This window comes from Passer domesticus, chromosome 9 (genome assembly GCF_036417665.1).
Source record: "Passer domesticus isolate bPasDom1 chromosome 9, bPasDom1.hap1, whole genome shotgun sequence".
NCBI classification, from domain to species: Eukaryota; Metazoa; Chordata; class Aves; order Passeriformes; family Passeridae; genus Passer; species Passer domesticus.
In genome coordinates this window covers 44,991,580-45,263,073 of record NC_087482.1, presented here as the reverse complement: position 1 = coordinate 45,263,073, position 271,494 = coordinate 44,991,580, and the positions used below count along the sequence as shown (strand labels likewise).

General features: G+C 50.1%; 4 protein-coding genes and 2 long non-coding RNA genes across 6 annotated transcripts; 2 read left to right on the top strand and 4 right to left on the bottom strand.

The window, feature by feature from the left end:
• Positions 1 to 17,185: 17,185 nt before the first annotated feature.
• Positions 17,186 to 21,943, bottom strand: BHLHE40 (basic helix-loop-helix family member e40). Its single transcript, XM_064433144.1, has 5 exons — positions 21,666 to 21,943; positions 21,509 to 21,578; positions 21,216 to 21,323; positions 20,613 to 20,736; positions 17,186 to 19,626 (listed from the first exon to the last, which is right to left on the bottom strand). Exons 1-5 carry the CDS (start codon positions 21,743 to 21,745, stop codon positions 18,767 to 18,769), a joined length of 1,242 nt encoding a protein of 413 aa, XP_064289214.1. The 5' UTR covers positions 21,746 to 21,943; the 3' UTR covers positions 17,186 to 18,766.
• Positions 21,944 to 26,564: 4,621 nt separating this feature from the next.
• On the bottom strand, positions 26,565 to 34,857 carry LOC135308235 (uncharacterized). The gene is made up of 3 exons (XR_010368769.1): positions 34,330 to 34,857; positions 27,967 to 28,064; positions 26,565 to 26,782 (listed from the first exon to the last, which is right to left on the bottom strand). It is a non-coding gene; the product is annotated as an uncharacterized LOC135308235 (long non-coding RNA).
• A 33,354-nt stretch (positions 34,858 to 68,211) lies between these two features.
• On the bottom strand, positions 68,212 to 225,428 carry ITPR1 (inositol 1,4,5-trisphosphate receptor type 1). Its single transcript, XM_064433143.1, has 61 exons — positions 225,272 to 225,428; positions 211,118 to 211,225; positions 207,417 to 207,487; positions 180,001 to 180,116; positions 176,452 to 176,538; positions 175,577 to 175,735; positions 174,642 to 174,740; positions 174,040 to 174,123; positions 173,811 to 173,957; positions 172,502 to 172,597; positions 171,436 to 171,480; positions 168,481 to 168,632; positions 167,512 to 167,611; positions 166,913 to 167,073; positions 166,042 to 166,183; positions 165,413 to 165,571; positions 164,651 to 164,823; positions 164,281 to 164,400; positions 163,013 to 163,207; positions 161,085 to 161,336; positions 159,074 to 159,215; positions 157,993 to 158,146; positions 156,994 to 157,181; positions 155,362 to 155,500; positions 155,130 to 155,188; positions 154,598 to 154,759; positions 154,328 to 154,498; positions 153,346 to 153,411; positions 152,506 to 152,643; positions 150,886 to 151,011; positions 150,315 to 150,515; positions 148,475 to 148,726; positions 147,823 to 147,948; positions 147,021 to 147,149; positions 143,979 to 144,099; positions 142,778 to 142,962; positions 142,438 to 142,586; positions 141,509 to 141,620; positions 138,181 to 138,207; positions 128,780 to 128,815; positions 127,244 to 127,294; positions 123,833 to 123,965; positions 123,019 to 123,209; positions 109,085 to 109,265; positions 108,247 to 108,500; positions 104,313 to 104,513; positions 103,073 to 103,183; positions 101,715 to 101,810; positions 101,145 to 101,267; positions 100,066 to 100,170; positions 98,967 to 99,159; positions 96,309 to 96,431; positions 93,362 to 93,537; positions 92,541 to 92,705; positions 91,168 to 91,363; positions 90,558 to 90,659; positions 88,491 to 88,630; positions 86,445 to 86,610; positions 84,994 to 85,154; positions 73,539 to 73,700; positions 68,212 to 69,580 (listed from the first exon to the last, which is right to left on the bottom strand). The coding sequence occupies exons 2-61, from the start codon at positions 211,207 to 211,209 to the stop codon at positions 69,491 to 69,493; spliced, it is 8,253 nt and encodes a 2,750-aa protein (XP_064289213.1). The 5' UTR covers positions 211,210 to 211,225; positions 225,272 to 225,428; the 3' UTR covers positions 68,212 to 69,490.
• A 4,580-nt stretch (positions 225,429 to 230,008) lies between these two features.
• On the top strand, positions 230,009 to 251,566 carry SUMF1 (sulfatase modifying factor 1). Its single transcript, XM_064433141.1, has 9 exons — positions 230,009 to 230,236; positions 231,955 to 232,128; positions 233,720 to 233,794; positions 241,860 to 241,942; positions 243,839 to 243,961; positions 244,419 to 244,533; positions 245,367 to 245,480; positions 249,016 to 249,075; positions 250,444 to 251,566. The coding sequence occupies exons 1-9, from the start codon at positions 230,039 to 230,041 to the stop codon at positions 250,549 to 250,551; spliced, it is 1,050 nt and encodes a 349-aa protein (XP_064289211.1). The 5' UTR covers positions 230,009 to 230,038; the 3' UTR covers positions 250,552 to 251,566.
• Positions 251,567 to 254,339: 2,773 nt separating this feature from the next.
• Positions 254,340 to 257,095, bottom strand: LOC135308233 (histone-lysine N-methyltransferase SETMAR). Its single transcript, XM_064433142.1, has 2 exons — positions 256,976 to 257,095; positions 254,340 to 255,563 (listed from the first exon to the last, which is right to left on the bottom strand). Exons 1-2 carry the CDS (start codon positions 257,051 to 257,053, stop codon positions 254,775 to 254,777), a joined length of 867 nt encoding a protein of 288 aa, XP_064289212.1. The 5' UTR covers positions 257,054 to 257,095; the 3' UTR covers positions 254,340 to 254,774.
• Positions 257,096 to 258,814: 1,719 nt separating this feature from the next.
• On the top strand, positions 258,815 to 267,431 carry LOC135307405 (uncharacterized). Its single transcript, XR_010368125.1, has 3 exons — positions 258,815 to 258,983; positions 265,934 to 266,036; positions 266,717 to 267,431. It is a non-coding gene; the product is annotated as an uncharacterized LOC135307405 (long non-coding RNA).
• The last annotated feature ends 4,063 nt before the right edge of the window (positions 267,432 to 271,494 follow it).

Sequence of the window (271,494 nt, the reverse complement as noted above, 5' to 3'; positions counted from 1 at the left end):
TTGGGTGGTGAGGAGGGCTGTGTGTCCCCCTGAGCCACCATGGAGCGGGGCAGGCAGTGGTGAACACCCCTGATCCCACCATGGTGGGTGTGTGATGTGTGTCCCCCCTCATCCCGCCATGTTGGCTGTGGTGAGGAGAGGGGTGACACCTCTGAGCCGCCATGTTGGCTGTGGTGATGTCTGTCCCCCCTCATCCCGCCATGTTGGCTGTGGTGAGGAGGGCTGTGTCCCCCTGAGCCGCCATGGAGCGGGGCAGGCAGTGGTGACACCCCTGATCCCGCCATGGAGCAGGCTCTGCCCTGCCCTCTCCATCACAGGCTCCCTCCAGTTGGGGAAGACCCCCGAGGTCATGGAGTCCAGCACCACCCTGCAACCCAGACTATGTCACCATGGCCAGTCATTTCTTGGACACCTCCAGGGATGGGGACTCCTCCACCACCCTGGGCAGCCCCTCCAGCACCTGAGCACCTTTCCATGAAGAAATTCCCCTCAAACCTGAGCACAGATTCCATCGGTGTCCTCTCCTCCTTGCCCGCGGCGGTGGGATGGGTGAAGGGTGCCAGCCTCACCCCTCATGTGCCATCGCTGCCCTCAGGGCCACCCACAAATCCAGTCCCAGCTTGCAGAGGAATAAGGATTAAAGAACTTCAACTGCAACATTTCCAGTTAGCCCAAGTACGTGTTAAGCAAGTGAAATACAAAATCTTTTGTAAGCTCAAATAACTTCCAAAGGCAAAGGGACTGCCCACTTGACCTCGTTATTCCCAGTTACCCTCACACAACCAGATGCTCTCCAGAGGTTCCTGCCTTTTGCATGGACTTTGATAAACTGACTTTCTGCTTGAGCCCAATAAACTATGAGTAGATAAGCAGTATATAAGCAGATAACACTGACCAAACCACTCCATAGGTGCATGTATCACAATTTATTAAGGTCACTTTAGTTTCCAGCAGGAAGCACTTCCGAGTGGAGTTGAAGGAGTAGCATGCATTGCCTGGACTTTGGGGTGATTTACCAGGCTTCTTGTCACTGTAACTGGGGTTTTTTTCAATTCCCAGTCAAAGTAAGCCCGAATTCACAAATGTTGTGGCTCCAGCTCTCTGGGGAGTCACACAGTGGTTTGTGCACTGTGAGGCCAGGCAGGAACAAATGGAGATGTAGCAGAAAAAAAAAACAAAAACAAAAACAAAAAACACCAAAAAAAAAAAAACACCAACAAAAAAACCCCAAAAACACAAGGAACCTACAGGATGCTGGAGAAATATTTTCTGTTCCCCTGAAGCACAGTCTTTTTCCTCAGGATTTCTTATGATGTTGCAGTAAAACTTTCATGACTCAAATTAAGGGCAATTAATGGATATAAAGCAGGATTTGTTGGTTGCCAGCAGGTTGGAAAAGAGCTACTGTTGTGCACCTGGCTGCAGTGGCTCTCAAATTATGTTTCAAATATTAGAGAGCTAAGAAAACACGTGAAGAATGGATTGGGCTGCTGGATACGAACCACAGATTACATGCTGTGCCTGGGATTCCTGCAGAGGACTCTCCTTCACTGCTGGCAGAAGGAAAAGTTCTAAATCACACAGGAAAAAAAAGAAAAAAATGGGTGTCACAAGCCTACTCCTCAGAACAGTGTAAAACAGGCGTAAAACAACAATCAGAATGGGATGGTATAAAAACACCAAAGAGTGCACTGGGGCACGGGGTTTTGGGGATGTGGCCCTGATCAGGAGGATGCCCAGCCCAGCCCAGCTCCTGCCCCCAGGAGATCTGCACTAATTGGTCTCTGCCCCTGGGGCCTTGCCCAGGAGGAGCAATAAATAATAAATCCCATTTCCATCCCTTCTCGGGGCTGGGGAAGGCTCTGCCACACTGAAATTAGGAATTCCCAGCTCCCCAGAGGCAGGGAAGGCATTTGTGCATGTGCCTTTCCACCCCAAACACGGCTTTCCTTTGTACCCATAAAGAAAAGCCAACTAATATCCTGCTTCCAATTAAGCGGAGATATGAACTGCACTTTGAAAGTTCTTAATCCATTCTCTGGTTCATTAACTCAGAAAATTTCATCCCCATGGTTAGCCCTATCAGAGAGGATGGAATGCCTGGCACCAATTAGTTCTAATAACGAGCTAAGTTGTGCACAGATTTCGGAGCCCGTCGTTAGTATGAGAAAATAGGACAGCTCCTCTCAGAATAGGAAATCTTGCTGGACGTTCCTTTAATTTGTCTTTGGCTGACGACTCCTCCCGCAGACAAAGCAGCTAATTGATTTGATGAGTTACAGACGCCTGCTGTGTGGCACCTCCCCTGCTGCCGAGCAAGGAGCTGCAGCCAAAATAAAGCGACAATACTGCTCTGAGATTCTGCTCTCCTCCTTGTTCACAGTCCGTGCTCTGAGGAGGCAAACACACACGCCCTGTTAGTGCCCTCAGCTCCTTTGGATGCTGGTTTTCTCCCAGGGATTCAGCTGGGTTGTAAAATGTTATAATATAAAATTATGTAATTTTTAATTTTATAATGGGTATATTATATTTATATTGTATATATTTAATATAATATATATTTAATATAACATATATTTTTAATATAATATGTTTATATTGTATGTATTTAATATAATATATTTAATATAACATATATTTTAATATAATATATTTATATTGTATATATTTAATGTAATATATAATATAACCATTAATATAATGGTTATTATGTTATTTATAGATATAGAATATTTATACAATATATAATATTTTAATTTAATAATATAAATTATATAAAATGCAATAATATAAAATGTCTTAGAGACTGTGGGTGCCTCCCAGGTCAGGGAGGGAGGGAGGGAGAAGCTCTTGGATCTGGGCAATCTGAGGACAAACAGGAGCCTGGCTCTGCAGTGCCAGCAGGCAGCTGGGGGCTCTTTCCAGCTCTGCTCTTTCAAGGCCCACTGAAAATAATATCAAAAGAAACGGAGGCAGATGATAGCAGATACAAGATATGTGTCGTCTTATGTTACAGCCTCTTGAAGGAAAGGGCAAGATTAGTCTAAAGAGATGGACATTAAATAACTGGCTCCCAAACCTGCCACAGCCTGTAACTCCTGTCATTTTACACAGCATTTTTGGTACTGCCACAGCATAAACAGCCATTAAATAACCCGAGGAGGCAAAGGAAGGATTTCTCTGTGTCTTCCTTGCTCCTTTCCTGAAAAAATAAACGTGTCAGTTGTGCTGTTACTGCTTGAGCTAAACCAGAAGTATTCCTTTGCCACGAGGAGCGAGACACACCATGAAAATTAAACCGTAACTTATTTCCTCAGAGATGTTTGCACGCTGCCAGCACGGCACAAAATCCTGCCTCTTTCTGCAGCCCAGGAGAGCACCGAGACCTCTCCCCAGTGGGGAGGAAAGAGGGAGAAGGGAGGGAGGGAGGGAGGAGGGCAGCCCTGCTTCCCCAGGGGCAGGCAGCAGTGTGAGTCCTGCGTGAAAGCTGACGTGAGCAGCAGGATCCCATTTCCCAGAGTCACGGGATCCCAGCCCCGCAGAGCAGCCGGGGTGCAAGTCAGAGGGGAGCACGCTTGCACGCTGAGCTTTCTCCAGGAGGACTGCCCGCAGGTGAGCCCAGGTGAGAATCTGTCTCAAGGTGACCTGCTGTCAGGTTCACTGGGAGGCATCGCTTTTCACACACCTCCCTCACCTTGGAGGAGTCCCCAAGCCTGGAAACGTGGCAGCTTGGCGGCTGGCAAGCTGTGCAAGTGGCTGTCACTGCCAGGGAAAATATAAATGATGGCAGTCGCTTTAGCATTTCGATTTCGTAGGTGCTGGCAAACACTCCCCAGCATGAGCTGCTGCATGCAAGTGATGACCTTTAGGAATGCTGGCATCTCCCAGTGCTGAAGGAGCAGGAGCATGAATCAGCAGAAGGGAGCAGAGGGGAAAAAAAAAAGTGGTTAAAAAGGAGCCTGCTGTTAGCAGTAAGTTAAATAAAATTCTCCTGGTCCTGCAGTCAGATTTATTAGCAGTGACCTTGGCACTTGCAGAGCCCCCTGCACAAAAGCCAGGCCCACGCTTGCAGATTTAGTGCACAGTCAGGGCCTTGGCCAGCCCAGCCACCGCATTTCACCCTTTCTGTAATTTAGATTTTAAACCTACAAGGAAACAAGCCCATTCTTCCATCCTAAGCACAAACAGCCTCCGAGTGAGGCTCTGAAAGGCAGGCACAGAGCCCCGGGCTCCAGCTCTGCACAGACCCCTGCATGAGCAGGTTCAGCACCTCGGGAGGGCCACAGCAGGGACTCCTTGGTCAGTTCAGCACCTCGGGAGGGCCACAGCAGGGACTCCTTGGTCAGTTCAGCACCTCGGGAGGGCCACAGCAGGGACTCCTTGGTCAGTCTGAGCCCCGAGCTGCCCACCCAGCACCGTGCACATGGTGCCAGGCCAGGGGAGGCATTTCTGCAGCCTCTGCTCTGAGGCAGAGCTCCCTCCAGCTGCCAGGCACTATCCAAAGAGTGCTGCAGCCCCTCTCCCGACAAACCCCAGTGCCCACAGCCCGGGCTGCCCTGTGTGTTTCAGTCCCCCCAAGTGTTCTGCAGCTCGTGCCCATCAGCCACGGCCCCTGGCACACCCTGGGCATCACCTGGGCTGTGGAGCAGCTCTGAACCCAGCAGCACAGCCCTGAGCCTGTCTGTGCAATTCTGTTTGTTCCAGTCAGGAGTCTCTGCCTGCTGTGAGACGCTGCCACATCAGCAGCACCAGCCTGAGGCACAGCACCGGGTGCTGCCCCTGCCTCACTCATCCCTGCCCATCCCGGGAAGTGGGACTGTGCCTGGCACAAATGTGATGTGTCTCAGTTTCTGCAGAGGGTCTGGCTGTCCCCAGCAGGAGCTCTCTCATTATGACAGGCACGGGATGAACCCCAGCAGAGCCCAGACTGGATAATATTTACAAAATAGACAATATCTTCATTTAATAACATAACTTATGTAAAATGTAATAATATAAAAAGATTATAAAACGTCTTAGAGACTGTGGGTGCCTCCCAGGTCAGGATCCTCCCTTATGGAGGGAGGGAGAAGCTCTTGGATCTGGGGAATCTGAGGGCTCTGAGGACAAACAGGAGCCTCTCTCTGCAGTCCCAGGGATGTCCCAGGGAACGGGGGCCTCACTTGTGTACCTTGCACATTCATTTCCTTTTTCCCCCTCAAGTTTGCTCCTCGGCCAGCGGCTCTGCTGCCTTTGCTTGGATTTTCCAGCAGAGGGGGATGCAGCCTCACCAAAGCCGTCCTCCTTCCCTGACGCGTTTAGCTGTGTCCTCACCTTCATCCTCAGCCTCACCCTCCCCGGGCTGGGCTCCCCGCACAGCACAGCCCCTGGCCTGGCAGTGCCAGCACCACACCCAGCCTCTCCTGGCACACGGGCACCGCAGGGCCCAGCAAATCTTCCTCTCTATTTTTTTGGAAATATCCAAACTGAGGGATGTTATCAGCAGTGAGCTGTTCCCGAGGGATGGACAGCAGGAACAGCAGAGCCAATCCCGTGTGAGCCCCAGCCTGGCTGGCAGGAGCATCTCCGGGAGCTGTCCCCAGAGGTGTCCCAGCCTGGCTGGCAGGAGCATCTCCGGGAGCTGTCCCCAGAGGTGTCCCAGCCTGGCTGGCAGGAGCATCTCCGGGAGCTGTCCCCAGAGGTGTCCCAGCCTGGCTGGCAGGAGCATCTCCGGGAGCTGTCCCCAGAGGTGCCACAGGTGTCACCACACCCTCACCTCGCGCTGAAGGAGCACCCAGCCCGCTCCAGCTGGGAGGGGCAAACCCCAGCTGGTGCCTTTGCCTCTTTTGCCTCCTTTGGGGGAAGCAGCAGCACATCTGGGGGCACCAAGAGCCTCCCATGGCCCAGGCAGTTGCAGGACCTGCAGCCAAACACAGGACCTGCTGCCTCAGCACCTGCTGAGAGTCTGACCTGGGCAGGGAACCTTCCTGTATGCCATGCTGGAACCGGAGCAGAAGGGAGTGCCCAGCCCGCTCTGCAGCCTCCCTTGCACTGGATTTTGGGTGCTCTGCTTGTCTGCATTGTCCTCTGTCATCTCTGGAAGCCACGTTCCCTGCTGGCATTTCATGGAGTTGGGCACCTCATGCCACCATGTCAGAGCTGTGCTTCAAGGTTACTTCCATCAAATGCTCCTCTTCCAGCCATCCAGTTATTTTCTCCTTGGCTAAATCATCTGAAAATAGACTGCAGCCATCCTAGTTCCTCCTGCTTTGTATGCATGAACAGGAAGGGGAATTTAGGATTTTGCTGTAATGCCATACACAAAAGCCTGCTGGAGAGCATCACTTTGATTAGCTCTTATTGTACACCCAAGAAAACAGAAAAGAATAAGAATAAGGGAGAGCCCAGCATGTGGCTGCTCTGCCTTGCTGCTTCAAGGCTGCTCAGAAAATCTGCCTGGTTGCTCAGGGCCCTCATCAGGAGCATATTTGTGCATATCCCAAAGTCGGTTTGGATTTTATCCTCTCAATAATAAGGGAGAGAAGGCCAGGAGCACTGTAATGATTTGCTCCCTAGCACATCCCAAAACTTTGGCAATAAGGCAGCCTGACCCCAAGGCCTCCCCTTCCCTTGGTCACCTGCAGGCAGGTGAACCTTTGCAATCCCCCCCACACCACACAAAGCTTCCCAACTGCAAACAAGGCATCCCAGCTCCTGGAAGTCTGAGATGGAAAACTTGGTTTAGATCTGGGAATTAAATTAGCAAAAGGGATGAAAAAGAAGAAAAATATTTCACATCCAAGCACGCATCTTTGGCAGAATTTATGATTGGAAAAAAGTATTGGGATGCGAATTTTGCAGACAGCTCTGATGAGTGATGGAATGGACCAAAGTCCTCACTCTAAACTGCCTGAACTTTGAGGATTTGATGCAGATCCAGATCTAAAATTTCCATTGGGCCTTTCTCATTAAAACCAGAAGCAGAAGGCTCTCATTTGCTTACAGAGGCTGTACTAGATACTAACTTGCCCCTTCTCGCCCTGTGTCCTGGCCATCCCCTCTTCACCCCTTCTCAGTTTAGGTGAGTCTTTGTCACAAGGCTCTGACAAACCGAGCAGTCCTGGTTCTCCCAAGACACAGGGCACCACAGTTCTGGAAAACAGAATTTAGTGCAAGCATCTGCATATGGATTTTTTAAATAAGCCTCATCCCAAATAAAGCTCATCCGAAGCTGTGGGCACTCAAATCATGTTTAAAAACACGAGAACACAGGAGAGGCAGAATGCAACCAATGCTTCCCTGCTTCCCACCCAGCCAGGCGAGCACCAGTCATGAGACTCACACAGCTTAAATCCCACTGTTACGCGTTCCCAGCAGACAAATCCTGCTTTATTAAACCAAAGTGCAAGGGAATTAGCAAAACCGCCCCTTTCCTTCACACTATAGTGTATATATAAGCAACCTAATCCATACGCCAAAGCTCCCACCGCTCTCAGAACCTCTCAGCTGGGAATTCCCGTCAGCAGCCCGCAGACTCCCTCCTGTCAGCTCGGGATTACCTTTCCCTAACAGGGCACGGGAAGGAGAAAAACACACGGGCACCTGCCAAACTCATCCCTGCGGCTGCCCCCGCACGGTGACCCCGCCTGAAGGAGAGCTGCAGCCGCGGGCACGGGCAGGGGGCTGCACACCAGACTAATTAGTGCTCGGCTTTGCTCATTAAAGAGCCTCCTTTGGCTGACCTGACCGAATAGTTCCCATTGTTTCCCTCAATCCCGTGGCTGCTGGGGCTGCTCAGCGGCGCGGGGAGGGATGGATGAGCCAGGGAGGGATGCCCATGCCCATGCCCTGCCTGTCACCCCACCTGCCCAAAACTCCGCCGAGAGAAAAAGGAGGTGCGAGTCAGAGAGGCCTTCATGTCCATGAGATAAGGGCCTCCCAAACCAGGGGTAATCGACGGGGCTGGGAGGATGGAGCCTTTTGTTACACAAGGCTTAAAGGGCCTCTTCAGAAGGAGCAGGAACCAGCCAACATCACAGCCTGGAATAGCGATGTGCTACATCCCATTTCTCAGGAGGGAGGAAGGAAGGAAGGACACGTGAAAAGAAAATAGCAGTAAATGATCCCACTTCATAATTTTTCTTCCTGTAACCCTTCTGGCCTTACAAACAGGAACTTGGTTTTAAACTAAAAATAAAGCCTGGTGCCCGTGTCGCAGTCGCAGCTGGGCGTTTCCGAGCGCGCCGCTGGGCTCGGCCCTGTTCTATAAGCAGCCAGGGCTGGGCACCCTAGGAAAGTGCCTGGCTTTGCATTTGCTATATTTACATATCATCAGTTATCAGGAGAACAGGATGTCCCAGGGGATCTGAAATAGGATACAGCACGCTGCATCTCCTGGTCAGCCCAGCCACGGGCCAGGCCCGGAGGGCTGATCCGTCTGCCGCGGCTCCGGGGCTGCCCGGGGGGTGTCACCCCCCCCAGCCCAGCTGGCACGCAGGCCAGGCTGCTGTGGCATCCCCAGCCTCCCTCCAGACACGTGTGGCTGCAGCAGAGAAGAGCCGAGGGGTGGAAAGCTCCTATTTCTCTTTCTGCCACGCTATTTTTTATTGTGAAGGCAGAGGAGATTTATTGTGCCCTCTGAAAAATCAGGTCTGTATCCTGTTCCACACCTTGTTTCTGACACTAAAGCCCCAGCAGCCTTTCAGTGCAGGGTGATGGAGCGGGACAAGGCCTTTCCCAGGGGGAGCAGTGCCAGGGCAGAGCAGAACCCCTGGCACATGGGGCTCACCGGGGTGCAGAGCACAGAGCCAGAGGGGGCAGGTGGGCAGGCAGAGGGGTGGGCACAGCTCCCTGGCACTGCCCACCCTGCAAGGCACGGGCTGGCCCGCGGGGTGCCCTGCCTACCTCACCTCCTTGCATTTAAATGCCTTTCTCACACGCTGGGCGTAGCTGCCAAGTATTGTGCCTTCAGTACATCACTCCACCTTGATTTCAAACCACTTCAGCTTGCGTTTGGGAGTGGTTTCCAAGCATTCAGCTCACCCATATCTTATCCACACGGGTTTCCTTTATGAGCTGCACCCACTACAGGTCCAGAGCTTTAAATGCAAACCCAAACAAATATGTGGTAGCGCTTCCCATTCCCACTGGACTGGCCTGGAGTGGGAGTGGAATGAGTCAGGAGTACCATAAAGGAAAGTGAAATAGATCCACCCTGAGCAGATGATAGGATCAGGGCAGATTAGTAGCCTTGGATCAGATTCAAGGGTCAGCATAAATCTTTAATCTTTGCAAAGTCCTCGAGCCTCCCTCCCCTCGCTGTCTCACATGCACACACACCAGGCATGACTAAACAGCTCTCTGCGGGGATGGCAGACGCTTCAGAAACTCCCGGCTGGTTTTGGTTTGCAAAATACAACAATAAAGCTGCTCTCTGTTCTGTGAACGTGAGAACTTCCCTGCGCAGGCACCTCGCCCCTGGATGCTGTGGGATGCTGCCAGGGACGGTGTCACAGCACAGCCACTGCTCCCACCAGCACCAGGGCCCCCCTGCTTTGCTGTGACCCCAGAGTCAGGCTGCACCAGCCAAGTCAGAGCCAAGGACAGTCCCCACCTTGTGCCTTATTAGGTCCCAACGTGGTCTGCCAGCACGTCATTACTCATTATTCCTCTGTATTTGCTTCCCACTGCCGCTGTGCTCAGTGCACATAATCTGGATAGTTCCCAGGTTTCACGTGGAGCTGCAAGTGCCTGGCTCAGGGCGGGTGGAAATGCCAGGCTGCCCTGGGAAGGGGCTGTGTGGCAGCAGAGGGGCTGGAGGAGAGGTGTGTGCCAGCTTTGCACCCAACTGATGCACTAAAGGAAAAAAAAAAAAAAGAAAAAAAAAACACAGCAAAAAGCCCTGGCCTAGTTTTTGTTTCACTGTGCTGGGCTCAAGCTCGAAGGATGTGGTTTGGTGGTCAGCACATAAGGCAGCAAATGAAAAAGAAAAAATTCCTTTGATTAAATCCAGATCGGGTCTGTGCAAGCTCTTCCTGCGGCCATCGGGAAATCACAGGAGGGAAAACCCTGCCCACACTGCCTGTGCCTGGGCACCAGGGACGTGGCACAGCCCGTGGGGGCCCCGTCCTGCTCCGTGGGGCACTTTGTCCCTCGGAACGAGGTGTCCCACGCTGGCACCGGGAGGACTCAGTGCCCAGGGGCTCTGAGACACCCACCCCACCTCGCTGAAGGCTCCTCCTCAGGCTGTCTCGATGGATTGATAACAATTCAAGTCACTCCCTGCGCACCAAGGGCCAGGCAAGTTCTGTATAAGCGAATATTTATATATTCCCATAAACATTTTAAATGGGAAATTGCCTAATGTGCCTTATTAGAGGGAAAGCACGAGCAGCTGGCCGAGGGCGCCTGGCAGAGCTGCTGACGGTGGATGTGCTGTTGCTGCTGCACCTCGCAGCTCTAATTGCTTCAGGAATCCTTTGACTCATCTTCCGAGCGGCTCCAGCATCTGAGCACGGATCTCTGCCTTGCCGGTCTCCTTCAAAACACCTCTGCCTGGCTGCTGGGTTCAAACCCTGGCGCTGCAGCTGCCTCCTGACCCCGAGTGCCCAGGTGCCCGCCGGAGCCCGGAAAACCCCTCTGTGGTCGCTGGCCCGGCCGCAGCAGCAGCTCCTCACACGTGCGGCACATCCCGGCCGCTGCTGCCTCGCTGGGGACAGCGACTGCCCCCGAGCCAGCCCCCAGCCCAGCACGGCCCTTGCTGCCCCGACAGCCAGCACTTCTCGGCTTTCCCGGGGCTGCGGGACGCGGTGGGAGCCTGGCACCGCCAGCCGAGCTGTCCCCGGGCTGCTGCGCATGGAGCTGGGGACACGGGCACGCAGGGCCTCGGCTTCCCCTGGGGACAGGGATGTCGCCGAGCGCTGCAGCGCCAGCCTGCTCTGTTACTATGGGGACAGGCACCGCGGGGCCGGCAGGAATAAATGTATAAAAATCGCCGGCAGCTTGGCCCCGCTGTGCCAGCGGGGTGAGCGGGGTGCCCCAGCACCCCTCCCGGTGCTGCGTGGGCCGGCCCTGCCAGCTCAGGGCTGGCACACAGCTGTGGAGCATCCCTGCCTGGAGCATCCCTGCCTGGAGCATCCCTGGGCACGGCACGGGGGGCGGCCCACGGGCTCCGTGCCCCCGCAGCACCGGGCTGGCACAGGGTGCAAGGCAGCCTCGGGAGCCTCAGGCATCACCCACTCCTTATTCACCGTGCCCCGTGAGCTCCCCGTGACCTTTGGACGCTCGTTTCAGCCACGGAAAAGGTGACGGGCAGCCAGAGGGAAGGGAAAGAGGCAAACGGCCCCGCGGGATGGCAGAGGTGCCACCGCGGGCGGGTCCCCAGGCTGCGAGGTGCCACCACCGCAGAGCTCCTGGACACCGGGTGTGGTGGTGCCTGCTCCGCCTGGGGAAGGGCAGTGCTCCCATGGGAACGGGCCCGAGGAGGGTTCGTGCTGCCGGGAGGGAGCGCCAGGCACGGTGACAGCTCTCCCGAGGGCATCGCCTTCGAGAGCGGCCCTTGGGAGGCCCGGTGATTCAAGGGGAAAGCTCTGCAACACTCATTCTGGGAAGTTTCCATTTGAATTGCTGCAAAGAGCAGTTTTTCCATGATAAACAGATTGCTTCAGTTCCCCAGCAGCGCTGGGGGGGTCAGTGCCACCCCCTCCCTCCACGGGGCCCTGAGTCATCCTCCACGCCAAGGCTCAGCCAGGGGCTGGGGTGGCAGGGCTGGGATGGGATGGGCTGTCAGAGGTGCCCAGCAGCCTCCCATGCCACGGGGGAATCCAGCCCTGGGCAACTGGCACCTCCTTTGTCTGAAATCAAGCCCCTGAGAAAACCCTCCCCAGCCACGTCCTGAGCAGTGAGCAGAGCAGGGCCCCTCTGGGGACACTGGGCTTCTCATTCCTGAGCCAGGACTCCGGCCCTGGTGGGTCAAACCCTTGGTACGGGCAGTGCTGATGAGAGCCCTGTCTCCTGTGTGCCCACACCACCAGTTCTGGATCACAGGGGGCTGCCTGTCCCTCACGTTTCCAGAGCAGCACCCCAGATCTTTGACCTTTGGGAGCAAACACCACTGCTCTCCTCGGGCTGACACCAAAACCAGGCCCGGTGCTTCATGTCCCAGCCAGCTCCAAGGCAAACATCCAAGCACAGAGATCAGAGAGGGAGAGGAATCCCACTCCCTGCGCCTCTCTAATCCTGTGGAATAATGCATCCCATGAAGTGCAGCCTGGATCCAGTCCAGCACTCACGGAAGGCAGTGACAGACCTCCCACTGATCTCAATAGGAGCAGAGCGAGCTGGGCTTTAATCAGTGTGGCACCAGCAGCAATAGCTCGCCAGCCCCGGCATTTCTGAATACATTAGAACGTGTTGCCTATGCCCATAGGTCACATTTCATCTCTAATCACACCAGTTTCACAATATGTGCACTAATACCACGAGATAATCATCAGTGGCTGCTTCCATTTGGGCTGGAGCTTTATCCCGATCAATAGCTGCAGTCAAACCCCAGCAGCAGGTCCCCAGGCCCTGCCACACAGGAGAAGGGCACTGGGAAAGGGGAAAGGCCCCCAGCACGGCCACAACCTCACTAATGATTCGGTGTCGAGAATAGAAATAAGAGTTAAATCTTCCCTAAGCTGCTCAGCTGCACTCTGGTGGTGTCCACATCCTCAGGCAGCAGCACAAGCACGAGCTCCGTGCACACCCCGTGATGTGGATAAGCAATGTTTCAGCCCTGATAGTTTGCATATTCATCAGTGCTTTCACAGCAGGCTAGAGCTCGGCCTTTTCTCTCTCTGCCACGGCAAGGAGGCGACCGGAGAGCCACAGGAGGAGGGAGTGCTGCTGTGCTGAGGATAAAGCTGTGCCCCAGAGAGAAACTCATTATTCCTCTGGTGCGACAGCTCTGGCAGCCACAGAGCGTGGCCATCATCCTTGGGCTGAGAAAACAACAACGTGGGAGCCTCCTGGGGCTGGAATAAGGAGCAGAGGGCAGACAGGAGGTAAAGGGCAGCACTGGGGGCCAGTCCAGGGCTCTAATGGCAAGCCAGCCCCTTCCCACCAGCACTGCCACCCCACAGAGGGTCACCCATGGACAGGGCAGGGCTGAGCAGGGCCCATCCCACAGCAAACACCCACCTGCTTAGCCAGGCCTGCCTCTGTGGGGGTGCAGAGCTGGATGCCAGGAACAGGCAGCCCAGGACAGAGCCCAGCCAGCTCCCACCAGCCCAGGACAGCCACAAGCATAGGAGGAGCTGCCTTTTATTTCCAGGCATTCCTGATTCCATCAGCTGTGTGGTATCACCCAGCCTGCTCCGTTTGCAGTTTTAACACGGCACATGTGGTGAAAAACCCTTCCCATGCAGAGCTTTCCTGTCTGGCCATCCCCAAAGGTCCTGTGATGGCAATACTGCCTCCACAGGGTGATGTGCCTGGGGCAGGAACACATCTGCGAGAAAGAGACATGTCTACAAAATAAATCATTTCAAAATAGGTAGAAATGTTATCTTCAATTTCTTACACCCCAGGAGTGAGGGCACCAGGGTACAGGTGCCTTGCCCAGGGCCAGTAATTGCCCACTGCAATTAGCAGCTCTCCTGGCTGGGGAGGCACCGGGAGAGCTCCCAGTGCCGGCAGAAGGGCAGTGGGAAAGGTCTGGAACAGCAGGGAGCAGCCAGAGCCGCATCTCCCGGCCCCGGCAGCACGCCAGGGTTACAAAACACGGACAGCCCGTGTCACATAGCCAGGGTCAGTGTCACCAGCCCCGCGGGCTACGGTTACAGGGCTGAGCCCAGCAGAGTCATTGTGCCTGCAGCCCTGGCGAGCTCAGCCTGCCTCGGCCCCCGCTGCCCGGGCATTCCCAGCCCTCCTCCCACCCCGAGCATCACACGGAATGTCTAAGGGGGAAAAAAAGACTTGCTCAAGACCTGCTGCTTTTTCCACGCTGAAGCAGAAACAGCAATTATCTGGTTCAGTCTGGTGCTGCTGGCCTGGAACATGCCATGACAACGTGTTTCTCGTTTCAAAGCCTCTTTTGTACTAGGACACAGTTCAAGGGATCTTGCAATGCCTGCATTTGTAAACACGCCGCACTTGCAGCTACACGCTCTGCAGATGAAAGCCAAGGCGGAGCACAAGGAGCACAAGGGCACTTCTCCCTCCGTGTGTCACAGCTCCCCCGGCTGCTCCAGCAGTGCCCCGGGCTGGGTAGCCATGCGTGGTCCTCAAAAGTCACGGCACGTTCAGAAAAACGGAGTCCTGGAAAAGGGGGGGGGTGAAAATCACAAAATCACAGCAAAAAAAAATGTGCGTCACTGCAGATTATTTTAGGCCCTGGTCCATGCATAATGCAAATAAGCAGCTCCCGGGGTACATGCCTGTAAAAACCGTCCAGTCCCACAGCGCCCGGCTACGGGAGCTTTCCAAACAGGTGGTGAAAAGCTAAAATTATGTGTCTGTGTGTCCTCACCGGGGTTAGGAAAGGCCCTGGCTCTCAGGAAGGCTCTCCCTGTGCCTCCACGGGGCTGGTATGAAACAGGACCGAGACAGTAAAAAATTCAGGAGCATTTCTTTCCTTTTGAGGCAATCGTGCGCTCCCACTCAGCAAACCTCACTCAGCACCTCCACGGCACCCTTTGATGTGCCTGACCCCGCTGCCCCCTCCCACCCGCTCTCCACGCACACGAACTTCATTTATTTTTAATTTTTCGCCCAAAATCATTGTATCCTCCTTGTCTGACTTCAAGGAGTCGCTCGGGAAGCCCTATTTATGGGTTGAAATGCTGCTGAAAGAGTTATTGCTGTGTTATTCAGCTGTTGTGCCAAGCCTGCATGGGGATCGGGTTTCTGCTGAAAGGGTGCCAGGCACGTCTTTTTCCAGGAACCAGCAGCCGTATTTAGCCTCCGGCTGCACATGAAAGACTGCAGTCGGAAACGTGACATTGTGTCAACATTTGAGGCAGGTCAGAGCTGGGTGAGACCATGAAAACAAGCCCGGGAACTCAGCACACCCCGGCGGGCGGCGGCACGGGCTGTCCCGGGCTGGCACCGTGCCGGGGGTCGCCCCTCCATCATCCTCTATCTCCTTCCTTCCTTCCTTCCTTCCTTCCTTCCTTCCTTCCTTCCTTCCTTCCTTCCTTCCTTCCTTCCTTCCTTCCTTCCTTCCTTCCTTCCTTCCTTCCTTCCTTCCTTCCTTCCTTCCTTCCTTCCTTCCTTCCTTCCTTCCTTCCTTCCTTCCTTCCTTCCTTCCTTCCTTCCTTCCTTCCTTCCTTCCTTCCTTCCTTCCTTCCTTCCTTCCTTCCTTCCTTCCTTCCTTCCTTCCTTCCTTCCTTCCTTCCTTCCTTCCTTCCTTCCTTCCTTCCTTCCTTCCTTCCTTCCTTCCTTCCTTCCTTCCTTCCTTCCTTCCTTCCTTCCTTCCTTCCTTCCTTCCTTCCTTCCTTCCTTCCTTCCTTCCTTCCTTCCTTCCTTCCTTCCTTCCTTCCTTCCTTCCTTCCTTCCTTCCTTCCTTCCTTCCTTCCTTCCTTCCTTCCTTCCTTCCTTCCTTCCTTCCTTCCTTCCTTCCTTCCTTCCTTCCTTCCTTCCTTCCTTCCTTCCTTCCTTCCTTCCTTCCTTCCTTCCTTCCTTCCTTCCTTCCTTCCTTCCTTCCTTCCTTCCTTCCTTCCTTCCTTCCCCCACAGAGCTCACCAGTCCTGCTGGCACCAGGCCAGGGGGGCAGAGAGAATTCCCAGCCCATCACAATCTTTTGCTTCCTGAGTGAATGTTCTCTCTTCCGCTTTTTTTGCAATTTTTTCCCGCAAGACTGAGGATCTGGAAGTCCTGCAGCTCGTCAGAATATGGGACAAGGGAGTCAGAATATGAGGACCAAAGGGGAGCCATGGAAAGGATCAGAAATCCCAGGGGTCCCGAGGCTGGAGACCCCTCTGCACTGAGCACCAAATGCTGTCCCCAATGGGGTTGTTACACTCAGCTTCAGTAAATCAATATTTAGCCCTAATTAAAGCAAACATAACGTGAACACTGGGACATGTGTAGACCCCAAACACATTGCACCAAGCAGCATTTTTTTCCAGCATTACTGAAGCCAAGGTTTCTTTAGTTCTAACCACAGTCTAACAGGAGCATCAGCCTCTCCATGTGGGGTCCTGGAGATGCTCAGCCCAGGACTGAGCCGTGCTGGCCCAGCTGGACACTGAAACCTCTCCCCACGTTTTGTGATTCATCTGCACAGTGAAAATCCCAAATTCCCCTCAGAACTGCCCGTGCCCCATCCACACACAGGCAGCAGCACTGGGAAGCTGAGCCCTCCCAGCCATCCCTTTGCTTCACCCCTCTTTTCCCTCTGGGGAGGTTTGGGGCTGTTGTCATTTCAGCTGGAGACCAGGAGCCAGCCTTGCTGCTGGGAGGGAGCCGTGCTGGGGTGAGGACTTTACCTTCAGGCTCACTTTGCAGCACTGGGAGCAGGCTGCTCCACCACCCACAGTGCCAGCTGGAATTCCCAAATCGGGGACACCGGGACACGTGGGGGTGGAGGGATCACTCCAGCACAGGCAGGACCTGACCCTCGCACCCCTCAGCCCCAGGACCTGCTGGGCACACCCCTGGCAGTGCCCGGGCTGCTCACACACAGGCTGGAGGTGCTGAAGTGAAACCAGTTTGCAGCAAGCCCATTTTCCTCCAGGAACTGGGCAAAGCCTCTGGAGACACTGCATCCTCCAGGGTGGGGGGCTGCCCCCTCCCCACAGAGCTGGGGGCCCAGGAGCCAAATGCCAGACACAGGGAGCACAACGTGACATCAGGAGAGAGCAGGAAAGCCAGCCAGGCTCTCCTGGCACCTCCCTCGTGTCTGGAAGGAAAAAATCCCTGGAGGTGCCAAGGGAGTTCAAATAAATAAATATCCCTGGTGACATGGGTAATGGGACCCTGAGCTCCTTCAGGCACCGTCAGCAGAGGAGCTGTGGGGGGAGCAGGAGAGCCCTGCTCCACCCTGCACCCCAAAATCCTGCTCCACCCTGCACCGAGATCCCCATCCTCCCTGCACCCCAAAATCCCTCATCCCCCCCTGCATCCCAAATTCCTGCTCCCCCCTGTGCCATCCCCTGCCAGACCAGACCAGACCATGTGGAATGACCCTGCTCAAACATTTCAAAGCACAGGAGGCAAACCCTTATCTTCCACAGGAAAAGAATTATTTTATTAAGCATTTTTAAACAGCTACTTAACATTTACTCAAGATAAAAATATGTACAATATCCCACCTTGAAGGCGGCTCCAAAATATAAACACTGTACCTCTCCCGAGAGAAAAACGGAATATTCTTCTCTTCAAAAAAAAAGACAACCCAGAAACAAGAATACATTCATATTTCTCACTTCTTTATGCTCAAGTAGTTATACAAATAATAGACATCTGAAACATTTTAACTTTTAATATATTTATATAATATATATATATATTTATAACAGGATTTTACAAATAAAGGCAACAACTGTATACCAAAAAAACCCAAAAAACCAACAACAAAATAAACGTTAGAACACAATCTGCAATCAAGCATAGTGCATCTCAACAGCTGGTGCAATGGGAGGGCGACATGAGGATCCAGACAGGGATTCTGCTCACCAGGTCTCAAAACCAGTAAGAAAAAAAACCCACCAAAGAGCACTGCCTTTAGCAGTGAAGTTTGGGGTTTTTAATTAAAAAGAAGCTAAACTGGAGAGGATGTTCCTCGGTGGAGAAAGCCCCTTGCAGCTCACAGGAGCAGCGCCACCACCCGAGCCCTCTCTCCTTCACAGGGGACGCGAGCCAGGCGTGCCAGGAGGAATCCAGATGTTCAAACCCCGCCGGGCTCCGGCTCCTCGGAAAATCCCAGCCCTGCATCCTCCAAAGGCACCGACAGGGCAGGGATGGATGGCGCTGCCTGAGCCGGGGAAGCCGCGGTGATTCCCGAGGGAGCAGGGGCTGGAGCCGGGGCCAGCTCCTCCCGGCCCGGCCCAACGGAGCAGCTCGAGTTACAGGAAGGGCGCAGGTTAATTTCTTTATTAGATGTACGCCATGGAAAGCTCCAAGCAGCAGCTACCTTTTATTTCTTAAAAAAATATCTATGTATCAGCAAAGGTGTGGAGAGAAACCCGTCTCAGGTCTGCCTGACCTGTGTGGGACCAGGCAGTGACCGCTGGCCTGCTCCTCCTGTGCTCACGGTGGCATTGCCACCACTGCCACCACCTCACCGTGGCCACTGCCCTGCTCCTGCTGTGCTCACGGTGGCATTGCCACCACCCCCCACACTCGGGGACACTGGCACAGCAGCCCAGCTCAGGTGAGCCAGCGGGGCCGCTGCCTCCAGAGCAGCTCGGGGAAGTACCGTGCTTTATATTCGTGAATTTTGTATTTGCAGACCCTCAAGCCAGGCCTGCCCAATGGAATATTTCTTCACAGCTTTGCAACAGATTCGCAGCTGACCGAGTCAACTGTTGCTCTGTAGATGTGGAGAGGGAAGAAGGGAAGGGGCCAAGCACAAAATCCTTCTTTAATCTTTTGGAAGCAGTTGTCAATCGCTAACCTGGGCGCATCCTTCATCCTTCTCCAAGCTACCTGACGAGTCAGAGAAAAGGGGATTTAGCTTCCTACGCACAGTGAACCTCATCCCCACACCTCAGTCCAGCCAATATATAAAAGTGAAACAGTCTCTCAAACTAAAAAAAAAAAAACAAAAAAAGAAAAAAAAGAAAAACCAGTCACACTGCGCTCAGTCTTTGGTTTCCAAGTTCAAAGGAGGAATCTGCTTCAAAGCTTGAAGCAGAGCCGAGGAGTCGATGGGGGAATGGGCCGGTACAGGAGAAGGGAGTCTCTGGGGCATCAGCAGAGGGGGGGAGATTTTCTCGGGGTTCATGAAGCCCGTCAGTGCCGCGGCAGAGGCCGGCAGGCTGGGGTACAGCACGGGCACCGAGGCCGGGTACCAGCACTTCTCCAGCATGGGCAGGTAGGCGGTGGCGGATGGCGGGATCAGGTAGAAAGGCAGGCACAGGGGAGGCTGGTGAGCGTGGGGGCCCAGGAAGGCGCCGGCAGAGCCCATCATGTCACTGCCAAAAGGGCCCTCGTCCTGCGGCGACTCCAGCCTGCTCCTTTTGGCCGGCGGGTCCTCAGTCTCTTGCTTGATAGAGCTTATTCTCTCCTGGACAGCGTACTTGAGGTCGGTATCCTTTTTGAAATAGGGCTGCTCGGGTTTGGAGTCGCTTTTCTCCAGCTCTCCCCCGTAGCCGCTGTCCGTGTCCGTGTCGCTGCCGCTCTGCTCCCCGCTGGAGTGAGCGAATGTCCGCTGGATCACGGGCACGCAGTTCTTCCCGTGGCCCTCGCCCGCCGCGCCCAGGGGCGCCGGCTTCTCCTTCAAGTCCAGCATTTTGGGAGGGATGTCGGCGGGCTTGCGGGCGGCCCCGCCCTGCAGCACCTCGCTGGCCATGCGGTGCAGGTGGCTGACCAGCTGCGACGACTTCAGCTCCTTGCCGTTCTCGTGCTTTGCCAGGTATTGCAGCATTTCCTTGGCGCACATCTGGAAACCGGATCGAAACATTTCCTGGCTGGAATCGAGGTTTCTCGATGACAGGTCACCTAAGGAAACATTAACAGAAGGGAATTAAAAATTAACAACATGCTAAATAGTTCCATTTCCAGCTCCGAGGCGGACCGGAGGCGATGTTGGACTTGAGTTACAGCACAGCCAGAGGGGAATGCAGTGGCCAAGCTGGACTCTGTGAACAGAAATCCCCAGATTTCTCCAGAAATGGACAGTTCCATTGGAACATCCACCCATCCACTTTTACATAACAACTTTACATAAAGTGCTGCCTGCTCTTTTTTTTTTATTTACTCTAAAATCCACTTTCAACAGGTACTGGAGTGCAGAGAGGGGAGCAGGTTAAGCTGTGGCTTCTGCAGGAAACCCCCGGGGAAGGCAGGGTGCACCTCGCCCTGCTCCTCGGGGCAGGGAGCTCCGCCAGCCCCAGGGGACTCGGCTGCTCCGGCAGCTCCACTGCACTCCCTGTGGCTGCCGGGGCAGGGACAGGCGCCTCCGAAAAATTCGGGTTTACTGTATCCGATTCACGTGAGAGCCACATGTGAAAACAGCAGGAGGAAGTGCATCTGAGGCTGATAAGCTGAAGCACCGGGTCCCCTCTGCCTGCAGAGCACAGCCCTGCTCGGTTATAAAGAAACTTAAAAAGGTGGGTATAGCAAGCAGATTTATATCTATTTCCAGAGAAAAACAACCTAATAAACTAGACTGGGTTATCTAAAGCTCACAAACACAAATGGGGAGAATCGAATGGCTTTGGAGAGAACCTCACAGCAAACCTGGGCTGTAACTAAAACTGCTTAAACCCCAGTTTAATTTCAAACAACTCCCAGGGCACTCTGCACTGACTGTCTTGAGCAATGCATCTTTTTTTTTGTAAAAGCTCACAAGCAAAGCCAGCCAAAATGACAGCATGAAAGGCCAGAATTCCCGTCTCCTCCCTTCTCGGGAACAAGGTGTCACAAGCGCATTTCTCAGGCTCCCCAGGGAAAGCCCATCGCACACACTCGGGCTGAGCACTCACCCGCCTGCAAACCGCTCTGCAAAGCGATGATCTTCTGCTGCTGCTGCTCGATGAGATTGGTCAGCGCCTTCACGTGCTTCAAGGTGAGCTCCAGAACCACAGCCTTCTCCAGGTGACCTAGAGTCTGGGAGCACAGGGACAGGTTGGCACCCGCCGCCGGCTCGGCCACGCCGGCAGGAGCTGCCGGCGCCTTCCCGGGAGCCGTGGGCACGGGGAGAGCCCGAGCAGGCAGGACTGCCACCGGCAACATTCCAGGGAAACCCGCTCAAAAGCGGGCTACGGGAAAGGCTCTCGCGGAGCCCTGCGGGTACTTTCGGGCCAGCCCGGAAAGAAGCGTTTCATTTATCGCTCCTGCTGCCGCTGGCACGGTGAGCGGGCAGCCCGGCCGGGGACGGCTCCCGCCCGGCAGCGGTGCGGGGAGCAGATCCCGCAGGGATCCGCAGCTCCCGGGCAAGTTCGGGATGCGCTTACAGCCTGCCCCGGGCGTGCGGCACCGCGGGGAAAAAAAAATTAAAAATATAAAAAAAATTAAAAAAAAATACAAAGCCACCCGAAATCGGCGGCGAAGCGGCAGCAGAGCCCCGTCCCTCCGCTCGCACCTACCGTCAGCTTGAGGTGCTCGGGCAGCAGGTCCTTCAGCTGCGCGATGCACTCGTTGATCCTGTCGCGCCTCTTCTTCTCGATCAGCCGGTGCGGCAGCTTGTAGGTCTCCTGGGGGGCCGGGGCAGCGGTCAGCGGGGCACAGCGCAGCCCGGCCCCGCTCCGCCCGTCCCGAGCGCGCCGGCAGCGCCGAGCCCGGCCCCGGCAGCGCTGCCACCGCTCGCTTCACCCCGTTAACCCCCAATTTACCCCGTTACCCCCCATTTACCCCATCGCCCCCCGTGTCCCCCCTTTACCTTGTTGTCCTCGCTCCTCTTTAAGCCCCTCCGCGGCTTGTACACCTGGTACATGTGCGCGAAGTCCAGCCTGCACGGGCGAAAGGAGAGCAGCGCGTTACCCCCGTCCCGCTGCGCCGCCGCCCCGGAGCCCCCCGCGCCCCCCGGCCCCGCTTACCCCGGCAGGTCTCCGCCGTCCAGGGCGGGCAGCTTGCCCAGGCAGCCGGGCGGGGGCTGCGCGCTGGGGATGCGCTCCATGGCGGGGAGCGGGGGGCTCAGGGCGGGCAGGGGCTGCGGGCGCTGCCGGGGCCGGGGCCGCTGCTCATGCCGCGCCCGCGCCGCGCGGGCTGAGGAGCGGCGGGCGGCCGCGGGCCGGGTTAAATGCGGGCGAGTGGGTGGACGGGAGCGACGTGCGGAGCCCTGTGACCGCCGGCACGTCTGGCGGCCCCGCGCCCCCGCCCCGCCGTCACATGAGCCTCACGTGGCGGCGGCGCGGGGGGAGGCGGGGCCGGCGCGGCCCCCCCGCACGTGTGTCCCGGCGCGGGGGGCGGCTGGGGCCGGGCCGGGCCGTGCCATAGTGCCATACCGTGCCATACCGTGCCGTGCCGTGCTGTGCCGTGCCATAGTGTCATACCGTGCCGTGCTGTGCTGTGCCGTGCCATAGTGCCATACCGTGCCGTGCCGTGCCGTGCCGTGCCGTGCCGTGCCATAGTGTCATACCGTGCCGTGCCGTGCCGTGCCGTGCCATAATGTCATACCGTGCCGTGCCGTGCCGTGCCGTGCCATAGTGCCATAGTGCCATACCGTGCCGTGCCGTGCTGTGCCGTGCCATAATGCCATACCGTGCCGTGCCGAGCCGTGCCGTGCCGTGCCATGCCATAGTGTCATACCATGCCGTGCCATGCCGTGCCGTACCCTGCCACACAGTGTCATACCCTGCCGTGCCGTGCCGTGCTGTGCCATACCGTGCCATACCGTGCCGTACCGTGCCACAGTGTGCCATAGTGTCATACCGTGCTGTGCCATACAGTGTCATACCGTGCCATGCTGTGCCATACCATGTCACACAGTGCCATACCGTGCCATACTGTGTCATACAATGTCATACCATGCCGTGCCGTGCCGTGCCATGCCATACCACACTGTGTCATACAGTGTCATACTGGGCTGTGCCATACCATGCCATGCTGTGCCATACCATGTCATACAGTGTCATACCATGCTGTGCCATACAGTGTCATACCGTGCCATACCGTACCACACCGTGTCATACAGTGTCATACTGGGCTGTGCCATACCGTGCCATACCGTGACACACTATGCCCTGCTGTGCCCTGCTGTGCCATACCGTGCCCGACCATGTGGTACCGCTGCTGCGTCCCGAGATCGGGGAGGAAGAAAAAAAAAACCAACCAAAAAAATCACCCCCAAAGCGACACAGGCACACAACACGGACCCGGAGAAAGCTGCAGCCGCGGAAGTTTGGAAATGTGGGGGGGGGGGGAATAAAATAAGTGAGAGTTGCTAAAATGCGGCTCTGGGGAAATGGTGGTGCTGCAGTTATGGGGTGGTAGGACCCCATTCCTGGGGGTATCCGGGGCTTGCAGTCACTTTCTCCAGTGAAAGGTGTCCATCCCTGCCCCTGGCAGGGGCTGGAACGAGGTGGGCTTTAACCTCCAAGCCAAACCATTCTGTGATTCTATGATCGGCAGGAAATTCCCCCTGTGAGGGTGGGCAGGCCCTGGCACAGGCTCCCGGAGAAGATGTGGCTGCCCCTGGGTCCCTGGCAGTGCTGCATGGAACAACCTGGACTAGTGGAAGGTGTCCCTGAGCACGGCAGGGGTGGAGTGATGACAATTCCAGGTGCCCTCCAGCCCAGACCCTTCCATGCCATGCCCTGCCCGTGCCAGCGGTTGCACAACGCCCAGCAATGATAATGGCTGGTGTGTGCCTGCCAAGGCAGAGCTCTCCTGAAGGGCCGTGGTCACTTCCCTGCCGAGTGCTGAGCAAGTAGAGGCAGGCTCAGCTGATAAAAGGTGCATTTACCGAGATAAGGGAACAGCAGAGCTCCAGCACTGAGCTGCTGCTATTTCCTGCACCGTCCTGGCTGCTCCACCCCGGGAGGAATCCGAGGGCAGGAGTGCTCCATGAGAGCACAGAGAGGTTTGGATGGGTGATGGAGAGGGGCTCTTTAAGGCTTACCCCCATCCAAAGGTGTCTGCTGTTACCAGGAAGAATCCCAAGGGAAGCTGGAGCCTCAGAAAGATGCTAGGCATAAATGGAAGGTCTGTAAAAGCCCAAAATCTCCTCTAGAAGCTGCCAGCAGCACCTCCAGTGTGAACACAGCACTGCATCAGTGACACGGGGCTCCCACAAAGCAGATGCTTGGGTTGTCCCACTCAGCACAGTCCCCTCAGTGTCTGACACCCGAGCCTGCAAACCTGGTGGTTGTGGCCAGGATCCTGGAATCCCAGAATGGTTCGTGTTGGGAGGGACCTTAAAGACATCTCAATGCAGCCCCTGCCACGGGCAGGACCTTGAGGGTCTCTGTGGTGCCACAGCCCTGGTGCACCCTGGAGGAGAGGATTTGGGGCTGGGCACGGAGCTCTGAGCAGCTCAGAGCCCCCACAGCAGAGCTGCTCTCTCCTGCAGGCGCTGCACAAACTCGGCAATAACCATCAGGGACATGGGGGTGATGTGTTTGTCCCTGCTGCAGCTCAGGGAACCATAACCAGCCTCAGTAAGGAGCCCTGCAGCAGACGGTTCCTTCTCTCTGTGCCCCCAAGACCAAAGATGTTATTTTCCAAACAAAGGGTGAAAAAAAAAACACAGACAATTTTTCATCTGTCCCATCACTGACCCTTTGTCCAAGGCAACAGAAATAATTAGAGCTTGCTGCAGCCTTTTGCTAATGAAAAATGAGGTTTGGGGCCAACCTGCTCTGCATTTGAAGTTCAGGCTCCAGGAGTACGTGGACGGCTTCATGCCCGTGGATTGTCTGACTCCTGCATGCTCCTTCAGATATTTGGTACATTCCTGCAGTGGGTGGTGAGCCACAAATCAGGGTCAGAGGTAATCCCCAATTATTTAGCCCTTTTACTGTTCTCGTGCTTGCCAAACAATTCTCCGTATCAGGATTTGCTCATGACCTTAAGGGACGTTGCCAAGGATTTAGGAGTCCCCCTAAAAGGAGGATCCAGATGAAGTTATTGCATTCTTGGGCATCAAGTGAGATTGCTCGAGAGTTGAGTTACATTTTCCTGGGGATCAGTTTTCATGAGCAAGGACTGATGCAATCATCAATTCGCCTTCTCGCTTGTGTTTGCTGAATTATTTCTACATGGAGGGGTCCTTTACACCACACGATTCAGGCAGTTTAAAATGTTTAAACAGGCTGAATTCCCTCGAGCCATCCGTGGAGCAGCAGCTCTCCTCCAGCAGGGCTGGGAGTCACAGGACAGCTCGTGTCCAAGGGGATTTGCAGTTATTCACAGAGGCACGAGAAGGTGAGAGCTTGGGGGCTGGCTCGGGGGTGGGCTGGGAATCCGAGACTCAGGATCTGCCTTTTCCCCGGGGACTGTCCCCTTCCGACCGCGGGGATTTGGGGGAAAACGTTCCAAAACTCCCTGGCGCTGCTGTCTGATGGAAGCCTATGTGGGCAGCGCCGGGAGTTAACAGATGGGTTGTGGATTCGAGCTTACGATAAGGTTACTGAGGGTGGTTTTGTTTTAAAATGTCTCTTACTTAATATATCCATGAAGGCCAGGCATGTGCCTGTGGCCTGTAATCAAATCGCTGACTCTCCCTCTCTCCCATTTCCAGCAATCCCGGCTCGGGTTACTGGCACCGGAGGTGAGGGCTCAGCCCTGCCGAGGCTGGGCGGGCGGGATGCGCTCAGCCCTCGGCATCCCCGGCAGGAACAGCCCGTGCTTTCGCACCGGGGAGGGCTCCTGCGGGAGCCGGGCTGTCTCTGGCAGGGCTGCAGCGGGGCTCTCTCCTCTCCGGCAGCTGCTGCTCCATCCCCTGGGGCCTGTGGCCCTGCAGAGTGCGGTCAGCGTGGCATGCAGCCAGCCAGGTGCATTTATCGAGGTGAGGGAACGCACCTCTTTGAGCCAGGAGCTGCCGGGAGAGCTGCACATCTCCTTTCCCACCTGTCCGAGGCAGGGAGAGCTCACAGCGCTCAGGCGGTCCCGAGGGATGCCGTGGGAGCTCAGCGCAGGGTGTGAGGAGCAGTTTGACACCCACCAGCTCTGCCTCAGCCTTCTGGGAGCTGCAAGAGCCCGATCTGGTGTGAAGCCGGGCGGTTTCTGCTCGGTGTGACTCTCGATAGCACAGCTGGCCGCGCTCGCTGCCCTGGAACCGCCACGAGTCACACGTCGAGATTTCATACTGCAAATATGTGCATCCATCGCTGCTTCACTGCCCTGGCTCAGGCTGCCGTGGGCTCTGCCTGGGTAAGGCACTGGGAAAACACAGCAAGGGCTGTTGTCCCTGTGCCCTCCCTCCGGCACGACCCTGGAGCGCTGCCGGGCACGTGAGAGCCGCGGGAATGACGCTGGCATGGCTCAGCGAAACTCGCCCCAGGACTATTCAAATGAAAGCCATTCCCCTCTTTGAGCAGAGATGTTTGCCAGCACCCAGTGCAGCAGTGGGAGGAACACGTAGGTGGAAACTATTTGGAAGTGGCAAAATTTGTGGACATTAATAAGAGACTTGAGCCCACTTTGATAGCGTGTTTAATAAAACAGCGGCTTCCCGGTGACATGCTGCCCTGCCAAGCCCCGGCAGCTCACGCTGCTTAACCAGTTCCCCCCTGGCTCTTGCACCATCTCGTGAGAAAGAACCCCGGGCGTGCACAGCCGGCACTCCCCGGGGCTGCACAGGCCTCAGCTCTGCCTGCACACGGCCTCACCACGGAATCTGGGACTCATGGAATGGGCTGCCGTGGAAGGGACCTTAAAGTCATCCACTTCCACCCCTGGAAAGTTATCCAGCTCCACCTCCCAGCAGACCAGGCTGCTCCCATCCAGCCCGGCCTTGGACACTTCCAGGGATGGCAGTCCTCAACCCCAGAGCCATTTCAGAGGTGACATCCTGCAGGGGGGGCAGGGGACAGCCAGGGGTGACAGCAGGGTTTGGAGGGCAGGGAGGATGAGGAATCCCTCCTCCCGCTGCTGGCGTTGTCTGGTGGATGCTGTGCACAATGGGATCTGATCACATCCCTCCTCCTGCCTCACATCAAACAGTGAGTCAGTGCTGGAGCCCCATCAGATGTCTCTGCCTCGCCTTTCAGATCTGGGAAGCAGAGAGGATAGTGCTCTGTGAGTATGCAAAGCAAGGAAAGCAGGGTGCCTTCAGATCTGCCACTTGGAAAATACCACGTTATTTACTTTCCCCTGGCACCCACGCAGCCCAGCAGGAGTCAGCACCACCGAGGCTCCCGGGCTGGGGAGATGTTGTTCTGTCGGGGGATGCAGGTAACAACAGCTACGGGGCTGAACTGCATCATGTCTGAGTCAAATATTAACACAGAGAATCTTCTCAACTTGCTAATTGAGTCAAAAAAATTACACACCCACCCCTAAAAATAATAATAAAATGAAGCTGGGACAGGCAATGGCCAGGAGTGTGTTCCTCCTGCAGTTCATGTGAGGACATGAGTGAGTTAAGCCTTGACCCCTCAGCTCAAGGTTTTGGGACAGTGTCTGTGTGACCTCCCTGCCCACAGGGTGTGAGGCACTGAGGGCCAGGCTGGGGGGAGTTGGTTCAGGGTGCAAAAGCCATCAGCACGGCAGGGGCTGCTCACAGGGCACAGCTGAGAGTGGCAGGGCAGTGTGGGGAGCTGGGGGCTGCAGTGCTGCCTGGGAGGTGGTGGAGTCACCACCTCTGAAAACTCCAGAGCTGTCTGGATGGGGCACAAGGTTTAGGGGCGATGGTGGCACTGGATGATCTCAAAGATCTCTGCCAACCTTGCTGATTCTGTGATTCCACGTGGTTCTGGGAAGGGGCACACCAGGAACCCAGTGGGCTGTGCCAAGATGCCACCAGCTCCTGTGGCTGGAGCAAGGGACAGCAAGCCCAGGTGCTGCACGTGGCCTTCCTGAGCTCAGTCTGCTCTTTGTGGGATCCCATGGGACCTGCTTGGAGGGCTCGGGCTGTCCCCCAGCTGGCTGAGGGCTGCACTTGGCTGTATTGACTGGGGCTGTTAAGGTGGGTGGCTGGAGGAAAAGGGATTCCTGGCACTCCAACTCATCAGGACTTAATGAATATTTGGCCCCTTGGAATAAATGGGATGCAAAGAAAATGAAGGCAGAAGGGGAAGTGCAGGTGCACGAGGCCAGACAAGCCACACACATGACATTGTTTCCTCGTCAGGCAGACTGAAAAAACCCTTGGCCAGGAATATCCCAGAGCTCTGGGGCAGTCTGGAGCAGCCGTGGGAGAATGCAACCCGTCATTTTCTAAATAAGAAGCCAAACCTCTGAATCCAGATCCACCTCCTCCCAAACTCCCAGTCTGATCCCATGTGCATCACGAGCCAGATGTGGCTTGGGCATTTCTCCTGCTGCAAATTCAGCTGAAATAAGCACAAACAGGAATTAAATGGAATAGGAAATATCCATGGTGGATTTCTGCCTAATCAAGATCACACATAGTTCTGCTGGCTGTGTTCCTCCAGCATGGAGCTGGGACCCTCCTGCATCACTCCTGGACCCCTGTGCCAAACACAGCCCTGGTTCCAGCCCCCAAAACACCCCCTGGAGGGGAAGGTTTAGGTTTAGGTAAAACCCAGCCCACCAGGACAGAGAGGAAGGCAAAGGACACCCAAGGCATCCCCACAGGAGCAGTATTTGACAGGAATGTCTCTCATAGTGCCCTTCCCTCTGTATCAGCAGGGATCTGGCTGAGAAGTCCTGGAGCAAACCACAACTGAGGGTGTTGCTGTCTTCCCCAAATACTTTCTCTAATGAGGTTTTTAAATAGTTTTGCCCCGCCTACACTGGCAGCCAGAGCACTTTCATCTCCAGGTGAATGGGAACCGAGGTGGGACTCAGCTGTCTGCCGGGAGGATCATTTCCATACTGCAGCAGGCACAGCAGGGAAGAGCTCCAGCTCCTCGGAGCTGATCCCGGTGCAAACACCCACCTGGTGCATCAGTGCCTGGGATGCAGGGTGGGCTGGCAGCACGGGAGAGCCTTCGGGTTCCACCTGGGCCCCTGAGAGCAGCCCTGAGCACTCAGGTACCCGCTGGAAAACGAGGTTTGCCAGCAGCACTCAGTTTGTTACAACCTGCTCCGAGCAGCCGCACACTCTCGTTCTTAGGTGGCAAAGATCACGTCTGTCCCGGAGGCTCTGGGGGGGGTGTGGAAGCGCTTTCTCCACAGAAGCATCTCGCCCCCCTCTCCTCCCCTGCCGTGCCGGCGCTGACGTCGCCGGGGAGGCGAGAGCTCGCCCACCCGCACCCGCCGGGAGCAGCCCGGGCTCCCGGAACTCCAGAACCACCGGGGCTGGAAACGGCCTCGGGACCATCGAGCCCAAGCTGTGCCCGATCCCCACCCTGCCATCCTTGGATGGGCACTCCAGGGATGGGCACCTCCAGGGATGGGCATTCCAGACTCTGGGCACCTCCAGGGATGGGCACTCCAGACCCTGGGCACCTCCAGGGATGGGCACTCCAGGGATGGGCACCTCCAGGGATGGGCACCTCCAGGGATGGGCACTCCAGACCCTGGGCACCTCCAGGGATGGGCACCTCCAGGGATGGGCACCGCCAGACCCTGGGCACCTCCAGGGATGGGCACTCCAGACCCTGGGCACCTCCAGACCCTGGGCACCTCCAGGGATGGGCACTCCAGGGATAGGCACTCCAGGGATGGGCACCTCCAGGGATGGGCACTCCAGGGATGGGCACTCCAGACCCTGGGCACCTCCAGGGATGGGCACCTCCAGGGATGGGCACTCCAGACCCTGGGCACCTCCAGGGATGGGCACTCCACACCTCTCTGGGCAGCCCCTGCCAAGGCCTGATCACCTTTCCATGCAGCAATTCCTCCTGAATTGAGGCCATTCCCTCTCCTCCTGTCCCTGTTCCCTGGAGCAGAGCCCCCCTGGCTGTCCCCTCCTGCCAGGAGCTGTGCAGAGCCACAGGGTCCCCCCCGAGCTCCTTTTCTCCAGGCTGATCTCATTCCTCTGCAGGGGTGTCTCCCACAGAAAACTTTAGGATATCCCGAGCTGGGAGGGGCCGCAAGGACCATCGAGTCCAGCTGCACAGGACACCCCCAGCAGCACTGTGCTGGCCTCACACGCAGGGCTGCAGGGCTGGTGGGCTCTGAGAGGTCAGACAGGGCCCTGAGCTCTTCTTCCAAGGCAAAAGGAATCATTTCCTCCCCAAACATTCACTTGGGCTGCACTGCAGTAGTCTGGGGAAACAGGAATGGCCACACAAGTTTATTACAGCTGTCCCTTCTGATTTTATAAACTGCACGTCGCCGTGATGGAAACAAAGCCCAGCCCTGGAGAGCTGTGAACATCTGCAGCTGCTGCCCAGATGTGGTTGCCCGGAGCCTGAGCAGAGGTTTCAGGGGAAAACCCCCATCAGCCTCGCACCAAATGCCAAAACAGAGGACACAGGTTCTGCTTTGTAACCCTCGACCGAGGAGACACTAGGTGCCTTTGATCTCCAGATAGAAAAATGATCTTTTGATTTCAGATTATGAAAATGAGGAACCATCTGCTAAGAAACAGCTCCGGACCCACGTTTTATTGAGGCCAGATGGTGGCCAGGGTTCCTACGTATGAATTCAATTAGCTGCTTGTGTCTGCGTCAGTGAGTCTGGATCCACCCAGTCATGTTTTTGGAACAAATATTGTAATATTCCCATGGATCTTCCAGACAGTGGGAGGTGTTTCCTTCACTGTGAAGGTTTTGGGAAGTGGTGACTTTGTCTCATTTTCATCATTTTCATCCCTGCTCTGCATTTCTAGTGCCTTGGTTCTCAAGGCTCAGGGTTTTCCCTGGATCTCTGAGCCAGCTGTGCTGAGTGAAGACATCCCTGACTCCAGTTTGCCCATCAGGGCTGAGGTTTCAGCCCCTGGGAACCCCTCCCATCCACTTCTCCTGCACAGGGACTGAGTTTCAGCATTATTTGGAATATAACCCATCTCCAGCCTCAGCCAGACCTCCTCCAGCCTCCTTTCCACGGTGCTTACAGGGCTTTACTCAGGGTTTAGCCCTGCTGAGAGCAAGATCCCTGTTCCAGCACCCTGCAGCCTGGAAGGTGGCACAACAGGAGACCTTTCAGAGGATGCAGGATGTGGGAATGAGCAGTTCCCTGGGAGCCACCAGCCCCAGCACGGCTGGATTTCCTGCCTGGACAGCCAGGCTCTGCAGATCCCAATTAGCTGCCCTCACTTTTCCAGTCTAACAATCTGGAAGTCCCTGCTTGGTTTTTTATCCAGGTGTGGCACCACACGTTACCCTCAGCAAGCTGCACATTTGCAGCAATTTCCCTCACTGCAGGGTTGGAAGGGGGGAAATCCTGCAGTGGGAACGGGCTGGGCTGCAGCCTCAGGAGCAGCAGGCTGTGATTTGGGGATGGAAGGGCCTCACTCACATCTCTGACCTCGCCTTCCTCTGCACCCTGGGAACTCACCTGCCTTGGAAATGTTCCCGAGCAGGAAGTATCCCTGGCAAAGGGATGGCATTTGTTGTTTTCCCTTGACTTTGTTGTTTTCTCTTGACTTTTTGGGGAGGGATGTGGGTGCCAAGCTCAATTGCTGCTCACAGACACAGGCTCTGGGCACAGGGTCTGCCACTGCCCACGGTGACATCTCTTGTTTCAGGGTTCCTCACTGTTTGACTCTGGTTTTCCATCACTGGGAGAGCTGGGAGGTCCATCCTCTCTCTCTCCTGCCATGGGATCCTGCTCTGTCTGGGCACGCTGTGCCTGGGAATCCCCAGGGCACCTTTCCGGGCTGGCTCTGCTCCTCTCCCTGCACGGCTGTGATTACAGCCCCATTACCAAATTAGAGGATTATAAGCATAATAACGCACAGAGAAACTACTAATTTCCAATGATTTCTCCTTTTAAAAAGAAAATCCAAGCCCTTTAGCAGATGGGGTTTGCAAAGAGCTCTGAAGGAGCAGCCATGAGGGAAGAGCCACGGAGCAGAGGGATGAGAAAATGGAGCAGGCTCTCATTAAGGTGCAAGGTGTGTGAATAATTACTTGAGGAAGCAGAGGGAAGGCAGGGCTGGGTTCACCCTGGCTCCCACAGCCACTGCAGGCTCCTCATGTGCAGCTGCTGCAGGTCTGGAACATGATTTCACAGCCCTGCCCAACCCAAGCGTCCCTTCCTTCCCAGGAATTCCCAGGAATCCATACCTGATCCCACATGCCACTTGGGGTGTTCCCTCCTCTCGGTGATGAGCTGCTCAACAGAGCTGTTATTGCTGCAAACCCGGTTTTTAGGCAGCTGGTTCAAGTTGGACACCCCTCAACACGGATTAGTCAGCTTTACACCGTGCTCATCCTCTGCTCATTCAGCCTCCACTGACAATCACCCCCACCAGATGTCCTGGTTTTCCAGCCTCATGGTTTGTGTCATTCCCAGGACCCACCAAAGCTCCCTGATCCGCTGGCAGGTCCTTTGGGATTCCCTTGGAGCAGCAGGCAGCAGCTCTAGGGCTCCCAAACCTCGATGCAGAACCTTCCAGAAAGGCTGAACCCGCCCACCCGTCCCCATCTCCATCACACATTTCAACGTCACCCCTGCAAACCACTTTGAGGAAGGTTAAGAGTTGGCTGCTTGAAGCCAAAGTTGTGACTAATATTTTTTGGGGAAAGTACTTGATGTCAAAACAAGTGAGAAGTGAAGCAGAGACATGTGGTGGAGAGATGTGGGAAGGGATGGAGGGGCTTTTTGGTGCCAAATTTCCCTCTTCCCTGAAGGGAGAACCCAAGTTGCCTTATTTCTTAATGCAGAAAGAGACAGAGAAGGAAAACAGAGAAGGAAAACAGAGAAGGAAAACTTCCTTCTTTACTTCTTTTACATCCTTGCGTTTCTAGAAAGCTGCTGAATCACCCCTGTGATGCAGTGTCATGGAAAAGGGTCCCCTGGTCACGACAGTGCCACAGGCCAAGCCCCTGCTGGGTTCCAGAGCTGCTGGAGCCCCTCAGTGTCACCCCCAGCCCTGCCCAGCGTGGGCAGGAGCTGCCAGAGCCCCCAGCAGTCCCTTCTCCGCATGGCTCTTCCCACAGGCTGCAGGTCTCAGGTTTTCCAAGCCTTTTTCCAGCCAGAGCAAGGTGTGCAGGCACACAACCACCTGGGAAAACAGTGAGAGGGGTCCAGCCCCAGGGCCAGCCAACACATCCAGGTTCACTGCTCGGGAGCCAGCCGGGGTCAGGTGTGTGACACGGAAACTGTGGGTGCTGGGACTCGGCAAGAGAAATAAATCCAATTACTTCAGTCATTTAGAGCAGGCGAAGGACTCAGCCCTCAGAACTGCTTTGCTCCCAGGAGTTATTCAAACCCTGTGGAGCCACATATATTTGCTTATTAACGAGGTGCCTGCGCTGGCCGAGCCTCCTCCCTGCCGGCAGAGCCCTCCGCTGCCTGCCGAGCCTCAGCTGCACAGCTCATTTCCTATTTACATCCCAAAAAAGGCCAGTTCAGCCCCTGCAGCCAGCAAGGTGCGCTGTGCAGGTGTGGGAGGGTGATTCACCCTGCAGCAGCCACAGGTTATCTGCGTCCTCAGCTCCCGGTGCTTCCCCGGCGCAGGCAATTCCAAGCACACCCAAATAAAGTCCCAAATCAACCCTGTCTGGCCTCACCCTCTTTCTCAGCAGAGGGTTTGGACAGCTTCCATGGCTCTCTTTCTCTTCCTCCCAGAGGAAGTTGGCCTCACAAGCAACTCCCTGTGGAGGCTGAGCCAGAAGGTGGGAGCTGGCCTGCTGTCCCTCTCTCCTGATGGAATAACAACCTCCAGGTCTCTGCTACGCCCCAGACGGGCTTTCCTCTTCCCCACCCTCAGCAGCCCCTCCCCAGAGCAGCCCAAGTACCCTCATTTACCCCTGCTCTGCCCTGGCTGCACAGGTGAGCTGGGGGGATCAGTGATTCCTGACCCCACGGGTAACTAAAGGAGGCAGCCAGGCCTGAGGAGCTGCACATGGAAACAAAACATCCCACCACATTCTCCCTCCAGCTGGGCCTGTTGCAATAGCACAAGGGGGGATGGTTTTAAACTTAGAAAGGAGAGATTCAGATTGGGTATCAGGAAGAAATTCCTCCCTGTGAGGGAGGGGGGGCCCTGGCACAGGGTGCCCAGAGAAGCTGTGGCTGCCCCATCCCTGGAAGTGTCCAAGGGCAGCTTGGATGGGGCTTGGAGCAACCTGGGATAGTGGAAGGTGTCCCTGCCGTGGCAGGGAGTGGAACGGGATGGTTCTCAAGGTCCCTCCCAACCCAAACCACTCCATGACTCTATAAACAGCTGCCTGGAGCCTGTCAACTTTGGCTACTCTTTACAAACTCATCGGAAATACTAAAATACCCTGATTTTGGTTTGCCATCCCTTGGGAACAGTGGTATTGTTCCCAGCCAGCAGCCAGGAGCTGTCAGGATGCCCAGAGCATGACATGACTGGCTGAATGCCCCTGACAAGCCCAGCTTCACTGGAAATGACGGGGCTGGGCTGGACATCCGGGTGCTGTGGCTCTGCCAGGCTCCAGCCCTCTCGGAGCTAACGTGCACCAAGAGGCACTTCCTGGGAACAGACAGGATAAGAACTGAGCCCTCACTGCCAGCTCACCAGGAGCAGGACTCACAGGGACCTCAGGAACCCACCTGAGCAGAGGCTGCTCCATTAATCACTTTGGCTGCCCCCAAGCACAGCGAGGTTCGAGGCTCCCTCCTCCATCCGAGACGCCGTGTCACACTGTGACTGGATCCTGTGCTGAAATGCAGCTGCCGGAATTATGGAGGTGGAAGACCTTTATTTAGCCCAATCTTCCATCATGAAACCTCCTCCAGACTTCCAGCAACCCCCTCCCAGAGCACTGAGTAACAGGACCAGCGCAGCTGCCTGCCACGACCTCCCCCGAGCCGCCGAGCCTTGTGTATTTTGGATACCAAACTATTTCCATCAGAAAGAAACTTCCTCAAAAAGTTAGTGGGAGATCTTGGGGTTTATTTTCCTTATGGGACTTAAGAATACAGATAAATTCTATTTGTGTTTGCAAAGAAAACTCCAAAACCTCCTTTAGCCATAAAACAATTTGGGAGCCCGACCTGCCCTCGGGCTGTCGCCTCTCCCCAGCCATGGCTGTCGTTTGAGGCATCACTTAGCAACCCTTATGAGCAAGGCTTTGTGCCGTGCTGGGGTCACCACACCCACCACCACCTCACACATCCACACGGCCAACTTTCCAGAAAATCAAAATTAAAAAACCACCACCAACAACAAAAAAATCAACTCCTTTAGTGGCTTATTCCGACTACTCAAGCATTACTGATTTGGGGTGGAAATTCCCTGGCAGGAGCTCCTGTTTCTATTCTGTCTTGTTGGGAAACGTGGTGGGGAGGGTTTTGGGAGATGAGCTGGGGGTGCAGCCTCCCTCTGCCCCCTCAGACGTGGCCCCAGCAGGCTGGGCACTGCCAGGGACCGTGGGTGAGGTGCTGAGCTGCAGGACACGGCGCTCCCTGAGCTCCTGCACGGAGAGGAGAGCAAGGACACACATGGACCTGGCACTGCCACAGCAGGAATCTGCTCCAGCTGCCAGCCAAGGACAGGATGCAGTGGCCAAAGGAAGGCTGACGTCCATCACACCCTCCCAGGACAGCCAGCCATTTGGGGAACTTCTCCCAGCTGGCTCAGGGGCACCTTTAATGACACACAGCTTTCCCTGTGTGACACTGAGAGCTGCCATGGAGCCACGGTGATGCCACCAGCGCTGGCAGGAGGTGACAGACACCTCACTCCCCATGGGACACTGATGATCCACCACTGTTCTCTTGCTTCTTTCCAGTTGCAAGGCAGGAAAACCCCTGGACCCTGCCATGGCCATGCCCCGAGGGCAGCTGAGCAGGACAGGGGGCTCCAGGTCAGCCTGGTCACCCAGGGCAGGGGGCTCCAGGTCAGCCTGGTCACCAGGTCCCACCAGTCCCCCTGGCCCCAGGGAAGTGGGATGGGGAAGGCCCGGGGTCAGGTGGGCACAGGGCACTGCTGGGCCACCTTCCAGCTGGGGTTTGGGAAGCAGAGCTCGTTCTCGTGTCTCTCACGAGGGGTGGGGTGTGCCTGTACAGAAATCACACAGATCTGTCTGTCTGGATGCTCCCCTCCCTCAGCACCCAAAACAGAAGGTTGTTCTGTACTTTTCTTGCCAGGCACTATCAGTCCATTGCCATATTTTATCTCCATGCGGTTTCTCTGTGGAATTCTCTGCTCTGGGAATCTTTAGGATGAAAAGCCCTGTGGAAGTTTGAAATGATCTCTGAGTGCCATTGAAATTACCTGGAAATAATATAACCCCTTCAGTTCTGGAACCTCAGCACGAGGCAGGATTTCATCTTTACCTGTCCTTGGCCAGGCACAGTCCTGTGCTCACCCTGAAGTGACACCACACCAGGGTTCTGCTCTGGGGCTCACGGCTGATGGATTTTCACTGCTTGGGTAAAGCAAGGAAAGAAGTGGAGTACTGAAATGAATAGAAGTAAACCCCCAGCTGCATTAGAAGTGCATTACCCCCTTTCCATCAAAAATCTGATTTCTGCAGCCTGGCTGGCAATGCCTCATCACTTCAATGCCACTTTATGGCCCACGACATCCCGAAAATCACAGCAGTACAAATCTGTGCTGTTCCCTGCCTCCCTTCCCCAAGGCAGGGAATTAGGAATGGTGAAAACAAAATCATGGGACTGAAATAATAAAAATAATTTTAAAAAAAAGAAAGAAAAAAAAAAAGAAAAAAAAAAAAAGGAATCACAAGACCAGTGGCTGGGAGCCGGGTGGAGCAGGGAGGGAGCCCACAGCCAAGCAGGGACCTCTGCTCAGGCTCCCACCACCTGGACACACCACACAGAACCTTCTCAGCTGGGATTTCTCCCCCTTTCTGCCTCTTTCCAGATCCTCAAGTCTGTACCTGAAAGAAGGCCCATAGGAACCAAACAGATTTACTGAATTTTATCCTTTTTTTCCCTATAAGGAAGTGTTCTTTTTTTCCTCCATGAACATTTCAAACCTTGCACATTTTGGGGATGAAAGCTCCTCTGTGTGTCTACAGCTAAAGAGGGACTTTGACTTCCCAGCTGCCACTCTGGGGCTGATGCAAGCAGCAAGCTGACTCCCATTTCCCAGGAAACAGATCAGCCAGATTTAGGAAAAACTGAGCAGTCTCCTGTGCCAGGACCCATGGCAGATGCTGGGGGGACGGCAGGGATGGAGCTCAGAGGCTGTGCTCACTGCCAGGGATGCAGCACAGGCTGGGCTCAGCTCTCCTGGGAACCCTTCAAGCACCCACATACCTGAGCTGGGTCCCCTCACCTGGGCCCGCGTGGGGGACAGGTGATGGCCACACCTGGAAGCCCTGAAACTGCCCAGTGCCTGTGGAGGGACCCTGCAGGTGAGAGGAGCAGCTTGTTTGGGCTGGAGGTGTCACCCTGTCCCCTTCCCACCACGGCTGGGGTCAGGGAGAGGGACAGGGTGACACCTCCAGCCCAAACAGCCCTGGGCAGGAGGGGAGGCCACCCCGGTGCTCTCCATGTGTGCAGGACCCCAGCACTCACACACACTACACAGTGTGGGCATTCAGCATTCCTGCAAAGGAAAGGGGATTCTGGCACCTTCAGGAGAGAGAAGCCTTTCATGAGCTGGAGTGCAGGGTTTGGTGGTGAGATAAGCACCCTGCAAGTGCCCTCTCACTTGGGATGACTAATCACACCCCATCCACCTCCCTCCATTACCCCTTCCACCGTCCTAAGGGCCTTTTTCCCAAACTCCAGCCCAAGGCCACTGGGTGTTCTTTGGCTCCAGCACAGTACAGTTCATCACTAAATTACTCTGCTAAATCCCTTGAGCTGTTAGTCCCCAACAAGACCACCACGAAGAACCCCAAGTGGCAGAAGGCAGCCTGCAGGTTCCCAGAGTGCCTGTGCCTCGGGAGGTGTCAGGACTCCTCAGTCCTGTTGGCAAGCCCAGCTCTGCAGTGACCCACATCGCCTGACTGCCGGTCTTGTGCCCTGATCACAAGACGATCCTTCCCTCTGCAAGAGCACCGGGAGCGAGGGATGAAACATCCCTTGTGTTGCCCAACACCTCCCCCACGGTGGTGCTCCACTCAGGCCTTGGGACGTGGCCGGCAGCCAGGGCCCTGCACAGCAAGGACACAATTCCCAGCAGCTCCAGCCTCCAGGGGCTTCCACTCCCACCTTGGTAATCCCCGGGTTTTACAGCACGGATTTGGGACCGAGGTGAACCTCAGGCAGGCAAGTCTGCATCACGAGCAATATCAGCTTTGGCCGTGGGAATCTTGTTTTAGGGGAAAAAACTGAGATAGCATGCTGGAAATTAAACATAACTTTCTGTATTCCCTCTTTTTCTTCTCCTGAGGCCAGGCAGGCCCCGCTGCATTCTTGACAAATACAAATGCAATAAAGCAAACTCATTTATGTGAGCCTACAGTAAGGATTCAATATCAAGATAAATTTTACTCAGTGGAGCATCTTTATAAACTGAAATCCTGTGAATTCATCTTTTCAGGATATCCCCATTTCCCACCCTGCTCCAGAGCCCAATGGGAAATTTGGATCAGATCTGAGTGGGGACTCAAGCTGCAAACTGCTGCAGACCAGTCAGGTACCAGGGTACCGAGGCCAAACTGGGGCCAAACTGGTGAGAAGTGGGGAGCCCAGCCCCGCTGTCCCTCCCCTGAGGATGCCACTGCTGGCACTGCACAGCAGCACGAGCCCTGCCCTGCATGGACCAGAGATGCTCAGGGGTTTCAGGTGCCACAGACTGACCTGCTCCTGCTCTGGTTCTGATTCCTGTCTGAATCAAAGTTTTCAAACTGTCCCAAGATAAAATAACAAACTCTAGATGAAGCAATGATCTATAGAGCAGAAGCAAAGCCAAGGACTGTGCTGGTGCTGCTGATGCTCCGGGTCAGGTGTTTGCTGTGCCTGTGTTTGCACACTTTGAGGAGTCACTCCCTGTCTTGCAGAACTGCTTCCATGCAGTGGTAATATTTCTTGAGCATCCTGGAGCTTTACTTCACATTCTTTCTCATTCTTTCTGTGATTAACAATGGCTCTCTCCAGAAGCAGATAATTTGAAAATACAAATGTTTTATTGATCACATTTTTACTGATCCTAACTGGACTGTCTCCTGAGGAGACAGACACCATGGCTTTGCATTACCCTGCCTGACCCATTTTTCCCTCTCTTTCCAGCAGAATCAAATCCTGCAACTAACCTTTAAGGCTTCCTTCGGCTTTATTTTGTTCCTATTAACCTTCTGCTTCTCTGGATAATTCTGCAGCCAAGAGTAGGTGTGACTCCCACGGCACAAGTCTCGCTGTGCTGTTGACTCATGTGCTGTGCTCAGCCAGCTCCTGGGATGGGAGGCTTATGCAACGTAGCGAGGTCTCCCGGAGCATATGCTGCTCCTGGAGCTGTGAGATCCCGCCGTGCTCTCCTGCTGGATGTGCCCGTGGGACACACGGGCTGCCAAGCAGCCCTGGCTGTGCCCTGAGCACGCACGCAGGGCCCCTCTCCACGTTTGACAGGCTGCCCCCTCCTCCAGAGCTAAAAATCAAATATCTGTGCAGGGAGGCTGCTGGGCTCTGGGCAGGGGTGGCTGTGCAGCTGCTGCCCGCCCTGGGCTCCGGGAGCTCCCAGCAAGGAGCCCTCCCCGGGTTTTTAAAGGGCACTCAGTTCTAAACAGAGATTATATAAAGTGAACTTAACAGACGGTCAGATTTGGCCTGGCATGTTGGGAGGGTTCTCACACAGATCTTTTTTTTTAGGAGGGAAACTAGCAAGACATGTGGTGAAAAACACCCTATAGCTTGTAACTCCTGTCTCTGAGATCCAGCCATCTGTTCTCATGAACTTCAAGTGAGAAGCAGCCACCATTTTGAAGGCAGACACTTTAAAAAGTGAGAGGATCCAGCCCTCGATTCCTTGGGCAGCAAGCAGCTCCGGTGCCTGTCTGAAAGGGCAGTGCACAAACTGCAGATCTCTCTGGGCAAGATCATCCTCGCTGCACGGCTGAGCTCATGGCTATAAAATAACAGAATCACAGGACGCTTTGGGCTGGAAGGGACCTTAAAGCTCATTTCATTTTCCATCCCTGTGCCATGGGCAGGGACACTTTCCACTATCCCAGTCTGCTCCAAGCCTTGCCCAACCTGGCCTTGAACACTTCCAGGGATGAGGCAGCCACAGCTTCTCTGAGAAACCTGTGCCAGGGTCTCACCACCCTCACAAGAAAGAATTTCTTCCTAATACCCAATTTAATCTCCCCTGTTTTAGTTTAAAACCATTCCTTCTTGTCCTAGCACCACCTGTCTGTGTAAATTCCTGACTCTGGCCCCCATGCAGCAGGGAGTGAGCTGGGGCTGATGTGAGGAGCAGTGGGAAGCCAGGACGGGCACAGGCAGGGGACGCTGGCATCCCTGGCAGGCAGCTGGGGCTGGGCGAGCCAGAGCTGCCCAGGTGGGAGCAGCCCCTGCTTCCCCTGCGTGACTCGCTGCCACCCAGCCCATAAACTCACCAGATGCACAAACACAAAAACAAAACCTCCTCAAAAGCCCTGCTAGGGAAAGGACAAACCCATCTCCTGCTGTGCAGCCTGCTCGGCTCTGAAGCCAGGATTTCCCCGAGCGAGCTGAAAACCCCAGCTTTGGGGCCAGGTGTCACCACGTCACCTCAGCCTCTGCTGGAACTCCTGCTGGAAGGCGGCTGAAACATTAACCTGGGCTGGCCGTGGCACCTTTCCCAACAGGAGATGGAAGCCAGCAGCTGCTGATATGGAAAGCAACTGTTGGAGCTGCCGAGCACTGACACATGCGATCGCACGGAGCCACCGGCTCCTGCAAACGTGCTGCAGGAAATGACTAAACATTGAGTGCTTGTTATTGAGCAGGATTCCTGGAGACACGTAGGTGGTGTGGACAGCGTGGTATGTGCATTAAAGTGCAATTTAGGTCAATGATTCTTTGAAAGGACCATTCTCCCTTTTTTCTCCCCCCTTTCTCCCTTCAGGGACGTTTGCTATTCAAAGATTAACTTTGCCAGCTCTTTTTTTTTTTTTTCAAACAGTTCCCATCAGCTCTAAACCAAATTAAAAAGGGGGGAAAGACAGTAAAAATTGCCCTGGTTTAATATTGAAATCTCTCTGAAATTTTTTTCCTCATTTTAGCTGTTTTTAATGGTAAAACAGGGTTCCAAAGAAGCTTCAGAGGGAACAGTGCGTGTTCAGACAAAACCAATCCTATTTCACGAGGTGTCTGAGTCCCACTTTTTAACAGGTGAACCCAAAACGAGAGCCAGCGCTGGAGGGACTGGACAGATTGAGGCTGTGGGAAGTGTGAGCACAGCTGCAGCTCACGCTGGGGCGTGCCAGGGCTGTGATCCACCTTTTCCATGGACCCTGCGGTGCCCAGCGGCTCCTGAAGCATCTCCAAGAATGTGAGGCGGTGCCTCCAGCACTGCCCCGGCACCCAGAGACCTCATCAGGCAACACAGACCTTCTCCAAAAGCTGCTAAAAGCTGCACAATCCGTCCTTGTATCACTGATCACATCTGCGTTATTGCACAGAACACCAGAGAGCCAAAGGCTCCCTGCCCTCCTTGGAGCCACAGGACTGGGGGGATGAGGCTGCCATGGGAAGCACTGCAGGGTCCTCACCTGCACAGCCACGAGACCCACGGCATCCTCCCCACCACCCAGGGACTCTGACACTGTTTTCAGTGGGAATCTGAGAAACCCCAGCCTGGAATAGGTGGGTGTCTGCAGTGGGGCTGGGGAAGGGAGCTGGGTGTGCTGCAGGACAGGCCTCTAAGACAGGCATCACTATAGGAAAGGTCCCCTTGCTAAAGAGAAATAAATTATTGATGGCAATGCAATTTCCTGCAGTGAGAAACTCCAAAGACCCTTTCCAAACAGGAAAGAGACCTGGCAGAATACTGGTCTTCTCAGGCCACCTACTTTTTTTTTTTTTTCCCACCCAAGAACCAGCTAAGCAAAATCCCAAGAAAAGCTCATTTGTATCCATTTAATTATTTAATCAATAGCTCTGCTTTCAAAGCTCCTCCTCACCCTCACTCCAGCAAATCCTGGTGTCCCACAGATCCTTGTACATCCAGAGGATAGCAAAGAATTTTAATGGGTGACTGTTACAGGAGTTAAATAAAATTCAGTTTAAAAGGCATTAAAATAAAGAGAAGAAGCAAGAAGGAGCAAGAGCTGGAAGCATCACCAAGGCTGACCTGAGAGTCTGGGTACAAAAGGTGGCTTTGAGGAGCGCGAGCACACCTCAAAGGTTATCCCAGGTTATCCCAGTGTCCCTCCAAACGCCTCAAGGGCTGTGCAGCTCTGGACAGTGAGCAGGGCAGGCAGGAGGTGTTCAGGGATTGTCTCCTGGCCAGGACATCACCTCCAGCAGCCTCGTGCCCCAGGCGTGAACCCGTCCCCTCCTGACCCAGCAGATCCCAGCACCAGTTGAGTCAGCCAGACATTTAACGGCGCCACTGGCCGGCTGCTGCTGCTGCTGATCTTGAACCAGGACAGGGACCACAACAAACCAGAGGTCCAGATAATTTTTAAAAGCTTTTTTCTCGCTTTTTCCAATCTCTCCAAGTGTTTCCTGCACACATTCAGAGTGAGGGAATGGCTGTGGCTGGCTCCGAAGTGCTGCTAATGGTGGCCAGGCACTGCTTCTCTACCAGTGAACGTTTCCTGGGAAAAAAAATTCAAATCATTGGGAAACCCATGCTGAATTTGAGATGTGTCTCTGGAGGCTCCCACCAGCCTTGGTTAGAGGGCCTACAAGGGAGCTGGAGTGGGACTTTGGACAATGGCCTGGAGTGACAGGACAAGGGGAATGGAGTTAAAAGGACCAAGGGCAGGGTTTGATTGTATATAGGGAAAAATTCTTGGCTGTGAGGGTGGTGAGGTTGCCCAGAGAAGCTGTGGCTGCCCCATCCCAGGAAGTGTCCAAGGTCAGGGAGTGAGATAAGTTTTAAAATGAAACCATTCTATGACTCATTTCCAACCCAAACCATTCTATAACGTTTTGGTGTCGGGATGGGTCAGATCCATGGCAAAGGGATTGCACAAGCCACAGTTTCAGTGGAACTTCCTTGTGATGATGGGCTGCAGAAACACGTTGGGTGTGCATCTCACAGGAGAGTCGAGGGGCATAAAAACCCAAAGTAAAATGCAAAAGGGCTCAAAGTGACCCCTTTGATGACACAAAACACTGCACAGAACTGCCATTCGTTTTCTCACATTTCCTTCCCCACTTCTCCATTGCTCCCCAGTTTTGGTTTGCTCGTGATGTTGGGACCAGACAGTGGCAACACCAACCTCCCATCAGCAAGCTTTGCCTTGGCTGATTTTCCAGCATTAACTGCCTCCCAAGGCCATTTATTCTGAGGTATAAAGCCGTTTTTTTTCTCTGGGAATTGATCTGGCAGTGCTTTCGGGACTGCTGCCAGGGAAAGAGTGTCCCTATTGCTCCTTCATTACCATCACAGCTACCGGGACCTCTGCTGCCTGTCTCAGGATCTTGGCTGCAGTTCCTGAGCCTGAACAATCTTTCCAAATGCAGGGAATTCCCTTTGGAGAAAGGCACAGGGACCGTCACGGGAAAGCTTTGCCTGTCATTCCTCAGACATACTCCCTCATGTCCTTGCAGGGAGCTGCCAACACGGCTGGAGCCAGCCGGCACCTCGGGGCTGGCTCCATCAGGCTCCAACCCAGCCCAGGGTACAAACACCAATGAAACCCCCAGAGCAGGTGCAGAAATCACTGCAGCAAAATCAAAATATAGGAGATCGTCACTTTTTTTTTTCTCTTAACCCACTTAAAGGCCTTACACAGCAAAAAAAAAAAAAAAAGCATTACTGGAGAGAAAAAGGATGTGGAAGTACTGAGCATCATTAAAACAGGATCACCTCATACACATGTGGTAAGGAGGAGCTCCAATGTTCCTACTCCTCTTAGGGCAGGGAGAAGCTGTGGTGATCCTACAGAGTCCCTGCTCCTGGCAGCTCCTGTCCTGGTTTCTGGACCAGAGGAGCAGCATCCTTCTCTCATCTGCTCTGTCACCTCCCTGACCCTTTCCCAGTCCCCTCCCATATCTCATCTGTTACTGCCATATACTTTTCTCTCCAGACACTCTGGAGCAGTTATTACTCACAGATGTAATCGCTTTGTGCTCCCTCAAGTCACAAACGCAAGACATCACAAGACATCTAAGAACAGTTTCTCCAAGGCCCTGAAGTATGGAGACAAAGGATGCCTCTTCCCAGGAAAACTTAAGGCAAACCATAGCTATGATGTTTAAGCCATGAAGACGTTTCCATTCCTTATTTTAAACAGGGATGACTTTGCATTAACAACATCGCCCTTTTGCTAAAGACCTTGAGTTTGGGTTTCACAGAATCATTTAGGTTGGGAAAGACCTCCAAGATCCCCGAGCCCAACCTTTAACCCCTGGTTTGGGAGCGGGGACAGTGCAGTGAGGAGCTCACGTGCTTCCCGATAACCACGCTTGGCCACATGACCGAGCAGCACACATCCCACTCACAGCTCCTTGCCTCACTCACTGATCTCTGCTTTCATCTCCCAAACATAACATGGGTGGGATTTGTTTACACTGGGTGGAAGGACGAGCGAGAGCCAAGCCGGCGACCGCAAGCGTTAGAAACTGGCAGAAAGGGCAGCAGCTGTTATGATGCAAAAGTACATATTTGCCTGAAGACTCTGGCTAGGAAACCATCAGAGAAATCCAGACTGATTCATGCTCTGCACCCTCCCCCGATGACTTCCGAGAGTCACGCCAGCCCTGCTGCCACAGCTGGAGCCGTGGTGGCTGCCCCAGGCCAGCTGCTGCCACCTGAGACACCGGGCTGGGACCACCCAGCTGCCTCCTCTGCCAGCGCAACGCATCAGATAGATTTCTCTTTAATCAAAGTTCTGACAGAAGATATTAAATGCTGGTTTAACTACAGCATCAAGAGCTGAATCACAGTGGCTGAGCAAGCAAGCAGTGCCAGACAGTCCTGGTGCCTGGGGAGCGCCAGGGGAGCAGGTGAAACCAGGCAGGAATGCTCAAGGCTCCAGCACCTGCACTGCCAAATCCACCCAGCCACAGTCCCATGGCAGGGCCAGGAGAGAAATGCACAGGGACTCCCTATTTGCTACTGGGAGTAAAACACCCTGAGCCTCATCTGTGTGACTTGATGCAGAACAAATCTCCTCATTCAAGGGACAAAAGTCAGGCAAGTGGGAGAACAGGCTCTTCAAGACATGAAATCTTGGAAATGTGGACTGAAGTTTGAGCTTATCAGAAGACTGCATAAGTTAATTTACAATCTCTAAGCACTTCTTCAGCCAGAGCTTCCCATTCACCCTCTTGAGGATAAGACAGAGAAATACTTCTCTGGGGGTTTTCTGAGGTTCCAGTTCAGGTTTCTACATTTGCATGTGATATTAAATGAACAAAGTATGCTGTCTGAAGAAGCTTTCACCATCACATGTCCTGGTTTTGGCTGGGGTGGTGCTAACATTTTTTCCCAGCAGCTGATACAGAGCTGTGCTTTGGATTTAGGATAAGACTAATGCTGATAATGCTCTAATGGTTTAGTTGTTGCTGAGCAGCATTTACATTAAGTCAAACACTTTTTCAGCTTCTCACCCCAAAATAACTTCCCCTAAAATGTTCATAAATATGACAATTATCACAGATTGATGGGGTGGCTCAACTTTCCCAAGACTGGCAATTGTGGTTGCCACATCTCAGCTCTCAGTGGAAGAGTTTTCTCCCACTAGCCATATATCCCAGTAATCCATTGCTAGCAGCAACACTTTTGGGATCTTCTCCAAATTCTATCCAGAAATATTCTCAGACTAAGTGCCAGTCCCAGATAAATCAGTACCAATCAGCAGTACCTTCCTCCGCTTCCAAAAGGCTTGCCTTGTCCTCACAAGTCAGGACAGGAATCCTCTAGTAAAAGGGCAATCCATCAGGCTTTGGGATTTTGGGCAGCCCATCCTGGGATGGGACAGGCTTTTCCCTGCCAGGTGACACAGCTGCAGATCATGGCCAGCATGGTCAGACCTCAGCTCCTGGGAGGACGAGCACCTTCATGGGCTGAAAAGTGACTGGTTACTGCAAAAGGGGAAAAATGGGCAACTCTGCAGAGAAATAGCAGCAAACCCTCCCTGAATGTTCTTCTCAGAAATGAACTCCTTGGGAATAGGTGGTTTGAGTAAAACCTGCTCCAGGGTGAGTTGCTCTGTTCTGCTGGGTGGCAGAATGACCTGCAGAGCTCTGTGTGTGACAGCAGCAGGGTGAGCAACGCCACGCCGGAGCCAGAGGTGGATTTTTTGCCTATATGGTACTCCCAAGATATCCTCCTTCCCTTCAGGTCATGAACAGAGTTTAGCTGCTGTTCTTCTGGGGAGGTGCAGTCTGTTTTTCCCTCCCAGTGCTTATAACAAGACCTCTATTCACAGTAACACCACAAACTCCCTTAGCCAGCCCCGAGCGAACGGCTGAGCACGTTGCTCAACCAGACCACAGGCAAGAAAGCCATCAGCTGACAGTCCCAAACCCTCCAGCACAGCCCTTGGAGTGGGACAGGACAGGGCCAAACACCAGCCCGTGGGCACACAAAGGCCTTGGCAGCTGCCCTGCCCTCCCTGGTTTGCCCGTACAGCTGGCACAGCCAAGGGACCCTGTGCACGGGAATCACCCACGGGAGGGCTGCAGCACCAGCACTGGTGAGAGCCCAGAGGGGCTGCAAAGCTCTGGTTCTGTGCTTGGCTGTTTGAAGGGGTCCCTGGCACAGTGCCCTGCTGTCCTGCAGCCAGGGGAGCTCTGTGCCCCAGTGCTGCCCACACTCCCTGGCAGGAGGCTGCCCCACTGCAGAAAGCAGCTGCTGGGGATTCACACACTGAGGGTGCTGCGTGCTGTTCCACCCAACCACATCCCACTGGGTTACAGGTGAACTGCATTACAGAATCCAATGCATAATAAAGAAATGCAAGATATTTCCCTATTTTTGTTTCCCTCCTCCTTTCCAGCCTTGCATCAGCTTTTTCCTCCTCTCCTGCATTAACTTCAAGCTCCCTGCCTCGCCCTGAGAAGAACCCCGCAGCAATGCAATGTCTCTGGGCTCTCCAGCTTGAGGAATTTACTGCCCACACTGGATTTCTGCTGTGTTTGTTTATTTAATGGGCCAGTTAGGAAACTCAGAGTGGGATCTGTGCTTGGGATACGCATGGATCTCAGGAAGACCTGCCACCAGTGCCTGGGCAATCTCTGGCCTCCAAACCAGTGCAGCGTCAGGCCACTCTGCATTGACAAGGAAAACAGGAGCATATCACTGCCCTTCTCCGTGAGAGAAATCACCCATTTCAGCAGGGCTGTGCACAGTGCTGGGCAACCAGCACGTGGCCTCAGGCTGCTGGCAGCCAGGGGTTCCCAGCCCTGGTTCTCCATGGGCTGGCATGCCACGGGCCTCAGCCCACAGCAACAGGCTTTGCCTCCTCAATTCCTGCCTCACTGCTGTGAAAACTGTGCCACACAACTGTGGAATCACAGAAGAGTTTAGGCTGGAAGGGACCCTGCCATGGCAGGGACACCTTCCGTTATCCCAGGTTGCTCCAAGCTATCCAAGCTTCCCTTGGACACTTCCAGGGATGGGGCAGACACAGCTCCTCTGGGCAAGCTGTGCCAGGGCCTTACCAGTCTCTGAGTAAAGAATTTCTTCCTAACACCCACTCTAATCCTTCAAGGATGCTGGTCCCACATCTCCAGCTTTTGTAACCAGTCCATAATTTGTCACATCCAACTCGCAGGCTTTGCTAGCACTGACAGCCCTGCTCCTCCACTTTCCGTCCCTTATGTCACAACAAACTGTCTGGACACTGCAGGAAGCATTGAGGACACTCCTCTCAGTTTTATATAAACAGAAATTTCTGTTCTGAAACTCTGTCCAAGTTAGCTTTGCTTTACATGACACAGAGCAGCACATCCAACACAGAAAATGACAGAACCTGGCCCACAAGCATGAAAATTCAACATGAAACAAGGGCTCCATTTACCTTCCCTGCTCTGGATTCAGGTGGTGGCCAGGCAGGCACAAGAAGTTTCTCCTCTGGCCAGCAGCCAGCACTGAAGAAATGTCAAACCTGAGCACTTGGCTCCTGACACACTCTCACCACCTCTGCACCTCTGCTCCCACGTCCAAGGCCCACAACTTACTTTTTTGCTACTCCGAAATTTCCTTCTCCCAGCTCCAAACCAAGACTTGAAATTATTAGAGGGAGTAATGCCTCTCAGGGCAGAATGCAAATTTAAAACACTTGTCCCAAATAACAGGAGGTAGTAATTAGGCTCCAGCACTCCAAAGCAGCATCCCTCAGCTACACCCTTTCCTGACTGCTGCACTGATGTAGGACATGTGCCGTGTGATGCCGTGAAAACCCTTGTTGCACAAGGCTGTTTATCTGTATATAAATCAGCTCCCTGCTTTTAATTTTCCTCCCTCACTCTGTGCTCTGGTCCATGAGCTTTGCTCTCTGCTTGTTTAAACCCTTTGCTTCTTGTTGCTGTCCCTTACCCTGGTCCCACTGTTTTGTTGGGTTTTTTTTTGTTTTATCTTCTCAAGGTGTCTGTTTCCTTAAATAGTTCTCTCTCTGTGTCTGTCTTATTCCTTCCTCCCTTTCCTTATCATCTTTTCTTTCTCCCAGTTAACCAGAGCCTCCTTCCTCTTCCCCAGGTTTTCCTGTAAATCCATTTGCATTCTTTCTCAATCACATCAAACAGGAGATTTCAATTTAGCAGCAATCAGGGAAACACCTCAGACATCCACATGGCATCAGAGCGTCCTGCCACCTCCGTTCCCCATCCCCACTGAACTCTGGCTCCGTGAAGCAGGAGCTCAGCTTCACAGGGCACCGAGGTGACAGAGTGTGAGGCAGCGCTGCCACCGCTCTGCTCCGGGGACCGCTGACCAAACCACATCCTCCTGTGCATCTCTTCAGGGCAGCGAGGGCAGCTCTGCTGCTGCTGTGAGGCACAGAATGACGTGAATGATGCTGACTGCCACAGGGTGAGGGCTGAGCTTCGGGCTCAGAGGGATGGATGCCAGAGGCAAAATAACCGGGACGCAGCTACCTTGCCCCGCTACTGCCCATGCCCTCGGGGAGGAGCAGAAAGATGAAGACAAGTCTTTACGTGGCCTTTAGGAATTAGATATGTTTATTATAATCTGATTAAAATTCCTTACAAATACACTCTAAAGTTAGCTCCGGAATCAGAGAATGGTCGTGGATCTCCTCAAGCACAGGATTTGTGTTTAAGAAATTCTATTGTCATGGTGAATCTATGAAGAATGTGTCCAGTTGGGTTAGCACTGTCACAGGAGCCTCTGGTTCACTGCTCATCCCGACTGCCAGGTTAAAGAGGGGCTGAGACTGAAATTCCAGGGAAAATAAGGCAACCTAGAAACAGATGTTTTCAAAAAGACCAATGGAAGCAAAATGAGTACAGGGTTTTTTTCACTGTCAAATTGTTTAAGGTAGAATTTGTAGGGGAAAACATCATCAGCCCCTCTAAATGGCTCTCAGCCAAAGATTCATGTGATGAGAAAGCAGAGGGGAAGGGAAGCAGCCCGGTGCCAATTACACCAAGCCGAGGCTCCAGGACTTTTTCTTCAGGGCAGCCAGAAAATTCATTGGAGTGATGTACCAATTGCCAGAATATTTTTAAAGTTTTCTAATTCATCTGGAAGTTCACTAGCTCTGAGTATTGAGACACTCGTCTGCACTTTGGATCCTTCTGCAGCCACCAGGACAGCTCGAAAACTGCTTTGTTTTAAACTGGCAGTAGAGCTCTTGAGACATCCCCCACCGGGCGCGGGGGCTCTGGACATGCCGTGAGCCTCACAAAGCCGGGGCAGTGCTGCTGCAGCAAAGGTGGGAACATCCCTGTGCCGAGCAGGGGATGTTCTCGGATGTTCTCTTCTCCTGGGAGGGATGGGCTGTGTCAGCCCTGTCCTGGAGCATTCCCAAAAGGAGATGGGAGGGAGTTGGGGAGAGCGCGGGCTGCACCTCGGAGCGAGGGGGGGACACGGGGCAGCGCTCCGGTCTCAGCTGCAGCTGCAGAGAGAGTTCTGCGGGAGGCTTTTCCCACAGCCCCGGCGCATCCCGACTCCGGGAGCAGCAGCCTCCTCCCAGCCAGCCCAGGGCTGATTTCACATCCTCCAGCCCGGCGTCCCTTCCCCAAAGCTGGCACGCGGTTAGTGCAGCGCTGCTGGCCGAGGCCTGGCGCCCCGCTGCCCCGTCCCGGCCGGTGGCCGCTGCCCGGAGCAGCGCGGAAGCCCCGCGGCCGCGGAAGGCGTTTGCCCGCTCCCCGAGCGGGGGCGAGCCCGGCGCATCCCCGGCAGGAAACACTGCGCGCTCTATTTTAATCCCGTCAAGGGTCTTCTCGGGAGCGAGGCAGAGCCCGGCTGTGCAGAGTTAAGAATGAATCCCTATTTTTAGCCTGTCCTGGGTGAGGTAAGTGCGCGTGAGTCAGACGCCGGCGTGGGATGTTGCATAAGCCGGGCCTGCGCCGCAGCTCCCGGCGCACGGGGGTGAGAGGAGGAGGATGGAGGGAGCCTTCCCTCGCCGCTTCCTGGCATTGTCATTTCAAGACAGACCCTTCACGGTATTTAAATGCAGGGTTCTTTCTTCCCTCCCCACCCTCCCCGAAAAATTTAATTAGAAACAGCAGTAGGCTGGTTATGTAATGTGATTAATTGCAGCATTAGAGTGAGAAAATATAGGGCATACAGGTCTTAAAGATTCACATGCAAAGTCATGTGTGGGAGTGAGAGAGGCAAGGGTGAAACGCAAGACTTATCTGTTTGATTAGGTGCTTTGCACGGGGCAGTGATTTATCCCCTGAGTAATTTCATCGGAGGAATCTGTAGATAGCTAAAGCAAAAAAATTTCAAAAGGAGCAAATAAACATCCAGGAGACAACGAGGCAAAAGTGCTTTCACAGCACCTCTAAAGGTTAGTGCTGTACCTGGGAGCAGGACGTTCCCTCAGCTGCAGACCTGCCCCTTAAAGCACTCACTCACACCAATAAAAAGGAGGTTTTCCCCTGACTCATGGTGAAGGAGCTGCAGACACTGCAGCTAAACTTTCACTGGGCTGGAACGTTATTCCAGGGAACATGTGAAGCTTCAGATGAATTCTTTTCCCCCTGCCTTTTGTGAGCCTCTCGGCAGGGAAGCCCTGGATTCCAGGCTGGCATTCCCTCCCACCGGTGACCTGCAGGCACCCGGCGCTGAGGGCTGTTGATTAAATCCAGCCTAGTTCAATAACGCAAGAAGTCACCAGCGTGTTTAATTGCCCCAGAGTCCCACATGCCCATGGCTCCGCTGCAGAACAGCGGCTCTCGGGGTCTCAGCGAGCTCCTCCCCGCTAAGCTGAGCGCTGCCTCGGCTGAGGAGGCACCGCTGGCTGCATTTTAGCACTGCAGCTCTTCAGAGGGAAACAACTGCTGTTAATATTCATGCGAGGGGGGGAGATGAAAAGGCACCGAGGAAGGGAGCTCGTGGCAGGGTACCAAGGATGTCTCAGCAGGTTTTATCCTGTGCTCTTGCTGGGAAGAGGAGGGTTCACAGCCCGAGTGCAGCTGTTCTCACACCACAGATATTCTCCAGCATTGCCTTTATGCCAGCTACGCCTAAACTCAAGTCTGAGGCTCCACTGAATCAAGTATTAATTTGAGGCAGCCTGAGCTCCTTCTGAAGTGAAGGCTCTTCCCTCAGTGAGCTCAGTCTGGTTCTAGAAAGCTTAATTCCTGGCAGCCTTAGCTGTAAAGCCATGGCTGGAAATACAAAAACCTCCAGACTTGATCTCTCCTGAAGAAAAACTTCATTTGTTAGAGCTGTGCAATGATTTCAGAGGTTTCAGATTTGTCAAGCAGCTAAATGCCAAGATTAATTTAAAAACAGCTTTGCAATTACCTTGAGTTTGCATCTTTTTTCTTGCTTTACTAATAAGCAAAACACTAAATGATTCATATTAAAAAGAGATTTCAACAGTGTTCTCAGGGAGACCAGGAGCTCTCTCCAAGTGACAAATGCAGAAATTCCCTCCCACGGGGCTCCCAGTCCTAACTGGAGCCATAATGTGAGGGAGAGTGAATGGGCCAAGAAGTCCCAGGCCACGAGCTGGGTTTGTGCAGCTACACAGCCTTGCGATATTCCTCAGCTGCTTTCCTGCCTTTCTAAAGCTTTCCTCTCCCTGCACATGGTAGCCCAGCATGAAACACATCCCCAGAGTCAGCATTTGACTTCACCTGTCCCAGTGCAGGTGTTCCACATCACTTGAGCACACTTCCTTCTGCAGAACCTCTTTGGAGACAATTAGAGGGACAGGTCCTGAAGATGCTTCTTTCCCTGGTGAAACTTTCCTAGGAACCGTTTTCCAGAGGAAACTTTTTTCCTCTCTTAGAAACTGGACAAGGAAAATATGTTCAGGTTTCTCAGTGCTAACTAAGTGCACAGTAAAATATCTCTTGAAGAAATCAAGATCAAAGCTCGCACAATTAGAGACAAACCAAAATCAAGGGCACCTTTACTGAAGCTCATTAAAAATATCCTTTGTACTGCTCTCCTGTGTGGCACCCAAAGTCTCTTGAATACTGTGGTCTAATGAGAATGCAGTGAGGGTTTTTTTCCCTCCAGTATTTTTCTTTTCCATAGTTAGCAACTGTCATAGTTTAATTAAGGGATGTCACAGGCACGGAGCGCTGCCCCGAGATAATCAGACCCTGCTGGTAGATAACTGCTGAGGTGAAGACAAGCAGGAACAGCCACCGTGCAAGTGCCAAATCATCAAGGGAGGGCAAAGTTCAAAAATGGAACTGACAAGCCTTCATTTATAGAGGTGGGATATGTCTTTGCCAGCCTTTTCAATGGGCCCCTCCATCCAGACCTGCCTCACAACCCCTTCTGAGCTCCTGACTCTTCTCAGGCCTGTTTTTGCTCCCATGTTGTCCCTTGCAGGAAGGTTTCACTCCAAAGTTATCTCCTGGGTGTCTGCAGCAGCACTGACATGCTGCTGGCACAGCCCCTTCCTTGGAGCAGCCACTGACATGCCCTAAGGAAGGATCCCAGCTCCCACCTGGACACCCGTGAAACCTCACTAAGAACTGACCCCCAGCCATTCAAATCCCTACAAAGGCTCCCCCTGCCTTTAATTTAGTCTTTCAAAGCATGCACGTCTTTATTTGTTAATATTTACCAAAGCCCTTCCAGTCTTTGGCTCTTTGATTTTGCAACCTTTTATGATTCTCACTAGATGAAGTTTTCTTTTCCTGAAAAACAGCCCAGCCCCAGCCCAACCAGCTGTGTGCTCCTCTCTCCTGTTGTTTGTGCTTGCTTTCACGGGAAGGTTGCCTCCCTCTCCTTTCCCTTTTCCACCCCGGTCATTATTGATCTGATCATTCCAGCAGCAGTTCTGTGCTAACAGCTGTCTCTGTGCTGTGCCCTCCAATGAATCCATGACCTGCTAACCATCCTGATTTCTTCCTTGTTGCCCTTTGGTTAATTCAGAGATCACACAACAGTTTTTTAGAGGGGTGGTCTACACTTTATTTCACCAATTACTTCTATTTCTCAGCTTCTGTGGCACAACATTTTACAGGTTCCCCATCTCTTCAGAATTATATTCCAATTAATGTACAGGTACTGTATTTCTGGCAAATATTTCCTTTCAATAGAAAATGTGCCCTAAAAATGCTGGAGTCCCTGAATAAGTTCATCAACACAAAGTGCTCTGAAGATGGCTGGATGGGGCTCAGGTCCAGGCTCAATCCCTACTCCTGGTGAGGAGCCAACCAGCCACACAGAAATAAAAGAAAACACCTCTCTTTGGAATTATAGCACCTCATACAATTTTCCCATGGCACTGGGGACAATGCCAGCATGGGCTACAGTATTTTCAGACTCCACAGGTCAAGCAGGATGGATAATTTTTCTTGGGTCCTGGCTGATCCCTCACTGAATTATTAACAAACAGCTGTATTTTGACCGGCTTTGATGTAAACTTTATCTGACCCAATGGTGAGGTTCTTCATGTGAGACCACCCCACAAAGGTCCCTGGGTGAGGGGTTCAGAAAAGAATTGTGAGTAACAAAGAGGAGCCAAATTAATCCCTTCACTCTGAAAAATGGTGTGTGTCTTCTGAGCCAGGAAACAAAAGGATTTCCATGGCATTCCCGTACAAAAGTATTAATGATTTCACTTCCGTGAAACCAGCTGCATAAAAAATTCTGTGGCTTTCCCAATAAACTGTGATAAAACCAAGCCCCCATACTGCTTAATTGCACTTATTAGCAAGCCAATTGTCTGTCACATTTATTTTGTTATGCGGGCCGTGTTTGTCAGAAAGAGCACAAGATTTTTAATCAAACTTGTAATAATCACCACAAGACAGATTTTTGAAGGGCACAACTTCACCCAAACAAGCACATTTATCATTGCTGAGGACACAGAAGAGGTGGCTGTATCTTGGTCCATGAAAACAGCTGGTTGTATAAAGATTTATTTCCTCCATCCTACTCTGACTCTAATGCATTTGCAGCCCTGCTTGATGGACCTTGGGTGAGCCTGGGGCTCAGGTCCCTGCCCAGGTGAGGGGAGTCACAACGCACAGCACATAAATCATTGACAGACACACAGATTTACGTGCTCAAAGACTGCCACGTTGCTTCTTCTCCAGCTGGGACAGCTGCATCTCTCTCCACCTGTTGCACCAAACTCCAGCCCCTCAACCCCTCTCTGTCCTGAGAGGCTGGTCCAGCAGGGACGTGCTCGGTGAGCACACGGCCACGGGCAGAGGTCGTGGCAGTGCTGCCTCCCTGGCAGGCAGACGTGTTCCCAGTGGACTCTGGCCTCTCCTCACTGCCACACCACCCCTGTCATTGCCCACAAGGTGCCCGGCACGAACATTTCCTAGGCTGCAGAAAGCACTGTGATTGAACTTTCCTTCCAGACGTTTATCTTAATAACCCACACACATCCTTAGCGCGCCGCCCTGTTCTTGTTTGTTGCATGAATATTCCAGACTATCACAAAGGTTGTCCAACACTCTCCACCATAAATCCTCTGTCTCAAGTTGATTACAGCTTTGTAAAGGTTCACTGGCTCTCTCTGCCAAGGAAGCAAGGGGGCAGGGGTATTTTATCCATGCTAAAATAATTCTAAAATCGTTTTTTGTGGAAAGGTCTGATGCCAACATGCCAACAAAACCTGGCAGTGGAGAGAAGGGTTAGCTCTGCCATCTTAACAACGAGGCCGTTGACCTGATAAGCTAATAACTGATAAGCTTCTGAGAAGCTGCAGTTGTTGCATTTCTCAGCAGAGGTTTGACAGATGCTCCCAGCTGAATTCCCCGAGAATCTTATCGATTTGACGCCCAGAGAACTCTCCTCTGCAACTGCAGATGCTCTGGGCTCCGCCTGGGCACTTGGGCTGAAGGTGGGATATTTAACTTCCTTGTTTTCCTAGGAATGTTTGGGGATGGAAGCTGCCCCACTCAAGCACCAGGAGGGCAACACCGGCACTTGTGTACAAGAAACTTCCGTGTGTTTTAGCTCAAACTAATTTTTTTTTTTTTTTCAGAAACTGGTAGAGAGCAGCAGGGCTGGAAGGAAGACTGGGGGCCAGGCAAGGATGTAAGCACTGAGAGGGGAAGGCAGAGGAACAGGCTGAAGGAGAAAGTCCTGATGGGCTCAAGCCCGCTGTCTGGCAGTTCCCTTTTCACAGCTTCAACCAGATCCTAAACCTTCTAACTCCCACTGCACTTCCACCATCTGCAAGTGTCCATGAAACCTTCTGTCCCCGTGCAAAAAGCTGTGAGAGCATGGCTGACTGCCCCACAGCTGGCTTGGGGAATGTGGGTCTCTCCCAGCCACAGGCAGCACCCCGAGTTACAAAGGTAAAGCAGAACACCGAGTCCTTGCTCGTTAAGGAACACCCTCCACTCTGCTCACCGGCTAGACAGGGCTCCGTGCAAAAAGCAGGAGATGAATATCTAATAAGGCTTCTAATCCATGCCCAGAGATAAGCCAAATTAATTTTGCACAGGCATCTCTTTTCAGTCCCGGATTTGGCAGCCACAGAATTGGCCTTTGAGGAATGTTTCATGTCTGTGCTTTAATCATTTGGGACTTCACTGTGCCAGCTGTGGTACAAGTGGGGACAATAATGACGGAGGAGACATTTATGTGTGGCAAAATAGACCCAGCAGACACTTTTGTGTAGTAAAAAAAAGATCCAGGTGGGTACGAGTGGCAGGAGGACACTGAGGTACCACGGGTGGGTGAGGGATGGTCACTAATGACTCATGGTGCCAATTTAGAGACTGCAAGGAGACCCCAGAGCAACCTTCCAGTTCTGAACTGGGCTACAGAGAAGCTGGAGAGGGACCCCACCATGACCTGTAGTGTTGGATTAAGGAATAATGGGTACAAATCAAAAGAGGGAAACTTTAGTTTAGATATTACAAAGTACTTCTTCCCTGGGAGGGTGGGGAGCCCTGGCACAGGTTGCCCAGGGAAGCTGTGGCTGCCCCATCCCTGAAAGCACCCAAGGCCAGGTTGGATGGTGGAAGGTGTCCCTGCCATGGCAGGGGTGGGAATGGACAGGATTTAAGGTCCCTTCCAACCCCTTAACATTCCATGATTCCACGAATTTGGAAAGGACCGTGAGTGACCCTCGCGCACAGCACACACAGCGAGGCAGCGCAGAGCACGCTCACACACACACGCGTAGGTGCGAAGAAGGAAATGCCACATTCATTTTACACCGTTTCCCACGCTCTTCCATCAGCAGGATCGCTGCCCGGCCGGGATATTCACTGCGGCCCCGGGGAGCGGAATTCACACCATTTCTGAGGGGAGCTGAGCGGGGGTGAGGTGAGGGGTGAGCGGTGTGCGGCTGCCGGGGCCGGGCCGGCTGTGAGAGCGCGTTCCCCGCAGCACGGTCCGTGAGGAGCGGGCGCTGTGTGACTGCCCCGGGGCCAGGCCGGCTGCGGAGGCACGTTGGCCCCGGCGCGGTCCGTGAGGGGCGGACCGGGCCGGCTGTGAGGGCACGTTCCCCTCAGCACGGTCCGTGAGGGGCGGGCGCTGTGTGACTCCCCCGGCGCCGGGCTGGCTGTGAGGGCACGTTCCCTTCAGCAGGGTCCGTGAGGGGCGGACCGGGCCGGCTGTGAAGGCACATTGGCCCCGGCAAGGTCCGTGAGGGGCGGACCGGTCCGGCTGTGAGGGCACGTTCCCCGCAGCGCGGTCCGTGAGGGGCGGACCGGCCCGGCTGCGGAGGCACGTTGGCCCCGGCGCGGTCCGTGAGGGGCGGACCGGGCCGGCTGTGAGGGCACGTTCCCCGCAGCGCGGTCCGTGAGGGGCGGACCGGCCCGGCTGCGGAGGCACGTTGGCCCCGGCGCGGTCCGTGAGGGGCGGGCGCTGCGCGGCCCGAGCCGCCCCCGCGGCGGCCCCCGAGGGCGTGCCGGGCCATGCGGGGCGGGCTCGCCCGGGCCATGCGGAGCGGAACGTGACGGGGCCGCGCCGCCGGGGGAGCGGGGGAAGCGCCGCCTCCCGCCCGGCCCGGCCCGGCCAAGCCCCGGCTCCGCACGGGGACAGGCGGGCGGCCAAGGCGTGTCGCGGGCGTGCGGGCAGCCGGCTCCCGTCCTGTTCCCCTCCCTCCCTCCCGTCAGCCCGGCCCCCGCGGGCACGGCCCGTGTCCGCCCGCCTTCCTGCCGCCCCCGCCGCCGCCTGGCAGCCGCCCCGCGGGGCTTTCCAGCGCCACCGCCGCGCCCGGCACGGCGGGGCCAGAAGGCGAGAAAAGCCCCCAAAACCACGAGCTGCGCCAGCGGCGGGGCCAGGACCGCCCTCGGCCGAGCCCCGTTTGGGGCTGGGGTCGGACGGGTGCAGGAGCGGCTGCCGCGCATCACCGCCCGTCCGCTGAGCCCGCCGCCAGCCAGCCTCTTCTCAGCCATTCTAAGATAAAATAAAAACGCAGCACTGCTGGATTTTTATAAGCTAAAGCCCGGGGCTGCTTCATAGGCAGGAATGTCATCCGCAGCCCCGAGAGTGATCCCGGGCTCCGGTGTAGCCTTGGACGCGCCCCTGTGCCGATCCCGCGCAGCCCCAATGCCCGAATTCCCGAAATCCCGAATTCCCGGCCCAGCGGAGCAGCTCTGTGCCTTTGGAAATGTTGAGCTCACCTTTTGCTAAGCACATTCCCCGGGGATTTCGGGAGGTGCAGCACGCATTTAAAATAGAAGAACATGTGAGACCTTGTTCTTTCCAAAAGGCCTAAGCATGCACTTGCATAATATTCAAGTGTTATTTAATTACATTAGAGTTTGGTTTTCACAATATTAAAAAAAAAAAAAAAGTTCAATCATGACTTCACTTTGCCAAAACCAATATTTCTTCTTTTTAACATTTTATAGATAATATTTTACTTTAAAAATGAAAAACACTGTTTCTCAAGCTGTTACCTTGCAGTTTATTATTTGTCAGTGCAGAACTGCAGTTACTTGGGATCTGACTGATCCACTTGACTTGGATCTGCAAGGACAATGTGATTTTCCAGATTTTATTATGTTGGGACTTATATATCTGGAACCCAGTGGGCAATTTATGGCTGCAACGTCACGCCTGATGTGCCAGTGCCATTAGAGGCATTCTGGGCTGGTCTTAAATGCTTCGTCTGCCCCAGTCAATGCATTATGGTGGTTTAGCAGAAACTGGTAATTTAGCACAATCGATGTCTTGCTTCCTTAAAGAAAGAAACCTTTCAAAGTTTTTAATTCAATGTCTCCTAATGTGCTGGAGGTATTGTATTTCCCCAATATAATCCTGAAAAAAACCAGTTGTTCTTAAATAAAATATGCTTAATATATAAGTGATACCTTAAGTAAAAGTTGAGCCTTGATAGGGCACAGAGAGATGTGATCTCTGTTTAAAACAATAAAAAATGCCGTCCAAATGTGTTCGTGTTTGTTCCAGTAATGAGGGAAAGGTGGTGGTGGTTAACAAGAACCAAGAGAAAAACCCCCGGCACAGTCATTTTTAAAGTCAAACAGAGGTCGTGCCAAGGCAAGAGGGAAAATGCTTTCTGCTGTATTTTCACATGACATCGAGGGGGTTGGAGGAGCTGCTGATGCCTCCCCTGGCACCTGGAGCATCCGGGGGTTAAACCTGAGTGTTCCGGGGAAGAAAATTAAAAGAAAAATTTTAAGTGCATCAACAAATTGTTACTGCCAGTACCAGCGACTTTCCCGAGTACCAGTGACTTTCCCAAACACGTTTTTGTTTCATTGTACCAATTTTTCTACTCAGTGGCCACTTTTTATAGCACATGAATGAGCAGGAGGCTTTTTCCATAGTGCAAGATGGCAAATCCAAATCCCAGCGGGGCTGGTGCAGAGAGGTGATAGTAATGTGAAGAAACCTGGAACAATCTCTAACATCCCGTGCCAGGAATCACCCTTCCCGTCAAAACGTGTGGAAGAGAAATTGATAGTACAGGAACGGAGAAGGTCAAAGAAGGTCTATGAAATATTTGACCATTTTGTGTTTAAATCACTTCTCTATAGCTTGTATGCAAAGTGCCAGCCCAATGCAAATCAACAGTGCTGAGTCATGGCCAGAGCGGGGAAAAAAGGTAATTTAAAGTGTGACCCGAGAACATCGTGAGGGAAAGAAAAATCTTTTGAGTTTGGAATTTGAACCACTCCTTCATGACAGTCACAGCGTACAATTAGGGGCAGTATATCGAGATAAGAAATGCTTAGAACAACTCTAATCAAGCATTTATAAAGCCCAAATTATTGTAAATATCAGGTAAGGAACTGCAAAAATATTTTTCATCTCAGCATTTTTCAACAGCTTAGAAAAGCAGCCCTCAACTTCTTAAAGTCAAAAGTACAGCAGAGTAGATGGGTAAAATGCTGAATAGCAGCAAAACTGGCTATCAGCTCAGGGAGTATTTTATATAAAATAATAATGTATTAATGAAAAGGACATAATTTTTTTGGTGATTCTGGATTAATGTTTCTAAATATTTTGGGGTTCATTCTGCAGAGGTTCTGGTGGAGGGCTGCAGGGTTTGTCTCAACCCTGTATTTCCCAGTGCTGAGGATGCAGGGGGTGCAGGACGGAGTTTGTGGGAACACAGGGGAGAAAAGCTGCTTTGCTGCTCCAGCAAAACAGCTTCAGCATGCTGTGCCATTCCCCCTGCCCCTCGCTTTCTGAGGAGGGAGGCTGGGGCTGGCTGGGCACAGGGTTCAGGACAGGGATGGATGTGGAGTGAGGGTTATCGCTGTCCTGTGTCCCGCTGGTGCCCGCAGGAGGGGGGCAAAGTCCTCCTCGTCACTCTGGCGTCACTGGGGCATTTATCTCCAAAGGCCCCGTCGCTAGGGAGCTGTAACGGGGCACAGGGAGAGAGGTGGGAACGAGGACTTTGGGCTGGACCGTGGCTGCTCCGGCAGGACTGCAACCCGCAGTGTTGAACTTGGGGTGTTCAGGGGCTTTGCCAGTCCCTTGAGCTGGTGAGGGTGCTGGCAGTCCCCAGCACAGCTCTTCGCTTGAATTCCCATCACAGTTGTTCTGGTGGCTGAGGTTTAGAAATCTGTTAGAAGACAATTTTATCGCCGTTGTTTCCTACCAATCACGTCCTTCCACTCTGGCATTTTCCTACCTTTCCCTCTTAGTTTGGGTGAGGCCACCTGAGAAGATCCCCAGTTGGAGTTTGGGCAAGCGCTCTGCCTCTGAGTGGGTGTTACAAGAAAAACCCCTGAGCATTCAAATGAAGGACAAGAGCAACAGCTGTAGGAGAGTTTATATCCCAGTGATCATGGGACTTTGGGTCGTTTCCTATCTGTTTTTCAGTAACGTGTCTGGTGGTTATAAAATGAGCAGTATTTATCTGACCCGGGAGGCAGAGACATTACCTCATTGTCACGGGGTCAGTGGCAATTAGACTGCAAAGCCCAGCCAAGCAGTGCCGCTGGGTACAATAGTCTGTGGCAGCCTTAACCTTTACGGTCACCGCTGCTGCGGGGGACAGCGTCGGAATAGCCGGAGCAGAAATGCCCTTTCCTCCCCAAACCCCTCCCAGGCAGCTCACGCACACGCCTCCCTGTATATGTTAAAAAGACTGCAATATATTAATTTAGGCAGGATGGACGGCTTAATGATTTATATCAGTCTCGATTTGGAGTTAAAAATTAAGTTCGTCCCCAAAAAGGTGTAGTAAGGACTGAGTGTAACACAAGAGCTCGTGGTTACTGTAAACACGGTGTACAAAGGTGAGCAGCCAGGTCAGCAGCCGTGCCCGGCGTCACCAGCCCCATTTAACCTGCATCTGGAGATGATGACAGCGAAAGGCCCTACCCACTGCTGCCCACCAGCAGCTGAGCCTGTGCTCAAGGGCATACAGAACTGAAACCAGGTGCTTTTCCTCTCTGGAGGTGGCACCCTGATATTTCTGGTCTACTCACACGCAGTTGTACGTCACACACAGCTCCTGTCTGTGGGTGACAGGCTCGAATCACAAGCTAAACCCCAGCTGTGAATTTAAGGGCCATTCACTTTCAGAGAGCACCGTGCACAGTCACCCCAGCGGAGCCACTGACGGAGGGATGCTGGTCACAGCTCCCCGCTGTTACTCACTGGTGCCTGCAAGGATTTGTCAGGGGTGGGCAGGATGCTGCGGGAATGCGCCGCAGGAGCTGTGCCTCAGCCTGGCCGCCTGCCACCAGGGCTTTCCTGCTCCCTGGAGTCACCCGAGCCTCTGATTCACGCTGTCTGCCCGCCTGCTCCTGCACGAGTTCATGCACCACCTCTGGGCTTGTGGTTCAGGAAAACTGAATGTTCTCCCGATTCATTTTTTCACTGTATAAAACGTGGGGTTTGGCACAGGCTGAGGTAACCCTGGCCCCCCAGAGAGACAAGCTGGGACAGAGGGGAGGGGGCAGCCCTGTAGGTACTGTACAAGGTTGTAATCTTCCCTCTTACTTTACAAATCCAGTTACTCAGAATTAGGGTGAGGGTGTGGGTAAGGAGCAAGATTTGCTCCTATAGCCATGTCAGACTGAGTGCTAGACCCACAGAAAGACCAGGAACTAGGCTTAGAAAATATCCAAAAAGCAGAAATCGGAGGGTTTATGTTCTTACCTTGTAGGCACCAACTCAGGCCCTGAGTTTGGGGTCTCATTTCTTATGGCAATGGGGAGAGAAGGGTGGGGAGGCAGGAGAGCCTCTGGCACAGGGATGTGGCCTCTGGTCAGCACTGAACACACTGCCAGCTGCTTTTCTCCATGCTGGAATCACAGCTGGGAGCTCTGCCCAGGGCGAGGTGGGAAGCAAAGCAGCACTGGGCAGCAGCCTGGAAGAGCCAGGTAAAAGCTTTAACTAGCAAGATGTCCCTGAGATAGGAGCTGCTTCATTCCTCCTTGGATACCTATTCCTTCAAACCCCTCCCAGGTGAGGGGATCCTGCAGCCCACAGCCTTGCTATCCATGCCTGCTCCAGGCAAGAGCCAAGGATTTGTATTCACTCCACCCCTGCCCTGTGCTTCTGTGCCAACGTTGAGGTGTTGTTAGTAGAGCATTCCCTTAATAAATGGATGGCTCTGTTTGGGGTGGTACAAGGTGGCTCCTTCAGGGCCATCCATTCATCCCAGACATCCTTTGCACTGATGCCCTTGGCTCTGTGCAAGAAATTTTCACAGGGCCAGGAAGAAACTTAGGAGTGGCCGTGATGGCACTGACATCAAAGGGCTGCGAGGAACCTGCCTTTCCGTCTCTTCCCAACATTTACATTGAGCAGGTTTTGGAGGCCACCGTTTCCTTCTATTCCTCCCACTTCCTAATTTTAGGGAAAAAAGGGAATAAGCTCTGGTTGCCAACCGCAAGCACACACCTTTGGGAGAGAGGCTCCTGACGCAGCAGAGCAGGATGTCTGCGAGCACATTCAGGAGGAGCCCATCAGCAGCATTTCCCTGTGGCTGACTCATCCTGCCCGGCCAGCCCTGCCTGTTTGAGGTTTTCCATAGCCCTAGTCCTGGCTTCTTCCAGACTTGGAGCGGCTGTAGGTTTGGGGGTATCTCCAGGGTGAGTCTGCATTTCCATGCATTTTGGGTTTAAATAGCTTAATTCTCTCATCAGCTCTAGATCTAAGTGGACACAATCCAGGTTGCTCTCTGAAGAAGTCTGCTGGCTGTTGAGTGACCTTTCGTGCCAGAATGAGATTCACTAGCAGCAAAAATTCAAATTAAAGGCAATAAATGCATTTATCAGTAAAGGCAGTCAGTCACAGGGCCACATGCAAAGGTCAACACCAAATTTAGCATCACATGGAGATGTTCTTGAAGATGTGGGGCAGTTTTCCCACCACTTTGGGGTTGGACATGGGTCCTGCAGGTAGTTGTGCTACTGCACAACCACAAGTTGCACCAGGGAAGGCTTAGATTAGATGTTAGGGAAATTTTTTCACAGAAAGGACTGTAAAGCATTAGAACATGCTGCCCCGGGAAGCAGAGGAGTCACCATCCCTGCAAGTGTCCCAAAAAACCTGTGGAAGTGGCATTGAGGACATGGTTTAGTGGTGAACATGGTGGCAGGGCTGGGTTGACCAATGACTTGATGGTCTTAAAGGTCTTTTCCAACTTTAACAATTCTATAATTCCACTTGATTATAATGGTTCTTTGGTTTGTGAATAATGAATGATCCTGTGATTAAATTGATGTGAAAACTCCCGTGGTGTGTAAATAGAGGCAAGCTGCAGTTTTTATCTCCTTTTGGGGTTGCTAACATCGAGGGGATAGAATTTTCTTCTTGGAATGTGATTGTACATGATGTTTGCACCCATCATTCATAAGGAAAAGTTTCTTACAGACTTAACAGATTGTGTTTCCATCTCTGCTGCGTAAAAACAGTGTTATGGACACAAGCGAAATGGAAATCATAACACAGCATCTCCACTATTTTAAGAGTCATATTGGAACACATGGAACAGAGATGGAATTCCACTCTTCACTGCCTTCAGATTTGGTGTTCTGTGTATTTACTTAGCGCTAGAAAAGGAAAGTGAAAACAAACCCGTTGCCTCAATAAAGCCCAGGAACGGGCTTTGCTCCTGCCCATTCCCTTGGGACCAGGCACCATTTCCAGGCAGTGGAAGGCCTGTGGGCAAGCAGGAGTTGCAAAGTCATTCCTGAGATGAGACAAGAAAGGGGAAAAAAGGGCTGAGAGTCAGGGTGAGAAGAGCCAGCTGAGGAGCACTAATGGGTGAGAAAGCTGAGAGACAGGTCTGAGGGATGATAGTGCTTCTGGAGGGAAGGGCTGCCTGGAAATGGCTCTGGCTGTTCCTGCTCCGTGGGGCTCCTGGGGAAGCACCTGCCTCGAGGCAGTTTATTCAGCTGTCAGCATGTTCTCACACAGACTCTGGATGCATCCCAGCGCTGGGAGTTGGGCTGCGCACAGGGTGCTTTTCCCATCTCCTGGTTATTGTTGAATTTCAGGCTTTTTTCCTGTGTTGCACTGGCTCAAACTGCTCCTGTTTCTCCCATGGAGACCTGAAAACAGAGAGAAGATTGGGCACTTCCACGCCAGCAGTCAAGCTCTAAATCAATCAGATTTTCTAGGTTTTTTTTGTTGTTTTGCTTTTTTTTTTTTCCCCTGTGACCTTCTCCATGCAATTCCAGCTGCACCTCCTGAGTTACTCTGGTTCGGTCCAGAGTTATTCTTTTTTTTCCTTACCCAGTTTCAATTCCCAGTGTCCCCCTCACACACGTAACTGCAGCAGAGCAGGCAGGGTTGGGCAGGCTGCTCTGATCCGAGTGTCCGGCGTGGCACCTCCTGCCTGCACGTCACAATTTCGGGGTGACTAAGCACATTGGCAGTGGTGTTCAGTGGCATCTCTAGAGCACTGCTCTATATTTGTCTTTCCTTCCTCTGTTTGTGTCGGTTTAAAAGAAAAAAAGCGGGTCCAAGCTCTGTGCTGACAAGACTTGGCGATTCTGGATGGCAGGAGGGGTACGAGGCTCAGCGCAGCGAGTACTGGAAAGATATTTGTCACTGCAGATTCTGCTTGTCATATGCAGAGATGACATGCAGATCTCCCTCTGACAGATTGATAGTCATTCCGAGATGCATCCACCCACAAAAACCACAGACATGCTGCTTGACTCAAATCTTGACTTTAACCACAACTTTGTGATGCAAAACTGGTGGAGTTTTTGGTACTTTTTGTTAAAAATGAAATCTTTATAGGGGTTTTCCAGCATCCTTGCTAGTTACTAAAAACAAACCAACATCAGCCTACTGGATGGGACAGCTCAGTTTACTCGTGGGTGGTTTTGACATTCAGCTCATTAACATGTTTAGTCTGAAGGAATGTTGGAAAGGTAGTAAATAAAAAATTGGATGGAGAAATACAGCATCTCTCCAGAAGTTACTCCTTCTGTCGCAGTGACAATGCCAGTTTCACTTAGAAGGAGTATTTGTCCTGATTTTACTCCAAGTACCCACAGCCCGTCCTGAGCGAGCTCAAAGCCTGGGCAGTGTGTTTGTAGAAGTCAATGCACCGTGCTGAGTGTAAAGGTTACACTCTGTGCTGGCCGGGGCCAGGGAGTTCTCAGCCTGGCACGGAACTTCCAGCGCGGCGTGGGAGAACCTGGGCACGCTGGCCCACAGCCAGGGAGTCTCCCAGGGAACAGGGAGCCAGCCCAGTCCGTCAGCACGAGCTTTGTGTGCCCAGGTGGGAAGGCACTTGACGTGGAACTGGCTTTGGCTCTTCTGGCACGGGGTGGCTCCACAGGCATCCCCCGGGACCTCCTGTGCGCTCCTGCCACACGCTCAGGGATGGCCCCAAAGGAGCAGGGACGTTGGACCAGGTGATCCCTTCCCACCTGAGCCATTGTGGGATCGGATGAGTGCCTGGAATCGCAGCCAGAGGGTCTGCAGAGCACAGAGAACACACATGGCAGTGTCTTCAGCTGCTTACGCTGGAAACGGGAAAGGGAAAGTACTCCAAATAAGTTTCTCTTGTTCGGAAACACAATGGGCAATTTAAAACCCCTATTAGGCATGTGTGTAGGAGCATTTCCCATCCGGGGAGACCAGGGGGATTGCTATGGAGCTGTATTATGACTTGCCTGATATCAATCAAGCCCCCATTATGTAAGGAGGTCTCCATCACGCGCGCCCCAGCGCGAGGCCCCGCCGCGAGCACCGAGGCTGCAATCCCGGCTCCTTTGTCCTGCCCTCTGCCAATTTGCTGCAAAATTGAGGATGAGGCTTGAATTTGCCATTGTGGCGGTGCTGGGGCCGTGGCTGCGCTTTCAGAGCAGTTATTTGCATTGCCTTGATTAGCATGTCACCTGCTTCATTAGTGGAGAAAAGGCTCCTCCACACACTCAGCCAGTCATGCAAATTGAGGAATGCACGGAGATCCTTCCCCTCTAGGACTTTCCATTATTAGCAAAATTGGTAGATTCGGTTTGTTCCTTCCTCTTCAGAAGGTCACTTTTGATTTCCACCTCCAAATGGAAGTTCTTATTTAAGAGACAAAGTAATCATGTCCCAAACTTTTCACATCCAGCAGTCCTGCTTAATGAAACCTGATGCCAAAGGAAAACCCAGGTGTGTGCAGGGCAGGTGGAACCTCCCTGGTTTCAATCTAATCCTTAAACCAACAGCCATCTGTCTGTCACCCAATCATTAATTTTACTGGATGTCAGCGATGTGTTTTTAGAGCCAAAAAGCTCCCTCCTGTGCAGGACCTAAACTTACATTACAGATGCCTTTCTCATGTTTTGGAGGATTTTTTTTCACTTGAGAGTCCAATAATTGTGAATAAAGCTTTTTGTGATGTCAGAGATGCTCAGCTTTTGTGGAAAAGAGTACCCCAAATGGGGAAACTAAACAGATCCCTCACACAGCTTTTCTCTGAGATCAGGAAGTTGCCATGGGGCAGCAGATCTCAGTCCAGAATGGGAAAGTCCTAACACAGATTTGACCTCGGAAGCTGCAGGGACAGAACCACCGCCAGCCCCAGCAGGGTTTTCACCATTCCCTGTCTCTGCTGGCACAGCCATCATGGGCAGAGGAGCTCAGCCAGAAAGAAAAAATTTTAAAAGCTTAGAAAACCCAAGAGTGAAAGAAGAAAAAAGGAAAAATGTGATGGTCATGCATGAAATGTCACTGCAGAAATGAATCTGCAGACAGGAATGACCTGTTCGTGGGCTGAGGGGAGGAACACAGTCACTTTCCTCTGCTGCCCAGCTGACGCAGCCTCTGCTCAGGCTGGGCACACAGTGTGACCTCCTGAGCCATCTGTGCCACCCCTGGAACCACCCACCTGCCCCGCATCCCCCCGGCCGGGGTGCTGGCTGTGCTCTGCCTCTCCTGCTGCAGCTGCAGCCCAGGGAGAGGGAGAAGCTCCCTTTTTGCATCTCCCCGCGGCTCCTGGGAAGGCAGAGCCGCGGTGAGAGGCCGGGTTCCACCCCGCTGCTCTCGCACGGATCACCGAGCAGAGCAGGGCTGTGCCCGTGCGAGGCGCTCGGCGCTTCTGCCTTTTTAAGGTAAAGATGAAGCAAGAGCGCACATCCTCAGGGTGCCCTCCCGGCTGTGCTCAGCCGCCTCCCTCTCACCTGACTGGCAGAGGCTCCGGGAAGCCTGACAAATTTGTGTGTCTGCTTATCCCTGGATGGCAGGAGGGGAAGGAGTGAGTCAGGTACGTGTCTCTGCTGCTCAGGGAAAACGAAATCCTGCTCCTCCGCCGCGCCGGCGGCAGCGCAGCGCCGCGCTCCCTCTGCACACACCTTGCTGCAGAGGGGAAGACAGATTTGCCAGGAGATACAGATGGAAATACATGTGATTAAGGAGTCACAATCTCACGGATAAATCTGGCTGGGAGACTGCTGGTCAGGCTGCCCTCCTTCCTCCCTCCCTCCCGCTGAGCTCTGCAGATGACCTGAGCTGGGGGCACGCACCCACCTCAGACAGTTGTGTGCACTTACCAGATTAAAGATGATTAATTGTACCAGGTAGTTCCTGCTGCATCTTAATCAAATACACATAATCAGCAACGCTCCTGTGCACACGATACTTGGAGCTGGAGGGGTTTTTAACTCTCACATGCTCCAATGACAGCCACAAACCCAAACTATCAGTGGGGAGAGTGTGAAGTATCCCAGAGTGACCGCAGGTGAAGTTCCCTGGCTGCCAGTGCCTCTCACTGCTAGAGGAGGGACATGCTCTGGTTTTAAAAAAATCAACCTCTGCTCCTCTGGGCACTGGGAAAAGCCCCGTCCTTACCTGCCAGGCCCCTGTGACGCCACATCCCAGGACACACCTGTGTGACAGAACTGCCAGACACCACCGTGGAGGGGACACAAACCACCAGCAGCCTCTGACCATAGAGTATTTTGCATCATTTATTTAAATACCTATATTTATGCATTTACAAATTTTCATAGCTCTTTCTGTAGCTTTTTTTTTCTTTTTTTTTTTCTTTTGTAGACAGTATTGCAGAGAAGTCAGCTTCTGTAAAATGAGGTCCATGTATAAAACTATGCAGCAGATTGGAGGAAAAAAACCAACCAAACACCAACCTGTCAAGTTTCCTTTCACACTCTGGAGAATCAGAAACCAAAGAAAGTGACCAAATGAAAGGGGGCAGGGAGAGGAAGGGGTGGGACAGAGCAGCCTCAAACCAGTGGCTCTCACACAAGCATTACACACATCAGTGCTCAGCTACAGGACACGTTTCAGTCGGTGCAGTGCCTGTTTGCTAAAGCTTTAGCAGGCACGTAGGTCTCTAATGAAAAAATAGAAGGAGAGGATCCTACACATTGAGAATGCAAAGCCTGGACAGCCTCGGCTCGGTCCTGGGAGACTGCACCGACTCGCCAGCAGGGCATCCTCATTCCAAACTTCATTTTGCATAAAAAGTTCCCTTTAAGAAATCTTAGCATTTAAAAAACCCGGTGTCTGAGCTCTTCTAGCCTCAGTACTCTAAAGAAATCTCTTGAAAAATACCTCCTGCTTTCCTCACTTGGAAGCTTCAAAATAATGTTCTGCTTTAATTGATACCAATTGAACAGCTCACGGAGTCCCAGCATCATCCCTGGGAGGAAGAGGCAACAAATATGGCATTGCAAGATATTTACACACATGGTACAAAAATGTCCAAGGGTATGAAAAAGTCACCAGTTACACAATTTTGCAGCAGCCTCATTTACACCTGTAATTTTATACCATTTATTACATTGTACTAACACACCAGATCCAAAGATGTGCACTCCCTTAGGACATTCAGGAGTTCCAAATATATTGTGATTGCATAATTCATATTGCACAATTGTATAAAAACATAAATACTAGCTATTCTATTCTTTTTTTTTTTAAATACAAAATACATGTCACATAGTCAAATAATCTTTTCAAGTGCAATTCAGGTGCTCTCTTAAGTCCTTCCAAGGAAAAGGCAATTTTGATAGTTTTGGCACAAAGTTTAACCTCTGTCCCGTGCCAACAGTTCTAATCACAATCCACGCGCCCCCAGCTCGGTAAGAGTAGCAGTCATATACATCTAAGTATAAAACCAGGGTATTTACAGGATGCACAGAAGGTGCAGGGGGCAGCCTGGGGCTGGGGGTGTCCGGGCTGTCCCGGAGGGGCCGTGACCCTCCCAGCTCAGGCCGGCGGCTGCTGCAGGTTCACATTCATGGGCGGGGGGTGTCCAAGGAGACCGATGCGCTGCTTCTGCTTCCTCTGCTCTGTCATCTGGAAAATTAACAAGTTTGCTCATTAGGCCTCGGTGCTTCCTGTGCGTCAGCTCGCCCAAGGGCCTGCTGTGCCTGGCGCTTGCTGCGGAGCCCTGGCTGCAGCCAGCGCCTGCCTCCAGCCCCAGCACGGCCACGAGCCCATCTGTGTGCCCGCACACTGCCGTGCCAGGGACAGCTCGGCAGAGCCGGGCAGACAGCGGGAATGGAGCGGGGAGCAGCCTGCAGAAACCTCCCCTGTCAGGAATTCTCTGTAACCCGTCCAGCAGAGGGGGCGGAAAAAGGGGCGAGCCCTGCAGTCAGGCTGGGAATACCCTTGCCTTTGCTGGAAAACACTGAGCACTCCCCGCTCCTGGTGAGCCAACAGCCCTCCCCATCTGCCAAGGCAGGACTTAACCACCTCACTGCCACACGCCCCAAACTTCGGCATTCCCCATCTGCTTCCCACCCCTTAAACAACGTTCTCTCATCGGTGAACCGTGAAATGGATCAGTGGTGTTACTGATACTGAGAAATGGCCACAATCCAACGGCTCCACTCTGCTTTTTTAAAACTTTGGGAGGTTTCTGACAAGTTACATAAGCCACGTAAGGGATGGCTCTGGCTGGGCAGGGTGTCAGGAGCGAACAGCTGGATCCCACAGCTGGATCCCACAACGCGGGATGGCTCACAGGGAATGCCAGGACAGCCTCACGCCTGCCCCACCGAGGGCACCCCCACACCCTCAGGGTCAGCACACCACGGCACACAATCCACACTCCCATCCTGCTCTTCCAGCTACAGCCACCATTTAACTTCTCCAGTTTTTGCTGTTTAATGCCAGCCAGTGTCACTGCTTGTGGCATGTGCATGTTTGGTTCATTTGTAACACACTCGGGATCATGGAATTGGTAAAGTTGGAAGAGACCTCCAAGATCAAATGCAGCAGTCAACCCAGCCCCACCACCACGGTCACCAGCAGCCCACCTGAGTGCATCTGTTTAAAACCCCAGTTTCAGTGCTGATGGTTTCCCAGCTGGGGCAGGGGGTCCTGGTGGCCAGCAGTGCCTGCCCTGGAGTGATCTGTGGGGAAGGGGATTGCTCCAGAGGGGCAGTGCTGGACAGCCTTCCTCTGCTGCACACCCCACACCTCACCGTGTGCCAGTGGCACTCCTTAAACCACCAGGCAAAGGGCTGAAACACCGTCACTCTTCCTGAAACCATAATAGCCTTGACCTCAGCCCAGCACCTTGCTCCCTGCCCGGCCCAAGGGGAGGCAGAGCTGCTGTTTTCCCTTTCCCCAGGGCTGACCGTGCCCTCCCGAGGCCAGGGCACACCTCCTGCTCCTCTGCTGGAATTCTCTCCACAAAAAGCTTCTAATGCTGCACAGGGAATGGGAGCAGGAGGAGAGGGGTCTTCCCAGAGCTCTCTGAACACACCCACCCACCCCACTCCCTGCTGAACCTGGATGTTAAACTGCTGCTATGATAACCCACAAGTGGAAATGCAGAGAGGCCACAAGGACTTGGCTTAACAATGCCCCTTTACATTAATTACCTTCACTGAGCAAACTGAGAGTCACAATTTCACACTGCCAATAAACTGATTCAGAGGATGCATGGAATAAAAATGGGAAGAAAGAGGAATAATGAAAAGGGACTGTAGGAGATATTTTTCAGGCTAGGTAGAAAAGGGATGGTGCACCCTGGTGCAGGTGTTTGTAGAAGATGTGGCTTTAAAAAAAGGGAAGAATAAAGCAACCAACCATAAATAAGAGGGAGAAATGCAATTTTAGTGTCAATGCAGAACATTATTAATCCTGCACAATGCTTAATGCTTGTGTGGAGGGCACAGGCCTGCAGGAGGGAGCAACTTATTGCCATCACCTTTACTGGAGAGTGAATCTCCTGCAAAAGCTTTCCAGTGACAGCACACCTGGGCTAAGAGGCCATAAAAGCCATGCCCAGCAAATCCCAGGAGCTGCCAGGCCCTGGAATTGTGCTGACAGGACCCAAACAAGGGGTTCAGCTGAGCCAGGCTGGGCTGACAGAGCCTGGCTCCAAAGGTTATGGTGAGCTGGAGTCACCTCCAGAACAGGGACCAGGAGCAGGATCCCCACTGGACAGGACACTGCACCCTGTCACCCTGAGTCACACCTGGAGCCCAGGGGGCTGTCCCCAGGCCCCAGGAGCATGCTTGTACTCTGGGAAGGATTTCTGGGTGATTACATCTAATCCCCTGCTGCTGCAGACAATTATGGTGTAATCTTTTCACGCAGAATTAAAGTGATCAGGATTTTAATGGCTCTTGGTGCACTTTGGGGAAGCAGGAGGGCTGGAACTCAGCTCCTAATAATTAGAGTCTCCAGAAACCTAACGAGCTTGAAGAGCAAATGAATGAGAGGTTTTCCCTTTATTTAATTACAAGAAAATAAATACAAATAAAAATTCCCTGAGTTAGTTCCTTTCCTGGAGACAGTTCCTGATCAGGAGGAGGGATATACTGGCTTTGTCACATAATTGGAGCATCCTGCATCTTCAGCAGGGCTCTCAATAATGGTACTTGGGGGAATTCCTAAAAGCTATCACCACACTAATGAAGCTGGTTTCCTCTCTTGCTTTTACAGTCAAATAGCTCTCTAAAAGCTAAACCCTTCATTCTTATTTTCACAAAGAGCAAGGAGAGGTTTTAGTGCTTGGTCAGCCAAGAGGGCTGCAAGCTTCAGGAAGAAATGTGTGGTGGGGCTGTGGCCAGGGGGGAGGCTCTGTGCCTGCAGAGCTCTTGGAGGAGAGCCTTCAGCAGGGAGACACAGGACACACGGGGTGGGATGTTTCCAGGCAAAACAGCCAAACCACTGCCCGGCAAGGATTAAAGCCCAGACAAAAGAGCAACTGCCTGTGCCCTCCGTGCTCAGACCAGCTGGAGCAAGGGGCTCTGTGCCTCAGAATTAATTCCAGCCTGGGGCAGCGAGGCTGTCAGCTCCCAGTCCCTGCATTAATCCCTTCCTTGCCTCCACAGGGCCCAGCCGCAGCCCCAGTGCAAGGCAGGAGCTGATCCCAGCAGTGCCAGGGCCTCCTGACAGAGGAGTGGCTCATGGGGACAGCAGCCAGCCCAGCAGGGATGGCACTGGTGCTGGCAGAGGAACTGACCCAGAGCTTCTGGGCCACTCCTGCCCCGGGCAGCCCCATCCACCACCGGGTGCAAGGCAGCAATTAATCCTAGCCATGCCAATACCTACATCAATTCACTAATTGAACCATCTGGCTCAGGTTATTAATGCACAGAGATAAGCAGCCACCACAAACAGCTCCTGCCAGCACAGGCAGCAGTGCTTTCCCTGTTCCCTCCAGTCAGGCAGGAATCCCCAGGCTCTGCTGCCTCTGTTTCTCACAAAGCACCAGCCCCACGACACCCTCCAGCCCAGCCAAGGCAGAAGCCACCCAGCTCTTGCTGCAGAGAAGCTGCTGCACCAGAAAAACCCTGTGAGGTCTGTGGAGCGCAGTGCAAACCCTCCTGGGGGTGTGTGAGCTGCAGGCTGAGGGTGGCAGAGCCAAATCACATCTGCACAGCAGCACAGCCGCAGCACGGAGGGACCAGCACCACCAGCAACCACTCGAGTGCTCCTCCAGTTTCTCGGTGGGTTTTGAGGTGCACACACAGCCCTTGTGTCAGTGTCACACCCTCTGGCTGACAGGATCGCTCAGCTCTTCGGGTTAAACCCCAAACAACAACACCACCACCCCACACAGGCTCCCTGCACCAGCCAGGACTGATTCAAGTTAACTCTGGGGATTTTTTAACACAAGCTTTCCCTTTCTGATGTGGCCACTCTGGAACGGGCAGCACCAGGCAGGTCAGCTGGAGCGTGGAGGGACTCTGGTTTGTTCACTGCCCTCCTAACCATGAGTCACCTGGGGAGGCTCTCCCTGGGGGCTGGCAGGAGCCCGTGCTGCCCCTGGCAGTGTGTGCCCGCTCCTTACCTGGTCCTTGAGCTCGGAGAGCTGCCCAGAGAGGTTGGTCACGAGCTTCATGGTGGACTCCAACTTCTCCTGCAGGTTCCTCAGCTCGTTCTGCTCTCCCTCCGAGTCGCTGCTGACCAGGGACATGGCCCTCATCCGGGGGAACCAGTCCAGGTTTCTCTCCTGAGGATCACACAGCAGGGCACAATCAGCCACCTGAAAACCTGCCCCCAGAGCACAGACAGGCAGAGCTCTACAGCCACGGGACATTCCTGGGATGCAGCAGCTCTGTCCTTATCTGCAGTTATCTGCATTTGCATCTCACTGGAAAGTTTGCAAAGTGCCAGCCCGAGGCACTGCTGGGAATTGGGGCTGCTCATTTCGGGTTTCCTCCCCAGGTACTCACTGTCCCCAGCCCCTGCTCCCTCACATACACCTCAGCATAAATGCACAAACACTGGACATTAAATCAGCCCAAATTTCATGTCTTCACAAGCATTTCCCAGAGCTAGAAATCTGCTGCCATCTCACAATCTTGTAATTTGTGTTTGAGGAAGATTTGCTGCTTTTATTGGTCAAGCAAAGCTTGGCTGTGCTCTCTGATAAAAGAAACCAAGTTCTGGAAATTCTTCCATAGCTGAAATACTTCCTTTTTTATGAAAAAGAAAATACTATTTTAACTATCTGGTTCAGGCTAAAATGAGGGACACATACATTACAGTGCACTGCCTGTAGAGTTTTCCCTCAGCCACACAAAGTCTCTCACATTCCACGTTCAAGTTGCAGTCAGGAATGTCACTGGACACACGCTCACTCTGAGGAGCCTGCACAGAGGCACACAGGCACTCGTGTACTCGCCAGAGATGTTAAAAATAAAGGCAGGAGCGGAACAGAAAGCCACAAAAGAGGAGGAGGGGTGCACCCCACGTCCTGACACCTTACAGTTCAACACCAAACTGGTTTCCCATCCAGTCTGGTTCTCCTCCCACGCTGGAGATATGCTCTGCAATGGAAGCTGGCTGAGATAAGGGCGGGTGTGCTCTCACAGGTGACACAGCTGGGGAGCTCTGAACACACCAGGCACGGTGGAGGGTGACTGCATTAACGCCAAGGGATGCTGTTAATCAAGAATCAATCAACACTGCTGATTAACAGTGACCACAGCTCACCCCACTGGCTGGCCAGGCTCTTCTCTGGGCTCCCAGCTTGTTTGTGCAGCACTGCAAACTCCTGGCTTTTTGTCACTCCCTGCCTGAATCCCCAACCCCTTCCCTCCAAGCTCCCCCTCGTTCCCAGGAGCATCCATCCTGCTTAATCAGGGCTGTGCACCTCTACAGAGAGCTCCAGTCACATCCTCTCTGCAATTCAGATGCGATGCCAAGACTCATCAGCTTAAATTAGCTGCTTCTGATGTGCCTGGAGTTTCCTTCTGCCAGGATGAGAAGGCAGAAAGCAGGCCCCTTCCCATGCAGGCACCACAGCATTCCCACGTGATGCAGAACTGCCAGCAAGGCTGTTTGCTCCTGATCTCTGTTTACAGGGCAGATGGTTTCTGCTAATAAAAGGGAAAAAAAAATCTATGTACAAAAAAAAAATACGCCTTTACCAAGACAAGTGCCAAAATATTTTGGACTTTAGGAAACGCCAGTCCCACAATTAAGGTTTAATAGTAGGAACAGGCAGCACTGCACTGTGTTCTTCCAGCTGTAGTAAAAGCCTCATTAGGGAGGAGGGGGCAGCTCAATATTTGTGCTCAGGTCCAGCATCTCCCACCCAGGGAAAACCAACTGCACCTCCCCTGTTCCTCCAGGGAAGAAACAAGGGCAGAGGACCAGGAAAAATAGCCTAAAATGCAATTTATATTTGCAGGATTGCCTGGCCCCTCAGGCCCGTGTCCTGAGGTTTCTAGGCAGACACAGGAGCCCTGAAGCTCCTGCCCCTTTCTTGCTCCAGAAATATTCTCCTTGTTCCCAAAACTGCTTCTAAGGCCACCCCCAGAGCGTTCCCAGGCCCCATCCTTGAGAAGGATGAAAGGGATGAGGGAAGCACCAACTTTCCCTACCTGCAGTGTTGCATAACAAACACCCCAAGCACTTTCCAACATTACTCTGCAATTTAGGCTGCAGCTGCTGTAGGGGCTGTGACTCGATGGTTCCAGGCCCGGAAGGTGAAATCAAACAGCACCCACAGCTCTGCAGCCTCCTCACAGCTTCCAAACTCGCCGGGTTCTGAAAGCCCCAGCCCTCAAAGTCAGTAAATCTTGGCTTTGATTTCAACACAACCAGCAAAGCACCTCTAGCTGTCAGGTCAAGGCTGAAAGATGAAAACCAAACGGTGCTTCACGTGAGCTCCAGGGGCTGAGGACAAGCAGGCACAGCCCTCTGGGTGCCTGAGCTGGGGGCCAGGGCTCACAGCCCAGCTGGACCTGGCAGTGCCCGGCTGACCCACCTGCAAATGGGCACCTGGGAATTCCCTGTGCAGGGACAGCCTCAGGGAAGGACCCAGCATCCCCTGCCCACCCTGACTGGCACTGATCTGCCTCCCCCCTCCCAGAGCTGGCGAGCACCACCCAAACCCAGCATTTATCTGGACGTGCCCAACTCCCACCAGCAAGGAACAAGGAGGTGTGCCCCCAAACAGGGAGAGAGGTGCAGATACATCCCCAGCATGCAGGTAATGCTGCCTGGCCCAGGCTGGGGCTCTCCAGAGGCCAGAAGGAAGCTGCCAGCATGGCAAGGCACAGCTCTCCTTCTGCACACACTCCTCATGCTGGATTTCCCTGGAAACCTTGAGCCTGCTCTTCAGCCTCCCCCAGCCCCGCAGAGAGGAGCTGGCTGTGACCAGGCTGCTGACACACAGCCCGGCCGTGGCCCTGCTGGGAGTGTGGGGGTGTTCTCTTTCAAATAAATAAATATTTCAGCAGAGCCAGCACCAACGGAACGGAGCAGGAATGCTGAAAGGTCAGGGGATGGTGATCCTGCTGGGCCAGCCTGACTCCCAGCACTGCCACGCAGGGGTCAATAAAAGATTTATATCTCCATGATCCAGTTTCTGCTGAACTTCAGCTCAGCCCTGGGGTGCCTTTAAAGCCACGGCCCCATCCTGGGGCTCTGGAGGTGTTTCAGAGGCACTGAGTGAGCCTGGAGAGGGCAGGGAGGCTGCCCGGGCTCCTGTGCAGCTGCTGGCACCACAGACCCAGGGTGCCCTTTGCTCCCTCTGCCCTGGGAGCCTGGGGTGCCCTCTGCTCCTCTTCCTGGGATACCTGGGGTACCCTCAGCTCCCCATTCCCAGGATCTCAGGGTACACTCAGTTCCCTGTTCCCAAGATCCTGGGGTACACTCAGCTCCTCTTCCTGGGATCCTGGGGTACACTCAGCTCCATGTTCTAAGGATCCTGGGGTACACTGTGCTCCCCATTCCTGGGATCTCTGGGTGCCCTCAGCTCCCTGTTCTGAGGATCCTGGGTTACCTTCACCTCCCCATTCCCAGGGTACATTCATCTCCCCATTCCCAGGATCCTGGGGTACATTCACCTCCCCATTCCCAGCATCTCGGGGTGCTCTCAGCTCCCCATTCCCAGGATCCCGGGGTACATTCACCTCCCCATTCCCAGGATCCTGGGGTGCCCTCTGCTCCTCTTCCTGGGATCACGGGGTACACTCTGCTCCCCATTCCCAGGATCCCGGGGTACATTCACCTCCCCATTCCCGGGATCCCGGGGTGCCCTCAGCTCCCCATTCCCAGGATCCTGGGGTACATTCACCTCCCCGTTCCCAGGATCCCGGGGTGCCCCCAGCTCCCTGTTCCCAGGATGCTCTCAGCTCCCCGTTCCCAGGATCCCGGGGTGCCCCCAGCTCCCTGTTCCCAGGATGCTCTCAGCTCCCCGTTCCCAGGATCCCGGGGTGCCCTCAGCTCCCCATTCCCAGGATCCCGGGGTACATTCACCTCCCCATTCCCAGGATCCCGGGGTACATTCACCTCCCCATTCCCAGGATCCAGGGGTGCCCCCAGCTCCCCATTCCCAGGATCCCGGGGTACATTCAGCTCCCCATTCCCAGGATCCCGGGGTACATTCACCTCCCCGTTCCCAGCACAGCCCCAGCCCGTGCTGCAGCAGCCGAGCCAGCGCAGCCGCTGCCGGAAGCCGGCTGACCACAGGGGCCGGGTTTCGGCTCGCAGCTCTTTTCCAGGTAAAGTGGGAAAAGTCCCCGTTGAGGGCAGGCAGCAGCGCGTGCCTGGGGGTGCCCGTGCCCTGGAGAGGCAGAGGAAGCGCGGCCGCACACGCCGCTCCTTCTCAGAAGCGCCGGCTCCTCCCGGCTTCTGCCGAAGAGCTGCTTCTGAGAAAGCTGAGAGGAGACCTCAGCACGGGCTGGGCCAGGCCTCAGCCCTGCTCCTCCTGGGCAGGGCATGGCAGCTCACGGCTCTGCTCGCCCCACTCACCCCCAGGGTCCCCGTGTGCCCCAGTTACAGGTGCTGAAGGGCTGATTCAGCCCTCTCCAAAATAAACCCCTACAGCTGCCATCAAAGGGCTGCCCAGCAGCATCGTTTACAGAATCATGGAATTGTTTTGCTTGGAAAAAACCTCCAAGATCACCAGAGTCCAAGCTGTGCCCCATCCCCAACCTTGTCAGCCAGCCCAGAGCACTGAGTGCCACGTCCAGTTGTTTCTTGAACACAAGCAGGGAAAGGCAGCAGCAGCAAATTTCAGTTTCTGTCATGGGAAGTTAAAAATCAGACCCACAGAGCTACAAGAGTTCTGTGAAGCACTCTGAAAATGCATCTGTTTGTTTGTGGTGAGATGGGACTCCTCTTGGGTCTTTCTTGAGCTTCCTGGAAAAATCCCCACATGGGGTTCTCTCTCTGCTGCAAAGGGCTCACCATCACTTCTTCCACACCGAGCTGCACTTCTCCCCTCCACAAAAACCAGCACCTGATGGTGTGTCCCCCTCCACACTCAGAACATTCTCAACTCCGTGCTGCCCCACAGGAGGCTGATTTAGGTTTAGGGTGCAAAAAGCTCCTTTTCTCTGTTAAACACCCAAGTGGCACTTGGGCTGGGGCAGAGCAGGGAACGTGGAACACAGACACCATTCCCAAAGGTGCAGGGTGACCATGGCCCTGGACCCGAGTCAGCTCTGCTGGGGGTGACTCCCTGGAGCCCAGCTGATGGATTGGGGAGCACAGAGCTCCTGGAGGCCACGTCCTGCCTGCTTGGAGGACAGGGCCACCTCTCCACACCAGCCTCCAGCTGTTTGGATCCCAGTGAAGCAGGGCACGCTGCGCCTCCACAGCTGGGCAGGACAGGCAGTTCCGCAGCAGGGGCTGAGCTGCACAGCTGGTGGCAGTGGCTGCTGTCACCACATCCTCTTGCACAAGGGCCGAGCCCGCGGGGCACTGTGATGACTCAGGGCCAGCTCCTGGGCACACTCAGCCCCGGGGGTTTGTGTTCCCAGTGTGTCACCCCACGGCTTCCAGGCAGGAGCCTTCCCCCTCTCCCAGGAGCAGGACAGGCTCCCACCCCGGCAGCTGTCTGGGATCCACCCAAACCCAGCACGTTATGCAAACATCCCATTGCCCAGAACTGGCCCCAAGCCTTTCCTTCTGCTTTCATCCACCCAGGCCTTCTTCACACACACGCTCAGCCCAAGGGGAACCTTTGCCTGGTCAGCTGGGATGCCAACCCGAGATCCCCAGCATGGATACCAGGTGGTTTATCTGGGAAAATCAAGCACTGGGTTGGAAAGGATCTTAAACTCATCTTGTTCCACCCCCTGCCATGGGCAGGGACACCTTCCAGTGTCCCAGGCTGCTCCAAGCCCTGTCCAACCTGCCCTTGGACACCTCCAGGGATGGGGAAGCCTCAGCTGCTCTGGGCACCCTGTGCCAGAGCTGGGAAGATGAGGTTGACCGTTCCTTTCTCCCAGTGCAGCTCCTGGTTTGCACCAAGGGTGGAAGGAGTTCCTCCCCTGTGTGAGCACAGAGCTCAGCCCGTGCCTATGACACAGTGTTTCCAGCAGCCCAGGGCCTGCTGCCAAGCACCCCGGGCTCCTCCAAGCCTCTGCCACGATTTCTTGATTAACCCTGTAATTATATTGGCTAACTCTGGCCAGCTATCTCAAGACGCAGCTTGTTGGGAAGTTACCACCAAACACAGCCCTGTCAGCTCCAGGTCACATCCTGACCTCCTTGGTCTTCCTCCTCCTCCTCCTCCTCTCCCAGCCTGCCCCAGTATCACGGTGACTGGTAGCCCCAAAACCCCAATTTCCTCATCTGCAACCGAGTCATTTGCACGGGCTGCTCACTCCTGTGTCTGCAGCTGGTTTGCTCAATATTGATATGACAAATCTCTCTTATTTGACTCTGCCTCAAGAGCAGGATTTCCAGGCACAAATGACAGATGAACATAACTACGTTTCCACACTTTCTCAGACTGTAATTTCACGTACATATGTCTTTCACCAGAGCTGGAATCATCAAGAGCCTTTTGGAATGCTTGGGGTTGGAAGTGTCCTGGTGTGCCCTTGTCATTCCTGGGGGTGCTGCAGTGCAAAGCCAGTCCTGGCCACCTCCAGCTGAGCTGGAGAGCCTGGGACACCACTCCTCCAAGCCATCACCACTGCTGAATGCCACCTTCCTGCTGGGTGTCAGGGCACAGCAGCTGTCCCTGCTGGGTAACCCCTGGGAAAGGCTTCAAGTCACACTTGCACTTCTGAAAGGATGCAATTTAAAAGCCTGACACTGATGGAATCTCGTCTTTGCTTACCAGGAGGCTGTGACTTGGCAGCAGCCACTCCAACCCAGAACCAGAAACACCTTCCTTCACAGGACAGAGCTCAGGACACCAAGGAAAAAGCCCAATAATGTACTTAAATCCCCAGGTCTGTACACAGAGGTTAGCTAAGGTACAAAGGGAAATCTGCAGCCTTCATTCCTATTCCAAATTCCTTTAAGGCTACCTGTGCCATCACTCCTGTTTGTAAATGGTTCCTTTTCAATGACAACACAGTCCAGATTTGGAACTCAGTGCCCTGGATCCGGACATGGAGATTGGGCAATCGTGACACCTCTGCCTCATTTCTGCAATAAAGGTTGCTAATGACACAGATCCTGCTTGGATTAAAAACAAAGGGGAACTGCAGGAGCTAGCCAGGAAGCTCTGTGCTAAAAACTCTTCCAAAGCAGCCTTTACTTTTTAATGAGCACATCTGCCTGCACAACCCCTGGCAGCCCAGGCTGCTCGGGGTGCAGAGCAGGGGATGCAGGAGTCGGGCATGCAAATGTTTGTCTGTGCTGTGACAGCCCATGCAGCTGCCTGCAGACAGCTCAGGAATGCACACAAACCCCGGGTGCCTGCGTGGTTTTCTCCTCAGCGAGCTGCAGTGAGAGATGTTACATATTCTAAATGCCTGCACACAGCTGGCTGTGGCACAGCCCTGCCAAGGCGCCGGTGACAGCTGAGCTGGCAGGGCTGCTGTGCTGCCCAGGCTGCCACAGCAACTGCAGGCAAAGGCCACAGCTCCAGGAGGAATTCTCCAGCCAGGATGGGAAGATAAGACATTTAAATGAACTAATCTGCAGGGAGTTGCACGGAGTTCACATGAGTCATCTGGGTGTGGATGTCAATGTCTGGCCAAGGCGATAAGTGGATCCCCCCACCTCCCACACACAGGGTGTTATTCAGACATCACCTGATCTTCCTGGTGACTGCAGAGCCTCCAGAACCGGGGCCTTTGTTCCTGGGAATCACGGCAGGCACCCTCAGCATCCCTCCCCATGAACCCTGCTCCCAGCCCCTCTCTAGGATGGAGCACACACATCCTGCTCCAGCCAGGAGAGCTGCGCAGGCACCAGGAGCTGCAGATCATCTCTGCCACCAAGAGATGTTTCCTCACTGTCTGTGCCATTAAACTGGCATTAAGGAGGTGGCTCAGGGATGCAGAGCCAAGGGCAGCTGCTGGAATCCATTTGCCACCTCCTGGCACCACAGGGCAGCAGGGCAGGGGGCTCAGGGATACAGGGCAGGGGGCTCAGGGATGCAGGGCAGGGGGCTCAGGACAGCAGGGCAGGGGGCTCAGGACAGGGGGGCTCAGGACAGCAGGGCAGGGGGGCTCAGGGATACAGGGCAGGGGGCTCAGGGATGCAGGGCAGGGGGCTCAGGGATGCAGGGCAGGGGGCTCAGGACAGCAGGGCAGGGGGGCTCAGGGATACAGGGCAGGGGGGCTCAGGGATGCAGGGCAGGGGGGCTCAGGGATGCAGGGGGCTCAGAGGTCTCAGGGCAGCAGTGGGGTGTGCACAGCCTCAGCTCCCCCCACCCCAGCCCTGCAGCCCCATTCCCCGAGCACCTCCAGCCATGCCCAGCACAGATTCCTGAGATAGCCCGGGTTTTACATCATCTGTGGCAGCAGGCACACGCTCCCCTCGCTGATGAAAGGCAATATTATCCCTGTTTACAGCAGGAGGAATTCCAGCCTCCATCAGCAGCCTGGACCTGCAGCTACAAGCCCAGGGCAGCCTGGCCCTGCATGGGGCTCGACCAAACCAGATCCCAGAGGCACCAAGAGCCCCAAACTGGTCTCAGGACAGGGCTGTGGGAAGGAGGGTGACAGAGCTGGAAGCTGAGAGTCACAGCAGCACTGTCACAGCAGTTAATAGATTTTATTTTACAGAATCCCAGACTGGTTTGGGTTACAAAGGACCTTAAAGCTCATCTCATTGGGCAGGGACTCCTCTCACTAGCCCAGGCTGCTCAGGTCAGATCACTGCTGGGTTTTTTTAATTTTGATTTTTTTGATCAGTCTTCAGTGCCCTAAACTCAACTCTATTTCCCAGTGTACCTGTTGACTTCTTTCCTCGTGATGTGTTTGAACTTAATGAGCTTCTGTCTGTGAAGAAATATAAAATTCACTACGGAATTGTAGTTAATAATTGATTTCCAGGGCTACAATTTCTTCTAACGTGGGGCCAGGATTGTGAAGGGTGCAGGATGAATGCTATGGGTCAGATCCAGCTCTGCCATACCCCATACAGGGGGAATCCTCAAAACTGCCTTTCTGCACACATTATTTTTAGACAAGAAAGCATCAAAATTCAACATCACTCTTAAAGGTGCCTGAATATTCACTAACTGCATAAATGAAATTGTCCAGGATTCTTTTGATACCACAGTGCTTAAAATATCCTTAAAGCACTGGAAGCAGCTCACAAACTGACAGTGGATATCATTTAAGTGTCCTAAATTCTTTAATGTTTTTCTTTACTGTTCTGTAATGTTGGAACAACCCACAAATACTAAATGGCAAAAGCAGTTTTTAAATGGTATTTTCTTAATTTTTTTTTCTTTCATTTACTATGGGGCAGAAATCCAAGAGTCTTCTGAAGGCATTCAGTTGGGAGTCAGAGCTCAGGTGGAACATCTGAGGTGTGTTCTGGCACCAGGAGCACAGGATGCCTCCCACCCCAGCTCCCAAAGCTGAACGCTGGTCCCACGCACACCCGGGAGGACGTGCCCCATCTCTGTCACCATCCAAGATGTTACAGTGCCACCTTCAGTCTGAAACACGAGGAAAATCCCTCCAAAGCCAGCCGTGCCCCAAGGAGGCTTCCCAGGAGAGGCTGCTGGCTGCCACATCAGCGACAGGGCAGCAGCTCCTCAGTGCACCATGGAATCACTCATGGAGTTCGTTTCATTTAAAGCTTTTCTTGGTCTCTCCCTCTGCATTCGGGGGATTTTGCCCAGAGAGGGTGAGGCAGGGAGTCCCCATCCCTGCTCCCTGGAGCAGCCTGGGACAGTGGCAGGTGTCCCTGCCATGGACCTGGATGGGCTTTAAGGTCCCTCCCAACCCAAACCAATCTGGGATTCTGTGAACACACAAAGCTTGAGGGACAGATGAACCAGGCCCCACCCAAATTATCCCTAAAAACACCTTAAATGGGGAAAAAAATCCCACTTCTGGCTCCTACAGCAGCATTTGAAACAGGTCTGGTAGAGAAACAGATTCATCATGTTTTACACCCAATTTTAGGGCAGAAAAGGAAGTTCTAATGTTAAAGGACACCAGGAAGAAATTGATTTTCAGAGTAAGCTTTGCCTCAGGAGCCCATGGACTGCAGAGGACTCCAGAGCCAGGGCACAGCAGGCTGAGCCCGGGGCAGGATGGTGACAGAGCAGAGCTGAAATCCACATTTCCTGCTGTTGCACGCTCCTGCAGGCACACCCCACACTCCCCAGCCCTCGCTGAGACCTGCTCTCAGATCTTCCTTTAAAAGTGGCTCATGAAATGCAAACCCCTCCAACTGCAGACACACTCCAAAGCTCTACCTAGAGCACATGGTTACATAAAATTGCATCTGCATGAGACACTCTGGCTATGCATAATTTATCCCTACTCCCATGCACACACAGTAATTAGCCCTTGCTGACACTTAATGAATGGGAATTCTCATCAAAGTTCTCCAGTTTTTGTGCCTCATGCAAACATATTCAGTGACTAATTTTTGGTTCTTATCTAATCCAAACCGTTCATCTGAAATAATGAATTGGTTGCCAACTGAAAAACTTTCTTTAAACCGGTTTTAACAACAACAAAAACACAGCACAAAATCATCTTTTAGAACCAAAAGCACAACACTAAATTGTCTTTAAGAAGCAAAAACCCTTCAGAAGTGCAGTGCTTCCCCCTGAAGTCATGCGTGCTGCGGGGGGATAAAGGAAGGGAGCAAAATAATCAGGCAGGCTGGAAAGCAGCAGTGATGCACTTGGTTATCTCACTGTGCTAATCCCCGTCAGGTGACTGCTCACAAGATTGCTTTAAGCCCTCATTACTGAGGTAGGAGCCCAGAAGTAGGACGGACACTTTGGTGACCCCAAAAGAAGATGTTTGCCCTCGGGGGGGTTGGCAGAGCTGGCACCTCACAGATGTGCAGGGAGGGCTCTGCTCTAAAGAAACCACACTGAAATTCTGTCAACCAAACAGCTTCTGCTCCCCAGCCAGAAGACACAAATTAGTGACTGGGCTTGGGATGCAATTCCAGGAGCTCTGAACCTGCAGCTTGGCACAGATGAGGCTTTTAATTCTCTCATTAAAAGCCCTTCCAATTGAGTAGACATTAATTGTAGTTTTTCACAATAATAAGCTCAAATCATATGACAACAAATCCTGCAAGTCAGTTGGAGATATTTATACCAGGACAGGTTATAACCTGTTGGTTGTGCTTCAGATACTTCCACCAGCTTGGAAATACTCTCCCTAAATGTGAATTTAAGGCAGACCAGCTTCTCTTCCCCTGATCCAAGCCACAGGGAGTACCTGGCTGTCACCACTCACTGTCACCTACTCCAGCACACACAGAGGGCTCTGGAGGCTGGGAAGTCACAGGTACATTTACAAAATAAATTTAATACAATACAGAGCACTGTACCCAATATTCCACTGCATTGGTTTAATCTAGGGAAAATAAAAAGCAAAACTCAAACTCACCTTGATCATTTCTGCCACATAACTCTCTGGTCCTGTGTATTCTGTGGAATCTTTGACTTTCACTAAGACAATAAAGCACAAATAGTGCCACATGTTGTGCTCCTCCTTGATGTGCTCTTCAAAGGTCACTGTCTTGTTGTCAAACTTATCTCTCTCCAAACCTGCCAGAGGACACAGGGAGAGCCCTGAGTGTTTGCCAGCTGGGGACCAGGAAAATCAGCTCTAGGACAAAAGTGATTGCTAAAGGCTGCTGCTCTTCTGCAAGTCACTGTCATTCTGGAATGGACACTGAATATCAGGATAAAATGTGATAAACACCCGGGAGAGGAGAAGGAGAGGAGGAAGGAGAGGAAGGAGAAAGAAGGAGAGGGAAGAGAAAGAAGGAGAGAAAGGAGAAAGAAGGAGAGAAAGGAGAAAGAAGGAGAGAAAGGAGAAAGAAAGAAGGAGAGAAAGGAGAAAGAAAGAAGGAGAGAAAGGAGAAAGAAGGAGAGAAAGGAGAAAGAAAGAAGGAGAGAAAGGAGAAAGAAAGAAAGGAGAGAAAGGAGAAAGAAAGAAAGGAGAGAAAGGAGAAAGAAAGAAAGGAGAGAAAGGAGAAAGAAAGAAGGAGAGAAAGGAGAAAGAAAGAAGGAGAGAAAGGAGAAAGAAGGAGAGAAAGGAGAAAGAAGGAGAGAAAGGAGAAAGAAGGAGAGAAAGGAGAAAGAAGGAGAGAAAGGAGAAAGAAGGAGAGAAAGGAGAAAGAAGGAGAGAAAGGAGAAAGAAGGAGAGAAAGGAGAAAGAAGGAGAGAAAGGAGAAAGAAGGAGAGAGACGGAAAAAGATCAGACAAGAAGAAGAAAAAGAGGAGGAAAAGAAGGAAGAGAAAGAGTAAAGTGTAACGAGTACTGCTTATATTTATTATACATATTGAGTACTGCTTATATTTATTATACATAACAGAAAAAAATTTGGTTAAAAAAGGCAACAACCCTGTAGCAAGCAGTTAGCTGGATTTCATAACACATCTCCTATTTTTGGGCAAACTGATAGCAAAAGCAACGTTTGCTTTGCAGCAAATTTCCAAAGGTTATCCCGTCAGGCTGTGTGTTATGCAACATGGCAGGACCATGTCAGTCAAGCACAGCACCTCCACTCCCAAGCTCCTGGTGGGAAAAGCTTCCACAGGCACGCTTGGAAAAAGTGACTGCTCATAAAAATCCCTGCTGTTCCCAGAGGAAACTGTGCTTTGAGGCAGAGGAGAAGCAAGAAGTAAAGTCTTGAGGAGAAATGGTATCCTGAGCATTCCCCATCTGCTCCTGCTGCCAAGCTGCAGTGCACGTGGTACCCAGGAACATGAACTGGCTGAGGAATGCAAGCAGGAACTGCCAGCAATTCAAGGCTTTTTTGCTCTGAGTTTGCAGCTATCCCTGGCTTACCCAGAGTAACCCCTTCTTGTTAAGTGTGTCTCCACACTTACCACAAATAAAGCAAGTTGTTTTTAAAATTTCTTCTTTCTTCTGCTTTTCACTCCTTAAATCAGCAAAAGTGTCAATGATCACCCCAAAAATCAGGTTCAGGACAATGATGATGACCATGAAGAAGAACAAGAGATCGTAGATCACTCTAGCAGCAAAGAGAGGTTCCTGCAAGATACATTTTGGAATTATTAACAGCCCAATTAGGAGCACATCTCAGCCTTATCACCACCCTGCCCCACACCCCCCCTTTGCCTGAGATTCTCCACTGCTGATGCTCTCCAAGGGGAACTCAATTCAAAACATTAAATTAAACTAAAATGCAGAAATCACTGAAGGAAAAGCCAAATTAGTCAGCTGCCAGTGTGGGATCTCTGCAGAGCTGCTCTTCCTGTGTCCAAGATTCTGGACTTCTCTCACTCTCACAAGAGAAAAAACTCTTGTCTCACACACTGAAATTTGTTCTCACCCCTCCCTGAACCCTTCCAAATTTTATCCTTATATTAATCTGCAGTATATCAACAGAGGATCAGTGGGGACCATCAAGTTTTAAACTGGAATTTAATATCATTAATTGCATTTAACAGCCATTTAAATGAACACTAAGGTAGACTTTTCAGTACACATTCCACATTTACTGCAGGCCTGAATATCCAAAATATCCAGCCCCCATTTTCAAAATCATCCTGCCACTCAAGTGCCAAACTTATTATTAAGAATTAAGTAACTTTGAAGGCTAAGTTTTAGAAAAAAACTTTGAAATGCCAGGTAAAACAAAAAAGCACTGCCCCCAGTGTGGCTTTGGGAGTGACAGCCTGAGCCTCAGATCACAGAACCAGCACAGAATGGCAGAATGGGTGGGAAGGGACCTTAAATCTCACCCAGTGCCACCCCAGCCATGGCAGGGACACCTCCCACTGTCCCAGGTGCTCCAGCCCCAGTGCCCAGCCTGGCCTTGGGCACTGCCAGGGATCCAGGGGCAGCCCCAGCTGCTCTGGGCACCTGTGCCAGGGCTGCCCATGCTCCAGGGAACAATTTCTTCCTAAATGATGGACACAAAAGCTTAAACAGCAGTGAGAGGGGGAGCCAGAGGGGTGTGATGGAAAATTCCTGCTGCTTAGCCTGGTCCTCTCTCTGATGACAGCTCCAAACCACATCATCCTTCCTCCCCCACGCTCCCACCAGCCCAGCCTGGTCCCAGTCCTCTCATCCCTCCCATCTGACACATCCCCTCTCCCCAGGGATGCTCCCACAAAAGCTCCTGGCACCCAGCAGCCACCTCAGCATTGTCCTGAGCCACCTCAGCCTTGTCCTGAGCCACCTCAGGCTCCTCCCTCACTCCTCTGTACTCCTCTCCTTCCCTCAGCTCCCAGCTCACACTGCTGGCTCCCCTGTTCCTGCTCTCTGGGCATGCCAGAAGCTGGGAAAGCCTGGGAGAAGTGGCTCAGTGCGACCCCAGGGATGTCACCGCAGGGATATCACCCCAGGGATGCCACCCCAGGGATGCCACCCCAGGGATGTCACCCCGGGATGGCACCCCAGGGATGGCACCCCAGGGATATCAAACCAGGATGTCACCCCAGGGATGCCACCCCAGGATGTCACCCCAGGGATGTCACCCCAGGGATATCACCCCAGGATATCACCCCAGGGATGTCACCCCAGGGATGTCACCCCAGGGATGTCACCCCAGGGATATCACCCCGGGATGTCACCCCAGGATGCCACCCCAGGATGCCACCCCAGGGATGTCACCCCAGGGATGTCACCCCAGGGATGCCACCCCAGGGATGCCACCCCAGGGATGCCACCCCAGGGATGCCACCCCAGGGATGCCACCCCAAGGATATCACCCCAGGGATATCACCCCAGGGATATCACCCCAAGGATATCACCCCAAGGATATCACCCAGGATGTCACCCCAGGATGCCACCCCGGGGCAGCGCGTCCCTCCCTGCGCTCGGAGCAGCACACTCTCTATGCACTCTCTCTCCCAGCTGCCAGCCCTGCTCAGGAGCACTCCCCCAGCCCAGCCCTGGTAATTTACCTCTTTGGAAGGTTTCCTGAGCACATCACCTACTCCACCCCCGCTCCTGAGCCCGTGACTCAGAACAGTAACAATGCACATCAGCAGCGTCTCGCACGTATGCTCCTTGTTCTCTTCCTCCATCTCCTCCGTGATCAGCTCTGGGAACACAGCAAGCAAAGACACGTTTCACAGCCAAGATTAGCTCTAAATCCTCCTCTCCATTCTTTGCTGGGTACGCTCTCTCCCCCCTCAGACTGCCAGCCTGTGCTGCAAATCCCTGTAGGTTCATTCCCCAAATTATCACAGAACAGTGAGGGCTGGGGGGATCTCTGCAGATCATCCCTGCCCAGCAGGGCCACCTGGAGCAGTGACACAGAACACGTCCAGGTGGGCTTGGGATGTCTCCAGAAAGGGAAACAGCTGCTCCAGGGCTCTGCCCCCTCCATGGAAATCAGCTCTTCCTCATGCTGAGGCAGATCCTGTTTCAGTTTATGGCCACTGCTCCTTGTCCTGTCTCTGGGAAGGGTCTGAAACCCTTCTCTGACACCCCCTGGGGATATTGTATGGATTGATAGGAACCCCTCTCTGTCTTCCTTGGACTAAACAGACCCTGAACAGTCTCTGCCCACAAGGGAGATGCTCCAGACCCCTCCTCATGCCACAGCCTGGATCCTCTCCAGAGCCCCCCAGGAGCAGATCTCCCCCTGCCCTCCCTTCCCACCACCAGTTTTCCTTTGTGCCTGAACTGCTGCCTGTGACTCGGTGCAATCTCCTTCCATCCCTGCTCGCAAGCACAGCTCAGCTCAGCAGATGCCTGTTTATACAGAACCCGAGCTTTTTGACAGCTCAGAGGACAAAGTGTTGCCTCTTCCACTCTCCCCTGGTGCCTGACAGATTGCACAGCCTTTGGGCTGCACTCAAAATGGCAACTTCCACTCGGAGCTTTCAAATGGCTAAAAGATCACTGCTTGTGGAAACAGCATTCTGCTAGAAAAGCAGCACACCTCTTGTGACCTCCTCTTCGCTCAGCTCCAGGCTCCAGCTTCACTTGCAGAGCTGCTAAAATCCACTCCCTAACCTCACACACTCCCCTGTACCCATTAAACATCTCACAACTTCCATTTCATGAGCAGATCCCACCTTCCCACAGGCAGCTCTGGAGAGGCCCCAGTGCCTGTGCAAGCCTGAAATAACCAAAATCTGAGAGCAGTGGCCAAATATGGGGCACCACGAGCAGCCCTGAGCACACAAGACCCTGGCACTCTGCTGGTTATTTGTGATACAAAAACATGCCTGAGTTTTCCTTCCTGCAGCCAGAGAGAAGGAGCTGAAAGAAGCAGCAAGGCTGAATTTTGCTGCCTTTTCCTGCAGCAAGGCTGAATTTTGCTGCCTCAGAGAGGACCCTGAGCAAAGCAGAGCCTCTCCTCCTGTGAGCAGGGGCTGGTGGCCATCGCTGACCTTTGATGGCCATGCCAGAGCTGCCCTTCCCAGAGACACTGGGATGTTCTGTCTGCCCCTCCCAGCCAGCACCGTAAATCTCCCACATGGAAATCACATTTTCTAGAAATAAAACTGAAATATTTCAATACCCAGGTAATATCTCACTTTCTTGATCACCAAACCCCCCAAACCTATCCTTGTCCACTTAATCCATCGAGCACTTCCTGCCATGATATTAAAACAGTTTCCTTAGTTTGAGACAGAACAATGCTGCCAATAAACCATATTTCACAGGGCATTATCCTCTGAGATCACATTTAATAGCCTCATGTTTTAAAATAATAAACTTTGCAAAGAGGCAAACTGCATCTCTTCCTTCTGCAATTGATGCAGAAAATTAAAGAGTATGGCAGTGTTTTATGAGGTCTGCTTTAGGTGTAAGTTTCTCTGCTTTAGTCACTTCATGCAACAGATGTTATTTATGCTGCTGGCCTAAATTAATCCTATTTCAAGTTAATCTCGTGATAGCTTTGTTCTCAAATTTATTGCACAGGATTTTCCAAAGAAGATATTTTAATGGAAGGTGATTAACTCAAAAAGAGTGCAAGCTGAGGTGTGAGTTAGGAATCCCAGAGAGGTACTCACGGTCGGAGGGAATGACGGAGGAGCAGTTTTCACTGCTGCCTGCCTTGCACACCTCTGAGTAGAGGAACTCTCCAGTCATGGTCTCACCGGCCTCTGTGCGATCTGAAACCACAAAATGCTGCATCAAAGGATGCTTCAGCACCTTGCAGGGTGACTCCTCAGGTGTTGGGGTTCCCCGTCACACTCAGAGTGCAGTGACAAGGCATTGAGAGCAGTATCTTATCCTAGAGTTTAGAAGGGCACAGTTACTTCCTGATTTACACATTCCATGGCTTTAAATTTAACCACAAAAAGCTTTTTTATTTCACAGAATCCCAGATTCACTGAGGCTGGAAAAGACCTCCAAGATTCTTCATTTAGTGGCTGATGCCCCACCTCGTCACCAACGTAGAGCACTCAGTGCCACATCCTTGACACCTCCAGGGATGGGCAAGCCAAACCACCATGGGCAGCCCCTTCCAATGCCTGACCACCCTTTCCATGGAGAAATTCCTGCTGCTGTCCCACCTGGCACAGCTGAAGCCCTTTCCCTTGTCCTGCCCGTGCCCTGAGGAACAAAAACCCATTTTGTCTCCAACACAACCCAGGGGAGCAAGCTGCAGGTACCGACCTGGCAGCAGGGTCTCGTTGGGGAGCTTGTCCACTTCCAGGATGAAGTCATCCTTGAAGAAGAGGTAGCCCACGATGGAGAACAGGTAGACCAGGATGAGGGCCAGCACGGCCGTCAGGATGATGGAGCGCCCGTTGCGGGTGACGCTCTTGATGACGTTGAGCAGCGTCTCCTCCCGGTACACCAGGTCAAAGAGCTGGGGACAGCCAACAGCAGCAATGCAGCAGCAGCCCCTCTGCTGCCCCCGTGCCCTGGGGAGCAGCAGGAGCTGAGGCAGCCGTGCCCTCCCCTGCAGCAGCAGTGTTCCTGCCTCGCTGCTAGACACGCCACGCTGCCAGCACAGACTGCTGCCTGGTTTCATGGAGTTATCTACCCCCTCACGGCCTCCAAACAGCTCACTGCAATTTGCTGTTTTCTTTAAATCTTAATTTATTGAGCATTTCATTAAATAAGTGATATTTCCCTCCAAAATCTGTGTTTAGATTTCTCTGCTGATGTTTCCTTCATTTTTCACTGGGTATGGGACAACCCTCAGCGAGTCCAGGCAGCTGTGGCTGTGATCCTGGTGGATCACAGGACAGGCATTTGTTAAATTGGACCTCCATGAACACAGCAAATCACCAGCTCAGCTCCCAGAGGATGTGGCAGACACCAACCAAAGCCACAAAAATAGCCTGTTCTGAATGGGATTTCAGCTTTGCTTCAGCTGTGACACATCATCTCCACCACCACCAGGTCCCCTCCTTCAGTGTTATTCCAGAAGCACTGTGCTGTGCAAGGTGAATCCCACCCCAGACAGAGGGAACACGTGTGCCAGGATCTGTGTCCATCCCATGAGGGCTGGGGCCTTGATACAGCCATGGAGACACACCAAAGTCATCCAGCTGCTCAAAAAGCACAGACACTGTGCTGCAGTTATTGATAACAACACAGCAAAGCATCTCAGCCCATCTCATCCTACCCCATGGGCAGGGACCCCTCCCACTGTCCCAGGCTGCTCCCAGCCCTGTCCAGCCTGGCCTTGGGCACTGCCAGGGATCCAGGGGCTGCTCTGGGCAGCTGTGCCAGGGCCTGCCCACCCTACAGGGAAGGATTTCTTCCTCATATCTCATCTAAACCTCTCCTCTTTTGGTTTAAATCCATCCCCCCACGTCCATCCCTATCTGTCTGTGCAAGAATCAGCAGAGGGGATGTGGCAGGAGTCCTGCTGTCTCCCTCAGTAACTTCTCCTAAAGAAAACCTCCAGTCTGTGGCTCTTCCCAGTGTCTGTTCAGCAGTTTCCCAGCAGAAAAACAGAAATTTTCCTGGATATGCCCACGATGGGACTTCACAAACAGAGCAGGAGATGTTCAGAGGGCCAAGCAAACACCCACCAAGAGGCTGTAAAAGAACTCGTGCACGAAGAGCCCCAGGGCACAGATCAGCAGGTAGAGCAGGTGATAGAGGAACTCCACGTCCATGATCATGGCCTTGTATCCTCGCGTGAAGGTCCCGCAGTTACCCACAAAACTCATCAGGAAAATGATTTTATTACACACCTAAGGAAAGATCGACCATAAATTAGTTACAATGTCATGGAAAACAGGCTGGTTTTTCAAGCTGGAGGCAAGTTGGCACTTTGCTGGGCAATCCCTGCCAAGGCCTGACCACCTTTCCATGGGGAAATTCCTGCTGAGTCCAACCTGAGCTGTTCCCTCTCCTCCTGTCCCTGTTCCCTGGAGCACAGCCTGACCCCCTGGCTGTCCCCTCCTGGCAGGAGCTGTGCAGAGCCACAAGGTCCCCCCTGAGCCCCTTTTCTCCAGGCTGAGCCCCTCTCCAGCTCTCCCCATCAGACTCACAGTGCATTTAGTGAGCCTCACACATCCCCACAAACACTGAGGCACTTTGGGTGAATAACCTCGTGCTTTAGGTCACAGACTCCTCCCCGTGCCTGTCTGAGGCTGGAGCTGTTCCTACACTGAGCAAAACCTCAGAGCTCTGTCTGCAGAACTCTGAACCAGGAGCTCTGAACCAGGAGCTCCTGGGGAACCAGGATTACATGCAAAACTCAGAGCACTCATGTGAGGAGCAGCTCGAGGAGGGAATCACTCCTCCCTGCAGCATCCCAGGCTATTTCTGCTCCCTGTCTTCAGCAGCAGGTAAGGAACCCCGACATCAGGGGCAGGAGGAGGTCAGCAACGCCCAGTGTTCTTACATTGAAGGCTCCCAGCAGGAAGAGGGTGGGCTGCAGCCCCACGGAGAAGATGAGGCGCAGGATGGTGGAGGCGATCAGGGCGCGGATGCCGTGGGGCTTGGGCAGCGCGATGACGATGGCCAGGGAGATCAGCATGGCTGTCCACAGCAAGCCAGACAGGTGGGGCTCCAGCGTGCCTGGCCAGAGGCAAAACACACCCATTCCTGCACCAGCAAAGCCACCAGGGCACTGCCACGTGGCCTGCCCTTGCTGGGGCATCACCCACCCCCTTCAGCCACCTCCGGTGGCACAGCAGCAAAGCTGAGCCTGCAGCAGGCTTTAATTACAAACTCGTTACTAAACCCTTATAAGTGCTACAGGATCCTCATTGTGGTGTTCACACCTGAGTGCTGAGGGCCCTTTGCAGCCCCTTTTGCAGAGCTGGGCAGGTGAGGACACTCCCTGACACTCCCCCGATGTGCTTTTGGTCAGACCCTCACACCCATTTTTGGCATCTCTTGCTATTTCTGGGTCGATTTAGACTGTCCCCTGAGACTGGCTGCTTACACAACACCCAGCCTGTGCAGCTAAAAATACACTTCCCTGAAAGAGCCATAAAAAAGATCCAGCCCAAAACAGCATTTACCCCAGGTTTATGCAGAATGTCAGACACCTCTTCCTCAAGGCTGACTTAAAAAATCTTTGCCTTCAAGCAACTGGTATCCCAACAGACAAAAAAGCAAGATCCCCCAAATTTCACAGCACTCTGCAGCCCTTCTGCAAGCACATTCTCACAGAACTTGTGTCTGGCTGGCAAGATCCTCAGCCAGGGCTTTTTCCCCCTGCTCCCAAATTCAGGCAATATTGCTCTCATCTGACTACCACGAGCAGCCATTTAATCTTGTTCCAAATCACTGCAGATTAATAAAGACAGCAGAGGATGGATGGAAATTAAAAGTTAATAAGTGTAAAGTTGAACAGCTGTTTTGGCTGCCTGGGGGGAGTCTGGGCTCCTGGAGCTGTCACACAGCACAAGGTGCAGAGCTGGGAACGGAGTCACTGGGTGGGAACAAGCAGCAGCACGGGCAGGGACAGAGGAAATGTGCAGCAGCTTAGTTAGGAACGACTTATCTACAATCTAAATAAGATTTATTGGGAATTCATTTGCTTTCAGGAGCTGCAGCAGCTCCCAGCAGCCCTGAAGAAACACGTGGAGTGAGTGAGGCCCTGGGTGCTCCCTGAACACCCAGCTGGGCCCAGCCCAGGATCCCAGGAGGCAGGGCAGTGCCAGGACCTGGCACAGCCAGCTGTGCCCCTCAGGGCAGAGCAGGCTGCCCTCTCCTCCCAGGGACAGAGCTGGGAGCAGTGTCCTTGCCCTGGCACACCGAGCTAAGGGTGCTCACTCCTCACTGCTGCACCCACCCTGGCCCCAAACCGTGCTGGGGACCCCCTGCACAACCAGGGGAACACACAACCAGCAGGGAGCTCTGCCTGTCTCTGGAATTCTCACCATTCCAGTACCCCATTCCAGGCATCCAGTTTTGTTTCTGCTCCTCAAGTCAGAAGTTTTACAGCTTCTGCTACTGTCAGATGCTCATCAGCTGCTCAGTTCACCGTGTCTGAGCAATTCAAGACACTGACAACTTCCCCCAAACAGTCTGTTTGGAAGAGTCTTTTTTTTTTTAAAGCTAAATATAAGATATACATGTATTTATTTATTTTACTTTTTGGATTCCAACTAGGAGAGGAAGAGGTTTTATCAAAATGTTACCTGATAAACAAAGAATTTAAAATATGTAGGGTAGGGCATCTTCAAAACACCAAATGATCCCCCCACAGTCTTGCAGTTTGTAATCTCAGGGAACTTATTTAACCAGCAGCTTTCCTGGCAGCCATAAATTCAGAGCTTTTAACTTGGGATCTTTGCAGCTAGAGACAGAAATTAACTGCTCTTTGGGCTTGTTGGAACCTTCCAGCCAGGATCTGGGCTGTCCCCACTCTGGGTGTGACACTGAGGAGCAGCAGCTGCAGCCCCAGAAGGTAAAACTGCTCTCTTCCCCCTCTCAGGAACTCTGGAATTCAGTCTAAAACATGCCTCTGACAGGCTTTTTCAGGAAAAAGGCAAAAAGCTCCTACCTAGACATCCCCATCACTCTGCAAGTGATGCATGTGACAGGGCTGAGAACATCCCTGTGGATTTCCCAGCCCTGCCCTGCCAGGGTGCAGCCCTGGGGAGAGGCTGGGGCTGCTCAGTGCTCACTGGGCTGGCTCTGAGGCCACCAGGGACCTGTCCCTGAGCAATCCCACTGTGCCAGCCCAGACTGGTGGCAGGGATGTGGCACCCTGCTCCCCTGGGAATGCTCTGAGGCCACCAGGGACCTGTCCCTGAGCAATCCCTTGGTGCCAGCCCAGAACTGGTGGCAGGGATGTGGCACCCTGCTCCCCACAGCCCTGGGGCAGGCAGTGCTGAATGGGCTCCTCTTCCTCATCCTCCACGAATTCCTGCTGGTCACTGTCCCCCTGCCAAGGCAGGAGAATGTCACCCACCCCCAGCACTCACAGGCCTCCTGCAGCACCAGGAAAAGTGTGTGGAAAATGCCACTAATAAACTGCAAGCTCAAGGAAAACAACACATTCAACATTTCACCTATTTTTAGCTCAATCCTTAATTACAGGACTTTAAACTGAAGTGGAACAGTGGAGCAATTAAAGGTGGATGTTTGTCTCAGGTAATTTTTTCCCCTGGGAAAAAGCATGGCTCTACATTTTCCTTAAAAATGCCTCAAGAAAGAGTAAGAGAACAGCACAATTTAAAACAAGGCAATGTAAAAAGTCAAATTCTGTTCTCCTGCCCTCACTGATGTAAACAGCAGTGCACAGACACGAGTGGGGAGAGCAGAATTTGGCTCATCACACCTTATAATTGTTCTTTTTAGGTTACTTTTAGGATACTTTTAAGTATCAGTACCTCCTCGAATTCCCTTGAATGGGTAGAAAAATGCCACGAGCAGGTTCATGAGGACAGCCAGGTTAAAGGAAATGCTGCTCCAGAAGGACATGTTCCTAGCACACCAGTACAGGAAAGGCTGAGCTGAAAGAGAGAAAATGGTTTCTTTTTAATGGAGGCTTTAGTAAAAATAAGAGGTCTCTATATATATTAAAAAAAATCACCACCAAAACAAGTTTGTTTTCAGTTTGCCCAAAAGCACAGCATCAAAAGTAGTAATATTCATGGCTTATTCTGAAGTTTATTTAATTATCCTTCATCCTGAGGGCCCTTCAAGTTTCCTAGATGGTGTTTTAAGGCAAAGGATCCCTGTTCCCAACATGGTTTAGCAGCAGCGAGAGAACAAGCTGAGAAACTGCAGAGGTCAAGCACTTGAGGCCTCCCCTAATAATATACTTTGTACTCAGTCACACCAAGAACTATTTGGAGGGGGAAAATGAGCTCCAGCCCCATCCCTCTGTGCTCTGCTGCTGCCAGCAGCTCACCTGCACCAGACAGTGCCACCTGCAAATTCATTTTCTGCTGAGAACAGCCCAAAACAGCCCCAGAACAACCAGGGGTGAATCTCCCTGGCCTTCCCTCTGCCCCGGGGGCAAAGGACTCTGCACATCTGCACAGAGCTCAATGTACAACCAACAGCACATTCAAATCCTTAATGCCACCCAGAAATACTTCTCAAAAAGACTCCTAATTTTAATAATCCCTGCAGCCAGAACCAAGAGGCAGAAAGCAGAAAGATTCCTTTGCTGAAGTGGTCGTGAACCCAACAAAAGCTGCCTTGGGTAATTCCTGCTGCATCCAGGCAAAATCCCCCTGATTTTAGCTCCTGCACAGCAAACTGTGTCCTCCTGAAATCTAGACTAGTGAAAAAAATGCACTGAAATGCTCTCAAAGGGAAAGGACTGTTTTGCCCTGGTGGAAGGAGGCAGCTGGTTTAGATATCAGAGAGCAAAGAAAAAGCTCTCAGTAAAATGTAGGAACAAGCTGAAAATGCAGACTCTGGGGCTGGATGATAATTTCATTTATTACATGCAGCAGTTCTGAGCCTTGCAGTAGCCACCACCTCTCTCCAGAAAAACCCCTCCTCTAACACCCCCAGCTAACAAAGGGGTAAAGAATTGCACAATCTCAATGTTCTCAATTTCCTTTTAACTGGAAGAATGTGCAACCAGGTTTAATTAATTTCTGTGCAATTATATAAGGGTGATTATAGAGGTCCAGGTTTAACTTTAAACCTTCCTTTGGTGATGGACACTGACTCTGCCTGTGCAGTGCTTCTGCCTGGCTTTGGCAGCTCATTTCCATTCTTAATTAACAATTAAGAGAGTTCTGGTGCTCAGATCTTGGGCCAGCACTGTGAACTGAAGGGAGAAGTACATGGATCTTTATTTTAGAAGTCTTTCTGAGGGTTGAATAGCCTCTAACTGGCAGCACATGAGCACACACAGCACTGCCAGAGGTCACAGCTCCAACACAAACTAAGAAAATGTGAGAAACAACTCTACAAATGCAAAAAATCTGAGGTCAGACAAGACCTGGGTATTAGAGACAGAAGAAATGATCCCAGTTTTTTAAAGGAAAAAAAAGAAATCTCCAGTTCTGCAGGTGGATCTGGGCTAATTTGTGGTCTGTTGTTAATGATGGATGCCTTCACAGCCTGCTTGGAGACAGCCTCGAAGACAAAGTGACTCAAACAACAGAATCCAGCAGAATATATGGATGCTGTTGAAGCAGCAATTTGTTTAGGATGTCACACTCCTGGATTGCTTGCAGAGCTCCCAGATTTTTGGAAGCAGTCCCACACCTGCCCCATGAGGGGGTTCCAGAGCTGTGCTGCTCTTGCACCAAAGCTGCAGTGGAGCTGGGGCAGGGCAGGGAGCAGCAGTGCTGTCAGATGGCTGGGGCTGAGCCCAGCAGGAAGGAGCTGCCCTAGCTCACATTTCACAGGGCCACTGCTGCTCAGTTCTCAGCACTGCCCACTGAGCCTCAGCAGCATTCAGCCTTCAGCTGAACAAGAAAAAATATTAAGCAAATGAACTAAAAGGGTTACTGGGGGAACGTGGTGGCACTGTGTGAATTAAAATACAATTTTGAGGGATTTCCCAGCTGCCAGTGGGAACCTCAGAGAGAGGATCAGTGCTTGAAAGCACCTGTGCTCAGACATTTTAGCATCACAGGCATGGAAGGGACTTATCAACCTGCCAGCCAGTCTACTTGCCAAAAAAGGATGAATTATACTTTACAATTACTCAGAAATCCATCCTGAACTTGTTCTTAAACATCTCCATCCCTAGAGATGCCCTAAGTCCACAGTATCTTTACAGCTGGAAAAGACCTTTACAGTCACCAAGTCCAACCTTGCTGCATTCCCCAGCCTTACCCCCCCTGCATCCAGCACAGCCCACTGCTGTCTCCTCCTCCTTTCAGCTACTCCTCCACACATTTGTTCCTTCCTGGGCAATCTCAAAGAGGATGACCTGTGCTGCTCCTTCCCACTGTGCCCTGGATCCCCTCCAGAGGGTCCCTGCAGCCACACTGGGGACCTCCTGCTGCCCAGCCAAAGCCCCAAACCCCCAAACCCCCAAACCCCAGCGCTCACGTGGAGCAGCACTGACCCACCTCGCAGCTTCTTCTGCCAGTTCATCTCGTTGAAGAGGTCCTCAGACTTGAGGAAGAAGTCGTTGATCTTGCTGCCCTGCTCGTCCCGCTCCGTGGTGTAGTAGATGCGCAGCTTGGACTCCTTGGTGAGGAACTCGCAGATGCTGGGCACGGGGAACACGATCTGCTCCATGGTGCGGTCCGACCTGACAATCTGCACGGCAGCCTCGTCAGCCCTTCCCACTCCTCAGTGCCTTTACTGCCTGCTTTTCTGCCTGTTTCGCTCCCCCCTTCAAACTACCAAACGCATTGCCAAGGGACAGCAGCTTAACACAGGTTCCATCTAATTTACCTTTCAGAGCAGGTCTACAATTAGCTCCAGAACTGCAATTTCTATGCTGTGGTCTTATCTTGGAAATACTGGTCTTAGCTGGGATTTCCAAGGGGCCCAGAGAACCCCACATCAAAGCTGGAATGGAGTTCAGAGCAATGTGGTGACCCAGTTCAAGAAAGTTGCCAAATTTGAGTCATAGGCAAGTGCAAGGAATAACAGTTATATCTGTGTTGCTTATTACAGAGTTCTGGGAAGTCACAGAACCATGGACTGGTTTGGGTTGGAAGGACCTTAAAGCCCATCCAGTGCCACCCCTGCCATGGGCAAGGCCACCTTGCAGTGTCCCAGGCTGCTCCAAGCCCTGTCCAAGCTGGCCTGGGACACTTCCAGGGACAGAGCAGCCACAGCCCCTCCAGGCAATCTCCGTATCTGTGAACATTTTACTTTTATAAAGCTCTGAGATAGCACACGAGGCCAAACTGTCAGTTGAATCCAGAAAGAGTGGCAAAAAGCTATCACAAACTTTCTGGATTCAGCAACAGCACCGGCCAAAATGTAACAGAAGTGAAGCCACACTTCCTGCTGCCAAGAGAGCTCTGCTCAGCTCCATCCCCGAGCCCACACATGACAGCTCGGGAATAGCTCCCCCCGCCACTGCCAGGGAATTAAATAAATAACTCTCTCTGCATGTTCTGTATCACAGACAACAGTCCACACACAGGCAGCACCATGAGTAATGAGTGCCCTGGGGCTGCCCTCCCCGGGCTCAGCCCTGGGCTTCCCTACCTCGATCTGCGCCGTGTGCTTGGCGTAGAACTCCAGCGCCTCGTCCCCCTCGATCTGACCCCCTGGCTTCAGCATGTTCTGCAGCTCTTTGTTGTGACGAGCCAACTAAAATAAAGGAATGCACAGGGAGTGGGAGACACCAGATGTCTCTCTGTGATATTAAATTTCTGATTTTTGGCATAAAAAAAGAAATAGTACGCAGTCAGCTGCTAGGAAAGGGCAAAGTTGACAGAAGGCTTGTTCTGTTCCAACCAGACACCCTGCAGCTCTATTTTGGGAGCAAGTCAGAATGATTCAAATATGTATTTCTTTAATGCCAGTGTTGTACTCCTCTTTTCCCCATCCTCTCCCACCCTTTGCCTGGAATGTTTCTGATCACACAGAAATTCACATTCGGTCTGTCCTTCTACACCACCCCAACCCAAAGGTGTGCTCATCACCCAAAGACCCAGGCAGGGACAAAGAGAAAATCTGCATCAACCGAGCAGCAGATGTACACAGCACTGCTCCAAAAATGCTGCTGGATGCTCCCAATTCATCCTGCAGCACAGTGAGGGTCTGTCTGCTGAGATGCTGGAGGAACAAGAAGCCTCTAATGCAGTGAGAGATGTAGCACCAATATATTAAGTAGATTTAGATGCAGTTTTCTCCCCTTGGGTTTTTTACCTTTCAAACACACATTGTACCAATACAATGGCTCTGCTTGGCTCCAGCAGAGAGAGAATGTGGCAAGGACCAAGATTTTTGATTACACTTTAATTGATCTGTGAGTAGAATTTCTTTGGGAGTATAAAGTAACCTTTGATACAGCTGAAAAATAATACACTGCTGCTCAGTGCTGCCAAGAATTGAGCCACGTGTCCTCAGGAACTCAGTCCAGAGCCTGCCTGCTTCCCACGACAAAAGAAAATTCCCAAAATTTTCTTTTATTACACTATTTTTGTTTCTGATTAAAATTAGGATTTGCTCTGAAAACAGGAGAACATGCAGTGAGTCCACCTCAGAGGTGAGCAATGAAAACAGTTGCAGGGAAGAGCAGACTGGCTTTTCCCAGTCTGGGACTCGTGGTGGGACTCTACCTGATGAGCCAAGATATAAATGTTGTGTCCCACGTTCCTCGGAGACGCCGCGACATCTTCCCCGTTCTCTCCATCCTCAAACTCCACTTCTCCCTGCAGATAGGCCTTCTTGATCACCTCCACCTGGAGAAGGAGAGGCAAGGAGAGGAGGCTCAGGAAAAGGAGGGCAGCACACCTTGGCACTCCTGTGCGTTCCACACCCATTCCTGTGGATGGGAATGGAGCAGGGACATTCAAAGGGAGCTCAGTGGATAGGTCAGGGTAAACTGAACTCAGCTTCAGCCCAGCTCGCTGCCTCAAACTGAACCTCACGTTTCCCTGAAGGTAACATGTCCCAGGCCACCTTCTGTGCACCTGCATTAACATGCTGAGCCTGGCTCCAACACAGGGATGAGCCAGTGGTGCTTGGGCTGTGCTTTGGATCTCCTGCTTGTGCTTCACCAGCTCACACATGAACCAGCCCCAAACCCTGCCAGGGTCACTGGACAGCTCTGGGGCCACAGGGATGGTCACTTCACTGCCTCCTGTGCAAATGAAGAGCCAGGAGCTGGGGAGGGGCCTGGCACTCACCAGCTCCTTGGGCCTCATGTTGTAGAGGATCCTCTCCGCGTTCTCGCTGTCGTGCCTGCTCTCCATGATGGCCAGCAGCAGCTTGGAGGCATTGTTCTGAGGGCAGGGAAGAGCAATGGAATCACTGCCAGGAGCCAAAAAATGAGGGTGCCCAGCCTGAGTGCCCACTGTGCTGCCAGGAGGGCTTCAGGGGCACGGGTCCCACAGGCAGCAGGCACAGTGTGCCAGCCAGCCCAGGGCTCTCACCTCACCAAGCCCTCCCTCTCCTCTCATTACACACCTTAACAGGGCTTTTTAGCAGTTTATTCCCCAAATCCTACTCACTGAAAGACATCAAATTAACCCCAGCCAAGGTTTAAATTTCTAAAAACACTGCTGTTTCATGCTCGTGTTGTTTTGTTTTGATTTAAGGATACTGCAGCATCACCACAAGCTCTGAGCTCCCAAATGGTGCAGCTCAGCTCTGCTGAAGATGCTGCTGATTAAATCAAGGGACAGCCAGGGCTGAAGACACAGATGTGCTTTGCTGCTTTTAACTGAAATCACTCTGCAGTCTGCTCACGCCAAGGAACACAGGGAGGAAATGGGAAACTACCACAAGGCACCAGACTACTTTAATACGAACAATTAAGATTAAAATCCATCATGCCTGACAATAAAACCCAATAAAAGTATTTAATTTTGAAGTATAATGCTAATCGAGTCTAAAAGCATTTTTTATTTACAATAATAAAAAACCCACATTACCCATAATAATGGTGTGAGTCGGCAACGGAAAACAAGGAGACTCTGCAGTGTCAGTCAGGGCAATAAGTCAGAAAGGAAATATTTCACAAGCACAGGCTGAAGCAAGAGTGCTCTGGGGCTGCTGTTGCTAGAGGGGAACCTGCTCCTGTGTTTTTGTGTTTTGAAACCAGCAGCAGGGCTAATTATTTCAGCATTATTATGGACGGCTATAAAGAATTGTTGATTTCATGTCAACCTATTAAACAACACCAATAAAGTGTTAGGAAAGTAGTTGCAACATGAGAAATTTCACTTGCACTGTCCACGTAAAAGCTCAGCAACAACAGAAGAGTTTTCATCAGCTTTAGATTTTTTACAGGAAGCGATTTTAGGATTCCTCAGCATATTGTGACTGCCTGCATCCCCCACCTGAGAACTGGTGGCTCCATGTCATCATTTAAAAGATGAAATACCTGTGACAAACCGGCTTTGGGCACTGCCTGCAGCTCACTGATGTATATCATTTTTTGACACTTATGAATACTGGGATATAACGAACACCCACATAATTTTAACAGTAAAATCACATTTTATCCCACTGTTAACGTGCCTCACACAGAGCATTCACTTGCCTTCAGCTCCAACACGAGGTCCATCCTCTTCTTTCCCAGAGGGTTGATGTCATTGAGAATTAATGCTGTGATGATGTCAATGCCGTTGGACTCGTGGGTAGCAATGCAGTTCTGTCCAAAGAAAAGTCATCAGGCTTCACTAATTGCCTGCACTACAAACACAGCCCGGGCTGGTGACCCCTCCAGAGCAGCAGAGTCCCCTCTGTCATCACCTCGTGGGCTGCCCGAGCTGGAAAACTGCACACAGAGCTCCAGGCAGGGCAACAACAAAAGATTCAAGGCATTTTGTTCCAAGCTTTTCCTCTCCTCAGCCATGGTCCTACTGGAGCCCCCGGCCTCAGGAAGCAGAGAACCACAGCTGATAAATGAGGCATTTCCATGCCAAAGCGTGCAGGCTGGAGGAACAGTGCTTTGCTGAGATTAGGGAGAGTTTTCTTTATTACAAATGTGCCAATCAACACCTACTTCAGCGCTGTCTGCACAAAGAAAGGGAATTTCCATAACCTCCTGCCTACCCTTCAGCCCTGCTCCTGGAACGGTCTGTACCTAAAATGTACAAACAGCAGCGTGCTGGCTTCAAAATGCAGAGAGAGATTCCTGTCCTGCCACTGAACTCCACACCTAGAACACCTGAAGGGTTTTATTCCACCTGAGCCAGAGAGCAGAGGGACACTGACAGCTCTCCCTGCCATGCACAGCCTCACACATTCTCATGCAGAGACAAAGACAGAAAAGTCACATCCCAGTCTTTCAGGACAATATTATGGTTCAATTAATAAGGAAATGGAGAGAATAAGCAGGAACTGGCACAGGTGCCCAGAGCAGCTGTGGCTGCCCCTGGATCCCTGGCAGTGCCCAAGGCCAGGCTGGACACTGGGGCTGGAGCACCTGGGACAGTGGGGGTGTCCCTGCCATGGCAGGGGTGGCACTGGGTGGGCTTTGAGACCCCTCCCAACCCAACCCATTCTGGGATTCTATCAAGTACAGCAATTCCCCACTCTCCCTGTCCAGTCTAATGAAACAGATGTTAGCAAAGCAGAAATACTTCTACTGCTTTGAGTGCTTCAGCTCCTCAGAGGGGGCCCTGAGAAAGACAAGTTGATTATGGAGAGTTTATAAGGGAAAAAATCCTCCAGCCTGGGGGAGAAATAAAGTGAGCAGTGCTGTAAGACAACAGCAGGCTAGCAGAGCTGGGGCCCAGGGAGAAGGGGGATGCATTTCCCAGCTCTGGGTTCATTACCTGGTTCTCGTGGCAGGGCCCCTGACAGTACTCAGTCAAACTTTCCAGCGTCTGGTTGATGAGTGCCACGTTTTTCTCATTTATATACAGACCCAGGAGTCCAAGTCCCCCAGTGGTGCTCCCACAGATGCAGTCCAGGAACTGCAGGGTCTCACACACCAGGTTGTAGTTTGTCTTGTTGTTCTGGCAGCGTAGGAAATTCTGTGAGGAGAGTGTCAGAGCCATGAGGGAGGGGAAAAACCATGCAAAATGCTGTTGGGCTGATAGTGTTTATTAAGTCCATCCATCCCCAGTTCCACTGCATGGTGGATTGCTCTGGCTCACTGTACAAGCAGTTTAAGCCTCTTTCCAGGGTTTATTTGCAACGTGCTGCTCTCCTGAGCAGCTTGTTGGCTTCATGCTGTACAGCAGTGAACAGAGTGCATCCCCTAAGCAGAGAGGTCCATTAGAGCCTGACACACCCAGCACAGAGCAGGCACTCTGGGAAGCTTCACTCCACCTGCTGCACCTCCCTGCCCAGCATCTCTCAAGGCTCCCTCCTCCCAGACCTCTCTGGATTCCCTGGCTGGGGCCTCACAGCAGCTCCACCTGCACAGGAGGGACCTGAGTGCACACCTTGAAGGAAGGTGCCTTAAGATGGAATTTTCCCCACTGCATTTCTTTCCACATAATTATTGTGATTTCTGCTTGAAGCTGCTGATTAGGAGCAGCTCCTCTAAGGAAAAATCAGATTTGCCACCGTGGATGTAACAGCTTTCTGCTCTCCTATATTCCAAACAAAGAAAAGCACCAAACCCACCCAAAACTGAAGGGCAACTAATGAAAACCAATCTCCCAGTGACTCAGATGCTGTTTGCCAGTGCATTCCCAGCAGTGCTGCAAAGATTAGCAGCCACTACCACTTGCTTTTCCTTGAACTTTCAGCAAGAAAACTCTTATTTAGCTTAATTCTAACAGGTAACAGCAATTGCAGGGTGAAAAAGCCCTCAGAGGAATAGGAGCCATGGAGCATGGAACCAGCAGGGTCTTTCCTGCCAGCCCAGAGAGCAGCACTGGTCCCTGGCTGTCTCTGCCTGAGTCAGACTAATGAGTCCTTTAAGGCAAACAGGGAGAGAAATTGCAGATTCAATGGAAGGCGAAGCTAAAAAAGGAAAAACGCTGTCTATGAATGCAGACTAAAGGTGACAGTGATTCAGCACATTTCAGCTGATTGCTCATTTAGTACCCTGACTTCTGATTAACTTGTCAGAATGTAAAAAAGGTTGATCCTACAGAAATTGGAGCTCGTGTCTTCCCTCCAGGATAAAAAGTAAAATTAAAGGATAATGCCCAAAGTGAGGAAGTAAAAATGCTCCCTGACTGTAGTACAGCATTTATTCTGATTGCAGCTAAGCTTGTACCTGAGCTGCCTGATCCACAGTCAGTAAGGAGAGAAGAGAAATGAGGCACAAGAGGCAGGAGGGCATTGTTAGGCTGAAACAAGGGGAAGGAAAAAATTGTAGAAAACAAACCCCTGCTGCACTGTGAGAAACTGCTCCAGGGAGTGTCTGCTGCTGTCTCAGCCAGTGAACTCTTCATTTTCAGTCACCCAGAGCAGGCTATGCAGTGGGAACACAGCTCTGCAGTGCTGAGTGTGCCACCCCATGGGAATGACCCCGAGGGGTGCAGACCCTGCAGCAGAACCAGCAGCCACAGGCAGGTCCAGCCAGAACACGTGGGAAGCATCCACCCGCTCATCCCAGTCCTGCATTCATTTGGACAGGTACTGCAGCTCCTGCAGCCCCACGGAGGGCTGTGGAACAGCATCTGGGGCTGCATCTGGGCAGGGAAGGGCTGTCTGATGCAGAGGGCACCCAGAGCACCCAGAGACCTCCTCCTCCTCAGCACAGCAGCTCCTCCAGCATGGCTGGCACTGCCCTGTGTTTGCCCATCAGCTCCCACAGCTGCCAACAGCCTGGAAAGGCTCAGGTGCCCAGCACACACCTGCAGCAGGCAGGTGATCCCAGCTCACTCCTTGTTCAAATATCATGTGCAGTTCTGGGAGACACTCAGCTTCCTGGAGAGCCCTGCCCTGGTCCTTCGGGCAGCGAGTCCTCTGGCGCTACTGCAGGGAGCTCAGTTACATGTACCAGCTGCAGACACCAAGATTTTGGAGGATCAGACACTTCTGCCCTCCCTTTGGGGCCAAGGGAGAATGACAAACCTCAAAGCAGGCGGGCAGAAAGAGGATTACACTGGAAAAGCTGTTCTACCTTTTTTGTTGTTGTTGTTGCTACAAAAAGAAATCCCTTTTTCTCTCAGAGCTGACTAGAACTACCTGCTGTTTGGGAAATGGAATTGTTCAGGACAGGGAGGAGCTCAGGCCAAGTTTCTGCACTGGCTGCAGTCCAAGAGTGCTCCTATAGCTGCGGGTGCCTCGCCAAAGGCAGCAGCGGATCCTGCGCGTGCGGTTTGGAACCGCGCCACGGGAACGGCACCGCCAGCGGCAGGAAAATCCTCTGACAAAACACACATCAAAGGGCTCTTTTTCTTTAAAATGAGAGAAGGGCTGATGTATGTAACCTGGGCACTCAGAGATGCTCCCAGAAGGTTTCCACGCAGCTGGGATGCCACGTGCTGCCGGGGCATTCCCGCTCAGAGGAAGCGATCTGGCAGCTCTGCAAAGCTCTCACGCGGGGTCCCACGCTCCTGCTGGCCACGGAACAATGGGCAATCACGGCAATTACTGCTCTTTCTGAGGGCATTTAGCACTTTGTACAGCGCCTCTCCAGCTCCTCCATCCCAACCCGGCAGCACTGAACAAAAATCACCTGAATTGCAGCCCCTTTGTTAGGGGGAACCTGCTCTGGGCTCCCTGGAATTCTACAAACACGTCCCAGGGCAGCACAGGACACCGAGGCTGCCAGGACCTTTGGACACTGCCAGCTCCAACCCCTGTCACGAGGCAGCTGGAGCAGAGCCTGGCCCATCCTCTCCACAGCCCCCATCAGGTGTTTGCACACATGGGGAGAGATCCTGAGCCTTCTCCTCTCCAGCCTGACCTCTCCCAGCTCCCCTGCCTCTCCTTGCCCATCAGATGCTCCAGTCCCATGGTCATCTCTGAGACTCCCTGCTGGACTTGGGAACTCAGGACTGGAGCCAGATTCCACACAGAGCCCGGGGCATCCAGCTTATTTAGATGCTTCCCATCCCAATCCTCCACCAAGGGTAAGACTCCCTTGCTCCAGACCTCACCAGGATCTCAGGGATGTAGGGTTGGTGAAGGCCAGTCCTACCAGTAAGGGGCAAACTGAAGGTGGCACTGAGCTCCCCGACCTTCTCCATGTCCTCTGTCACCAGGAGTTGTCCCCATTCCACAGCAAACCCACCTCTGCCTATCTCCTCCTGTGTGGATACAACCAAGAAATCCTGCTCATTGTCCTTTATGTCCCTCAGCAGATGCACCTCCAGCTGAGGCTTCCCTGACACCTTCACCATGTGTTCAACTCTAGCTAGGCACATGAACAGATCCAAGAAAACCCAGAAAAACCTGGTTACTGGAAAGTTAAGCTTTGAAAGCTGCTGGAATCAAAGTCCCAATGCCTTCTTCATTTTCCTACATGATCTTTCTTTATTTCTTTCCCTCCCCTCTCAAAAACAAATCAGTAACTTCAGAGTACACCTGCTTGCTTTCGACACATACTTTTTAAAAGCCCCAAGAAGTGCTGATCCCACCACCTTTAATGTACGAACCTTTCAAAGACCAAAGGATAACTGGATTTGCTCGTATCAGCCCAGCAAGGTACAAATCTTTTTTTTTTGGATTAACGTCAAGACCAAAGAGAATAATTGGCCACATAATCCATTTAAAAGAGGCCTGGGATTAGGGATAATGGCGTGGCAGCAGTGAGAGCACAAGGCACCCTGAGCACAGCTGCCCGGAGCCAGGCGGTACCTGCAAGTCCCGGTTGTGGTTTTCACAGAGCAGCTGCAGGAAGCGCAGGATGGGCTGCATGATGGAGATGACAGCACTCATCTCCAGCTCATCTTTGCTCTTGTCTGCTGCAGCCTGGGCTCCCTCCCCTGCTGAGTAGTGCTCCTCGGGGTCGGCCTCCCTGCGGTAGGTGTTGTACGCCTTGCGCGTGGCCGCCGATGCCTCCAGCAGCTGGTCCCGCACCTCCTCCGTGATCTGGCTCATGGGCTCCCTCACTGCAACACACCAGGACACACCTTCCTTAGGGAGCTGGGTAAGGAGGGCCAGGAAATCTGTCCACACGGTCCCCTGGCAGCTTGACCGCAGGCCCAGCTGTTGAGCAGCAGCTCTTTGGTGAGTAGGTTTAGTGTAGGAGAGGGGCTCGTGCCACGCTCTGCGCCTCGTACACCAACCACAGCAGGGTTATAAATCTGGGGATTAATTGGTTAGGGCACACACATCTAGCATGAGCAGGGGTTATGGTAAAAGGACCTGCTTCACAACAAAATTAGGGTTTCTTCACTTATTGTTAGACAAGGCACTGACCACAACCCACAGCCCGGGGTTGTTCCTATGGATTGATTTGGGCAGCTTGTCACGAGACAAGGCAGCAGTCTCAGCTCAGAAAGACTTCTCATTTCAATAGCACAACCTCACAAATGGATGAAGAGGGGATGAAGCTCTCGAAATCCTGAGCCAGGGCACCACTGATCTCTGAACTTTGCTCTGTGGGATCAGAGATCAGAGCATTATTGCATCAATTGAAATGAGTTCAAAACACACTCCCCGTCACTTCAGAAAGGGAATGACTGGGGATTACCTCTTTTCCTGTTGGGGACATCTCTGTCTGAGTCTTCATCTTTCTTTTTGTTTCCTAAGTCACTGGTGTTGACTGTGACAGTTGCCTTGATTTCTTGCTGTGCCACTTTCATGCGGTCATAAAAAACCTTAAAGAACTTCTCAGATTTCTTGTCTTCCGTCAGTCGGCAGAAGAAGGAATGCTACAAGAGAAAAGGAACAGCAGCTGTAGCTCCACACACAGGTCTGAATCCAGACAATTCCACCTTTCTGCACTGTGTGGTATCCTGCAGGACTGGGAGCTTCATTAGCTGTCAGTAAGCTGAAACTCACAGCACTGGAAACTTGTAGTTTATTGTGGGGCAGCTCCAGTGTCTCAGTTTGGTTAAATCCCTCATTATCAACTTAAAGTGCAGGTTTGAAGAGAAGTGGAGGCAATAAATCACACCAGGCTGATACAATTGGGCAGCACACCTCACTCTCAACAAGGGAGATAAGGTAAGAACCAGGAATTCAAGTAAGGAGAAGGGAATTCCCTATAATTTGATTATCAGTGCAGAAACAAATGGGTATGGGCAAAAAATAGAAGAAGAACTGTCCTGCCTTCCCACCCTCAAATCCAAGGGACTGTGACTCACAACACACAAAAGCCAGTGTTAATCACAGTCCAAAAATGTACAAACAGGGCAATGCCACGAGGGACATCTCGTGCTGAGTTACCCCTGCCCTGCCTGCAGCAGGCTCCTTCAAACTCCTTTTAGTTCCCACTCCAATTTATCTTTAAGTGACAGAAAAACTCAAAGCACTGACTACTTTTAAGAAGGTTTATTACTCTTCTTCTGCACATATGTGCACAGAGACAGAGAGTTCTCCCTAAAATCGAGGAGAATACAAATCATGCACAGGTCAAGAAGGAGCCAACACAGTGAGTGATCAGACAACTCTTGATGAAACCAATATGCTGTTACATAAATCAGGACCAGAGCTTAAACACGACTGAAGGATGAACTTGTAAGTGGGTCACCTTATGCAGAGCATTATGAAATTAGTTAGCATTCTGCAGCGGCTCGCCATCCAACAGCTTTACATGATGAATAGGAATGAAGGCTGATTTATTGAAAAAACAAATTAAAATGGGAACAGCAATATATCCTGCCCGCTCTGCTGTGGAGCACACGGGGCCGTGGCTGCTGCTGCCTTTGATCACTCCAGCAGCTGCACGGAGAACACTCGGAGTGACTTTGAACCCTCCCAGAGCTGAGCCTTTGATTACTGCCAGAGCAGGAGTGTGGCTATTTAAAGAACGTGGTCAATATTCAGGAGATATCCCTCCCACCTGCCCTTAGCACTCAGGTAAACTCTGAAGATTGTGGTTATTTCTGGTGATTAACAGAGAGGAGGGAAAGGAGAACAACCCAGGACAGACATCCCAAAGCCAGCACAGCAGTACCCCTCCTACACCCACCCAGAGAGTCCAGCAAAGCAGAGCCCTGCAGGACGTGCCCTCTGCCCAAACACTGCTGGGGCTGTGATGTGCCCAGGGTGATCTGGGTGCCCAGCTCATTTATTAGCACTGGCACAGCAAAAATGAAATATCCAATCCAAGACTTTCTATCAACAATCTGAATGTTTTCTCATAATGTTTTCCCATGGCTTTAAACTGAATGAGGACTTAGATTAGGTATATTCAAGGAATTCTTCCCTGCGAAGGGGCGAGGCTGACCAACACCCCCTCAAGAACTGGGGGGTTGAGGCAGCCAAGCCTGAACTAACTCTGAACTTGGTGACAGAGGACAGAGAGAGGAAGAGTTTGTATCCAAGGAGCATCTTGGACATTTCACTCTACAAACACTACAAACAATAACAACAACAATAATTTATAGATAGACCAGCAGAAACCACAGGCTCTAAAAAGGCCAAACACTTCCCAAAAAATTTGGTTGTCAGGCAGCGATGGCCATGACCTGGGTGTCACATCTGCAGAGCCCAGACAGGAGGAATTCCCCTGTGATGAAGCTGTGCTGAAGGAAAAGCCTTTTTCTAATGAACCACACTAAAGAAATACCTTTTATGAGAGTAATTACTTCTTGCTGACAGACTTGATTTTTGTCGTCTTTTCAAGCTTCTTAACTGAGTTTCCACTGCACTTCAGAGAAAAGAAACCCCAAATGAAAGGAGCATTTCCAGTAAAGCTTTTTGTGCATGCTGTGCACACACTCAAGGGGTGTCACCAAATGATTGTTTCAGTTTAGGTCAGGATGCCTAACACCTTCACACATATGAATCAACCACATGCCAGCTCCCAAAGATACTGTATTTTAAGAGGTGTGATCTTGCAAGTTGCGCTTGAGCAGGTAACGGGTGGTGATAATTATGACAGAAATCCTAAAATCTTATTTACAGATACAGCCTCCAAGCAGAAAGTGGAGAAATCTCCCTTTTTAAAACGGAAATCGAGTGGCCATTTTAGAGCACCGTCTGCTGGGGTCCTGGCTTGTGTACAGACACCACGGAACCACAGGCTGCTGAAAGAGCAAGCGTGGAGGAACAGCCAACCTCCACACTCCTGCGGGATTTTGAGGAATGGAGCTTTAAACATAGCCCTGACACTGCAGCATCTGACACCAGCCATCCCTGAGGACCCACTCACCATCACACTGGGGTCTGGGAGCTCCTGAAAACCTGCTGCAGATGGGAACTGTGTCCCACAAGGAACCAGCAGGGGCTGTGTCTGGGTGTCCCAGTAGGGAGAAGCTGTCTGAGAGCTCCATCAGGAACTGGAGACATGGACAGTGAAGGCCACAGGGGGATTTGTGACAAGGGCATGGAGGGACAGGACACAGGGAGTGGCTTCCCACTGCCAGAGGGCAGGGTTAGATGGGATTTTGGGAAGAAATTGTTCCTTGAGAGGGTGGGCAGGCCCTGGCACAGGTGCCCAGAGAAACTGTGGCTGCCCCTGGATCCCTGGCAGTGCCCAAGGCCAGGCTGGAGCACTCTGGGCTATTGGAAGGTGTCCCTGCCCATGGCAGGGAATTGGAAGTAGATGATATCTAAAGTTCCTTCCAACCCAAAGCATTCTGGCATTCACAGAAACTGCCTTTTATTTCAGCCTTGCACTGTTAATGTCTGTTCAGTCATCCCCCCTGCACAGAGCCATGGCAGGGCCACAGCAGCCCCGGAGGTTTGCCCCAGGGACTCAGGCTCAGCAAAGAGCTTCTCAAGCCCAGGGAAGCCCAGCAGCTCTCCAGAGCACAGCAACCTCCGAGCACAGGAATCACAGCCCAGATAATGGGATGGTAATTAATGACATTAATTAATTACACAGCCTCAGAAGGAAACACAGACCCACCCCACGTGACAAGAGTGTCTGACAGGACAGACACCCACTGTGAGCAAGGACATCACCACAGAGCCCTCCATCATCTCTAAGGAGGGGGAACACCTCCTGCACACATGCACTGCTCCAAGGGGATGGAAGGAGATCCCAGCACATCTGCAAAGCAGCCACACCACTGCTCCTCCTGACATCCAGATTAAAACAGCAGAGAGCACATCAACTGATAACACCAGCTACCAGGAAAGCTGTGGAATAACTTCCTTCCCTCTCCATCACCCAACTCTGTTCCTAAGGGATTCCAGCCAGAAGCCCCGTGCACAGCAGGACCTCCCCCTTCCACCTCTGGGCCAAAGGAGGTCAGTAAATAAACCCCAGCACCACCTATGACTTTATCTCCTGGTGCACAGCACAAGTGGCAGAAGAAGAGCTGCAAATCCAGAGATGGATTTCTCTGGAAAAAAACCCAAAGGCCAAGTTGCAGCTGCAGGACCCTGACCTGCTACAGCCCTGCCCACCCTGGAGCACCAGCAGCCCCTCGAGCTCCCTCACTGACTCTGCCTGTGTTTCATGTGTTTTCTTGAGAAAAGAATCCTGTCTTTCTTGAGCAAGTGTCAGAGATGATGAACTACGTCTCTCTATGGTCTGTTCCAGTGGTTAACAACTGTTAGAAACATGTGGTTAAGCTCTTTTTTATGCCACTAGCTTCCAGTCACTGATGTTTTCTTAAGTCTGTCTCTCTTCTGTAGTTATTCCCAGGAACTTGGTCTCCTCTTCCCTTCTGACTATTTACATACTCTGTGAAATGTTTACCTAACTGAAAATACCATTTTTGCTTGCTGACTTTTTATTCAGCATTAATATAATTTTCTGTGGTGGGTATTTTTTGGCATGTTCTTAAATATTGCAAATCATTAACAAGCTGGATTGTAGAATCACATTAAAAAAAATAAATCACCAAAGAATGGGCACATTTCCTGGCATTAACATTTAATTCTAAGACCTTTGACATATGTAACATATAAAATTTCTAATGATGAGTGGAAGAGAAGCTCAGCTAACTCCCCAGCAGTTCAGGGGGCAGGATTATAGAGGCAGGATAACCACAGGGCAGGGACAAATGCTCCTTAACGTGTCTCTCATACCAGCAGTCAGTAACAAATTGGATTTTAGCCAGCAGAACTGACATCTGTCCTGTGGAGAGTAAAACCATACAGCACTGCAGTCTGGTACCTTTGTGTAAGGTGCACAGAGGACACACCCAGGTAACTAATCCACTCTAAATGTAACTAATCCACAGTAAATTTAATGATGAGTGAGTTGTGCCCAGTGTAGGATTGTTAAATGGGGAAAAAAAAAAACAAAAACAGGCAGCAGCTGAAGGCAGCTGATTTCCAGCTCCTGCCTCTGAAAGCCTTGCCAGTTTGGGCTGTGTGTGCTGCCCCCTTTACTGGGAACACCTTTCCCTGCCCTGTCACCTGGCTCTGCCCCCACGTCACGACTGTTCTGCCAGCCAAGGGAAGGAACAACGCTGGGATTGTTCCTCATGGAGCAGCTTGACTTGGGCTGTCTGACTGACCCCCCGAGAAGCAGCAGCAAACCCAGCAGCCGAGCAAAGCCCTGGGCTCAGGCAGCCCTGCTCAGCTGTGTTTGCTCCCCACGAGGGGTGGCCTGGCCCGAGGCAGCCTTGGCTGCAGGAGCCACTCCGCGGTTGCTGTCAGCCCACGGAGCGTTCCCGGGGCCGCACCCTCCCTGGGATGTTTCATCAGCCACCCAGCCCTGCCAGACCATCCCAACGCATCCCAAAGAATTCCCCAGCAAAACAAGCTTCTGATTACCAAGGAACCAGGGGAAGCAAAGCCCCAGCAAACTCCTCAGCAATCCAAGCAGACTGCTTTAACTGTTGTTGGCTTCCCCCTTTCCCCAATGCCAGTGAGCAGAAAATACCCCTGGAACCTGGCGAGCCAGGGAGATTGCAGAGAGGAAAGTCCCTCCAGAAGGAGGAGAAAGCTCAGTGATCTGGCTTCAACTCAGGACATTTTATTCCAGCACTAGAGAGAAATCATCGCGGGGACCTCAGCTCGCTCGGGTTATCCAGCCAGGCTGCCAGCACGAACTAATGCAAAACTTGTGTGCTACTTCATCTCTGCAGGAAGTTTGCCACCCCCAGACGACTTCTTAGAGCTGGACTACTTCAAACAAGCCACATTTTAAGGGGAACTGCACTAACACAAGCACTGAATTAAGCACAAGTGCCAACCCTCTACATTCTGCCTAAACATATTGCGAGGGCTTCCACTGCAGAGAATTCCAGCCTAACTCTGCTTTCGGTCCCTCCTCATTTATTTATTTTAAATATCACTAATCTCTCTCTCTCTCTCTCTCTCTCAATCTCTCGTACGTCCTGGCTCGCTGGAGATCCATCACTTTGGGCATGAGTGATGGATATCATTAGTCTTGCATAGCTTAAGGAAATGGCAGCTGAAATATTTCACACTGAACATGCTTCACAGTTTGAAATAAACCCATAAGGAAAATCTGCCAGAACACCTCAATTGCCTGTTTTTTTTTGCAAACTGTAAAATAAACTTTGTCCTGAAAGCATAAGGAGGACTTCCCAGCTCTATTTTCCACAAATAAGACAAACTCTCCCTGCACAGCTCTGCTCTTTGCTGGGTGTTCTGCCCATTTATAGGAGAATTTTTTTGGGGGGTCATGAGTGCACAGAGCCTAACCTGTGGAATGCTTGCCTGTCCCAACCAGCTTTAAATGAGACCAGGAAGAGCCCTTGTATCCCAAACATTCTCCTACTGCAACACCCAAAATCTTGATGCAACTTGAAGTAACTTCACAGAAGAAAGCAGGAACAAACCTCACACCCTTCCAGAGCCAGTACAAGCCCCTGGGAGGATGGGGTGACACTGGTGGAGGCACAGTGGGGGAACAACAGGCACAAACAGCACTGTGGGGTCTGGGCTCACAGATGGCCTCGGGAGCTTGGGAGACTCAGGGTCTGCCCTGCTGGCAGCACAGAGCTGATTTGGGCTCCTCCTGCATCCCTGTGGGAGCACACAGTGCTGGGTCACTCAGCTCAGCCACGGCAGGAAGATGGAGCCCATATCCCATGACAGAATCAGGGATGCCATATCACATAGCAGGAGCAGGAATCCCATATCCCAAGGCAGGAAGATGGAGCCCATATCCCATGACAGACTCATGGAGCCCAATCCCCATGGGAGAATCATGGAGCCCATATCCCATGGCAGAATCAGGGAGCCCATATCCCATGGCAGAATCATGGAGCCCACATCCCATGGAGAATCATGGAGCCCACATCCCATGGCAGAATCATGGAGCCCACTTCCCACGGCAGAATCATGGAGCCCATTTCCCATGGAGAATCATGGAGCCCACATCCCATGGCAGAATCATGGAGCCCATATCCCATGGGAGAATCATGGAGCCCATTCCCCATGGCAGAATCATGGAGCCCATTCCCCATGGCAGAATCATGGAGCCCAATCCCTATGGCAGGAGCATGGAGCCCATATCCCATAGCAGAATCATGGAGCCCATATCCCACGGCAGAATCATGGAGCCCATTCCCCATGGCAGAATCATGGAGCCCATATCCCATGGAAGAATCATGGAGCCCATATCCCAAGGCAGGAAGATGGAGCCCACATCCCATGGCAGAATCATGGAGCCCATATCCCATGGAAGAATCATGGAGCCCATATCCCATGGCAGAATCATGGAGCCCAATCCCCATGGCAGGAGCATGGAACCCATATCCCATGGAAGAATCATGGAGCCCAATCCCTATGGCAGAAGCATGGAACCCATATCCCATGGCAGAATCATGGAGCCCATATCCCATGGCAGAATCACGGAGCCCACTCCCCACCAAACCGGCAAGTGCTGCGTAGGTGTGAGAAACAAGGAAGTCTGCAGACTCCCCAAAAGAAAAAAAAGAAGTGTAAGATCTCCTTGAGAGACAGAGGAATTAAAGAAAACCATAGCAACAAGTCAGTCCACCTACCCAAACCACCCACCCACCACCAGTTTCATTTGCTGACGCACTTCAAAAACAAGCTGGCTCCTACCCGCTCTGGAAGGTGAGCAAGCCCTGAGAGCTCATTAAATTCCCTTCTCAGCTACTCTTGTGTGCCTGCAGCTAGTGAGCAAGTGGGATATAAATAGAAGTTATATAACAGCGCTTTGTTGATTCCTGTGCTTACCAAAAAAAAAGGCAGCATGACCTTGTTTTGCTGAATAGCTTTGCCTCTGCCTGCTCCGGGAGGACTTTAATCCTGCTAGGGATCATCTTGAAAGTTTATGTTGGACCTGGATCCCATGGAGAGGAATTGGGAGAATTACTGATTTACCTCCCTGCTAGCTCCTTGCAGGACCAGGATCCCCGTGGAATGCTGAGAGGACTGCCACACAGGAGGTGGTACCCAACCATGAACACCTCGAGGCCACCAAGGCACAGCTGAACCCTGAGGTAGAGCCTCTTCTCATTTTTTTTCCACCTACACTGCTCAACCACACAGATGGGCACTTTAGAATCCAGCAGGAAACTTCCCTTTGGGAAAAAAGACTGGAGGATGTTCTGCTCCAGGAATACTGATGGCTCAAACACACCTCAGGAAGCAGCAGGAGCTGCAGCTCAGGAGCAAAGCCGAGGTGCTGTCGTCACCATCTCACCTCATCCAGCCGGTCTCACCTGGGCATCCCTGGGCCCTGAATAAAACCAGAATCTCCCCTGCAGGAAGGACTCCTCACACTGCATTATCAGGGGGGCTGGGCTGTTTTGAACGTGGTGGTATCCAACAGCTGAGGGACACTGAGACTTCACCATGCTAAACACATCAAAATATACAAGGAGAAGATGTCCCTTCAGAAAAGGACAAGATCTCTGCCCACAGTTGATGATGCAGATCCTTATCAATGTTTTTTACAATGTCATGTTCATGACACACTCAGAATTTAAAAAAAAAAAAAAAGGTGCATTTTACCTTGAGGAAAAACACATTAAACCAGTGAAAGACACAGGCAGGTGACTGTTTAACACGTGCCAAGAGATTGCTGGTTGTGCACTGGTTTCCTAAACAGGTACTATTAAAACAATGCACAAAGAGATATAACATCCTATATCACAGAATTCTGTCTGTTAGAAACAAAAAGAAAATTTAAGACTTGTTTTACCAATGATCAAAAATTTTCAAGTGCTATTAAGTTTAGTGACCCAAAGACATTCTTGCCTCTGCAGCCTTTGCCATTGCATACAATTGTCTGTGCTCACTGATATCTATGACTGCTGCAAATCTTGCAAGAAATAAATCTGATTTTAAGAGTCCAAACCACAAATTAAAGCACTATAGTGTCACTAAGCCAAGATTTTACCCCACCAGTACTCCTGTAATGTTTTGCAGAGTTTTGCCCCGGTTCTGCAGGGCAGTTGCAGCCACATTAAAAAAAGAAACAAAGTGTTCCTGCAACCAAATAGGACATTTTGGTCACAGTATTTCACAGTCAGTGCTACAATGAGCTTAAGGACATAAATTTCTCTTGAAGTCTCTGCTCTCTCAATCCCAAGGGCAGTGGCTGGTACCCCCCAGCTCTGGGCTTCCCTGGGTCCCCCAAGTGCCAGAAGCACAAAGAACTGCATAGCTCTGGATTCAATTCCTTTTGTGCATCAATCCTGCAATTATGTAATAACCATCAATCATCTCTGGACAGTCAGAGGCACAGAAAAGGAGACCACAATTCACTCTGGTGGAGTTTCCTCACTGGTGGCAACACACGAGGACAAAAGTTGAGAAACGTCAACTGAGTCCAAGTGCGGAGCAAGACCGGGCTGGGATGGGAGAGTTGTGTGAGTCCAGGCCAGAATTCCCTAGCAAACCTGACTGAGGAGGAGCTGGCTGCTGAGATTTCACCTGTGCCAGGGACAGCACAGCCACAGCCCCCAGCCCCAGGGGGAACCGGGATCCTCTGGGGAGGCTCAACCAACGAGCTCTGGGAGCTCAAACAGCTCAAAGCCTCAAGCTTTTTGCACTGTCTCATCTCAAAGGAGGCTCACACACCCTGGTGAGCTCCAAGCCATCACTCCACAGAGCACTGATTCACTCCTGCCATGCTGTGATGGAGGCACAACTCTCCAGTTCACCACCACCAGTTTACTGGTGATGTCTCGAGCCAGGGTGGCTCCTGGTCCTCATCCCACCCTCAGCTGCTTGGGGACAGAGCTGTGCAGCACATCCCACCATCATCCTCTGCAAAGAGCAGCAACTCTGCTCAGATGCCTTGAAGCCAGGAGCAAATCCCACTTCCTGAAAAAAATCACCTTTTCCTTGTGAGCCAGCTCCCACCACGCCATCCTCTGTGACTGCAGCCCCCCTGGGGGACAGCAGTGGCCAAAGGGGAACTGAGGCACCACCTCTCTCCCAAGTGGCAGAGGTGCATTGTGTCACCTTGGGGCAGCGCTCAAAAACTGCCTGGAACCACCAATGTCACCAACCTCATTTTACCTTCCCTGCTGAAGGCACCAACATGTGCGTGTGGGTAATTTGTCACGCAAGCTGACTTCGGAGAAGATCCCTAATTAAGGGAGCAGAGTCTCCATGGAGAGGTGTTATGTAAGGGACTTTACTTGCCATTAACTTGCACCGACCAAGGAAAGCCGAAACTCGGAGGTGAGGCAGAGTAGCGGCACACAGAATTTTTATTTAGCAGATGAGAGACGAGCGCTGCAGGACGAGTCCCCAGCAATTTCCTGCACTGTCACTCACTCTCTGCACCAGAGGAGAGCCCGGCCCTGCTGCCATGTGTGTGGGGAGGGACTGAGCGCTCACCCCTTACCAAGGAGACACCCTGAGTGCCCACAGCACCCAGCAGAGCATGCCTTGCTCTGGAGAAGGCAGCACCAGGACAGCAGCCAGGCACTGGCACTGGGGAGCAGGGCAGGCTCAGCCCTCACCCTCTGGAGCAGAGCTGGGGCACCCCCAGGGCTGCTCAGAACCGCTGAGCCAGCGCTCCCCAGGGGGATGCTCAGGGTTATATAAATTAATAAAGGGGTTGATGTAATTTGCAGCTCAGTGAGTCGCAGCATTTGTCAAGTTAATTTGTTGTCTGGTGCTGACCCCGTGGTTCGACCTCTGCTTCTGTCTCTGTGCAAACGAGGGCAGGCTTCCCACTGAAACCCAGGGCTCCTGCTGAGCCGGAGTGACAGCCACCACAAGGTCACCACCATCCTGCTCCCAAAGAACCTGACAGCGTTTCTAAGTTAATTCCAAAAGCTAAAGCCCAGAAAGTTTCCACCCAGAGAGCTGGAAGCGGGCAAAGACCTTCCCAGAAGAGCTAATTTGCCACATTCACATTCACCCCTGCAGCAAAACACGGAGCAGCGTGGGATTCAGGGTGCCACACAGCACCAGCTCAGCCTCCTTCCTGAGGTGAACCAGGAGCCTTTTCTCTTGTCCTGCTTCTCCCCCACATTCATTTTCTTAACAATACAATAAAAATCCCTCCTACCAATTACAATAAGGAACGTTTCGAGATTTGCTTTTCTGCTGGAGTTGGCAACCACCTACTTTGCCTACCCTTAATATTGGCCCTGCCTGCACCTAATGAAACAGCAACACCTATTGCAGTGATCCCTTCCCAGCATCATGGGGATCTGTTCTCCCACTGAAGCTCATGGGAGTTACCTGGGAACTCCCATTATTAACCATATTACAATCATCATGTGCAAGTTCCTGTGTGTTGGTACAAACCTTGTGCTGCACTCCAGGCGGAACCGATTTCCCGTGTGAAAACCTGGAGTTAAGAAAATGCCATGCAGGGGTGACACATTCCTGGCTTTGCTGCCAAAGAGCCTTTTTTACATAACCTGTCCCTATCCCACCACTTTCCTCTTCTCAAAGGCCTGCAGATAGAGGCAATTGAAGTTCAGTAGAAATTATTCAAACTGAGCACGGAACAAACTTGTTTGGAGCACTATCAATCAAAAGCTGCTAATAATAACAAAAAACAATTGTGAAATGAAGATAAACTCTGTTAGACCTCAAAGATAAAGCTGGCTGCTTTGGCTAGGTCAACTTCCCCAATGACAAATGCATCTGATGCAAAATGAATACAGTTATTAGTCCAGAAACTGGGGATGACTCTTCCACTGGCACTTACTGGAAACTGCAGAAGAAATGCAGAAAATCCACTCTGCAGGTTGCAGAGATTGCCAAGCCCTCCCTACCCACTCTGCAAAACTTATCAAAGAACATTAGAGAAAGACTGGGATAAAACACAAGGAAAAGTATCAGCTTAATTTTCCCAAGTGTATCTTGTTTCCATAAGCAGCCAAATTTTGCAGCGTGTTTTGTAAAAATGAATTCCTGCTAAGGGGAGACCATCACTTTTTTGCTGCACTCAGTAAATCTTCACTGTGCCACAGCCAAAGGCTGCTGCACAAAACCAATCAGCTTTGCAGATTAGCAAGTACCCACACGGCTCTCCTGAACAGCTGGGCTGCACCCAGGGCCCTCTGCATTGTGAGCCATTCTTCCTACGTGGAGACAGCAAAGCTTGGTGATGAGTTCAGGTCTCAGGACACCAGTTAAACCTGGCCATCACATCCCTCAGCAATTACCCTGGGAGACAGAGCCCTGAACTAATGATTTTACTGAAGAGCAAGCCTCCACCTTCGCTTTGACTCCCAGTGTGGAGCCAGCTGCTCTCCCAGAAGTTAAGCTTTGTGTTTGGTGTTCTCCCCATTGGAGCTCTCCTGGCTTGGCTCTCTCAAGCCCTGCTGAGAGCTCAGAGTCATGGGGACGTGCTGCTCCTGCCTGCCACAGGCCCCACGTGCTGGAGCCACTGCAGGGCACCAGAAAACTCCCTCCCTACCACCAGGAGTCTAACCAACGTGGAGGAAAGCCACAGAACACGTCTATGCACTGATGACACTCCTTTTTTGCTGTTTGCTACCAAGTCCATGGAGTGTTGCAGCACGGAATATCCACATCCCAACGGCTCCACGGGATATTTTCAATAACATCCCCTTCGTGCTTTGCATGCATGAGTAAGAGCTGCTGGGTGTGTCTGAGCCCTCAGAGCTCACAGCATTAGCTGTAGGCATCACAAGTCATTTGGTTCCTAAAACATTCTGTACTTAAAAGCAGCCCACACTCCACAGAGCCCCCTCCCAGCCCATCCCGCCAGAGCACGCACCCAGGGACTGCTGGCTGCCCGTCCTAGACACCTGCCAAGCACTTATTCCTGACTGGGAAAGCATGGAAAATAGCCACTCTGGGCTGTGGAATCACATCTGTAGAGGCTGGAGTGAGCAGGACCTGGCAGCAGTGCACGGCGTGGGGAAGATGCCCTGAGAGCCATCCATCACTCCTGACTGCAGGGCTGCTCCACAGCCTCCCAGCTCCTGCTCTCAGGCAGCAAATGCAAACTGAACGACCTCCCTTTTGGGCAAAAAGGTGTCTTTGGAGAGGGACTGCAGATTTTCCTGTTGGTTTTCAGTGGGTGAGCTAAGGAATCTGCTTCCAACACTGTGGGAAGTGACTCTGCTCAGTCCTTTAGCACTGAGGTCCAGCACAAGCAAAGGATCTCTCCACATGAGATTTGTTTTTCCTTCCAGCAGAACAGTGAGAGGTTACCTGAGGCTCCCTGGGAGCTGCAAGGATGAAAGCTCAGCTTCCTTTACATTAGAGAAGAGCAGGAAATTTAAAGGAGTGACTGTCCCCCAGGAATGTTAATCCTGTTCTTCACTTTAAGGTGACGCAGGATTTTCAACACTCAATTCCCACTTTATCCATTGCAAAGAAGTTTCATTCCAGAGCTTATACACAGGGGATTAATGAGGGCACTGATTACAGAGACAGAGTGAAGGAGCTCAGAGACATTCCCTGTTTTCTCAAGGGAAGTTTGCATGGACACAGGAGGTGCTGCTGTAGGGATCTAGTGTGTGTCTCAACCACAACAATCAGTTACAACTGGTCAGGACTCAGCCCCAGAGACTGACTGCAAACACAGCACGTGCAGAGCTAAACAAATAACACATCACAGATTCAATCATCTTTGTAAGCAAGTTTTGCTGTAAAAAGGTTTTACTTTCCATTTGGAAGAGTGTAAGAGCTCATTGGTGTGTTCATTAATCACACCAGGGATAATTTTCTTTTAGGGGAATCTAATCCTTATTGAAAACACAGAAAGAAAGAACAGGGAGCTGGAGAATGGGGGTGGTCTGGAGTTTACTATACACTTATGTAAAATTCCAGTCTGAAATTGAACAGCTCATTGTAAAAGTCTCTGAGCATGTTACACTTAAGTTATTTGTAAGAGCAGTCAATAACTTATCTACAAAGCTGTTTTATTACACATTCCTCTGTATTGCCCTGGGAAAACACCTCACGTACCCAGTGCCCGTGCAAACATTCAGTAAGTTCACTTTTGCATGGCAGACATTAATATTTCCCTTAATTACAGGTCAAAGATCATTCAGATAATTTCCCCTCCCGCCTCCTTAACCCTCTCAGATTTCCTGGAGTTCATAAAAACATTTCCCTTCCCGACATGGCTCAGTCACAAGATGGAGTTTTCCATTTCCCTACCTGTATCGTGGTGTTCCCACCTTCCAGCAGGGCAATGGCCAGCAGGATGCTCTCGTGGAAGACTCTGTCACTGGTGGCATTCATGATGAGATCTATGACCAGGTTGGAAGCACCTTCTTTATCCAGGTGGCACTGGACATCTGCCAGGCTCATCTCCCCTCGGCTCATGGAGCTGGACCCAGAGCTTCCTCCTGTAAAGGTGATCAGGACAAAGAGGATGGCACTGACCCCATGGGGATGGCAAGGCCAGGTGGACAGGGCTTGGAGCAACCTGAGATGGTGGAAGGGGTCCCTGCTCATGGCAGGGGGTGCAACAGGATGAGTTTTAAATTCCCTTTCTACCTAAACCATACTGTGATTTCATCAGTGACTTTTTTAGCAACGGCATCAAATTAAATAAACTTCACTGTACAACCAGCTTCAAATGGAATTTTTGCCCATTCTATCCCACCATCTCTGCAATACCATAAAATGGTTTCTATTAGAAATGGTTCATAATCTGACATCCTTATGGGCACATTTCCTAGATACTACTGCAAATATTAAACTGATCAGGATTTCTAAGGACATTTATTCAAAGCAACATCACAAACAAGCCAAGTCAAGGCAGACACTGAAGAGTACAAACAGCTCTGTCTGCTAGCTTTGCTCCCAGCTGCAGTCACCCACACGGACAGTTCTGCTTTCCTTGGGAGCGCGTAGACAAAACCGTGAGGGAAAACACCCCGATTCGATCCGTGGGGCGCTGACTGGTCAGGGATACACACCCCAGAGCGGGGCAGGGCGGCCTGGGGACGAGCAGAGCGTGTCCTACCTGCCGGGCCGGCCTTGCCGGGGCCGCCGGCGGCCAGGGGCCCGTTGCCGAAGGCGGTGAGGCTCTCGCGCCGGCCGGCCGCGCGCACGTTGCCGTAGTAGCGGTTCACCAAAACCTGCCTCAGGGCCTCGCCCTGCACAAAAAGAGCAGAGGGGAGTCACCACGGGAGCTCCAGGAACTGCCAACCACCCATGTTCACTGGCAGCAGGGATGCTGTTAGCAGCACCCTTCTTGTGAGGGAAGGGGAAATGAAACCCTGGAGAGTTGGAGAAATCCACTGAGCTGCTCCTGATGTGCTGGGGCAGGCTGGAGGGGTCTCATGAGGCTCAATAAGATTATGGGTTCCCCCATGCAGCACAGAGACAGCTGCAGTTCAGGTTTTGTGTACAGCTTTCTAGACAGATTTAATTTTCTGAGAGGTTTGCTTTAATTAAGTTCTATTGTCTTGGTCTCCAATGCAAAGGAGTTGCGTCTGTACAGCATCAACACAGAATCAACAGGTGGATTAGAGGAACACCAGAAATGGTTTTAAGGAACAATTTAACCTCCTCACACCTCTCCTGTTGGCCATCCCAACTCTGCAGGGCCATGATCTGCTGTCCCTCCACCAGCAGCTGACACAATCCATCACCTGCTGAGCAGAAACCCAAGCGATCCCACTGGATCCTGGCTCTTTGTTCCCTGCTGGAGTCACGCCAGCCCTCCCACCCCAGCACCCATCCCAGCACAGGGCAGGTCCTCTCATAACCCCAAATCCCGGAGCACCCAGAGCCCCAGCGTGAGCCAGCAGAGATCCAACACCTCCAGGTGGAACGTCACCCCACAGCTGCCACTTCAGCCTTCAAAGGAATTCCCTGGGATTTGGGGAGCTGACAAAGCTGGAGGCACTGCCAGCACACAAACACTGCACGGGGATTAAGGGATTTTTTAAGGTCTTTGTGCACAAAGGAGACCTGGGGATTTTTGTCACTCAGAGCTCCTGCCTTGCTAATGGCAGCGTGGTTACAGCAGCACCATCCCAGGACAGTGCTGCAGAGGGGAGGGAAGGGCTTTTCTGGGGATTCAGAAAATAAATAATAATAATTTTTTAAAAATACCAATCTAGCCAAAAATAATTTCATATTAAAAATATGTCCAATTAACTAAAGCATCTTATCTTTAGTTCCATAGTTGTCACCGATTTATTGATTTTCGGTTGTATTTCAAATGAAATTGGTTGTCTGAGTATAGATTCAAGATGTCATTTAATATGTTAGCTGTCATAAAAGTGAAGTCTAACTCTTTAAATTTTCACAGGAAGTCTTTAAAACACAAGTAAATGGAATTACATAAATGTGCATTAATTGGCTTGTACAGAACTCGAGCCCTGCTGCAGTCCCACTGATTTTATACACAGCTGGCACTCACAAAGGTCACTTCAAGAGATCCTTATACCCCAAAAAGAAAAAAAAAAGACAAAAGTCTGTCTGATAATCAAGTTCTTCACCAAATTTCAGAAATCATTTCCACAGGGAGAAGCCCAACACGTGCCTGAGCTGGTGAGGGGTGTCTGCCCTCCCCACAGGGCTGGGGCTCAAGTCAGGGCTCCCTGGCACCACAATCCAGCAGCTCAGAAATGGTTCCTGTGGATTCTCAGTGTGAAAGCTGCAGCATGGGAACTGCGTTCCATGGGATCAAACAGGGAGGGAGCAAGTGTCAGGGAACAGGATGCAAAATAAACACCAAGTCAGTGTTCCAACCAGCTGCTTCCAAAAGCTCCCAAACAACAGAAAAAAGGCAAACTCCTGTGGAAGCAAGAGTAGGAGGAGATGAGCACTTCTCCAAGGGGCATACGCTTCCCATCACCATCTGGGCCAAAGAGTGAACATGTGGGAGAGGCAAGAGACAGCTCAGGAGCTCCAGCAAACCCTGTCCTGGAGGAGCTCCTGCGACTGACAGCAACATGGGAGTGTTTGGGACACGAGGCAGTGCTTTATCCACCTCCCTGCTCCCAGTCTGGCAGGTGAGGGAGGCTACGTGACAGAACAAGGCCAAGCCAGACACAAAACACCCCTGAACTACATCTTCCTTGTACATGTGCACTGATTGGAAAGGCAACTTGACACCCAGATGGGCCCCAGGACACAAATGGCTACAAGGGAGCTCTCACAGCACCTTCTCCCTCCTCTGTTGAACTAACTGGCAGTCATCCTGTCAAATGGCATTTAAACCAAGGATTTTTACTACTTACTACAAAGATAACACATACTCAGCCTTGAGAACAGCTCCTCAGCAAACTCCACCTTGCCTGAGTTCAGGAGGGCAACCAAAGCTCTTGGAGCTGCTCCCAGATTCTCCTTTTGGCCCCTTGTGGAGCAGGAGGTGAATTCTATTCCAAAACAGTTGGGGTGAATGAAGACCTGAGCAGGACAGGCACCTCTGGTGTCTGCAGGTGTTGTGTATCCAAAACAAGACAAATCACCACAAAATACAGCAGGAACAAGTATCAAGCAGCTGTTTCTAGTCAGAGTGTGCTGATCCAGGTCTGGCAATACACAGTCACCAGCATTTCAAATTCTAACTGGGAATAAAAGCTTTGGTTCCTACAAATTTATCCAAACCCATGGTATCAGCTAACAAATATGAGTATGTGATCAAAGCAGAAGGGAGAAAAAATAAGTGGTATTTAAGAAATGTTCCAATTAATTCAGCTGCAGTGCTTGGCTCCAGAACAGTTCTTTAACCATCCTGTTAGTGCTGTGCACCACTTTGGCGAGGGCAGTGTGCAAACAAACATCAGATGTTTGGCAGTAACCAGAAAAATCAAATATGGTACCTAGGAAAAAAACCCAACAGCGTCCAGTTTCATCTGCATTCACACCAAGTGAAGTCAGAGTAAGTCACACAGAAACATAACTGTACAAGCATCAGCAATGCAGATGCAGCACACAACTCTAAGTGATATCAGGAACCTGTTAGAAGCTTTAAAACAGAGCATCTTTCATATTTCAGAGTGAAGCAGGTATAAGTTGCTGCTGTTGTGTTCCCAGCTACAGGGGCAGAAGAAATGGAGGAAGGGACTAATGATGCTGACTTTGCAGCTTGGCTGGCTCCAAAGGGGTGGTGTGGCCAGGGGAGCCAACTCCAGGAGCACTGCTGAATGTCACTTCACAGCAGTGATCAGCACCCCCAGGGAAGGTTTGACAGTGGGAATGGACCAGACCAGGCCGAGTTCAATTCAGACCAGCCAAGCTCTCATCCCTTCCATGCAACCCCAGAGAAGGGGCTCCAGCACCTCACTCTGCCCACATGGCTCATTTTTTGGATTTTCCAGCCAGCATTTCCACACAAGTTTCTCACATGACTTAGGCTTCACTGTTCACAGGGGAAAGGGAGAGATGAGTTCTGAAGGTGCTCGACTGCTGTACATACCCTTCTATGATCCTCCAGTTGCCTCTGGGGTAGAGTTTGATCAAGCTCCTGCTGTGCGTGCAGAAAGGTCATTTTAAAGCAGAACAACACTCAAGAGAGACCAACACCTTGGCACTCACAGGGAATGCTGGGGGAGCCACAGCTGGGTACGAGGGGGGAGATGAGGGAAATGGACTGACAAGCCACCACAACAGGACACCTGCCCTCTGGCAGCCCTGGCCCCGCTGCTCTGCCACCCTCACACACCCCCCTGGCATGCACGTGTGCCAGCAGTGCTCCAGGGAGCACGGCTCTGTGTCACAGCTCCCAGGGACACTCCCAGGTGTGGGGGGCTCATGCCCATGCACAGACACACAGGGACACCCCCCAGCCCACTGGACACACACTCTGGGGGTCAGGGACTCCAACACATCCCACCGTGGTCACTGAAACTCGTTTGAGACTGGGGAGGGCTTCTGGGCCAGCCTGGGGCTCCCTTGCCATGGCCAGGATGCCAGTGCAGTCACTGACCTGCCCCTTGGCACGGGCACCTCTCCAAATCAAACCTCTCTCACTTTGGATATCCATTCCCAGCAATGCAACTGCCACTTTGCAAAGCTGAAGCACGTTGGGGTTTTGCTGCTTTAAAGCATCTCACAAGGTGTAGAATGACAGCTCTGTGCAGGGACCCATCAGAAACCAGGAGCCATCTCCCAGACATCTCAAACCCATTTGATGACCACTCAGAGTTTCAGGTTACATTTAAACACTAGTCCACAAAAATTACAAAGGCCTAAACCATCACAAACGCTTCTTTTTCTATGTGATCTCACATTTATAAAAACTTCACAGCTCACAGAGAATCAACACTCTCCCAGATTTAGACTTCCATGGTGTTTCATTTAGATTTGCACTGATTTGGCACCCAGTTGTACAATCCACCAATGCCATGTCTGGATGTCCCATGAATTTCAAAGGAATTTAAGATTTGATAAATTTTCCTGCCTTCTTTTTGGCAAATAATCTGCTTTATGCACATAAAGGACATGTTTCCACATATCCAACTCCCTTAGAACCAGTGGCCTTGACAATGTGCAGTGACCCTGAGCTTGTCCACTGGGACATTTTAAATGGGACACCAATTGCTCTGGAGGTATGAAGCTTCCACTAAGATCTTCCCTTTCCTTAAAGTATTGAAGTTTTTAAGTATGTGAGGCAAAGGGAAAACCAAATTCTGCATTAGGAGCCAAAATGAAGTCTCATTTTGCCAATGTAGGAAAATTTGAGAGGAGACTTTTCCCAGTGCCACTCTTAAAGAATAAAGGAAATGGCTGAAAGGAACAGACTTAGCATTAGCTTACCATTTTTTAAAATATTTTCAGACTACCACACTGATGCTGTATTGGATTAAGGCACATGAACAAATCTACTTATTTCCACTGTCTAACACCAGGCAGGAACACACACTTCACAGGGGTTTTTACCAACAAGACACTCCACTAGGACTAGTGAAACACCAATATTTGTGTGCTGTACAAATATAGGTGGCTGACACACCTCTACAGGGCTCTCCGTTTCTGGAGCTTGCGGCAGCTAGTTGAAAGTAAAATGCAGAAAAATTAGTCATTCCTCCAGAATCCTTCATCCCAACAGCAATCCAGTGGTCAACAGCGAGGGGAAGGGAGCTGGCAAAGCACTTGACTTCAGCTGAATCATCACAAATGAATTAGAGCTGTAATTACTGTTTGCACCCTCCCACCCTGCTCCTAAAAGGGCCACATTTGGCAAATTTCGTGGGTATCCTTTGAACATCCCAAACTGCTTTGCATGAACTCAGAGGCACAAGCAAAAAAAAAAAGAAGTTGCAGGTGCCCAGAGCACTTTTGGGGACCACACCCCCAGGATCTGTCACTGGAATGCTGCACATCCACCCCAGTGGGGAGGAGGAGGAAGCCAGGGCTGCATATCACTGAGGCAGCAGCCTTATAATTTCAGCTGAAAAAAAAAGTATTCTGTGGATTCTCATCTATAAACATACTTCTCTTAAGATAAAAGATACACGACACAGCACCAAACAGGAGCAATGAAATAAGGGCCTGGATGGTGACAGCTTTTCAAATTTAAAATGCTGATTTTCAACTGAAACAGATGAAGACAAGTAACTTTTATCTAGTCAAGCACAGACACACAACAGAGAACTGAACATTCAAACTCAACTGCTGACTTAATTGTGGGGAAATTGCTGTAACTTCTCAGGAGCAGACACCAGGAAATAACACTCCCACAATCCTGTAACCCCAGCCTGAGCCAGGCATTCCTGGCTGTGTCTGCCCCAGGGATGGACAGACCGAGGCAGCACAGACTGGGAGAGCAGCCCAGCACCTGCTGCAGCCTGGGGAGCGCCCAGCCAAGGCAGAGGGAGGCCACAGATGCAGCAGGAGGAATACTGAGGCTCCACTTCCCAGGAAGGAGCCCCAGGAGCGAGCACTTCCCTTGCAGGGGGCTCCTTGGCCAGGAAAAAGACCCTTCTCCATTCTCCTCCTCAGGGACGTTGCTCCTGGCCAGCTCCCATGGCCTTTGGTGGCGGCTTCCTTGCATTGTCACCGCTCCTGGCCACGTCTCAAGCATGCAAGCCCCTTGTGTGGCCAAGTGGAAGCAGGCAGGGCTGAGCCCAGAGGAGCACAAGGGAACAGGAAGCAGAGGAACACACCGTCCTGCCCTGCCCTGCTCCCAGGCTGCAGCCCTGACAGCTCACGGGGAGCCTGGGCACATTGTCCCACTGCACAACCTGCCTGGGGCACAGGAAACACCCCTGCCTTCCCCAGAGCCAACAGCAGCAAGGAAACCAGGCCTGTTCCCCTGCAGGGGAAATGAGCTCCCTTCCTCCTGGGGAGGGGAGGCTGAAGCTGACAGGTCAAGTGGACATGACTGCTGGAATCAGGATTCCAAACAAAGGTTTCCTTCTGGGCACTGGTACAGGTTTCCCAGAAAAACTGTGGATTTTCCATCCCTTCAAGTGCCCGAGGCCAGGCTGGATGGAGCTCTGAGCAGCCTGGGACAGTGGGAGGTGTCCCTGCCATGGCAGGGGTGGCACTGGATGAGTTTTAATGTCCCTCCCAACCCAAACCACTCTGGGATTCCTGGGCTGATACCTTGACCCCATTTCAACCAAACACACATTTACATTTTGGGGCTGAAAACCAGCCAGATGAAGAATCACATAAAATTGATAGTTTGCTCCTTCCCAAGCTAAAATTACAAATTCCAGCTCACAGATTCCTGTGCCCTCCCTCTGTGGCACAGACAGCACATCAGAGCCAGCCCCACACACTGACCTGGCAGCAAAACCACTGCCCTCATGGATCACCCACAGCAGCACAGCCCTCAGCCATCTTCCAGTAAGAATATAAACTCCAAATCCTGAAACTGTTATTCTTTGAGTCGAAATGGGGTCAAATAGCAAAGAATTATTGAGCTCCTGTTGCTGTGCTACACTTTGCACTCTCCTGTGTGCTGCAACAGCAAAATATCACCTTATGCTTTACAAGGATTGAACAGGGTGGGAGAGCAGCCCAAAGCAGTAATTTTCCAAGATTTCTTGTGCCTCCCTGTATTTCAGCTCTCCAGCTATAAGAAAGGGATGGTTTGGGGGGCAGGGGCAGGTTTGTGGAGTACCAGCCACAGGTGATCAGCAGGACACCATGGACAGCTTTTAAACTGGAACCCAGTGGGTGGCCGGGTCAGAGTCCAACATCTGTGCTTTTTACAGGCAGTAGGGAAAGGTCCTTTCAACTTGCTGAGCAAAACCATCTCTCTTCCTTTGAAGTTACCACTCCCCCAAGGCTGGCCAATAAACCACTCCTCGTGAGCCATGAGATGCACAATCCCTGACCCTCTGGTGACCGGAGAGCTTCCAGCATCCACTTCCCCAGCACAGGCCACGTGTGCTTCCCAGAACACTGTCTGACTCAGGAGTGGGTGCATGGCCCTCAAAAACCACCAGAGCACGTGACAGCTCCAGGGTGAATTCAATTTCTGAGATACAGATGAGCTTTCCATCCTTTTCTTTCACAGTTTGGAGGAATTCTTCAAAGTTTTAGTCTCACTTGCTTTCAAAATAACAATCACAATGGAAGTTGCTGAATGCTTCCTTCAGAGAAAATTCAAATTACTGCTGTCATAGAAAAGGTTTGAGGAAAAGCAGAAAGAATTTCATTCAAGTCTGAAGCATCAGAATTGCTTTTCTCCACTGTTTTTACCCAACTATGCAGTGAACACCCAGATCACTGAGCAGTGAAAAGGCCTGAAATGCATTGAAAAGGCTGGTGGAGATTCCAGTTCACAGACTGGGGCTGCTCCAGAGAGTGGCTTCAGCAAAACAGGCTGGAAAACTGCTCACAGAGGGAAATAATCTGATCAGAAAACTCACATTTGTGTGACCACACAAGCACACCTTCAAAAACCTGGTCCTTTGCTCTTCAGCCTCACCAGACTCTGGAATTTTGATAAAATCATGGACAAACCAGCACAATTCCAAGCACCAATCTCCTACACTTCAGGCTGCCCCAGAGTCCAAAGGACTGAGAGGTGACAAACCTCAGACTGCTGAACTGATGACATTTTCTAGTGTCATCAGCTCACACAATTCCTTCAGGTCTCTCCAAACATCCTCTCCTGTCCTGGGAGGTCCTTGAGCTCAGCACTGAGCACTCTGAGGAAGCTGAGCCAAACTCCAAGGATTTGGCTCCATGGACAGAGAGTGGTGAGGAGGGGGATGCCCTGGGCTGTGCAGCAAGTCAGGTTCAATCACTGAGAGGGCCCTTCTGGTCCCAAAATCTGTGAATTCAGGAACTGACCCAACTCCATGCATATGGCACCTCATTACTGGGGTGGCAGGGGAGACATTTGGCAGAGAGGAGGAAATAAAAAGGGAAAACACAACTGCAGAGTCAGCCACATTGCACATTAAGCTTTTGATAGCCAGGTTGTACACTAGAGTGAGGATCTCAGATAAATGATTCTGAAGCCTCTGCCTCAGCTCCTGCATTGCCATCTCCAGTAGGAGCTGGAATTCCAGTGGGAATGGCTGTTCAGATTGAATCCTTCAAGTCCCTTTCCACTTTTTCCTCCCTTCTCTGAACTTCTCTGCTCTTCCCTTTGACATACCATCAGCTCTTCCTTGAAAGGCACACAGCAAAAGCATCACCTTGTCTGATTCGTGGCAACAGACTAGAGCAAAATTATGTTGCTGTCCTTCATAACTCTTTAAAAATACCACAAAACTCTGTGCAGCTTCCTTGCCAAGTCCCCTTTGTAAAGCCAACACTGTTACCTTGTGGAGCTGAGGAGAAATTTGGATAGGAAATTTCTAGCCCCTGCAGATGATCTGTAGGTGTTTGTCAAACAAGCATTTGACTTGTTATGGAGAAGTTTCAGGGCAGAGGGGAATAACTGGGACCCAGGAGCACTGAACTGCTTTGACAAACTTCCCACGTTCCATTTCCCCCTGTACAGACGTTGCATTTTCAGGGATGCAGGATCTCAGCCCTGCCTAAATCAGGCAGCAGCAGGAGATGTGGGGCAGCACCATGTCCTGGCACAGGTCCCCCAGAAGGGATGTGGGATTTTGGGGGCAGGGGCAGCCCCCCAGCCCTGTCACACTCGCAGGGCAGGGGCACGGCTGAACATCCTCCTCACCTCAGGGAACGTGCAGAGATTGTGCACTGCCAGCCAGAGGTGGCAGATCTGCCACAAGGGCTGCCAGTGCCTGCACTCCAAGGTCACCAAGATCTACCTAGGGGAATGCCTTCCCTCATTTTCCAGAGTTTTCAGTGGAGAAATCATGTTTTAACTTGGGCTGGGACTTTCCAGGAGCTGGAGACCTCAGTGTCTGCCCTTCAGCAGGAGTGCAAGCACCTCCTCCTCTCTAAATCCTCAGTCCTGCAGGACTTCTACTGAAAACACTGAGAACTACCTGCACAACACATTTTACTGCAGCAGTTTTAATGAGCAGTAAGATGGTATAACTACTATTTTTTTGGTGACAAGTAACTGTAAGAAATGTTCCAGTCTCCTTTTCCAAGGAGCTCACCAATTCCAGTCCGTGTTAAAAAAAAAAAAAAGGCCTGTCCAAAGATCGCAGGATTTCTCAAGGGGAAAAAAAAATATAAGGCAGCCCACAAAAATTTATGAGTGCCTGCATTTCCTCTGCTTGAGACATAACAAGTGAAGCACTGTCTAAGTGCAAAATACACAAGAGAAATGACTGCAGAGTAAGATCTCTACAAGGAAAATAATTCCCAGGTGAAGCTGTGCAGCTCTGAAGAGGTTAATACATTTCCTAACTCCAATCAAAAATGCATAAAACAGCACATATTTTGCACCTTAGCCATTGGAACTTCAGTTTATCATAGATAAAGAGCAGGGAAAAGGTTAATTCAGGCAACCTCTTTGAACCAGGATTTTCAGTTCTCTTTTCACCTACTTGAAACCTCAAGACTAACACAAAGAGGTGAAAAAACCCCAAACCTAACCTCTGCTGGGTGGGTCTGCAAGTGCATTTTACTGGACAGAGCCGCCTGTAGATAGATCAGCTGCATAAAGAAGTGTCACCACTGAAAAAACAGATAAAACACCAACACAACCCTAACAAATAACTGAATAACAAGGGAAACTCCGTGCCGGATTCAGTTGGGTGGCTGCTGGCCCGTACCCCAGAAACAGCAGAACACCCCCATTTCAGTGTGGAAACTGAAACAGAGCTACAGTGGTGTGGGATCAGACTGGGGGGAAGCACAGCACCCCATTTCAGTGTGGAAACTGGAAGAGCTGCAGTGGTGTGGGGTCAGGCTGGGGGGAAGCACAGCACCCCATTTCAGTGTGGAAATTGGAACAGAGCTGCAGTTGTGTGGGATAAGACTGGGGGGAAGCAGAGCCCCCCATTTCACCCTGGAAATGGAACGGAGCTGCAGTGGTGTGGGGTCAGGCTGGGGGGAAGCAGAGCCCCCCATTTCACCCTGGAAATGGAACGGAGCTGCAGTGGTGTGGGGTCAGGGTGGGGGGAAGCAGAGCACCCCATTTCAGTGTGGAAATTGGAACAGAGCTGCAGTTGTGTGGGATAAGACTGGGGGGAAGCAGAGCCCCCCATTCCAGTGTGGAAATTGAAACAGAGCTGCAATTGTGTGGAATCAGACTGCAGGGAAGCAGAGCACCCCTGTTTCTGTGTGGAAATGGAAACCGCTGCAATGGTGTGGGACTGGGCTGGGGGGAAGCAGAGCACCCCATTTCACCCTGGAAATGGAACAGAGCTGCAGTGGTGTGGGGTCAGGCTGGGGGGAAGCAGAGCCCCCCATTTCACCCTGGAAATGGAACAGAGCTGCAGGGGTGCGGGGTCAGGCCGGGAGGCTGCAGCCCAGCCCAGCCCGGCGCTACCGGCGCAGGCCGCGCCAGCCGCGGTGCCTGTAAACATCCCCGCCGCCTTTATTGGCAATTACTGCTGAAGGTCACACATCAGCAGCGGGCCTAAATTCCAGGAAAAAAAGCTCTTCTTATGTAACTGCTGCCTGAATGTTGGCAGGTGCCCAGCGGAACAGCTCACTGCAATGTGGCTGGGAGGGGAAAAAGGAATATAAAAAAAATAAAAAGCAAAGTAGGCCATCTCGCAGCGCGATCGGCATCCTGCGCGTGCCACCTGCAGGTCAGCACCGACGGGGCCCTGCCTGGCAGGCCATCAAAGATTCATGGCTGCTCCAGGATGGGTGTGTTTAGTACCCAGGACTCGCACTGCAGGTGGAAACTGGGCCACGGTGTCCCCAGACGGCAGCCCTGGCCGGGAGGATGGACAGGAGCCTTTCCCAGTGCCCTGCAGGGAGGGAGCTGGGCTGGGCTGGAGCACAGGGAGCCCACGGTGCAGCTCGGCATGCAGCACCAGGAAATCTGCATTTGCATCACGCCCGCACTCCTCAGTGGGCTGAGGATTGCATTAACAGCACGTTACACTGTTGTGTCTAATTAGAAGCAGGGTTTAGCTCTTGCTGTTGTGTGTGAAGATTCACACTTGGTGGAAGAATTCACCTCGGCCCTGCAGCTCTTCCCTGAGACAGCAGGCTCCATCAGGATCAGGATCAGAGCAGCTCCAGCCCAGGAAGGAGGCCACCAACAGAGACTCAGCCCAAGGGCTTCTAAGGACAGTGCCCTGCCTTGGGGTTTTGGCTTTATCACCTAAACACCTGCACAGAGCCCATGTCCAACTCACCCTGCTGAGCCCTTCAGCTCCTGCTCCCACCCCATGCTCCAGGAGAGGCAAAGAGCAGCCACAGCACAACCCAAAGGCAACTCTGAGCTCACAACTCCCCAAAACCAGGAGAGAACCAACACAATCGTGGTGCCACTATGGTGGGACACAGTTCCTCATGGTTTGGGTTTTCTATCAATGCTCCACTGCTTCTCCTTGGAAAACTACAGCTCCTCCCTGTCCCTCCTTTCCAGTACCAAGGGAACTACACATAAACCCTCAATAAAAGTGGGAGTTAGGACAGCAGCAGCCCCTCTGCTGTTCCCTTCCACTCCACTCCTCCAGCACACAAAGCCCACCAGCTCAGCCCAAAACTGTCTGGGGTTGGTGCCAACCCCACACTGAGGGGATTTCCTACCACTGGTGAATTCCAGCATTATTCACCCACTTCCAAAGGACACTCCCTTCTTCACTCACAAAAACGTCGAAGAGGGTCTGTCATGACTTTCTGTCACGACTTTCACTAACAATCACAGATCTGGCATTTTTTATATCCTCTCTTTTTGGGACCCTCTCCTCGCTGGGATCACCTTGCAGGACACAACTAAGATAACTCAAACTATGTAAAAAGCCACCATGAAATCATGCCATCAACAGTTACTTCCCCCAAGGGAACAAGGAGCATTTCAGCTGATCAGAAAATTCAAACGTGCATAATTTTGACAGAAAAGCAAGTTAATAATTTTACTAATAATGCAGAGTTTTGTATTCTTTGCCCTAAATGTTTACAGTTTCCAGGGCTGACAAGGGGGGAAGAAGGAAACCAGAAAACCCCAGGATTTCTGAGACTTGCCAGTGGTTCCAGCTCCATCTGAATCCCTTTCCCTATGCAGCCAGTGCTCAGTGGGGATGGTTACACACACACCTGCTCCTTCCATGCACTTGCTCCATTAAGGAGCAATAAAATTCCTCCTTTGCAGCCTCCAGACCAAATCCTAAATTGCTGTGCACGCTCTGGCTGATTTACTGCAGGCTAAGACAGCACATCACAGCCAGAAACCAAAGGGGAAAGAGTTTCACATTATGACTTAATTTGCAATTAAACAATTCAACTTTCTCTCTGAAGTTTCTCCAAGCTAAAATTATACATATATACACACGTGCTATTCTGGGAAGCTGCAGCAGCACATCATCCAAAGGACCAGGCCTGGTGGAAACATTTCTGTGCTACAGGTTAAATTCTGGAATCCAGAGCAGACTGCTGGTGTGTATGCCCCAGGTCAAAAGGGGAAAAACTGGGTTTATTAACAAAAAAAAAGAGAAACAGACAGCAGAGCACCTCTGTAATGCCAGAAGTGTGTCTGGAGCTTGGGGATACACCTGAGATCTCATCCCAGCACAGCTCAGAGGTGACAGCAGGGCAGTAAATGAACTTGTACAACAAGAAATTTGTCTTTCAGTTGAAAACCAGAGTCTGGGCAGAAAGCAGTGATGGGAAACCAGTTTTGTAGGGAAGGGACCTTCAGCTCCAGCCCTAAAAGCCCCCTGAACAGAAAACACCCTCCAGGCCAGCTCTGGGTGATGTGCACAGTATTTGTCCACTTTAGTGACAAATAGTTTGGCTTTCAAAGCCATTTCACCAGGCAAGGTCTCCAAATATTCCATTTTCAGAATGAAGTTTACCCAGTGAATTCAGGTGGTTAACATCAAAATTAGCAAGTCACACCGTAAATTGCTTTCTGTAGATTTCATGACCTACTCCACTAAATAAAGGTCAGAAATGCTTTAGACATTTTAAGTGGTTGAGCTTTGTTCCAAATAAAAGGCTGGCTTGGGAGAGAACACAGGAAACAAAGCACTGAGAGGAAAATATTTCTTTTTTCCATGGTATTTCAGTAAAATAAGGTGCCAGTCAATCACTTTCTCAGTATTATACATTTATGCAAATTCCACACCCACACCAGGGTTTTTTTGAGCTGATGAGGAAGTTGCACAGCAGAGGCAGCTCAGCTCCCTGCGCTGCTGCCCTGACCAGACACCAGGCTTGTCACAGTGCTTGGGAAGCTCCATGTCACTTCAAGTCTTCCCTCAAAGAGGGCTTTTCACCCAGAAACTGCTTCCCAAGCCACCTAATCCCCAGGGTTACACACCAGCCATCCCGTGGCCTCCCAGCCAAACCCCAGTGGGGCACAGCAAGGGCACTGCAATGCTCTCACAAGCTGCTGCACTGTCACCTTCCCTTCCTGGGAAAGGCAGCAGCACAATTTCTGCACAAGGACCTGCCCCCCCAGTCCCACCTGCACCCACCTTCCTCCAGCTCCTGCATGGGCACTGTTAAAGCTCACTATTTAGCTTTCCAAATCAGAAAATAACCCCTTCACACTGACACAGGAATGGTGGCCAAGTGCTAAATGCTGACTGCCTAGAGCAGTTCATCCTCCAGATCTGATCCCAAACTTCACAGGATCTACCATGGCACCAGCTGACTGCAGACTACCAAAAATGATAACTCCATCTGGATTAATATTCCGAGAAATGACATATGGAATTAGTTACGGTAACTATTCCCAGGATAGACACACAGCAGACTGAAAACTCCACTAATTCACTGACACAGGCACACAAATCAGAACGCTCAGTGCTGCAGAGACAGGACAGATCACAGGGCTACTGGTAAAACAAACACCATAGAAACAACACTGGAGAAAAGAAATAAAATTAAAACCTCAGCATTATCCAATTCAATGGTAATCTGCCGGGAAAGAAAGAAGGGGAAGAATTGAAAGCAAGGATTAGTAAGAGAAACGAAACATAAATTTCACGTAAGGATCTTATAAATCATTTAACACTTAAATGCTGCAATCCAACATTGTTTTTGCAGTGGGCATGAGGAACATCTGCCAGCGTCGGGTTAGGGAACAGACCCTGCTGGGAACGCTGTGCCAGGCAGCTTGGGAGGCAGGATGTACCCTGGCTTTGTTCCTGTGCCAGGGACAAACCACGTGGGCAGGCTGACCCAGAGCCAAGGACTTCACCCTTGGGCACGGGAGTGTCACGAGCCCTGAGCAGCAGCAGCTCAGGGGCTGCATTTCCACTCTGGGAGGGAAAATGGAGCTTCCCAATGCGAGTCCTGCAGAGCTGGGGAGAGTCAGCTGGTAGGCACCCGGAGAGACGTGCATGAATGACATGTTTCAGCACAGTGAAAAACTTGGGTCTAGCCTACACTGTCAATGTAGTGCAGTTTTGTGCCTATTAAATACTCCACAGTATGCTCCCCGTCACTGAGCCATCCTGAGCGCGTGCCAAGCGAGGAGTCTTCAGCAATATGGAAAAATTTCAGCCTTCCCACAGGCTTCTGTACATCTGCGCTCTGCCCACGGGTTCTGCTCGCTGCTGAGGAGCCCCAGCTGTGGCAGCAGGCTCTGGGTGACAGGAGCACTCCCCGTGTCCCCCTGCACTGCCCACCCTGCTCGGGGACATGGGCCAGCAGGGTGAGGTGACCTGTGGGCTGGCACAGGAGCTCTGTGCATCCTCACACCCTTATGTAGGTCAGGTTGCTCCAGAGAGCACCACGTGGGGCTGCAGCAGGACCTCAGAACCTGCCCAGAGCTCTGGGGCTGGACACGGGAGGGCAGGGACAGCTGAGAGCCTGGCACAGGGACAGGACAGGCACTGCCACAGGTTTAAAGGGAAGGAATCCTCCCCTGCCCAGGTGGGGAGTCCTGGCACAGGCTGCCCCATCCCTGGAGGGGCTCAAGGCCAGGCTGGGCTGTGGAAGGTGCTCCAGGGAGGGAACTGGGTCATCTTTCAGGTCCCTTCCAAGCCAAGCCTTGCCATGGCTGTGCTTGTGAGGGCAGGGTGAGCTCTGCACCCTGATGGATGGAACCACCTCTAGGCAGGGACTCCAGGACTTACAGCAGGGTTTTTACAATACAAGAGGGGTTTTTCCTTCTCTTTTTTTTTTCTTTTTTGTTATGCTACAGGATGGATTTTAAAAACAAAAGGTGCTACCTTTTAGGTGGTGACTAAATTCGGTTCTCTGAGTCACAAGGGAGAATAAATCCCACTGCAGTGCTCACAGCCAGACAGTAAAAGCTGTTCTACTACTACTGACAGTCTATCTGTGAGCAATCAGCTGCTGCTTCCGACTCGGAAATCACTTCACAGGCAGGCATATCCTGACTCCTTATGTAACTGAGCCACTGCTTCACAAATCAATGCTTCTGCCACACTTTGAAGATTTTTTAGCACCTTGTGGGGTTCTCCATGGTCTGAATGGTGCAAGGTATGTTAACTGCAGCTTCTAGAAATACTGCTTCATCCAAGTTAGCTGAATGAAGCCTAAGAAACTCCTAGGAATTAATTTCCATTTTGGAAAATCTCTCAGTGGCAAATTACATTTAAGGAAAACTCTTAAAGCTCTGATTTGGGTTTCACTGGTGTCTAGTACACACAATATGCATCACCCACTGCTTTTATTTATTACTTAAGGTGACCTTGGACAGTGGCTGCTGGCTGTTTTAACAGGAGAGGACACAGTGATCTGCTGGAGAAGTGTAAGATCTATGGTTACACTGAGCCTGTTACACCCCCAGAGCTGAGCACCAGGAAATACCAGCACCCATGAGAGGATCACCAGTCCCACTCCTTTCCCAGGAGCAGCCTGGCCACAGCCAGCCCCTTCCAGCTGGGATGTCTCAGAGAAGAGACCTTGAGGAGAGGACAGAGGGTGATGTCCAGCACAGGACTCAGCCACTTGGGCAGAGGACAGTGTGCCCCAAGCTGACACCTGCAGCTGTGCCTTTCCCTGCTCCCTCCCCATCCCACAGGGATGTGCTGCTTTCCTGCAGCTGGCCAGGGAGTTCCCTCCAGCCCAAGAATTCACTCAAATTGCTGCTGCACAGGGAGACAGTCCCCAGGCAGGAGCAGAGCAGCAGCTGGAGCTGGCCTGGGCTGGCAGCACTGGGGAGAGCACAGCCCTGGCCATCCCTACCCTGAGGGCATTTTCCTGGGAGTCTCCTGTGCCTGGCACTGCCTGTGCAGCCTGGGTGTGCTGGGAGCAGCCCACACGTGCACACCCATGTGTGCTCCCTCCCCAGAGCCCTGGCACCACGTCCTGCTGCTGCCTCCTGGTGACATTCCCAGCTGGCCAGGGTGCTGCAGGTTCCTCTGCCTGTGCAGCATCTCCCTCCCTGGCAGCTGCTACAAACGATTCCTGCTGCTCTCAAACTCTGATCTCTGCAGTTTTTGCCCTTTCTGCTGTGAATTGAGCACAAGAAACAGCTCCAAACCCATCTGTGGGGGAGAACTGGACTGAGGCACCACCTGCTCCTGGGCACAGCCTCCCCAGGCAGTGACAGCCCTGCCACATCCCAGCTCCCCCAGTCCCCACTCCCAGCTCCCCACTGCAGGCTGTGTTCCTCTGCACCCACTGGTGACAAGGGAAGAGCCTCAGCTGAGCAGAATTCCAGGAGAATCTCCAAATCCCAGTGTCAGCTGACTGTAACCACTTCTAGAAACACAAACGTGGGTGCATACACACCCTCCTCATGGAAATAAAGAACAGGTCTGTACCTACAGAAAAATGTTCCTCTCAACCAGTCAAGAGTTGTGTGTAGGAAAGGGAAAGAAGAAACATGGGTGGGTGTACAGAGTTTCCATCTATAAACCACAACAAGATTACTCAGTTGTACACAAATTCAAATTAACTGCAAAACACCCTCCTCTTGCAAGGTTACATGACCTGAAGAGTCACCTAGACCTGGGAAGCAGATAAAGGTGTTACAGCCTTCAGAAAAAGGTAACAAAATAGATATTTTAAAGTGCCAGCAACTGCAGGGATTAGACTTAAACCTGCCAGTCTCAAGAAGAAAAGCAACAGAAACAAGCTTAACTTCACATATGATTTGAAAGGTATTAGTTGATTAAAAATGTTTTGTCCCTGCACCAGCCTGGAAGTGCTTACACATAGAAAACAGCTTGAAGAAGCAGGAGTTTTATTTTCTTTTACTGAATAAAGCCAGTGTTTAACAGAATGATGGACTGTACCTTACCTTTTCTCCATAGCCTCTATCTTTGGTCATCATTTCCCTGAGCGTCTGCAATACCTTAATACACAGTTTCTCCTCATTCTCCTCCAGCAGCTGCTTTGTGTGCTTAATTAACCTGAAAAAACCCATCAATCAGGTTAGTGCAAACATTCTAAAAATGGGGTAAATATATGTGCTTATCTTCACTGCTTTATGCTGCAAACAAGGATTATCATCATAGTGTTACACAAGCACTTTGGAGCCTTCTCTCCAGAGCAACACCTGACAGCTACCAGGGGAAGCTGTGAGCAGGAAAAGAGCCAGAAAACCCCCCTGGCTGCAGGCAGCAAGGATTCAGTGGGATCCAGGACCTGATGGTCCTCCAGAGCAGGCAGTTAACAGCATGAAATCTATTCCACTTGTTTAAAAAACAGACAGAGCCCTGGAGGGTGCAAGCCCAAATCCATCCCACCCAGCACTTGGGACTGACTCAGTGCCCACCCCTCCAGGAGGGGACAGGATCTGCTCTGAACTGCCCTCTAAATGTCCTTGTAATCTCCCCTTTCCCTCCCTCTAGCTGGGGTGATGCCCATGACAACAAGTGATCCTGGTGTATTCACCCAGCACCTCAGGAACATTCCTGGGGTGAAGGCAGGTATCAATAACTGGATCAGCTCAAAGGAACTCATACAACTGCTCAGGACATCCTGCAGCAAACAGACATTTTTAAGCATTAGTTGGGAGAACATATCATCCAGTCTTTCCCCATTCCCACAAGCAGTTTTTCTTCCCCAACAAGGACAAATTGCCTTGATCATATCACAAAATACTGATTTTTACAGGTATTTCAGAGGATATCAAGTATTCACCAAGCTGGGCAAGAGGGCTCCATTCCACAGGGCATGGGAAGTCTGGGAAAAAGCAAAACAAGCCAGACTTCTAAGACAACTTACTTGCAAATGAAACCTCCACTTTCACATTTCCTCCTGGCATCCGTGTTCTCTGGGAAGAGCAGCTCAGGCCTGTGGAGCACATCCACCAGCACCGACAGCTCTGCCTGGACCAGAGGGCGCAGGCGATCCTCCAAGGCTGACACGATGTCCTAGGAGAGAAACAGCCACAGCAGGTTCAGCCAAACATTAACACCACAGACCCAGAGCTGAATTCCTTTTACCAACGGCGGATGAGGGGCAGGACAACTCGGTCTGTCCTGCCTGAATAAACTACAAGACCTGAGGGGGTTTGCTCAGGTGAGACTTTCAGTTCTGCAGGGCAAGGGGGCTGAGCAGTCACCTGTAACCTCTCGATGATGTTCCTGTAGTCCCTGGAGGCGGCCAGCACCGAGTCCCTGCGCGCGGCGTTCCGCGCCGTCATGCGCCAGTTCATGGCAGTCTTCTGCACGATGTTGTGGGACTTCAGGAACAGGTTGTTCACCTGGCTGTCCAAGTCCACGGGAATGGCAATCGCTCTGCTTTTGGCTGCAACAAGTGGAATCAGTGGGAAATGAGACCCTGAGGCCGTGAGCCAACACAAAACAGGACAAAGGTCTGTGCAGTCCCTTCCTTCTACGAACTCTCCTTCCCAGGCTGAGAGAAAACAGCCTCAAGTTGCACCAGGGAAGATTTAGATTAGACACTGAAAGGGTTATAAAGCATTAGAAAGGGCTGCCCAGAGAGGTGGTCAAAAAACATTTGTTTGTGGCACTTGAGTTCATGTTTTACTGGTGGTGCTGGGCTGGCAGCTGGACTTGACCACCTTAAGAGATCTTTTCCAACCTTAACCATTCCATGACTCTGAGTGCATTTTAAACGGGGCAAGGTCAGGCCTGGGCAGGATTATGTTTAGAGGCTTCCACACCTCAGAGTTGTTACTGTTGTTTGAGGTGTGGGAGTAGGAATCCTTCCCTAAACACACACCTCCAAGAGCTCGTGCTGGCACACGTGGACACACAGCAGCAGAACCTGACCCCATATCCAGAACACTTGTGGACACTGGAAGGGGAGCAAATTTATGGGCTGCCACTCCCAGCTGCACTAGGGAAGGGTCAGGCTGGACGTCAGGAGGAATTTCTCCATGGAAAGGGTGCTCAGACCTTGGAACTGCCCAGGGATGTTTGGAGTGCCCATCCCTGGAGGTGTCCAAGGAAGGGCTCGAAGTGGCACTCAGAGCTCTGGGCTGGGGACAAGGTGGGCACTGGGCACAGCTTGGACTCAATGATCCTGGAGGACTTTCCCAACCTCAACAATTCCATGAAAACCATCTCCCTGCTGCAGATCAACAGGACTGCAGGGAGTTTTGAGGTTAGACAGAGAAAGCACTTCAGGTGACAGTGACAACACCCACTACTCAACCACGATGATCTATCAGCATGAGCCTGGACTGAGAGTTATCCCAGGTGGCACCTGCAGGACACAAACCACACTGTCCCCGTGGCAGGATGATGGCCTGGATGGCCCCACTGGAGCAGGCAGCTCTGCTCAGCCCCACTCCTTACCTACGTCGGAGAGCACGCGGATGCAGCTCTCCACAGAGGCCTTCTGGCTGGGCATGAGCCAGGTGCAGTGGTACACCCTGAACACCCCCTGCAGCAGCTGCACGAACACGGGCTGCCGAGTCTGCAAGGCAAGCACAGCACAGTCACAGCCCTCGCCTGCAAGGCCAGCACAGCACAGCCACAGCCCTCGCCCTGAGCAGGGCTCAGCTGCTCCCAGTCCCTTCCAGCTGGGCTGCAGCACTTGCTGGGCAACTCCCCGTGGTGGCAGGGTATCTACCACGGGATCAGCAGCTGCATGGGAAGGGTGGGAACCAGTGCTGGAAGGGAGAATGAAACAGGAGCTTCTGCAGCAGGAAGGCCTGGTAATTGAGGCTGACTAAGCAAAGGAAGTGAGCAGTCACCTTCATCTGTTTTATCAGAGCTATCAGCAACCCTAGCACTCAGATTCCTCTTTTAGTGTTGACCAGCAGCTGACTCAAGAGGCCACAGGTAAATGGGGCTTGGCTCTGTGACAGCAGAGCTCCAGAGTTGGAAACTCATCATTCCAAGCATTATTAGCTGGTCTCCAATTCACTAGGAAAGCAGCTGTGTGTTATTTGGAACACAGGCAGTGGTTAGTGGCAAACACTGCAGCTGCTACGGATCAGCCAAAATCAAGGTGTGGTTTTCACCCCTGAATTTCACAAGGTGATCTTCCACTACAGACAGGTGAGCTGCTCCAACACACCCAAGCCCATGAGCTCTGTTCTTTCACCTTTGCAGCTGCCCAACAGTGACCAAAACTCCATTTGGTTTTGTACAGTGATTACTTAGTAGAAGAACATATTACAACCTGTAGAGGAAAGAGCATTTGAAATATTTCAGTCTGAGAGGGAGCACCCTGTGTCCCTGTGCCCACTAGCTATGGAATGCTTCTATCAGCTACAGGAACTACACCACAGTGCAAACACCACAGGACTTAGGAACCAGGGAAAAAATACCTCATTTATTCTGGTCAACAGTAAAGCCTGTTTGCAAGAAAAAAGCGGAGTTAGAGTAAAAAGCCAAGTCTATCAGCTAATTAAAGCTATAGATCAATCAAATAAAACACCATTACAAAATGTACAAGAGCAGAACCAAAATTCAAGCCCCCAGAATTGCTAAGAGGCAAATACCCATTATCCTTTCTGGAAATAAGCCAAACACCAAAAACCATGGCACACAACAGCATCCACCCAGGGCTCTGAAAATACCTGCATGTTTGGATTTAAACCACCCACGTATTCCTTACAATTCATGTCTGAAGACTTTTTTGTCTTAAAAACCCTTTAAGATGTTTCATTTGATTAAACAAGGTCAATAAATCAAATAGGAAATTTACTCCATGTCCCTCATGTCTGCTTACTGCACCTGGGAAGGGAAACCTTGGGCAGCAACAACTTTGGAGGCAAACAGGCTGAACAATGTTTGTTAAAGAGAAGCTGTGGGCAGCTGACCTTTGCCAAGAGATTTGTGTTCTCCTAATTTTATGTGAGTTGAACCACATGATGGATGGACAAGGTGTTCCCTGAACTAGCAAGGCTGACTCAGGGCAGGAGGAATTTCAGACCCACAAGCCCTGACACGAAGGAGCGGGAGGCAAGAGGAGGCTGGCTGGCATGAGAAGGTGCAGCAGGAAGGGCAGGGAGGAACTGAACCCAGAACAGAGTGGTCACAGCCCTTGCCTACAGAGATCAGCCCACCTGCAGCACCTCAGAGGGGAGGAAATCCCACCTGGAGCAGGGATGGACACCAGGCAGGTGGGACAACAGGCTGTGCTCCTCAGGGAGGAGAATCCCTGGGTATAGACAAGAGTATTGACAGGCAGGAAAAGGGAGAGAAACCACTTTTAACTTGGAGATGTGGAGGAAAGATGAATCTAGGACAAGGCAGATCTATCAACTAAGATGGGAAAAGAGGTGAACCAAGTGACTTCATCTTGCTAGACAGAGGGGGAGATTGAGAAACTAAAGAAAAACTGCTGATATAACATTAACAGATGGCTAAAATAGGATGGCAAGATGTGTATTCAAATGCTGCATCTCAGAGATGACAAGTGAGAGCAGGGCAGCTCAGGTACCTGGCACAGAGGAAGGGCAGAGCCCAGGACAAGGCCACAGTCTCCATGTCTCACTTTTTTGAGGAGGACAGAAGGTGCAACAGCAACCAAAGTCACCTGAGGAGCAAATCAGCTGCTTCACTGCTCACTCGGGTGAGGTGAGAGACAGGCAGGGGTAGGACTGCATGAGCTTTGAGACCTGGAGATTGCACTGCAAACACCTGCCTCTGGCACTACCAGGTTGCATCAAGTTTCAACAACTGCCCCTCTCAGCCTCCTGCCAGAGCTGCCAGACACCTGACCACTCCACCCACACCCTGCCAGAAAGTTATTTATGCATAAAGAACAGTGTTATCTCTGTGCAAATAGAAATATTAGGGTAACATCCTGACTCTGCAGCTCTGCTGTACAACTCTCTGCCTTCTCCTCTTCAAAAGTGTTCCAAGCTCCTCCTTCACATTTCCCCAACTTCTGAACTAGGCAAAAGTCTACTTGGTGAGACACAGGAGAGCTTCTGGATTCTTGTTCTGTATCCTTTTTTTTTAAGGGCAATTAGAATCTTTCTGTAAAATATGCTGTCCTCACTCAATCATCCTTGCTCCCTCTGTGATATGTGTGGAGGGGGTTGGATGAGATGGGCTTTGAGGTCCCTTCCAACACAAACCACCCTGGGATTCAATGGCACACAAGAACTCTCTACAAAAGACCTTGGTGGTAGCACAGAGTTAAAGGCACTGATGAATCAGTGTGACATTTGAGCTTTTCTAGAAGAACATTTGGACTGTGACCTACATGTTTCTCCCTTTCTACAGCAAAAAGACCAGTCTGGTCACCAAGAATTGCGTCGTATTGACCCCCCAGTTACACCACCACTGCTCCTGTGTTTCCTTTGCACTGCAAATGTCACCAAGTGGAAAGCACACAAGTGCCCTGGCAGTGCTGTCCCTGTGTGTGCATGTCCCCACCTGCAGGGTGGTGCTCTGGTCGGAGAAGGGGGAGCTGAAGAAGGTGGTGACGATGCTCATGACGATCTCGGTCACGTACTTCTCCAGGATGGAGTCCGCGTGCTTCCTGTCACTGGTGTTGTTGCAGGCCTGCAGCACAAACCACAGCAGGGTCAGGGGCAGCTCACCAAGCAGCTGAGACTGCAGTTCCTCATGTCACATTGTCCTGGGCCCAGTTCAGTGACCCTGGGGCTCTGCATCTCCAGCCCAGAGCAGAGCCAGCGCTGTTCCTGGTTTGGTGTGCTGGCCCAGAGCACAGCTGGGGGAGGGAAAAACCACAGTGTCTTGGAGGAAGGCAAGAGCAGGATGGGGAGGACTGAGGTGTAATGCTTTCGTATGGGGAAATACTTGGAATCCCAGGCAAAAAGCCATATGGCCAAATAAACACCAAGCCTGGAAAACAATCTGTCCTGACCTGCCAAAAAAACGCTGAGTGCTGCTCAGGAAGGAGCTCAGTGATGCTGGCCAGAATAAGCAGGCCAGGTGGCAGGACAGAAAAGGCACTGGACAAAGGAGCAGGGTGTGGAGCTTCACTGAGCTTTGGTTTGGGCTTGGATTTTTTCTTTTAAAAAGGAAAATATGAATGTGTTCCATGGAATATGACTAATGAAATCCACAGGCACAAGGAAAAGGACGCACATATTTGAAGGAACAGAGTATTCAGGGTACTTATTGCCCTGATGCACTGGGATGTCTTATCCTTGCTGCTCTGGAATAAAGAGGTTTTTAAGCTGAATTCAGTTCCTTGGTGCAGATACATTACCCGACAGATGTCAACCAGGAAGTTCTCAAACAGCTTCCACATGTGATTACTGGTGTAAATCTCTTTCATTTCTACTTCTGTGTCCACATAGCAGTGATTCAAGAAGTTGATGTATGCTATTTTGACCTAAAAGTAGAGAAAATAATTCATAAAGAATAAGAACCTGAGTGGTGGCATGAATGAATATAATGCCACATTAAAAGTGCTACATAGATAATTTGGAATTCTACTTCTTCCTTTCACTTAAACACTGGTGAAATTTAATGCCATGAATAGCAAGACACCATCCAATAAAAAACCACCAGGATTACTGCAGACAAAACGTCAGCATAATAATAATTTCCAGTTCTGCAGAACCATCTGTTCAAGGTTAGCAGCACATCCATAAACCTCTCTGCCTCAAGAACCCTATAAAATAACCAAGCACAGCATCACATTCCCACTTGCAGGGTAAGGAGGAAGTAGGAAAGGATTTAACTTGACTGTCCAGGTTGGCTGGGGGTGCCAGCAGCAGGGAAGGACTGCAGCTCCCAGCTCACTGCCCTCCTGCACCAACCCCCTTGCCAGGCCAGGCCCAGCAGTATCAACCCTCCCTCACCCAAACCCAGCACATTTCAAACACGAACAGCCCAGCTCTCCTGCAAGCCCTCACCTCAGGTATGCAATCCTCGTGGGTCACCACCCTGACAATGTCATCCAGAGGCAGCAGGGAGTTGCATTTGATTTCCGTGTAGACGTTTTTGCCCTCTGTGCACACAGCCAGCAGCTCCACCAGGTGGATGTGGTACATCAGGGGGCTGTTCTCGTCCATCCTGTCCCTCTCTGACCTCATCATCTGCACCAGGGTCTGGAAGGAGGCTCTGTCGTTGTAGAACACCAGCACATCTTCCCCTGCATTCACCAGCTGAGGGCCACGGAGAACATTCCATCAGCAGAGCCAAGCCTGGGATCCCCCCCAGCATCCCCTCGTGGGGCTGTCCCACTGCTGCTCCCCAGCCCCTCAGGGCAGCTGGGCACTGCCCTCAGGGACACAGGGCACCAGGAGGACATTCCCATTTAACTGACCCCTTCTGAACCACCGAGGAAATTCAAAGCCAGCCCAGCTGCCTGCTAGCCAGAAGCTGTGCCAAGAAGTTTGTGATTTTCCATTGTGCCTTTCCATGTCACCCCAGGTGACTTCCTAAGGCAGCTGTGGACAGCCCTGTGCTGCTGGAGAGCTGCCCAGAGCACAGGGATGGGAGGACTGCAGGGCTCCCTCCTTCCACCCTTCCCAACAAACACCAGCCATCTTCCAGGGCCAGGGAGTGACACGTCAAGTCACACACTGAAGATTTCCATCAGCTTCACATTTGACACTTGGCTGGCCATGATTCCAGAGATGGAACTCCAGGAGGGGAAGGAGATGGAGCAAACTGAGCCCTGGTTCACTGCTGAGCACACAGCTGGAGGGATCCAGGGCTGTTCTCCCACAGGGTTTGGGGAAAACAGCAGGGTAAGATGTAGGAAAAACCCCCAGGGCAGCTGCTGACCTTGGGGGAGCCCCTTGCTGAGCATCTTACACTCAACTAAATGTTGAGAAGCTAACGAAGCTGGTTTTGAGTTGAACAATAAAATATGGAAGATTTTTGATCCACCCATGAGGATTGATGCTCAAAAGCCAGAGCTGACAAATCTGATCCTGGGGCTCCCCCTGCTGAGGAGGCCAAAACATTCCATCAGATGTGCAGATCTGCCAGATTCCATCCAATATCCCCCTTAAAGGCATTCACTCAGCCTTCTCTGACCCCTCCCATTTCTCCTGGCTCCCCAGTTTCCAGTTTCCCACAACCTAAAGCCAATCCTCACCTTCTTCCCCTTCACACTTGAACAGCTGAGTAAGCACATCTTGCTGAGACTGTCTGCAAGGGCTTGGAGAGTCAGGACAAAGGGGAATGGCTTCAAATTGAGACCAGGTTTAGAGGGCAGAAAAAATATGGGTGGTGAGGGCCTGGCACAGCTGCCCAGAGAAGCTGGAGCTGCCCCATTCCTGGAAGTGCCCAAGGCCACACTGGATGGGGCTTGGAGCACCCTGGGATAGTGGAAGGTGATTCATGGTGGTTCTACAATTTCATAAAAAACTCTAATTAAAATGCTATCATGGTGAAATTCTCCTTCTGCTTTAGTGATCTTGAAATTAAACTACTTCTCTTCAAGCCAATTTTACTAGACAAAGGCACCCTTGCTTCATAACCCCACCTACATGCTGCTGGGTACAGGCCTGGGAAGTAACTCGTGCCATTAACAACCAACCCCTCGTTACACCTGTGAGTCAGGAGCTCAGAGAGCTTATGGTCACAAAAAGCCTGAGCTTCCTGGGAGCTGCAATGCTCTTTTTGCATGGTGAGAGCTGTCAGCTTCTTGGCAGTCCCCGAAGCGAGAGGATCAATTTGTCATGTTCACCAACTGCTATGTGCAAACTTCTGTTCAGACCCTGAAATCTCTGCAGCTCTCACCTCAGCCATTACCATATCTTGGCATTTCTTAATGAATTTCCCCTCTGCCTTGACGATGGTCTGCAGGAACTTGATGTACTGAACGTTCCTGCCGTGCGTCTCGATGCAGTGGACGAAGTGCTGAACCACGCGCTCGTTGATCTCGCTGCAGAGCTGGAAGTTGTTCATGAAAATGTGCTGCATTGTCACTGCTTCCAGGATCTGAGGGAGGGGATGAAAGGGAGCAACAAGTCAGAAAATCAACAACTCACCACATCCCCACTGGGGTTAGGGTAGAGCCAACACTCCTGCAAGCACAGGGCTGAAGGGAACTTTGCTGGGGACCTCAGCTTTCAACACCACTGCTCCTAACTCAGCCTATTTTTCACCCCACTTCAGCCTCTTGAACTTTCTACACTGGAACTGCCCTAAACAAATATCTTGCCAACTTTTGAGGCTTTGGAATGAAAACAAAACGTGACCTCTTCAACCAATTTTGCAACAGAACAGCCCCAGAGGTATCACCAAGGACAGTGCGGTCCCTTCTCTTGCTAGAACAAAAAGATAAATAACAGCCTGAGGTTATTCTTACCCCTGGGTTAAGGAACAGGTTTATGTGCTTGTGCAGCAAGGCCTGGTTCTGTTGGTTCCCAGCACAGAAGTTCTGCAGGAACTCGTGTGCAAGCTTCATTATCTCCTGCATCCTCGTGTCTTCAGCCTGGGATTGCACGACAAAGAAGAGGGGGTTAAAAACAATCCAAAGGTTCACCTTGAGGTGAGCACAGGATGAGCCACAGCTCCAGCAAGGGAACTGTCACGTCTCTCACACCCCAAAGGAAAACAAACCTCCACCCAGTTCACAGACGTTTGGGATGAGCTGGGCCAGCTCCACGCTTCCAAAGAGCGTCAAAAATAAAGCCCATAATAGAAATTACAGTAGTTTATTCTCTAAAAGCGCCTATTCCACAGCCAGGCCTGCCAGCAACGTGCTTTAGTCACTTCTACTCTTCTGAACACCCGGGCCCCGTGGCCAAACCACACATCATCACCTCGGGGCTGCCCAGGAAAGCTGCCACGTCCCTCTGCAGCGCCTTCCGCAGCCACGGACGGGGATGCTCATGGCAAAGCAGGGATGGAAAGTTGCTTTTGCACCAGCTCAGCCCAACTGATCCTTACTGGAACCTCCACGCTCCTTGCAGCCTTCCAAGCACTGCTGAGGAACCCGTGCCCTTCCTCTGACGTCAGCGTGGATTCCCAACCCAGCGACGGCAGGAGCCGCGCTTTGGAAAATTACTGTCTGTTTTTATTTTTAAGGAATTTAGTATCTTTCCAAGGGTGAAACCCCTTCCACACTGCCTGTCTGATGCACATTCACACGTAGGGGACAGAAAGGGGATGATAAGGCGTTGAAGGGTGTTTTTGCTGCTGATTTTTTAGCAAAATATGACGCAAGAAACCGCGAGAATTAACATTAATCAAAGCTGCTGTGTAGAAGTACTGGTTCTCAGGAACCTGGTGAGTTTGAAAGAGAGGACAGCAGAGCAACCAGGAAAATGTGAAGAGGTGCCTCACCTCAGCACTGATAAATTCATCACCTGTCACCTGTGATGAATGAGCAGCCAACGTGATGACCTTGGGGTGTGCTGTGTCAGCACAGCCTGCTGCTCGGCAGGCTCACAGGCACAACCCAGGCCCAGTGGGCTCCAGCCTGCACAGCTGCCAAGTGTTAGCCCTGAGAAAGCTAATTAGGAGCAGCAGACCTCACCTGGAGAGCCAGTGGGTATTTATTCACCTCTAAGGGGGAGTTTAGGACCCTACAGCTGGGGGAGGGTCTGTATCTACTGCTCATAAAACCCCTGGGACACCCTCCCATCCCTCCTTGTTGCCAGGATGGGCTCACCCAGCTGCCTCACAACGAGGGTCTTGCTTCCATCAACCCAGCTTTACCTCAAGGCAGCACCTGCCTCACATGAAAAGCTCAAAGCTGAGCCTTAATTCTGAAGTATGATGCTTGAATATTTCTTCAGGCAATCTGTATATTCACAGGCTTCAAATAAACAGACTTTGTCTGAGCTCCTTATTTCTGAGAGTGGGGATTTCCTAGACTATGAGGCTACATAAACCAGCCTCTGTGCACCCAGTCTGCAGGGAGGAGGTTCAGCAAGATTCAGAGGAGGTATGAAAAGCCTGTCAGCATGACACCAAGCCCCACCTTCTCGTAAGGGATCTGCAGCAGCTCCAGCACCACGGCGTGAGCTCCCATGTTCCTCAGGAGTCGCTGCTGCTGCTTCCTGCTCTTCCTCACCGAGGCCCCTTCCTGCACGCAGAGCTTGCTGAGCCGCAGCAGGATCTGCAGGAGACACTGGCCTCAGAGCCCAGCTCTGGCTTTTCTTCCAGAGAACGCCAGGTCCCAGCGAGCAGCACCAGGGACCAACTCATCTGCTCGGAGCAGAGCGGCTCCAGGCAGCCCCTCGTGGCCCAGGCTCCATCCGTGGCATCTGACTAGGGCTGCTGGACTCGGATGATCCTTGTGGGTCCCTTCCACCTCAGGACACTCTACAGTTCTGAGATTCTACGCTCCTGCAGAACTCAGCCATGTCAAGTGAACACAACATCAAGCTCCACAGCAGAGCCACAGACACACCTCCAGCTCACACCACACCAGCACCACAGCACGTTCTTCATCTGGTATTTTCTACATTAAATTTCAACTGCACAGTGGCTTTGAGTGCAAGGTACTCAGGACAAGGCAAATTAAATGGCTTCTCCCCTTGCTTACTGCCTTTGTAGTCCTTAACAATAAAAATATTGTGTTACCATTGAAACAGCAGCAAACGTTTCTCACTAATCCATTCTTAAGGAAAGAATACACACGTCGTGCTTATTCTATCCTGGCTTCTCATTCAAGCTGGGATTTGTTATTACTCAGCAAATAGTTTCCACAATGGCAGAGTGACTCAGACTTTCCTGGGTGCCTCCCTCTGACTGCAGCTCTCCAGAGCTCTGTTACTCATTTACACTTCCAGTGAACTATCAAGAAGCAAAGTTTTACCTCTTTTACTACCCGGTAGTTGTAGCTGCTAGTACTTTCAGGCTTTTGAGACTTGCTGTGACCTTCCTGAGGATAAAATCAGACAATTTATTAGTAGCTTATACTACTGTCTACATGAAGGCTAAAATTACCGTTCTAGGATAGCGCCCGCTCTCCTCCTGGGAAGGACTGTCATCCTCCAGCTCTGACAGCCTCAGAAAAACACACACAATTATCCTGTCAAGTCACATTGACCTCTAGGACACAAAACAAGGTGAGGGAGGGATGATTTCAGAGGCAGCAACCTCCTGTCCTTTGCCTGTCACATTCTGTCTCTAATCAAGTCTCCCCTCAGAAAAAACCCCTTCCTTTCTCTCCCTATTGTTATTGAACTGTCACTGCACAAATACCAAGAGATTCCTCACAGCAATGTGTACAAGAAAAGCAACAAGTGGATTACTTGTATTTACTTCCAGCAATAAAAGTTCCTAAACCAGGCACTGCTTCTTGCATCCCCTCATCCAATCTTTCCTATTTGATTGCAAATTACATGAAAACAAAAGATGCTCAAAGAGTTCTAAGCCTGATGTGCATGTGGGGAAATCCTGTGTAATCAGGTAGAGATAAAGCACAGTTCTCTGCTGTCATTTAATCAAGTGCCATGATCAAAATGCATCACCTGAGCAGCTCACAGCTCTGCCCTTACCTTACTTGAGGTACTTTTGACTGCACAAATCCTGTGCCACCCATCAGTGCTGAAAGGACACAGCTGGGGAGCCAGAGCAACCCAAACCAACCCTGTCAGACCCTGAAGGTGACACCTCAGGGGCTGCCACTGGGCACCACCTGGCTCAAGCTCTCCCCTCACTCCTGCCTCAACCTGAAAGCAGTGGAGAGAACCTCACCTAGGCAGGGTGCTGGGAAGATGGGCCTTGGCACAGTTCTGACAGCAGCTACACCCTGCAAATACCCACCCAAATTCACACCAACACAACCCAATTACCTCTTTCTTCTTGTGCTCGTTTTCACCTGGCACACTGTCCATGGCCTCATCAGGACCTTGGCCTTTGTACACCCAGAGCTCAGATTTCTCCACTATTGACCTCAGCTGGTCCAAATCTTGTTTGATCTGCTTGTAGTTGTCAACATCTTGGCTGGTAACGAGCAGTTGAACCTTACAGGGAGGCAAAGCCATGAGTTGCACAAAAAGGGCTGGCTTCAGCTGCCATAAATACATCAGATGAGGAATAACCCTCTCCAGACACACGGGTACCTGCTTGAAAGCCTGAAGGACTTCTTGTCTCTGGCTGAAGTGCCTGAAGAGCAGCTGCAAGGCACCAGACACCAGGGGAGGGTAATCGTGCATCGTTAAATGCAGCAGCACCCGCAGGAAAGTCCTGCCCCCATGATCATCCAAATCCAGAGGGGTGTTCTCCTCACTGGAAACACAGGAGTCAACCAGCACGTTAGACTGAGGGTCCCAGCAGGTTCTAAGACCTCTTAGCAGTGGCAGAAAACCTTTTTATCTTACTTTTAAATGAGGGGGGAAATGGTACTGAGATTTTATTGCAGCATCGAGCTGGGATGCACTAATCCTGCACCTTGGCTTTCACCCACAGCACAGAGCCCTGCCCTGATGATCCTTCTGGCTGAAGAGCCCCTGTTGCTGATCTCTGGATCCAAATGGACCCACTCTGAGCTGCATCAAAGCCTGTTTAGGAAAATGAAGCCATTTTCCCAGTCCCCACTCCTTGGGAGCCCTCCAGCCTGGGGAGTCCCCTCGATTAGCACCTGTGAAGAGATACTTTCCTTCCACCAAAGATCCCCTCAGCTTGTTCCTCAATGTGTTCAAAGTCCAGGGCTCCTGAAAAAATAAACAAGACAAACACATGAGGTCAGAGTGGCAGCAAAGATGTTTTTCCAGCTTAAGAACATTTCAAATGGCAAGTGGGGACCTGAAACAATCATCCCATTAGCCCCTAGAAGATTCCAGTCTTCCCTAAGCCACACAACCTCATTCCTTGCCAAATAACCCACCTGGGACATTAGTTGGCATCTCTTGACTACTGCTTCCAGTGGGGGATTCAGACATCTGGGCATTGCTTTCATCAAATTCATGTTTAAATATACAAAGCAGGCAGGAGATCCTGTAGTCCAACCGCACATTCAGAATAAACTGATGACACAGAAGTAGGAAAAAAGGTGAAATAATCTGTGTATTTCCATCACATCTACAATTCACACAAAGACATAACTGAGAGAGATGTGGATTTAACCTGGAAGAGTTACCCAAGGTGGAGAGACCCTGGCACAGGTGCCCAGAGCAGCTGTGGCTGCCCCTGGATTCCTGGAAGTGTCCAATGCCAGGCTGGACAAAGCTTGGAGCACTCTGGAAGGTGTCCCTGCACATGGCAGGGAGTGGAACTGGATGAGCTTCAAGGTCCTTTTCAACACAAACCACGCTGGGATTCCATCTTTCCATGATATGTAAATATCACCTCCAAAACCCCCAGAATTCAGTAATATTTTCCAGGGATTTCAACGAGCATGATACACACACATAATAAACAGTGATGAGTAAAACATTTTGGCAGGGTTTTGGTGCCTCATTCCTGTGTGATGCTGGCATCCTCACCCCATCCCCCAGGAAAGGAAAGCAGCATTTCCATCTCCATCCTGAACATGTGCTGTGGCACAGGAGCAGGACCTGAGCTGCCAGGAGCCAGGCTGTGCCACACCAGTCACCACTTCAGCTGGTGGTGAAACCTCCAGCCTAGCAGAGACCACCTTCCCCATGGTCTTCCTCTCGAGGAAGGAGCTACAAAGCCAAGAACACTCAGAGTTCTTGCAGCTTTTGGGGGAAATGCTGAATGCCAGCTTGAACAGCCCCTGGTAGCAGGGAATACTGGCACACTGAAATACCCCCTGCACATGCCAGGCCACAAGAGAAGCTCTGGCTTGAGCTGAAATTAGCAATGGTGCAAGGAAGGAATGGAGCCTCCCCTGTGCTGCATCTGCTGCTGAGGGAAGGGCAGAGCCTCCCACGGGGCAGGGGGAAGGAACACCACGGCTCTCCTGCTGCTCTCCTGCCTTCACCCACCAGGCTCTGGCAGCAGGCTGACCCCAGGGCTGGCTGACAAAGCTGCTGAGCACAAAAAGGACTCCCACACCCACAGAGGGAAGATGCATCTCAGTGCAATAATTCTGAGTCAGTAATGAGGAAAAACGCGTGCATCCCAAAGAGTTTGGGGTGAGCAAGTGAGAAAGCCAGAGATGGAAGAGAGAGAGGCTGGCTGTGCATGCTGAAAACACATGGCAGGCTGATGGCTCTGCCAAGAGGAGTCTCGAGATCTCCCTGTTCCTCAGGGCACTTCAGATGGCCCTGCAGACTCAGGGAAACTGGGAAGTCAACAGGGTGGAAAACGACAGCTCTGCCTCAAGTCAGATACTCACAAATCACTGCTAAATACATCAGTGTATACTACAAACTCTTTTCTAATAAATTCTTTCAATAATGGCACAATATTGTCATAAACAAGTTGGGAGCCCTGTGCCTGACAAGGTCACCCTGGCAATACTTTCCCAGGCTGAGAGTCAGAAGTACATTAAGAGGCAGCAGGACACAATTAATGCTGGAGGACAGCACCAGGAGCTGCATCCGTGTGGTACCTGGAGTATCTCGATGATCTTCAGCTTGGTGTCCATGACCAGGATGTCCTCCTTCTCTGGCTCACTCTGCTTGACATTCCCCTCGGGGGCAGCTGCCAGGGGAGTCATGGGCAGGAACCCCCCGCCCCTGAGCACCACCTGGGTCATCAGCTCCCCCACGCCGTGGATGGACCTCATCACATTGCTCCCTTCAAGAGGAAACAGCCAGGGTTAGCGTGCTGCAACGGGGCTGCACTGACAGGGCAAGCCCGGCCACATCCTGCAATGGGAAACTCTTCTAACATTACACATCCAACCCTGGGACAGGGGAAGCCAACAGCAGCACTGCAGTGCTTGGAGAAGCCCCCTGCCCGTTCCCATCACAGGCACAATTCAGCTTCAGAACCAAGCCATGGACACAGAGGAGATTTCCAAACACAGCATCACTGGAGGGGATTGTTCTGTTCTGCTCTGCTCTGGGGCAGCCTCACCTCCAGTCCTGGAGGCAGTTTTGGGGGCCAAAATGTAAAATCTAGATGTTAGAATGCACCTAAAGGAGGCTACAAAGATGGGGAAGGGACTAGAAGAGAAATGATACAAGGAGCAGCTGAGATCTCTTGGTCTGTCCAGATGGGGCAGAGCAGACTGAGGTCAGACCTCACTGGGTCCCCTCCCGAGGGGCAGCTCCCAGCTCTGCTCCTGGGACAGGGACAGCACCCAGGAACAGCTGCAGCTGGGCCAGGGCAGGTTTAGGATGGATTTTGGGAAAGGTTCTTCCCCAGAGGGTGCTGGCACTGCCCAGACCCCCAGGAATGGGCACAGCCCCAGAGCTCCAGGAGCTGGAGGGATGCCCAGGGTGGGATTTGGGGTGTGTGCAGGGCCAGGAGATGGGCTGGGTGATCCTGGTGGGTCCCTTCCAGCTCAGGATGTTGTGTGACTTCATTGCTCCACCCCACAGTGACATTTTGAGATGAACTAGAGCCACCCAAGCACTTCCTGTCCTACACTTTCCAGCCTTACCTTTACTTTCCTCGCCTTTTGCCATCTTGGTAATAGGGAAGATGGTAGTGATGTGCACACAGTCTAATATAGCAAGGAGGATTTTGGTTAGTCTGAGGAGGTCACAGAAGTTGTAGAAACCAAAATATATCAGATTTCTGGCTAAGTTAACAACCTACCAAAATAACAATAAAAAGCCTGATTAATACTGAACATTTTGCTATCACAGTCAAGTTGTCTTAACACAGTGACAAGATTAAGAACCTGGCTGAGGGTCACATTTTATCACAATATCTGGGAATTCTGCAAGACTGTCTAGTTCTACATCACAGCAGAAAGTTTGCTACTTTCCTACAAATACTGCAATGCTTGCAGTTCACGTCTGTATCTGCAACTGATATTCTACAGCTACAAAATCAGACTGTACTTGTCTCAAAACAGGGCAAGACTAGAGGGAAGGTACAGATAATTTTATCACTGTCTTACAAAAAAGATATCACAGCCATAAAGCTGAGCTTTGTAACTTTCAAGCTATAAAGCTCCCCCACAAGTCCACCCCATAAAGACCCACATAAAAACATCACACACAGGGCAAATATTTAATGTAGCCCCATTATTAGAAGCATATGACATCAATTGTATTTTTTTTTAGGATATTACAGCTTTTTTTTTTAATTAATGATTATTTGCTGCACTGATTTGCAACATTTTATTTGCACAGACTATTTTAACAGGTCAGTAAGTCACAGGACACTTTTCTCTTGGTGAACATCACTATAAGCTCTGGAGACTCTGTGCATGCAAACATGTTTAATTTTGGAGATATTTATCCCAGTAAAGCCTGGCTTTGCAGTAACACCAAGAGCCCAGAGAGTAAACAAGGCTGCTGCAAAGCTCAGACAAACTGACATGCATTAATTGTATTTCAAGAACCATCATTGCAAACTCAAACTTGAGTGGGATTACTTGCACCAGGAGAAAGGAGCCAGCTGAGGCTCAGCACTCACTAATTACACTCACTAATTACATGCCAAACTACCTGGTACTGAAAAAATAACATTAAAAAAAAAAGGATAGGATAAAATCAGAACTGGATAACTACCTCGAAAGTGAGCTTATTTTTCTCTTTATCAGAGAAAGGGAACCTCTGACACACCACATCTCTTAAATATTCCTCTACAAATTCCATTGTTTGTGCAAATCTCTCCTTAATTTCATCTTTGGAAGTTCCACTGCTATCATAGCTGAAGAGGGGAAAAAAAAGAACAAAACAAAAAAGAAAACAAAACAAAACTTAGCATGCAAATACACAGGGCTCTTTTCCCCCCAGTACAATTTGTCATTGGTTTGTGAAAATCTAAGAAGAGCTAAAGGCTGGTAAATAATTTATCCAAATGAGGGAGTCAGGACACTGACACCAGAATTTCCTGGCTTTTGTTGGTTTATCCCATATGCTCATTAAGTACTATTTTAAAACATCTGAGGAAAACAAAAAAAAAAAAAAAAAGATAATTTTGTCCCAAAAAACACAAAAAGCAACCTCATTATTTGAGTGGAAACAATGACAAGTGATGTGCAGCACTCAGGAGAATGGGTGGCCAAGAGAGGCTGAGTGGGGGCTGTATTTTTCCTCCAAATAAAACCAATATATATGCAAAGCAGATATTAATTTTTAATATAAATTCTAGGGTTTTTTCTCAGTATGTGCAGAGTGACTTTGAGAAGGACAATCCCACCACCTCCCACAAAATACTTTTGCTTCCTGTTTGATCACTTATCACTGGTGAGCCTCTGCCAGAGCTAAAATCATTTGGTTTTATATTTTGGCCTTGAAATTTGGTTTATTATCTACTGCATCTCTCTCAGCAGAGAAAACCAGGCTGGCAAGGAGGGAAATACAAGAAACCACTGGACACCAGTGTTAACGTTGACAAGACTTAAATTCCTAAGATGTAACTTTAATTTTAGGTGTTCATTTTCTCCAACTGAAACAAATGAGCTCTGAACAGTTGAGTACTATAAATTTGGAATTATTAATTAAAGAGTTAATACAAGTGGTCAGAAACCATGTGCCTGCTCCAGCTGTGGTTTTGTGTAGGTTTTTGAGCACTGCGCCAGAGGATTTTCCACTGGAAGTTCAGCAATGTGTCCTTGTTTGAGCATCTCCCCCCTTGTTTCTGCTGGTGGTGGTGACCTCCCATAAGGACAATCTGTCCTGAGGGGACCACACTCAGAGGAAATGGCCCCAAACTGGGGCAGTTTACAGAGATTTTAGTGGAAATGGCTTCAATGGAACAGTGGTCAAGCCCTGAACAGGGGGCCCAGGGCAGTGGTGGAGGCACCATCCCTGAAGTGTCCCAAAGATGTGTGGATGTGGCACTTGGGGACATGGCTCAGTGCTGAATGTTGGACTTGAGCTTGAAGGGCTTTCCCAAGCTTAACAATTCTGTGTTTCTCATCCAACCAAATGAGGCAGGAGGAGAGATAAATCCCCCTGCTCTGCCCAGGTCCAGGTCACTCCATGGTCACATCATTCAGACACACTGTGACCACTGAGCTCACCCCACACACAGGGAGCTTATTCCATTCTCACCAACACCTTACAGGGCGTTTCATTTCTTTACAAACAGCAACTCTATAAACAATGGACGACTTCAGCACTGATGCTGCCTTAAAACCCCACAGCTGCTGCACATGGGTGAAACCTTGTAAAGCCACGACTCAGGCCTGGCGCTTGGGCTAAGCACAGCTGATGGCTGGATGTGTGAGAATCAGCCTGCACATCAGAATCAGTCCAGCCATCATCCCTGTCCCATGGGAACCAGCCTGCACCTGGGAGAGGAGGGACTGGTACCCGTGGGAAGCACCTTCTACCCAGCACACACGAACGCAAACACCTTTAGAGAAGAGAGACTGGCGAGCTCTAACCAATGAAGTGGGCAGCAACAAGCGACTGCCCGACGAGAATTAAACAGGATACTTGCAGAAAACCACATAAACACGAGCAGTGAAGAGGGGGGGTGGGTGGAAAGCCACGCTGAGCATGCCAGCTGTGCCAGAGCACGGCGCCAGCCGTGCCAGAGCGCAGCGCCAGCCGCGCCGCGCGCACTCACTCGTCGATGGCGATCTCGGAGGGGATCTCGGACCAGAGGCGGGCGTACTTGACCGGGGTCACCTGCTCCTGGGGGTCCCTGTCCACGTGCATGTGCAGCATCAGGCGGCAGAAGGAGGCGCGCAGGTCGTAGGGCAGGTTCTCGTCGGCCATGCAGCGCAGGATCAGGTCCACGTCCAGCTGCCCCGAGATCTCGTTGATGGCCAAGTACTGGCGGTCAAGGCACATCCGAGCAAAGAGGTTCAGCTGGTATCTTTGGGGGGAAAAAAAGGGAAAAAAAAGAAAATTATGTGTTAATCTATGTAGGCTTGAAGATTACGCTTTAATTTCCTGTGTAAAGTATATATAAATATACATACACAATCTACTTTAACCCTTAGAAACAAAGGCAAATTCAAGCAAAGAGGTTCAGCTGGTATCTTCAGGGAAAAAAAGAAAAAAAGAAAATTATGTGTTAATTTATGCAGGCTTGAAGATTATTGTTCAATTTCCTGTGTAAAGTGTGTGTGTGTGTATATATACACACACACACACAATCTACTTTAACCCTTAGAAACAAAGCACATGTAAATAAGCATATATACAGTATACTTTATATACATAAAAATATACATATAGTGTATATATAAAGTTGGTATCTTCAGGGAAAAAAGGAAAAAGAGAAAACTATGTGTTAATTTATGTAGGCTTGAAGATTATGGTTTAATTTCCTGTGTAAATTATATATAAATATATATACACAATCTACTTTAACCCTTAGAAACAAAGCACATATAAATACATAGAAAGTATACTTTATATATATAATATATATAAAGCAAAGCATAAATAAATATAAAGCATATATATAAAGTATATATAAATATAGTTATACTGTGAAGTATATTGATATACCCTTGTGTATTAATAGAAATAAGATTACATTGTCTATTAATACAGCTCAATCCTTACTGTGGAAAGAATAAAGCACTTATCAAACACTAGCAAACAGTGGAACAATAGAATAAGTAAAACAGCATAGCACAAATAACATAGAATCACTCATTAAATATCATAAAATCCCTGAAGGCTCTTTAAAGATGACCCTGTTTCATCCCCTGCCATGGCAGGGACACCTCCCCTGTCCCAGGCTGCTCCAGCAGGCTCAAATAAAACCAGGTATGAGGAATGTTCCTGCAAGAATCATTTCAATGAAAGCAACAATTCAAAACAAAATGGTTATTTCAACAAATAATCTAGTTGTGCTTTCTGCACTGCCACAATTGAGCCTGTCAAATGACTCTCAGGGGTTTATAACCCAGACACAGGAATTCGGTCTGGGCTGAAACCTGACCTCACACCATGCCAAGAACTCGGTGTCTTGTCAAGGCATCTGGAAACCTCACCCGTGTCAGAGCTGCCCAGAGCATGGCCAGGGCTGTGCAAACAGCCCTGCACACCCAGCCTGGGGCACCAGCACACAGAAACACATACAAAGTATGATGGATTTATTTACAAACAGCTTCATGCTGCTGCTGCTGGCAACACAGGGCCACTGAAGGCTTGGGGAGAAAGCAGGAGGCACAGAGAACAGCAGTGACTCCTTGCAAACCAAAAGCAAAGCCATCCACACACCCAAATCCTGCAATCCCCAAGGGCACAGGGAACCCAGTGGTCACCTGCAGGGCATTTTCCAACACCCACCAGGAGGACACCAAGCACTAAGTGCCTGGGGAATCCAACACACTCAAAGCCTGAACTATTTTTTAAAAAATCAGTTTCAACTGGCTCATGTCAACACCTGGACTCCTCACCACGAGTAACTTTGTGCTTTCAGCTCTCACTGCTGAGAGCCTCCACCCTCCCTCTCTGAAGGCTGTTTTGAGCACGGAGCAGGAGCTTTGCTGCCCAGCACAGCCTGCCCAGGCAGCCCTGCTGTGTGCTGCTCACCTGTAGTAGCTGAGCACGTCCCGATCCTCCTTCTGCCCCTCCTTGGCGTCCTGGGCCAGCTCTCGGATGCTCTTGCTGCGCATCTCCTTGTTGCTGTCCCTCCAGAACAGCCACACTTCCTCCTCGTCCTCTCCAACCTCCAAGGCATTTTCTCCACTCGACACCTCCTCAAATTCAAACCGTGAGAGCACCAGCCTGGGGGAGAAAGGGAGGTTACATTCCACATAGATCCTTCACATCTCTTTTAAGACACTTGCTAAAATCCATCTTGCCCTTTCAGCAGTAGCATTTTACTACACCAAATCATTCGGGCGTATTATTAAAAGCATTAGATTATAAGCTCTCCATTCAGCCTTAAAAACGATGAACATTTCAGCTCCTTTCAAGTGAAAAAGATAAAGAAACAAGGAAGTTAAAGACGCATAATAAGGGACTTTCAAAACCTTCTTTAGAGGAGAACTGGATTCAAAGATCATTCAACAGACCAGGAAAAGACATGGGAAAGAAAAAATTGATTCATTCTGTATCCCATAAATGCCAAGTGGATCAGAACTTCTTTCTGTTTATGTGATGAAATAACTAGAAATAAATCAGCTGCCGATACTAAAAAGGCTTCCAGCAAAGAAAATATCAACACCTGAAAAAATCCCAAATTACATACTCAAGGACAAATAAGTGATGTACCAATGCTAAGAGTTCGTGGAAATAAATACAGCCTTTATGATTTCAGGACAAGAATTAAATGTGAAAGTCTACTCTCAGCCATTTGTGTTTGAAACACTACCTGCTTCCCTTTTGCAGTATTTTGATATGGTTGTCTATTCCCTAGTACACATATTGAATAAAGCCATCTTTACCAAAGACAAATGGGATTTGGTGCCTGCTCTGAGGCCTCAGCAGTGGCAGAGCAGAGCTGGAGACCCAAACCCCACCTCAGGGAGGAAAGGTGAGCAGAGCCAGAGCAGCTTCTGCTCTGCTGCCAGCTGAGCTCCTTCAGAGCTGGGGGAGATCAGCCCAGGAGGCTGCACACCCCCCTGCAAAGTCTGGGTGCTTTGCATTAAATAGGAGAGATCTGAAGGATTTCTGCCCGCGGGGCTGAGGGTGCACCTGGCAGACACCTGCTGTCCCCAGCCCTGCTCCGTGTTTGAAGAGGATCCCACACAATTAATTCCCTGCTTCTCTGGGACGTGCCAGCAGCGTGCTCAGCTTTGAGCCACCTTCCCTTCTGCTTCACACCAGGAGAACCATGTTGAGAGGCACGGACTTACTTGGTTTCAATGAGAATGTCTGCATTGGAGGGGTTCAGCACGGCCTTGCAAATCAGCTCCTGTGTCACGGGAATAGACTTGTTCATGGAAACGCACAGATCCGAGAGGTAATCCAAAAACCTGTTGGAAAGCACGAGCCAAAAGGGTATCAATCACTGCTGAGATCTCAACTGAAGCAACCTACATTTCAGGAAGCAAACAGTCAGAACTCCACTTGAACAGTGCAGAGCAAGACTTGCTGCCCGAGGGGACGGCAGGGCGAGTGCCAGAACACAGCGAGCTGGCTGTGCTTCCTCCTGAGCAAGCTGGCAGGTACAGACTTTTCCCAGAAGGAGAAGGGTAATCACATATTCAGAAATGCAGCTCTCACCTGGGCTCCCTATTTTTCCTCACGAGACTCACGAAGGTGTCAATCTCAGCAGCTGTGATGTGCTTCTCCAGGAGCTTGCGGTTGTTATGGAGCAGGGCTGTGATGGTGTCCTCAGCCAAGACATCATAGCCAATCTGCTTCTGCATGAAGCCAAACTGCTTGGCAATGTATTCCTTCAAAACACACAGGCAAGGAGGAAGGGGGTGTAATTAGCCCTCAGAATTTGAAATAATAACAGAAAACGGGTGGATGTTTGTCAATACCAACACTCCAAGGAGCAAACTGGGTTAGATCCAAATTGTTTGAAAGAAAGCAAACAATGACAGACAACCTTAACACCTCTATCCCTCTCTGCTGGGCTAGACACAGTAGCAAGGCATTTATACTTATCTGACAGGACCTTGTTTTAATACATGGCAACAAAAACTGAACAGCCTTAATTTACAGGGCAACTTTCAATGGAGCCTTGCAGTCAGCAAGAGTGAAGTCCTGTAATTCAGCTGTGTGGGACAGTTAGAAATTCTGTTGTTTTCTTAAATCCCAAATTAGAACCAGTGCTAATTACATTATAGTTTCTTTACACTATAGTTTCCATAGTATATTTTTTATAGATTAAAAATACAATGAAATTGAGCAATCCCAAAACCTCTTGCTGACTGTGCAGCCACAGCAGAGCAGGGTTTCCTTTATGGGATAAAGCTTTTTTTATCTGAGCAGAGGAACCACGCTGGTGCCATTGATCATGAGAGAGGTATTTCCAACCTGGTTTTTCCTGTAGTCCTGCTGGGAGTGCCTGAGCACCCTGTAGCAGAGCCTGCAGATGTGCCTGAAGGGCGCGTGGCGCTGGTCCCCCAGCTCCTCCAGCCGCAGCATCGGCCCGTCCCCGCTGTCCGTGAAGGGTGCTTGCAGCAGCTTGAAAATCTACAGATCCAGTAAAAAACACACACACAGCCCCGTGAGGCACTGCCTTCTCCTGCTCGTACCTAGCGGCAAAGCTCTGTGCCTTTGTAATTCAAAAGGAACATCAGAAATAAGCTGCAGTCACCACGGCTCTTGGCCATGGAGCAGCCCGGACAGAAGATGCTCATCTCCTTATTCAACACCATCTGCTGGAATTTTTAGTTCCAGCAACGGTGAGCCGACAGCCCACTGCCCAGAGCCTGCTGAAAGCTGGAAACTCACAGGACCTTTTGGCCCCAGTAATTTGAGACCAAATTTTCACAGAGTGGCTTGGGCTGGAAGGGACCATGAAGATGATCTAGTTCCAACCCTCTGCCACATGCAGGGACACCTCCCACCAGGCCAGGCTGCTCCAAGCCCTGTCCACCTGACCAGGCTCTTTTTTCCAAGAACTCTTCCCACAGCAGAGCTCAGACAAAACCCCTGCCTACCTGCTTTAGAATATTCTGCTCTCTCATCAGCTTTTGCCGTTCTCTGTTAGGTTTAGAAAACACCACCTCAAGGACATCCTGGCCAGAATTAGTTCCACCAGTAACAAAGTAGACCAAATCCTCCAACAGTTTGGTAACAGATCTATGGAAAAGCCAGAAGCTGTTAACATGAGAATACAAATTCTATGTGCTAAAAGAGCAATGCCAGGGTAACTTTACACAGATTTCCAAATGCTAAGTGAAAAACTAACACCAATTAGAGACTGGATAAAGCTTAGAGGTTTGCACACAACTTAAAATTAGAAACTAATGCTCCCCCATTGCTGCAGCCTCACTGTCCAACAGTGAGTTTCCAGAGCAGCAGCAAGGCAAGAAAATCCCTTTAGGATAACTCTACACTTGCCAAGTTCTATCTGGCACTTCTTTCAATTGCCACAAACCATAAATCAGGTGATAATCTCTCCCAAGGCCAAATAAAAGGCACTGGCTATGGAAGCACACGGCCCTGGTGTGACACAGCCACCCCTGTGCTCTTTTTGTGTGGCCCCATTTTCACAGACACGGTCAGAGGATTTGCAGCAGTCACATGTTCAGTCCTCACAAGATGGATTAGGAATTCCCACACTCCATTTGCAGAGGTATGCTGGGGATTAGTCCCCCAGGCTCACATTTCTCATGTTCTCACTTCACAGAGGACAAGGAGGGCTGGACAGACCAGGCCTGAGAACCTCCACTATGGAACAACAACATCAAATCCCAACAAGGAGGAAACCAAATCCCTTTTCTATCACTTACTTTGATAAAACTGTCAAAGAAACAGTTACTGGCTACAGGAAGCAACATTATCTGATCTCAATTCTGGTTTCCTTACCTCCTTTCGTTCTGGGTTATTGTTCCCTTTTCCAGCTTGCCAGCAATGGAACCTAAAACTTTGCTTGCATCATTTGCAAAGTCCAAGTCCCGAACCTCTGCAGGCGAGACTGGCACTATAGCAAAAGCTTCTTTGTCCTCCTTCACTGGAGAGGTCCCAATCTGAAAGCCAGAGAAGCTTTATCAGCAAACCCCAAGGCAGGAACAAAGCAGTGGCTCACACTCAGTGATAATGAGACAGAAAAGGCACACTGTGCTTAGGCAGCATGAGAGCACTGCTGAGCCCAAACTCAGAACACTCTGTGCAAGCTCAAAGCTGTCCCTAAATTCAAAGGAGCAGCAGGTGAGAAGGCAAAATGTTTCTGTAGCCAGTGGAAAAAATATCCTGCTCCTGATGACTGTTGTGGAGTAGAAACTGAACAGTGTAACTAGAAAAATTCCAGGAAACTGAGCCATTAAGAGCAAATATTTTGCACAGGCACTGTTCATTACTGTCACATGCTCGGTTTGTGACAGGCACAGGGAGTGAAACTCCTGCCAACACCACTTTTGTGGAAGTACAGGAACCAAAGGATGTGCTTACACAGTCACAGAACTTACTTTGAGCATCACAGGTTTCTCCTCCTCTTTATCAATAGGGATGTTGGTGCTGTGGACCCAGGTGTTGGTGCAGAGGTGCCTGAGCCTCACGTAGGAGTTCCTGAAAGAAAGTCAGGAGTGCCCCAGCATGAGTCAGCCTCCCAGCTGGGAAGTCTTTGCATTGCTGGGATTTTGAGATGCTGGCAGGAACAAGTGGAAAAGAAGTGTCATCTCTGTACACACTGCATACCACAACTGGAACAACATTCTTATTGCCTTAGCTCACCCTGTGAATTCACCTGAGGAAGGTTTCTCCTGCAGTGAAAGAGATTCTGCTCCAGAACAGAACCACAGCCACTGTGAGCTGCTGTAACAACTGAACCTCTTCCCATCCTCACCTTTCCACTGCTGTGAGCTGCCAGCTTCTGCCCTTACCTCTGGGGTTTTCAGCCCAGAACTCCCTGATACTCCAAAATATGGGTACCTGATGATTCAGGGAGTTGCTGAATAGCTGGAACTGACTTGCTGTGCTCTCCCAGTGGGAACAGCAGCAAAGAGCTGTGTGCAGAGCGTGGCACCTGGAAGGGTGCAGCAGCTTTTCAACAGCAAGAGGTGCCACAGGAACAGTAAAGAACACACAAACAACAGAAAATCCAGTGCTAAACAGTTGGTGTTACATCCTAACACAATACAGACAGGTCACAGGAATGAATGCCTTGACAGGACACCCAAGGCTTTTAGTCCCAGACCGTTCCTGGCAAGGAAGTCACTTAGGAAGTCACTTAGTCTCAATTTTCCCATCTGTAAAATGGTGTTCTCTTACTTATACCTCAATTGTAAAGCATTCAAGCCAAGCTTCAGGCATTTTCTCATTATTTCTACATTCATTAGAGGAGGAACCTGATTCCAGAGGATAAAAGGAAGGCAGTCTGGGGCAGCTTGCCTTTAAAAACCCACAAAAACCCCCGAGCCGTGCCGAGGCCGCTGTACCTGGGAACCAGGCTGTCTCCCCCTCGCAGGGTGGTGGGGTCCAGCTCGAAGATGGAGGAGATGTCATTTCCCTCGGGCACAGACACCAGGGAATAGGCCATCTTCTCCTGGGGGCCCCGGCCCCGCCGCGCCGCCTCCTGCTCGGGGTCCAGCTGTGGAGAAAGGCCCCGGCCTCAGGGGAGCCCTGCAGAGCCCCCCAGGGCCCCAGACACACACGGGGGGCACTCTGCACCAGGGGGTGGCTGCAGGACACCAGCAGCACCCACAGGACCTGCCCTGGCCAAGCACGCCTGGCTTCCCCCCTGAGTGCCAGCACAGCAACTCGCCCCCAGCACGGAGCTCACGTCTCACAGACAGTGCCAGGAGAGACAAACCCCCCCAGCCATTCACCCCGCACACACTGGGAGCTCTGACAACACACAGCAGCTGAGATCCCCAATCCTGACACCACCAGCTCTCCAAACATACCCCACACATTGCAATTATCCCTCCAACCACGTAATTAATGAGCTGAAAACATCAAAACCCGGCCACACCGTGTACCAACAAGCTTGCTGGGAAATAATCAGCTTCAGCAGCAAAAATGGGAGCTACATCCATCAATCCCAGGCAAGAGAAACAAAAAGCCAATCAAGGAATTGGAAGTCCTGCTGCTCACGCTGCAGCCTGTGCTGCTCTCAAGCACAAAAACGTGTTCCAAAGGCTATGGCACAAGAAAGATCTTTATTCCCAAGGTTCCAGCAAATCCCCAGCCTCCTCCAGCAAAGTAAAGATACATCAATTGGATAAACCCTGGGGCTTCAGATGGAATGACAAAAGGGCAGGAAAAAAACAAAGATGAACTGAGAAAAAGGAACAACAACTTTCTCCAAATCCTCTCCTAGGGAACTCCCAGCTGTCACAAGTCCCTGAAGAAGCTGCTCACTGTCCTGGCACACAGGAACCAGCTGTCCATGCACAGCCACCTAAATGCTGGCTGCCATTCTCAAGGTGACCAAGAAAGCAATTCCTCAGCTTCTCTGTGATGGTGGCACCCAAGGGAGTCAGCACTCAGGCACCTGCCTGTCACAGCCCTGCTGCCAGGCACTGCCATCCTGGAGCAGATGGAAAAGGTATCCAGTGCTGCTTGTGCCTCAGGATACTCCCAAGTTAACATATTTGCAGTCAATGAACTTGGCTGCAAAGCAGTGACATTTAAAGTCTGATTTTGTACATGGGAACAGGCAGTTATCTGTATGGAACAGAAATACACTTTGGGAGTGTGCCTTCAAGGGAAGGAGCAACTCTACACTCAGAGTCCATCTGGAGAGAAATTCTGGGAGAAACTCGCTCAGTTGGAATGAATTCTCTGAATCTCAGCTGTCTCCTTCATGCCCCCCAGCAAGGGGAGGGAGCACAGTGAGGGACACAGCTGCTCTGCCTGTCCTTTGGGAGACAATTGGTCACTTCTCCAAACTGGGGCAAAGCTGGACACGAGCAGCAGAGCAGAAAGCAGGAAACGGGGCAATTCAGGGAGCGCTGAAATTCAACCCAGGGGTGACAGCAGCAGCTCCTTCTGCTGCTGGAAGGTGGAGCTGGCACCTCACCCATGCCCATGGAAACCCTTCCTGCACAGGGACAAGGAGAAAGCAGCACCCCGAGCAGCGAGCTGTGCACAGAAACCATGCAGACAGCTCGCACTTGGATCAGGCTGGAGTTTGGATGAAGTTGGATGAAGCAGCCCACACCCTCCTGTCAGCAGAGGATGACAAACGATGTGGCAGCTTCCTGTCAGAGCTGAGTTCTGTGCTCCTGGTCCTGTTCTTGCTGGTCTGTTTTTGCCATCTAGTGGTGAAGAGACAGAGCAGGGAAAAGCAGAGAGCTCAGACAGTGCATGAATGTTACCCATGCACATGCCAGCAGGACACATCACAGGGGCAGCGTGTCTACCTAAAGCCCCTCAACACTGATTAATTCTCAAAAAATTAACCCAACAAAACCCCTCAGAACTGGATTGCCCCCACATCCCAGAAAACAGCTATGGGTGGGGTTTGTTCAGCTTTTTTACCGTGTTTACTGCAGTCAAGCTGCCAAAAGCCACCAAGTAATCAGGAAAACAGCTCAATATCTGAGGGCGAGGGAAGCACTTTAATGGCCAGGCTATAATGAAAAATCCTTTTAGGAGGAAAAATGCACCCTGCAGGATTTCCAAGCATCACATCCATCTCTTAGGAACGGAAGGAGTAGCTCTTTGTCATACCCAAATGGTGCAAATCCTCCATAATACAGGATAAATGACCAAGAAAGCTGCATAAGCCTATGATCAGATCCAACTAAATAAATAAAATCCACAATGCAAAGTGCTGTTCCAGTTTTCTCCGTTGTCAACTCCTGAAGCCACGTTGGTTCCCTCTGACACCAAAGGGAAGCTTCTGTCAATCCAGAGCACCACACACTCAATCCTTGACACAACAACATTTACTGACAACACAGACTGGCTCCCACAGGAAAACCAGAGGAATGGCACTGGAATCACCCTCCCCCTGCCATTCCTGCTGTTATCCTGCTTTCCTGAGACAAGGTACAATAACAGCAAATCTGCTCTTTAACCCGAGGTCAGACAGGCACAGCACTGGGGGACCCATCTGGTGCCACCTTGATTTCCAGCCCACGGCAGGACAGAGCTCCAAGGAAGCAAAGGTTGAGGAAACAGGAAGACAGAAAAAGATGCCACAAAGGGAGGAGTTGAGGGGGGTTCAGGTAATGTGGTAATTCAGTTCCAAGTGGGTTGTTCTGCACTAAGGTGTCAACACCCACTCCTTGGACAGGCCTTGAAAGCCTCCAGAGCATTGTCAGGTTTTGAGTTTCTTCACTACCAGTGAATTCTGGGCCAGCTGTGCCCTGGCCAGGGCAGCCCTGGGGCTGTGCCAAGCCCTCCTCAGCCAGGGGCAGGAGCATACCCTTGCCTATACTTACTGAGGATTGACACTCCAGGTCATCTTCCTCATAGTCAGGGTTTACCTGATGGAACAGAATCACAGGCAGGTCAAAACTCCAGCACAGCTGCAAGGGGCAAACAGCCTGAGCATCACTGGGCCTCGTGGCCAGCAGAGCCCTGCACTGCTCCAGGCATGCAGAGCACACTGCCCACACCCAGCACGCCTCACCAGGCTGCCAATCAGCCAAACAACCTGCAAACGTGCAGGGAGAATTGTCTCAGTCAGGAGAACCACTACAGGAGCAGGAGGACAGAGTTAACCAAGTTCATGCTTTATTTTTGTTGTTTAAATTCCAAGTGGAATTTCCAGCTAGAAACTACTGGCTTGGAGAAATCTTTTAGAACAAATATTATTCTAACCAGGGATCAGGTGAGCAATCTCCTCTGGGATGTTCTTGTATGATCTAAGAGCAAGTTTTTGTTTTGGCTGATTAGAAAACCCAAGATTTACTGGAAAAGTGCTACGGTGGATCGCTACTGAAAAGGATTTGCAGTGTGCATGTGACAAAATGCTTCTGGTTTTCCAATCTGCTTACCAGAAGAATATAAAATGGGATATTTAATCTGGACTTCTATCTGCAGTTCTTACAGACTGGTCTGAAGTCAGTGTTTTCATTTTATACTCAGTTCCACGATTCTGCTCAAAAATCAGTGATTCAAGAGAAATTACCAACACTTGAATTCATTTCCCCCCAAAGGCTTTCAGTCATTTACCATTTATTCATCAGTTAATAAAGTCCCATTGATTCCAGTGCCCACATGACAGGATACTATTTAGTGCCTATTCTTTGCAGGAGAACTTCTTGACTCTAGAATTCACACAAAAAGTGTAATCAGCTCATGACTACCCCAAACCACGACATTCTCTCAGCTCTTCCATCTCATCTCCTACATTTACCACCTATTTTTATATGAATCCAAATGACCACTCTCCTCCCCTCCCCGTGTCCAGCTCCAGGGTGGGAAATGACAGATTTTGAGCAGGTGCCAGAGGAGGAGAAGGCAGTGTGAGGGCAGGCAGAGGTGCCAGCCCAGCCCACGTACCTCTGCTGCCAGGTAGTGCCCCGTGGCCAGGTGCTTGAACCTGAAGAGGCTGTTCCAGTAGCCAGCTCCTCCCCGGCAGGGATCGTGCTGCACCACCTGCAGGGACAGGGACAGGGACAGGGACACCCCTGGAGAGCAGCACAGACCCCCCTGCCAGCAGCACCTGCCTCCTTCCACAGGCAGGGAAGGGCAGACACAACCAGGGGCTGAGGAAAGACAAAGCCAGCTTTTATCTGTCACCAGGAGTGTGCAGGGAATGCTCTGAGCTGGCTGGGAATAGCTGCCCTCAGTTTGTGATGAATTCAGGAAGGGGCTCTCTATGTGCATGTGTTGCCAGCTCTTGAAACAAACTCCTATAGAAGGCCACAAATCCATATGGTTACAACTCAATTTTGGCTGTTTAAATTGGATGAGGGAAGACACCTGGAAATATTTCAAATGCAACAATGCTGTACAAAAGAATTAATATTTGTATTTACTGACAAAGTGGGGCAAGGAGAGCCTCCAACACCTGTAACCCCATATTGCCTGCTCTGTGGGTTAGGGTACATCTGATTCCTAAAGAAAACTCATCACAGCTGACCTGTACCTTTCAGGGAAGAACTCTCACCTGCCCAGGTAACTGCACACACATGGGGAGTTACCACAGACTGATGCCAAAATAATGCTAATTACAGGCAGACTTTCATTTTAAATACTGGAGAAGCTGAATGTCACAGCAGATACTTCTGGAAAAGGAATATAAAAACACCTACCCAGCATTACAATTTATTTTTTGATTCTTATATGCACTTCATAATTGAATCAAATTTTTAAATCATAAACCCATGCTAATAATACCAACAGATTGAGGCTATTTTCAGAAGCCACTGATGGCCAAGGTGTTAGTCACTCTGTTTAAAAGCCAAGTGAATTTAAAAAGCCACTTCAGACAGACTGGCAAGGGGCTGCAGCCTCCTATCAGATGAGGCTATACATAATCACATTATTCCACACCAAAAATAGAGCCTTCAGTACACTCAGCAGGACAGTGGAAATTATAAGCTGTTGTTAAACTTCAGTGACTGGTAAGAAAATGACCTCACTGATGTTTCTCTGTGCCCTTTTCCTGAACTGTGAAGCACCTGAACTCGAGAGCTCTGTGCTGAGAGCAGAGCTCCACCATCACTGTGCACAGCAAGTGAAGGAATTCTGATTTCAACTTGTAACACCAGCAAAGCTCTACCTAAAGCGAGAAAGCCAGGCAGAGTGTTTTAAACAGGAGGAATTGCTCGTAGCAAGGCAGCCCCAGCCTGGCTGCAGCGCTCACCTCCACCTCCCACAGGGCTTTGGAGCTGGTGGCAGACGTGGCCGACTGCCTGCCCGTGGTCCTGAGGAACACATGCTGCTTCTTCCTGTGCTCGTCGCACGTCAGGAACTTCTCCTGCTCGGCGTGGAACAGCCTCACCACGTCCCCCTGGCAAAGGCAGGCAGCAGGGTCAGCAGGGGCAGTGGCCAGCAGGGCCCCAGCTGCAGGCAGGCACAGCTCTGCCTCTCACCCCTTTCAGGATGTCGTCCTTGTTGTCGCTCCATTTCATGAAGAGCACGATTTTCCAGCTGGTGTTGCAGTTGACTGAGTTGACCTAGGAGGAGAATGAGACCATCAGTCCCACTGTCCTGTGCCTGCACAAGGTCCTGCCATGAGCAACTGTTTGATTTTATACTATTTTCACCAGAACACTGCAGGCCTGGCTGCATTGCTCTGGAGAAGGAAAGCCTTTTCAGTATCTGCCCCATAACAAGTAATTGCAGAGCTGACCTGCTTGGAATTCACTTGTTACACATCCGTGCTGTAGATTTAACATTCTTCACAGTGACTAGTATGGGGCACATCACTGTGCCACAACTCCTGATTTTGAAGGAACAACTTGCTTTTAGCCAGTCATGCAGAAGAGATCAAACTCAAACCTCTGCCAGCGCCCAAGAGAAAGCAGAACTCCAAAACTCATCCTTTAAGTCACTGATAACCAGGATAACCATTCCCACTAAGCAGTGCCACGGGTACCAACCAACTTGCTGAATCCCAAACCACATACAAATGGGTAAGCTGAAGCACAGAGAGGTTTGTAGAGCTGCTCCAGCTCTGCCAAAGTCCCCTTACCTCATTGCATCCCGGATTATCCACAAGCTGATGGCTACTGGCATGGAGAGGCTGGCCAGCATTGACAGGATTCAGGACTACTTTGTCTCCAATGACAACCTGCAGAGAAGTGCAGCATCAGACGAATTTGCACCCCGAGAAAGCTCTTTTTCTTCCTTTTTTTTTTTTTTAATGGGAGCCATGGGAGAAAATCACCTTTTTACAGTCTGGAGAGATGCCAGGCTGAGTATTCCACCAAAATTCTGCTTTGTTCAGAATTTAGCTCACCAAACTCAGTGACTGAGGCAAAAACCCCTGTGCTACTGGACTCAGAGCCTTGCAGAACAAGCAGACTGAGCTCTGGTACAGATGGGGCTACAGGACAAATGATGGCTGACTGATAAATTCACTGTGTTTAGGTGCCAAATACACCTGGCCTGAACCCCAGAGCACACTGAAGCTTATGACCTCCTGGTTTTAGGAAGATTCCATACCCAAGTGACTCAGCTGTTGCAAAAGAAGGGATTAAAATGGCAAGGCATTTAAAGATTTCCCGTGAGCAGGAGCATTTCACTTCCTTATTACCTCACTCCTCACATCCAAAGTGATGACGAATTTTGATTCCAAGCTGACAACACTGAAAACCAAGATGCTAATTATTCCTTCCAAACCTCCTGAAGGAGCTCAACACTTCCTACCATTTTGAATTGAGCAGGAATTGTGCAAGGCCAGCCTAATTAGGTCCCTTATTCCCTCCAATGTTAGATCATTCCACGTTTCCAAAATACAAGTTACCATAGCAATTTTCCTCCCCCTCATGACAGCATAGCAAAAAGGTTGTTCCTGCATCATCATCACGCCCTGAGAGATCTGTGCATTGCATTAATTGCAAGACAGGCCTCCCAAGTGCAGGCTGTGCCCACAGGAGCAGTGAGGAGCCTGCTGCCAGCACTTACACTGTCCCCGATGGAGCGCAGTTTGTAGAAGGGCTGGATGTAGAACCAGGAGCCTTCATTTCCAGCTTCATCCAAGGTCACCCTCATTGCATTCTTCTCTAGCAGAGCTGGAAGCCTCTTATTTACTGTTAAGTATTTGTTACTTTTTAAGTGAAGCAGCTAGAATAAGAATCAGAGTTCAGTTCTAAGAATGCTCCTCTTCCTCCCCTCAATAACCCGAGCGTGCACGAGACAACTGCAGTGCTACCCAGGGGTGCAAGGTGAATTCTGTGCACATGCTGAGGGACTCAGGCACAGCTCCACTCACACTCAGACACAGAAAAAAACACCTCCAGTTACTCCAGCTGTCCCTTGCCCAGCTAGGACAAACACATAGAGATGCCCCCATCACTTTACAACAAAAAAAACCCAGGACCAAAACTTGTGAAATGCTGGGGACTAAGTGGCTCTTCCTGGTAAGAGGCAAAGCTGCTCTTCTCTTGCTTTGCTTGGTCTGATCTAACAAAAAAAATCTAAATACTTCTATTGATTTTCCTTCTCTGTGTCAGTTTATGACTTAAGTGTCAACATTTCACTGGGAGAGGATATTTGGTGTTGCACATGTGCCACCTCCCAACAACTCTAATGAGGGCTCTAACAAAGATTTCTGAAAGAAACAATCAATGCAGACCTCAAAGCCAATTAACCCATAATAAAAAACTGATCTCATCAGAGATGTAACAGCCAGGCCCTGCTTCCCAGGATCCCACTTCAGAGCACAGTGAAACCTGGCAAAACTACAGACCCTTGATCATCAATTCCACAAATCTGAAGTCCACTGAGCAGGGAATTTTCAACTAAATCCTCTCCAGCTTGCACAGATGTTCATAGCCTACCTGGATGACATTCCCATACTGGATGACTGTTCCCAGCAGTTTTCTGTTTTCAGTTTCATTCTGTTTCTTTTCCAAATCTGCTGCATGCTGAAATTAAAGGAGAACAGTTCAATTGCTGAGTGTTTTAGAAAAGGGGGTTTTACAAAACTCCCTTTTCTTCAAGATTATTTCAAAGGACTGGAAAAACAGCAAGCATCTGAAAGAGCCTAATTTCCTCTTTTTCCAGCTTCCAACAGTGTAATTTCCAATTCCCTTTTTCAACTGTTTGGGGAGATAGACACACGTCATTTAAGTAACCCGTAATTTGGGTACAATTGGACAAAATTCTGGAATAAAACATGAGATGAAAAGCTCAGGCAAGACAGAAGGCAGATACCTAGGGAGAGAAAGGTGAAAAAGGGATGGGAACAACTCCAGCCAGGAATTCTATTTTCCTTTCTACTGACTTCTACACAAACTGAATGCAAGAAACCTCAGCTTTGATTCTTTATTTTCCTTTGCCAATACAGGCTCCAGGCTGTGTTTTCTGGAGACTCCAGTGCCCCTCCCCAAGCAGCAGGACCACAGGGAAGGCACAGACAAATGTCCACTGCAGCTCTGCACTGGAGAGCTCCCCTCTCCCCACCCCTGGGCTCGTGCTCCCTGAGGGGATGGAGCCTCTGTGCCACAGCTGAGCATTCCTGCACCACACTGACAGGGAGAGCAAAGGGGAAACCCTTGCAAAAATGAGTTATTATAAGGACACAAAGCCCTAATTAATAATTAACAATGAGCCTCTTGCCACTGTTGTTTTAAAAGTGAGCTATTTGGATCAGGCTGTTTTTAAACAATTTTATTTGGTAAAGAACTTCTTCACTTCACAGGAAAGATGATGTTTTGAATTAAAAACAAATCTGTATTTGCTTTAACTGCTACCTGGAGAGCAATTTAAAATTGGACTTTTTAGGAGGCTGAGCATCAAGGATTATGGTTTGGTTCTCAGGTCTCAAGGACTGAGGTGGGTCCAGGTTTCTCTTGGAGAAGAAATTGCCCACAGTTGAGGTGAAGTACCAGGACAAAGGAGCAGCTACTTGCACACGGTTAGAGAATTTCACCAGCTCCAGCTCACTCAAAATGTGCTGTTTCAGAGGCTGTGCTAGGTATGAACACTGGCTTCTCACTCCAGGAGAACCTGAGATACAGCTGCTCTTGCAAATTCAAAATTTTATTCAGTCATGCAATGTAACACCATTTTCTCTGTATTACTAAAATACAATTTGTTTCCTTGATTTGCAAGTGTTCTGTCAAGAAAAGGTTTCTTAAGACACCAGAGCCCTCCCACACAACAGCAGCCACAGCCAGGACTGCCCTGCCACACTGCATGCCACATTTATTATAAATAAATTATAAATAAATAAAAACCAATTTTTTTCTGTGAAAGTACAACTAGGACTTAGGATGTACTCCAAAAGCACTCCCCAGACCTGACAGTCACTCCAGAAAACTTTTCTGGCCACTAGATGTCAGCTCCTCAAGCAGCTGGGATGCTGCGACCACAGAGAGACAAGTGTCCCAGATTTGAAATCCCTTAAATGGCATTAACTTAAAATAACCTGACCTCAGCATGGAGCGCTCCATGGCAGACAATAAATTCCACCAGCAGACAAACAGAAGCCAAAAAAGGCAAGTGATGATGATGAACACATCTTGCATCATCAGCTGCGCTGGAAATGCAATGCTCTGATAAAGAAATCTCCTCCTGGGCAGAGTTCAGAGCTCTGAGCACAGGCACAGGGGTTCAGAGCACTCCATGTGCCAGCAAGTGGCAAAGGTGACACATGGACACACAGGACTGGCAGGAGGCACTTCTGATTTAGAGATGTCCATGGGACAGAGTTACTTTCAAGCCCTGGGTCCCTGCAGACCTGATCCAGCCCATCAGAGCTCATGTCCAAGTGATGCAGGTTGAATAAACCCCAATAAAACTGCAGGGCACTCAAACCCTTCCTCCAAATCAAGCAGGCCTTGGTGGGACATGTCTGTGCAAACACTACTGGGCTCAGGCTAATCCTGGAAAAGCCTCATGCTGGAAAAATCTCATCCTGGAAAAGTCTCATCCTGTATTTCCAGGACCCTGGCACAAAAGAGTCAAGTGTCAGATGAGCAGGGACAGGTCCCAGACACCCACACTGGGATGTACTTAGGGAAGGAGAGACAATTCCACATTAGAATGTAATCCAGGGCAATGCCAAAGCATTTTTCTTAGACTCTAATTTCTGTGAAAACCCGTGAACTCTCCCTTTTCCTGGTGCACCAAGCAGCCAAGGCCAGAACCCCCATCACTCCAAACCTGCTGCCACAGCCTCCTTCCCTCATCACGGCCCAGGTGAGGGAGCTTTGTGCTACCAAAATAGCTTTGCCCCTGCCAGGCTGATACTTGTGGGTTATAAACACATTTCTTGAAGCAGGAGGAGTCCACCAGTGGGTCTTTGTGAAGTGCAGAGCGAGGCAGCCATATGGCAATCAGCAAGTGACACTCTCCTACGGGGCCATTTCGTATTCCAGGCTACAATGAGCTTAATATAGGCTCAAAGAGCCTAAAAATATTCAGAATTGTAATTTTGACATGAAGTACTCCAGCTATGTAATTTTAACATAAACACTGAGTTTATTTAACTCTAAAGTCAACAGATGGTATTTAAGTTGGCTTTTTTTTTTATATAGGAGCTCTAAAAACAGCAATCAACTGCCTTACTGAGTTTTCAGCTGCTGAATGTCAACATTTTACCCAGAAAATATTAAATACTGCAAGCTAATAAGGAAGGAGAGGCTGTCTGGCCTTATAATTACTCATAATTACCCATCAACCTTTCCATATATCAACAGCAGCACTGTTTGTTTGAGCAGTCCCAATAGATTGATCACAGCAGCAGCTCCTGGTTCCCCATGCTGGGATGCAGGGCCTGAGAATCCTCTGTGCAATTGTTTCAAGGGTCCCTTTTTTATGCTTTTAACAACCAAAATGCTCCCCTGGAGCACCATTATCCCTACTACAGGTTAAGGACAAGAGCTCCCAGGGCTACTCCAGTATCATGGACACAGCACTGGGGGACACAGACCTTGAGCAGGAACAGAAGGGGGTTCTGTCCAATTTCTGTGACTCAGAACCCAGGGAACGGCTGGAGCTGTGCCAGGGCAGGTTTAGGATGGATTTTAGGGAAAGGTTCTTCCCCCAGAGGGTGCTGGGCACTGCCCAGGCTCCCCAGGGAATGGGCACAGCCCTGGGCTGCCAGAGCACTGGACAACACTCTTGGGGACAGGGTGGGATTGTTGGGGTGTCTGTGCAGGGCCAGGAGCTGGGATGACCCCTGTGGGTCCCTTCCAGCTCAGCTTATTCTGTGATTTTGCCAAAAATCAGAGGACTGAAGACTTGGAGTGAACATCTCCAAAGGAATCTTGCACGCTGATTTATTTCTACGTACACTCGACGTCTCCTCCACAACTGTGCCAGGCTGGAAATCCTTGTTCAGAGCAGGATGGGGTGAGGAGGGCCTGCAGAGGGATACTCACGTGCAGCTTGTTGAGCAGCACAGCATCCGTGGTGCTGTTGGCTCCTGGCTTTGCTGCCTTCCAGAACTGCTTCTGCGCCGAGTAGCGGTTCATGGGACACAGCTTGAACAGGCAATCTAGAAAAACACGGAGCAAACACAGCCATGCCTTCAGCCACTCATAATCATCTGGATTCCTGCTGCTCTCCAACTATTCCAGCGGCAAGGAAAGCTTTATAAACAAATTCCAAAAAGCTCTTGATCAGACAAATGCTTTTCTGAGCAACAGGAATGTCGCCCCATGCATGATAAAAACTAACTGCTGCTGCCAACATCTGATGCAAGACCAGAAAATTTATAACTTGTCCCAGTCAAAAACAGTACCAGACTAAAATGGGAACACGTTCCAGTGCTTTCCCAGGCAAACAGACTTGGTTTCTGCACTTTTAGCTTGGAGTTTTTGTACTTCAGCAGGTAAACCCGGTCAGGCTGTGGGCTTTTTGCTTTGGATTTTTTCACTGCTGTTGTCAGTTTAGTTCTTAAATCAAATCCCTTCTATTGCTGGGGAAAACTGGGCAAAAAAATAGGAGAAACTCTTCACCTAATGAAGTGGCAGCAGCATAAAATACCCTCAAACAACAGCCTGCCCAAGCACAGACATTCAAGGCATGGCTTGAGGTAACATCAAACCCCTCAGGGCGTCAGGTTCTATACCCAGTGCAGCAACACAGTTTATTTAACATTCTGCCTGGCTGAAGTCAGGAATCACAGCTCATTAGTCTTATTAAAAATACATTTCTGTATCAGAGATGCTAACTTATCAGTAATAAACCCACATGAGCTGCAGTGACTGTTTTTCCTCCTGTTGTCGCTAAGCAACAGAACACGCAAAAAAATAAATTCAGCTATTCAAAGGCAGCGCCTAAAGTAGCAGCTCAGAAGTTCAAACAAAGTGCCAGAAGAGGCAGGAGGCTGTTCCCAGCCTCTTGGGCAGCAGAGTGGATGTCAGGCTTCAGGCTCCTTGTTCACATGGCCTTTCTCCAGGCTCCTGGTGTGTCCCCACGGACAAGCAACGCAATTTGGGAAGCAGCAAAGTGAGGAGAAACCCACCTGGGGTTTTATCCTCAGTGCCTGAAAAGCAGAGCTGCTTGTTCATGGATATTCTGGATGCACATCAACCAGAAAGGGAGACACCCCACGCTGGAGACAGGTCATGGCAGCCCTGCCAGAGGCTGAGGTTGCTGAAGGGGCTGAGACAGACCCTGGCAATTTCACCTCTGGATGCTGTTTGAGATGGACACCATCATTCTTCTCATTCCTTTCCTCCAATCCATCCCCAGAGCCCACCAGGCAACATCAAACACCTTCCACAGATGGGCAAAGAATCCCAGAATGGTTTGGGTTGGAAGGACCTTAGAGATCATCCCATTCCACCCTGCCTCACCAGCCCAGAGCCCAGAAACAGATCCAGCAGGAGCCGGGCATGGCCCTGGGGCCCTCTGACAGAGTGACACTGGGGAAGGACAGAGCTCAGGGCACGAGGAGGGACACTGAGCTGCATCTCTGCAGGAACACTCAGCTCCACTTCATCCCCAGTGCCAGCCTGGGGCTGCTGGAGCACCAGGAAAAGTGCAAACCACACTTCCCAGGTTTGCGCTCCTCACCGCCTTTTCCATTTCCATCAGGATGATTCACAGAGATTGACAGCACAGCAGAGATTCAAAAAGCCACTGCGGGCTGGCACTTGGAGCTAAGGCTCTGCATTGTAAGCAATACACCAGTTATAAAATTTTCTATTTTTGCTTAAACCATCAGTTCACACAATGACAGCAATTAACACACAGAACTGCAGAGAAGAATTAATTGTATGCTAGATTTAGTCACAGTGCACTTCTTTCCATCCTTTTTTCAGTCAAGAAAGTTATCAAGTTAGGCTTAACTTCCAAATTGTTAACTGCAAGTAACCCCTTCTCCTGCCTGAAGCACTCAGGGCTACAAGAGTTTGACCTTGTCCAGTGCAGAAGGGAAGGCATAACATGTTTTCCTTAGGTTTTCTCCCCAGTAACAAAGCTACAGATCTAAAACAAACAATGAAAAGCACCCAATATATTTCTTTTCTAGTATTTGTTCCATGAAATCTATTTCTGAAGTGGTTGAGAAGTTCAACTTTGCCTTATTCACCTTCCTATGGCCACCAAATGTATTTCGCCACAGGTCAAACTACATGAACTTTATGGCCAGAAGACTTTTAGATCTCCAGACCCCACTGCCTTGGATGTTTACAAAGCCAAGGATGTGCTGGCTGAGCACCATCGTGGTCATTGATCTGTAACCCACAGTCCTGATGGCTGTGCAAGATAAACTGTGCTTGTCAGACACCATCCTTATGGAATTTGGGTCTAGTTCTACAACAGGAGTCAAAAATCCAGAGCCAAAAATTAAAAGTGAAGCCAAAGCAGCCCAAAGCATCAGCTCTCTGCTCCACTCAGTGATTCAAGCAGCTTTAGCCACATAGGAAAGGTGATAAATAAAGCAATTACTGCACAGTAACGACATCTTTTTATAGACTGTTTGTTGCATATTAACCAGGAAGGAATGCATTTTCCTTTCAGATCTTCATGATACACAGTGAAAAATGGCAGAATTGCACAATGAGGTAGTATAAAAATAAAATACTACGTCACTGTTGATGAAATGATGATACATCAAGCCTGGGCACCCAACAAAGGTCCTGCAGGAAAGAGGGATTGCATAACCCTACACCAGCCCATCAGGATGACGAACGCTACACGGGCACGCATTAAATGTGCATTTCAGTTCTTCCCAGCTAAATCCTGCTCTTCCACCAGCGACTGCTCTGCACGGAATGAAGCGAGGCTGCAAGTGCACCACGTGAGAGATGAACGCTCTCACTGGTGGGACATTCACAGCCCACGTGGGCCTCTGCCACCTGCAGCTCCCCGAAATATCACAGCGAGGATTGGATACCCTCTGCGTGCACCAGCAGCACAGAGGAGTTGGCAAAAGCAAGGATCCTGGGAAGGGTAGAAACCCCCGTGTTCCAAAGTATTTTGGGGTTCAAGGAAGAGGGAAACTTGCCAGCAACGTTATTCCAACTGCCAGTTCCTTCCACCCCATGCTTTTCACTTGCTCTTCTCTCTTCTACATTCCCTTCTTGACTAGACTGTGCTCCTTCCCAAGCCAGCACATCCCAAACTTCCAACTCTTCCCTCCAGTCCAAGTCCAAGCAGCCACATCTCAAATGCCCAACTTTTGCTCTCACAGCACAATGAAAAACCTGACAAAGACACCTTTTTCTTTTTCTTACAATGGACTCCACCACGTGGGAATTTAAGTCACATTTAGGTAGCACATTAATAAGACTATTTGAAAATATAATGCAAGATTATATTAACTGAAGTTAAACTGGAAATTTGCAAAAAGCTTAGAGAGGCTGAAATGATAGGAGAAGGGAGTTGAGTATTTCAGAGCTCACTGAATACATCATCACCTTTTTCACACAAAACTGCCTAGAAATACCCAAGTCAAACATTCCCATGCAACTCCAGTCTCCCCTTCAGAAGCTTTCCCACTGTTTTGGGCACTAAGTGTTGCCACTATGTCAGTTCTACCCTTGGTCTATGAGGGCAGCTCAGAAAGCTCCTGAACAGGCACTGCTGACACCCAAAACTCCCCCAAACAACATCAAACACCTTCCAGAGAATGGCAAAGGTTCATGGAATGTCTTGGACTGGAAGGGACCTCAGAGCCCATCCAGTGCCACCCTGCCATGGCAGGGACACCTCCCACTGCCCCAGGTGCTCCAGCCCCAGTGTCCAGCCTGGCCTTGGGCACTGCCAGGGATCCAGGGGCAGCCCCAGCTGCTCTGGGCACCCTGTGCCAGCCCTGCCCACCCTCCAGGGAACAATTCCTTCCCAAAATCCCACCCATCCCTGCCCTCTGGCAGTGGGAGCCATTCCCTGTGTCCTTGCCCCTGCAGACTCTCCCCTCTCATTTTTGTAGCTCCTTGTGGCACCATCCTGGCTGCTGCCAGAGCTCGGCTCAGTTTTGGGGGCCCCAGCCCACTTCCCTCCCCCAGCACACCCATTCCAGAAAGATCTGGAAGCAGTTTCAGCTCCAGCCAGGCTGGTTGTGCAATCCACCACTCATCATTTTTTCCAAATCTCCACCGCCTATTTTAAGCACTTAGGAGAAGGTCTTCACCAACTTTTCTGCAGTTGGAGAGAGCAGGAATCAAATACTTTGCTGGCAACAAAAAGGTGTGTCGTTATTTCAGGTTTTAAACCCAGACTCTCCAAAATGCCAACTGGAGAAAGGTAAGAACCAAGAGAAATTACTCCCCCTCACCAAAATCATACTTTAGGGTGCCTTCAAATGAGGGAAATCTTATAAAGATGAAGATCTTGAAATAAGTCACTTACAAATCCACTGAATATTTAACACCAACACAGCTGTTTCTTCATTACTTGGAAAAACCAAACTCATTTTTGCACAGCAAAACTAAAATTAAAAGAAAACCAGCAATTCCCTGCTGAATTTTAGCATTTTCTCTTCAGACTTTTCTATACTTAGATACCTGATATTTTCCCTAGGCCAAAGCCTGCTCACAGGAGAGAATAAACACACTGATAGTATCTTCTCTTTTTATTTTAAATAGGAAAGAACAGCAGCAATGAAGAAGTAATGTAGCTGGCAATGATGGACATACTGCAAATAGAAGTTGTTGACTTTGTATTTATGAAATTGCACAGCTTTAATACCCTCACAAAGATGGTAATGCTCCACAAGATGAGGAGCTTATTTAAAGACAAAATGAAGACCTCTCTTGTGCTCAAATGCAGTATTTTCACACAGGAGACTTGGAGAATAACACAAAATGCACATATTCAATTCCAGACAAGTTTCACCTTTTCAGAAACCCTTGGATTACTCCATCATCTATTTAATACTTGTTCCCTCTGAGATTTAAAATTAATAGATGACAGCCTAAGAGGTTCAAAGAATATAGAACAAAAGCAGCTACAGAAATGTGTTGATTATTAATCATTCCTGCATTTCCACGAAGAGGGAGAGAAAAGAACCTGATCCTACTGAAATGAGTCTCTTTGTGATGAGAAGACATCCTTTCATTTTCAGTTTGCAGGGATCAAGCTCTGCTGGGAGCACAGCAGCTCGGATCAGAACGGGGTTTTTGTGGTCCCAAAGGAGCTCCAGCCACCCACAGCTCCACCCCAGCAAGAAACCAAACCTGGGCCCTGCACATCCAGCCTGGTGAAGAACTCAGCTGAATTCCACCCTCGTGCTGCCAACAGCTCTGCCGTGGCACAAGAGGGGAGGCTGAAGCACAGGTGAGCAGGCACTGGTGTGGAACAGGGAAATCTGTTCCTGCCCTGCATCCCTGGCAGTGCCCAAGGCAGGCTGGACGGGACTCTGAGCACCCTGGGATAGTGGAGGGTGTCCCTGCCATGGTCCTGCCAACCCAACCCAACCCATTCTGGGATTCTATCCAGGCCCAAAGGTCCCATAGCAATCACCCCTCTGCAAAGAGCCCAATCACTCAGGATTCAAACCCTGAACTAATTACAGGAGAGAATTTATTAATGGTTTCTGCTCTGGTGACGTCTGTTACCTCCCTGCTTTGTGCTGCTGCATCTTGTGTTTCAAGGGCTTTCAACACTTGGCTTTTTAAAGCAGAATAAAGGGGGAAAATCACCCTTGCAACCAACATTTAAATTGAGAGCGTGCACGATTTGTGATCTAAATATATTTTAATTTCTATGTTAAAATAACCACCCTCAACTCCTATCTGCAAGACACGAGGGTAACCACCCTCTTGCTATTATATTCATTTATGCAAAGCCCTACCAGTGGGAATTGCTGCTTCATTTGTTCAAGCTGTAACAACACAGGAAATAATGTAATTGTTATTAACTTGGAGCTGAGGTATCAAAGCAAAGGGAGAAGACTGAGCAGAGATTTCACAGAGAGAAAAATTATCCACCTGGGAGCTGGACACTGAATATCAATGTCTGCTAAAGCTGACCTGAGAAATGCACCTTTAAGTAAACACCTGGTGTTCCAAAGAGTTCAGAACACCCCAGTGTTTGTTTTATTTCTACACGTAACCTCTTTGGTCTCCTTCAAAAAGAAAACTGCTACTCGAAAAGAGAGAAATATTTAGACACTGGATATACAGGCAGTTCCAAAAGGAAACATTTGCAGGAAAGACCAGATGCTTTTTTCTATCTCTGGTACTGAGGGAAGATGCTGCATGAAAACACAGAGCCAGAAGGGAGAGCAGCACAAGTAGAAAGGAAAAAAACCCCTAAACCCCACTGATTTAACTACAACATATCCCATCTGACATCCATGCAGGCTAAAAAAGCAAGAATATCCATTGTGATGGCAAGGAGAGGAATGGTTATGTGTCCCTGGATGGGCAACACTGGCTACAAGAGATGGCAAAGCAGAGCAAGTTCCCTCACAGAAAGCTGCTAAGGACACAGTGAGTGCACCAGGATCCCTGCAAGCATTAAGGCACAGCCTCATTTATGGACACAATTCTCCTAACTTCATCAGGAGAAGCTACTTAATAATGTCTTTAAAAATCAAAGCACCTTGATGGCTTCTGGATAATAACAGATACAAGTCAGAAAAAAAAAAAAATCTCTTCATGTTGAGGAGAGGGGAAAAGAGAGGGAAAAAATCTCAAGTGAGGGGTTCAGAGCTGCACACACTAATGTGAGCCAAGCCAGGATCCCAAGGAAGCTGCTGGTCCCACTGAGTGTTTCTGTCTTACCTCAGCTCCAGCATGAAAAGAAACCTTGAACAAGAGGTCACCTGGACAAATTGAAATGCCATCCCTTTCTCTCCCTCACCAGCACTGAAAATCAATTTTTACACACAAGGAGAAGGATCTGGACTTTATATGAAGGGAATTCAGCAAACTAATGTCATACTTAGAGTTGCAGAAGCAGCTCTAAGTAAATTGTTGTGGCTCCAGCCTTTGTCCCAGCCTGGGAGCTGGATCCTTGACCCAGGAAGCCATTCCCCATCTCCATTTCAATAGTTTCCATGACAAATCTCCCTGTGAGACACCAACACAATTCTCAGCAACCCTGTGACATTCCCTCCTCAAAATCTTTGGGTCTTTTCAGTCTACATTTCACCCTGGCAGTAAACCAAAGCATATTTATTTTCCGGCCAAATTTCATTTCATTTTGGCTGCTCACCCCTTGGATTTCACTCTCACATTTGCTTCTTCACTTGCTCCTGCTTTTCCAGATGAAAGTTCCTGCTGAAAACAGGGCAGGAAGTGGGGGCAGGAGGCAGGGAAAGCTTGGACGGCCTGAGCACAGGAAGAACAGGGAAGATCAAATTTCAAACCCCCTCTGGAAGCGTCAGTGTTGACCAGCATGGAAAGAATACTGTCGTGCTATTAGACAGAGCTGACTGAACAGCATAATAAAAGTCACTTCTATTTAAAAACATTTCGTGTGTGTTTCTCAAGGAATGAACCACCACGGCATCACGCAAGAGAAAAGGCAAATTTTTCAGCTGTTCAATAAAGCAACTCCATTTTCAGCTCTTAAATGGATTTGGCTTAAAGAAAAACCGCATTGCCAAAAAAAAATGTAAGGAGATTAAACAAATATTTGATAATATTATTGAAGTCTTGCTTGGAAGAATGGAAGAAATAGTAAAATTGAATTTAGTGCTTCAATTTTTCTTAAGCTAACGAAACGCTTGGGATCCCTGGCCTGAATTGTTTATTTGTTTCTTTCCTTCTGCACTACCAGGTGCTGCCCTCCTGAACTGCCAGCCCACTGCCTCCTGCAGAACTCCAAATGCAGGGCTGGCAGCCCCTTGGAGAGCTCCCTCAGCTCATCCCTCCCTTCCAAGGGCAGAACCAGCTCCACTCCTGGCACAACACCTGAGGTGATCCCTTCCAGCACTCCACTATTTGTGTATCTAACCCATTCATTTTTACAGCTTCCTGCCATGATTTTCCTCCCTCTCCACATGGCAGAAGAGAACTTCTCCCTCTCCCAGCAGTGCCTGCAGGCTCCTCTGTCCCACAGCTGCTGAGATCCAAGACTGGTCAGGGGCCTCCCTGCCCATTTCCCTCCTGGATTTTCTCTCATACCTTTCTGGAAGTACAAGAAACTTCACTTGAGGCTCTGCCAGAAAGCAAAACTGGAAAAAAATAATTAATGGATTTAGCAATGCTTTTTCTGTATTTTCCAAGGCAGCAACTGCACTTTTTGTCACAGCACAGCACTGACAACTCCTTTGCTAACCACAGTTCCCACACCATGGATCCTTCCCATTGCACTGCCACATGCCCACCCTCCTCCTCTCTGGATGCAGCCAACTGAGAGCAGTCTTTGACAGCTTCTGAGTGAATTCCTGAGCTGGTGTCTCCTCTGCAGAGCTCACAGAGCACAGCCAGCTGTGACCAACACTGTGGGCAGACATGGGCAGCACCCAGGAGGTTTGAGCTGCCACAGATGCTCAGCCTTCTAGAAACTGGCTTAATAAAGTAGAGATAAACACAAAAACCCCAGGCCTGCCTTAACTCTAGGAAACAACACCCTGGAGCTGAACAGAGTCCTGCTGCCCAGCTGTGCTGCAGACCCAGCAAAAACACCCCTGCCCACATCTGCCCTGATTTCAGAACTTTGATTCCTTCCTTTCCATTGCTGGGCTTGAGTCTTTCACCTCCCGAAGGCCCCTCCCTTGTCTCCACTTTAAACAGTCCCCATCCTTCCTGGCAGGGGCCCAGAGATGCTCTGCTGAGCCCTATCAAGTGATGCAGCTCAATCTGTCCAAGCTCGCTCCAGCGCTGGGCGCCGCTTCCCCTCCCGGGAACACGGCACGGAAAACGCCAACAAATCATACAGCTAATTAAAATCTGGCCTCCAGAACGTAATCCTAGCACTGGAGGATGCACTCTGGAAGTCATTTTAATAAGCAGGTTATGCTGACAAGGTGTATATACCCCGTAAACACAAGTGCTGCCATATATTGCCTCTGCAGCAGCGAGGCAGAAAGTGAAACAGCCAAGCACTTCTAAAAAGTGCAATATTCCGGTCTGACAGCACTTAGGAGTTAAGCTGTGCCAGCACCGCTGCCGAAACACAATCCACGGCTTTAGAGATCAAAAATGAAAGTGGAAAATAGTCCCTAAACCAGTAAAAGAGCCCTTCCAGGCACGGCTTATGAGCCGTGTGTTACCAAAAAAGGGAAGCGAGCGGCGGGAGCCAAGCGAGCCGCGCTGGATCCGCAGCGCAGGCAGGGATGGGGAGCAGCCAGCCCCGCCGGGCTGCACTGCAGATGGGAAGAACAAATGTTCTGCTGTGGCCCGAGAGGAACCAGGGGCTGCCAGGATGGGCCTGCAGGCGTTGCCCCACTGGCAGCACGTCCTTGGGGCTGGCAATGCAAACACCAACCCCAGAGACTGTGAGAGACACTCATGGGGCACCTGCCATCTCCTGAAGCACCCGAGAGCCACAGAATGAATGACCAGGTTGGAAGAGACCTTCAAGATCGACCAACCCAGCCCCAACCCCTCAGCTAAACCCTGGCCCCCAGTGCCACATCCAGGCTTTGTTAAACACACCCAGGGATGGTGACTGCACCACCTCCCCAACCAGCCTTTCCAGAATTTCATCACCCTTTCTGTAAAAAACTTTTTTCTAACATCTAACCCAAATTTCCCTTGGTGCAGATTAAGACAAAGCCTGCAAGGAAAACCCCAGATCCTGGGGATGCTCCATGTGTCCCACAGGGATGTAATTCACCTGCTGCACGGAGCTGCCCAAGTGCTTCCACACAAGCACAAACACAGAGCTGCTGAAGAGAAACTGCTCCTTTTTCAACTTCAGCTGAGCTGTTGTTTCCTTCTCTCTTTTTTAAATGCATGGATGTAATTCAATTTATTTTTGCCTGCTCTACTAGCTCATTGTCTTCCAGCAAAAGAAGCAGAACACGCTATCATCCATCTCAGGGATGTTTCATACACGCTCCCCGTGTGAGCCTTCTGCAGAAATAAACACTCTGTTAACTTGGTGTCTCTTTTCCAACAGACAGAGCAGCTTCTCTGGCTCCTTGGTTTATCACAGCTGAGGAGAACAGGCTGTAAGAGCCCCCGGAACACCAAAACTTCACAGGATAAGCCAAGGAGTTAAAACACACCTGCAAAGAAAACCACAAGTTTCACTTCTTTAACTCTGTGTGCAACTACAAAGAAGTCTTGGTTTAGGTGCTGACAAAGCCCTGAAATCCTGGAGACAAAAACACCCAGTAAAAAGAATATCCTGTGTGTGTACCTGAAAACCTCACAGAAAATAAATGTATTCAAGCTGCTTTGTGCTACAGCTATTTAAAAACTTCCTTTTCCACAAAGAACAATAATTAGGTATTTTCACTGTTTTCAGCCATCTTTCAAGCTGCCTTAGTGACACAATGATAACACATGAATCAGTGAGGGAGAATGCTGGATTCAGAAGTGATGGATGGGCTGGGGGAATTATTAAATAACACCAGCTGCACCACTGAAGGCATCCTACACTCACATCCACCCCGAGTCAGCAAAGAGTCGTCCTGGCTCACAAATACCACCCCTGCCAGCAGCCTCCAAGCAGAAATCACCTTCAAGTTCAGAAAAATTATCTGAAATCTTCTTTTAGCGCTGTCTGCTCCTTTCCGTTCTCCTCCTTCATTTGTTTCAATTACTGTCTTTATTTCCAATTATTAATTGTATCATAATTGCATTAGAACTGTTTTCTGGTTGTGTCAGGTGGTCCAGTCCCTGCTTCCAGATCTACACCAGTTTTGTGCCTTGATTTGCAGGATTTCAGGTTTCAGAGTAATTTAATCAGGTTTCAGATGGATTTTCCTTTTCTGCACAAAATCCTGGCATTCAGAAACAGCAGAAGCAACCAAAAAAATCTGATTTTATGCCACAGATTTGATAATATCAATTTATAATAGAGGTTCTGCAGAGCAGGACAGAGCCACAGGGCAGGAGGTGAAACCCTCTGCTGGGCCAGCCTCAAATGGTGACACACGGCCAAGGCAGCCACACTCAAATTTAACCCCACAGAAGAACCCAGCCCTGGTGGTTCCACAGCCAGGTTGGAGCATTCCAAGAGCTCCTGGAGCCCTCTCTGGCTCTGCTGTAAATGGAGGGGTGTTCTCAGAACTTCAGCACACCTGAGTGGTGCCACTTGCTGTTCCAGCCCCTAAAATCCAGCCCCTGGCACCCTCAGCTCCAGGAGGGCTCAGTGCCCCTGCCAGCTCTGCCAGAGGAGGTTTCAAACAATGCTCCCCACATTTATGACTCCAGAGGAAAACTGCAGCAGCACGAGGCAGCACCAGACTGTGGTACTCACCTGTTGACCACAGGAATAATTTTTAACCACAACAATTCCAACCTTTGGAAAAAAACAGATTCTCAACCTCTCAATCCAACAAGCAACTCCCACATGAAAAACCAGACACAAGTTATGAAATCTGGATTGCAAGTGTCCTTGGTATTAGAGATACTCAAAAAAAAAAAAAACAGATTCAGAAATAAGTGTTTCAGCAAATCCCAAATGAAACTCAGACAACTGATGTTATCCAAAGGCTCCATCATGCAAAGTGCAAACTGTCCTGATGAAATATCTGAACCTTACTCCAAGATAAATGGCATAAACAGAACAAAAATTCCACTCAAAACATCTGAGGATGAGGAAGTTATATAAAACCCCCAAAAAAACTACATGAAAAAGATGTGAAAGCTGATTATCTGCAGTTTCCTGAGCTTTTCAATCTGGATGAGCACTTGGGACTTTCCATGTGTATTTCCCATTTCACTGAGCTGCTGTGAAGAGGACACCACTAGGAGCAGCGAGGTACATTTCTCTGCCAAGTCTCTGGACTTTTAAAAGGTGAACTCCACAATCCCAACTGTGCCTTCTCCTTGCTCACTGAAAACATTCCAGAAGTCTGCCACTTTCCACTCAAACTGCAAGTTGGGGATCTGCAGAACAAATCCATTCTTTGTTATTAACGAGCACCTAGGTACTACACATAAGTGAGATGAAAAACTTCTTCAGGAAAGGATTAAGGGTCTAAACAAAAGATACTGGCTGGCACAAACCCAGTGAACTGTATTTCCATGATGTCCAGCTCCTGCAGAAACAGAACCATTGATGAACACAAGTGTCACTGGTGCCCTTCCACTGTGCAGATTTCCCCTCTTGCTCATTCAAAAAGCTTTGAAGGCTTTTTTTACAAGGTGAAGCCATTGCAAGCATGGTGAATAATGTGACAAAAACTCAGAATTTGAGCAGAAACAGATGAGCTGCTGGAGAATCACGTGCGCTGCAGAGCAGCTGCTGAGCCAAATCGCTTCCATGACACTGTGAGAACAATCCTGTATTTTTTACAGGGCAGCACTGAGGCTGGAGTGTGACAGCAGCTCAGAGCAGGCACAGAACAGCACACAGGGATGAACAGGTTTGCTGCTCCAGCCCTGAGCTGCACTACTACACACACTGCCAAGTGTGACAGCTTCCATGCACATGATCTCCATTTCTTTCTGTAACATGTCTGGAAAGTTGTCATCAGCTTGCCCACACTCTCAGACACTGTGTCCCACGTCTGGGGACACAAATGACCGCTGAGCTGAGAAAGCTTCCAGCCTGCACTCCTGGGCTGCTCGTGGATTCTGAGCCACTTCAAACACCCCAACCTCGCCCCAGAGAACAAGATTTTCTTACCAAACATCCCTGCATGGTAGTTTTCTTAATAAATAAACCCAAACAGCTGCTGAGTACAAGGCTTAAGCCATATGCCTGTTACATACACAAATCAACTTTTTCACTAAAAATATTTAAACTGAAACTGTTGATAAACCCACTGTGACAGAGCAGATGGATCCGTCAGTTCACCACCAGAACACCCTTTTGCTAGATTAAAAATTTGCAGAGTACTTTCAAAGTAACAGATTAAAAAGTTGCAGAGGACTTTCAAAGAAGTAACAGAGTTGATCTGCACATCCTTGAAGGGGCAGAATCACAGAATGAACGAGGCTGGAAAAGACCTTGGAGATCAAGTCCAGCCTATGAGCAGACACCTCCTCACCAACTAAACCATGGCACTGAGTGCCACGTCCAGGCTCTTTGTAAATCAGTTTAAACAGTGCAGAAGTGGACAGAGGATGGACAAGGAGCTTGACTAAACCCAAAGGTCCATGAAGGCCACCATGCCCAAGAGGATGTCACATCCTCCCTCCCGAGCAGGGCAGGAAAAGCCACTTTGCTCACACCCCTCCCCACAACCCATCTGGGCTCTCCCAAGGGATGCACTGAGCTCTGGGCAGCACAAATTCCCAGGATTGCCTGCAAGAGCAGCCCTGCTGGAGGATCCTCCCCCAGGGCCCTCAGGCAGCTGCTCCCACTCCCACCCCACGCTCTCCTCCATGGCAACCCCTCCTGCACAGGGGAAATTCGGGAGAGGAGAGGAGTGCTGCGAGCTCAGCCCTCCACAGCCGGCACCAGGAGAGGCTGCACAGCCAGGGCAGCACCCCAGCAGCTCAGCCCTTGGGTAAATTCCAGCCAGAGCCCCAAAAACCACAGCTGGCGGTGGCACCCAGCACAGCCAGCCCTCCCAGGAGCTCCATGAAGAATTCCTGCAGAGCCACGTCTGAGGAAAAGGTTATTCCACAGGACACCTTCCTTTCCCAACCATCACAAATATCCAGTGCTTATCGCCTATTCCTGCCATCCTCAGGAGTGTAAAACAGGGATAAAAAGGTCATTGCTGCCCAGCCACAGCCACGTGGCTCCTTGCTGTACACTCCACTAGCTCTGGCTTGTGTGTGTTTACACAGGATCTGCTCTGGTTTGTGTGTATTTACTCAGGATCTGCTCAGAAATTCCCTTTGACACATTGAGAAACTCTCACTAGGTCACCTGACTGCTTCAGCAAGAGCTCTCTCCAGATCCAACTCTCTCCACACCATTCCCAAAGAGCTTGAGGACATACAACAGCACAAGGCAAATCTCACCCTCGAGGACATTCAGTGTTGTACAGAGGAACTCAGCATTTATCTGGAACAAAAATCTAGGTAAGCTTACCTTTACACTTGCAAAATAATAAATATTTATAAACAAACGTTCTCCTTTCTACTTACCAATATCAGGGCACTATGCCTTTACACTTTAAAAATCTAAATATTGGAAGCGTGGTTTAAATTAGCACAGTGCACAAGATCCTGCCAGTGAGTTATCCACCAATAAAAATCACATTTGGAGGCGGGAGAAACTCTGGGAGCTTCCAACACGCGCCACACAACAGATATTCAAAGTAGCTGAGTCACTGTGGTTTTCTGAAATGAGCCTCCAACCAGGATTGAAGGAAGGAACATTAAGTGACAGGCACTTCAAAATCTCTGACAGATAAAAGTTTTCTTTTAAAGTTCCTGAGTTTTTCACTCTGTGGCTGCAGCTTCTTTACTTCACGCTTTTTTCCCTTTTATTTTTGGTTTTTGAAGACTTTGATATCTAGCTTCCAACACAATGTTTAACTTCAATCCTGCATTAAACATCAGAGCAAGGACCAGGCTCAGCAGACTTCCAAAAACCCAGAGCAGACAGACAAATCCAGCAAAAGTACAAGAAAGAGCAGCAAATGTAAACAGTGCAAAAACCTGGAGGGAACACAAGGTACAGCAAGATGGAATTAATTCAGTGAGAGGCAGAGGGCTCCCCCCAAGCCCTTCCTGGTTCTAGGCAGGAACAAACCTTGGTGAAGGATCACAAAAATCCTCAGTAGAGCACAAATCTATGCAGCCATCAGGTAGGAAAATAACACTGAAAGCTCAAAGAAAGGAATTTCTGCTCAGAAAAATCCCCTGTCCCTGAAAACGGCCTGAAAATAAGAACGCATTTTTATGGGTTTTTTCCCCTAAAGAACTTTACTTTTTCTCTAAGATTTTGGGATGTGCTTCTTTTGTCTGCTGAATTTCAGAAAATGAAAAACTTGGACATTTTCATATTTTTTCTCAGTAAGGGATTCATGGAGAATCTTGAAGAACAAAATATTTTCTCCTGTTCGATTCTGAACACTGATTTACTCATTAGTGGGAAGAATAAGAATCCCATGTGGACCCCACCTCTCCAAACCTTGCTAAGCTTTTCCCTCCCATCCTTACACAACCCCCTCTCTCCATTTAGTGGGTGCAGAGGCAGCACAGGGAATTGTGACACCCCTCTGGAAACACATCCTGGAACAGCTCAGCCTCAGCACAGCTGCAGGGCTTCCCCCTCAATCAAACTCCACAGAAAGGCACAGATTAAATCACATTTCTTCCCTTTACAGCTCTCCCTCCTTCAAGGTCCTCCCAGTATTGCTCAGCACTGAGGATTGGGAACACTGAGCAGCTGTGCTGATGCCTTCTGATCTTTCAAGGTAACTGCACCTAAATACTAAAAAATAAACATGAAAACACATCCTTCTCAGTTTCTTTTGCATCAGATAAGAACTACAAATTAAATGTCAACCGTGATGTTAAGATTAAAAGGAGCTGCTGTGAAGTATTAGTGGATATTCACAGCATAAGGTGCTACAGTTAAACACAAAATCATCTCTATATGTTGTACTCCTTTCTCCTACAATGTTTATTTGTTTATGTATACATATATAAATATATACATGAACCTGTAAGGAGACTGCAATACAAATAAGCTGTTAAAACCCAGAGTTCTCTGCAGGCAAATTCTGATCCCAATGCAGAATTATCATCTGTCAAGTTGCCCAAATCATCTCAGAACACAAAAACTTGCAGCACATGACAGGCTGCATATGGAAAAAATTATATTTGGTATTAAATCTTATAGATCATATTTGAAGGATCTTCTCCTCATTGTCATTTCTCATGACCAAGGCCATCTGCCTGACAGGGAGTGGGAGGAAAAATTCTTCACTTATTTTAAAGCTTGTCAATGCCAACCAAGAACGTTATTTGTAAAATCTATATTGCCTTCAGATTTTCCCCCAGTCCCCCAGGCAGGAGTCAGGGTGCTGCCATTCCTAATTACTGAAGGATCATTCTCCCTGCAGAGCCACCATCCCATAACACTGCCCAATGTTCCTGCAGCAAGCACACAACTCTCACTGCCCAGGAAAATGTGGTGATCGAGTCACTCTTACAGAACCTCAATTTCTGAGCAGTATTTTTGGCAATCATGTAAATAAGGGACATGATTTGCTTTTCAATCAACAAGGAAAATTCACTTCTGAAGGTCAGAACAAAGTCAGTCAACACCACCCTCAGTAAAGTTGCACCAAAGGCTCCAAAAAGCCTCTTTGCTCAATCCTGGTGTTAAGGCATGAGCAAGAAGTCAAAGGCACCTGGATGCATTTGCCATAAAATTAATTAAATGCCCATGGAAACGCTGTGCTTGAGCCAGGCTCTGTGCTGAGGCCATTTGTGCCCAGGCAGCTCCACAGATCCAGCACTTGGTGCTAGAAATCAGAGCTGGGAGTCTGGAGCTTCTGCCAGATCAGCACCGCAATTCCTGCCTTTGGGAGGGGTTTTAAAGCACCCAAGGGAACACCCAGCTCAGCCCTCCCTGTCCTGCCCTCCCCTTCAGAGGGGACTGAACTCTCCTCTCTCCACGCTGCTGCTGCTCACTCTAACAATGCTGAGATTTATTCCTCCTTCTCTGACAATAAAACGCAGCTTTAGGGCGGCAGGAGCGGCCGAGGGCTGGAATCCCCAACCCAACCAGCCCCTTTGGACTGGCTCCCAGAGCTCTGGGCCACCACCAGCCCAAACTCTGCCCCTGGGGCTGCTCAAAGCCAACTGGTGCTGCCTGGAGATCACGTGCTGCTCCAACGGGAGGGAAAGCATTTTTACAGCTCTAGCTCAGATTTTTTCCTTTTCAGGATGGCTGCTCCCTCATCCAGCTCCCTCACTTCCTCATGCCTGCAAGTTCTGTGTTTATTTTTTCCTTGTGTAATTTTTAACCTCGACAAATAAAAGGGTTGACATTCACTAAACGCAAGGTCTAAGTGCTACCAGATTGCTTCTGCATAGCAGAGCTCTCTGTATCCTCAATAAAACCCAGCTCAGGCATAATTTGTTCTGGTTCAGGCAGGGGAGGATCCTGTGGCAGCGTTTTCAGCACTGTCATGGCTTCTCTGCTGTCAGAAGAGCTTGCAGGAGATTTCTTCCTCTGAACATCTCACCGAGAGCTACAGCGAGGCTCTTCAAGCACAACACAAGGAGTTGTGTTTCCACTGAACTTCTGCACATTACATAACCAAAGCAGATGACAATTGCCAACACTGAGGGCTCAGTGCTGACTATTTTCACAAATTAGGAATGAAGAAGTGTTAGCCCTAACACAAGTCCCTCGAGCTCCTCTCTGACTGGATAGTTGTTCATCAGACTAAAATCTGCAAGGAACACTGCAGGCAGTGTCAATCTGTAATGGCTATTCTGGTTTCCACACTCATGTGAGACATAAGGCTTCTTTTACACATTTGTCAGGGGCCACTAAAGCTAATCCAGGATTTTTGCAGCTCCCTACCCCCAGCCAGCCAGTTGCCAAGCAAGGAAACAAACAGTTTATTCCTAAAGATCCAGTCAGGTGCTGCTTTGAGGTCAGTCTTGAAAAGCAAACCCCTCTCTGGATGGCAAAACCATGCAAAGCACTTTTCAGAGACAAGAACCTTCACCAACAGCTCACTTGTTTCCTGGAGTTTGGATCACAAACTTTCGAATCAGGCAGGAAAGACTGGAGGTTTTTATACATTCAGGCCCCAAACCAGCAGCAGCTTGACAGATCAGCTCTGGCACCTGGATCTGCAGCCAGCAATGTGGAGAATGCAGCTGGAGGAGAGGGATCCCACTCAGGTGCTGACACAGCAAGCAGCACCCCTCGTGCTGAAGGAAGAACCCAGACCCTGCAAGGAGAAGGGCAGAGCATTCCATCTGCAGCAGGGTGGGAAGGGAGGAGATGTGAGGGGCACGGGCTGTTTGCTGAGCACACCTGGCAAGGCCTGCCTCCCTCACAGCACATTCTCATGCTGCTGCCAGCCTCACCACTCTCCTTCTCAAACACAAGCACTCACAGCTTCACCTCCCTGAGACTCCACCACTGCAGGCAGGACTCTTGATCGGCGAGGAACAAGCTGCCCAGAAAATCAGAAGTCAAATTATTTAATTTCTGGGTTGGGTTCCTCTTGGACTAATGGCTTTCATGTGGCACTTGGACACAGCACCTGTAGGGCCTCCTTGATATGGGTACTTGGCACATTTATCTCTTGTCTTCATAAGTAAATAACCTGAACTGAAAATACTTTTGAATTGTAACTCATTTTGAAGTATAAAGCCTTATTTTTAAAGTAAAACAATTGAGGTTTTTAGTGCAATTTCTTGCTACTGCAAGCAGCACAGAACCTCATTGTGCCCTAAAAGCAAGAGAAGGGAGATGACAGAACAGACTGAAGAGTCTGACACAGATGAGCTCCCCAGGGGTGTCACAGGGCATTCACCTCTGAACAACCAAACACCTCATGAGCACAGCAAGTCAAGGCACGAGAGGAAATCAAACCTGGCCACAGAGACATGTCAAGGGGAAAAGCTTGAGAGGCCAGATGTGGCTCCCCAAAGTTACTGGGGAAGGCAGACCTAAAAACAGAACTCCTGCAGCATCAAGGTGCAAAGCTAGGTGTGAACTGGAGGATGCAGGAGCTCAGATCACACCTCCCCTGTGTGCTCACCAGCACTCAGCCAGCCAAGGGGAGCCAAGAGGCTGTGCCTGGGGCTCAGCCCTGCCACTGTCAGCACTTCCAAGCTGCAAATGCTGCTCTGAACCAAACCTGAGTGCGCTTGGCACCAAATGTCTGTGCTCCCACACACCCAGCACAGCCCACAGTAAACCCTGGGATTGTCTTCAAGGGAACTACAGCTGCCTTTGAGTGAGTAAAAGCACTTTTAACCTCAGCTACAAAGCCCTGACACAAGAGCTGATGATCCCCTGCTAACTGTAACTCACTGGTTAGCAAATTCCAGGAGCTCCCACCAAAGTGGGAAGCATCATTTAGATGATCCTTGCCTAAAAAACCTTTCCCTGTGTATTTTGGTGTCTCAAGCACCTGACAGCAGGTGAACACAGCTCCAAAGAACTCCAAACAGAAGTGAGGAACAGACAGCCCACCCAGCCTCCCACCCCAGCCTTGCCTATTCTGTATTTTTTATATTTTTACCCAAATAACCAGCTTGCACATAAGAAAACAATCATTCATCACAGCTCCTGTACTGCAAAGAAACAAATTTTTGGCTCCAGGTTACCACAGCTGGATAAAACCTCACCCAGGGCCAGGTCAGTGAGCCTGGGCACCACAAATGCACTCAGAGATGTTCTGGGCTGCCAGCAGGATTTTACACCCCACACCTCACCTGAAGCTCTCAGCACTTTAGATTATGAATGTACAGCTCAAGATGTTCCCAGTACCTGGGAGACTGCTGTCCTCACACACAGGGCTTTTTCCACACAATTTATGGCATTCCCCATCTGTCTGCATCCTTCCAAAGGAGTGAGTCTCCTTCCTCTGCAGAGCAGCAAACACAACACCCACCCTGAGGTTTACCTGCAGGTCCTCTGCAAGAGCTTGGGGCTGCTGAGACTCCCCAGCAGCTCAGTCCTGCCAGCTCACAGAACAGACTGGGAGCCTCTCAAAAGAAGAGCACAATTGATGGGGTGCACAGAAGAACACACTTGGCTACTCTAAATATTAAGTGAACCACAAATTTTAATAACTATGCTATATTAAAAGATAGGCACCAATGTCACCCCACCCCCACAATTCATCAAGGCATTTCACTCCCTTGGGCTCTTGTGACTAAGTATAATATTTCATTAAATATCCTGTTCATACTGGCTTATGTACTAGGGAACACACTAATTTTAGAAAACTGATTAGCTAGTTCTTTCTAACCGAATGTTATTGTAGCTAAGGTCAGATTTTGCACTGAAACTATGGCAACAAAGCCACAGTATTCTTTTGTCTACAAGGTTGGGACCAGGTTTATTAACACAACTGCTCTACTTAATAGCTCAGCACTGCTTTTTGGCAATCCCCTCCTCGATCCTACCTGAAATACCCTGAGCTTTCCACGGGGAAAAGGCTCAGACCTGCAGGAGTTGAGAAAGAGTAAGTGCTCAAAAGAGCATTTTGTTTATTTCTTCAGTTTTGGGCACAGTCAACCCCCCTTGTCCCACACAGGGACACGTCAGGATGGCACTGCCACCCCCATTTGCAGAGAGTCCAAGTGCACGGATCAAACTTCTCCCCAGGAGAGAGATAATAATAAATTAAATCCCCCTCCTTCCTCTGCTGTACCTGAACCAACAGCTTGGGTTTCACAGAGCCTTCCAGTTATGCATATTAAAGGCACTCTCTGTTTCAAAGGGGCTTTGCTCTGCCTTCATCTCCATGCAAACATCCCAGATGAAAGCTCTGGAAGCCCACAAGTTGGCAGAGAGCTGTTTGGGCACAGAGCAGGGGGAAACACAGCCCAGCCACTCTCTGTGCCCCTCAGAGCAGGGAAACACAGCCCAGGCACTCTCTGTGCCCCCAGAGCTCCTCCTCTGTCCCCTGCTGTCACCTGGACCTGGTCAGACCCTCTTGTGCCACACAAACCCTTCCCATCCATGTCAGCACCCCACCAGTGGGACACACACAAAATCCCGACCACCTTAATGAAGGCAGTGATTATTGAGCCAGTCATTTATCTCTGCTAAGCACATCAGCACAGAATCCCTGCAGGGTTTGGGTTGGAAGGGACCTTAAAGCTCATCTCCTTCCCAGCCTGCCAGGGCAGGGACACCTTCCAGTGTCCCAGGAACCATCCAACCTGCATGGGATGTCACAGCTGCTCTGGGTAACAGAGCACCACAGAGTCAGGATGTCTTTGGGATATCCTGGTACTCCACCACAAATCATTTCCCACAAACTTGTCTGGCTTCTCAGGCCAGTAAGGACAAGAGGTGTGGGAAATGAAATAAAAGCAGCTTTCCAATTCCTCTCCACGATAAAAAACCCAAGCAGCCTTCCCTTGGATTCCTGCATCCCCCTGATCAGGGCATCCCAAGCCTTAGCAGATATCAAGCAAACCTGTCTGCATGGAAAAGCAACACTTCCAGCTTCCCAGCTTTTTAAAAGACCTAAATGCTGCAGTGGCAATGGTCCCCAACATCTGCTTGCACGTGGGCTGCAGTGGGCTGAAATTTCACAATTCAGAGACAGGATTCAGGATTTCTTCATCTTATAAAGGGCAGCAAATTCAAATGCATACAAGCAGTTGGCAGTTTTCTAGTGCAGCTCTATAAATACTGAAAGATTCCTCATCAAGGCAGCAATATGTATTTTAGATTTAACTACATCCTAATTCAGCAAGACTAAAGATTTTTTTTACTCAAAATGCTCAATGCTTCAATTTTGAATTAAAAAAATTACAGGCACAACAACAGACTGTATTTTTATAGTTTTTCCTCTTCCATCAAACAACTTAAAACAACTTATTTTGATTTTACACTTCTTATTTTCATTTTGACTCTTTCTGAAAAGGGGGTAAGAGGCATCTTTTTTCTTTTTATGGTGTTTGGCTGTAAAACAGAAGTTGCTAAGTGGGTATTCACTATTATGTTGCACTTTATACTTCTGGTATTCAGCACAGGCATTTTAATCTGACTTGGACATCTCAAAATTGGAAAGGAGTTTCTATTGCAAGTGATGGATGCCTCTGCAAGAAGGCTTTGGCCTCAGCACTCAGGCACTCCCCAAAGTTCTGCTTCCTGCACGAAAAACAAATCCTGCTATTTGAACTAGAGGGAGAAAAAGGAGCCATATTTAGACTCTAGTTTAAATATTCCTTAAAGGAACCCAGGTACTTTAATAATGAATGCATCCAAGCATTTCAGCAGCAATAGAAACTCCATGCTCAGAAGGAAAAGAAGCCCAGACTCAGCTGTGCAGCTCAGGTCTATCCCACCCTCTTCACCACCACTCCAGCTCAAACCTCTGCAGAACACCCACTCCAACTCAGCTGAGAGAGTCAAACAACTCAGGCTATTTCACATCAAAGTTTAACAAGCTGGTATCATCCCTCTCACCACAGCAGGCCAGGAAAAGTGTGTGTGGAGAGCACCAGGATTCAAGGCTGCCCACAGGAACCTCAGGCTGATTCCACAGGAACTCCTGATGAACACAGGGGTGGCACTGAAGCACCCAAAGGGCACTCTCTGCTGCTCATATTCCTCCAAAACAACAGACACAGGGACTTGGTTATTTGTTTTAGCTTGTTTTTTCATTTTCAGAAGTGTTTGGAAAAATTAACTGTGTGACCCTCCAGCTGAAAGAATCCCTAATCTCAGCCCTGATGCCAATGCATAAACAAACTTGGCCTGGCTAAATAAGGGTAAATAATGTGTATGTGTGCAAGAGAATTGCAGAGCCTCCAGCAGACCTGCATGAATCACAGATTTCCTTCATATTTTTCCTTCATATGGAGTTTCCTTCACGTAACACAAAGCAGGAGTGGGGAGGCTTCAGATCAGTGATGGCAAAGCTGTGAAGGACAAAATATAAAACATTTCTGCTAGCGAGAAGCACATTGACTTCATCAGTGCTGAGCACAGGGATAATCAAGAACATCCATCAAAACCGTGGATATTGGGAAGGAAGTGTTGCCTGGGAGGGTGGGCAGCCCTGGCACAGGTGCCCAGAGCAGCTGGGGCTGCCCCTGGATCCCTGGCAGTGCCCAAGGCCAGGCTGGACCAACCTGGAACAGTGGAAGCTGTCCCTACCATGGCACTGGGTGAAATATAAAATCCCTTCCAACCCCTGCCATTCCATGACCCACACTAAATACAGTTTTTACAGCCATGAAAGCTGCCTGGGGAGTTCCTCCCTGTGCAGCTCCGAGGTGAGCCCCCAGGGCTGGCCCCCAACACCTGCAGAGGCAGCAGCCCCAGGAGCAGAGCGCGGATTAGGATCAAAAGAACAAACAGAATTTGAACTACTCCTCTTCTGCTTCGCCATGAGGGTATTTTAAGTCTAAGATATGGGTTCATTCCTTGAACATCTTGCCAAAAAAAGAGTGTTGCCCAGCAACTACTAAAACAATGTTCTGGAAGGAGGGAGCTGCTGGACAAATTAACCCAGTGAGTGCCCTTTTTGCCAGAGTTTCCAGCAGCTATTGCAGGGCTGCTGGAAGGCTGGCAGACAGCTCTGCATCCCAAAGAAAGAGCCGTCAGGAATTTCCTGAGCAGCCTGTCAGCCAGACTGCTCTGCTGTAGTAGCAGTGTCTTGCACTAAACAAACACGTTTGGCTCGGCACGAAGAGCACAAACAAACCTCTGCAAAGGCACAGTGCAGCTGCCAGAGAGCACAGAGCAGCAGCCCCAGCTCCAAAGCTGCAGCCCGGGCTCTGCTGCAGCTCCTGCAGCACAGAGGGCTGAGGGGCACTCGCAGAAGAAGGATCTGTGTGTGGATTTCCAGTGGAACGTGGGGCTCCAGCCCAGCTGAGGGTCAGCTCCAGTTCACACTTCCCACATCAATCTGTGCACGTTAAGAGGAAATTCATTTATAGCCACTCCTCAGCTGCACAGTCACACTCAAAGGTGGCAATTAGAGCTTAATAAAAACATGCAATGTCTTTTCTGTTTAAAGAAGTGCAGATAGCTAAGGGAATGTCACACTCTTTCTTTTTTTGGACACTCATACAAGTAGGATTTCTTCCAGGAATCTCATCTGTACACAGTACATTTACAACAGTTAAGTAAAAAAACCTCTTTTGCATATTAACATTATTAAAAAGAAACACCCTAATGAATGCACTCTTCACATTTTTGAAAAGCAGTTTTAGAAGACTTTCAAATTGTTTGGAGCTGGAGGCACGAAGGGCCAGAGAAATGCTGTACTTGAAAAAAAAACCCCAAACACACCCAAACCACGGTATTTAAAGTGGACACAGAAAGCCAGAATAAAAAAAAAAATCTACTGAAATCTTAGACCATAATTGCCATCCAACCTCAAACCACTGACCTCAGGTGCTAAATAATTCTGCTTGGGATGGAAAATAGTAAGAAAACAAATCAGCTTTCACACCTTCCAGTGATCAGATGAATATTTTAATGACCTGGAGGCACCACAGCATTTAACACGTGAAATAACTGCAGGTAAACACTCAGAGGAACTCAAGTGTGCTGCACTGCCTTCCTCTGGAGCTCCTTCCAACTCCAACACTTCACTTTTTCCCATGTAATAACCCTGGAATTCTTTGTTTTTAAACCATCTCATTTACACTTTTACTCCACGCTCCAACCCTGAACACCACCCCCCCTCTGACTCTCAGCTGCCTCTTGCACCTCACCCTTCCCAGGGCTCCCCCACCTCCAGCTCCATCTGTCAGCCACCTTTTCCCACAACTTGTGTCAACAGAGGCAGTGCTGGTGTCCCCAGGATGCTCTGCTCCTTGTGTCCCTCCCAGCTCCAGCACACCCTCCTGTCCCACCACTCACTCCCAGATTCCCTCGCTGCCTTTTCCCAGCACACAAACCCCACCGTGGCTGGGCAGGGGCTGTTTTTAGGAACACATGGCTCAGGCAGGGCTATTTTCACAGCACCAGCAGGTCACCAGTGTTTAGTGACAGAATATCCTCACATTTAGGCACATTATCCCTCCCCTGCAGGCACAGGGGTGGTGCACACACACCCCACTTTGTGCACATGCATTTCAAGGGTCTGAAGCAGAAAGAAAATCCCCCACCCTCCAGAGGAGGGCCTTGCTGCTGCCACCAGATGCAAGGGATTAAATGTAGCCTTGGCAACATGACTTTTTACAACCTGAAGCACCTGTAGTTAGGGGAAAAAGCAGGGTGGATTCATTCTGCCACTGGATAGACAGGCTCGAGTTTCACACTGAATTTTCTTGGAGTCATCTATGCATATCTAAGCAGTCAATCTTGCTTCTAGAGATCTCTCCTCACGTTGATTAAGCATGAAATTTGTATTTACAACAGTTTTACATCTGCCCACGGAAGACAGAGCTGCTCCAAGATGCTCAGAATGACACTTCTCAAAAAATGGTACCAAAAAGGAGATCCCCAAGCCTGGCCAAAGGTGACAGGCTCAGTGTCCCTCCCAGGAGGGGACTGACCTGCACCTGGACATAAACCAGGTCACAGAGCCACAGAAGTATTTTCCCAGTCCTCTGTAAGGGGACAATCCAAGTCGCTCCCACTTGATTCATTTTCTTCTTGCTCCAAGAAGATCTCTGAACATTCCTTCATAATCACCAGTGCCTGACCCCACTCCTCAGGCCTGCAGTTGCTGTGATGACCAACATGATTTGGGCTGGAAGGGACCTCAAAAGTCACCCCCTTCCACCCCCTGCCATGGCAGGGACACCCTCCCCTGCCCAGGCTGCCCCAAGCCCCACCCAACTTCCACATAAAAATGGAATATTTTCCATTTCTGGTGAAGATGAGGTGATAAACTCCATTATTACTTCTTCTGAACATATTTATCACGGAAAGCATTTTATCTCAGACTACACTTACAAAGTACGTGTATAAATAAGAGAAAAGGCTGCTAAAATTTTATGACTTTTGTTGCCATTTACCATTAAGCATAAACCTCCCCATGAAAGCTTCGCTGAAGTAACTACAAAGGTTGGAAAAGGTTCACACCATTCTTTCTCCCTGTATAAATTATAAGTAATATGAGAACATTTACAATGTCTAACCACGGTGTTTTATGTCAGACAAATGTCTCTCTGTACTTGCAGTTCCTAAACTGTGCTAGCAAGAATTGCCTTTTTCTCATTCTTTCCTCTCTCTCCGTCTCTCCCTCCGCCTCCTTCTGCACCCAGCAGTCTCAGTCAAATCTGCCTTTATTCTTCCATACCATTTTAACATCAAGAATGCCTCCAAAGTCAAGGCTCTGCTTCACATAACAGCATTGTTTCTTCCTGGAGAGCTTACCACTGAATGCTGAAACTTCCCCAGGTTGCCTCTTTAGGGTTCAATTATCTGCTCTTCAGTTTTCCAGGAAAAAGGGAGAAAAACCAACAAGAACTCACAGACTTCAGAAGTATTTTAAAAGGAGAGCTTCATTATATGTGACATCATGTCATGGCAAAAAAAAAAACCCCAAAATCACTCAAATAACAGCAAGCAAAACCAGCAGTACAGACTGAATATAATTTTTAAGGGCAATCACCTGCAGTTCTGGCCAAACCTGAATAGAATTATGGTGATTTTGAGACCCTGATAAAGGCAAAGCATAACCAAGGAAACAAGACTTATCCAAAGAAACAAGACACAGGTGCTGCTACACCTGAAACAATAAAATCCAGACCAAACTTGTAGAATATTTGGCTGAGTTATCCTCTGGGGAAAAGATGCAACCCAGGGGTGAGAAAAAGAATTCAAGGTCTTTGCAAACAGAATCCCAGTGAGTGCTTCTCTTCCTGTCTGAGGCCTTTCTTGCACAAGGCAGTCCTTGCCAAACTGAAAAGCAGAGCACTAATTTCTTATCACTGAGCATAAGTTTCCTGGCAGAATGAAAGCAAAGCCCAAGGTAGCTCATATCAAATTAGGTCAGATAACAATAGTTGTGGCTAACACTTGCTCCTTTTTATTTTCCTCCTCCCCGAGGTTTGGTACTGGGTAATTAGGAAGAAGGTGTGATAGAATGGAGAAAAAGAAATGAAATTCCCAGGGATTGTGACCATTTGGACAGATCTGAAAAGCAAACAACTGACAACCCCATCACCTTTACACAGCTTTCTTCATTCCTGGGTTTGGCTGGGACAGAGTTAATTTTCCTTGCAGTAGCTGGCAGAGCCACATTTTGGATTTGAGCTGGAAGCTGTTGCTGACACAGGGATGTTTCAGTCACTGCTGAGCAGATCTCTGCTCCTCACCTCCCATGAGGGCTGGGGGGCACAGCCAAGCCCAGGATGTCCCAGCCCATGGGCACCACACGGGATGCAGAGCTGGGAGTGCCTGCAAAGGTGGCATTTGTCTTGGCCCAGCACATGGGAAATGGGGAATCAATTCACTCTTCTGCTTTGCTGCTGGGTGAAGCTTTTCCTTCATCTATTGAACACTCTTCCTCCCCCAGCTCTCTCCCCCAGCCCACTGGGTGGGCTGACTCTGGTTAAACCACCACAGTCCCACAGACACTCAACACACACATTTTTTCCTCATGGGTTGTCATCCATGGAAGAAGATGACACTAAAATATGCTACAGAAAGCACAGAGGCCAGAAATTGTTACACATCACTGCACAAAGCAAAGGATCATTTCTAGGCAGAAGGGTAAGGAGCTGTCTGACCAACTTACCTCTGAATTTTTTGGGTGGGTTGTTAAGATCACCTGCTTCTGGCTGCACAACACACCGATCATCCACAAGGCTGCAAAGAAATGAGCAGTGAAGTGAGACTCCATCCCCTGCAGCCCCTTCCCTCCTCCTCAACAAAACCAAAGTCGTTCGCTTGCAATATTTCATCCGAGTGGCCACTTCAGCAGAAGACATTCCCCAAATGCCAACTTATGCCAGATCTTTCTAAGAAGCATGCAGCTAATTTTTACTGTTGCCCAGAGCTATGCTCCTGGTGGGTGGGACAATAAATAAGTCATTGCTCCTGTGTTGTGCATCATCCTTATGCTCATCCCCTGCTCGAGGTGCAGACAGAACAGCCCATATTCTAGGGAGGTGACAGACAGCCTCAGAACAGCTCCTGCCTCTTGGACAGATTTGAGTCACGCTGTAAACGTGTTTATATGAATAGAGAACAGGGAAATATGACAGCTATGCAAACTGGACACTGACCCTGTGACCCCTCCAGTGTTAAGAAATGGCAGGAAGAGTCACTGCCACAATAAAGATTGGCTCCTCAGAGAAAGGAAGGCACAAATGTACCCTCCTGCTCACCAGCCAGACACGAGGTGAGCTGAGGGATTGAACCAACCTCCTCCTGTTCTGCCAGGAAGAGGGGGAGCTGGACAAGCAAACCCAAGAGATTCCAAGAGGGAATGCCAGGACAGAGCTGTCTGTCCCTGCACAACCCCCACAGGGTCAGCTGAAATCCCAGAGAATAAAGGGAATGGTAAATCCCAGAGAATAAAGGGAATGGTTAGGAAGCCCCTGTTCCCACTGCTCTGCCTGAGCAGCTTTGGATCAAGGTGGAGTTGGGCTTTTCCCAAACACTGCTCCCAAACTGGGAAATTGCACCTGTAACCAAACACTTTGGGGCTTGATTTGATCCTAAATGACTCAATTTGGCCCCTTGCAACCAATCTGTCAAAGAGGCTTTCTACACAAACGTAGAAAGTAAAACTCCAAGGTCAAAGGTTTGAGAGGTCCATTCTCATGCAGAATCAACTTGAGGAAGACTGAGACCTAGAATATGAGAGTTGTTCCTTGCAGAGGCTGCTCACATGCAGGGAGCATCTTGAGACAACAATTAGAGAAAATAAGGAAGTGCATGAAAATTAAGAGATCATTGAAAGTAAGAGGGCTCAACAGTTTTATGCATCTAAGATTTGCATATGCAAACATTCAGAGTGAATTGCTTTTTCCCCATGGATTTTCTCCCTACTCAGTACTATATTTATATATAATGTGCTCCAACATGAATGGTATTAACATTTGGGCTGAAGCACCTGCTTCTGGTGAACAAAGGGCCAAAAATATCCAGGAAACAGGTTACTCTGATCATCCCATACAGATAATCTCAGTGCAATACACCCCTCTCATCTGAGATTAAGTTGAAAGTAAAGAGGAACTTCCCAAACTAGTAAGAGGAAAATTTTACAGGGTGAGAAACACGAAAGGGGATATATTGTACACCAGTAATCATCATGATGACAGCACTGAGTTTGGGAAACAGCATGAGTAAAGTTCTGATTAAGCAACATGTCATAGGAATATTCAATAGGAACACTCTTCAGAGATTTAGGACAGCATTAGAATGTAGAGTGGTATCTGCTCCTCAACTTTCAGGAACCACAGAACAAGTCACTACACATCGTTATGACATCAGACTGTCAAAACTCCACATGGGCTGGAGGACAATTACACCAAATCTTTCCTTTGCTGCTTCAATTTTCTCCAGGACAAAGACTAAATTAAATATGGGACAAAACTAATTTGATTACAAAGGCTTATTAAGATTATAATGCATTTCATGTTTCACATAGCAATTAGGATTTCTGGCTTAAATTAGGCTCAGAGATATGTGGCCATTATATAATGCAGTTACCTTAAAACAGCACTAACCAAATCAAAGGGGAGGCCTGAGCACTGAGGGGTCTTTAGGCCACGAGAACATCTCATCAAGCCTAGGAAACACAAGTGCTCGGGGCCTGTCATGTCCACAAGGACCAGCCATGGTGAAAAACATCTGCTCAGCAATGCCCTCAGAAGCCACAGCCACTGCACACTGGTCATCATGCACCGCATGGGGTTCCACATGGCAGAACAACTTTCTACTAGGTCTGGAGTTATTGACTGCCAAACTCAGGACTGCCGAACTCTTCAGGACTGGGAAGAGGAACGGTAGGCAGATGTAGAGGATAACTCATGTTGCCAGTGCTCAGCAGATAGTATTTGGCCCGTCACACAGCTGATCCAGGGCTGCAGAGTGCACGTGTCATATTTGACGAGGACCTGGGAAATTTGTCAAATACATTTGCCAAATACTATTCGACCAACCCTACTTACTACATGCCCTGCTTTTAGCATACCTTCTCTCCTTTCTGGCAGCATCCCATATTTTCTTCTCTTTCCTATAATAGATCATGGTGCATCTTCAGTGTCTGCTTCCTTCTCTGCCCCCTTATTTTCCAGAATCCTAATAGCTAGAGGACTAAACCTACAAGTTAGTGTGGAGTCACTCAGGTGAGATTCCAGCCCATCGTTTCCTGCCGAGGCACTTACCAGGATGCTGTCTCTGTACCCTGCTTGGGAGCTCCATTTATCAGATGGATCTGGGCTGTAGGCATCAAAAAATGTGCTGTGACTGCACCCACCCTGAGGCCCTCAGGGCTGCTGGAAATGAGCAGGGCAGGCTGTGTGTGTGCCCCTCGTGCCACACGCTGCAGGGGCCAAGGTGCTCCTGGAGCTGCTCACCCTGCAAGGGCTCCTCCCCAAGCAGCACCCAGCTCCTGCTGCTGGCAGAGCTTCCTCCTCAGCAGGATCAAACATTCCCTGGCCCTCCTCAGAGCTGCCTTCCAACCCCATGGCCCTGCTCTGCCAGCTCGTGCTTTTCCCACGTGAAAAGCTGATTTTGTGGTTCATGGAGCAGCAATCCCTTCTCCCTGCTGCAGAGCACCTGCCCCTGTCCCTGGGGAAGGCAGCACCAAGGGGGCAGGAGCTGGCACCACACAGCTCCCACTGCAGCTCCAGAGCTCTGGCAAAGCACAAGGGCCAAAACATCTTCTCATTGATAGGAGGAAAACAATTTGGTTTGCAGGAGAAACCTCAAATTAAACCTTAAATTTTAAGGCCAAACTAGCTGTAGTGGTGAGTTACTGGTATTTAAACTGCTTGGCTTTATTTGATTTATATCAAATAAATTGGGGGTTTGATTTATATTTTCGTTAGATATACATAATTTTTACACTATTTCCATTGCCTGTGCTACATCCTTTGTGCAGTCAGCAGAGTGCACTGGGGTCTGCTCATCCCTGACTGGGGGAAGGGGCAGGGAGGGACAGGACGGGACACACGGATGGACACGGGACAGACAACAACATGAAAATCATTGGGTTGCATTCATTCCCCTCTCCCCCTCCACCTGACAAGGTTCCTCCTCCCCACCAAGGACATCAAACTGCACCACAGCCATGGACACATCTCCAGCCTCCCAAAATCTACCTTGCCAGATTCACTTTAGGCCGTTTTTAAATGTAGGGCCAAATCTAGCCATAAAGCTCCCTTGCTTTAGCCAGTATTCCCTGGGATCAGGCTCAGGAGAGCTAGCTGAGCTCTGCTAGTCCTTCTTACGGTGTTTTTAATACAAGAGAACAGCTGTTCTTACCCCAAAGTGCTAATAAATCCATTTGTTGAGCCCTCTGCATAGAGAGAACAAATATCTCCAATATGAAGGAAGCTCGACATCTTGTCAGTCATCTCTGGCTTATTGCCCCTGGAAGAAAGAATAAAGCACAACATGAATCAGGCAGAATTCCTTGGTGCAGCTACCAGAGGTTACAGCAACAGGAGCCCTTGCCTTTGATTGTTGGTTTGTTTGAAAAACCGAGCAAGTTCTCGCAGTGGAGCTTCAGGTATCAAAGAAAACCCAGCAGGCCAGAGTGCTTGCTTGGAAAAATAAACCAGGGATGAAAAACAAGCAGCTACTGGCATCCCATTCCACGTGGGACTGCTTCACAGGCAGGCATTCATCCCAGAGGATGCTGGATTTCAGTGCAGCTGCACCAACCCATTCCATCCCACCTGCCAGAGGGAACAGGGGAGAGGGGACTGCTGCATATTTGTATCTAAATCACGTTTCTTTGCCAGAATTCAGGGTTTTTTTAACCATCCTTTAAAGCTTCTCCTTTGTGCTGGAATGGTGCTCATGAGAAATTCAAAATATTGACCTGATTCATGACACCAGCAGCCTCCTGCTCACACCCACAGGCCCAAAACCAGAATTAGGTGAAGACCCACTCTGCATTCCTGACAACAGATTTTGCATGTTAAAACAAAGATTAAGATTTTTCCAAAGTCAAATGCTTTATCAGGAAACCAAATCCTTGTGAAATCAGTAAGACTTCAATCCTGGGTTTAAAATAGATGGCTTAAATGTAACACTGAGGAGACAGACACTGAGTGCTGCCAGCTTCAACTGTATTAAGACCTTGATTTTCTCTAAAGCCCCAAGTCCAGATGACACAGGATCCACCAGTCATTCCAATAAATATAGACAAAAATTGAGTTTCAATCTGTCACAGCAACAAAGAGCCAACACGAGCGTGGGTTAAAAACCCAACAGAACAGATTTTCAAAGACCTCTTTCCCAAGCCCGTTTACGGGTTTCCTGGAGATCCTCCCAAGCCCTGCTTTTTGATCAGCGAGTTCAAAAGGCCCAAGCAGCTCCTGTGCTCGAGGTCTCAAACAGCAGGAGCAGCAAGGCTCTTCCAGCTGCTGCTCCTGGCAGGCTGTGAGCCCTGCCAGCCAGCACTGCCCAGGAAAAAGAACTCAGAACACCTTCTCCCTCTGTCTCCATCACACCCAAAGAGGTGCTCAGTGCTGCAAGAGCAGAAGGGAGCAGCAGGAGATTCTGCTCGTTCTAGAGCACAGGGATGAACCCCTCCTTTCCCTAGACAGTGTCTCGTTTTCCAGAACCATAAGGAGCAGGTTGTTAGGCAAGCTTGGAGATCAACAAGGAGATCTGGAAGGTGATGTTTGCAGCTATGGAAGGGCAATAAAAACCTAGAGTTACACTTTTCTTCTGAAAAGCTCCAAGCAGCTCTCCCTCCTCACTCCCAAAGGATCTGTGCTGCTGGGAACAACAATTACAACTCTCATTATTATTAAATCAAAGCACACCACGGACATTCTATCCCTGCAAATCTGTGTCACTGGTACAATGAAAAACAAATCCAGAAAACCAAGAGATAAGAGGCCAGGCTGCTGTGCAGGTGAAGGGGTCTCAGCTCCCCTGGAAGCAAAGCTGGGTGCACACCACACCGAACCCTTTGGCTCCAGGCTGCCTGTTAAATGCCAAGTCCTTCAGCCACTGCATGTTACACAGGCTGTTCCCATTCTTTCTTGATAAGTGGACAGAAAAACATTGCTACCTATTTTAAGATAAATGCCAAGAAACATACAGAAATATGCAGAGTGACTGAATTAGCAGCACTGGAAATACAACTTTCCCCATTTCCTGACTTGGATGTTAAACTTCAGACTAAAAAACTTTTTATCCCTCAAAATTAGGCTCAGTCCTGAATTAATACAGCCCAAAGCAAAAGCTGTCAAAGCCAACAAAAACCACATGTATTCCCAAATTAACCCTTTCTACCTGGCATTATTTTTGCTTTCCAGGCTGTGGGGGGGATTACTTTTTCCTCACAAGAAGCAGATGTTCACCACAGCTGTTCTCAAGGGAATGTGAAGGTCAAAACTATTGACTTCCATTCGAGATTTTTTTCTTGGAAAAAAAAAAAAAATCTCAGACCATTGCCCAAAACCAGGCTCAGGGATGGACAAGCAAATTCCTGCATCACTTTGCAGGACACAGCCTCAATTTTTCTCACATTTTCTTCACCAAGGAAGACCCCACCATACCATGAAATTGTAACTCTGACGTATGATGATAGCTCAAACCCCTGAAAAAAGGTCTTCTGCATTTTACTGACAATTCCACTAATAGAATGTTTAGAAAATAAAATGTTTATAAAATGCTTTAGCTTTACCCAGAAGCATCACAAAGTTCTGGATAACAGAAAGGTGGCGTTGAGCCTGGCAGCAGTTCAGTGCATTGAACAGCTGGGCTCTTCACCAATCCTCAGAATTTCTGGATGCTGGGCTCTTCACCAATCCTCAGAATTTCTGGATGCTGGGCTCTTCACCAATCCTCAGAATTTCTGGATGGGCTTGCAGAGGGATCCCTGCAGAGCTGGTTTGGGGTGCAGCCTGGAACCCCAGCCCCTGCTGCTCCCACCAGGAGAGCTGTGCTGCAGTCTGCCTTCACAGAGGGCTGAGCTGGCTCCAATACCCTTGTTTCCCAAGGCTTAGGCAGGGATTAATCACCGTGTAAATCCTCACTGCCCCTTCTCCTGGATTTCTGAACACTGCTCTAACACCCATCCCCAGCACACCAGGAGATGCTCCAGCACCACCTGGGGAAGCAGGGAGCCAATTCCCCCCTTCTAAAACCCTGATTTATCCTCAGTCCAAAGGAACCCTGGCTACCTCTGCTCTTTAACAGCCAAAAGCAGTCCCACTGACACCTCTCCTGCAAAAGCTCAGCTTGGCCAGGGCTCAGGACCAGGCTGGACTGGCAGATGGAGAAGGGACTCGGGATCCCACAGGCTCCCCACACAGGAGGGAACAGAGTCATTGCTGCACTCATTCAGCTCCAAAGCTTTTTACAGTCCCCTCACAAGGGACTGACAAAACCTCTCCAGTTACTGGCATCACACACTAAATGATCAGCCACCTCAGACGGAGGCTTTTCCTACCTCTGACAACTGGGAAATGAAGCAAAAATTGGAAAGTTTTTAAGAGCAAAGTTCCCAGGCACCCGGTTTGAAAACCTTTTTCTAAAAGATGCTGTCAACAACAGCTGACCATGCTAATCCTCCCAAAACCAGACCTCTGTGGGGGTCATCTTTGATTATTTTCTTCAGCAGGACAAGCCAGAAGCGGAGGCAGTAAAAATCTGTCAGCCTTGGCACATTCATCCCGAGTTCCAGCACAGGGAGACCACGGGGACTGAGGAGAACAGGTTTGCTCCTGGACACGTCACTCAGAGCATCCACGAGTGTCCCCTGGCTGAGGAGGGGACAGTGCCCTCCCCGAGGCACTGACCACACACAGGATGGGCACCAGAACTCCTGCACGTGCAGGACAGCAGGATTTTCACACCCTGCCAGGGCCTGGCTCTCGTGGGTACAGCACAGCCACGCTGCTCCAAAGGCAATTGTGCTCCATGGACAAATACAACCATTACCCCACTATTTATTTGTTTTAGATACGCCAGTGCCAAGAGCAACTGATTTATACTAGATGAGGGGACGGCCCTAAGAGAACATTTGTAGTTATTCTGTGCATAATCCCAGTTTTAATGGCACTTTCACAGCCCTGCAAGAGGGGATTCCTGCAGGAAATTCATCCTGTTCCAGCTGAAACATGGCAGGGTTACCCAGGGAGCATTGTCCTCCTCCTCCCCTTAAACACTGCAGGAAAACAAGAGTCCCTCTAGGTAAACTCACTTTAAAAAAATCAAAGATGAAGCACTGATAAGCACGGCATTATCTAGCAAAAATGAAGTCAGGTTTCTCCAAGCAGCTTAACTCAGGTGGCAGCAACACCAACAGCAGCAACCCAAGCTGTAAAAATAATGTTCTTTTCTCACTGAGCTGAAGGTTCACGTTTTAAGAGCCAGAAGGATTTTCCAGGCTACAAAAGAAACATGCACTAAAAGTGGACTGTACATTGAGAAGTTAACTGTATCTGCCCACAGACATCAAAAAATTCCTGAGATATGAACACATTCTACAGTAATATTTTTAAGCCCTGAAAGCCTCAATATTTATAATTCTGTTGGTGACTGTTTCCTCATGTCTATATCAAAGTTAGTGGCTCAGTATGTTTTATATACAGCTTATCTGCACAGGAAAGCAAAAATCAAGTTTCTGTTTAAGGAACTGACTAAAATAAATAAACAAACATAAAAACCTGCTGAATTCCATGTGAATTTCAAGAAACTGACCTACAAGTGTTTCTGCCAGCTCTGCTCTGTGGGGCTGGATCTGAACGTGCATTAGCTCATTTCAGGCAGAGAATTAAAGCCAGGAAAACCTGCTATTCAGCCCAGGACTTTCAGGACTTTCCCCCCTGCTCTGGAGATCACAAATCTGCAGCACACCATGAGTGTGATCTTCTGACTGAAGAGAAAGCGACACAGCTCCGGGGTTCAGTTCTGATTATTTCTTACTACGGATTATCTTGTGTGCATCTTCAACCCAAGCTGCTTTTCCTACAGTGGAAAGGGCTGAACAGGACCAGTTCTGAAAGGCAGAGGAAGGGTTTGCACAAGCCCTTGGCCACGGTTTGTCCCCAAAGCCAAGGAGAAGCTCTGCAGACCCAAAGCAGCTCTCAGGACCCTGCTGGGTTTTAGGGCACGAGCAGAGCATATGCTCAGCCTAATGGCCTCGAATAAGGCAGGATAAGCTTAATATAGTGCCTGAAATTCAATCCTTTCTCTCATGAAAACACGTTTCATACGGGCAGTAAAAGCAGGATTAGCAGTGAAAACACCACGACATCAAACTGACTGCTCCACATCAGATACCTCCAGGAGACAGCTGCCTTTGGAAACGCTCAGAACGGGAAATGCAACTGCTTTGTAAACATTTCACGCTAATTCCTCCCATCGCTCATCTCACTCCCGATGCTAAGTCAGAAAAAAACAGGTTTCAAGAGCAAGTTTGCTTTCCTTGAAGAGCGAGTCAAGGCCCCGTTTGAAGTCCCTCCTCACAGGGACTGCTGGTGACAACATCCCTGCCCTGTCATTCCTCATCTCCAGCGTTTGTGAAAAGGCTTTTTCAAAGGATTCAAAGCCACTTCCCCGACTTCATGTCTCGCACGTCTGCTTTGTGTGGGATTTTAATTCTTTACCCCGCGACTGCAAATCCTGTTTGTAAAATAAACGAGCCCAAATGTGTCTTATTGCCGACTGCCTGATTCCCAGCAAATGGGATACAAATGACTGTGTCTTCCTAAAAAGCTTTAATGATGTTTGTTTAGAGCCAGAAAAGCTCCTTGCTGTGCCCTGCAGTCCCAGGATGTGCTCAGGTCTCCCCTGGCTGTGGTTTAGTGCTCAATTCAATAAACACTGCCAATTTTATATGTACTGCTACCAGAACTGGAGCAGCACTTTATCAAAGTCTCTTTCACTATCTCGGCTGTTTAAGAATAGAAACTCCAACTGTACTTAAGTGTTTCAACTTCATTACTGCCGACAGGAAATTCCAGAGTCAAAGTTTAATTCTGTTTCAGTTTTTGACAGAAGCAAGACCAGAGTTTAAGGGCAGAGAGACAACAAAGAAGCAAACACAAAGAACTGCTTAATAGCATAAGAAGAATCAGCCAGAAATTAACAGATCTGAGAACCCCCAAGACCAGGTAGGTCTGTGTTTGAATTAAATGGAATCAGGTCATTAATATTGGTAAATCAGGCCAAGCAAGTTAACACTTTTTAAATACAACCAAACACTATTATCCTGAAAATCTAGTGCTTAGATAATCTGGTAAATCCAAGTTTTACAAGATTACTTGGCTGAAATTTGACCCTACAGACTAATCAAGATTTCATGTGATTTTTTTGGATAATACCCACACAGCATTTTGTATTTTCACAGGTACAGCTAATTTGAAAATCTGAACCCAAACCTGATGTTTGTCACTCAGTAAAAAAAGGAAGATTTCCTCCATGAGGATGCTAGGAAAGATTCCTAAGAATCCCATTAGAACAGCCAAAGGAGGGAGGAAGTGCTTGATTTGAAAGCTCACCCAGTGAATAATCACCATGCTGGGGCTGAGGACAGAGCTCTGTCATCTGCAAAGCTTCTGACTTAGCAGATCTGAAAGGAGCTCTTTGCACTCGCCAGGGAAAGGCAAACAGAGGGATTTTGGGATGTGGAGCAGCCCTGTCCCGATCCAGGATCCTCTCACACCTGCAGCAGGACCCAGCTCAGGGAGAGCTCAGCACTGCTCTTTATGCACACGGAGTTCCATTTCAGAGCCTGCACCTTAAAAAAAACCTATCAGTACAGTACATTTATCTACCACAGGATCTTGTTTTCCCTTCAGCTGCAACCTTTCATGTCCAGGAGGCTGCTATGCCACCCATGGGCGGCTGATGAACCGTTAGATTAAGAGCAGAAATGCACTTTCTCAGACCAAGGATTTTTCCTCCTGACACTTCAAATGCAGCAGATTTTTTCCTCCAATTTCCAGGCCGAGCAGGCAAGATGGAGGCTGGGGAAGAGGGGAAGGAGGGAGCAGCACAGCACTGTGACTTTCTCAAGGACATGCAGCAGGTCAGACTGGGGCCCAGATCTGAATCCAGGTCTCCCAAATCCCCATCCACCAGCCCACACTCCCCTCTGCTCCCGGGGGGAGATCAGACTCCTGCACATCTCATCAAGAACAGACTTCCCCTTCCGCTAAAAATAAGTAGGAAGAGCAGTGTAAATTCACACAGCAAGATGAGGGCCAAGTTAATTACATCCTATTCATACTATTTGCCGCTCCACAGATAAATAGATTTATCATATCAGTGACAAAGTTATTCAGAAGTTACTGTTTCATAGGTGCAACTGCAGTTTAAGAAAACAGATAAAGCAACTCATTTTGGTAACTTTAACCTCAATAAAACCTCAGTACAGGAAAGCAAATGTGCACAATGTTCTTTTCTCCTTAGAAAGGACGCCTGCTTTTTTTTGTTGTTTTTTTTTTTTTTTTTTTTTTTAATTATTTGCTCAGTGCAACCAGACAAGCTAGCTACAGAAAATTCAAGTCAAAAGCATGGAAGTTACACTCTGACAGCAATCCCTTACACAGCAGCCACTGGCAGAGGTAAGAAACATGACTGACAGGTCCTATTGACAGGCATCTGCAGACAGCTGGAAAAAGAAACTCCATTAGAGACACACTGTCAGGAGAAAAATATCATTTTGTTCCAAACTAAGTACGACCTGACAGCATCTTCTCAACCCCATTAAAAGTGAGGAGCACTTGCTGAAGCTGATACTTCCTGAAGCCCATCCTTGCTGGCTCCAGCCCTGCTGGGAGGAGGCAGCCTGGACGTCAGCCTCTGGACGAGGCCCCGATGAGCACACAATGTTTTCCAGCATATTTCTATCAGGAGAGAGCTGGAACACGCCAAAAGGACCAGGACAGCCAATGTCATGGGGAAAGAGAGCAAGCTTGGTTTATTACACCAGCTGGAGCTCGGCCAAGGAGCAAAGATGGCCAGGGAAGAAGAGGGTACAGAACAGTCCCAATGTCACCTGCATGGCCAGGTACCTGCTGAGGGCTCACCACAGCAGGGGCTGCTGCCTGCACCCCACATCAACCCTCGGCACTCTTCGGCAAACCCAACACTCCCTGAACTCAGCATTTCCTCTCCTGTAGCTATGATATTTTAGTGAGAAATCCTCTGCTAGGATTTTTTTCTTTCCTGAAGCTCTCAGCTCCTCAGGACAGGAAAAATCCTAGCAGAGGATTTCTCACTAAAATATCATGGCTACACTCACCTGTCCCTGAGCAGCCTCCACGCCCCTGCAGCTGCCATGCCCTCTGTCCCCAGTGCCTGACCCCTTCCCCTGCACGTCCCACTGCCCTGTCCCCCCTCAGCCCTGTCCCCTCTCCAGCACCGCACCTCGGCGGGGGCTCCCTCTCCTCCATGGCGGGCGCGCTGTCGGGCTCCAGGGCTGGGCTTGGCAGGGTGTCCCCCGGCACACCTGGGTCCCCTCGGGCAGAGAAGCCAAGGCCTGAGTCCCTCTGGGCAGCCCCTGCTCCTGCGGGCTCCGAGGGCTGTGCTGTCCCCAAGGCAGGACCTTCCCGTGCGCCGCTCGTCCCTCCCGGACACCTCGGCCGGCTCCCGGCTCTCTGGATAAAACCTCAGCGCCCGGGACAACCAGCCCAAGAGGAGGAGCCACTGCCAGCACATGATGAGCACGTGTGGAGAGCCACTGGTGGCCAAGGGACCTACTTTGAGCTCAAAAGCCCCGATGGGCCGGGCTGCGTTACAGATGAAGGCTCCAGTTCCCAGGCTGGCTTGTACCTGTTGGCCTCCCAACTGTAATTTTCCAGAAGGCAAAGGTTCAAAATACTGAACCACCCACGAGCATTAGCATCTGAATCTAGTGAACACTTCAGAGAGGAGCAGCCAAGGACTGCAGAGTTATTTAAATCAGAAGTTCTCAATTAACCCTTCGGATCAGGCTGAGGTCGGTGTCTGCATCTGTGGCCATGTGTTTCTCCTGGGATGCAGATGGGACAGAGCTGGACTGCAAACAAAGCTTTCTTCTTCACAACTTCTTGGCAGATTTCGGAATTTCTGAAGAACTGGTCAGGATGGGCCAAGGCACAAAGAAATGTTTATACAAGTTTCATGCAAAACTGCTACTAAACAATTGCATAAAATAAAAAACAAAGTACAGCCTTTGGGCAGCAGCCATTTTTTGGCCTACTATGATCAGAAATTTCTTCCATGTGCGTGCCCAGAGATTATCATCCTCTAACCACAGAAGATCATGCACCAGATGAGGAGAGGATGAACTGCCTGTGCCATTGTGACACTGGGTTCAACCAACCAAGCCTCTTCCTTTAGAGCTCAGCACATTACTGCAAAAGCAGAGGCATTACCCAACATCTAGCCCAGAAACATCTGGCATTTCCATTTCTCAGAGCTACTGCCCCTCCTTTGATCACCTCTGCAGCCAAATGATCACAGAGTCACAGACTGGTTTGGCTTGAAAGGACCTGAAAGATTATCTCCATCCACTCCCTTCCACTGGACCAGGCTGCTCCAAACCCTGTCCAGCCTGGCCTTGGACACTTCCAGGGGGTATCATCAGTGAGATATGAACACAGCTTCCTACAGCACTCTTCATGATGGCGTTCTGGCACGTGAGGATGCAATCACACTGCCACAAGCCACAAATGCAAAATCAAGGAACACAGACTTCCACGCACACTTCCAACCCATTTTCTCTCCAGAGGGTTAACTTGCTCAGATATCAACTGACAGTTTATTCTCCATAGAACGCTGCTAGGAAGTTCTGATCCAAGTTTTGACAAGCTTAACCAAAACCACAAGCATGAAAATGAAACTCCTCCGAGTTCAGAATCCACAGCTGAATGTTGCAGCTCTCCTCGCTTGAATTACAGTTCCTGTAGTTTCCATTTCATCTTTTTCAAAGAACACAGAATGGTTTGGGTTGGAAGGAACCTTGAAGATCATCCCACTGCACCCCCTGCCATGGGCAGGGACACCTTCCACTACCCCACATTGCTCCAAGACCTGTCCAGCCTGGCCTTGGACACTTCCAGGGATGAAGCAGCCATGGCTTTTCTCAGCAAATTTGATCCCATAAACCACAAGTGCCCTGAAGACATGGAAATGTACTTTCTCAACAGGTACAGCACAAGCAAGAGCCACACAAGGAGCCTCTGGATGCCTCTGCCAATCTAACAAGTATTTGCAGCACCCTGGAAAGAGAAATCTGCCTCCATCCCCAGCCTGCTCGTGCCAAGACAGAACGAGGCAATAATTGCTGTAGTCCTTTTGTAGCATCCATGGGAAGCAGAAATTAGACAGGAATATCGAGCCAGATCAAAGCCCGTGCAGTTTTGGCATCCTGCCTCCTGCAGCAGCCTCCAGGAGAGACTGGGAGGAAGAGCACAGGAATCACCTGGAACAGCCATGGACACGGCCAGCATCCACCCTGCAGCACAGGACACTCTCTACTGCTCTCCCAGCACCTGTCCAGGCCACTGGATGAAACTGGGCAGCTTTTGACACCCCAGATTTTGATTATCACACACAAACAGCACAAAAAAAAGGCTCCAGGCCACCCAAGCACCTTCAGTTTCTGTTGCTATCTCAGCAGAAGAAACTAATTTGGGACATCCCGCAATGCACATCTTTAGGAAGCAGGATTTACACCACGGTCTCATTGTGACAGAGATGTTACATTTACATAACCTAGCAGCACATGATTTTCTGCCTCTAAACCCTCTGGTCTCCATAAGCTGCTTTGGTGAGGCCGCCTTCCCTCACACTCACCCACGGGCGAGCCAGCAGCTCGTCTACCAGCTACTACAGAGCCACTACCCTCATCCCACCTCCCACGGGAGCCTGAGATTCCTCCTGGCTTTAAGACAATCCTACAACTACAACTATCTTGTATTTATGGGGTAATAATGTCTCAAAGACTCCCAGTACACTCTGCAAGTTGACACATCAGATATTCCAAAGCATTCTGCTGTGCAATGAGGAACCAGCACAGCCAACAAACCAGCCAGGATCACAGGACCATGGAGGCTGGAAAAGACCTGCCAGGTATCGAGCTGAGCTGACAGCACTGTGCCCACCCAGCCATGGCAGGAAGAGCCACATCTGCTCAGTCTTTGAGCACCAGCAGGGATGGGAGCCCTACTGCTTCCCTGGGCAGCCCATTTCAGTGCTTGACTACTCTTTCTAGTGAAGTTATTTTTCCTAATATTTAAGCTGAGCCTCCCCAGCCCAGCCTGGGGCCGTTCCCTCTCTCCTGTCCCTGTTCCTGGGAGCAGAGCCCGACCCCCCGGCTGTCCCCTCCTGGCAGGAGCTGTGCAGAGCCACAAGGTCCCCCCTGAGCTCCTTTGCTCCAGGCTGAGCCCCTTCCCAGCTGCTCCTGACCCTTCCCAGTTCCACTCCCATCTCTGGACACATTCCACCTCTCAATGTGTTTCTTGCACCGAGGGTCCCAGAGCTACCCCCAAGACTGGAGGTGCCCCAGCAGTGCCCAGTCCAGGGACAGGCACTGCCCTGGTCCTGATGCCACCCCAGTGCTGGGACAGCTCAGGTGGCACTGGTCTCTTTCCCAGGTGGCCAAGAGCAGCTACACCTGCTCCAGGAGCTCCCCAGAACAAGCAGCACCTGCCCTTCTGATGGCTCCAATTCAAGGGCAGGTACCAGACAAGGGCTCAGGATATCTGGGCTCTGCTTTAATCCTGCTTGACAGCACTGAACAAGAAGTTCCACCTCAATGCTGTCCATTTCAGCAATTTACCAGGAGAGAGCAGCTCATCTGATGAGAAGCAGCCAAAAGGAGCTTCTGCTTGCAGAGCAGACTTCTGGACCACCCCAATTTGACCAGCCCCTGGGCTGTTCCCTTTTCTCTGGCACACACACAGTACTGGAGGAGCTGCATCCCCAAAATTCACCCCAAACCTGCCACCCTGCAGGTGACCTGTTCTCGTGCTTGCCACGCTGTCAGGGACATTCAGGGCTGTCTTTAGCAGAGGAGTTTCTACAAAGCCAGAGCAAGAGCTCACAGCACACAGCAGCAGCACGTTGTGGCTTGCAGCTCTACCTCTCAGCTGCAATGGCCTCACTTGTCAGCTGCCAGGACTTGAGATTATTTCTTCACTTTAACTCCATTTGTGCATTTTCTAGGCTACAAACAGGTTTGTTGAGGGAGCACAAGAGGGTTGATGGTGCTGTGGGTAAGATCATGTTACAGAACCACTGAGGCTGGAAAAGACTCCCAGGATCATGGAGCCCAAGCTGTGCCCAAGCCTCCCCTGGTCCCCAGCCCAGAGCTCTGAGCACATCCAAGAGTTGCTTGCACACCTCCAGGGGATTCCACAGCCTCCCTGGGCAGCCCCTGCCGATGCCTGACAGCCCTTTCAGTGAAGAATTCCTCCCAAAATTACACTTCTCATTTACAACCAGAGATCACAACTGTCCCTTACACCCCCTCCACCCTGTTCATCAGTCCCAGGACAGCTCCATCCACCCAAACCTGCAGCTCCACCAACCATATCCAAGAAATAAACCAGATGCTCTCCCTCCTGTGCTCTTCACTAAGGCCTCCTCCACCCTCCAACGATGGTGCTCAGGATTAGCACATCTCATAAAAACCATTTCCCCGAGCTAAGCTCCACCCCACGATTGCAAAGGCAAACCAAAGTTACTCCTGTTTGTTTACTTCCTAATTTATGAAACCTGGTAAGAGGAAATTGTTTTCAAGGCTTAATCAACTCTGCAAAACAAGCAGATGGGGGGAAAATCCCTCATCTAAGCAAACACTTTAATCTTGGGGAAATAAGGTATTTTAACCAGAAAAACCCCTGTTATTGACAAACAAGAAGCAGCTTAAAGAAAACACTAGAAATAATCAGCTCAGCATCAGCTTGTTTTGAAACACACTGCAACTGTAGTTTTGTTTTCACAGCAATTCCTTATTTTGGTTTAGGCACACTGAGCACAGCTTCACACAGCTCAGCCTGCGGAGTCCCACAGTGGTCAATTCCCACGTTTGTTTCACCACGTGTCCTGATAACCCTGAATTTCTGGCCGGATGGATGCCACCGGCTTTCTGCACCCACTGAGCAGCCAGGGCTGGGCAGCCAAAGCTCTGCTCCAGCCACAGCAATGCTGTTATTGCTTAAGGACTTACACCAGCACTTAGAGCATGGAATACTTGCTGCGTGAGGAAATTGGTGTACATTAAGGCACAGAAAAGAAAACAATGAGAAATCCAGTGCCCATTAACGTGGCCACAGAGGAAGCACTGAGGGGAAGGAAGGGATATTGGCCTCGCATGGCACTGCCACAGCTGAGCCCTGCAAGGAGAACAGCTCCACCACGGGCCTCTGGCCTGGGCTCAGAGTCAGCCAGTCCTGGGATGCCAGGCTCATTTCCGCGCCCAGCAAAACAGCCTCAAAGGCAAGTAACGGAACACGCTTTAAGAAATAAAACACATGCACAGGTACCGAGCCTCACTAATAAATAAAAGCAGCGGCTCCCACACGCGCTACTCACAGTCACTAAATCTTCATCAGGCAAGGATCTGGATTGTATTAGCCACGTTCTCCCTTCCTGATTTGCGAGCAGCAGGAGCGCAGCCCCATCCATCTGCGGCCGAGCAGGCACAGAACCGCTGCACGCCAACAAACCCAACTCAAGCCTTTCACACCTGTTGGAGTCCTCTTAGACAAACTCCTGGCGGCCACAGCAAACCCACCTGGGGCACGGAGGGCAAGGGCCGAGCAGCCCCAGCCCGTCCCGCTGCACGGAGCGTTTTCCCTGCGGGAAAAGCCTGCCCAGCAGCGGCACAGGGAGCCCGTGCCCCCCGAGGAGCCCAAACAGCCCGCAGGAGCTCGGCACGGGGCCGGGAAGCCGCCCGGGACCGTGGCACATCCCACGTACACGCGCGGGGAATGCACATGGGCCCCCACCCCTTCCCCCGCCCGAGTCCAGTTATTGTAGTCCAGGAAACAGCCAAATATTTGGCCTGTCAGCGGGACCCTCCGAAACATCCACCCACAGCTGCCCGCTTCTTGACCATGTAAGAGGAAGATCGCCCATGGCCAAGTCCCCATCGGCGCTCACGAGTGTTTACATAACGCCGAACACGCCTCACAGCCGAGCCCCGAGCCCGGGGGCACCGGCACGGGGAAAGCTGGAGCCGAGGGGGGCTGCAGGGAGCGGACCCCGCTCGGGCACGGCCGGGGGGCTCTGCCCGGTCCCACCGGGGCTGCGGGGCCGGGCAACCCCGCCGAGCACGGGAGCGCATCCCCTTCACTGCAACTCCCGGGTATCCCCGCCTAGCAACGGGCTGCATCCCCGGGTGTCCCCACCCAGCACCAAGCTGCATCCCTCGGGCTGCGGGACGGGGCTGCCCCGACGGCCGCTCACCGCCGCCCTCCCTGCCCAGCCGTGCCCGCTCTCTCCCGGCCGTACCTGGCTGCGGAGGCGGCGGGGCGGGCTATGGACGGCTCGGCAGCTCCATCCCGGCGGCGCTCCCGGTCCCGCTCCCGGAGGCTGCGCCCGCCGCCGCCTTAGCTGCGCGTCCACATGGTCACTGCGCTCCGCGCCCGCCGCCGCGCCTTAAATAGCCCGCCGGGCACGCTGGGTAAGCGAGTCCCGCCGCCGCCGCGCCGCCGCGGGGGCGCGTCCCGCAGGACTACAGCTCCCAGCGTGCCCCGCGGCGCGCTCCGGGCGGGGGCAGCGGACAGCGGAGACCCCCGGGTCCGTGCGGTCAGTGCCGGGATGGACCCATCACAGTGGTGGGGATGGACCCCCGGGTCCGTGCGGTCAGGGACGAGATGGACCCCCAGGTCGGGGATGGACCCCCGGGTCCGTGCGGTCAGTGGCGGGGGCGAACCCCCCGGTTGGGGACTCGGATGTGTTTTGTTCCCGGGGGTCCGCACAGAGCCCTGGAGCGAGCGGGGGACCAGCGTACGGGAGTACCGGGCACAGGCTGCCTGGTAAACCCGGAGTAAACCGTGAGTAACGCCGGTGCCAGCGCTGTTTGGGGAGCGCAGAGCAGCGGGAAGCTGAGGGCTGAGGTGAGCACCTGGCTGCCCAGGTGCTGTCACCTGTGCCCTGGCTCAGGTGCGAGCCCTTGGCTGAGCAGAGTCCCGGCTGTTCTGCAGGAACGCTCCAAACTCTGGGAATAGCGAGTGTCACGGGAGCTCCTCTTCAATTACAGCACGGGGGTATCACTAACGGGACAGCACAACTTCAGCCAGAATGACCAGCAGCGAATAAAAAATAGTAATATTTCATTTATTTATGGTATTATATAATTATTTATCCTTAAATATTAGCCAAGGTTATTCCCCACAGTTATACCCTGATTTTCCTGCACTCTGTGGCTGCCTGGCAGCACTCAGAGCTGTGCAGGGGTGGGTACAATGTTTGTCTGCAGAACAACTGTATCACTTTAATTGGGATTTAGGGGAAGGAAACAGTTCCCTCCGCTGTCACCCCTGGCTAACAGGTAGGAATGGTGCCCGGCTCCTCGCTTGTTTCCCTCTTTACAGCAGCAGGAGAAGCTGGTGAATGAAACAAGCCCAGATGAGCCAGTTTGAAATCGACATAACTTCCCCATTAAAAATACCTCCAGAGGAGCTGGAGCTGGGGCTCTGGAGCAAGGATATGCAGCAGCTGAAGCTGTGACTCAGGAACTGAAGCGAAGGTCAGAGAACAGAGTTTTATGGGTTTCCTCCATGGCTGCAATACTACAAGCCATTACTCATCAGGAATTTGGCGGAGTAGTGGTGCCTAATATCATTAGATAATCCTAATGAATTCTTGTGTAATCAAATCTAATCTCTGGATGGGTTCAGCAGGAGGAGGCTGCGAGTGGCTGCAGCGGCTCCAGGGCAGTGACAGAAGGGCTGTCACCAGAGCCAGGGGCAGAGCTGTGCCTGCTGAGCACCTTGAGCAGCCTCAAAATAGCTCCAGCACTGTTTATCCAGGGATAAATCCCAGCAGCAGCACTGGGGGGAGCACGGGATCGGGCTGCCCAGGGAGGGAGTGGAGCCTGCCCCTCTGCAGACATTCCTCCCCACAAATACCAAAGGCCACATTTTTGCTTGTGGACTGTGTTTGATTCTGGGTCTTGGTCAGCTCTTCAGAGGCTGAGGAGCTCATAGCATCCCAGAATGGGCTGAGTGCTCCAAGCCCCCTCCAGCCTGGTCTTGGACACTTCTAGGGATGGGGCAGCCACAGCTGCTCTCTCTGGGCACCCTGTACCAGGGCCTCCCCACCCTCACAGGGGCGATTTCTTCCTCATATCCAACCTAAACCTATTCTCTGTCAGCTGGAATCCATTCCCCCTTGTCCTGTCATTACATACTCTGATGGCCCCTCACCAATTCTTGGGCATTCAGCCCAAGCTCTGCAAAGAACTTGCTAGATTTGAAGGGGTGCTGGCAAAGATAAGAAAATCATGGAAGTTCCCAATGCAGGAGAACATTTCCATCTTCAGGAGCTTGCTCTGGCTGCTGCTGCAGGCACTGTGAGCTCATGGGGCTCCTATAATCTTACAGCATTGAAAAGAGGTAAAATTGAGGGCAGTGTGGGAGTGGGAAAGGTCACCTTGGGAGGGACCAGGGTATTCCCTTACAGGAATTTTCCCTGACAATGGGACCTACCGGAGGGCTGGGCTTGGAGCCCACACACCCCCAGAGGGTCGAGGGAATGAACTCAAGAATTCAGAGAGGAAATAGTGAAAAAACACTACTTGGTAGGTATCACTTCAGCCCTGGGAGCTGCACTATGAAGGTTTGGCCCAATTTCACATGTGGTTTCAGTCACAGGAAAACAACTTGTGAGGGATTTTTATAGCTTGCTATTGGAGTACTTTGTTCTTTTTCTCCTTTTCAAACCTTGTTCTGCTCCACTCCTACTTTATTTTTAGCAATTATGGAAATTCAGCACTGATGAAAGATGTTAAAATGAAATGTGAAGTCTTTTATTTGCTTTTTATTTCTATTGTCTTGTTTTGTGTTGACAAATTTACAGCTAACCATTGGCTGTTTTGGAAACATTGCACCTCCAGCCTGCTGGGAGACTTTGTATGGGTTTTGTCTCTGCTGTTTTGGTTTTGTCTCTTTTGTCAGCTGCAGCTCAACAGCCCTGGAAGAAAAACGAGAGCAGAAGATACTCCAGGACTGTGAGGATCAATCTGTCTCCTCTTGCTCATGGCTGGTTTCACAGTGGGGAGGATGATCCCAGAAGGGATCCATGCAGGCACTCAGGGATGAAAAGCACTCCTGACAAATGCTGGAACCCCTCAGCCTCTCATGAAGAGCTGGAAAATCTCTCATTCCCATCACATTTTAATAACAGCAACATCACAAGCGTAGGGACTCGGTGTGAGGAGAGAGAAAAACTAAAGCTAAAGCTAAAACTAATGGCTGAGCACAAAAGGATCCACAGCAGCAAAAGTTCTCCAAGTCCTCAGGAGCTCGGAGTGGCAGCTGGATGTTGCTCAGAAGCAAACTGTAATTATTTCATCTGCTCCCTGGGGAGAGTAAGGAATATGAGCCCTCCTGATGGAGCTACACAAATGATGCACACAATAATTCCAGGAAAAGGAGCCATGAGAACCAGTGGGCAGGATACACTAGAGAGCTGTCCCAGCTCGTTGGAAATCAGCTGATTTTCCTGAATTCCAGCACCACACGGCCAGAATCCCAGGGCTTTATTAAGGAGAGGTTATCCTGACAGACTGCTTTCAGTTCTAGAAGTCTGCAGAATTTGGATGCCTACCTTTTGCTCTCGCTTCAGTGAACTGTGTTGGGAAATATTTAGCAGAAGAAAATAAGTTGGATTTAACTCTCATTTTCACAGACATTCATGCCTTAACAAAGGGCAAAGATCGCCGTGTCAATGCAAAAGGAATATTTCCATTTTCCGACCCCAAGGCAGCAAGGGATTGTTGTATAATTAAGTTTGCACTCGTTTGTTTTCCTGCACTCTGATGCTTTTCTGGAGCACATCACAAGGCAAAAGGGACTAATGATGGATAGTTGGGATTGATCCCTCGAGGCCTCCCAGCACTGCCATTTTACACACACCAAACCATAACACCCCTCCTTCACTCAGGCTTCTCCTTGCTGCAAGCACAAGCCAAAATTACACGGAGCATTTTGAATTAATATCCCGCAGGATGAGTAAAGGTTTATTTCGGCATGGGGGATGATGCAGATCTGTTCTGTTGACAGCTCTGAGCAGAAGCTCCCACAAGAAAGTAAAGATTTTACAGAGTCTCCAACAGCTACAGTGAACTGTGGGAGAAACGAAGAACGCAGAACTGTGATTCCCTGGTGGAGAGGGGAATCCCAAAGCACAATTCCAGGGGGGAACACGCCCTCGGTGCCCTTTATGAGACCCCTGTGTGGGCACTGGAGGTATTCTATGGATGGGTGACATTCCCGTGGTATTTCAGGTCTTTCAGTGGATGGCTGAGCTCCCCCTCGCAGCTCTCTGGAGCTGGGAGCTCAGCAGGGCACTGCTCCAGAGCCACCAGCACGGGCTGGCAGGAACCGCTGGGCATGGGGACAGGGGGGACAGGAGGGACAGTGGGGTCAGGAGGGGAAAGAGAGGGACATGAGGGGACAGGGAGGGACAGTCGGATCAAGAGAGGACATGAGGGGGCAGAGAGGGACATGAGGGGACAGGGAGGGACAATGGGGTCAGGAGGGGACAGGGAGGGACATGAAGGACAGAGAGGGAGATGAGGAGACAGGAGGGGAAAGAGAGGGACATGAGGGGACAGGAAGGGACAGTGGGGTCAGGAGAGGACATGAGGGGACAGAGAGGGACATGAGGGGACAGGGAGGGACAGTCGGGTCAAGAGAGGACATGAGGGGGCGGAGAGGGACAGGGAGGAACAGTGGGGTCAGGAGAGGACAGAGAGGGACATGAGGGGACAGGGAGGGACATGAGGGGACAGGAGGGGAAAGAGAGGGACATGAGGGGACAGTGGGGTCAGGAGAGGACATGAGGGGACAGAGAGGGACAGTGGGGTCAGGAGAGGACATGAGGGGGCAGAGAGGAACATGAGGGACAGGGAGGAACAGTGGGAAGAGGGACAGTGGTGTCGGGGGGGGACACGAGGGGACAGCCCCGGTCCCGCCCCTCAGGGCGCGGCGCGGCCCCTTTAAGACGCTCCTGGTCACGTGACCGCGCGCGGCACGTGGCCCCGCCGCCAACATGGCCGCGCCCAGCCGGGCCCGGCGCTGCCTGCTGCCGCTGCTGCTGCTGGCGGTGGGAACGGGAACGGCCGCAGCGACCCCCGGCACCGCGGGCTGCGGCTGCAGCGCCGGCCGGGCCCCCAGCGACGGGCGGGAGGCGGCGGCGCGGCGCTACTCGGCGGCGGCGGGCAGCGGGCGGAGCGCCGGGCGCGGGCCGGTGAGCGGCGAGGCCGGGCCGGGTGGGGGCCCGGGCAGCTGAGGGGCCGGGCCGGGCCGTGGGGCGGCCCGCGTGGAGCACGGCCTCCCCCGGGATAACGGAGCAGCCGGGGAACTGCCGTGGGGAAAGCGAAATTAAATTACGGGTGGGTGGGCCGATAGAAACTGGCCTTGGGCGCTGCTTGTGGCCCCACCTCGCTCCTCCCTCACGGGAAGAGCAGGAAAACATGAGGGAATTAATCTCCATTTGCCCCTGTTGTGATGCTGGGGAGCTGCATCGGCTTGGCAAAGCCCCTGTGCAACAGGCAGGGTGGGAACTCCCCTCACAAACTGGAGAATAGTTAAAGAGCATGAATTGAACAATCCCCGTGGTGTTCGGGATGCATTTTGTGTGACAGACCTGAGCATTCACGGTGGGTCTGCAGGGTGCAAAAGTCCTCTGACCCTTCATGCAGCTGGCAGCTCCAGCAGTGGGTAATGAAAGCCAGTTACTGCTGGTTAAGTTATGCTCACAACATAACCTGATGCTGCTCAGCTAGAAAACATCTTCACTGGCAGTGAAGAGAGAGAAGTGGCCTCTGCACCACCCACAAACAGGTTCATTTATTTATTATGGTTTTAGAACGGGGGAGGCAGCAAGAGTTAATTTTGTACAAGGTTTTTAGCCCAGTGAGCTCTGAGCTGGCTTGGAAACCTCCTCAGGGAGCTGCTCCAGCTACCGAGGGTGGAAGGGAGGTTGGGAGGGAGGAAGTGGTGCAACTTCTCACCACGTTGTTGTTTCCTAAGTCCTGAAAAATGTAAGCAAATTTATCCTGCAGCCCTTTTATGGAGTCAGTTCCAGACTGCCTGTAAGAGCTGAGATTCTTCTCAGTGCAGGAGGTTAGGAGGACACAGGCAGCTTCAGCTGGGGGCAGTCTGAGGAGAAGTGTTTGTAGTGTTTTTTATGGGCCACTTGCAAGCTGTGTGAATTGTAGGTGTGGCTGGGAGAGCTCTGCAGTGGAGAAGAAACAGGAATGGGATGAGTGAGGTGGTGCAAATGCTCATTCCCCTGCCCTGGAGAGGTGCTGGGAGCTGCTGTGGGTTCATTTTCTGCTCCTTTGCTGCCCTGGCAGTGGTGCAACTGCAGAAATAACAGAGTGTGACATAGGAGACACATGTTTCTCCTCCTGAGAGCACCAGCATGACCCAGACTTCATGTGAAAAATGGGGATTTGTCCCCAACTGCAGTTCTGCTTGCTGTTTCCCCACATGGGCTGGCCAAAATGCTGTTTCAAACCACCTGCAGAGGTGAAGAGCAGTGTTGGGAGCTCCCCGTGTGTGGAGACACAAATCTTGACTCCATTTTCAGAAGGCTGGTTTATTATCTTATGATACATATTATATTAAAATACTGCATTAAAATGATATTAAAAGAACAGAGAGAAAAGATTGATCAGATAGGAAGAACAAGAAGAGAATTCATAAGAAAATCTTGTGACTGCTCACAGCCTCGGCACAGGTGAAAATGACATCAAGTGAAAACAATGCACGTGGAGCAATAGAAAATGAACCTGTTGTATTCCAGCAGATAGTTGTTGTTTAATTCCTTTCCTGAGGCTCCTCAGCTTCCCAGGAGGGAAAAACCCTGGCAAAGGATATTTCATGAAGTATCATAGCTGCAGAGCAGGAGAGTGAAGGCAGCAGGGGCTCACCGTGCCGCGCTGGGGCTTTGCTGTGCAGATGGTGCTGATCCCAGGAGGGGTGTTCACCATGGGCACCCAGGAGCCTCAGATCCAGCAGGATGGAGAGGGCCCTGCCCGCAGAGTGCACCTGGGCAGCTTCTACATGGACCAGTACGAGGTCAGCAACCTGGACTTCGAGAGCTTTGTCAACTCCACGGGCTACGTCACCGAGGTGAGGCACCAGGGCTCCTCCCCGCTGGAAACCAGCCTGGCTTTTTGGGGGTGTCACAACACTTGTTTGGGATTTGCACGCTCCAGTGTTTCTGGGGAGAAGGAATTGTGTGGCCCTGCTGTCCTGGCTGGAAGGGCAGTGGGGTGTTTGTTGTTGTGTTTAATAATTGCCAGCTAAGCCTTGTGAGGCCAGCAGGTCCTACAGGGGGTTTTGGGGTGGTTTGCTTGGGGTTTTTTTTTGATATTTGGGTCCTGGAGCTCTTTGTAGCAAGTTAGATTTTCCTTGGTTTAGAAAATCCTGGGGAAGGGATGTAACAGACTGAGATGGCCAGGGCCTCTGCAGGCTGGCCCAGCACAGCTCTGTGCTCTGCCACAGAGCCCTGTGCCTCAGGAGGGGACAGCAGCAGCTGCAGTGCAGTGGTGTGCCTGTTCCTGGGAGCAGTGCCACAAGAACATGCTGAGGTGCCTCCCAGGAAGGGCCCCTGTGCCTGAAGCTCAGATCCCCCCTGACAGTGACTGTTCCTAGCAGCTGTGACAAACCTGCCAGCCCTGCAGCAGAGGAGCCTGGGTGAGGAGCAGCTCTCAGAGGAGGCACTTTGCTGAATCCACTGCATGAGCTGGGCCTCATTTGGAAGGCAGGATCCTCTGGTTGGATGAAGAGCTTCTTTTGTCTGCTATTTCTGTTTCTTAGCTCCATAATTGTGGAAAAAAAAGGGAGGTTTAACTATGCTGGGTTGGAACAAAGCTTGCCTGCTGCAAACAGCTTCTGGGATGAGCATGTGTGTGGTGGGCTCAGTGTGGAATCACAGAATATCCTCAGCTGGAAGAGGGCACAAGGATCATCAGGTCCAACCCCTGGCTCAGCACAGACCCCCAGCAGTCCCACCCTGAGAGATATCCAAGTGTTCCTGGAGCCCTGGCAGAACTGCATCTGTTGCAGACCCCATGGCTCAGCTGGTGTCACTGAGTGCTCCACTTACACCTCCTCCCTTTTTTTCCTCTTGGTGTAATGTACTGTGATTGATCAAAACTATTTGTATTAGTTATTATTTTGGATTGCTATAGTGCTAGATACAGTGATTGAGTTACTTTTAACTCTTTATTGTTGTAGCAGCAATTTAAAACGTGGTGCTGGTGATGGTGGAGCAGTAAGTGACAAGGTTCAAGTCTTTTATTGTGCTTCCCAAAGGAAAAATAAGAGGAATGAAACATGGCTTTCATATTAGACTGATGAGTGTAGCATTTGAAAGCAGTTGGGACAATCAGAACTGCATTTTTAATTAATAAAAGTAAAAACATGTGCAGAAGCTCAGGGAGCTGCCATCTGCCCAGTGGCTGTTGAACAAAAACAACATCCAGAGAAAAAATCCCTTCTTTTCTGTTGCAAAACAGCTTCCTTGAAAGAGAACTCAAATTCATGGTGAATTTGTTTGGTCAAAGGTTGGACTTGATGGCCTTGGAGGGGTTTTCCACCTTAATGATTCTCTGAATTTTCTTATCCTTGATTAAATGAAGCTGTAAATGTTGAGTGTGGTTCCAAGAATAGCACTCCTTTGATGACATAATGCTTGAATCCTTTGTTCTTCCCACAGGCAGAGAAGTTTGGTGACTCTTTTGTGTTTGAGGGGCTGCTGAGCGAGGCAGTGAAGGCTGACATCCACCAAGCAGTGAGTAGCACAGCAGGGAAGCTCCCTGAGCAATCCCTGGGCTCTGTTGGCAATCACAGCAGGAAAACTGAACTCTGATGTCCCCAAAGCCAGGTGCAAAAATGGGGATTGTGGAGAGGTGTTTGGCCAGGAATCATGGACTGAAGTGGGGAGGGTTTGCAATCTGTTCTGTCCTTTTTCTTTAAAAAACAATTAAAACCATCAATTCCTGAGCAAAGATTGGTATCAACCCATTGTCTCTTTTTGCCCCCTACCTGAGAAGTTCAGGCTGAGTCTGTAGATTCCTTATGTTGTGAATGGCTGGAGTTTATGGTGTTTCCTCCTCTCTAGAGGATCCTGTGTTCATTTGCTGCTTTCCCAGCTCCCCTCATCCCCCTGGGCACCAATGATCCTGGGAGGGGCAGTGCTGACTCCTCTGGAGCTGATCCACGTTTCCTGTGGAGTGAAAGTGAATATTGGTTTAAAAAGAAAGAAATTTCTGTAATAAATCTTCCCTTCCCTCCCTTCTCTCTTTTTTTTTTTTTGTTGTGAATATATTGCTGCCCCCTCCTCAGGCTTCATTTACCTCCTCCTTAGCAGGTCAGGTCCCCTTTGCAGCTCTTGGCAGATAAGCAGATTGTGTCCTGTCATCTCCTGGACGAGTTGATCTGCTCTGAGCACAGGTTTGGACAAAATCACCTCCTGAGTGGTTCCTGTCAGAACTATCCTCAGCTCTGAAGGGGCACAGTTTGCTTTTGGTTTTCAAGGGGCAGCCTGAGAGCTTTCAGGAAGCCCTGAGTGAGTGTGTGCTGGGAGGGACTGGCAGAGAACGTGGGATTTGGGTTCCTGCTGCCAGGGAAGGAAGATTACAAGTGCAGTTTGTAATCTTTTAATTCAGGACTAGCACTTGTGCACTGGGAGAGATAAGGCTAAATTGCAGTTCCCACCACCAGCATAACTGATGCTAAATCCATCCATGGATTTGTTCTGCCTTCATAAAAATAAAAAAAATACAAATAAAAAAATGAGTGGCTCCTCCCACCTTCCCAACAGTCAGTATTGGAGAAATTCTTTTTCCTGTGCAGTTCTGTGCTGCAGAAATCCCTAAATGAGTTTCTGTGTTTTAAAACAAACAAACCCCAAGAATGCTGCTGTAAGCTCAGCCTTGGCAATTTTGTAAACACACAGTGTAGGGAGCCACTTTCCTGAGTGTGTCAGCCAAATTTGCAAGTGTTGGCTGCAGTGCTCACAGGACAAGTGTGATGCCAGGGGCCTGGGATGGAGCCCAAACTGGTCTTTTTTGGCTACTGCTTTGTGAAGGTTTTCTGGAGCTGTTAAAAGTAAACTTGCTGTTAAAAGTCACCTTCTTCAATCATAAATACAAAAAGCAGAAATAAAGTGTAAATATTGGTGTGTTACTGGCACTGCAAATCCCCCCAGCCAACCTGTGGCAGAGAGGATTGTGGTTTTCCTGTGCCTCAGTGGCTCAGGAGTGTTTTGACAAAGATTTTCTCCAGATGAAGCCCAGGGATGTGAAATGTAAATGTGAATATGAGGGAAGAGTAACAGGAATGTAAATTTTTAAAGCAGTATTTCACATGCTGTGAAATAACTGGGGAAAGGTGAAAGTGGAGGTTCCAAACTAAATAATTTAGAAATGATGAGCTCTGTGTGTCTGTTGGGGGTTCTGCTCTGTTTGGCCACTTTGTCTTCTCCAGTTCTTAAAGCAGATTTATCAGAGCCTCAAAGGCACTGGCTGAGGGCAGAGCTGGGGCTGCTGAGGAGTGCCCCAGCTGAGCTGCAGGGTGATTGTTGGAGCTCTGGGTGTGCCTTTCCTGGAGGTGAGGTGGGCTCCCAGATAGCCACTGACAGGAATGTGGGCTGGCCTCAGCCTCTGGAAGGGAAGCTGTAAAAAGGGGTGTAGCAGCCGAGGATCAATTGTTGCAGGTTTCTGGGAACTTGGGTTTTAGTTTTGGCCTCCAAGTTTGTGGTGGTCATGTGGCTGAGGGAGGATTTAGTGCTGTGCCAGATGAGGGAGTTACTGATGGAACTGGGGAGGGCTCCTTCAAATGGAAAAGGATTTTGTGGGGTGAGGGAGGGAAGGTCTTTTGAAGCTGAAATTATTTGTGTGGGCTTAAAAATTATGAGAGCTTCACATCTTAAATTCTTCACATCTTAAATTCTTCACATGCAGCCTGGAGAAGAGAAGGCTCTGGAGAGACCTTGGAGCCCATTCCAGGGCCTAAAGGGGCTCCGGAAAAGCTGGAAGAGGACTTTGGAAAGGGACAGGACAAGGGGAATGGCTTCCCACTGCCAGAGGGCAGGGCTGGATGGGATTTTGGGAGGGAATTGTTCCCTGGCAGGGTGGGCAGGGCTGGCACAGGTGCCCAGAGCAGCTGGGGCTGCCCCTGGATCCCTGGCAGTGCCCAAGGCCAGGCTGGGCACTGGGGCTTGGTGACACCTGGGACAGTGGGAGGTGTCCATGGCCATGGGGGTGGGACTGGGTGGGCTTTGAGGTCCTTCCAACCCAAACCATTCCATAATTCCATTTCATTCTGAGGGGTTTGAGAGCTCTTGCCAATCCCTGCAGGAGTTTGCTGCCCAGGTACCATGGAAAAGGGAACCAGGATGGCACAGCAGGAGTGCAGCCTCAGTCTTTGCTCAGAGTAGTGGGGACGTTGTTATTCTTGGTTTGTGGAGGGCAGAAAAATTAATTTTTGTTTCAACACCAGATAAATTCTGCACTGAAGAGGCTGCGAGCATACAAATGTGTGCTGCCTTTGTCTGTGAGGGTATGGAATTTTGGGTCTGCAATGCAATGGAGCTGGCTCACTGGCAGCTCAAGCCAGCACTGAGTTCTGGCCAGCCCAGAGCTGTGGGATGCTGCTTTCATCCCTGTTTGTCTGGAAATCTCTGCAGTGGCCTGGAACTGTGCAATTTGCCAGTTTCACAATAACCCCAAATGGGAACATTCTGCATTTCAGCTGAACATGCCAGGCTGCTGCTGGGAGCAGCCCTGGCTGCAGTGGGCCAGCAGTGCCAGTGTGGGCAGGGTGAGCTGTTCCTGCAGCCCCCAGTGCTTCAGCTGCTCCCTGCAGGGAGCTGCAAGATGGAGCTGTTGAAGTGTTCCTCTGTGGGTTTTTGTGCTCTACTCCCACTGCTGGGATAAAGAAGGATGTGCTGGAATTCTCCCTGGGAATTGCCAGGAACATCAGCCTGTGTTATCAGAGCTGCAGTTTGAAGCAGGGCATGCTTTGTGCCTCAGGATAAATCCGTGCACATCTCCTCTCCTTACAGCTCCTGTGCATTTGGTTAGTGGAAAAAATGACCAGTTGGAGTGCAGATTTAGATGTTGGCTGGAAATCAGACTTCCAGAGGTGTCTGCCTTCACCAGGAATATCAGTTCCTCAAAAGAAGCTTCTTCTGATTCCAAAACTTGCACTTAATGAATCTGACTGGATTTTAGCATCACGTATTTGTGGTTATTTTTCTTGGAGGATGGACAGGGCTGTGAAGTTTTACACTGTCTGAAGTTCAGTGACCTTTCCTTATGCAAAGAAAAGGTCCCTTCATAAAAGTGCTTGTTTCCAGTCAAGTCTGAAATATTTTTTTGTAGTTGATGACTTACAAAGTAAAATTAAATATCTTTTAAAGCTGCTGCCTTTCCTTGGTGTGCAGTTTCAAACAGCTGTAAAATACTGGATGTTAAGGCAGATAATATTCAATATTAAACAAACCCCCTTGTTGCTTCCCTTTCTGAACTCATGAGGGAGGCCATTAACATTAGAAATAAAGAGTGAGAACAGATTCTTCTGTAATTAGAGCTTTGGGGGAGCTGGGACTTTTAATTGACAGAATAAATAGCATGGGAATTGCAGGAGCTGGCACAATCAGGTATTCACAGACTCCTGGAAGGAGATGCTCTAGTCCAGCCCCTGATGCAGGTGTGAGCTGCCTGCTGGACAAATCCTCTGCTCACTGTGAGTTTGGGTTTGTGTGTGGCAGGATTTCCCCATCCTGGCTCAGCCCTTGGCCATAATTACAGCAGGTTTGTTTTCTGTGGGGACAATGCAGTGGATCCCTTGCACAGTAATTATTTTTATTTCTTCAACTTCTCACCCTACTAAAAATATTCCGTTTTCTGTCTACCTCTTTCTTCAGTAGTTCATTAATCAGTGCTCAAGGTTTAGGATCTGGCTTAGAGGAGGAAGAGCTGTCAGAGATTTATGTGTATCTGCCTGACATGAATAAAATAAAACCTCATCCAAAAATTATGTTCTTTACTGAATAACAAATTTTTCCTCACGTCCTACCAATGCTAACAAGATCCTCTTGCATTTTAAAGATGTACAGTGCTCAACACCATCTGATTGAAACAAGTGGTAACCTATTAAGTCAGCTTCTGAACTGGAGTGGTTTTTTAAGAATCCACCACTTAAATGATTCTTAAAGTGGTTTCCAGACTTTCACTCAAAATCTCTTTTCACACAGTTAATTCTGAAGTTCTTGCCCTGCAGTCACTTTTGGTTTTTTCCAGCTGTTTATTCTGTCTGGTGTAAGGCTTTTAAAATATTTTATTAAAATAGCATTGGAATGCTGTAGCACAAAAAAAGCTGATGTTTGGTGCTGTATGACTGGACAGCAGCATGAATTTGTCATCATCCTGTGGGCCTGCCTTAAGGTTCAAATCCACAGCTTTGTTATTTCAGGGACTTGCTACTTGATGGAAATGTCGGAGCCCGAGCCAAGATGAGCTCCTCTGTTGAGTTTATTTTTGGGAAATTTTCGGATACATAAATCTGATTTGAATTTGAGATTTGCTCCTCAAGTGGGGGTTGTTTTTCTCTTGAACGTGTCACAGGTTAGTGCAAGAATAATAAATGCTTTTATGGCTTTGGGGTGGTTTTTAGGGTACTCCCCTATTGCAGCAACAGGGTGATGCTGACGATGAAACTCACTTGGTGATGTTCCCCACTCTAATTTTCTTTTCTACTTAGATTTAGGAAGGAATTTTCTTCAAGCTAATTGTGAAGTAGTTAAAAAAATCTTGACATTGTGAGGTAATGGAGCAATTAAAGTTAGGCTGTCCCAGCCCACTTGGAAAGGAAAATGGAATAGTTGGGAGGAGAGTTTTGGGCTGTTAGTGGGAGCTCAGGCTCCAGCTCTGCAGATTGCTCTGCCCAGAGCAAAGCTCGTGGGCTGCAATTAATTGTTCAAGCTCTTCCCAGAGTTAGCACTCTGGGCTCTCTTTCCACAGCTCTCTGGGTCTGCAAGAAGCAGAACAGGGAGTTCTTAAGGTGTAATCCTGGAGGGGAGAGCAGGATAATCCCCTTTTCCAGCTGGGTCAGACCAAACCAAGCCTCTGCTTTGCTCTGGGAACGTTCCCCTGGGCACCAGGGTGTAAGGATTGCAGGGCAGGTGAGGGTAACCTGGCACAGGTGACATGCTGCAAGAATTAACCAGAAGGAAGGGGCTTGTCCTCTGAGTCAGGGTCTGTTCAGCAGCATCTGCTGCTATTGGGACAGCAGGAATCTGTTGCCAGTGCACAGAACATGCTTCGGAGGGAAGCAGAACGTGAAGTGTTATGAAAGTAACTAAGCTGATTATTGGCAAGGGAGGACTTGGCTGTATTAACTGTGATGTTGTAATAGCTCTGTCTAATTAGCTCTTCTGCTAATTAGATTTAGAGCAATTAAAAGCTTTAAAGACTTGTGAGAAGTTCTGGGAGAGAACTGTGGAGTTCAGGTAGGAGATTTCTGGAGGGTGTGTTCAGTGGAGCCAGGGGCTGCCTTAGATGAGTCTCCAGGTAATTCCTGCAGGTTCTCCCCCTGCTGTCCCTGTCCCAGCACTGGATGTGCTGGCTCTGGGTGCTCTGCAGAGCCTGGCAGCCATTTGGTGCTCAGCAGAGCCACAGCCGGGAGCTGTGCACACGCAGTGCTTTCCTGTGGAGAGACATTTTTCTTGGGTTAAAATAAACCAGCCTGATTGAAAGCATCTGCTTTTTCTTTTGCATCACAAAAATGTTTTCCAAAATTAAAGTTGTCTAAAGTGTAAATCTTTGCAGTCTCCTGCGGAGATGTTTTTATCCAAAACCCAGCAGTTTAATTTACAAAAATATGTTGTACTTAGAAACTGTCGAAATCTTTCTTGTGATCTTGCAGATTTTAGCTTTAGCAAGTGGTTCTGCTGCTCTTTTATTTTCCTTAAATAGCTGTAAAATGCTAATTTTGGATTTCTGTCCTATTTTCAATGTAGTTTAAAGGTCAAACCTCAGTATGGGAAAGGAACTGGTTAAATGGGACTCACTTTAAACCTCTTGACTGTTGTATCAGTTTAGCAGCCCCATCACTCTGAAGCTTCAGTGCTGGGAGAGTTGAGCAGAGTGTCTGCAGGAAGGGCTCATTTTGGGGTTTGAATGCTCAGTAACAGCTGTAATCCCTGTGAGAGATCAGCTGTTTCTCATGCTTTTTGCCAAGGGTGGTGGCTCTGCTTGGGGTGAGGATGTCCTTTGTCAGACACCGAGCCAGAGCTGGGGTTGGTGTTGTTGGCTGATGTTCTTGTCATGCTGGGGAGGGCAGCGAGGGTCTGTGAGAGCTGTCATGGCCTGGGGGTCCCACTGAGGGGGACAGCAGAGGACACAGTCAGGCTGCTGGGAGCATCTTTGTTTCTTTGTGCCTGCCACTCAGCTGTTCCCTTTGGAAGGGAGGGTGTCCACTCTGTGTGAGCACCTTCCCAGCCTGGGGCAGCCCTGCAGCCTCCTCAGGCATTTCACAGCCCTTCCCCAGGGCTCCCCAAGGCTCTGGGCTCTGCAGCTGTGCTGGAGCAACAGCTTTAGTCCAGGATTGCTCTTGATTTTCAGGGAACTTTTCAATACCCAGATGTGCTGTAGGCAAAATCTGTGTGTGCTGAGAGGGAAAGGCTGTCAGGGAGTGTCAGCACAGCCTGATGAGGCTCTAAACCCAGGATAATGTGTGTTTGGGCACTTGCTACTGAAATATCCACCTGAGTGATTTGATGTGCAGCTTGGACCAGAGTTTCCTGGACAATCTCTGTGTGCCATAATCTTCTGTCCCACACATGTGTAATTGCACGTTCTATTGAAGGATGCAGCTTCCCCCTAGAAGCTGCTGTTAAAATTGTTTGACCAGACTGATTCTAGGTCTCCTCAACACCAGCTTGCAGTGGCTTTTTGGACTTTGCTCTGAAGGTTTGGTGAGTTAAAGGGTAACGTTCTTGGCACCTTTCCTACCTCTGTGAATAACATTTGACAAAGGCAGTCTAGGACTAACCAGCCTCTGGCTTGTTTACCTCCTAAAGCATTCCAGGCTTATTTTCTCTGATTTTTGCTCTTTTATAGACATTATCTCTGTAATAGGAGTATTTTGGAAGCTGCTGGAATAAACCCACAGTTGATGGGTGGCATAAATGTTCCTTTCTTTGCCTCAGTGAAGGCCCCATCATTCAAATAAGTATTTCTAAGTGAATATGAATCAGAACAGTTAAGCATTCCTTTGAAGCAAGCCTTATAGAAGAAATCCCTAAAGAATGTCTTCCAGGAAAAATTCCTGGCGTTGAAGCACCAAATTTGGGATTTCTAGTTTGAGAGAACTGCTCAGTGCCTGCATTGCTACAGATGATTTTGGCTGGGTGATGTTTCCCAGCAAACCAGCTGGGGAAAAAAAAAGAGAAAGGCTTCATGCTTCACTTCCCTTGTGTGGTTCTTCTGTCTCCACCTTCTGGAAGCTGAGAGCAAATAATTTAAAATCAGCTGAGTGGGTTAATGACCTGGAAAGCAAATGTGTTGCAAGATGAGTGTTTGACCCCCAGCTAAAGGGCATAATTGGGGGATTATTTCAGTGATGTCAAAACACTGAGGCCAGGGAGCAAATAATAAAGATGAAAATGCTCTTTAGGCCAAAATCATATTTTTTTTTCCTCTCTGAAGATTGTATCAGACTGAAGTCAGGCAGGGGCTGAAATTCACACAGGCACAAACTGGTTTGGGTTGGTTGGGACTCTGATTTTTCAGAAAATCTCTTAGCTGGGAACTGAAGTGTCCTTCCCTGCTGCTCTTGTCCTTTTTCAGGTGGCAGCTGCTCCCTGGTGGTTGCCTGTGAAAGGAGCCAGCTGGAGGCACCCTGAGGGCCCTGACTCCAACATCTCCAGCAGGTGAGCCATGAGCACCCATTCCCTCAGAAAACACAGGGAATATCCCTGTGGCTCCCACCAGGAATGGGCTGCAGGAAAGGCCTTTTATTCAGTCACCTGTTGGCTGCTGCTGCTTCTGGGACTGTTCTCCCACCTCTGATGAGTTGCATGCAGAATTCCATGGTGAGTGATGGAGGGCACAAAGGTCTGTCAGGACGTGCTGATTGAGCCTCAGTGTTTGCTGTTCATTTCTGTGTGCCAGCAGGGGAACACAGCACATCTCCCCAGGGGCACCAGCTCCACACCTGGGTTTGGACAGGAGGAATCAATCCTCACTGTGTGAGAGGAGGAATCAATCCACACTCCAGGAGTCTGGGCAGTGTGGACTCTTCCATGTGGCATTTGGAAGCCTCTTTCTCTGGCAACAGAATTCTGAGGAGTTTTGTGTATTTTTCACTGTATTCTGACTGTGAAAAATCAGTTGTGACTACATAGAACCTCTGAATACTTTGGAAAACTCTGCTGTTTCTTACAGTTAGTGCCACGCTTTGCTTGCACAAACCCTGAAACTTGCTGATCCTTGTCTTCATACAATTGCTTTCCATTCTGAAGTGGGATGAATTTTAGGCCTAGAAAATCAAATTGCTGTCTTCATTTGGGACCTCTAACATTGCAGCTGCTCCTCTGACTAGGAAGGTGTCAATGAAGTTGGCACTTCATCAGCTAGTGAAAGTTTCTGACAGCATTTTGAAATCAAATCAGACTCTCTAGCCTAGATCTAGTAGGTTTTTGAGTCCTCTAAGGACAGGACTTTGTTAGTGCACCATCATCTGATGGCTGAAGTGCTCAGTAACGAGTTATCTGCTCTCCAAGGGCAAGGAAAGAATTATCTGAGGCAAAAATAGAGATAATAGCTGGAGGCGTTGTTAGGGGGAGCCAGGAATTGAGGTCAGAGCCAGCAGACAGGAGCTGGAAACCTGCCATGAAATTCTGGGCTGGCACAGCTGCTGGGAACCTGCCACGTGGAAGTGGCCCCAGGCTTCACAGGGATACACTGGATTCTTAAATGGGGCAGAAGAGAAGTTGATAGGAAGTTCCTGTCTCTCCTGGACCCTCAGCTCTGGGAGCATCTTGGTCTGTTGGAGGCTTGGATGGGGAGGATCCTTCTGCAAGAATGGCTGGGCATTTTTTTGTGTCTTTTTCTGGAGAAAGAGACAAGGATTTTAATGTCAGTCCTGGAACCAAACCCCATTAAAGACAGGAGCTCTTGTGTAAACTGGACTGCTTAAAGCACCCAAGGAAAATCACTTCCCAGCTCAATTTCTGCAGTTCAGTTTCCTGGACAGGGTGCTGCAAAAGCTGAGGGAGTTGGTAAGACTCTTCCTCATGTCACCTCTCCTCAAAGCCCCACAGCTGACAGCAGGGACAGGACCCAGAGCAGGAGAGGAGCCACAGGGGAGGCAAGAACAGTCACCATTAAATTGCCATGTGCATTTTCCTGTTGAGAATCCTGCCTTGTGGCTGAGATGGCCCTGCCAGGCTGCTTTGATGCCAGATGCCCTGTGCCAGGCTGGTTTGGCAGTGGTGATGCTGCAGGTTTTCAGTGCTTTCCTTTGGCTCTGCAAGCACCCAGGTTCCCCCAGAGGGCAGGGTATGGACAGTCCTGGGTGCTGCACTTGAGAAACCACAACCCATAAATAACTGGAGAGCTGGAGGTGGCAGCAACACCAGACAAACAGAAGTTAATTATTTTCTCCTCTTGTTTCCCTCTGATGGCTGCATTTCCCTTCCAGCATTTTTTTTCCTTAAGTAACTTCTTTCCTGTAAAGTCACCTGGTGCAGCTGTAATGTGTCAGTCCTGGGTGTCACACTGTGCCTGGTGCCCTGAGGAGCCTGTCCTGCTCATTTTGTTCCCAGAATGGACCATCCAGTCCTTCATGTTTCCTGGAATGATGCCGTGGCCTTCTGCACGTGGGCAGGGAAGCGGCTGCCGACGGAGGCTGAGTGGGAGTACAGCTGCAGAGGGGGCCTGGAAAACAGGTACAGTCCAGGGGAGCAGGGCTTGGGAAGGGTTTGTTACCCCCAGAACTGCTCTGCAGCCAGGCTGGGAGAGCTGGGGGGGCTCACCTGGAGAGGAGCTTCAGAGAGAGCTCAGAGCTCCTTGCAGGGCCTGAAGGGGCTCCAGGAGAGGGGCTGGGGACAAGGATGGAGGGACAGGACTTAAGGAGGGGAGGTTTAAATGGAGTATTAGGAAAAAGGTATTTATTGCAAGGGTGGGCAGGCCCTGGCACAGAGCAGCTGGATCCCTGGCAGTGCCCAAGGCCAGGCTGGACACTGGGGCTGGAGCACCTGGGACAGTGGGAGGTGTCCCTGCCATGGCAGGGTGGCACTGGGTGGGATTTAAGGTCTCTCCCAACCCAAACCAGTCTGGGATTCTATATAACTGACTTTTAATTAACAGCTTTATTTGACAGCTGCTCTGTTTGTCTTTCCTCAGGCTTTTCCCATGGGGTAACAAACTGCAGCCCAAAGGGCAGCACTATGCCAATATCTGGCAGGGAGAATTCCCCACCAACAACACAGCAGAGGATGGCTACAAGGGGACTGCACCTGTAAGTGTGTCTCAAAGACAAGCCAGCATGTGGAAATGATCTTAATCTTCCTAAAATAAGGTCTGTCTTCAGGAGGATGAGCCATGGCTGTTTTCTATCCCTGTGCTCTTTCATTTTAGATTTTAAGTTACATTAAATTTCACTGCAGGCTTGAGCATTATCAAGGGACTCTTTTGGAAGCTAATTGAAAAGTAAAGATTACTTTCATTTTAACTTCTAGTTCCTCTCAAACTGACCTCTTTTCCCCCCTCCCAGTCAGTTTGTAGTCAGAAGTTGAAATACTTTGTGCCTGCGCTTGTGGCCTCACAGTTTTGTGAACTCAAAAATCACACAATAATTTAAAAGAAATTAAACTTCCCTTTTGGGGAAAGGTTGAGCCTGTCTAGTATAACAACCAGAGTGGAATTTTAAAGGCAATCAAGAATGTGAATGAATTATTTAATGGTGGCTAAGTAAATCCAAAAGTTTCATCAGAAGAGGAGTCTGCAGAGGCAGGAGCTGGCAGCCACCCTGGCTTTTCCTTGGTGGGAGGGGAATCTGGGAGCTGTGAGTGTGCCAGGTGTGTCTGCTGCTCAAACAGTGCCTCTCTGGAGAGGCTCAGGCTCCAAAAGCAGCGAGGGGATGCTGTGTGACACTGGAGCAGGGTGCTGGGGACACCGAGGTGAGCACATCCATCCAGCTTGGTTTACATGCAGCATGTACAGGTGTTCCAGGTCTGCACTGCTGCTCTGGTGCCTGCCTTTGGGGCTCCTCCAGGTGCCCCTGGAGCAGAGTGCTGTGAGGATTGCAGCCCTTTTGGGGTGTTACAGAGCTCTGTTCCCTGTCCTGTGCAGGTCTCTGCCTTTCCCCCCAATGCTTACGGCCTCTACAACATGGTGGGCAACGCCTGGGAGTGGACATCAGACTGGTGGGCTGTGCTCCACTCCCCCCAGGAGCTCCACAACCCTGTGAGTGTTTGCTTGGCACACCTCCAGAACCCCCTCTGGGACAGGGTCTCCTTGCTGTGCTGTGCTGCTGGGGTGGGGGATTGGGAGCATCACAGCACAGCTCACCCACGCTGCAGTTGCAGTGCTCTGGTGCAGTTCTGGTGTTTGGTTAGTTCTTCACACCTGGTTAGCCATTGGATACTTCCAAACTGGCTGCCTATTACAGAAATCAAGAATTTGTGCAATGACTTCTTTAAAAAAAAGGAAGGATTTTAGTTCACTTGTGTTGCTACAAGCTGTACTTATTTTCCCTCCCTCCAAACCATCATGAATTATCTTTCTGGCTTCTGGTAGCTTGTTTTGAACTGAACATGTGATAAAACTGAGGTTTAGGAGAAGTCACCAGGCTCTGAGAGGTGAATCTTTGTTTTCCTTTGTGGCAGGCAGATGGAGGTTCCTGCAGGTTCAGATGTGTGGGGTCACTGATGCTCTGTCTCAGCAGATTCCAGTTCCAGTGTTAGATCTGCTCCTCTCCCATATCCAGGATGAGTAAATCCCATGATTTATGAATATAACAAGTAAGGCCACGTAGAGTTTGTCACTCAAAGCCCCACCAAATACAGTGGTTTTTATTTGCTAACAACTTACAAAGCACTTTCAGGTTTATTTTTACTCCTGGTAATTACCTGTGAAGGCAAGACAATCAATTATGGAGCCCCCCAACAATCTGTGTGCAGAATTCCATCCATTCCTTGTAGCCAATCCTCAGCATAGCTCATATCTTTCCAGTGTTAGAAAGCTTTTTTGCAGATTTTGGGTGTTAAACTAAATATGTTAAAAATCTTTGCCTGAGCTCTGACCCTCTGGAAGAATTCAGAGTCTTTTCAGCCCAGAGAACACATCCTATATTTAGGTTACACTGCTTGTGCTCTGCAGAGACTGAAGAGCTGGGCTCTGATAGATCTGGTGCTAATCAGTTCTCATGTCTCAGAAGGTAACTGCAGCCTGGCTATTTTGGGACACCTTTTCACAGGAGGAGATGCAGTTTCTTTACCCATTTAACCAGAAAAACCCTTTGGAATTCACTTTGAAGTGCTCTGCCTCAGACACCGGATTCTGACAATCAGTTTGCATATGAAAAACCCCTGAAAGCCTCATTGTTAACACCTAGTTTTTAAATATTCCTGAAGTGTCTGGGTTTAAAACTTCAGCAAACTCTTGGAATTGAACAGAGCAAAATTCACAGGACAGTTGTTCCCCACCATCACCTTAATCCAGCAGGGAAGTTCTCCTGCCTTGGCATCATCAACACCAGAATGTCTCAAATAAATAATTACAATGAAGGTGCCTCACTGCAGTCACAGAATCAGAAGGGTTGGGGTTGGAAGGACCTCAAAGCCACCCAGTGCCACCCCTGCCATGGCAGGGTCACCTCCCACTGTCCCAGCCCCAGTGTCCAGCCTGGCCCTGGGCACTGCCAGGGATCCAGGGGCAGCCCCAGCTGCTCTGGGCACCCTGTGCCAGGGCTGCCCACCCTGCCAGGGAACAATTTCCTCCCTAAAAATGTAACTGATCCTTTAGCAGAGAGAGCCAAGTGTGTGTGTGAGGTCCAATCAACCACAGTCCCATCAGGGGTTATTTTGTGGTGACTTCTGGCTCTGATTTTTTTGTATGAGCTGCAGTTCTCTGTTTGAAAATTGATTTCTCTCCAAACAGAGTAACCATGTGGCTGTGCACTGCAAATCACCATGCACCATCAGAAAGAGTTTGTTTGATATAATCAAAGAAATACAACTTTATTTTCATTAACAAAAAAAAAAAAAAAACCACTTCTGGGATTTTTTAGTAACTTTTCAAAGAACAATCCTACTTTTATGAGCTTTGATAATGGAATGCAGAAGCACTTATGTAATCAGACTGGAATATGGCTGTTTCAGTATTCTAGTACAGAATAACCTTGTTAATTTACAGTAAACTCTGGGGTTTAAATCTGGGATCAAAGTCTGGACAGCTCTGGCCCTTTGCACCAATGTCCTTCCCCTTTGGTACCAGCTGGTGCACTTCTCCAGGTCAGGCCATAAAACAGTGGTGTTGGATAGAACAGAGATCTGCTGGTTTTAATCAAATGTGACCTTAATTGCTGGGCTGTGATTAGCTTTTAGTGAGGGGAAGCACAGCCAAGGCAGTTTCCCTCATCTATCAGTGGGATCTGTGCACAAGCAAATATTAACACTGCAAATGCTGCTGCTGCTGTCTCTTGATTTTCTGATATCTTTGCCAGCTGTTTTATGATAAACTCTTTACCTTCAGTGATTTGAAATAGGAGAATGATGTTTTATAATGGATCAGATTTATGGAGGACACTACAGCAGATTTCTGCAGGTGAGGTGTTTCAGGGCTGTAATCCTCCTTCAGAGGCTGTGGGGTCAATTTAAGTTGGTTTTTTTTTGTTATCAAATAACTTTTGATGCTCAGTTTTGGCCTGGTGGAAGATCTTTTTGTAGTTAATAAAAAGATGCACTCCTGAGCCTTTGGCTCACACACTGCTCAGTACAGGTCAGCCCTTTGTAACTGCTGACACATGACAGATTTAGGGCTTTTTAACCCTAACCAAAAATGTTCCTCTTCCTTTATAAAAGCGTCTTTGGAGCCAGTTGCACAGATTGCTGCTCAGCCCTGCAGCATTTAGGGGAAATCCTGCTCCACAGCCCCATTGTTCTGCTTTGCCTTGTTCCCATGGAACTTTTTTTAGGTCAGTTTTCTCCTGGCTTCCCTTGAAATGAGATTACCAGGCCGGGTGATGACTGCTGGCTTATCTCAGAGCAGGGACTGTGCCTGCCCGTGCAGGTGTTGTGGGGACACTTTCCAGAGGCTGCACAGTGCTGTGGGGAGCACCCAGGCTTGGAAGGAGCGGATGCTGCCTCAGGGTGTGGCTTTCCTTGAGGATTTGTGTGCCTTTAAATGCCAAATTCTTTTTCACACGTATAAATTTTGGCAGTAAACATAAAGCTGCTGCAGTTTGTGTGGTGGACTCTCACACAAAGCAGTCAAACTCAGCGGGTGTAGGCAGGAGCTTCTGGAGCACCAACATCAACTCAAGGTTTTCTGACAGTCCCTGGCATTTATGTTCAGTTACAAATGCTCTTCTGGGGTAGATTCTTCTAGAACATCAGTCCTGGTAATGCAGACCTGGGTGGGAGACAACTGTAGCCCTTGAGACAGGGTAGGAGAGTGGGATCCATGGCAGGTGTGACCAGGGTGGTCACTGAGGAAAGCAGGAGCTCATTTTCTTCCTGGTAAAACCCTTTTTAGGAACCCCCCTGTTACCAGGCATCATCAGTGGGCAGCACCTGGAATGTTAAATACTTGCAGCAGTGAGGAGGGAGCACAGCTACTGTCACCTGCAAACCCTGTAGGGCAGAATTATTTCAAGCTGTCTGCTTCAGACACCCCTGACATCTGTGTCTGGAATGTTTGTGATTGCTCCTTCCCCATCCCCTTACTCCTGTAAGCAGCAGTTGTTCCCTGAGCACTGACCAGTGTCCTCCCTCCCCAGCAAGGGCCGTCCTCGGGCACGGACAGAGTGAAGAAGGGTGGATCCTACATGTGCCATAAGGTAACGTGCTCTTCTCGTGTGCCTCTTCCCTCTGAAAGCACTTCACCATGATCCTCTGACAGTTTCCTGCAGCCTGGATGCTTTGGGTTTCATGGGATTTATGAAGAGCAACACCTGATGTTCCTAAGGACCTCTTTTTGCTTAGCGTGGAGTTAAGTTTTTAAATCAGTAGGGGTTTTAGATGCAGAACTTAAAATTGATGTAGGCTTCTAATGGTGTTTTCATGATAGAACTTGAGTGATACTTGCAGAGTGGAAAGTATGGATATGACTTTGTTTTTTAAGTTTTAGAATGGCTTTTGATCCAGAAAGGATATGGAGCTCTGAGTAACCTGGTCTAGGGAAAGATGTTCCTGCCCAGGGTAGGGGGTTGGGACTGGATAAGCTTTAAGGGCCCTTCAGTCCCAAATCCTTTTACAATTCCATGGTTCAGTGATATCAGGTGTTTGCAGAGGTGGCTGAGGGATGAAGTGTTTGTTGGTAGCAGACCTGAAAATCCTTCAGAACTGGCAGGATGTCACCACAGAGTGATGGCTGTTCATGACACAAAACAGTGTTTTAAACTCTGCTCATGCAGTGCTTAAAAGCCCTCATTGTACATCTCCTGTTTCATTAAAGCTGTCCTGTTCTTCCCTTGCAAAGCCTGTGGCTGGCAAATCACTCTCATAATTAGATTAAATTTTCTACAGTGAGATCCCATTTTCTACACTGATTTCCTTCTTAGGTGAAATCAATGTCAGATGTTAATTAGCAGTTTTGATTAAATTAACACTGGAATAGGCTCTTCAGTGATGAATAACATGACCCATTTTGAAGGTTTGTGAAGATTCTAGTCTGCCCTAGTCTTTTTTTCTAGGTGATAAAACTAGGCTGTGTATCAAGACAAAGCCACTGACTGCTCTTAGTACAAGGGCTCTTTATGAGGTGCCTGACATCAGCTCAGACTGATTTTTGCTGGTGCTCTTCTCCCTCTCAGAGCTGACAGAGCCTGAAGCTGCACCTTTTTACATCCCATCCCAAAAGTCTGGCACCTCATTCTGGAAAATGTACCTGTACATTCCAGTGGGGTCTTAGCACATGGATACACAGCTCAGCCTCTGAGGGGAAGCTGAATGGTGGTTTTGGCCTTTTCCCAGAGCAGGGGAGATTCTTGGCTGACCCTTTATCAGACCCTTTGCCACTCAGTCCAGTTTTTGTGTCAGCTGGAGGCTGTGTAGGATTCCCTCCTTTCTAACGCAGTGATTTCCATCCGTGGCACTTCATCGATCTGTCCCACATTTGCTGTATTAATCTAACTAACTAATCTGTCCATCTAACACGCTGTTTCCTGAGGGGCTGTGCTAAGTTCCTTTTCTGTGTTGCTGTGCAGTCCTACTGCTACAGGTACCGCTGTGCAGCTCGGAGCCAGAACACCCCCGACAGCTCCGCGTCCAACCTGGGCTTCCGCTGCGCCGCGGCCGCGCCGGGGCCGCGCTGAGCCCCGCTCCAGGGCACGGCCTGCCAGGGAGGGCTGCCTGCCACCCCGGGGAGCAAACGTGAGCAGCTGTGCCCCTTGCTGATGGCACGCGATGGAAAAACCTTGCTGCGAGTTCCTGCTGAGGGAAGAAGAACCAGCACGACTCGAGAGCGCTTGGAGAGCCTTTGTGTTCATGAGCAATCTGGCCTGGGTGTTTTGGATTCAGCTGGAACAAAACTGAGCAGAAACATGCCAATCATGGTTTCAAAGATTACTCAATCCCAGAATTAGGCTGGAAAAAACCTCCAGAATTCTTTAGTTCAGGCCTTGACTGATGACCACCCTGTCAACTGCAACAGCTCCTCTTTAGAGAGGATCTTTATGAATTAATTTTATTTATTTAATCATGGTTTCAAAGATTACTTAATCCCAGAATTAGGCTGGAAAAAACCTCCAGAATTCTTGAGTTCAGCCCTTGACTGATCACTACCATGTCAACTACAACAGCTCCTCTTTAGAGAGGATCTTTATGAATTAGTTTTATTTATGTAGAGCTTCTACACTCAAATGCAATAAGCAAAGACTTTATAAAATCCTAGACAGCTTTAAAAGAAATTCTAGGCAGTTAGGAAATTCTAGGCAGCTTTGAGAGACAATGAAGGAGTGAAGAATGAGGGCTGGGAGATGACAGCTCTCCCCACAGGCAGCTTGCCCTTTGTTACATTCCACTTGCAGTGAAAATCATGGCCAGAAATGGCTTCTCCTGGGGAGATATTTGCTGCTCTTTAGGAAGTGCCTTCTGCAGCTGAGGGAGATGATCCTCAGGGTGATGATCATTAGAAATCTTGTACATATTTGAATAAAATATCAAGCATTTGTTTATACCAAAGACTTTTATTGATGGAAAAACACAATTTCCTTTGAATTTCTTGGACACAGTGTAGGCTTATTTTAGGGACTTGGAAAATGCAGTACTGGCCTCATTAGAAACTGAAGCTAATGAATGATTCCACTTGAATAAAAGTCATGGAAGTGATGGCAGATGGAACTGTGAGCCCTAAGACCTAACAGGGTGAATTTCTAAACTGTTTTATTAAAAATAAAATTCCTCACTGAAAAGAAGAGGAATTTTAGCAAGTGAGAAGGGAAATGGGAGCAATTGAAAGCAGCCTCATTTTGGGATCTGAATGTGATGGTGGATTAACAAAAGCCTTGGCACTGATGCTGGTCCTTGCCAGCGTTGTCTTTGCTGTAGAAAATCGGGTTTGAGTTTAATGCAAATCCATCACCTGGCAGCTCCTGCAGTGGTTTCATGTTGAAACGATGACCCAGGAGAATGCCTGGGCAGCCCTTCACCAAACACCAGCCTCCAGGGGGGTCCAGGTAAGCCCAGCAAGCAGAAAAATTATCCCAGGACACAGCATGGCATGGCACAATACTGAGATATTGACAATCACTATTGCACTCAGAGAAGAAAGGAGGAGGGAGGATGAAAGGAAGCTCAGAGCCTTTGGAGCTGTTTGACTGGATTCATTGTGGAAGAGCACACTGAGCTGTGAGGGGCAGGCTGGGGCTCTGAAGCTGAAAGGACTCTGAAGGAGAAGGTGAGCAGAAATTCAGCAGATACAACAAGGCATCTATTTTTTTTCGTAGTTTCTTGACAGAGAATTTTTTAGCAAGATTTTGGTGCACTCCCCCAGGCAGCTGCAGTGCCGAGGCATGGTGGAGTACAGTGCTGTATGGAAAAGGGCCATTAACAACTGTCAGGATGGTTTAGAATTCAATTAACAATTTTGTTTTTGCAAGGCCCTCAGTGTGGCTGTTTGGAGCAGTCCAGCACTGTTCCTGTTCTGAGCTGGAAGTTTGCTCCAAGCAGATAACTGGGATCAGGTCACTCCCAGGAGCTGCAGCGCTGGCGTGGGCTCAGGGCTCACATTGCAGGGACAGGGGGCTCAGCTGTGCTCCTGCTCTAGGGCTGAGATCAAGGACCAGATACTGCTCAAGGTGGTTGGATTTTATTTAATCTGCACTTCCTTAACTACTCAGAAGCATGCCAAGTGCAAACTCATAACAGGAAGGTAACAAAGCATGCTGTCATCCTGAAAACGAGGAGTGCAGATGCTGTAATGCTCATCTTGAAACTTTTCTCAGGAGGGAAAGAGGAACTGGATTGGATCATCTGCTCCCAGCCCTGTGGCCTGAAAGTGGCTGGCATGATGCCTTTTCAGGGAGAAAACCAGGTAAAACTCTTCTACCCAAGAGGTCTTGCAGTCCAGGCTGCCCTGGAATCCTGTGCACTCCAAGGTATGGGATCCAGGGAGTTTCCCTCCTGTAACAAGGACTGAAGTTAATGTCCACTCAGCCTGTGAACTACTTCTGACAGCAGCTGAAATCCTTTGGAAGGTTCTGCACTGACAGAAATGACCCTTAATGATTAATCCTAAGAGAAATCACCTGGTAATGTTTGTCTTAACATAAACCCACAGCTGTGTCTGAACCCCAGCAGCAGCAGGAAGGCACTCACACTTAACACTGCATCTTATCAAGGAAGCAAATATAAATGCCAAGTAGGATTTGTTTAGTAAATAGCAAAATGTCCTTTATCCCTGGTTAGTATCAGGTTAATCAGATGGTTTGGGTTGGAAGGGACCTTAAAGCTCATCTTGTTCCAACCCCCCTCTCCAGAGCAGGGGACCTTCAGTTCATGCAGAGCTGCAGCCTTGAATTATTCTGATTGTATTTCAATAGGAACGTGGATCTCCCAAATACTAAATATCATTACTGCTCCTGGAGAGCAGACAGGATTACAGAGAGCTCCCAGTTTTCAGCTGTTTGCCTGGATTCCTTGTGAAGGAGCATACTGAGCTGGGAGTGACAGCTCAGTCCTTCAGTGGCACCAGTCTTGGAGGCCCAAATCAAAGTTGGCTGTAATTTAAAAATGAAGTTACTGATCAGCTGCAGAACAGCTGATCCCCATGAGAGGTACTCCCTTGTGTGTGTTATGCCAAAGGGTATGGAAACAGGTGAAGATCCAACTGTCCAACTGAGTGAATAATTGAGGGTTTGTGCTGCTGATGGCACAGAGTGACACAAATTAAAAACTGCATTGCAGTTTGTCCATCTTAAGTATCAAAACCAGCCTATGAGAAGCTATCTTAACTTGATCTTTGCAGAAAGGAAGTGGAGGAAGATGCAGTTAGAGAATGTGCCCAGGTGGCAGTGCAGGCCTGGGGGAAGGAGGTGCTCAGAAAAGCCCTGCACAGCTGTTAGAGGCAGACAGGGATGATGCAAAGTTGGAATGACCTTCTCCCTGTGCTGGGAAAGGCCAGGCCTTCTTAATGCTGCCTGGCCCTGGAGTAGTGAAAACATGGATCAGCTAGCAGATCCTCGTGCATCTGTCAGCTGTTCAGCACAAAACACAAATGTGTTGCTGTTCAGATGCACTTCTGCATTTCTCCTTTCTGTCAGCACCATCCTGCTGCAAGCTGCAGGGGCTGCATTTGCTTCCTGAGCAGGTTCTGAGTGCTGGGAGTAACAGATGTGCTGCTTGTTGTGATTGCAGAGGTCTGATGGAGCAGCCTCGAGGCTGAGGCGATGAGAAAAGAGGGGATGTGGTGCTCCTCAGAGACTGCTGTCCTGCACCACTTCAGCAAAGCTAAATGGGAGTGAAGCAGCCAGTCAGTCAGAGCTGCTTTGGGCATGGCACTGCAGCTGGAGAAGGGACACACCAAGTACTACAGCTACGCTTTCCTTTTTACATCCATAATTAGTAGTTACTGTGCTTTGTGGAACAAAAAAACCCCAGCAAATAATTTAAAAACAATAATTTAATGGATTTTAAGAACCCAATACCCTTCTTGCAACAGTCATGGTTCATGGTGTTATTTTCTTGTGCCACTGTCGGTGACTTTCCTTGTTTTTATCACATCCTGTCCATGTACAAGTGCCAAAGGTACAAATTCTGTTTGAAGGGTACAAACTAAGAGAGCTGCTTTAACATACAGCAAGCTGTCAGAGGAAAACCAGACAGAAACACCAGGCCTGGCTTAGTCACTGATTTTGGAACATCCTAAAGCTCCAATAATCCTTTGTAGTATCCACCTTGAAAAGGTTTTTCCATAAAATTAGTTCTCAAAACCATGTCTCTCTGCTGCTCCTCAAACCTCACATGCTTCCTTGTTGGAACAGAATGAGTTTAACTGCTGGAGAAAACAGTATTTTTAGGTGTGTTGAAGGCTGAAAGGCTACGGAGAACTCGCTGGTGTGGAGAAGAGGGAGCTGTCCCAAGGCAAGAAGGAAGCACACGTGCGGGAACCACAGTAGCAAGGTTTCCTCAGGCTGTTCCCTTCCTCCAGAGGTTTGTCTTCTCTGCTGGCTCCTGGGAAATTATAGCATCTTCCAGAGTAATCATATGAAAGTTCCTCTCCAGCAGAAATATCAACAGCTGCAAAAAGCGCCAGTTTGGGCACCATGGAGTCCACCCTGACCGGCACCATGAAGAGGTTGGGCTCGCACGAGTGGTTCAGGAACCTGCCCACGTTCCCCACGCGCGTGGGGTCCACGAAGGTCTCCATCACCCTGCCGTCGTGCAGGTGCTCCCTCACGGCTATGATGTAGTTTGGCTCCTGGGGGCTCTGGGCCTGGATTCTCCTGCGAGCCTCGGCAGAGCCCAGCACCTCCCCAGCGTACTCGCAGACGAAGCTGCCCCTGGGGATGGGCTGCAGCGCGCGCACGCCCCAGCCCTTGCTGCGCGTGCGGAACACCTGCAGCCGCAGCCGCAGCCCCCGCTGCACCAGCCGGTTGTGGCAGCCCTCCCCGCAGCAGCACAGGCTGTTGCACTCGAACACGGGGCTGGAGAAGGGCTGCTCCTGCAGCTCGGCCAGCCGCAGGCCCTGGCTGCTGTAGTTGTGGCCGCGGCTCAGGCAGGGGCAGGCGGCAGCGCGGCAGGAGCTGCTGCGGCAGGCGCAGCCCGGGAAGGTGACTGCAGTGGGGTCGAGCTCTGCGTCCGCTCCGGCCACGCTCTCGGGGCTGTACTGCAGAGAGAACAGCGTCAGGCACAGCCCTGCTTCAAACCACAGCCATACTGACATTTATGGCTCCACACGGCCACGCTCTCGGGGCTGTACTGCAGAGAGAACAGCGTCAGGCACAGCCCTGCTTCAAACCACAGCCATACTGACATTTATGGCTCCACACGGCCACGCTCTCGGGGCTGTACTGCAGAGAGAACAGCGTCAGGCACAGCCCTGCTTCAAACCACAGCCATACTGACATTTATGGCTCCACACGGCTGATCCCAGAGCAAAAATCAGGAACGCTTTGGTTTTCTGTAAACTTCCAACTCAAACTTGTCTGAGTGTTTAAAAGAATACAAATCAGATATTCCATATAGACCAAAAACCAATTGACACTCTCATTAGGGCCTGAATTTCTGAAAATAGCCCCCTGGCCACAAAAAATGCCGAGCAGAAAACAAATAAATCTCATTATTCTCTATGATGTACAATTTCCACTTCTAGATATACTAAATTTATGGATGTATATATTTGCAGAATTATCAAGGTATTCTTATTCTCCCCACACTTCAAAATGCTCAATAAGTTACTTCTAAGGTTAATCTATAGCTCTTCAAGCCACAAAATTTCAAACACACAATTATGTTGAAAATTAAGATACTTTCAATTTATCTCTCCCAATTTGTTGTGTTCACACTTGCTCCTAATTCCGGTAGAAAATCAGGTCCTCAAAATTACACGGATGCCCCCAGCAGGTGAATGGTTATAGAACCAGGGAGTGATGGAAAACAGAACCCGATGGAAACTGCTACATTTGGAAAGCAAGGTCCAGGGGCAGCCACGGGGTATTTCCACTCCCTCCTCAGCATTCAGCTTTATTTAGAAGCCTGGAGGATGTGCTATCACTAAATATTACATTTCACAGCAGCTCGTACCTGGCAGTTCTGGCTGTTGTGAAAGATGACAGTGCATTTGCAAGTTTCTTTTTTTAACAAGCATCATCTTCTCAGTCACGGGGCTTTAATCAAAACCAAGTTTAATGTTCCTCAACCACCTTTTCGGTACAATACGAGCACACCACGCAGTTCAGGGAGATTTGGCTCTACGGGGATCACAGCTTAATTTTTCCTCAAGGTTTATTAGAAGCTTCTCTAACTTGGTTTGTATAGACTCTAACACCACTGAAACAAATTCCTAGGCATCCTAGAGTGACAGGACAAGCAGAAACATGTACAGACTAAAAACCAGATTTAGATTCGATACTAGGGACAAACCCTTCCCTGTGAGGTGGGGAGGCCCAGGCACGGGTTGGCCGGAGAAGCAGCGGCGTCCAAGGCCCGGCCGGAGGGGCCTGCGGGGGGAGGTGTCCCTGCAGAAGGAGTGTCCCTGCGGAGGGAGGTGTCCCTGCCCCGGTGTCCCCGTCCCGGTACCTGGAAGGCCGGCGGGGCCTCCCCGGGCGGCCACAGCGCCACGGGCACGGCCTCGCTGCCGCCGCTCAGCTCCGCCATGCCGCGCCCCGCCCCCGCCGCCACGGCCCCGCGCCCATTGGCTGCGCGGCGGCGATGCCGCTCGCTGATTGGGTAGGAACTGATTGACAGTGCCGCGAGGGGGCGGGGCCGGCGCTGTGAGGGGAGCCGCCGCCCGGCCCGGCCCCACTCCCGTTCCTCACAGGCCCGGTCCCACCCCGATCCCGATCCCAATCCCAATCCCAACCCGGCCCAGGGGTGCAGCCGCCCTCGGCTGGGTACGGGGAAATGCCGTGGCACCAGCCCCGGTCCCTTTCTCCGTACTCGCGGCTGCGCCTCCCGATCGCGCTGCGCTTCGTCCGAGGCGTGTGAAGCGCTCGCATCAATGCGCGATATTAATCGCAAAGCACTGGGTTGTGTTAATTCCTTAGGTGGCTATCGATCCTTCCTTATTTTGAAGGTGTTCAGGTTTTTTTTTTTTGTTTTGTTTTTTTTTTTTGTTTTTTTTTTTGTTTTTTTTTTGGTTTTTTTTTTTTGGGTTTTTTTTGGGTTTTTTTGTTTTTGTTTTTAACAAGTTAATGTGTCTGATGAGCGGATGAGATTCCGAGCCCCCGTGCAGGGGAAGCTCACGCTCCTGTCCTGGGCATGGGAACAGCCACGGCCGTTGTCGAAAATAGGCTGGAAACTGTTATGCTTAGAACCATATGTATAGGTTAGAAAATGGTTAATAATTGTTGAGCGTGTACTGTTAAAAAGCTTGGTTGTTATATTGTAAGAGGGGATAAAAGGGTAGTTATAAGAAATACGGTACTGAATGTGCCGTCTTACACCGAAGCAAAGTGCATCCCCCCAAGTGAAACGAGCCAGCCTGGGCAGAGCTGTAAGGGCCAATCCAGCGCCTTAAACCTTCATGCAAATGAAGGATGCAAAAAGAAACCAACCCAAAGGGACAAAAAAACAGTGTAAAAGGGGGCATCTGACCCAGTGAACGTGTGCTGCTCCACTTGGAACACTGGGGACATCTGCTCAAGAAAGGAAGAAGATCAACACCGGCTCTGCAGCGTCCTCGATGGGAACGCTCCTGCTCAACCCCCTGAGCTTTAGGCCTTGTTGTAATAAATGCTGAATTCATTTTAGCTCCAGGAGTGTGTTCCTGTTTTTAGCAGCTGGGGTCTCTGGCTTTTGGCAGGACAAAATCAGCGTTCTGCGTGGTGGGAGACACGAATCCACAGAAACAAGTTGTGGCTTGGGATCACACGCAGTTTGGGTTGGAAGGGTCCTTAAAGCCCACCCAGTGCCACCCCTGCCATGGCAGGGACACCTTCCACCATCCCAGGCTGCTCAGAGCTCCATCCAGCCTGGCCTTGGGCACTGCCAGGGATCCAGGGGCAGCCCCAGCTGCTCTGGGCACCTGTACCAGGGCCTCTTCTCTTTACAACCAAGAATTTATTCCCAATCCCTCATCCAAACCTGGCTCGGGGAAGTCCTGCCTGTGCAATGTATGACATTCTTCTAAAGCACCTCACACATCTCTTCCTCTTGGGAAAACAAAGCCAGCTGTGCTCCCCTGCTGGGGGTCCCATTAGCGTTTGTATTTACCCAGCTCAGGTGTTTTGGGTTTGAGGTTGACAAAGCTGAAGCTGTTAAATCATTTCACCTGCTTTTCCCTTTGCATGGCCAGGTGTTTCCAGTTGGAGCCAGGTGTTTCCAGTTGGAGCCAGGTGTTTCCAGTTGGAACTCAATTAGCACACCCACAAATAAGCCCTCCCTCAGAGCTGGGAGTCAGAAGCTTTTGGAGTATGTTCTGTGCTCCTCCAGGAGTCTGTACTTGTGGCTGCTTTTCCTTAGAGTAGTTATTGACCTGGCTTTTCTGATTCCTCTTTCTGCAACATTTAAGAAGTGGACAGTTGTTGCTTCTGTTTCCTGTGTCCTGTCTGGAAAAAGGAGCTGAGCAGCAGCAGGAGAGTTGCTGGTGAGTTTGGACAGTGAAATCTGTGTTTATGGGGGTAATGGGGATAGAGAGTTGATGTAAGGCAATGAAAGTGCTGTCTGTTGGGTAATTGAAAGGATTGTTTTTACACTGGGGCTGTATGAGGAGAGGAGGTACAAAAGAGGCACTTCTGGAAGTCTGTGCCTCTCAATGTCTGGCCTATCTAATATTGGGGAAGAATTTCATCAGTTTAATCAGTTGATTGGAATGTAAATGGTGGAAGGGTCTAAACACAGCCTGTGGTCCTGGGTTTGTCCCCTCACGGTGCCTCCAAGCCCTGCCTCCCTGGGGTGGCTGCTCTCACCCTGAGAGCCCTTCAAAGAGTGGGGAAGGCAGAGCAGTTCAGGAGAGATGCTGAAATGCTGATTGGTGATGTTAAAATGTGCTTCAGTTTAGGCTTTCTGGTATTACCAAGCTGACCTTTAGAGCAAGACACTAATTTGGCAGCTGCTTCATAGTGCCAGATGGAATTCCCTACCACTTTGGAATGATTGAAGTAACAAGTCATTACTTTGCTGTAGAGGTTGCTTGTATATGCAGGGGAGGGGTTTGGGAATCTGCAAAAGGTCACGGAAAATCCAGTGTTTTCCTCCTGCTTATCTCACCCAGAGCTCTGTTGTGTTCCACTGTGACTGGGTTAAAGTGTTGGGAGGTCTGGGGTGGGTGAAAGCTCATTTTCATTTGTTGTGTAAAATTGTTGTGGAAGAACAGCTTCACGTGGAGCTGGAAGAACGGATTGGAGGTGAACTTTGTGATGCTGATCTGAGGCACCTGGGAATTTCTCTTGTAGCTCCTGGGACGGGACTGCAAATTCCTTTTGTTACCTTATTTGTGTTAAGCTGTTGAGTTTCCCCCTATAAAAATAATGCTTTCTTCCCATAAGTAATTTTTGTGATCCTTCTCTACACTGTTTTGGATTTCTTAATATTCTTCTGAACACTGAAATTTGGGAAGGCTTGCCCTGCCTCAGCTGTGAGCTTGTGTCTTCACCTCACTCAGAGTTTTGGTGGCTGAGGCTGTGTTGTACCAAGGTGGGGGAGCTCGGGGCTGTGAGCCTGTGGCTCTTCACCTGCAGTTCAGGGAGCTGTGCTCAGAAACCCCGTACAATCCTAGCCTAGAGGAAACTGGATGTAAAACTTTCCTGTTCTTCTGGAAGGCAAAAGGCCCAGGAATCACAGGTTCCAAATTGGTGTGGTGGAAGCAAAACCATCCTGAGTGATAAACATGGAATTCCTTGTTTTTCTGGTGCACCATCAGTGCTCCTGGGGACCTGGTGCAGCCCTTTCTCCAGCTGGGAGTGTTGCCAGTTCTCTGTCAGCTCAGCTGTGTCTTTCTTGTGCTGATTTTGGCCCCAAGGGGTCCCAGGGCTCTCCTAGGGACAGTGACCAGGAGCATTTTGCTCAGGAGTCTGTTTGGAGGCTTCCTTTGACTTTCCTGTGGGACCAATCTCTAAAAGAATAAGGTAACCCTTTTAAGTGTTTAATTTTCCACTGCACATGATTTCTCTTTGACTTTGTTCTGAGCAGCCTATTCAGATATTGGAAGTTGCTACTTTACACTAAAAGGCAGCACATTTCCTGTGTGGTGTATTGGAGATGCCTCCTGAGGGTTTCCTAAATCCTGGCACTGAGCACAGACATTCCAAAGGGACCTTTGTCATTCCCTGGTAGTTAAAACTCACAGCCTTATCTGTCTGCTTTAGGCTGTGTCTCCTTCCTCTGCAGTTAATTTATATACTTTAATAAAAATTCCCTTATTTAAGGACTCTTCTCTCTGTGCTGCTCTTTTCATGTCAGGTTGAGCTTTTCCTTTGGTTTGACCTTCATTTATGGATCATCATCTCCATCAGGTTGGTGGGAGGATCTCTGCATCCTTCTGCCAGTCTCTTTTGGTGTCTATTAGAATATTGATTTGCAGAGAGTGAAGTATAAAAAGTCAATATCCCATTAAATGGAGTAAAGTGACAATGTTCTAAGGCTGGACAAGTCCAGACTGGTGTCTGCACACTGAGGTGGGGTTGGCTGGGCAGGTGAGATAAAACCACGTTCTGGCAGGGCTTTGTTCAGGTGTGTTCATGGCAAACAGCCACACTGAAAAAGTGCTTATAATGCAAGAAGGTGCTTGGGTTTATTAGAACACTTGCAGTTTATGGTCTACCAGTGAAACAGTAGGATATAATTGTTCTGTAGAGTGTTTAGATCAGATGTATGGACAGGAGCAATCTGCTGTGCTATAGTAGTGCCTGCCCTGAAGTGCTCAGGGAATTGTGGAGACACCAGGTATGAAGATTTTGGTTTTTGTCAGTGTGAGGTGCCTGCCACATAGAGGTGATGACTGCAGCTCACCCACCTGCCTCAGTCTGCCACTCAAAATGGGGAGCTCAAACACGTATTTGTGCTTCCACTTTTGAACCATTCTCAGAGCAGCCTGCAGTCATTTTATTATGTGCTCTTTGTGCATCAGAGCCAGCCACAAACACCTGATGACCACAGGTGCAAATCCTCTCTGATTCAAGTGTAATAAACACATTAACACCTGCTGCTAATTGCTTAGCTGGGCAACTGAGGTTTGGCTGCTACAGCTGGATCCATTTGTGCTTTCCAGGCTGTGCAGTCCCTGGCAGTGCTCTCTGGTTGGGGTTTGGGGTGTGTGGCTGCTTGGCCAGTGATGCTGGAGAGGGGCTCATTCCTCGTCCCTTGGGGAGGGACTCGTTCCTCAGCCCTGCTCCTGCTCTGTGCTAACGAGCTGCCAAAATCCTCCCAAGGAAATGTGTGTTGTATTTCCAGGGACCCTCGTGGAAGGCAGGAATTATGAATCTGACTCCATGTTCTCAGAAGGTTAATTTATTACTCTATGAAGGTATATTATATTAAAGAATACTATACTAAAGAATACAGGAAGTATACAGACAGAAGGCTGAAAAGATAACAATGAAAACTTGTGACTCTCTCCGGAGTCCTGACACAGCTTGGCCCTAATTGGGCAATGAGTCAAAACAACTCACAGCAGAATCCAATGAAACAATCTTCAACCACTTGCTAAAGAAGCACAGCACAGGAGAAGCAAATCAGATAATTGTTTTCCTTTTTCTCTGAAGCTTCTCAGCTTCCCAGGAGAAAAATCCTGGCTGAAGGGATTTTTCAGAAAATGTGAATGCCACAAATGCGGGCTGCAGTGAGAGCTCTGGTGATGGTGTGTGTAAATCCTGGGAAGGAGAAGCTGAAGATCAGTTTATTTAAGCGTGCCTGAGCTGTGCAGAGAGGGCTGACCTTGGAAAATGCTGTGTTTGAATAATGCAGTTTATATCAAAATATCTCCAAGTGCTTTTGCGGAGAGAGATGAACTTTGTTTCCCTTCTTGTACAGATAAGAAAGCTGACGCAGGGGCACATGGAAGGAGTTAGGCAGTGGTTGAGCTCTTGGTTATCACAGGGCTCTGCATTTCATCCCTTCCCGTGTGCTCTTGCAGCATTGATTGGGTAATAGGAACCATAAATCTCTTTGCCAATACATGGGCACTCCAAGTCTTGACTTTGAGATGAGTAACAAAGTTTTATCACTCAGCATTTTGTCACATCCTTGGATGTAAGCAAAACAAGTTAGAGCACTGAGAACAACTCAACTCTCACCATGCAATGGGTTCCTCATTAATAGTAATGTATTTTGGTGAAAATTAGTCTTGATGTATTTCAGGTGATTAAATTCACCCCTACTTTGGCCTGGCAGCAGCAGGTGAGCCACTTACCAAGACTAGATGCACCCCTCGTCTCCTGGCTAAAGCTGTGCTGGTGCTTTGCAGGGAATCTTTCCTGATATTTTTGTTAATAGAGAAAGCCACAGAACAGCCTTTTAGTTAAGCAGACTTCTGTGTAACAGTATTTCTTCAAAAGAAACTCATTACCAAGTGAGACACAGAAGTGCCTGCCAGCCTGGACAAATTCCTTCCCTTTGAAGTGCACATCAAATTCCTTCTGTGCTCCCCATCTGCCTTGTATGAACAAACTCCATCTGACACCGGTGACCTCTGGCATTTCCCTCTGCCTGAGGGAGATGGATTTGCACACCATTTGAGTCTTTTATGGGCTACATGTGTAATGGGCAGTTCCATGGGACTGCAGGCAGTGTTGAAGTGATGTCTCAGCGATGCAGCAGGCTTTGCTGCCAGCCCTGCTTGGTGGCTTCACTCCGCGTGCTGCTGCTGGCAGGGGGAGAGCTGCAGGTTCTGCTGGAGTAAGTGGAGCTGGGAGAGGATCCCTGGTGGCTTTTGCATTGTCACAGGCTGTGCTTGCAGTGTCCCCAGCCCCTCGGGTGGCTGAGGGCAGCACTGGAGCTCTGCTGTGTCCCAGACAGGCTGGCCTGTGTCTGTGACCCCTGTGTGCTTCTTTACATTGTCAGTAAAAAAAAAAACAAAAAAAAACAAAACAAAGTTATGGGAGGGAGGAGAAGTGTTCTAAAGCATTTGTTTTAATTCTTAACTAATTTATTTTCTGTCTAGTTCCTTTTAATGAAATTTTCTTTAATAACCTCTTCAAGTTTTCAATCTACTTTCTCCTAAAAACAAAAAGTGAGTGTATTCGTGATTAGCCAACACCCAACCCACCACATTCTTTACTACGTTAACCAAAAAATTCTCAAAGTTAAAAAAAAAATCTTAAATTAGCCAACCAAAACCACTACAGACCCTCATCTGAGGGAGATGACACTTCAGTCCCCTGTTGGACCTGGCTGTGGCACCTGGCAGCAGCTCCCAGGGTGGCTGTGAGGTGCCAGGGTGGCAGTGCTGCTGCTCCCAGCCTTGCTGCCAGCTCTCAGAGCGTGTTTGGGGATGTCAGTGTTCATTTCAGGGGTTTCCTTGGCCTGAGTTGGGTCAGGTATGATGGATCATGCAAAAAGTCCTCCTAGTTCTGATCACAGGTAGCATCTTGGTCTGAGCCTTTCCTTTATTAAATGATTTAACAGTAATAAAAATGGGTTAGGGTTTGGTTGTTTTCCCCACAAGCAACATTTGCTTAGTATATTACAAATTTTTCACTGATGATTCTGTGGTGTTTATGCTTTCAAAAAGATTTCACGTTGCATTATTTTTCCATTTGCATTGTTGAAAAAGATCCGTTTTGAGAATAAAAATGTTGCTTATCTTGTCTTGCTGCTCCATAACTGTACTCTGGCTTATATGAAATCCATAATTTTTCCTTGTTGGGAGGACAACAGAAAACATAAAGGTGAAACTAGAATAGGAATACAGATTAATGTTAACTGTGTGTGCTGTGGTTAAATAAATCACTTAATGATTACAGAATAATAATTCAGTGTGGCCTGCAGGCAGACAGGATGCTTTTAAGGGGGGAGGAGCTGTATAAAGAATGAATTATGTGTGTTTAATGTAGTATTTCACTGTGATGGTAAATCAATTCCCCTCATCAAATTACCCAAACAAATTTATGAGTGTGCATCCAGGGCAATTAATAAACCATCTTGCATAGGGCTGAGAGATGTAGTTTTGTGCTGTAACCTTTAAATACAATTCATCTCAAAGGTATAATGCTTAAATGCTAAATGTTCCTTCTCCAAGAAAATTTAGGAAGGAAAAAAAAAATAACAAAGCTTCTGTAGGATTTGAGTTTCTTCAAAATTAATTACCCTTCAGAGCTATTAATTTTGATGTAATCCCTCAATTTTCATCTTAATGTTCTATGCAGCCCTGGTTCTGGGTGGCTCTAAACTGACAGAGAGTGGGTTTAGATGAGGTATTAGGTAGGAATTTGTGCTGCTGAGGCCCTGGCACAGCTGGGGCTGCCCTGGATCCCTGGCAGTGCCCAAGGCCAGGCTGGACACTGGGGCTGGAGCACCTGGGACAGTGGGAGGTGTCCCTGCCATGGCAGGGGGGATGGATGGAGCCACTCTGGGGTTCTGTGGAAACCTCTCAGTGCTGGGAGGGCTCCCAGGGCAGGGCAGGGGGGAACTGGGAGGGCTCCCAGGGCAGGGCAGGGGGAACTGGGAGGGCTCCCAGGGCAGGGCAGGGGGAACTGGGAGGGCTCCCAGGGCAGGGCAGGGGGGAACTGGGAGGGCTCCCAGGGCAGGGCAGGGGGGAACTGGGAGGGCTCCCAGTACCACGCAGGGGGAACTGGGAGCCAGGGGAATGGGCTCTCTGTGCCTCCAGCCACGGGCAGGGCTCAGTCATGCCAGCACTCCCAGCAGCTGCTCCTGACTGTACAAATCAGACCTAAAACCAGCACTGGGAGGGTCCCAGGGTGTTTCTGGGCAGCCTCCAGGTGGGAATTGAACTTTTTATTAACTTTTTAGGAATAGATCCCTGGTCATTAGTCCTCCAGGAGTTGTGCCCTTTGCATCCAGCCCCCACCACAAAGTGCTGAGCAGGCAGAGATGGAGGGAGTGAAGGCTGTTCCTGTTTGGAAAACATCTGGAGCTCTGCTTTCAGTGCAGCATTAGCTGGGTTTGAGCAGTGTTGCATAGCAAGGCCTTCAGTTCCTCTCTTACCAGAGTGAGAATAGTGGTAGAACTCCTGTGATACAGATCAGCAAATTAATCCTCTGTGCCAGCAGTCCTGCTGGTGATTCTGCTGTGGTTTTGGTGTGTCCAGGGAGGTGATGAGCCCTGGAGGGAGGGCTGTGCTCCTGCTTGTGGGCTGGTCAGCTCTGACCCGTTACATGAAACGTGGGCACAGTGAAAAGCAATCTTGCTCTCAAAGGATTGCTGGTGACCTTTAAATTAGGGCTGGGAGTCTCATCATGAACTGCCAGGGCAGGAGACATGACTTCCTCCCCTTTCCTGGGAGCTGAAAGGTTATTTTCACTGAAATTACCACTTTTTACAGAAAGGTCAGATCCATATAGCTGCATCTCGAGGAGGTAGGCAGTGACCTTGTTTATCTCCCAGTGTTTGCAACTTCATAATTCTGGGTGTTTTTTACAGATCTTGCTGTTGTCATTCTGTTGTAACATTGCAAAGAGCCCTGTTTGATGGGCTCAGTGTTGAACTGCTGCAAATTGTTTCTGTGCACTCAGCTGGAATAATGGTAAATGTCCCTGGTGCTCTGTGGGAGCTTTGTTTAACTGCTTCTGGCTGCTGTCCCCTAAAAACCACTGCCTGAGCCTCTGCTTTGGGGGTGTTAGCTCTGCTGGGCCTGCCAAGACTTTCTGCTGTGTATTTCGGTTGCTGACTTGCACATTGTTACAGAAATCACAAAATTTAAGAGTCCCTCAAGTGCCACTGGATTTCACTAGGACTAAATCCCCAGATTGTTTTAGGGGCTTGCTCTTAAACTAGATTTTATAGCTCTGTGCTGAATAAAGAATCTCTTTTCCAAAGGCTTGACAAAGGTTTTTAGAAAATAAAGAAACCCAACTCCCTACTATTTAGGTTATTTGTCACTTTATATACTTGAAAGACCAAGGAACTTTGAGCCATATTTTTGCCCATAAGTCTGAGGGTAATTTGATACTCTTAATCAAGTGGGTGAAATATTGAATTCAGAATAGTGGTTATGTGCTGCCTATGTAAGCTGGCTTTAAAAATGAGTTACTCTTTTGTACAAAAATGAAAAAGAAAAAGGGGGTAATGGGCTCAACTGTATTTAATTTCTCAGTTTGTTTTTTTAAAGCGTGCCTAACGTTAAGTACAGGTATTGAGTCAGGGATGTAAAGTGGATATTGACTCCTCGACTAGACTTCCAATCTGTTTTTGTTTGGCTTGTAGGAGAAACACGTTTATAGCTGCAATGTTTTGTTCCTGTTCATTTCGTGCACAGAAGTTTGGGCTGTTCTCTACCATCCGCCAAGAGATGGCAGTGCGATGCTGCTCCTTGAGCTGGGCTTGCTGCAGGAGCTCGGAGGGCTGGGGACCCCTGAGCCTTCCTGCCGAGGCTCTCGGTGCCCTCCCCTGAACACAGAGACATTTATCAGTTCACATCATACGAGCTATGGGTTCAGAAAATAAGCAAAACTAAAAAAATTGTCTAAAATCTGCTTTGTAGTGCTCTGGGGAGCTTCACTTCCATCCTGCATGCTGAGTACATTTATTTCTTAATGTGTGCTTTGGCTGGGATGGGGTTAATTTTGGGCTTGGTGGCTGGTTCTGGGCTCGAGGAAATCCAGCCTCTGCCAGGGACACGGGACACTGCTGGTCTGCAGCTCTGGGAGAGGATTCAGTTCAGGCTGGAAATGTTCTTAGAGTCCCTTTTCAAACAAGTGTTAGTAGGGAAAACTCCTCACTTGGTGCCATTTGTTGCTGAAATCTGAGGCTGCTCCCTTGACACTGGACTGTGCTCCCTCTGTTCACATGGGATGTTTATCACAGCACTGTATCAGGACAATTTTGTAATATTCAGTCTAAATTTTCTATGTCTTTATACAACCTAGTAGTGTTTGCTAAGTCTCCATTACTAGAATAAATATTTCTTATTCCAATTTTATAGCTTTTTCTGATTTTCGTTGAGTGAATATGAGGTTCCTTACCTGTGCACATCTTTGTTTTTTTTTTCATTTAATTGGTCTGAAAGTTTTAATATACACTCCAGTCATTCTAAAGACCTTCACTTGAGGAAAATGAGGGAATAACTTGTGTAATAAGTGAACAAAATTCATAACCATCTGAAAATTAAACTCGTGTGTCCTTGCTGGTGTCTGTTCCAAAGCCATGAGTGGAGCCCTGCTCTCAGTGGGATTGTCTCTGTTCAGCTCCAGTGCAGATGGCTGGCAGGAGCCCAAGGGCTGGTTCTTGGCCAACAGGACATGAAAGTGGGAAGCTAAACCCTGAGCAGGAGTCCAGAGAGGCCTGGCCTTGATCTGTGTCACAGAGGCCAGCACAGCTTCAGCGTGCTGTGCTTTTACTGGAGAGCCACATCAGGAGGATTGCAGCCAGGAGAGGAGTGAAGGACGGGAGGAGAGGGGGCCAGGGGACAAATGACTCATCAAAGATGCCCCAGCAGGACGCGGCAGAGCACTCAGCTCCTCTGAGTGCATCCTGATCTCCTTGCCAGAGAGGCACAGCTAGAGCAGGCACCCAGAGCTGCTGCAGCCCCCCTGGGCTCTCCTTTCCCTCTGTGCCCCTGCCAAACTCAGCACAGGCACTGGGGGTGCTTCCCCTGCCAGCAGCAGCCTTTTGGCCACAATATGTTTTACAGAGCATCAGCTTCATCTTCAGCACTCAACACCTTTGTCATTTCTGTTCTGGGGGTGTCAGAGTGAATATCCCCTAAATTCCTGTTCCCTGGGAAGGGTGGGCCATGGAGCCTGGGGCACAATGGCCAGTCTGTGCTCCCAGTCCCTGTTCCCTCTCAGTCCACATTCACTGTGCTCAGCATTTGGGATCTTCCCTGCTCGGATTATCTGCACGTATGCCAGGGCCTGAATGATCTCAGAGAAAAGCTTTTGTTGGGGTGTCTGGGCAGTGTTTGCTGCCAGGGATGGATTATTTAGCAGTCACTGAGTTTTGTGCACGTGCCTGGACAACCCCTGGGGTTGCTCCTGAGTTTTTGGTTGATCCCTTCATAAACCTGTGGTCCTGGAATTCTAAGGAATGAAGAATATTATTGTTACCGTCACAAATTTAGTTTGAGTATTGAGAAACTCTTAAGGGGGAAAATTAGTTCCTGATGATAAGAAAACTGAATGTAGTTACTGAGAGCTTTTTGCTATCTGCCAGCATTGTGCATATACATATATATTCACCCCCAACCTCTCCAGTCATTTTGAAAAATCACTATTTTTTGTCCTCTTCCACTTATTTTCATGGAGTACTCTGTTCTGTACCCAGCTAAATCTTATGCAAAAATCTGATTTGTTTACGTTACATATTGTACATTCATCCATTGCTTTATTTTCCATACATGTTCAGAATATTTTTAGCATTTCTTAGGGTCTATTCTCACTTCAGAACTTTTTACTTCAGGCAGCAGTTAAGGGGTAAAGAAAAAAAATCCCTTGACCTAGTTATGGACCAAAGCCTGCATAATGTCCACTGGTGGGGAAGTGTGCATTTTGATTCCTGATTGGCTTTGTCTTTCCATCTGTTCATCTCCTCTGCAGCTCCTGCTCTGTCCCTCGCCGAGGCTGTGGTTGCTGGTGTGTTTTACTGTGTGCCAGACTGCTGGGGACTGGCTGCTGACTCCTTTCTACTCTGCTGCTCTGCCTTTGTTCCCCTGACTCAGATCTGCCGCTCTCGGCTCCTCTCCTGCTCTGACAGATGCTTTCCTTCCAGGGAAAGGACTCTGACAAGATTCTTACAGAAAGTAACACAGACAGAAGACTTTTTTGCATAGGATCTACTTTTTTTTTTTTTTTTTTTCATTCTGTGGCCTTTTATCAGAGTTTGCTCTTGTCTTCTACCTTCACAATGTCATTTCAAAACTTTGTGTTTCCTGTAGTTCTCGTGCATAATCTTAGTGTGATGTAGGATGTGTTCTGTTAGGGTTTAAATACCTTTTCTTTCCTGGCTGTGATAATGAGCTGAGCAGTGCTTTGAGCTGTTTGTTGGATTTATTCTCCCCACCCTTGCCCTCCATAGGGTTTGTTCCCTCCTCTTTATTGTGGAAGTGTGAATGCAGAGCAGCCCTGCTGGTTTGTGCTGGGTTTCACTGGGCACCAGCTCCAGTCCTGGCTCTGGGGTTCATCCACTGAACACATCACAAACAGAGTCACTGGCTTTGTGCTTCTGTGCTCTGAGGGAGGGTGCTGCTGCTCAGGGATGTTCCCAAAGTGACTCCAGGATCTGAGCACAGACACAAGGCTGGCATCACAAAATGCTCTTGTGGTTGTTTTTTCATTTCAGTCACCTGAGGAGAACATACACGTGGTAGAGGAGTTTGACTGAGTAATTCAAGATTCACTTTTTTTTAAAGAAAAGGAGCTTAGAACTTTCCCCTCTGACAATGCTTCCCTTCTTCTCACACCCACTTTCCACTGTTTTCCCAGGGGCTTCTGAGACATAATTAAATTCTAAGTAAATTTCTCTATCCCAACTGGCACACAGTGCTATTGACAATCTAAACAAAGCACACAAATTGTTTAATGCAGGAGAGAGAGATAACAAGAGGGGGAATGAGACCTGCCTTGCTCACAGGAGCTGCAGCCAGAAGTTTTGCATTTCCAGCCTCCTTCAGTGCAAACCCAGCAGTTTGGGCAGGTTCAGCTCCAGCATCCCTCACCCTGTCACAAATGCAGCCCTTCCTCAGGGAGTTACTGTGGGATGGAGTGAACTCTGGCTCTTGGGAGCCAGAATCCAGGAGCTGTGGCACCTCTTGGCCTTAAAGGCTGCAAATTGGATCTGTGGCTGTTTAATAAATCCCAGCTATGTTTTTAAAAAAGAAAATGGATTGCCTTTATCCCCGGGGTGCCAGGCACTCCCCAAGGGAAGCAGCAGGAGCTGCAGTCAGGCTCTGATGGCAGCTTTGCTGTGCTGGCAGGGTCTGTGTGTGTGTGTTGGAGCATGGGGAAAAGAGCTTTATTTCATAATAGATACAAGTTGCCTATTTTCTGTCATCACTCGGACTCTTTACAAGTGACAGAATAGTTGTTGGACCTGTTTAATTGGTTAATTACCATTGATTGTGACTTGCTTCTATAAAAAGAAATGGATCTCAGGTGATCCAAATATTCCTCACGGAGATAAAGAGAATTGTGACAGTTGACACTGAGGAGCATCAGGTTGGCTGTTTAATTACAGGAATTGAAATATGTTCATATAAACTTGTTTGTGAATGATTTCCCATGATTCACTGGTTTTGTTTCACTAAATTTTGAGTGGAATAATAAGCTGATATTTTACTTTGATCAAGTAAGATTTGTAGCCTAGTGCTCAGTACTGTAATGTGCAAAAAACTCTTAAGCATTTAAATGAAATAGGAATTGAATTAATGAGACACTGAGCTTTAAAAAAAGAATTCTCTGTGTGTGTAAGGTATCTCTGCTTCTGTGAAGACATCTGGAATTTCAGCTTACTCTGCATATTTGGTGGTGTGGAACAATTTAAAGCATGTTATTTTTGAAATATGTCAGCTTGCAGGGGCACAGGAGAACATAATGGCATCGCCTGTGACATGATTTGCAGGCTGAAATTCTGTTAGCCAGCATTGCCCTGCCAGTGAAGAAGCACCTGTACTTCTTGTTTTAAATCCTTACAATTAGGGCTGCTCTGTGCATGGAATCCTTTCCCTGTGGTGTCAGTGGGTGAGGTGGGGATGGTGCAGTACTGAGTGCTGGACATTTCCTGTCATTTCTAAGGAAAAACTGATTTTCCCCCTGTTGGATCTAAGTTCAACTTGCTCACGCTTGGGAACTTTCAAGTTTGATGGAACTTGAAGCCAAATCAACTTCCATCACTCCTCTGCTGAAAGAATGAGAAATGCAATGTGGATCTGAGCATTGCCACCTCTGCCAGGCTGCTCTGCCCCTGAGGGGAGGGCAGCTGCTGCAGTTCCAGGGTCTGGGACGGGCTGGGAAGTGGTGCCAGCAGTTCCCATCTGACCTCCCCTGGTG

Coding starts and splice junctions, on each gene's coding strand:
- BHLHE40 (XM_064433144.1), bottom strand. CDS start 21,745: ATGGAGCGCATCCCCAGCGCGCAGCCCCCGCCCGGCTGCCTGGGCAAG. Junction 21,579..21,665: donor GACGGCGGAGACCTGCCGGG/GTAAGCGGGGCC, acceptor TCGCCCGTGCAG/GCTGGACTTCGCGCACATGT. Junction 20,737..21,215: donor CCGAGCACCTCAAGCTGACG/GTAGGTGCGAGC, acceptor CTGTGCTCCCAG/ACTCTAGGTCACCTGGAGAA.
- ITPR1 (XM_064433143.1), bottom strand. CDS start 211,209: ATGACTGACAAGATGTCGAGCTTCCTTCATATTGGAGATATTTGTTCT. Junction 175,736..176,451: donor AGTATGGGAATGTCATCCAG/GTAGGCTATGAA, acceptor TTCTTATTCTAG/CTGCTTCACTTAAAAAGTAA. Junction 96,432..98,966: donor CTGGCAGAAGAAGCTGCGAG/GTGGGTCAGTGC, acceptor TCTCTCTTTCAG/CTCAGCCTTTCCTGTACTGG.
- SUMF1 (XM_064433141.1), top strand. CDS start 230,039: ATGGCCGCGCCCAGCCGGGCCCGGCGCTGCCTGCTGCCGCTGCTGCTG. Junction 230,237..231,954: donor GGAGCGCCGGGCGCGGGCCG/GTGAGCGGCGAG, acceptor TTTGCTGTGCAG/ATGGTGCTGATCCCAGGAGG. Junction 232,129..233,719: donor CCACGGGCTACGTCACCGAG/GTGAGGCACCAG, acceptor TTCTTCCCACAG/GCAGAGAAGTTTGGTGACTC.
- LOC135308233 (XM_064433142.1), bottom strand. CDS start 257,053: ATGGCGGAGCTGAGCGGCGGCAGCGAGGCCGTGCCCGTGGCGCTGTGG. Junction 255,564..256,975: donor AGGCCCCGCCGGCCTTCCAG/GTACCGGGACGG, acceptor TTCTCTCTGCAG/TACAGCCCCGAGAGCGTGGC.